Source organism: Thalassophryne amazonica, chromosome 7 (genome assembly GCF_902500255.1).
Source record: "Thalassophryne amazonica chromosome 7, fThaAma1.1, whole genome shotgun sequence".
Classification (NCBI taxonomy): domain Eukaryota; kingdom Metazoa; phylum Chordata; class Actinopteri; order Batrachoidiformes; family Batrachoididae; genus Thalassophryne; species Thalassophryne amazonica.
In genome coordinates, this window is record NC_047109.1 from 52,786,963 (window position 1) to 53,075,320 (window position 288,358).

General features: G+C 42.0%; 3 protein-coding genes and 2 long non-coding RNA genes across 10 annotated transcripts; 2 read left to right on the top strand and 3 right to left on the bottom strand.

Annotated features, from left to right (window-relative positions):
- Window positions 1–731: 731 nt before the first annotated feature.
- On the bottom strand, window positions 732–40,228 carry psmc4 (proteasome 26S subunit, ATPase 4). Its single transcript, XM_034174165.1, has 11 exons — window positions 40,136–40,228; window positions 37,964–38,062; window positions 34,010–34,196; window positions 29,580–29,726; window positions 29,104–29,213; window positions 23,959–24,052; window positions 14,997–15,164; window positions 14,620–14,696; window positions 7,456–7,624; window positions 5,495–5,550; window positions 732–1,188 (listed from the first exon to the last, which is right to left on the bottom strand). Exons 1-11 carry the CDS (start codon window positions 40,178–40,180, stop codon window positions 1,075–1,077), a joined length of 1,266 nt encoding a protein of 421 aa, XP_034030056.1. The 5' UTR covers window positions 40,181–40,228; the 3' UTR covers window positions 732–1,074.
- Window positions 40,229–77,081: 36,853 nt separating this feature from the next.
- Window positions 77,082–152,279, top strand: scn1ba (sodium channel, voltage-gated, type I, beta a). Of its 2 annotated transcripts, XM_034174172.1 has the most exons (6): window positions 77,082–77,212; window positions 131,083–131,249; window positions 143,798–144,041; window positions 148,207–148,348; window positions 148,650–148,721; window positions 151,811–151,825. In XM_034174172.1, the coding sequence occupies exons 1-5, from the start codon at window positions 77,170–77,172 to the stop codon at window positions 148,714–148,716; spliced, it is 663 nt and encodes a 220-aa protein (XP_034030063.1). In that variant the 5' UTR covers window positions 77,082–77,169; the 3' UTR covers window positions 148,717–148,721; window positions 151,811–151,825. The 2 variants fall into 2 exon arrangements, with proteins under 2 accessions (XP_034030063.1, XP_034030064.1); XM_034174173.1 differs by lacking the exon at window positions 148,650–148,721 and having other exon boundaries at window positions 151,811–152,279.
- LOC117513925 lies at window positions 98,490–118,298 on the bottom strand. The gene is made up of 3 exons (XR_004561751.1): window positions 118,165–118,298; window positions 106,239–106,241; window positions 98,490–98,501 (listed from the first exon to the last, which is right to left on the bottom strand). It is a non-coding gene; the product is annotated as an uncharacterized LOC117513925 (long non-coding RNA).
- Window positions 152,280–156,604: 4,325 nt separating the features above from the next.
- Window positions 156,605–176,896, top strand: LOC117513924. The gene is made up of 3 exons (XR_004561750.1): window positions 156,605–157,647; window positions 171,265–171,270; window positions 176,886–176,896. It is a non-coding gene; the product is annotated as an uncharacterized LOC117513924 (long non-coding RNA).
- Window positions 162,096–240,543, bottom strand: gramd1a (GRAM domain containing 1A). Of its 5 annotated transcripts, XM_034174166.1 has the most exons (22): window positions 240,299–240,542; window positions 239,853–239,944; window positions 231,883–232,954; window positions 206,371–206,590; window positions 202,871–202,891; window positions 200,015–200,099; window positions 199,786–199,889; window positions 199,041–199,136; window positions 198,603–198,683; window positions 192,225–192,343; window positions 190,052–190,349; window positions 186,649–186,808; window positions 185,321–185,467; window positions 183,040–183,161; window positions 177,484–177,626; window positions 175,176–175,279; window positions 169,025–169,255; window positions 168,534–168,615; window positions 167,546–167,557; window positions 164,460–164,567; window positions 164,000–164,120; window positions 162,096–162,473 (listed from the first exon to the last, which is right to left on the bottom strand). In XM_034174166.1, the coding sequence occupies exons 3-22, from the start codon at window positions 232,341–232,343 to the stop codon at window positions 162,378–162,380; spliced, it is 2,811 nt and encodes a 936-aa protein (XP_034030057.1). In that variant the 5' UTR covers window positions 232,344–232,954; window positions 239,853–239,944; window positions 240,299–240,542; the 3' UTR covers window positions 162,096–162,377. The 5 variants fall into 5 exon arrangements, with proteins under 5 accessions (XP_034030057.1, XP_034030060.1, XP_034030058.1 ...); XM_034174169.1 differs by lacking the exon at window positions 167,546–167,557 and having other exon boundaries at window positions 240,299–240,543; XM_034174167.1 differs by lacking the exons at window positions 239,853–239,944; window positions 240,299–240,542 and adding an exon at window positions 238,677–238,806.
- Window positions 240,544–288,358: the final 47,815 nt, after the last annotated feature.

Consider the following 288,358-nt stretch of genomic DNA (forward strand, 5'->3'; position numbering starts at 1 on the left):
CTCACTGGCCTCCTCAGCACTCCACCCCCACCACATCCCAAGACCAATATCCTGGGAACACCGTAAAACTGTAAAGCCACCCAAGTCCATGTTGACATGGTAAACTACCGCCCAGGGGCCAAGAAACATGCTGAAATACCCCAGGTGGATTTCTGGTCAACTACAGGCACCCCAACCTGTGGATGGGGATGAAAACCGAGCATCCCCACCTCACACCACATGTGGTGTTTGGTATAATTGTTTTTTGAATTTTTTGACCATGGCATCAATGGAATGCAGGTATGCAGAGCAGAAACAAGGGGAGGCATGGGCCACAGGTAACAGACCTGCTTCAGCTACTGTTTGTGTGTCTTTCTATCTCCAGTTTTGTCCTTAGTCGTGAACACTGTGCACTATTAGACTGATATCAGGTGAATGACTTGGCCACCCAAGACAATTTCTAGGTCTTCCTGGATTGCTTTGGCAGTTTGGTTTCTGTCACTATACATCTACACTGTGAAGCTTCATTACTGCCTTAAAGGGAAAATGCGCCCAGCAAGGAGAGTGTTCAAAAGAAGGAAGAAAGCAAAACAGTTCCAAGAAGTGTAAACTAACTACAGCAATTGCATCATTCACTAGTTCAGTTCACACAAAAGCCTCCACCCCAAAAAAAAGAGAAAATTCAGTTGCTTACAGGAATGGCTGTAAGACTCATGATTAGAATAACGGAGACTTAAAAATAATTTTTAATGTAAAACATCTTTAATAGATTTCAATTGTCTTAATATGCAAGTACTACAGATACAAATGGTTTATCCTAAGTACAGTAATGGCCAAATATTCTCAAGACCCACCAACGTGCCTGTACAAAATTAAAAACACTCCCATTTCATGGCAGCATTTCTTCACCAGGCTGTGGATGAGTTTAGTCTGACAGAGTCTTGTGCTGCAGTGAATAAATTTAGTGAAAAGAAAAAAAAAAAAAAATCAATGCAAGTCAGAATAGAAGATTTACAAGACACGCTTTAGATATAGACAAAAATCAATAATCATGTCTGAACACCCATTTCGTCCCCCAGATTTTTTTTCCCCTCTCTACTTGTAGAACTCATGCTCTTGCTCATCTTTTTTAATGACAGTCTTGTAAGCTTTTTCAAAGTCTTTGGCCAGGACGATATACCGGTTTTCACGCACTGCCAGCATTCCAGCCTGAGAATAGAGAAGAAACAAACGTAAGTGTGTGTGTGTGTGTGTATATATATATATATATATATATATACGTTGTCACAATGCTAGAATTTCAAACTCAATCCCCCTACAGCTCAGAGCACATGTATCACAAAACTGCAATAAAAACTCACTGCCAGTATCACAGACTGAACCCCCCCCCCCCCCCCCCCCCCCCAAAAAAAAACAATTGGTCCGCTCTGCCTTCACTGCACATTAGGTATGTGGAGATTAATCGATATGAATCAGTATTTAGATACAAACGTGCACGATGCAACTGTATCGATTTATTCAGTGTGCATTGCTTCAATTGATGGGTGAAATTGTGATGAATCGCTTGCTGCGTTCTTGCATCGATTTTTTTTCCAGTACTCTGTCAACAAGTGACTCACTTTAAGTCACTCATTGAGAGTGATATCTTACTGTTTAAGTTCTGACTTTGTGATGAAGCAGGTTCCACATATGAGGAAACCGATTCCTGTTCCTTAATGTTGAATCTGGTAACTTTTCTGCCTATAAGGAGTAAAACAAATCCTCTGCCTCTAGTAGAATCAGAAGAATACCATAGATCTATACTGAATTGCAACTTCTTATTTTCTATTTAAATTTTTTAGATAATTTCTTGGCATCATGTTGAATCGCATTGTGAGGAATTAACTTGCCATCAAATGCATATCAAACCGCATCGAATCAGGAGCAGGGTTGAATCATATCACATCGTACTGTCAGTATAATCAGGTGTCCCAAAAAAATATGCAACATTTTATCAGCAAAGAAAATGGTCAAAGTATATGTCTAGGAAATAAATTTATGGTTGGATAGAAAGCTGAAAGGTTGAAGTTTTTCATACCAATGTCAACATTGGCCCTGCATTTTGTCAGTCTAGCATAAAGTCGCTGCACCTGTTTGACACACTTGGTCTGGTGCCAAAACTCAATTTTTGTTCGCTGTAGTATGGTTAATCTTGGCATTTTCCTGAGTCTTGCTTGGCATCAACATAAACTTCAAGGTCTCTGCAAGTAAAAAAGAAACATAAGTGATTAAGTTTGTAGCATTTAAGGGTCAAACCGAGTGTTTTAAATGATATATATATATATATATATATATATATATATATATATATATATATATATATATATATATATATATATATATATATATATAGTATCGCTGGCAGTGTATCGGGATGCATATCGAATCGTTGTCAGTGATGACATTCATATGCCTACTACGCATGCGTCATTTGGGACCACAGCAGCTCGTCTGAGTCTCTACACCCAATGCGATCAAAGGGAATAATGTGCTTATTAACCATCAGATGACAAGGTAAAACCTCTTTAATCATTCTAAAGTCGGCTTTAAGCAGAACTAAGCCGTTTGAAGCAGAAATGAGGCAATAATTGGTGAGTCGCTACTGACGCTTTGAAATGACGGAGGCGCAGTGAACACAGCAGCTTGTCTGGCTGCTGCGCTCTGACCACGCCCCATCTTATTATGAAATAATGCTGAATTTATGTGGAAATGATTGTTGTACAAAAGCTTCAGATATATGTCACTCAGATAGATGATGAATGGAGTGCAGTTTTAAGCAGGCGGAGGTGATGGTCGAGTGGTTAAGGCGTTGGGCTTGGGTTCAAATCCCAGCCTGATTGGAAAATCACTAAGGGCCCTTGGACAAAGTCTTTAATCCTCTATTGCTCCCGGTGTGTAGTAAGCGCCTTGTTTGGCAGCACCCTGACATCAGGGTGAATGTGAGGCATTATTGTAAAGTGCTTTGAGCGTCTGATGCAGATGGAAAAGTGCTATATAAATGCAGTCCATTTACCATTTAAGCAGAAACGAGGTGATAATCGGTGAACCATGGCTGACGCACCTGCCTGCCTTCACTGCATGCATGCGCAGTGAAGGCAGGGAGGACCGATTTTTAGGGGGGACACTGGTCCTCCCCTGCTGTCCATGTGCATTTGTTTTCAACGGAGCTGGTGAATGCAATCTGTGGAGCCATGTCTACTGAGGTGGGTAACAATACACAGCATCATATAATAAGGTTTAAGACAGTGTATATTTCTATTGTATAAGAGGCTGTTGAGAAGTATTGAGCCTGATCCAGAAAAAAAAAAAAAACAGAATGTGGTTCTCCATCTTGTGCATTCTGAGAAACCACCATTTCTCAAATGTGTGAAAGTTAGACTCATTGAGTACAATGCTCAGCTCAGAGTCGAGCCGCTGCTCCTCCACAGCGAAAGGAGCCAGCTGAGGTGGCTTGGGCATCCTTTCCGGATGCCCCCTGGACACCTTGCTGGAGAGGTGTTCCGGGCACGTCCCATTGGGAGGAGGGCCCGGGGAAGACCCAGGACACGCTGGAGATACTATGTTTCTCGGGTGGCTTGGGAACGCCTCTGGGTTCCCCTGGAGGAGGTGTGTGTAGATTGGGAGGTCTAGGCGGCTTTGCTTGAGCTGCTGCCCCCGCGACCTGACTCCGGATAAAGCGGAAGAAGATGATGGATGGCTGGATGGGTACAATGCTGAGAAATGCTTGTTTTTCAGAATGCAAAATATGGAGAACCATATCCAATTGTTTCTGTGTAGACACAAAACTTCTCAACTGTCCTCATAAGAAATAAAACCTTTGTTGGCTTGTTTTTATAGCTGCTAGCTAGCCAATGCCTTGCCTTGAGGGAGGTGTTGTAGTGCCATAACGCAGTTTGTGTTTCTCACCCAAAGGAGACCAGGGCTGTGTCCCTGAAGTTACAAGGCTGGTTTTTCACTATGAGACGCTTTTTTTTTGGGGGGGGGGGGGGGGGGGGGGGGGGGGGGGCTGCATTTCCCCGAAACAAGTCATTTAGCATTCATCATTACTCAGAAACTGTTAAATGAAGGTACAAGTGTTACATAGTTCCCCTGTAAAAATAAAGATTATAAATTATAACATTTTAATTATCCAAAATTGGTTTGTTTGTATTTATTTTGGAACACATTAAACTCTGACCACGACTATGTATTAGTTGTGAACAACTGTAGATGTGTAAAAAAAAAAAAAGTGTGTGTGTGTGTGGGGGGGGGGGGGGGAACGACATTTTTTCAAGGTTGTCTCAGGTAGCTAGTGAAAATAAATACTGTAAATACATTAAAGAAGTCTCCCAAATGAACTTATTTATGTCGTCCTTGTAAGACAACAAAGCCTGAATATGCTACTGTGTGCTTCCATATTGTTTTCTGACATTAAATGAACACAGTTTGAATGTTTACAACTCAGAATCTCCAAGTCATGAACACAGCATTCGTGTGACGCTCTCAGCAGAGCTGAAGTCATGGCTTCCACACCACACACCTCTAAAGCTGGGTTAACACTGTGCAAGTTTTGGCCCTTTTTGAGACGATTTTTCACTCGTGCAAGAATTCTTTGCATTGCGCTGAGTTTCAGCTTAATCGTGCATCCTGCATCGTGTAGTATACATGGAGTAACGCGCTGCTCACGACCACCTCCCCATCGGCAATCGTATGGTTGGATGAATATCAAACCTGTTTGATATTCTGGTCGGCCCTCGTGAGGGTATCGTGCTGTTGAAGCAGCGCTACAAGCGTCTACGAGCCGATTTACCCCAACCTCTGTCACTGTGCATGTGCAAACACCGATGCGGAATTGGAGAAAGCATAAAGAGTGATCATCTCTTTGAGAGAGCAGCTTCTGTTTTTTCCCCCTTATTCTTCAACTCGTGTAAAGTTTTGTGTGTGGCTTCTGAACGTACAATGTGAGTAGTCAGATCGCATCAGAGCATCGGGCCGTATTGTCTGAGAACATAAATTGTGCGCTCTGAACTTTTACACCCTACGGTTTTGCCGTACAGTTTGAGCTGGAGCCAAGTACAATGATTGAAAATATCGTCCAGTGTCTGCCCAGCTTTAAACACTGCTCCACGACTTTTTTCCCTTCGCAAACATTTAATTTTTACTGCCAAAGGCTTTCTCCGATTAACTCAGTGGGACGCACTGGTCCTCTGCTTCAAACCAAGAAGTAGTTGGAGCATTGGCGTGTGTGGGAGGGGAGGAGGAGTTGTGTGCCCGCAAGTAGCAGCAGTGGTGCTGAGAAGCTGTGTTAACTAGAGGAAGGGGGGAAAGGCACTGTTGGCGTTGATTCCATTGTAATGGTTTGTTTTGTTTTTTTAAACAGCCCCGGTGTATTTACATGAAAATAGTTTATCCTGTAAACAAAATGTTTTTCATTGTCTTATTCATGAACAAAAACAAAATCCTAAAGAAAGAATGACCACATAAAGCTCCAACGCACCTCTTGGCAGATGGAATTGATATCGGCTCCTGAGATCTTGTCTGGCCTTGCAACATCTGCACATCATTTAAGGACTACTAAAGAACAAATAAAACATTCACTGAAAAATTTTGCATTTTTATTATCGAATGACTGGATAGCATTTGTTTTACACTGTAGATGAACAGGCTAGTAATTGTGATTCATATTCCCTACTGGTCACCTCATGCAAGGGCTGCTGCATGACCACAGTCAGGATACAACCAGGAGGGAGCAGTAAAAATCCACACCAAAATTTGTGCCAACCGTGTAACCTTTGTGTGACCAGGATGTTACACTAAATAAAGTACAATAGTATAAATGTACTAATCAGTAACTATTGGTAATTTAGATATTTTTTTCTAGGCTAGATTTCAGAACCTAGATTTGACTCTAGGAGCAGAGTGAGGCAGAACACAAGTCGTTAAATTTAATTATACCATGGATTAAAAAATATGACAGACAAGACATACAATTCATTGGAGTTGAATTCGAATGGCCATTCATATAAATTATTTGCATTCTTGTAAATGCAACTTCAAAGTTTCACGAGAAACCACAAGAGCCCATGTGACTTTTTGTCAGTGTGCAGCACAACAGTTGATGGCCCAAATGGGAAAAAAGCGTCCAGAGGTATATCCGAGTGCAAGTGGGGGAATCTGTAACAGTCTATGAAGTGGGGGTGACCAAGAGCAGTGAGTTGCGAAGGGACTTAAGGAAAGGATGGCTGCAAAGCCTCCAACCCGCCCAGAGCACAGCGGTTGGGGTTCAGCAGGTGATCTTTGGGATGAGTTCAGGCTTCAGGCTTTGTTTAAAGGCTTGTTGCCTTTAAACAGACAGATCCTAGCTCGCCATCAACACTTGGCCAATTCTGTCTTTCTAAATGATTCTAAACTCCTTTCCGGCAACGACGGTTCTGGCAGACGACTCCTGCAGCAAACGTTCCCCAAGTGTGTGTCTCGCGTTTCTATCGGCAGTAACTCACTTCCAGGTTATAAGCCCAACCAAGTGGCTGCGCACCGTCACGTGACCGTGTGACGTACTGACGTCAACACAAAGTTAATTATTATCAGTCATTAAGAATAATACTAACAATATTGAGATTATTAATATTAAGAATATTAACAATAATACTGAGAGAAAGGTAAAATTAAATAAACAAGGTTTTTCCACCTGGGTTACATTTGCACACAGCAGCAGGAGTAGGGGCTGCCAAATATGAAGGAAATTCAAATACTTGCAAAGGTCCTGGTCAAAAAGCTGAGAATCCTGCATTTGTAAACTCAGCATCTATCCAAATTTGGGTTTGACAGGCATTAGGGGGTCTGTTAACATCATACCATTTGTTAAAGAAACCATTAATTTTTCATAAAGATGGGGAATTGCCCTCTTACATGTTTCATGTGGGTGGTGGGGGAATTAAAATATTTTGAGGTCGTAGGTAATCTCAAAACCACGGACATGCGCTTCTTCCTATAGTTAGTCTGCATGATGCCGATGAAGGAAAAGACATTATTCACTATGGAATTTCCCCCCAGATCATTATGTCCTCTTCATTATAATGAGCTGTAATTTTGCAACGTTACAAAAATAAACCTACGTTATAGTGCTTGGATTTTGGGAGAAACTAAAATTTCTCAGCTTTGAAATCTGGAAGGCCCTATAGCTTTCAAGTTAATATTTTGTAATACATTCTGTCTCGGTCAGTTTCATCAGCACTGTGCTAAGAAAGCTGTAGCCATCGCTCTGCCAGTGCTGGCTGGTAGCTGAACAGCAGCACAGCTACACAGGTTTCTAGTGCGCATTTACGCTTTGTTTCATATACACACCAAATTTAATTCTGACAGATGGTGCAAGGGTACACTTCTTACTGGGAAATCAAGTACCACTTTCTGTATGAATACAAAAGTTCACAAAAAATTGTTATTGCTCTAGAAGGATACAGTCCTCCAGGTCGACCTCCTCAGACAGGTTCATTTTACTAGTGATGGTGGAGAAAATAAGACGTTTCTGCCTGCGGTCAGGCAACGGGAACTCAATCTTTCTATCCAGACGACCAGGACGTAGTAGTGCAGGATCCAGTGTGTCTGCTCTGTTGGTCGCCATGATCACCTGAGAGGTTCAAATGTTAATGAATATCACATGAGCATGGTAGAGCCTTATAGGCTCCTCATAATAGATTAATCTAGTTCCCTTTAAAAGTGCTTGCTCATGGCTCAATCAACTGAGCTAATGTCAAAACAAATGCATTCTTGGAGACTCACAAGTTAAATCAAACAGAGGATCCAGCTAGTACATAGTATAGTGTATGAAAATGTTATTTTTGTCAAAGGACTTGTGTGTGGCTACAAAGTAAAAACAAATGCTGCTTGCATCATGAACACTCATTCAAGAGCCAGAAAAAATAAAATAAAAATCAGAGAAAACATACAGCTAAGCTTTGATCAAGTTTGATGAAATGCCCACACACAGAAAGGAGAATATTTGAAAAGTATACAAGTATATGAGGCATTTATGTTAAAAAAGGACAGTTTCATTGCAATCGGGCTGGGTGATACGATCAAAATCTCATATTACTATAACAAGATATATGTGTATATATCACCCACTCACTCATCTTCAACCGCTTATCCGGAACTGGTGTCGCAGTCTGAACGGTCCCCCCTAAAAATCGGTCACCTTTTGCATACTGTGCATGCACACAACAATGGTGACGCACATACTTCCAGTAAAATCAGGCCCCCCCGGGTTTCTCACTATGCTGCTGAAGGAATAAGACGCTTGCAAGCTCGCTTGAGATATATACACTCAACAAAAATATAAACGCAACACTTTTGGTTTTGCTCCCATTTTGTATGAGATGAACTCAAAGATCTAAAACTTTTTCCACATACACAATATCACCATTTCCCTCAAATATTGTTCACAAACCAGTCTAAATCTGTGATAGTGAGCACTTCTCCTTTGCTGAGATAATCCATCCCACCTCACAGGTGTGCCATATCAAGATGCTGATTAGACACCATGATTAGTGCACAGGTGTGCCTTAGACTGCCCAGAATAAAAGGCCACTCTGAAAGGTGCAGTTTTATCACACAGCACAATGCCACAGATGTCGCAAGATTTGAGGGAGCATGCAATTGGCATGCTGACAGCAGGAATGTCAACCAGAGCTGTTGCTCGTGTATTGAATGTTCATTTCTCTACCATAAGCCCTCTCCAAAGGCGTTTCAGAGAATTTGGCAGTACATCCAACCAGCCTCACAACCGCAGACCATGTGTAACCACACCAGCCCAGGACCTCCACATCCAGCATGTTCACCTCCAAGATCGTCTGAGACCAGCCACTCGGACAGCTGCTGAAACAATCGGTTTGCATAACCAAAGAATTTCTGCACAAACTGTCAGAAACCGTCTCAAGAAAGCTCATCTGCATGCTTGTCATCCTCATCAGGGTCTCGACCTGACTCCAGTTCGTCGTCATAACCGACTTGAGTGGGCAAATGCTCACATTCGCTGGCGTTTGGCACGTTGGAGAGGTGTTCCCTTCACGGATGAATCCCGGTTCACACTGTTCAGGGCAGATGGCAGACAGCGTGTGTGGCGTCGTGTGGGTGAGCGGTTTTCTGATGTCAGTGTTGTGGATCAAGTGGCCCATGGTGGCGGTGGGGTTATGGTATGGGCAGGCGTCTGTTATGGACGAAGAACACAGGTGCATTTTATTGATGGCATTTTGAATGCACAGAGATACCGTGACGAGATCCTGAGGCCCATTGTTGTGCCATACATCCAAGAACATCAACTCATGTTGCAGCAGCATAATGCACGGCCCCATGTTGCAAGGATCTGTACACAATTCTTGGAAGCTGAAAATGTCCCAGTTCTTGCATGGCAGACATACTCACCGGACATGTCACCCATTGAGCATGTTTGGAATGCTCTGGACCGGCGTATACAACAGCGTGTACCAGTTCCTGCCCATATCCAGCAACTTCGCACAGCCATTGAAGAGGAGTGGACCAACATTCCTCAGGCCACAATTGACAACCTGATCAACTCTATGCGAAGGAGATGTGTTGCACTGCATGAGGCAAATGGTGGTCACACCAGATACTGACTGGTATCCCCCCCAATAAAACAAAACTGCACCTTTCAGAGTGGCCTTTTATTGTGCACAGTCTAAGGCACGCCTGTGCACTAATCATGGTATCTAATCAGCATCTTGTTATGGCACACATGTGAGGTGGGATGGATTATCTCAGCAAAGGAGAAGTGCTCACTATCACAGATTTAGACTGGTTTGTGAACAATATTTGAGGGAAATGGTGATATTGTGTATGTGGAAAAAGTTTTAGATCTTTGAGTTCATCTCATACAAAATGGGAGCAAAACCAAAAGTGTTGCGTTTATATTTTTGTTTAGTATAATATATATATATATATATATATATATATATATATATATATATATATATTATACACAACCCCTGGCAAAAATTATGGAATCACCGGCCTCGGAGGATGTTCATTCAGTTGTTTAATTTTGTAGAAAAAAAGCAGATCACAGACATGACACAAAATTAAAGTCATTTCAAATGGCAACTTTCTGGCTTTAAGAAACACTATAAGATATCAAGAAAAAAAATTGTGGCAGTCAGTAACGGTTACTTTTTTAGACCAAGCAGAGGTAAAAAAAAAAAAAAAAAAAAAAAAAAATATGGACTCACTTAATTCTGAGGATTAAATTATGGAATCACCCAAATTTACAGGGTGAGGATTATCAAACTCTTAAAAAAGGGTAAATCATTACGCAATGTTGCAAAGATGTTGGTTGTTCACAGTCAGCTGTGTCTAAACTCTGGGAAAAAAAAAAAAAAAAAAAAAAATATGGACTCACTCAATTCTGAGGATTAAATTATGGAATCACCCAAATTTACAGGGTGAGGATTATCAAACTCTTAAAAAAGGGTAAATCATTACGCAATGTTGCAAAAGATGTTGGTTGTTCACAGTCAGCTGTGTCTAAACTCTGGACCAAATACAAACAACATTGGAAGGTTGTTAAAGGCAAACATACTGGTAGACCAAGGAAGACATCAAAGCGTCAAGACAGAAAACTTAAAAACAATATGTCTCAAAAATCGAAAATGCACAACAAAACAAATGAGGAACGAATGGGAGGAAACTGGAGTCAACGTCTGTGACCGAACTGTAAGAATGGGATTTACATACAGAAAAGCTAAATGAAAGCCATCGTTAACACCTAAACAGAAAAAAAAAAACAAGGTTACAATGGGCTAAGGAAAAGCAATCGTGGACTGTGGCTGACTGGTTGAAAGTCATATTCACTGATGAATCTCGAATCTGCACTGGGTAAGGTGATAATGCTGTAACTTTTGTTTGGTGCTGTTCCAATGAGATTTATAAAGATGACTGCCTGAAGAGAACATGTAAATTTCCACAGTCATTGAAGATATGGGGCTGCATGTCAGGTAAAGGCACTGGGGAGATGGCTGTCATTACATTATCAATAAATGCACAAGTTTACGTTGATATTTTGGACACTTTTCTTATCCCATCAATTGAAAGGATGTTTGGGGATGATGAAATCATTTTTCAAGATGATAATGCATCTTGCCATAGAGCAAAAACTGTGAAAACATTCCTTGCAAAAACACACATAGGGTCAATGTCATGGCCTGCAAATAGTCCGGATCTTAATCCAATTGAAAATCTTTGGTGGAAGTTGAAGAAAATGGTCCATGACAGGGCTCCAACCTGCAAAGCTGATCTGGCAACAGCAATCAGAGAAAGTTGGCGCCAGATTGATGAAGAGTACTGTCTGCCACTCATCAAGTCCATGCCTCAGACTGCAAGCTGTTATAAAAGCCAGAGGTGGTGCAACAAAATACTAGTGATGTGTTGGAGCGTTCTTTTGTTTTTCATGATTCCATAAGTTTTTCCTCAGAACTGAGTGATTCCATATTTTTTTTTCCCTCTGCTTGGTCTAAAAAAGTAACCGTTACTGACTGCCACAATTTTTTTTTCCTGATTTCTTAGTGTTTCTTAAAGCCAGAAAGTTGCCATTTGAAATGACTTTAGTTTTGTGTCACATCTGTGATCTGCTTTTTTTCTACAAAATTAAACAACTGAATGAACATCCTCCGAGGCCGGTGATTCCATAATTTTTGCCAGGGGTTGTATATTGTGATAATGGATGCCACTGAAGAGAGTTTTGGATGACAGAAAGACTGTTCGTGATTACAATGAACTGATGGAGGCGATTAAGGACCACTTGAAGGGCTGCACTTACCCCACTAGTTTAACCAAAAACCAGAAGAGGGTGGTGAGGAAGGTTCTGGACAAAGGGCAAAAAAATGACGAGCGTAATAGGTCCTTTTAATTTATGAATATTATGGCATGATCAAATTGCCACATTAATTAAAAATGACAAGCGTAACAGATCCTTTTAATGTATTAATATTATGGCATGATCAGACTGCTCCATGAATATTAAAAAATGATGCACGTAATAACTTAGGCATGTGGAGATTAATCGATACGAATCGGTATCTAAATACAAACATGCGCGATGCGAGTGCATAGATTCATTTGAGGGGTTGAATCCTGTTGCATTGCTCACTGCCTGCTTCCATCGATTTTTTTCCGAGGCACACTGAATGCACCATGGAGAGAAGCCAGAAATAACATTTCTACCACAACAAACATGATGACATCAAGAGCCTTTTTGCTTAATGATTGCCTTATCGGTCAGTCAGTTCTGGACACCAGAGCGGCCGTTGTTTTTGAGGGTGCTTATCCTGAAAATAATAATTTCTATTTCTACAACCCTTAAATGCAGTTTTTACTTGAAAATGATTTTACAGCTGTATGTAGCCACGAGAAAAGTGAGTGTGAGGTAGTTGAAGCACGTGGAGCAGGAAGCAAAACAAGAAGAGGGAGTGGGAGGACAAAATGGCAGCTGCGCTACTTAAAACCTTCATTTAAAGAAAGTGAAGTCCACAATCAAATCTCTTAGCCTTCTTCAAAAAAACATGTATAAAAAATAAAATCCACCGGAGCTGATTCAGGCTGCATAAATCATGCCTGGGTAACAACGTGCATGGAGCTGGAGGGCAGACAGACAGTCTGTCAGGAAGACAGACTGACTGACAGCTGTAAAAATTACATATGAGTAATTTGGATTTTATCTTCAAAGGCGGGCCGGCAAAGTAGAGCCCGTGTGTGTGTATATACATATACATGCACAAGGTGGGTAAAATAAGTATTGAACACATCACCATTTTTCTCAGTAAATATATTTCTAAAAGGTTCTATAGAGGGTATGCACGTGATGTAGTCAAACCCGGTGTCACCAACCAAACGGTACCCCTTAAAAACCAGTCAGCCCTGCCTTCATTGCACATGCGTCATTTCGGAGCGTCAGCAGCGTCAATTCTGAGCGTCACCAGGGGTTCACCAATAACCACCTGGTTTCTGATTCAAACTGCACTCCAGTCATTATCTATCTCAGTGACAGATATCTGAAGCTTTTGTACAACAATCATTTCAGCATTATTTCATAATAAGACGGTGAAAGCGACCACAGTGCAGCAGCCAGACGAGCTGCTGCTTTCACTGCACTTACGTCATTTCAGAGATTAGTAGCACCTCACCGATTATCGCCTTGTTTCGACTTAAAACGGCCTCGTTTCTGCTTAATAATGACTTCAGAATGATTTAAGAGGCTTAACTTTTGTCATCTGATGGTTAATAATCACTTTAATCCTTTTGATCGCTTTGGGCGAAGAGTCAGTCTCAGATGTGCTGCTGTGGTCCGAAATGCATGCACAGTGAAGGTAAGTGGACCAATACATTGGCATGCTGGATGGTAAACAAGGCAACAGCAGCTGTGTGCGCTCATCCACAAACACAGCTCACACTGTGTGTAATGGGACAGTCCACATTGTAAGAACAGGAAATCAAACAGTTTTAGACTCAAACAGAAAAAGTATTATGAATCAAGCAGCTTTAATACAGTTTTAAGGCTGTTGGAGCTCTTTGAGGTTGTTTAATTAACGATCGTTAAAGCCAAACCAGCATACCAGCGTTTACTGCTGTTGTGTGAATAAATGCTGGTAAATGCACAAACAATAACATTCATTAAAGTAAATTAATTTGGTATGAGAGGTATTTAACATGTATTTTACCTCCATGTTTCGCTAAGCAGGAAAAACAACATAAACAGGGCTGTGAAAAATCCACAGAATTCCACTGTAGATTTCTCCCCAGACAATGGAATAACAGTTTCTCTCCCCTCTCACTCTGTTCTCTTGAGCCGGCTGCTCTTCCAGCCTGGTTCCATTAAAAGCCACAATGTCTTTTTCCAATGAAAGAAAGTCTACATTAATAAAAAGTCACTTATATTCTTGTGTGAATTTCTGTTTGAATGGCACAATGTCTATTTTCTAGTGAGATAAAAATTCTTACCATGCTTACATCCTGATGGCACAAGATGCAGGACGCTTTTCCCGGTTATCTTTGGGATGTGTTCTTGAAAATATTCATTGCTGACATTCAATTCAAGCCAATGCCAATTCCACGGATTCTTGATTCCGTTATGTTTATTCAACTTTCTGACATTGTCTTTCTCGCCGTCATCCTTCTATAGGATGTCTGGTCACTGGTCACGTTTTCAGAGATGTATTTTCCTCCGTGGACACTGATCTGTAATTCCGTGGATGCTGAATTACAGATCAGTGTCCGCGGATTCATAAAACGTGCACGATATCATTTAAAAAAAAAAAAGAACACTTTGCGACAGCCATTTTCCTAACTCGGTGACTATCACGATTATAAAACTACCCTCCCCCCATGATGAAATCCGCGGATCTTTCACAGCCCTGCGTATGACATAGCTTTTGACAAAATGATTACTCGATGATTTACACGTAACATATTTCTCATGATTACTTGATGATTTAAACTTCACAACATATTTCTTTGACTTATCCTTTCATTCATCCTGGAAGTGCATGGATGGACAAGATGCTGCGGCCACATGAGAATTATTAAGCACTTCCTCGGACTCAAATACATTTTTCTCACCTTCACATTGACATTCTGATCAAAGCCATCCATTTGATTAAGCAGCTCAAGCAGGATTCTCTGAACCTCCCTGTCAGCTGCAGGACAAACACAGTGAACATGACCATGAAGTGGTTATATTTGTAGACATGAAGCCAGCAAATCACTAAATGTCTTGAAATAGGACACTTTGTCCAAGCAAGGGAAAAAAAAAAGAAAAAAAAAAAAAGAGTGGAATGCTCTTATTTTATCATTATGTTTACACTGTTTAAAATTTTAAATGCAAAGTGGAACATAATAACCCCCCGACTCTTCCAGATTTTAAAAATTAATTTATCATCTGGCATTGATCAAAACATAACTCCAGCTATGTATGCGTGACCTGTGTTTGTTTGTACCTCCGGTCTGTGCATCAAATCGCTTTGTGGCGATGGCATCAATCTCATCGATAAAAATGATGGCAGGAGCATTTTCCTTTGCCAGTCGGAAGACGTCACGTACCATACGAGGACCTTCACCCAAGTACTTCTGAACAAACTCTGAGCCAACCACACGGATGAACGCCGCTACAGGAAGACAGATTAGACAAGGAAGAATTTATTTTCTGAAGATATACAGTAAATAAATATGAAATTGGTCACTGGATCCTAGATCTCTGGACATAAATGGAAAGAAACAAAATCTGTAGTTTTTGTCAAAAGCATTTCCTTTCAGATATAAATGAGAAATTTAACTCCATAGCCTCTGAGCTGAGCTCTTGCAGCCGACTGCACTGCACGCAGAGATCAAAGTAATTCATAAAGAACGGAGAACGTCTAATTTTGGTGGGTAAAAAAAAACAGTTTTGGTCTGTTGTAGTTTGTGGTTTGTATTACAACATTTGGAAAGAGGTGTCATTTGATTTAAAAAGACGATTCACTTCGGAGCCGCGCAGTTACTCCCACAAAACAGATTCCTGATACACACCCTCAAAAACAACGCCCGCTTTGGCGTAATATGAACTGAAGAACTGATAAGAGAATCGTTGAGCAAAAACGCTATTTATGTCTGTGGATCGAATCATTTCTTATCGATTTTTAACAGGAACTGGTTGTCGATATCTATCCCTATTTACAGATGATGGAGGCCACTGTGCTCATTGGGACCTTCAAAGTAGCAGAAATGTTTCTGTATCCTTCCCCAGATTTGTGGCTTGAGACAATTCTGTCTCAGAGGTCTATAGACAATTCCTTTGGCTTCATGCTTGGTGTGTGCTCTGACATGCACTGTCAACTGTGGGACCTTATATGTAGACAGGTGTGTGTCTTTCCAAATCATGTCCAAACAACTGAATTTACCCCACGTGGACTCCAATTAAGCTGTAGAAACATCTCAATGATGAACAGTGGAAACAGGATGCACCTGAGCTCAATTTTGAGTTTCATGGCAAAGGGTGTGCAAATATGTTCTCATTAAAATGAGCTGTAATTTTTAAACACGTTTCAAACATAAACCAACATTAAAATGCTTGGATTGTAGTAGAAACAAAATTTTGTCACTTTAGTGAAACTGAAATGGTTGTATAGCTCTAAATTGATCCTTTATACCTTTCTCACAGCCCAGGTTATCTCCTCATTGAAGAATTATAATGTTCCCCATTATATTTTAGATGGATTCCAGGTTGAAATCTTTAATTTCTTCAGGTTAGCATCAGTTTATCTTTGAAGTGCTCATGGAAGACTGCATGGTACAAAACTAGCCAATCAGATTCCTCGACACATAAGCAACATCTAAAACGTTCCACCGTTCGTCAGAAGAGTCAACTAAGATGGCCATGCCCTTAGTGAAAGTTGGAAATGCAAATTTTACCCAAATAAATGTTAAAAAAAAGAAAAAAGAGAGAAAAAAAAAGTTTTTCCCGAATGGTATGTCTACTTGGGAAGGCTCAACTGCAATTAGCTAGCAGCTCTGATCAGAGCTGCACTGAACTGATGATTGATTTTCAAATTATGGACATTTTATATTATTTTTCCTTTGGCATCCCAAAAAGTATTACTAGTTACTACTATTATTATCATCTATATTATAACTGGGCAGCGCAGTCTCGTTTGAGGGCGGGCACGAAAGGGGTAAAATATGACGCATATGATGTAATTTCTCTACTTCCGGGGACAGAAAAACGGCACTGAGTTTTGAGGCAAATTACACGCAAACAAAGTGAAAATGCAAAGGAAATTTGACGATCCTACTGGAAAATGGACGTGTTATGGTTCGTTTATGACCCGGAGCACAAACATGTTGAGGAGGTCCTGCACGAGAGAGAACGCACCTACTCTATGTAGCTGTGTAGGCTAACACAGCTAACTCAGCTCGTCTTCCTTTCTCCACTGAGAACCAAAAAGAACTGCACCTTTCACGACTGCTTCGGTGATTGCAGCCGAAAACAAAACAGTCCACCATTTTCACATTAGAATTGACGCTGTTTGTGGGAAGAGACTAATACCCAGACGGCGTGGGAGAGTGTTAGCACAAACCATACGGAGGATGGAGGTTTCAACGAAAGCCATTTTAAAACAGCGCTGGCAGGTTCGCCAGGTGACACCGAGTATTAGGGATGTGAATCGTTCAACAACTCATGATTCAATTCGATTCCGATTCTTGGGGTGACTATTCGATTCAGAATTGATTTTCGATTCAAAGAGCTCTGAAAAATAGTTATATTACTTAAAAAATGTTTATGTTTAAGAAAATGCAGCTTTACAAGGTTAATCAAGTGATTCTAGATGTAAATTTACTTATCTGCTTTGCTCGTTTGGAGTTGGCTGACAGTTTAGCGAAGCGCTGGTCAGTAGTCGGCAGAGACCGCTGCTCCCCTCTTTAGCTCCGGGTGATGACGTAGCATGTGGGCTTGCGGATTTGAAAAATTTCCGAAGTACTTGACTTTCATTTTGCAGATTGTGCACACTGCACAAGTCATGTCAAGCTCCTTCTTACGCAGCAAATATTAAAATCCAAAATGCGCCAAAACATTTGCCTTCAGTAAAGACGTGCTGGCTGAATTAGCTCTTCGTCCACTATGCTAAGCTACAGCCACTGAACTCTGCAGCTCACGAGTGTTTGAAGCACGCCGGACCCCTCCTCCCCCCCACAGGGATGCTGTAGTACGGAAGCCGTTGCCTGACAAACAGTACACGCAGCGAGTAAGCAAGAAAATATTAAAAAAAAATGCTTTTTAAAAATCGATTCTTGGACATTTTGGATCGATTCAGAATCGTAATAAATAAGCATCGCGATTCGGACGTGAATCAATTTTTTCCGACACCCCTATGTACGAGGTCTGTCCAAAAAGTATCAGACCTTTTTATTTTTTTCAAAAACCTTATGGATTTGAATCATGTGTGCTTGCATGAGCCAACCTTGAACCTTCGTGTGCATGCGTGAGTTTTTTCACGCCTGTCGGTTGCGTCATTCCCCTGTGAGTAGGCTTTGTGTGAGCACTGGTCCTCCCCTCTCGTTGGATTTTCATTACGAGGTGGAACGATTTGGAGCTTTGCTGCATCAAATTTTCCAGAAACTGTGAGAGACTGCCAGGTGGAAACCATTCGGAAGATTCAAACGGCTTTTGGTGGCTTTTCAGTCGAGTGAGTATCCGAGGAATTGTGTAAGAGCTGGACATGTCACAACATGTCCTGTGAGACTTCCAACTTCCGCACGTCTTTCATTACAAAATCTCCTGTAACAGTGGAATGCGCCGAAAAAGTGCTGATGTACACCTCTTCTGCAATTTCTCTGGTAGTCAGATGACGTCCCGGATCAACACAGCGTTCACTTTGGAAATGATCTGGTCATTTCAGCCTGTCGATGGCCGCTCGGAGCGTGGCGCATCCTCCGCCATTGTGCGCCGTCTTTAAACCAGTTGTAACACTCCTTAATCTGTGTGATGCCCACAGGATCGTCACCAAAAGCCGTCTGAATCTTCCGAATGGTTTCCACCTGGCTGTCTCTCAGTTTCTGGAAAATTTGATGCAGCAAAGCTCCAAATCGTTCCACCTCGTAATGAAAATCCAACGAGAGGGGAGGACCAGTGCTCACACAAAGCCTGCTCACAGGCGAATGATGCAACCGACGGGCGTGAAAAAAATCACGCATGCGCATGAAGGTTCAAGGTTGGCTCATGCAAGCACACATGATTCAAATCCATATGGTTTTTGAAAAAAATTAAAAGGTCTGATACTTTTTGGACAGACCTCGTATGCGTTTAAGTTTACCGAGCCAGGCTGAATGGTTTGTGCTGAAACTCCCACACTCCGCTTGGGGATTCTCTGACATCCTGACACCGGCTGTCCCCAGACATGGTCAAATCCCATGATATCATGTAGGGGTTCAAACGAGACTGCGCTGTACTATAGCAAGGTAGCCTCTGTGTGCGTGTGTATGGCTTTGATTATAGAGAAACTGGAGAGAGCTGACATTTGCTGTAGGGATGAATCGAGCCACATTTTTTCCATTTCCGATCCGATCTCGATACCCGAATTTGGATATCTGCCGATACCTTTCCGATACCAGAGCTCTGCTTGCTTTAATATTATTGTTGATTTTCTGAGGATATTTTGTGTTCCCAGTTATACAGCTTCATGATTAAGTGTTTAGGAGGATTTTCTTAAAAAGGAGACCTGAAGGTTCAGCTACACTTTGCTCGAAGATACATCTAAGATGCAAGCCTAGATTTGATGTTTTGGTGAAAGAATTAAGTACTTTTATTTATAGAATTATTTTTATGGACTTAGGGACTTTAGAGAAAAGACGGCACTCTGTCTCTCTCTCTCTCTCCTTCTCAATTTCAGTGGAGCTTTATTGACATGGGAAACATATGTTTACATTGTCAAAGCAAGTGTTACAGTAAAAATTAAAAATTAATCCTCTCTCCCCTCTCTCTGTCTCTCTCAATTCAATTTCAATTGAAACATACATTTACATCGTCAAAGCAAGTGTTGGAGAATAAATAAATAAATAAATAAAGAGTCTCTCCCTTTCTCTCGCTCATGCTACCGCTTCCTCTTGCTCGTTTTCTCCCTCTCTCTCTGTTTCTCGCTCTGTATCTCGCGCATGCTCCCTCTACCTTGTGCTCGCTTTCTCCCTCTCTGTGTCTTGCGCACGCTCCCTCTCCCCCTCTCTCGCCATTTTCCTGCTAAGAGGAAACTCGAAACTTTTTGGAAACACGAAGCCTTTCAACTGTAAAGTAAACAGTAAATTTCTAAAGGTATTGTCAGCCAGGCTCATGAGAGGAACTCTGGATTAATACTGAAGGATTTTGATGTACAACCCCTGGCAAAAATTATGGAATCACCGGCCTCGGAGGATGTTCATTCTGTAGAAAAAGAGATCACAGACAGGACACAAAACTAAAGTCATTTCAAATGGCAACTTTCTGGCTTTAAGAAACACTATAAGAAATCAGGAAAAAAAATTGTGGCAGTCAGTAACGGTTACTTTTTTAGACCAAGCAGAGGGAAAAAAATATGGACTCACTCAATTCTGAGGAATAAATGATGGAATCACCCTGTAAATTTTCATCCCCAAAACTAACACCTGCATCAAATCAGATCTGCTCGTTAGTCTGCATCTAAAAAGGAGTGATCACACCTTGGAGAGCTGTTGCACCAAGTGGACTGACATGAATCATGGCTCCAACACGAGAGATGTCAATTGAAACAAAGGAGAGGATTATCAAACTCTTAAAAGAGGGTAAATCATCACGCAATGTTGCAAAAGATGTTGGTTGTTCACAGTCAGCTGTGTCTAAACTCTGGGCCAAATACAAACAACATGGGAAGGTTGTTAAAGGCAAACATACTGGTAGACCAATAGGGCTGAAAGAATTAGTCGAGTAATTCGAATAATTCGATTACAAAAAAATGTTCGAGGCAAATTCTGTGCCTCAAAGCTTCGTTTAACATTGTAGTACATATGTCAGGCCTGTGTGTGGCGCTGTAATGTCCCCAGAAAAACAAACAGAAGAAGAAGTAGAGCAAGCGCTAATCAAATTAGCACAAAAGCTACAGCTTTCCAACGCGACAAACAGAGGGAACTAAAGCTTTTTAGGAAAAAGACGGTCCACGCTGATAATCTAAAATAGCTTACTGTGCATTTAAAGCAAAGCAGTGTGTGTGTGTTTTTTTTTAACACAGACTGTTGCCTCTCTGCCTGGTGTGAGCGGCTCAGCACTGCCCTCACACAGCTCCGTCGGCCACAGAGTCTCTGGAAGAAGTCCACTCTTCTGTGTGACTCGCAATGAGTGTTTCGCTTTTTAATTTTCGCTTTTTTGGGCAACACACAATGCTTCACAAACACGGGAACTCAAATAAAATAATAAAAAACAAGTGACTGCGAGGCTGCATGTTCAACCTCCAGCTGAAAATGAAATGCGCTGGCTGAATCGCAGAGAGAGTGTGCATGCAGGAAATTCATGCAGGGACCCAGTCCACCACCATAATAAATAAATAAATAATTGAATAAAAATGGTTAAATTTTACAAGTTGGAGAAAACAAAAAACAGCCACAACCCATCCCCATTTCAGCAAAATGTCAAGACTTTGGCCCGACACCAGGAAAGATCCAAAACTTGTAAAGATGTGGAAAAAATAAATAATTACCCAGGAAAACAGAAAGGGATACACTAAATTTGATCATCTCCGTGATGACGCAGTGACATTGTGCCATTACTTAGGGAGAACCCTGAACTGTTAATGTTTTAAAACGCAAAAGTACTTTTTAACGATTACTCGATTAATCGCGAGAATAATCGATAGAATACTCGATTACTAAAATAATCGATAGCTGCAGCCCTATAGACCAAGGAAGACATCAAAGCGTCAAGACAGAAAACTTAAAGCAATGTGTCTCAAAAATCGAAAATGCACAACAAAACAAATGAGGAATGAATGGGAGGAAACTGGAGCCAACGTCTGTGACCGAACTGTAAGAAACCGCCTAAAGGAAATGGGATTTACATACAGAAAAGCTAAACAAAAGCCATCATTAACACCTAAACAGAAAAAAAACAAGGTTACAATGGGCTAAGGAAAAGCAATCGTGGACTGTGGATGACTGGATGAAAGTCATATTCAGTGATGAATCTCGAATCTGCATTGGGCAAGGTGATGATGCTGGAACTTTTGTTTGGTGCCGTTCCAATGAGATTTATAAAGATGACTGCCTGAAGAGAACATGTAAATTTCCACAGTCATTGATGATATGGGCTGCATGTCAGGTAAAGGCACTGGGGAGATGGCTGTCATTACATCATCAATAAATGCACAAGTTTACGTTGATATTTTGGACACTTTTCTTATCCCATCAATTGAAAGGATGTTTGGGGATGATGAAATCATTTTTCAAGATGATAATGCATCTTGCCATAGAGCAAAAACTGTGAAAACATTCCTTGCAAAAAGACACATAGGGTCAATGTCATGGCCTGCAAATAGTCCGGATCTTAATCCAATTGAAAATCTTTGATGGAAGTTGAAGAAAATAGTCCATGACAAGGCTCCAAAGCTGATCTGGCAACAGCAATCATAGAAAGTTGGAGCCAGATTGATGAAGAGTACTGTTTGCCACTCATTAAGTCCATGCCTCAGAGACTGCAAGCTGTTATAAAAGCCAGAGGTGGTGCAACAAAATACTAGTGATGTGTTGGAGTGTTCTTTAGTTTTTCATGATTCCATAATTTTTTCCTCAGAATTGAGTGATTCCATATTTTTTTCCCTCTGCTTGGTCTAAAAAAAGTAACCGTCACTGATTGCCACAATTTTTTTTCCTGATTTCTTAAAGTGTTTCTTAAAACCAGAAAGTTGCCATTTGAAATGACTTTAGTTTTGTGTCATGTCTGTGATCTGCTTTTTTTCTACAAAATTAAACAACTGAATGAACATCCTCCAAGGCCGGTGATTCCATAATTTTTGGCAGGGGTTGTAGTTGAGCAGACAGAAAAAAAAACTGCTCAGCTGCACTTTTGAGCTCTGAGCAGCTGCTTCACAGTCTCTGGGCGCCAAAGCAGCTGATTTTTTTCAGCAGACATTTCTACCTGTGGCTTAAAACCCTCGGCTGCAGTACGGAACAAACAGCTTTGCTTTAGCTCAGGAACCCCACCCCACCCCTCACCTCCTCACACTGAACAGTAAACAGCAGCGAGCATGCAGCAGTTGAGAGGTTTCACAGATTTGGCTTCTCTCTGATATCGGAAAGTGCCACAGATTGTATCAGTATTTTCCGATACTTGAATGACCTTGGTATCGGAAGCCGATCCCGATATTGGATAGGTCACAATTTTAATTTGCTGTTTGGTATGCTTATGTATTTTTTGTCAAGGATGAATGCAGCAAAAATGCAAAAGTTGATGGGACTAATATTTTTGGAGAACCCAGTAAATTTAGCCAACATCAATAAACAATGGACCATGGTTTTGGGGTTTTAAATGTTATTGTGGTTCATGCTAGTTTAACAGAGTTGTTAGTGTTATTGATTTATTGTGTTTTATAGTTCAATTGGTTTAGTCAGTTTAGTTAAGTGTCATATTACTGTTACCATGAGTGAGTTGTGTCACATTGCTGTTACCATGAGTGAAAAGTGTAGTGCTTTTGATGTCTTCTGTCACCGCCTCTGTTTGTGAGTGTGAAAATTAAAAGCACCTGCTTGCAGCAGAATGCAGAAAATACAAAAAGCTCTGCATGCGTGAGTATAACAAACTGGGGAGAGCTGACATTTGCTGTTTGGTATGCTTTATTTTGGGTCAAGGATGAACGCCACCAAAACGGGAAGCTGATAGGACTAATACTTTTGGAGAAATTACAGCCATTAGCTAACAACAACAATGTGATAATTACATTCTGGACTCACACACCACACCAGCAGGGGGTGGAAAATCATCTATATATTAAAAGCATGCATGTGTGATTTTATTAAGTTCAATGCAAGTACCTCATATAATTGTAAATATTTTAAAAATACATGGATGACACAAGAAAGTGAAAACATTTCCACTGGGGTCCATTTAAAAATGAAATGACAAAATAGAATAATAAAATAAAAATAATAATATTGCTAATAATAACAGTGTGTACATGATAAGAACCTAAACAATTTATAAATATATTAAGAACAGTAAATTACATAATTAACAGGAAACAAAAAGGTTTATTTCTAGTTCTGTGACAGACTGGTGTCCTGTCCCAGTTGTACCCCGCCTCGCACTCTATGACTGCTGGGATAGGCTCCAGGCCCCCACGACCCTTAACTGGACTAAGCAGTCGAAGATGAGTGTGTGAGAGATTTCTAGTTTTGGTTTAGTACTAAACACACATCTGTTGCGTGGTGAGTTACCTGTAGTGTGATGTGCCACAGCCTTAGCCAACATGGTCTTTCCACAGCCTGGAGGTCCATACATAAGGACACCCCTGGGTGGATCAATACCAATCTAACAGGGGAAAAGAAAAAAGAAAGAAAAAGACAGTGTGAGTGTGAGTATGAAGACTGACAGTTCAAACAATTTGTAGTTTCTGCCTGTGTCAATGGGTATGAAAATTATTTGTGTCAGGAAAGTTATTATGGTAGTCATGTATAGGTGCATCTAAAAAAATTAGATCATGAAAAAGTTAAATTTTTTTTTCCATTATCGATTCAGATTATCGATCCAATTCCTTATCTGTTCCCTTATCAATACCTCTTGTGAATTTTCTGTGTACTAAAAGTAGGCTTTACAGATTTTCTATGTCAACAACATTTTATTGAGTCTTAAAGTAAATAAATATGAAATTGGTCACTGGATCATTGATCTCTGGACTTAAAGAAACTCTACATGGTGGATCCTTGATCTCTGGACATAAACAGAAATAAAATGTCATTTTTGTTGAAAGCATTTCCTTTCAGACATTAATGGCATGAATGTCACTCCATACCTCTGAGCTGAGCTCAGCTGGCTGCGCTGCATGTCAGCTACAATGTAATGGCCCAGTCACACGGCACTTAACGAAGTGCAACGAAGCCCAAATGAAACAAGAAATCTGGACTTCCGTTTGCATCGTTTAACTTTCACGCAGCTTCGTTCCTGCAGCTGACACTTTGTCAGGATTTTTAAACTGTTGAAAATTTGAACGAATGCCACTGAAAACCTCAATTCGTCTGTATTTCGTTTTGCTGTCGTTCTTGATGGTTTCTTATCATTTGCTTAGTTGTTGTAACGTTAGCATTTAGTTTGACGTCATTCAACCAGCTGAATGTTTTCACAGTACAGAAGCCGTTTGAGCGCTGCTGCTGCATTCATGTGCCGTCGGAAGTTACAGGACAAACTTAGCCTGTTTGCTTGCATTTTTTTTTTTTTATCTGGGTGGGTGGTAAGCTTCACTGGGCTCAGACACCATATATAGGCCAGAATTAATCATTTGTTTGGATACAATTAATTTTTTTGCCACAAGCAACTACTGAATTTGAAACAACAAAAAGTTGTGTAATTTCCGACAGTACTTGAACGCAGTGGCAGCAGCAGCTCCTGCGTGCGCTTATTTTCTATTAAATATAACAATATGAGTTGCGTGCGCTTATTTTCTATTAAATATAACAATATGAGTTTAGGAATGACAATCCAGCCCTTATGTACATGTGGCAACAGGTAGATGATTCAAATGATTATACAACCCCTGGCAATAATTATGGAATCACCAGCCTCCGAGGATGTTCATTCAGTTGTTTAATTTTGTAGAAAAAAAAGATCACAGGCATGACACAAAACTAAAGTCATTTCAAATGGCATCTTTCTGGCTTTAAGAAACACTATAAGAAATCAGGAAAAATAATTGTGGCAGTCAGTAACGGTTACTTTTTAGACCAAGCAGAGGGAAAAAAATATGGACTCACTCAATTCTGAGGAATAAATTATGGAATCACCCAGTAAATTTTCATCCCCAAAACTAACACCTGCATCAAATCAGATCTGCTCTTTAGTCTGCATCTAAAAAGGAGTGATCACACCTTGGAGAGCTGTTGCACCAAGTGGACTGACATGAATCATGGCTCCAACACGAGAGATGTCAATTGAAACAAAGGAGAGGATTATCAAACTCTTAAAAGAGGGTAAATCATCACGCAATGTTGCAAAAGATGTTGGTTGTTCACAGTTAGCTGTGTCTAAACTCTGGACCAAATACAAACAACATGGGAAGGTTGTTAAAGGCAAACATACTGGTAGACCAAGGAAGACATCAAAGCGTCAAGACAGAAAACTTAAAGCAATATGTCTCAAAAATCGAAAATGCACAACAAAATGAGGAACGAATGGGAGGAAACTGGAGTCAACGTCTGTGACCGAACTGTAAGAAACCGCCTAAAGGAAATGGGATTTACATACAGAAAAGCTAAACGAAAGCCATCATTAACACCTAAACAGAAAAAAAAACAAGGTTACAATGGGCTAAGGAAACGCAATCGTGGACTGTGGATGACTGGATGAAAGTCATATTCAGTGATGAATCTTGAATCTGCATTGGGCAAGGTGATGATGCTCGAACTTTTGTTTGGTGTCGTTCCAATGAGATTTATAAAGATGACTGCCTGAAGAGAACATGTAAATTTCCACAGTCATTGATGATATGGGGCTGCATGTCAGGTAAAGGCACTGGGGAGATGGCTGTCATTACATCATCAATAAATGCACAAGTTTACATTGATATTTTGGACACTTTTCTTATCCCATCAATTGAAAGGATGTTTGGGGATGATGAAATCATTTTTCAAGATGATAATGCATCTTGCCATAGAGCAAAAACTGTGAAAACATTCCTTGCAAAAAGACACATAGGGTCAATGTCATGGCCTGCAAATAGTCCGGATCTTAATCCAATTGAAAATCTTTGGTGAAAGTTGAAGAAAATGGCCCATGACAAAGCTCCAACCTGCAAAGCTGATCTGGCAACAACAATCAGAGAAAGTTGGAGCCAGATTGATGAAGAGTACTGTTTGTCACTCATTAAGTCCATGCCACCGAGACTGCAAGCTGTTATAAAAGCCAGAGGTGGTGCAACAAAATACTAGTGATGTGTTGGAGCGTTCTTTTGTTTTTCATGATTCCATAATTTTTTCCTCAGAATTGAGTGATTCCATATTTTTTTCCCTCTGCTTGGTCTAAAAAGTAACTGTTACTGCCACAATTTTTTTTCTTGATTTCTTATAGTGTTTCTTAAAGCCAGAAAGTTGCCATTTGAAATGACTTTAGTTTTGTGTCATGTCTGTGATCTGCTTTTTTTCTACAAAATTAAACAACTGAATGAACATCCTCCGAGGCCGGTGATTCCATAATTTTTGCCACGAGTTGTATAAGGAGCTGTTCTGGAAGGCAGAATTCACACTGAGGATCAGTGGCAGCTTGTGGAATAACCGCACATGGGGAGTCAATGCGAGTTCACACGGACTGATCAATTTACTGCTCTGATATATTCAATCATCTTTCCACTTATATTTTCCCCCTTTTGGCAGTTTTCTGTTATAAAACAATATATATGACTTTGTAAGGTAATACAGTGATACAGCAGCCACAACTCAGAGTTTTTTTTTCTTTCTTTTTTTAAATTGGAGCAAGACATAGCGCCCAGTGTGTTGTCAGACAGTGAGGATTCTGATGATGATGAAAGAGATGATCCCTCTTTTGTTCTGGACAAGGAACCAGAGCAGGTGGATCCACTGACATGCGCACAGATCTCCAAAACTTCTGTTTGCAGTTTCTCCAGGACTCAGGCACTATGGGATCCGTCCCTGCGCCGAGTCCTGGAACTCAGAGTTGCAGACACACACACTGCTCCAGCAGTGGCTCCAGGTGCATTTCATTTAAAGTGTCGAGGTCAACTTTAGCTTTGGTTTCATTTTGTTCCTCTTTTATCCCTTTTGCGCTCTTGGTTTGCAGGTTATTTGGTGATAAAGCTAGTTCGTCCACCATTTCTCAACGATTTGTGACTTTTTAACTTTGTTCCCTTCATTCAGGAATCATCGTGTGCCATGTGACTGGGCCATAATTCATAAAGAACGCAGGACGTCTCATTTTGGGAGGAAAAAAAAAACATTGTGGTAGATTGTACTTTGTTGTCTGTAACAGAATTTGGAAAGAGGTGTGATTTGATTTAAAACAGTGATACGCTTTGAAGTTATTAATTCCGGCAGGACTCTAACTTGACTCGGCAGAGAGCGGCATAGTGTTTGGGCTGTGCGAATGGAACAGAGGACAATTCTCATTTCTTGCCGGCAACAAGACAAGAGTCACACTTTAATCTCCACAAAAGTGACTCATGATTGACATTTTTAAATGGCTTTGAGAGAGGTTAAGAAGCAGACTTGTCGCTTCTGAAAAGCAATGAAGCAGAGAACCAATAACAGCGGGTCAGAGCACTGCTTCATTGGATCAAGCTTCAAGCAGAGCTGCGCTGCAGAAGCGGTGGATTACAGACCCGCTACAGGGTCTGCAATCAACGTAGAGAAATGACAAACACCGGCAACTCTGAAGGACCGATAAGGGAAACGTTAAGCAAAAAAAAAAAAAAAAAAAACTATTGATGTCGGTGGATTGAATAATTTCTTAATTCTCGAAAAGAACTGGTTCTCAATACCCATCCCTAGACAAAATTTTTTGAGATGCACCTGCAGAATATTTGTTCTTCATTCAGCTGCTCCCATTTGGAGTCACAGCAGCAAATCAACCATTTCCAACTCACTATGTCTTCAGCATCTTCCTATGTCATACAAAACACCTGCATGTCCTCCCTCAGCGTATCCATAAACCTCCTCTTTATCCTCCTTCAACTCCTCCTGTTTGGTGGCTCATCCTCATCTTCATTCTCGCAATGTACCCTGGTTCCCTCCTCTGCACATGCCCAAATCATCTCAATCTTGCCTCACAGTCTACAAACTGTCCCATCTGTGCTGTCCCTCCAATGTGTCCATTCCTAATCCTGTACATCGTCACTCCCAAATAAAACAGCATCTTCAGCTATGCCTGCACCATGTTTCTTTTCTTTTTTTTAGTGCCACTGCTTCCAAGCTGTACATCATTGGTCCCACTATAGCCTTGTAAACTTTCCTTTTCACTCATGTCGATTTTCTTCTGTCACAAATCCTTCCTGCCACCTTTCACCATCCACTCCATCTTCTCTGCACTCTCTTCTATGTCTCTCAACCACACTCTCCATTACTTTTATTAGTTGACCAACTATTTCAACTCATCTGCTTTGTCCACCTGTACTCCTTGCAGCATCAATATTCCACCAGACTCCCTCTCATTCACATACATGTACTCAGTCTTGCTCCAGACTTTTGTACTCTTTCTCTCCGGAGCATAACTGCACCTCTGCAGGATTGTCTGAACCTGCTTCAGACTCCCACTACAGATTACCCTGGACTACGTAATCCCAACCACTGTCACATGAACAACAAAATACATCAACACTGGTCAGTGTTCATGCTATCCAACTTTCACCATGAATATCCAACCTGTTTATAGAGTTCAAAATGTGTTAGGGGCAGCTCCACTGCTTCCCGAACTTCTTGTTTCTGAATGTCCATGCCGCCAATGTCAGCATACATCACATCCGGCTTTTGATCTAAGAACAGAAACACAGAGAACAATAGCAATAGCACCTCCTGCTATTCAAACACAATAAAAGCGACAACTTCACAAGTGTTCTTTGATTATTAAAAATAAAATTATAAAAAAAATAAAAGATTATTAAAAATGGAACATTATACACTTTTCATGGCTAAAAACTTATCTTAATGTAAAACTACCAGATTTTTTTTTTCAAGAAACAGTTACATTGTTAAAAACCTCCTGTGACACTGGCAGATAAAATAAGAACTGCAAGATGTGGCCCTAGTGACTTTCCAGAGTCTGGTGTGAGAACCTTTGGACTTCTCAGTTAAATGTGTGCAGACTTTGCAGCATCAAACCCTCTGGGACAGAGTGGTACCTGAGGTCAGCATCATGATGCTACTGTCAGCTTCAGGAGGGAGAACATCAACCAGGGCATTGCTGTGCTTGTGCAAAGCCACTGAAGCATTGGGCTTAAGTAGCTCTCTGTCGATGGTGCTCAGGATGCGCACATAGTAGTTGGATCCTGAGATTTGAATCATAAAAATAAAAAAAGAAAGAATATAGAAACACAACACATTATAAATTTAAGACATGAAGCTCATATTAAATATTTAAAATATATAATTTAATATAATCCAGCTCTTTCAGGTTCCCTGAAAAATACAAAAAGGCTTGAAACATTCATTCATTTTCAACCGCTTATCCGAGTCGCAGTGGCAGCTAAGCAAGCAGCTCATCCAACACTTCCCTATCCTCGGCCAAGTCCTGCAACTCTTCCTGGTGGGTCCCAAGGCGTTCCCAAGCCAGCGAGGAAATACAATCTCTCCAGCGTGTCCTAGGTCTTCCCTAGGGCCTCCTTCCATTTGGATGTGCCTGAAAGGCCTCCCTAGTGAGACAACCAGGGGGCATCCTCATCACGTGCCTGAACCACCTCAAATGGCAAATTTCAATACGAAGAAACAGCAGCTCTACTCTGAGTCTCTCTTGGATAGTTGAGCTTCTCAACCTGTCCAGGAATGCAAGCCCAGATACACGACAAAGGAATCTCATTTCTGCTGCTTGTATCTGCAATCTTATTCTTTCAGACATTACCCAAATCTCATGACCATAGGTGAGGATAGGAGCGCAAATCGACTGGTAAATTGAGAGCCTTGTCTTCTGGCTTAGCTCCTTCTTCACCACAATGTTCCAGTACCGCGTCCGCAAGATTTCAGGCCCAGCCCAATCCATCTATCAATCACACGCTCCAATTTACCCCAATTTGTGAACAAGACCTTGAGGTACTTAAACTCCTCCACTTGGGGCAGTAACTCTCCCCTGACCCAGAGGGGACAATCCACCATTTTCCAACAGAGGACTTTGGTCTCAGATTTGAAAGTGCTGATTCTCATCCCAGTAACTTCACACTCTGCTTCCCACAGCACCCCCCACCAGATACCCAGAGGGACCCAGTCATATGCCTTTTCCAAGTCCACAAAACACAAGAGGACTGGTTGGTCATATTCCCAAGACGCTTCTGATATCTTACGAGGGTAGGCTGAAAAGTTCTAAGGCTCACTATAATGCAGTTAATGCATTACTCCTTCATGGGGAGACTTAGAACTTTTCAGCCTACCCTCGTATAAAGAGCTGGTCCACTGTTCCACAAACAAGACAGAATCCGCATTGCTCCTCCTTTGATTTGATGTCCAACTAATGGTCTAACCCCAATCTCAATTCTCTTTTGTACCCCTTCCCCTTGGCCCTACCCCTACCCCTTTAAAACAAGGGGAAAGGCGAAGGGGTATGCCTCTAGCCCTATGAACTGAGGCACCCCTCCGCCTTAGGAGAAACTGCCCGTGTCAAACTGCTATCTTCACTGTTTGTTAACATGGCAACCGAAACACAACTTGTTGCAGTGGCCTGTTTGCTCATTTTATTTTCTCACCTTTTTGCATAAATGCAAAGAAATAAAAGTCACAGATTTCTTCAACACATCGCAATCATGTCATGTTACTTAATTTAATTTGTAATTTATAAGAATAATTAATAGTATTAATAATTAATTAATTAGCAATTAATTCATGTTAATAATACTAATAATAATTAATCAATAATAGTAATTAATATTGTTTGATTAATCATTAATTGATTGATTAGTAATTAATTAATTAGTATACATTATACACATTATACAAGTTTCACTTTTTGAATGGAATTACTGAAATAAACTTTTTCATGATATTTTAATTACATGACCAGCACCTGTATGTATGTTATGGGCTGCATCTAGTTTCTTTTTCAAATTCTCCCATTTTTTTTTGCATCCAGCCCTATTTCCTTTAGAAATTTTCTTGACAAATAATAGCAGTCTAGGTTATGTGTTACACATATACATATGTGTGTATATATTTTCCAACTTATTCCCACTGGTGAAACTTCTCATTTTCTGCTTGAAAGCTTTTTTTTCCTCCCCTGTCTGCATATATAGTAATGGTAAGAGCCACACTGGCAGAACCATTTATGAACATTAATACCCATATATGCAATTTATTCTTGCAAGACAGAACGTATGGGCATTTTCACAATATTGTAGAGCATTCAGTCCCAAAGAGGTCAAAAATTGATGTCTTCAATTTGCTGTTTTTAGTAATTAGTTCATATCTCTAACCTTTATGGTTGCAGAAACTTTTAAATTTTGGCTCTAACTTTATTTTCTCTCAAGTTCTGGTCTTTCAAAGTATACATGTCCAAAAGGTTAAAAATACAAGAAAATTACCACTGTCAGTAATAGCCATCTTTCCAAGTTAAAATAAGTTCAAGTTTCTTAGTAAAACTTACCTAGATTATTTATGTCATTTACTGGATGACTAATGTTGATGTAGAAGCTGAAATTTTCACTAAAAATTTGAGTCTTTGCAACACTGTATAAGTGTGTCAGCCATGAAAACCCAACAACAAACAAAGACTTCAGCAACTCAGGACAAATCTCGTCTGCCCCCATTGACTTTCCACCGAGGAAAGTTTTTGGTAAGGGGCGAAGGCCTGAAGCCCCTGTTGGGATGTCTGAGGGTTCTCCCTCAGAAAAACTTGAAATCTCACATGCATTCTGGTGCATTTTCAGGTTTATTTACCCACCAAAAAACCCTCCAAAAAATACATTTTTTTGTTGGGTCAGGTCACTTTTTCCACCACAGAGAGGAGTCTTTTCACACAACTTGTATTGTCACAATACAAGTTGTGTGAAAAGACTATTTTCCCATAGTGGCAAGATGACAAAATTATAATACACAGTCTGTCACATGGATTAGAATACAGTGTTACTACTATTTGATGAGACGACACTACATGGTTACGATGGCACGTGTGTTCTGATTGGCTGATTTCCGGTCTGATATTTTCCCATATCAGACCATTACCAAGACAATTGATCCGGATTTCGTATCACATTTGCGACTTCATTTACAATTTTCACAGCCCGAAATAAAACAAAACAAAGAGCAAACAAAGAATTCATCAATTTTGGAATAAGGCTGTAACATAAAATGTGGAAAAAATGAAGTGCTGTGAATACTTTCAGGATGCACTGTGTATGACGTATGCTTGTTCATTCATTTTTAAATTCTTGGCTTACCAAATTGAATTTCCAGTCACTAGTCTTGTAAATTATCTCTGGCAGAGATCAAATTGCAAAATGACTTTTTACTGAGTTACGATAAGTAATGCTCAAAATAAGAAAAATAATGCCCGCTTCCTACAACAGGACAAAACAGATGACTGAACAACTATTTCTATCTCCTGAATATTAATATCTCCTGTTCCTTCCCTGTTCATGGAGCTTTAATTAGATGCGACCAAACTGATGGAAGCTTGTATAAACCACAGTATCACTATACACAAAGGACCAAGGTCTTTTCTGGGTTGTCCACTGAAATAATTAAGATGTTTTGTGCACAGACTTCTAGTTTGCACAGCAAGAAACCTCTATACCAGGGGTGTTCAACTTGTTCCAGAAAAGATCGAGAGTGTGCAGGTTGTCTTTGTAACCACACGCTCCACCAGGTGATTTCACTGATTAAAATCACTTTGAGCAGATGGTATCAGTTCAGAAAAGAAAACCTGCACCCTCTCTGCCCTTTTTGGAATGAGTTGAATACCCCTGATCTATACAAATAAGCAAGAAAACAATTTCATTCCTCTGTGCTGATATGTCACAGGCACATCCTAAGAGCTACAATGAGGTCCTTCACTCCGAACTATTAACCCATTCAAGTGAAATTCAAATAGCTATGCACTCCATTCATTCCTAGGTTGAGGAGAGAAATACTTCCTAATCCATGTATATCTTTTATATGAAATATGAAAAGAAATTCATATTTATTTTCAAATACATGCTTAATCAATTTGTTCATTTAAGAAGAGGGTTTAGAGCTCAATATAAGCCCTAATTGATACCCACCTATTTCCTTGGCAGTGATTTTTTTTTTTTTGAAAATGCAATTTCTCTCACGACAACAACAATATAACTGTCAAAAGGTGATCAGATCACTGAAAGGCTTAAAAATGAACATTTTAATATGACTGAGGTAACAAAAGTAGACTTGTCCTATAACCCCATCAGTGCTGTCAGAAATCATTGAGATCAAAAATACGTTTTAGCTATAATGCATTTGTAATTAATATTTGAGCATGCTGTAACATTTATAAAACAGAAGAAAAATACACAATATATTTTTATAATATTGGTATTAGACAGTATATTAATGCTTAATACTCATGAAGGGACTATAAAAGGTGTGACAGGAATATCACAAGTTTTATCTGTACCTGTAGTTGAACCAACAATGGCGGTGTTTTGATCAACAGCTTCAAGAAACTGGCCAATGACAAGTGGAATGCTCTGGATCCTCTTCACCTCTTCTTGGGCATGCAAGAACTCTTTCTTCAGGTTCTTCTGCTCATCTTTGATGTACTCCTCCTGCACTTCCAGAAACTCCAGCTCTTGCTGCAGCTTCTACAACACAAAGAAAAACAAAAGTACAGTAAGACATCTAGAGAAGTAAGCACCCTAAATATCATTACTCTAGCCCAATTTGCTATGGTGGTGGGATCAAATAAAAATGCAGCGATAATACAACATTTAACAAGGAACTTTTGGGAGAAAAATAAGCTCTTATATCTATTATCAGTTACAAAATTGCAAGGTGACCCCCTTTTGGTTTTACACAATGTTTTGGTTACACAATCTCACAGTTACACAACTTCCTGATGAAGTGGTATAGAGGAGGGTTTTTATTAAAAAGAAGACCTGAAGGTTCAGCTACAATTTTCCAGAAGGTACATCTGATATGCAGGCCTAGATTTAATGTTTTGGTGAAAGAAAATCCTCCTCTGTACCACTTCATCATGAAGCTGTATATGCACTGTGCACAATTTATCCAATCACAGCCACAGAAGCCTGTAACATCATCTGGGTTGTCTGGGTGTCTTGGCGGCTTTCCTCACTCTTCTCCTTCTTGCACAGTTACTCAGTTTTTGAGAATTGTCTACTCTACAAAGATTTACCATAAAGTGCCCTACTGCTTGTATTTCTTCACAGCTGATGTAAATAAAGTTCCAAGACATATTCAGTGACTTGGAAATGTTCACGTATCCATCCCCTGACTTGACTGAAGAAAACTTGCAATAAACTGATTACTTACAGGTATTATACCAAAGGGGCTGATTACTTATGCAACACATCATCTTGGCTTTTATATTTTTAATTAATTTATATCAAGTTGTAGAGATTTACTTTCAGTTTGAGTCTAAGGAAGATAATTCAGAAACTTTATATTGAGAAGCCTGATTTACTTTTTGTATTTGAAATGCTATAAACAAATTAAAATGTGTGAAATGCCATGGGGCTGAATACTTTTGCAAGCCACTGTATGTGAAAACTGTGACCTCCGTACTGATGGCATTACAAAACTCGTATTGCCAGATTTTCAGAATATGGTTTTGATCTGGTACATAAAGCATCAGTTTTCATGACATCTTTAATTTTGCAGACTTATGTTTGGTTATTTAAAACCTATTTCCATATAGGTACACTTGTTGAATTTTGCAATGACCCAGAAGCAACAAAGTCTGGCACATCCACTGTGTCTTACTCAACACTTTTCTGATACAACCCCTGGCAAAAATTATGGAATCACCGGCCTCGGAGGATGTTCATTCAGTTGTTTAATTTTGTAGGGAAAAAAAAAGCAGATCACAGACATGACACAAAACTAAAGTCATTTCAAATGGCAACTTTCTGGCTTTAAGAAACACTATAAGAAATCAGGAAAAAAAAAATTTGTGGCAGTCAGTAACGGTTACTTTTTCAGACCAAGCAGAGGGAAAAAAATATGGAATCACTCAATTCTGAGGAAAAAATTATGGAATCATGAAAAACAAAAGAACGCTCCAACACATCACTAGTATTTTGTTGCACTACCTCTGGCTTTTATAACAGCTTGCAGTCTCTGAGGCACAGACTTAATGAGTGACAAACAGTACTCTTCATCAATCTGGCTCCAACTTTCTCTGATTGCTGTTGCCAGATTAGCTGTGCAGGTTGGAGCTTTGTCATGGACCATTTTCTTCAACTTCCACCAAAGATTTTCAATTGGATTAAGATCCGGACTATTTACAGGCCATGACATTGACCCTATGTGTCTTTTTGCAAGGAATGTTTTCACAGTTTTTGCTCTATGGCAAGATGCATTATCATCTTGAAAAACGATTTCATCATCCCCAAACATCCTTTCAATTGATGGGATAAGAAAAGTGTCCAAAATATCAACTTGTGCATTTATTGATGATGTAATGACAGCCATCTCCCCAGTGCCTTTACCTGACATACAGCCCTATATCATCAATGACTGTGGAAATTTACATGTTCTCTTCAGGCAGTGATCTTTATAAATCTCAGTGGAACGGCACCAAACAAAAGTTCCAGCATCATCACCTTGCCCAATGCAGATTCTAGATTCATCACTGAATATGACTTTCATCCAGTCATCCACAGTCCACGATTGCTTTTCCTTAGCCCATTGTAACCTTGTTTTTTTCTGTTTAGGTGTTAATGATGGCTTTCGTTTAGCTTTTCTGTATGTAAATCCCATTTCCTTTAGGCGGTTTCTTACAGTTCGGTCACAGACGTTGACTCGTTTCCTCCCATTCGTTCCTCATTTGTTTTGTTGTGCATTTTCTGTCTTGACGCTTTGATGTCTTCCTTGGTCTACCAGTATGTTTGCCTTTAACAACCTTCCCATGTTTGTATTTGGTCCAGAGTTTAGACACAGTTGACTGTGAACAACCAACATCTTTTGCAACATTGCGTGATGATTTACCCTCGTTTAAGAGTTTGATAATCCTCTCCTTTGTTTCAACTGACATCTCTCGTGTTGGAGCCATGATTCATGTCAGTCCACTTGGTGCAACAGCTCTCCAAGGTGTGATCTCTCCTTTTTAGATGCAGACTAACGAGCAGATCTGATTTGATGCAGGTGTTAGTTTTGGGGATGAAAATTTACAGGGTGATTCCATAATTTATTCCTCAGAATTGAGTGAGTCCATATTTTTTTCCCTCTGCTTGGTCTAAAAAAGCAACTGTTACTGACTGCCACAATTTTTTTTCTTGATTTCTTATAGTGTTTCTTAAACCCAGAAAGTTGCCATTTGAAATGACTTTAGTTTTGTGTCATGTCTGTGATCTGCTTTTTTTCTACAAAATTAAACAACTGAATGAACATCCTCCGAGGCCGGTGATTCCATAATTTCTGCCAGGGGTTGTAGAAGTGGAGAAGTGTTCAATCCTGGTCGCATTTTTAACCAATCTGAATGCAGCTCCATTGAGCCTGCAGAGAAAAATTTCACAGACCAAGTGGGACAAAAGGGAAGGAAAAAAACCCAATGAACTTGCAAATGGAAATAACACACACACATCACAAGATAGATTTTGCGGAGAGTAATTATTTGTCTCTTGCAGATGGTCACCCCACTGAGTCAGGTCTACAGGTTTCTTTCTGTAATCAAAAAATGCAAAAGAAAATTTTCCTTAGCACCATGCTTTATTCTGTGTTTTTATCCATCCCATCAGATCTCAGAAGCTAAGCAGTGTGGGGCTTGGTTACTACTTGGGAGATCTATTCAGAACACCAGGACCTGTGTGTGTTTTTCTCCAGGTACGGCTGGAGTTACATCAGGAAGGGCATCCAGCGCAAAACATGTAGTACTAAATACCAATGCGGATCTGGCTGAATCCGCTGTGGCAACCCCGAAGAAAACGGGAGCAGCTGAAAGGACAACAACATCCATTTGTGCAGCGCATCAATATTTCATTCTGTGACATTTGTGACGTTTTTTTTTTTTGTTTTTTGTTTTTTTACTGAATAACAATAAAAACAAGTCTAAGTTTATGAAAATTAAAAAAAAAAACTGAAACTGGAAGCACACCATGAGTTTTATACCCACAGACTGACTGTTGCACAAACAACCACCTCTGTCAGCCAACAAAAGATGGCAGTCAGAATTCTGAATCGAAATTTTAATCACCACGTTTCAATGCTTCCTTGACACAGGGACCATCAATCCATAAAATTCCTTTTTAAGTCATAAAAACTTCCTGAATTTTAGTGTCTAGAACAAACAAACAGGGGGACCACATAATATCGATCCTCGACTGTCAGATGGCAGGGTTTAATTTAGGCTTGGACTATCACTGTGACACCAAAGCTCAAAAATGTCTCAGACCTTGTATCTGCTGTACAGATCCTCAAGATCTTCTGGCTCTGGTGCTAGGAAGGACAAACCTGTCTGAGGTCTGGAGCTCAGCACTGCTGGCATTTCTTCCTGTAAACAAGATGACAAAAACACAGCAACCTCAAGTCAAAGCAGCGAAATCACCAACAGATTTTCAATTAGTTCATACAGTCAAGCCCATCAGGATTTGGCCAATGACAATTTTGCATTTCTGCTTTTGTGCACCACCACAATAAAGTTGCCTGTTGCATCACCAGTAGTATGGCTTCATGGTGCAGTGAAACTGAGATTTTCGTAAAACAAAGATGTGAAATTACAGCTACACTTTGCTAGAAAGCACACAGGACACTGGAGCCTAGATTTGACCCTTTTTCTTGAATGAAAATCACTCTTCTCCACTCCACCAATTAAGATGTGAATGGCGATACAAACATACAAAAGTTTCACAATACAGTTTCTCCAATCACAGCCATAAAACCTGTAACTGTTCGTGGTGTCTTCTCTCTTCTTGTATAGCTCCTCAGTTTTTTTTTGTTTTTTTTTTGAGAACTGCTTGCTCCAGACAGATTCATCAGTGTACTGTTCATATTTATTAATAAGACACTTAATCTGTATGTTACAGCAAACTCAGTCTTCTTCACAAATCTTGACTGAGTTTCCAATTTGAATGGCTGTTGCATTGCACTTTTCCGAGTCTGAGCTTCACCACGTTCCACATACAATCAGAGATAATTAATCACTAACACCAATGAGCCTCAGGCCCTTATAGGACTGTTTGTATTTATCAATGATTGATGTCAATGAAATGGTTTTTAGGAGGTGATGGTCTAGTGCAGGGGTGGGCAACCTGTTCCAGAAAGAGCCATGAGGGTGCAGGTTTTCTTTGCAGCCACTGACTCCACCAGGTGATTTTACTGATTAATATCACTTTGAGCAGATGGAATCAGTTAATCAGTGAAATCACCTGGTGGAGTCAGTGGCTGCAAAGAAAACCTGCACCCTCATGGCTCTTTCTGGAACAGGTTGCCCACCCCTGGTCTAGTGGTTAAGCGTTGGTCTTGAGACCAGAGGATCCTTGGTTCAAATCCCAGCCTGATTGGAAAATCACTAAGGGCCCTTGAGCAAGGTCCTTAATCCCCTAGTTGCTCCAGGTGTGTAGTGAGCACCTTCTATGGCAGCACCCTGACATCGGGTTGAATGTGAGGCATTATTTTAAAGCGCGTTGAGCGTCTGATGCAGATGGAAACGTGCGATATAAATGCAGTCCATTTACAATTTATGTACCCATTCCATAGCTTGTCTAAAGAAAACTGGCTGTTAAAGTCATGAGTTGTATTAATAATCCTTATAGCCCTGTGTGAATGCATTCCTGCAACACTCTGCCAGCGTGTCCAGTGTACTCTTCCTCTCGCCCAATGACCACTGGGATAGGCTCCAGCCCTCCAACACTTAAATGGAATAAGTGTGTTCAGCTAGTGAATGAATAATCCTCATATTTACTTTATCTACTGACCAATTACTTTGTATGAAATGACTGTAGTTCCTAAATTATAAATGCAATAATTTTGTTAAACCCTCCTGCGTTAAAGCTGAAAGTCTACACTACACTCACAATCTTGAGTATTTCACTTCAACTCCATTGTGGTGGTATACAGAGGCAAAATTACAAAAACGTGACTGTCCACATACTTATGGACCTGACTGTATACGTTTGACGGCAGGCTTCAGCTCAAAATCTGAGGCGACCAACAACAAAGAAATTGGCATTTTACACAAATAGCAGATTAGCTAACCGTACCAGTGCTAGCTCGAAAAAGCAAAAAGAACATTTACGAGTACAACGCATGTGAAGCACGAAACATTGCATCCAAACAATCACAATCAACAAGAATTTTCAAGACTCCTTTCAATTAAACTTTCATTTAAAAGTTTATCGAGCTTTTCCAGCATGATGCTAATGCCACCAGCTAAGTTTGCATGACCTAGCAGGCAGAATGAATTGGCAGGTTTACGTTCACCCGCCTTAACAAGGTAACATATACTGAAAGACTGTGATGCACAACTGTAAAAGATAACGCTCAAATATCCACATTTACAAAAGTTTACGATGAACTCTGTATCTACTTAAAATGTAAAACTGAACACAATGTCACAAATTCATACCGGACTCTTTTCTACCGCTGCGAAGTCCTCCATATTGAAATTCATCAACCGACGTATGTAATGACGCAATACGTTGGAAGGAGGATTTATGGGTAATTGAGTTCTGTGGTAGTCGGACTACATTGGAGTTTAATAGCATTTTTTTTTAAAATTGCACATCTTTGTCGTTACTGGTGGAAATTTTTTTTAACAGCAACAATACCCACATATGCATTTTACTTATTCATTCCACAGTTCAGTGATGACTCTATATATAGAGTGAACACTTGGTGTTTCACGCATTTTAATTTGCTTATGCCATTTCAAATACAAATGTCTAAAGTTACGTTCCTGAAATTAAAACTGAAAGCAAATATCTGGCTTCTCTGGCTGAGGTTGGAGAATTTGTGCATAGCTACAATTTGCCAGAAGGTACAACTGAGACGCAAGCCTAGATTTGATGTTTTGATGAAAGAAAAGCATTAAAGAGTGAATGACCAAGATCAAAGGCCATCCATTGGGATTAAAAAGTGAATGTCAGGATCAAAGGTCAGCAATTAGGAATAAACAGAGGATCAAAGGTCAGCAATTAGAATTCAAAGTGAGTGACCAGGATCAAATGTCAGCAATTAGGAATAAAAAAAGAGTGACAAGGATCAAAGATAAGTAATTAGGATTAAAAAGTGAGTGTTCAGGATCACAGGATTGGCATAGACGTAGTGTGGTCCAGATCCACTAAATGATTCTTGTTGTCAAAAACAAAACAAGTATTTTTGGGGACAGGGTTAGTCCACTAAAGTGGACTGAGGTTTTAATTTGTTTTGGATCTTAATTTACACGGGACTGTGCTTACTATGGAGTATTCTCTCTACCAAATGACCTTTTAGCCGCTACTCTTTATTGATGTATTAATTATTATTATATTAATTTGTAAAAACTTTAAATTACTCCTAATGTCCAATGAACAGCAAGTACTTATTGTATAACTAATTAAGACATCAGTAATTGTACGTGTCAAATCAAAGTGGAGATATTTTATTTGTATTTATTTATTTATTTTACAGAGGTGTTTTTGTTTTAACGAACAACAGAGATCGAGGAGTGGATAAAAAAGTTTAGTTTCTTTCTATTTTTTTTATTTCTTTTCTTTTTGTTTGATGGTTTATTTATTTATTTATTTATTTATTTTTTGCTGCTGCTGCTGCTGCTGCTGTTGCTGCTTCTTCCTTTTGTGAGTAAAATTCCAGTGTCTTTTTGTAGGATAATTACACATGAATCCCACATGGCAGTGAATTGTGATTTATCTGTTTAGAATTACAGCTTAGATGTAATGGGTTTGTGTTTCTCAGAGTCAGACGAAATGGTGCCCTCAGAGCCGTGGATCCTGTGGCACTTCTCCTGATGCAGATTACCTTCCTGCTGACAATCCTGCTGACTACACACACACACACACACACACACACACACACACACACACACACACACACACACACACACACACACACACACACACACACACACACAAACTCTGTCAACATCTGGACAAATGATTAGCAATGGAATGTAGGATGTCCACAGTGGTCCGCAGACAACCACTATGATGATGCAAGGTAAAGGCAAAGTAAATTCACTGTTTGTTAACCAGTAGGACATTAATGACTATTTTAATGCAATCAAATGACAGTTGAACTTGTTTCTGATCAACGCCATTCTGATTCCAGCTTCTCATAAGTAAAGATTTATTGCTTTAACCTGTTTTCTAACCTTTATAAAATAAATATTTTTAGATACAAATAATTGTAACATGACCTTACATGCTCTGAGAAAATGCAATAAGCTTCTCCCAGTGTGGTGTTCATATACAGTGCATCCGTAAAGCGTTCACAGTGCTTCACTTTTCCACATTTTATGTTACAGCCTCATTCCAAAATACAGTAAATTTATTTTTTCCCTAAAAATTCTACTCACAACACCCCGTAATAAAAACGTGAAAAAAATTTTTTTCTTTTGCAAATTTATAGAAAATAAAAAACTAAGAAATCACATGTACATAAGTATTCACACCCTTTGCTCAATACTGTGTTGATGCACACTGGCAGCAATTACAGGCTCAAGTCTTCTTGAATATGATGCCACAAGCTTGATGCACCTATCATTGGGTAATGTTGTTCATTCCTCTTTGCTGCAGCTCTCAAGCTCCATCAGGTTGGATGGGGAGCATTGGTGCACAGCCATTTTCAGATCTCTCCAGAGGTGTTCAATCAGATTCAGGTCTTGGTTCTGGCTGGGCCACTCAACGACATTCAGAGTTGTCCTGAAGCCACTCCTTTGATATCTTGGCTGTGTGCTTAGGGTCATTGTCTTGCTGAAAGATGAACCGTCACCCCAGTCTGAGGTCAAGAGCGCTCTGGAGCAGATTTTCATCCAGGATGTATCTGTACATTGCTGCATTCATCTTTCCCTCAATCCTGACTAGTCTCCCAGTTCCTGCTACTGAAAAACTTTCCCACAGCATAATGCTGCCACCAACATGCTTCACTGTAGGGATGGTGTCTGGTTTCCTTCTTCAGGTGCCTTTTGGCAAACTCCAGGTGGGCTGCTATGTGCCTTTTACTAAAAAGTGGCTTCCGTCTGCAGCAATCCACCATACAGGCCTGATTGGTGGATTGCTGCAGAGATGGTTGTCCTTCTGTAAGGTTCTCGTCTCTCCACAGAGGAATGCTGTAGCTCTGCTAGAGTGACCATCGGGTTCTTGGTCACCTGCCTGATTAAGGCCCTTCTCTGCCAATCACTCAGTTTAGGCGGGCGACCAGCTCTAGGAAGAGTCGTAGTGGATCCAAACTTCTTCCATTTACAGGTCATTGTGCTCATTGGAACCTTCAAAGCAGCAGAAATGTTTCTGTATCCTTCCTCAGATTTATGCCTTGAGAAAATCCTGTCTTGGATGTTGACAGACAATCCCTTTGACTTCATGCTTGGTTTGTGCTCTGACATGCACTGTCAACTGTGGAACTTTATATGTAGACAGGTGTGTGTCTTTCCAAATCATGTCCAATCAACTGAATGTACCCCAGGTGGACTCCAGTTAAGCTGTAGAAACAGCTCAAGGATGATCAGTGGAAACAAGATGCACCTGAGCTCAGTATTGAGCTTCATGGCAAAGGCTGTGAATACTTATGTGGGTGATTCTTTAACTACGGGCACTATTGGCCTTGTAAATGTAATTTCCACCACACCATTGCCTTACAATATAAAGCGCCTTGAGGCAACTGTTTGTTGTGATTTGGCGCTATATACATGTGCTCTGATGTCACTGTTTATCTCCATAGAAACTACCCAAACAATCTTTCATACAAACTGTTTAAAGGGACATTACAGTGTTGTGGTGGAAATTACGGCAATAGTGTGGGACAACAATTTTGTTTAAAAAAATCACAACAGTTGTATGACATTGAATACCCCAATTATGTTTTGATTATTTTACTGATATTTTATCCAGAGATATTTTAAAACATTAGAAAAAACGTTTCTTTACCATTCATTTTTATCATTGAAGATCAAAAGTCTGGGTGTGGGACAAGCACAAAACGGCAATATTTGCATATAATGATGCTGAAAAAAGGTGAAAAAGTCATCACAGACTACTAGAACAAATTTCTTAACACACTTTCATTGTAAAGATAACTATAAAAGTGTGAAATTTCCCCTTTTTTTCTGTTTTTCATACAATATGATCAAAGGACATAATAAGTGCCCGTAGTCTAAGAATCACCCATGTACGTGTTATTTCTTAGTTTGTTTGTTTTTTAATAAATAAATTAGCAAAAATCTACAAAAGAAAAAAAAAAGAGTGTTGTGAATAGAAATTTGAGGAAAAAAACTAAAATTCATCCATTTTGGAATAAGGCTGTAACAATCAATCAATTTTTTTATATAGCGCCAAATCACAACAAACAGTTGCCCCAAGGCGCTTTATATTGTAAGGCAAGGCCATACAATAATTATGTAAAACCCCAACGGTCAAAACGACCCCCTGTGAGCAAGCACTTGGCTACAGTGGGAAGGGAAAACTCCCTTTTAACAGGAAGAAACCTCCAGCAGAACCAGGCTCAGGGAGGGGCAGTCTTCTGCTGGGACTGGTTGGGGCTGAGGGAGAGAACCAGGAAAAAGACATGCTGTGGAGGGGAGCAGAGATCGATCACTAATGATTAAATGCAGAGTGGTGCATACAGAGCAAACAACAATATGTGGAAAAAGTGAAGCATAGTGAAAACTTTGTGGATGCACGGTGTGCTGCCTCAGTCAGATTACCAGTAAAACTCTATGTAAGAATGTTAGAAAAATAAGTGACCACACAGTGTTATTAAAAATAAATAAATAATATTACATATTATGATTTACCAATAAAAAAAATTATGTCAACAATGTATGAAGACCTTTGAAATTATTGCTAATAGAGCTTCTGTCTTTGTGTAGGTAAGAAACAATATTTTCACATCTTTGAGAGGGTTATCATCTTAAAAAAGAAGCCTGAAAAAATCAATGGATAGCATTATTTGCCTCTCTCTCACAGAGGCCTACTTTGACAAATAAAAGATACACATATACTAAATACTGTACAAATGGATTAAGAGCATTTTTGTGTCATTCATCATACTTTCAAAGATTTTGTATATAGTTAATTGTTGAATAAATTTACTCACATATGTTGAGATTCCTCTGAAATTATTTGTATTTTTTATTTCCCATTAATTTGCAGGATGTATTTTACATTTTCATCCTATATTTTATATACATGTTAAATACTATATCACTATATGGTTTTGTTTTTCTGTTTATCATTTTATTTATATTTTTAACTATTTTTTATTTATACTATCAGATACAGATTAATTTTCATGCATATGAAACCATGTGTGCCTTTCAGAGATTTGAAACAAACCTCATGACATTTCTTCTGAGGTGACACTTCTCCTACTTCTGCTTTGTAGTTCTGCTTTCTGCACATTTGAGCAGTTTTTCTTCATTACAAGTGAAACACCAAATGTTATTATTGGTAAAATAGCTCCCTATAGTGGCAAATGACAGTTATGCAAAAGTGGCGGCCAAGATGGCTTTTTTTTCTTTTTTTTTTTTTTGAGAAGACATAAAAACAAAATCTGAAACCAGAGGGGGAAAATAGATAGGGCTCCAAATATTTAGACACAGACATTTTTTGTCTCTCACAATATATCAGAAGTGACAGTAAATTACTTGAAGTGTTGACTTCAAGTTTTAATATAAAGCAGATACTGAGTCAATGAGCTGGTCTGCCAATATGCAGACAGGTTTGAATCCCGCTCATGCTACCTATCTATGTTCTTGGACAAGACACTTAATCTCTATTGTCTCAGTCCATTCAACTGTAAATGGGTACTGGCCTCTCCTGGGGAAGTAACCTGTGTCAGACTGGTGTCCCATGGACGCTAATCCGCTTGATGCTACAGATTCTGTAGATGGCTCACAATATGTTAAACTGTTATGAAAGTGTAACACAAAGGTCAATTTTTGAAGTTACATGTTTTTATTGCAAACTAGTTTGAAATTGTAGTACACATATATTTCTTTCATAAACCACAAAGCTCAAGATAACTCATTAACTATTAACTTTAAAAATTTCACTTTTCCATCATGGAAAAGTGAAATTAATAAGAGTATGGACCCTTGCGGATGTTATTTTTGATGGACAGTTCTCAGGTTGTTTTCAACTTGTTATAATTTCTTAATATGCATATCTTTTATACAAATTGACGATGTATATCGGAGAATACATATTTCAAAGTAGAATGCCCATCTAAGTGTAAATGTTAGCTATAGTTTATGCGAATTTTAACCATCTATATCTCCCACTTGGTTTTGACAGACGGTGTAACATCCGCAAGGATCATTTTTAATTACATTTTTTTGTACTTAAAATTGACTCAAGGGCCTTTTATTTACTTAGAATTTTTCATTTCATGGGTTTTCTATTGACTAACGCACAATGCAATTGCCTTGAGGTTGGTTTGAAAAAATATGACCTGGTTGAAAAAGTGAGGTCCAATTGTGTTATATTATGTGATGAAAAAAAGTGGATTTTCCAAACTTCTTTTCAATTTTTCTTTATTTTATGAGCAACGAAATACACTCAAATTATGCATAATATATACATTAGTTACATTAGTGTTAACAATAACAAACATTTCTATTCAACAATCCATATTTAATAAACACATTCATGAAGTACCTCAGGTGTAATATAACGGTTTAGGATATTGTGAGCCAGCTAAGCACTGGTGCTCACGCGTCAGATCAGCACAGTTCTGATCCTGGACTCCAGCAGCAACAGCCTCAAAGGGCCAAAAGAAATTTACGAAACTACGCCACTGTAAATTGGACCATTGAGGAGAAGAAAACGATCTTCTACTGCTTCTCTTACTCAAGGCATGAGAAGTGGGGCAGGAGTGAAAAAGGCACTATTTGAGGACTCACTTCTACTTACACCCAAATCAGGTGAATTATTCAGGAGCTATAACAGTTTTGTGCATAGTCAATAAGAATCTAATCATTGGTTTCCAATCAGGTAGATAATGTACCTGATTCAAAACCTCTTTTTCTTCCTTGGAGATGCTCTGCCACCACAGCTCCTTCACAGATTCTGCTTTGACTTCATTTTTGTAAATGTAAACTCAGTAACAATCAGGGCAGGTACCTGGCTTTGCTGTTGTAGGTCATTGCACTTATTTGCCTTTCGAAAATTCTCTTATTGATTTTTTTGCACGCTTCAGCTCATTGTCCATTTGCACTTTTGTATCACTGATGTCTGAATGTGAGCAGATAATGTAGACTTTAGACTTCTGCTGCTTCTGTCATTAAGAAGTGCTAATTAATCATTTATTTAGATATACGATGCATTTCAAATCACTGCTCCCCAACCTGTATACAAGGCATGTTGTGTTCTATGAATTGAATTGAAAATATTGTTGATCTGGTCAGATATTGTGAAGAAATTTTTCTTCATCCACCACAATTATGTTCTAGGTCCTCCGGTGTTCCTTATAACACTGGCGTTTTCTTTTCTAGATTTGTGCACATCTATTTTTTCATACATTCTTTTTCTAAACCCACTTATTCCATTTACGGTTGACTTGGACAGGCCACTAGTCTATCACAGGGCCAGCACGAATTTCAACAAACTCATTCACACCTGCAGTCACTAGAGGTGGGTGATACCGGGAATTTTGGTATTGATCCAATACCAAGTAAATACAGGCCCAGTATCGCTGATACCGATACTTTTTCATATTTAAGCTTCATACATCCAAAGGATCCAAAAGACCTAAGATAGAACTTTGCCAAACATTGTACGTGACAACAAAATACTTTATCACAATCAACATTTTTGTTTAAAAAAAATAGCACTCAACACAACTTAAAACAATATCTCTTGAGGTAGAAGGCTGACATACCACAATACAAGGGTGTGCTGCTCCGTGTTGTGTGACACAGCGCAGCGCTGCTCTTACAGACAGAGAGTAGACTTTGATGAATCTGCGTGCGCAGCAGTCAGTGAGTGCGGGAGAGAAAAAAAAGCTTGAGTATCGATCTTTTTACATGAGGATCATTCAATATCAATACCAGCATTGGTATCGATATTATTGATATTAGGATCGATCCAAACACCTCTAGCAGTCACTTTAAAATTTGCAGTTCATCTAACCTGTATGTCATGTCTTTGGAGGTGAGTTAGGTGGAGTAATCAAAGGGAACCCATGCAAACACAGGGAGAACATACAAATTCCACACAGAAAGAAAAAAAATCTGTTTTTTACCCCCAAAATAGGCATGGATATAGGATAATAACAATGCATCATCTAGTAATCATCCAGACAAAAGATGCTGCCCCACATGGAATCTCTATCAATCAATCAATTCAATCAATTTTTTTTTATATAGCGCCAAATCACAACAAACAGTTGCCCCAAGGCGCTTTATATTGTAAGGCAAGGCCATACAATAATGATGTAAAACCCCAACGGTCAAAACGACCCCCTGTGAGCAAGCACTTGGCTACAGTGGGAAGGAAAAACTCCCTTTTAACAGGAAGAAACCTCCAGCAGAACCAGGCTCAGGGAGGGGCAGTCTTCTGCTGGGACTGGTTGGGGCTGAGGGAGAGAACCAGGAAAAAGACATGCTGTGGAGGGGAGCAGAGATCGATCACTAATGATTAAATGCAGAGTGGTGCATACAGAGCAAAAAGAGAAAGAAACAGTGCATCATGGGAACCCCCCAGCAGTCTACGTCTATAGCAGCATAACTAAGGGATGGTTCAGGGTCACCTGATCCAGCCCTAACTATAAGCTTTAGCAAAAAGGAAAGTTTTAAGCCTAATCTTAAAAGTAGAGAGGGTGTCTGTCTCCCTGATCTGAATTGGGAGCTGGTTCCACAGGAGAGGAGCCTGAAAGCTGAAGGCTCTGCCTCCCATTCTACTCTTACAAACCCTAGGAACTACAAGTAAGCCTGCAGTCTGAGAGCGAAGCGCTCTATTGGGGTGATATGGTACTACGAGGTCCCTAAGATAAGATGGGACCTGATTATTCAAAACCTTATAAGTAAGAAGAAGAATTTTAAATTCTATTCTAGAATTAACAGGAAGCCAATGAAGAGAGGCCAATATGGGTGAGATATGCTCTCTCCTTCTAGTCCCCGTCAGCACTCTAGCTGCAGCATTTTGAATTAACTGAAGGCTTTTTAGGGAACTTTTAGGACAACCTGATAATAATGAATTACAATAGTCCAGCCTAGAGGAAATAAATGCATGAATTAGTTTTTCAGCATCACTCTGAGACAAGACCTTTCTGATTTTAGAGATATTGCGTAAATGCAAAAAAGCAGTCCTACATATTTGTTTAATATGCGCTTTGAATGACATATCCTGATCAAAAATGACTCCAAGATTTCTCACAGTATTACTAGAGGTCAGGGTAATGCCATCCAGAGTAAGGATCTGGTTAGACACCATGTTTCTAAGATTTGTGGGGCCAAGTACAATAACTTCAGTTTTATCTGAGTTTAAAAGCAGGAAATTAGAGGTCATCCATGTCTTTATGTCTGTAAGACAATCCTGCAGTTTAGCTAATTGGTGTGTGTCGTCTGGCTTCATGGATAGATAAAGCTGGGTATCATCTGCGTAACAATGAAAATTTAAGCAATACCGTCTAATAATACTGCCTAAGGGAAGCATATATAAAGTGAATAAAATTGGTCCTAGCACAGAACCTTGTGGAACTCCATAATTAACTTTAGTCTGTGAAGAAGATTCCCCATTTACATGAACAAATTGTAATCTATTAGACAAATATGATTCAAACCACCGCAGCGCAGTGCCTTTAATACCTATGGCATGCTCTAATCTCTGTAATAAAATTTTATGGTCAACAGTATCAAAAGCAGCACTGAGGTCTAACAGAACAAGCACAGAGATGAGTCCACTGTCCGAGGCCATAAGAAGATCATTTGTAACCTTCACTAATGCTGTTTCTGTACTATGATGAATTCTAAAACCTGACTGAAACTCTTCAAATAGACCATTCCTCTGCAGATGATCAGTTAGCTGTTTTACAACTACCCTTTCAAGAATTTTTGAGAGAAAAGGAAGGTTGGAGATTGGCCTATAATTAGCTAAGATAGCTGGGTCAAGTGATGGCTTTTTAAGTAATGGTTTAATTACTGCCACCTTAAAAGCCTGTGGTACATAGCCAACTAACAAAGATAGATTGATCATATTTAAGATCGAAGCATTAAATAATGGTAGGGCTTCCTTGAGCAGCCTGGTAGGAATGGGGTCTAATAAACATGTTGATGGTTTGGATGAAGTAACTAATGAAAATAACTCAGAACAATCGGAGAGAAAGAGTCTAACCAAATACCGGCATCACTGAAAGCAGCCAAAGATAACGATACGTCTTTGGGATGGTTATGAGTAATTTTTTCTCTAATAGTTAAAATTTTGTTAGCAAAGAAAGTCATGAACTCATTACTAGTTAAAGTTAATGGAATACTCAGCTCAATAGAGCTCTGACTCTTTGTCAGCCTGGCTACAGTGCTGAAAAGAAACCTGGGGTTGTTCTTATTTTCTTCAATTAGTGATGAGTAGAAAGATGTCCTAGCTTTACGGAGGGCTTTTTTATAGAGCAACAGACTCTTTTTCCAGGCTAAGTGAAGATCTTCTAAATTAGTGAGACGCCATTTCCTCTCCAACTTACGGGTTATCTGCTTTAAGCTACGAGTTTGAGAGTTATACCATGGAGTCAGACACTTCTGATTTAAAGCTCTCTTTTTCAGAGGAGCTACAGCATCCAAAGCTGTCTTCAATGAGGATGTAAAACTATTGACGAGATACTCTATCTCCCTTACAGAGTTTAGGTAGCTACTCTGCACTGTGTTGTTATATGGCATTAGAGAACATAAAGAAGGAATCATATCCTTAAACCTAGTTACAGCGCTTTCTGAAAGACTTCTAGTGTAATGAAACTTATTCCCTACTGCTGGGTAGTCCATCAGAGTAAATGTAAATGTTATTAAAAAATGATCAGACAGAAGGGAGTTTTCAGGGAATACTGTTAAGTCTTCTATTTCCATACCATAAGTCAGAACAAGATCTAAGATATGATTAAAGTGGTGGGTGGACTCATTTACTTTTGAGCAAAGCCAATAGAGTCTAATAATAGATTAAATGCAGTGTTGAGGCTGTCATTCTCAGCATCTGTGTGGATGTTAAAATCGCCCACTATAATTATCTTATCTGAGCTAAGCACTAAGTCAGACAAAAGGTCTGAAAATTCACAGAGAAACTCACAGTAACGACCAGGTGGACGATAGATAATAACAAATAAAACTGGTTTTTGGGACTTCCAATTTGGATGGACAAGACTAAGAGACAAGCTTTCAAATGAATTAAAGCTCTGTCTGGGTTTTTGATTAATTAATAAGATGGAATGGAAGATTGCTGCTAATCCACCGCCCCGGCCCGTGCTACGAGCATTCTGACAGTTAGTGTGACTCGGGGGTGTTGACTCATTTAAACTAACATATTCATCCTGCTGTAACCAGGTTTCTGTTAGGCAGAATAAATCAATATGTTGATCAATTATTATATCATTTACCAACAGGGACTTAGAAGAGAGAGACCTAATGTTTAATAGACCACATTTAACTGTTTTAGTCTGTGGTGCAGTTGAAGGTGCTATATTATTTTTTCTTTTTGAATTTTTATGCTTAAATAGATTTTTGCTGGTTATTGGTAGTCTGGGAGCAGGCACCGTCTCTACGGGGATGGGGTAATGAGGGGATGGCAGGGGGAGAGAAGCTGCAGAGAGGTGTGTAAGACTACAACTCTGCTTCCTGGTCCCAACCCTGGATAGTCACGGTTTGGAGGATTTAAGAAAATTAGCCAGATTTCTAGAAATGAGAGCTGCTCCATCCAAAGTGGGATGGATGCCGTCTCTCCTAACAAGACCAGGTTTTCCCCAGAAGCTTTGCCAATTATCTATGAAGCCCACCTCATTTTTTGGACACCACTCAGACAGCCAGCAATTCAAGGAGAACATGCGGCTAAACATGTCACTCCCGGTCTGATTGGGGAGGGGCCCAGAGAAAACTACAGAGTCCGACATTGTTTTGCAAAGTTACACACCGATTTAATGTTAATTTTAGTGACCTCCGATTGGCGTAACCGGGTGTCATTACTGCCGACGTGAATTACAATCTTACCAAATTTACGCTTAGCCTTAACCAGCAGTTTCAAATTTCCTTCAATGTCGCCTGCTCTGGCCCCCGGAAGACAATTGACTATGGTTGCTGGTGTCGCTAACTTCACATTTCTCAAAACAGAGTCGCCAATAACCAGAGTTTGATCCTCGGCGGGTGTGTCGTCGAGTGGGGAAAAACGGTTAGAAATGTGAACGGGTTGGCGGTGTACACGGGGCTTCTGTTTAGGGCTACGCTTCCTCCTCACAGTCACCCAGTCAGCCTGCTTTCCCGGCTGCTCGGGATCTGCCAGGGGGGAACTAACGGCGGCTAAGCTACCTTGGTCCGCACCGACTACAGGGGCCTGGCTAGCTGTAGAATTTTCCACGGTGCGGAGCCGAGTCTCCAATTCGCCCAGCCTGGCCTCCAAAGCTACGAATAAGCTACACTTATTACAAGTACCATTACTGCTAAAGGAGGCCGAGGAATAACTAAACATTTCACACCCAGAGCAGAAAAGTGCGGGAGAGACAGGAGAAGCCGCCATGCTAAATCGGCTAAGAGCTAGTAGCTACGCTAAGCTAGCGGATTCCTAAAAACACGCAAAGTGAATAATGTGTAAATAATTTAGAGGTGATTCAGCAGAAGGAGTGCTTTAGTTAAGGCACGTAAAGATTACACTGGGAAACAAATCGTAATCTAGATAACTAGATCAATCTAACTGCGCAGATTAAACAGCTAACAGATACAGAAAAACACCGCTGTGCTCCGGAACAGGAAGTGATACAATACCGCAGTGAGAGCCAACCACCAGTAGAGGCAAGCAAGCATGCCCACACTATGTCCACACTAACTGTCAGAATGCTCGTAGCACGGGCCGGGGTGGAGGATTAGCAGCAATCTTCCATTCCAGCTTATTAATTAATCAAAAACCCAGACAGAGCTTTAATTCATTTGAAAGCTTGTCTCTTAGTCTTGTCCATCCAAATTGGAAGTCCCAAAAACCAGTTTTATTTGTTATTATCTATCGTCCACCTGGTCCTTACTGTGAGTTTCTCTGTGAATTTTCAGACCTTTTGTCTGACTTAGTGCTTAGCTCAGATAAGATAATTATAGTGGGCGATTTTAACATCCACACAGATGCTGAGAATGACAGCCTCAACACTGCATTTAATCTATTATTAGACTCTATTGGCTTTGCTCAAAAAGTAAATGAGTCCACCCACCACTTTAATCATATCTTAGATCTTGTTCTGACTTATGGTATGGAAATAGAAGACTTAACAGTATTCCCTGAAAACTCCCTTCTGTCTGATCATTTCTTAATAACATTTACATTTACTCTGATGGACTACCCAGCAGTGGGGAATAAGTTTCATTACACTAGAAGTCTTTCAGAAAGCGCTGTAACTAGGTTTAAGGATATGATTCCTTCTTTATGTTCTCTAATGCCATATACCAACACAGTGCAGAGTAGCTACCTAAACTCTGTAAGGGCGATAGAGTATCTCGTCAATAGTTTTACATCCTCATTGAAGACAACTTTGGATGCTGTAGCTCCTCTGAAAAAGAGAGCTTTAAATCAGAAGTGTCTGACTCCGTGGTATAACTCACAAACTCGTAGCTTAATGCAGATAACCCGTAAGTTGGAGAGGAAATGGCGTCTCACTAATTTAGAAGATCTTCACTTAGCCTGGAAAAAGAGTCTGTTGCTCTATAAAAAAGCCCTCCGTAAAGCTAGGACATCGTTCTACTCATCACTAATTGAAGAAAATAAGAACAACCCCAGGTTTCTTTTCAGCACTGTAGCCAGGCTGACAAAGAGTCAGAGCTCTATTGAGCTGAGTATTCCATTAACTTTAACTAGTAATGACTTCATGACTTTCTTTGCTAACAAAATTTTAACTATTAGAGAAAAAATTACTCATAACCATCCCAAAGACGTATCGTTATCTTTGGCTGCTTTCAGTGATGCCGGTATTTGGTTAGACTCTTTCTCTCCGATTGTTCTGTCTGAGTTATTTTCATTAGTTACTTCATCCAAACCATCAACATGTTTATTAGACCCCATTCCTACCAGGCTGCTCAAGGAAGCCCTACCATTATTTAATGCTTCGATCTTAAATATGATCAATCTATCTTTGTTAGTTGGCTATGTACCACAGGCTTTTAAGGTGGCAGTATTTAAACCATTACTTAAAAAGCCATCACTTGACCCAGCTATCTTAGCTAATTATAGGCCAATCTCCAACCTTCCTTTTCTCTCACAAATTCTTGAAAGGGTAGTTGTAAAACAGCTAACTGATCATCTGCAGAGGAATGGTCTATTTGAAGAGTTTCAGTCAGGTTTTAGAATTCATCATAGTACAGAAACAGCATTAGTGAAGGTTACAAATGATCTTCTTATGGCCTCAGACAGTGGACTCATCTCTGTGCTTGTTCTGTTAGACCTCAGTGCTGCTTTTGATACTGTTGACCATAAAATTTTATTACAGAGATTAGAGCATGCCATAGGTATTAAAGGCACTGCGCTGCGGTGGTTTGAATCATATTTGTCTAATAGATTACAATTTGTTCATGTAAATGGGGAATCTTCTTCACAGACTAAAGTTAATTATGGAGTTCCACAAGGTTCTGTGCTAGGACCAATTTTATTCACTTTATACATGCTTCCCTTAGGCAGTATTATTAGACGGTATTGCTTAAATTTTCATTGTTACGCAGATGATACCCAGCTTTATCTATCCATGAAGCCAGAGGACACACACCAATTAGCTAAACTGCAGGATTGTCTTACAGACATAAAGACATGGATGACCTCTAATTTCCTGCTTTTAAACTCAGATAAAACTGAAGTTATTGTACTTGGCCCCACAAATCTTAGAAACATGGTGTCTAACCAGATCCTTACTCTGGATGGCATTACCCTGACCTCTAGTAATACTGTGAGAAATCTTGGAGTCATTTTTGATCAGGATATGTCATTCAAAGCGCATATTAAACAAATATGTAGGACTGCTTTTTTGCATTTACGCAATATCTCTAAAATCAGAAAGGTCTTGTCTCAGAGTGATGCTGAAAAACTAATTCATGCATTTATTTCCTCTAGGCTGGACTATTGTAATTCATTATTACCAGGTTGTCCTAAAAGTTCCCTAAAAAGCCTTCAGTTAATTCAAAATGCTGCAGCTAGAGTACTGACGGGGACTAGAAGGAGAGAGCATATCTCACCCATATTGGCCTCTCTTCATTGGCTTCCTGTTAATTCTAGAATAGAATTTAAAATTCTTCTTCTTACTTATAAGGTTTTGAATAATCAGGTCCCATCTTATCTTAGGGACCTCGTAGTACCATATCACCCCAATAGAGCGCTTCGCTCTCAGACTGCAGGCTTACTTATAGTTCCTAGGGTTTGTAAGAGTAGAATGGGAGGCAGAGCCTTCAGCTTTCAGGCTCCCCTCCTGTGGAACCAGCTCCCAATTCAGATCAGGGAGACAGACACCCTCTCTACTTTTAAGATTAGGCTTAAAACTTTCCTTTTTGCTAAAGCTTATAGTTAGGGCTGGATCAGGTGACCCTGAACCATCCCTTAGTTATGCTGCTATAGACGTAGACTGCTGGGGGGTTCCCATGATGCACTGTTTCTTTCTCTTTTTGCTCTGTATGCACCACTCTGCATTTAATCATTAGTGATCGATCTCTGCTCCCCTCCACAGCATGTCTTTTTCCTGGTTCTCTCCCTCAGCCCCAACCAGTCCCAGCAGAAGACTGCCCCTCCCTGAGCCTGGTTCTGCTGGAGGTTTCTTCCTGTTAAAAGGGAGTTTTTCCTTCCCACTGTAGCCAAGTGCTTGCTCACAGGGGGTCGTTTTGACCGTTGGGGTTTTACATAATTATTGTATGGCCTTGCCTTACAATATAAAGTGCCTTGGGGCAACTGTTTGTTGTGATTTGGCGCTATATAAAAAAATTGATTGATTGATTGACTTAGTGAAACTACAGTGTCTGGAAAAAAAAAAAACTTTGACGTTCACACGAATAACAAGGACTACAACGACAATGACAGACAGACACACATTTCATTGCAGATGGATCAAAAATTATTCATGTGTTGGCACCTCCCTACCTAGCTGACCTAATTGCACCCTATGTACATACTCTGTGCTCTCAGGGAACAGGACTACTTTGCGTCCCTAAGGTTGAAAAAAGTCAGCATGCTACAGAGGCTTCTTTTATTGTGCGCCTGCCTTGTGGAGTAATTGTCATTTGTTTTACATGGGCTTTTTTATTGAACAGTATTTTTTTATTCTCACCATTAGAGGGCGGCAATGCACCCACAACATATATATGCATGTAAAATTAATCATTACAACACTCCCACTTAATGTTACCATGACACTGACATTTTTTCAGCAACTGGTAATCATTTTTCTCCTTTTGAAAACAAATGTATAACTGTAACTTACGAATTTTATGTACCACCTCTTTTGTTTTGAACACACACCAAATATCTGTAATGCCGCGTTCACACCGGCTGACACGCGAGCGACGGTGGCAACAGGTTGCCATATAATCCCTATGGAAGGACGCGTTGTGGCACCACAAAGTTCAAGCCACGCAATGTGACGCGATGGACGCGAATGAAGTGACACGAATTAAGCGATTTTCAGCGATTGGCGCGTTTGTGGCGCGATATTGCGTCACGTTGCCCTCCTTCGAAAGTTGAAAAATCTGAACTTTTTCATCTTGTCGCATCGTGATGACCAATCAGACACTGGATATGTAGTGATGTGGAGATGTCTGGAGTTTATACTTGAAGTGGACATGTCCTGTCTCTGACAGCCAGCCTGTGAGCAGGACTTATGTCCCTTTTGTCCTTTATTTCACAATTATGACAGAGTTTCAAGAGAGAGCGAACAGCAGCAGCGGTAGCAGCCAGTTTTTTTTTCACGTGTGCGTGCGAAGGAATTGTCCATGAAGATTAGTTTATTTATTAACTACACAGATGTATAATAAAACAAATGGTGGCTGGTTTATAACACAATTATGACAGAGTTTGAGGGGAGAGTGAGCAGCAGCACCGCAGCAGCAGACAGGTTTTTTTTTAATTGTTCACATGTGCACGCACGAATGGGACAGGAGGTCCCCAAACTGGGTCCTGGAGAGGTGGAAGTACCGCTGAAAGCGGCCGCCATCCAGACGCAGCTCCTGCAGCAAATTATGAAACTTGCCGAATTGGGAAAGTCTCATGAGGATGTTGTGAACCCAGGGACGGCACCGCTGGTGACATTTGTCAGCTTTCCACAACAAACAGAGCACAGCAACTCGCTCCGTGTGATCAAGGTCCGGCATGTCGACTTGACGCAGAGCGGAATGGAAGGTCCTCCTATTTGATGACGCATTGAGGTGAATTTTCACAGCGAAAGGAGAGCGACACACTGGGCAATGGTGGCGCGTCCATCACCAGGCGAGAGACGCAAATTTGTGGCATCGCATGTCGTGCGGTGTGAACGTGGCATAACACAGTTATTAACCTGCTTAACAATGAATACTGTTTTGACATGTTCAGCACATGTTCATATTTTTTTAAACTTCACACAGTCCAATCTCTTCTCTGAGATACTCAAAGTTTTGTTTAGTCAAGGGCTTGGATAGGATATCGGCCAACATTTTGTCTGTTGAGCAATACCTCAGTTGAATTTGTCCATTTTGCACACATTCATGAATGTAATGGTAGCGAATGTCTATGTGCTTTGTTCTTGTGTGGTCAACTGGATTCTTTGCAATTGCAATTGCTCTTTGATTGTCCCCATGATGATTGCTGGCTTGTTTTCCATTCCAAGTTCCGTTAGCAGTCATCTCAACCACGTTCCTTCCTGTGCAGCTTGGCTTAAAGTGACATACTCAGCCTCTGCAGTCGAAAGTGCAACTGTGGCTTGTTTCTTGCTCAGCCAACCGCTCCTCCAGCCAGAAGGAAGATGTTTTCAGTCGTGGAGCGTCGATCATCCTGATCACTTGCCCAATCAGCATCTGAAAATCCATTCAATGTCTCTGTTTCTGACCGCTGGTATTTGAGTTCTAGATTCAACACGCCTTTCAAATATCTTAGGATTCTTTTCACAGCTGTGAGATGTGCAGTGTTTGGGTTTGCGTTGAACTTTGAGACAACACTCACTGCTTGGGCTATGTCTGGTCGTGTGGCCATAGCAGCATACAACAAACTTCCAACTACTGACTGATAAGCACTGTGATCCACAGGCTTACTAACATCACCATTCTTTCTTAGCTTCACATTTGTGTCAGTTGGAGTTGCAACTGGATTGGCACTGTCCATTCCATACTTTTGTAGGATGTTCTCGATGTACTGTCTTTGATGAAGTATAATCTGGTTCTTTGCTTTGTCTTGGACCACTGAGATGAGAGGATGTAGGACAACTCACCCATGTCTTTCATTTTGTAGTGTTTCTTCAGTGTGTCCTTCAACTTGTTCGTGCTCTCTGTTGATTCTGTAATCAAAATTAAATCATCAACATACACAGCCAATATTTCCAACTCCTGACCTGATCTAAAACACACACTGGTCTGAACTACTCTGTGTAAAACCAATGCTTTTTATGAACTCTGTAAAAGCTTTGCTCCAGCAGCATGGAGACTGCTTCAGTCCATATATCGACTTGTTCAGCTTGCACACCAGATGTTCTTGTCCTGGTTGGATGGAGCCTTCAGGCTGCTCCATGTTGATTTTCTCTTCCAAGTGTCCATTTAGGAATGCAGTTACAACATCCATTTGATGCACACTGAGATTATTCTGCACAGCAAATGACAACAGTGTGCGAATAGAGCTGAATCATACCACTGGTGAAAAGGTTTCCTCATAGTCAGCACCATAAATCTATGAGTAGCCTTTAGCAACAAGTCTGCACTTGCATCTTTCCACTTCACCATCGCTGTGATGCTTGACTCTGAACACCCATTTTGATCTGATTGCTTTGCGATCCTTGGGTAATTCCACCAAGTCCCACGTGTCATTTTCCAGCAGTGACTCATGTTCTAGATCAGCTGCTTCTTGCCATTCCTTTGTATTTGGACTTGACATTGCCTCTTTCAATGTGTTTGGCTCTGTAGCACAACACGTTTGTATAATGCCAAGTTCTACAGATTGTGGCTCTGAAAACTCCTGGTGTTGTTGAAGTCCTTCTTTGTTCCATGTCATGTGTTTTGATGCTCCAGAATCAATCAACCAGTCTCCTTGTTGTAACTCACTTTGACTTGACTCTTTTACAACAAAAGCACTTGCACCTGAGTCATCTGGATCCTCACACATCATGCTTTTAGCCTTGTGGGTTTTGTATTTCTTTTTTGTGCTTGGGCAGTCACGTTTGATATGTCCCTCCTTCCCACATTTATAACATCTCCATGAGCTGGGACTGTCTGCTCCCACTGCCTTTGACTTGTCCGGCGTATTTCCATGCACTTGAGATGACATAGCAACTCGTGCATTCACATTAGCATCTGCCGCTAACTGCTCTGTCTCTTGTACCATACCCCACAGTCCTTTGGCTTTCAGAAGATGCTCCAACTGAAATTTCCATGTCGCCCAGTTGTCAAGTCCGCTCAGCTTGTCAATAAACAGTTTATCTTCCATTTTGAATCCCACAATGCTGTTGATGACCCACAAAATCCGTGTTTAATAGCTATCTTCAGCAACTTCTGGGCCCATAACCAATCGTTCCTTTCACATTCGCCCTATTGCGATATCCCATAATCCCTTGCGCACCAGAGTCACTGCAGTCAAAACAACAGAGAGAATCCATATGATGACAATTGTAAATGAATATTATACCACAAAAAATGTAATTACCGCAGGCAAGGAGCTTATGTTTTCGGTCGAGTTTGTTTGCTTGTTTGTTTGTTTGTCTGTCTGTTTGTCAGCAGGATAACTCAAAACGTTTTGAACGGATTTTGATGAAATTTTGTGGATTGGTTGGAAATGACAAGAGGAACAAGTGATTAAATTTTAGTGGTGATCTGGATCACAATCCAGATCCAGGAATTTTTTAAAGGATTCTTCACCATTGCGCGATAGGGGGAATTTTGACATTCTAGTTTCTAACTCCACAAAAACAAGGCAGAAAGGCTTGAAAAAAAATTAGGGTGTAACATAGTCAAATGTGCTATCAAACAACAAAGTTTGGTGATGATTGGATCCGGATTCTGGATCTGGTGATCCAGAATATGCAAAAATATAGGGAAAAAAGAAAATGTGTCAGTGTGAGGTGACAAATGAAGCTAGAGATGCACAACTAACACCAAATTGTAGCTGAATCTGTACTGATCAGATTTGATGTAGCTTCAAATGTTATGGAGCTAGATCCAGAAGAAAACCGCCATTACCGAAAAATCATTTTTATACAATAACTTTTGAACTAATAAAAACATAAATGTGATTCCAAGTTCTAGTGGTATGTTTTCATGATCAAGGATGTCAAATATAAAGGAAAGAAAAGTGTATGTATCATAGTTTTGGTTGTAACACGGAATTGTTGAATAGATCACTGTGCCAAGGAGGGAATCTCTTTAGGCTCAGTGACCCTATGGCCTTATGTAGCACATGCAACACTTAAAAAATAGTTCTATTTCAGAATTTACTGTTATTTATTTAGAGAAGTGTTTCATAAATGTTAAAAAAAATTCATATATTTGCAGTTTAGTTGAATAATAAATTGAATTTTGTCTCTTATTTGTTTTTGTCTATAAGCACATGCAATATCAATATCAGTGCTCAGATGACAGTAGCTTCTGGGAAAGGTGCAAGTTGCAATAAACTGTGATGCCAAGCGCGACGGATACATGCTATCCAGTCACAGCAGATGAAACTTTTTTTTACTACGAGCAAACATCATTGTTAGACTTTTTTAGGTTCAGTGATTCCACGGCGTGTAGATGTTATGGCGTCAGTGACCCCATGGCCTTGGCGGAGGTTTGCACTCTCTGAGTGCTTCTAGTTTTTTATGCTTTTCATCACGTTAATAAGAGACTGCTGCATGATACCCTGAAAACTTGCTAAAACAATTATAACGAATAATCAGTGTCTGCTACGTTTAATCTGCGTGGAATTTAATAAACGCAAACCGAATTTCAGACATATTATATATATATATATATATAATAGTGTTGTAAAGAAAGTGTTGTAAAGTGTTGTAAAGAACAATAATCAAGACGTTAAAGAGCAAACTTCACTTTCCCCCAGAAAGACATGATCAGGAAGCGACTGTAGCTCACAGCAGCTCCCATTGGAAATAACGGAGAGACAGCCTGTGATTCTCGCATGTTTACATAAAATAAATGCAATAACAATGTCTATAAACCCAGAGAATATATTCATGAGAGTTTTAGGCACAATATAAAAATAGTTTTATGCTGCGATGTTGATGCTGTTGTCCGTGTGCAGCGGTTAAAGTGCAGCCCGATCAGAGCGTCTCAGTGCAGTTCTCAATGTTAGTGAGGTCTCGCAGAGCGGTGAACTCTTCAGAGTTTTGCAGGATTTGAAACCTGAAAAGGGTGAATGTTTTTTTTTTTTTTTATTGAACAGTATTTTTTTATTCCCACCACTAGAGGGCAGCAATGCACCCACAACATATATATGCATGTAAATGTTGGGAAGGTGTCGTAGCACGGACCCACAACAGGGGGCGCAAATGAACGGACAATGAATAAGCCAAAAAGGTAACAATTTAATGTTGCGATAATACACAACGAAACGTACTGTAATCTGCACAGTCAATTTAACACCAGGTGACGTGTGGGCAGGCTCGAAGATAGAAGACCCCCGACGAGAGAGAAGCTGCGTCCCACACGGCTTCCACCACCAACGGTCTGAAGAACACCGGAGCCGCCAAGTCCCGAGTCCCCAGGTGGCCTCTGTCTTCGGCTGTCGACCCTGGTACTGCTGGCAGAAAGCAGAAATATGATGAGTGAGTGTGAGTCCGCACACTCAGTAAATCCACAGTTAACGAGGGAGGAAGCGCCTCCACCTCCAAGCACACACTCGTGCAGCTCCTGTTTGAGCACTTATCTGGGTGGGAGGTGTTGCGAAGCCGTCGCTGAACACCTCAAACGCCACCTCCACAGACGAGTCTCACCGACAGGAAAACGGCTGCAAAGAAGAGTTTAGACAGATACACAGTCTTAAGTTCACAGAGAAATTACCTTGGTAATGGTAGTCGATTTCTCGGCGGGGAGGTGGAGTTGCAGTCCGGCTTTTATGGTGGTGATGATGAACGAGTGACAGCTGGTGCAGAGGATGAGTGACAGCTGTCACTTCTTCTGGGTCTGGCGCCCTCTCGTGCTTGGAGCCCGCACTCCAAGCAGGGCGCCCTCTGGTGGTGGTGGGCCAGCAGTACCTCCTCTTCAGCGGCCCACACAACAGTAAAATTATCATTACAACAATAATCTCTCTGCAGAGATAAAACAGATTCCGTAGAGACATTCATGTCCAGACTAAAGACATATCTATTCTCCCTCTCTTATGGCTAGCATACCCATATAATATGAAACTACGCTTTAACTCCTTTTAATTCTTATTATTAGCAATGGAACAGGTCTCTGCCTCACTTCATCTAAATTCTGGGTCTGTTGGTGAAGCACAGGGCTAACTGCCAGTAACCACCTAATCTCTTTGTTTCCATACTGATTTACTGCTGATGAACTAATGCCTCAGGTGCATTTTTTTCTGACTGAGACTGATTCTGCTCTTTTTCTCTCTGTCTGAGGCACTGACAACACCAATGACAGATCCTGGCCCTGCAACCCAGGGCGCTGGACTGACCTCAGAATGGCACCCCTGTTACACCCCTGCCACTCCTAAGTGTTAGAATGGCCTAAGCAGTGGGTCACCCCTCTGGGTCTGGTCTGCTTCAGGTTTCTTCCTCATTATAATCAGACAGAGTTTTCTAACCACTGTTGCCCGTGTGCTTGCTCAGGGGGTTTGGTAAGGTTAGAACTTACACATGTGACGCACCTTGAGGTAGCTTTGTTATGATTTGGCGCTATACAGATAAAATAAATTGAACTGAAATTACAGTCCTCAGATTACTGAGCATTCTCCAAATACAGATGAATGTGCTTGGAGCACATATTAATTGCTTTGAACCAACCAGCTTTGTTGCTCATGGATGATGAATTGTGTTTATGCAGATCAGTGATTTTTGTGTGGCAGCTGTGATTTCAGTTAATCTGTTTTATTGTTGTTGTTATTATTATTATTACAATTTTATTATTACTACAAACTACTATTGCAAAAGAAGCTTTCATCCCTTGTATTTTTTAAATAAAAGGAATTCTGGTGAATTTATTGAGGGGAAGGTGACACTCACAGGGACACAGTGTTCCTTGTGTGGATGTCAGTAATCCTCAGTGCTGGCACAAAGACAACACATACACACATGCACAAAGAGAGAATTACTGACGTGATGCTCCTCCCACCTGTGCACATGATGCACATGTGTCTGTTTATACAACATACTTCATGATTAATTGTAGGGTTTCACATGCCACACATTATGGAACAAGCCTGGCAGAGGTAGGAAGCGAAAGATTTCAAAGACTCTGGAAAGAAGACTAGCAAGAGATGTGTCTCCTAGAACAACTGCCAAGACCCCAGTGAATGACTTAGCTAAGTTGGGAATTGTAGTCTCAAAGAAGACCATGGCCAGAGCCTTGTACAGGAATGGACTGCATGATTGCAGACCAAGAAAAACTCCACTTCTGCAGAAGAGATACCTTCAAGCCCTGAAGTATGTTAAGGACAACCTGGATAAAGATTATGCATACTGGAAGCTTGTCCTTTGGTCAGATGAGGTGAAGCGCTCTTTGCCACCCCCCGCCTCTATTTCTATTTCTATTTCTGTTTCTCTCTCTCTCTCTCTCTCTCTCTCTCTCTCTCTCTCTCTCTCTCTCTCTCTCTCTCTCTCTATATATATATATATACATATATATATATATATTCTCTCTGTTTCAGTGAGGAGGTGTTGCCATGCTTTTAGACAATGGCAAACTCTGCTCAAATCCAGTATATATGTCTATAAACCAAGAAGATCCTTCTGCTCAGTGCAGGTCTCCATGAAAATGTAGAACTCCAACTCCACGGGACACGATGCACTAGAGACTTTGAAGTACTTACACAGAAAGGTATTTTTGTGTCCCTTATGCGCCCTGGCACATTTTTTGAATGCATAATGGACATTGTCCTGTGGAGTGTCTGTTGTTCAGCCCTTTAAACCAGAGCATACCAGGTGCACAGTGATGATATTAAGAAAGTGAAGGAAATTGAAAGTATTTTTGAGCGCTAACAGATTAGCACTCACCTGTCAGAGCACACACCAGACAGAAAACATCAAAACACCTTGAAGCAATACAAAAAGAAGGTCACGTTTAATATTTTTACATGGGTATTTACTTTAGTTTTTATTAATGGTTGTTTTTTAATTCATTTTCATCATGTATTTTATATTGTAGGGGATTTTCTTGCCTGGCAGATCCCTTCCCGGTAATTTTATGTGCTAAGTGAACTTGAAGACTCAGACTGACAGGACACAGACTTCAAAAAGCAGATGTTGCATTGAAAAGATGCCTTCATGGAATGAATAGAGTGTCATTACGACACCGCCTGGCTCTTGCAGCAAACGTCTTGCATACAAGCACCCTGACATAGCGCCCCGCCTGTGTTTTTAAGCCTGTGCTTGACCGACCCCCAGGTGGGCGGGTCTTGCCCTATTGCGTGGATCAGTACAGCCATGTGATTGGATGGAGGGTGTTGCATTTTACATTTATATGCGGGTGATATCCTCGCATTGTTTATCTGAACGGTATGTGTTATATCAAAACCTAGTGCTTCCTGTCTCTCGTGTCAGCATGATAAGCAAAGAGCAGGATATTTCATGACACCTGCCTGCCCCATATATGTAGATAGGTGTGTCATTAAGGGGTATTATGTGCAGAATTTTTAGGAAAAAAAATGGATGAAATTCATTTTTTCAAGGCTGTAACATAAAATTTGCAAACACTGAAGCGCTGTGAATACTTTGTGGATGGACCGCATCATGATTTAGAGGTTGTGTGGATGTAAAAATAATATGTCAAGTGGAAACAAGCAATGGTGCCTATGCTTAACTCTGTGTATGCTTGCACTAGGTTGAAAACAAGGCCCATTGTCACAGACCAAGGAAATATTTTGGCCCAATGATTGGTTGTATGTAGATCAGGTAACTCAGTGTGATATGAAACTGGGCTGCCAATATGTAGAAATGGGTCTAATTCTCTGTCACGCAAGCTGCCTGGGTCCTTTGACGAAGGATTTTGTCTGCATTGTCTCAGTCCACCCAGCTGTAAACGGGTACCAGCCTTAATGTGCCCTGACACTTGCACAACTTTGATCCGTGTACTTGCACGCACTTTGTTGTGACAATCCCACCCGCTGTGTTCCCAGCTGGACGCTGCGCTTTGCTCCATTGGATGCCCCACATTGTGTGCTGGATGCTGCGTATATAAAATAGTTATTTTTTTAGTGGATTAATCCTTTTGTCTCGAAGTTGGTTGTTGAAAACGCCTCTAATCGCTTCCAGAATCACAGAGGACTGTTCCAGCTGCTGCTTTTCTCTCTCTATCTCTCGCACACGCACTTAATGAGGTGGAGAAAGCATTTGAAATGGTCTAAAAAGGTCATTATTTGTCATGTTTATATTGTAATAGCTTAGTAAAACAGTTGCATGTTCATTCCTTCATGTGTATAGCTGTAAAAGTATGTTTATGATAGATTTGACATCTTGTTATAATCATTCAGACAAGCTGCACTTTGATGCGGTGCGCTGACGCAATCACTCGCACTCACGCAGTGCTTTTGAATTGTATGCGCAATGTTCACGTGAAGTTCACGTAATTAATGTGTGATGGGGAATTTGAACATTTCAAATTGTTCTTTGCACAATGAGTTTCAATCAATCAATCAATCAATCAGCATTTATTTATAAAGCTCTTTATAGCACCAGATGGTGTCCAAAGTGCTTAACAGTAAAAACACAGATTCTCAAAAAACAAACAAACAAAAAAACACATATACAATAAATTTTAAAACAGCACATAAAAACAGAACATGTCACCTCCCCACTAGGTGTTAAAAACCAGCTTAAATAAATAAGTCTTTAACTTAGATTTAACAAGTGCTAGGTCAGGAATAGTGCATAAGTCGAGAGGTAGCTTGTTCCACAGTCTGGGGCACCTACCGCAACAGCAGGATCACCCCAGAATTTTTATCTTGACCTTGGAACATCTAAGTAAAGCTGGCCAGACACCCACAATGTCCTACTATAAGTGTGCAAAGTTAAAATTTCATACAGGTAAGAAGGTGCAAGACCATTAATATCTTTAAAAACAAACATTAAAATCTTAAAATCTATTCTAAAACAAACTAGAAGCCAGTGGAGTGAGTACAGGTAAGGTATAATATGCTCACATCTAAAAGTGTTTGTTAGAAGATGAGCAGCAGCATTCTGTACCAACTGGAGGTGTGCAAGAGAAGACTGGGTAATGCCAGTATAAAGTGCATTACAGTAATCAAGTCTAGAGCTGATGAAAGCATGAATGGCCGTCTCAAGATCACGTCGACTAAGGAAGTGCTTTACTTTAGCCAGATGACAAAGCTGGAAAAAAAAAACTTGCTTTGACAACAGAGTTTATCTGTTGATCAAACCTCAAACAGCTGACAAATATCACTCCCAAATTCTTGACAGCTCATTTTACATAATTAGCCAAAGCACCAAATGTTTGGCGTTACCGCATTCAGGATGCCAGAACGCTCAAACACAATGATCTCAGGTTTTCCATCATTCAGGTAAAGGACGTTTTGGGACAGCCACTGCTTTACATCATGAATACAATTAAATAATGATGACAAAGCATTGCTCCCATTAGTCCTCATAGGCAGATAGATTTGCAGATCATCTACATCAATGAAAGTACAGGTTGTGCTGACCAATAATTGACCCCAATGGCAGAATGTACAAAGAAAATAGAATAGGTCCAAGAATTGAACCCTGTGGCACTCCACAACATAGAGGAGCAGTTGATGAGGAGAGGTCACAATGTTGTTGTCCATTCGGCTGCTCCTGGTTTTGTTCGGGGTCACCACAGCGGATACAACCAGATCCGCATTGGTAATTGGCGCAGGTTTTATGCCGGATGCCCTTCCTGATGCAACTCCAGTTTTACCTGGAGAAACACACACAGCCGCTGGTGTTCCAAAGAGGTCTCAGTCCAAGTACTAACCAGATCCTGCTCTGCTTAGCTTCTGAGATCTGATGGAATCAGGCTTACACAGAGCAGACCGGCTGCGCTAGGAGAGGTCACCAATCACAACAGAAAAACTCCTTTCAGCCAAATATGATCTAAATCACTTAAGTGCAGCACCCTGAATGCCAATAAAATGTTCTAACCGGGAAACAAGTACTGTGTGATCCACAGTATTAAAAGCTGCTGTGAGGTCAAATAGAACCAGCACAACAGGATTCCCTGCATCCACTGACAAAGTGATGTCGTTATGAACTTTTAAAAGTATGACTCAGTGTTGTGTTGCGATTTAAATCTGGATTGGAATTTTTCAAAGATGTGATTGTCTTCTAAAAATGACTGTAACTGTATAAAAACAACCTTTTCTAAAACCTTAGACAGAAATGGCAGATGTGACAAAGGTCTAAAACTGGATAAAACTGACGAGTCCAGGTGAAGTTTTTTAAGAAGGGTTGAACCACTGCATGTTTAAAACCAGCTGAAACAGACCTTAATCTAAGACAAGTGTTAATAAAAGTTTGGAGATCTGCCCCGACAGTATTAAAAGCCTCCTTCAGCACCTCAGCTGGAACAACATCTAAAGGACAACTTGTAGGTTTTGTGTGTTTCACAACTTCACCAAGGGATGAAAAAGAAACGGGCTCAAACTGCTCAAGCACAGCAGAGTGTGCACGGGTAACAGACAGCTCAACATTACAGTTCTGATCAGCGTTCTGTCTGACTGATGAAACTTTGTGAATAAAAAACTGAAGAAACTCCTCACAGGTTGTGGTTGTAGCATCCATCAAAACAGAGGTACGTGGATTTACAACTGAATTTATAGTCTGAAATAACACACTGGGACGATGACAATTGCTAAAAATAATATGAGATAGATATTGTGCTTTTGCCTCCTTCACAGCCTTCTGATAGTCAGTTAAACTGTCCCTCAGAATACCCAGAGACACCTGTAGTTTGTCCTTTTTCCACCTTCTCTCCGCCTGTCTGCAACGTTGCCTGAGGCACGGGTCATGGCATTTAACCAGGGGTCGGATTTTGATTTACTGGATTTGCAGCACATTGGTGCAACAGAGTCCAAAATACTATGCATGTGGAGTGGAAAGAAGAGAGGATGTTTTCTGGGAGTAAAGGAGAAACTAGTCCATTCATGGCATAAAACTGAGAGTCCATGAAGGCAGCAGCAAATTCCCCCGCCGTCGAGGAGGTGACCAAACGGTGGCGAGAGGCGGGAACAAGTGGCTTGCCAGCGGGAGGAGCAATAAATAAAAAAATAACAGAAAAGTGATCTGAAATAGCAATGTCTGATATGTCCTTAAGGGAAACTGAGAGCCAGTGAGAAACGACCAGGTCCACAGTGTTTCCAAGATTATGTGTTGGTCCATCCACAACTTGTGTTAGACCAAAAGGCTTTTGAAATCATCAGCTAGCTGATTAGAGGGACAACAAATATGAATATTAAAATCACCACAAGTTTGAGACAAATTTACTCTCCTGCACAGCAGAGTGCGTGCAATTGCACGGATCAAAGTCTTGTAAGTGTCAGGGCACCGGCCACTTGCAAGACTTTGATCTTAATGCGTTCTCTACTTCATTAAGCACGTGCAAAAGATAGAGAGATAAAAGCAGTAGCTGAAAGAGTCTTCTGTGATACTGGAAGTGATTAGAGGTATTTGCAACAGCCAACTTGGAGAGAAAATGATTAATGTGCTATAAAATAATTATTTTACATACACAGCGTCCAGCGCACAACACGGGACATCCAGTGGACCAAGGCACAGCATCCAGCTTGGAACACAGCGGGTGGGATCGTCACGACGAAGTGCATGTGTGCAAGTGTGAGGATCAAAGTCGTGCAAATGTCAGGGCACCTTTAGTTGGTAACCTGTCATGGACTGGGTTCTCATTTGCGGGAAGTTGTAGACTCTCATTCACCTCAGAATTGATGAATAACCACCAGCACCAATAGGCTTTCAAGACTCAAGGGGGTATTTCAGCAACTGGATAAATTCTTATTAAATACTAACATGAAGTCATACATTACCTTTTTATTGGTTGCATGGCCTCTGACCTTCACGACCTTTAATTGTCAAATTCATCATCATAACTGTTTGACTCAAAGAGTCAAAGCCAACAAAGCCAATATGGAATAAACATGGTGGAATGGCTGTATGTACCACATATAATGGTACGGCTGAATTACTAAGAATTCATCTATGTCAAACATTGTAAGGTGTTCATTCTCGCTACTTTTTGTTCTAAAATATTAATCTATTGTCTTTGAGGTCAGTTTTGAGAAAAATGCCCATTCATTAAGATATATCAAAAACCATAAAGATGTTTTTGCCATAACTTGCCTTTAAATGAGTTATACACTGTCCAAACAAAAAACTGTATTATTTACAAATATAGTATGTCTGTTGTGTGGGCCGCTGAAGAGGAGGTACTGCTGGCCCACCACCACCAGAGGGCGCCCTGCCTGGAGTGCGGGCTCCAGGCACCAGAGGGCGCTGCTGCATCATGGGAGTAGCCTGGGTGACAGCTGTCACCCATCACCAGACACAGCTGTTCCACTCAGCACAGAGGTATATCAGGAGGACGGCGTCTCCACCTCAGTGCCGAGATATCGCCTAAGACTAAGGTAGTATTCTCTGCATTTATATATTGCATAACCAGCTAAACCTGTTAAACCTTTTCAGGACTGGTGACTACAGATAGCTTCATTGTTTGGATAAGTACTCACCTTCCTGCTGTTCTTTGACAAGAGGTGGAGGCGGCTTCTCCCCTCTCCGTTACTGGGTGCGGTCATCCACGCCTGTGTGTTGTTGCTCTCTCCTGCCAGCAGTACCGGATCCGACGAGCGGAGGCAGTGGCCACCTGGGAATTCGGGACTTGGCGGTTCCAGTATTTCCAGGGTTCGGTGGCAGAGGAGATCTGGGTGGTTCCGGTTCGACTGAGACGGACGTCTCCTACCTTCGAGCCTGCCCACACGACACCAGCGGATTCGACCCCAAATTGTGTTTGTTATATTAATTGTGCTTGTTTCACAGTAGTAAATCTTGTTATTTACCTTCTCCATTGTCCGTTCATTGCGCCCCCTGTTGTGGGTCCGTGTTCCTACACTTTCACAACAGGATATCTCGGCCAGCGTCATGGATCCCGAGGGGCGTCAACCGGCTGTTGAACGGCCAATGGAAGACCAAGGCGCGGCGGAGGCTTCGGGAGGGGTAATCGGTGAGTTGCAGCGGATCCTCACCGCTTTCACCTCTCGGATCGATTTAATGACCGAGCAGCACGTTCTCCTAAACCGCAGGGTGGAGGCTCTCGCCGCACAAGTGGAGGCACGCCCTTCAGGCGCCGCTGCGGCTCTCCCTCCCGAGGACCCTGCGCGCGAAAGTGACGTTCCACTGGTCGTTCAACGGTCCCTCCCTCCGTCCCCTGAAGCATACATAAGCCCTCCAGAACCGTACGGAGGCTGTGTGGAGACGTGCGCGGACTTTCTTATGCAGTGTTCGCTCGTCTTCGCTCAGCGTCCCGTGATGTACGCGACTGATGCTAGCAAAGTAGCTTATGTGATAAATCTGCTTCGCGGGGAGGCACACGCTTGGGCTACAGCGCTCTGGGAGCAGAACTCACGGCTCCTTCATACATACGATGGGTTTGTACGGGAGCTCTGAACGGTGTTCGATCATCCCAACAGAGGAGAGTCCACTTCAACCGCACTACTGTCCATACGACAGGGGCGTCGGAGCGCAGCTGCCTATGCAGTCGCCTTCCGCATCGCGGCGGCGAGATCCGGCTGGAATAGCACTGCCCTCCGCGCTGCCTTTGTAAACGGACTGTCTCTGGTCCTAAAAGAGCACCTGGTGGCTAAGGACGAACCGCGGGATTTAGATGGGCTCATCGATCTAGTCATACGACTCGACAACCGGTTAGAAGAACGCCGTCGGGAACGAGGCGAAGGGCGTGGCCAGGCACGCGTCGTCCCTCTCCCTTCCGGGTCCGATCGAGCTCCGCCCTCCCCACGCTCCTCTGTCTCTGCGCTCCGTGCGCCTATGGCTCCCCCTGCTGACGAAGCTATGGACACGAGCAGGGCAACATTTAGGGCACCTGGAGCACAAAGGAGGCGGGCCCACGGAGCTTGTTATGTTTGTGGCTCGAGTGAGCATCTCGCAAACGACTGCCCCGAGCGGTTAAACTCCAACGCCCGCCCCTAGAGACTGGGCCAGGGGTGGGCCAAAACATTCACGTGGGACACACCCACATTGCTACACGACTCCCAGTCACGATCCTGTTTGAGGATTCAACCCTGAAGGCCCCAGCACTGGTGGACACGGGCTCTGAGGGGAATCTGCTCGACAGTAGATGGGCCAGGGAGATAGGGCTCCCTCTGGTGGCTCTTACCTCGCCTGTGCAGGTTCGGGCGCTAGATGGCTCCCTACTCCCACCAATCACACATAAGACACCTCCAGTAACTCTGGTGGTGTCAGGTAACCACCGGGAGGTGATCGAGTTCTTCGTGACTCAGGCCACCTCCCGTGTGGTTTTGGGGTTTCCATGGATGCTAAAGCACAATCCCCGGATCGATTGGCCGTCCGGGGTAGTGGTTCAGTGGAGCGAAACCTGCCATCGGGAGTGTCTAGGTTCCTCGGTTCCTCCCGGCTCCCAAGCTAAGGAGGAGGTCCGAGTCCCGCCCAATCTGAAGGCGGTGCCAGCGGAGTACCATGACCTCGCTGACGTGTTCAGCAAGGATCTGGCTCTCACGCTTCCTCCCCACCGCCCGTACGATTGTGCCATTGATTTGGTTCCAGGCAGTGAGTTTCCGTCCAGTAGGCTGTACAACCTCTCACGGCCGGAGCGTGAATCAATGGAGACCTACATCCGGGACTCATTAGCTGCCGGGTTGATCCGGAATTCCACCTCTCCGATGGGTGCTGGTTTCTTTTTTGTGGGTAAAAAGGATGGCGGGCTTCGTCCATGCATTGACTATAGGGGGTTGAACGAAATCACGGTTCGCAATCGATACCCGTTGCCCCTGTTGGATTCGGTGTTCACCCCCTTGCATGGAGCCAATATCTTCACCAAACTTGATCTTAGGAATGCGTATCATTTGGTTCGGATCCGGAAGGGAGACGAATGGAAGACGGCATTTAACACCCCGTTGGGCCATTTTGAGTACCTGGTCATGCCGTTCGGTCTCACTAACGCTCCCGCGACCTTCCAAGCGTTGGTAAACGATGTCCTGCGGGACTTCCTGCACCGGTTCGTCTTCGTGTATCTGGACGATATACTCATCTTTTCCCCGGATCCTGAGACTCATGTCCGGCATGTCCGTCAGGTTCTGCAGCGGTTGTTGGAGAACCGCCTGTTTGTGAAGGGCGAGAAGTGTGAGTTCCACCGCACTTCTTTGTCCTTCCTGGGGTTTATAATCGCCTCTAACTCCGTCGCCCCGGATCCGGCCAAGGTTGCGGCGGTGAGAGATTGGCCCCAACCTACAAGCCGTAGGAAGCTGCAACAGTTCCTCGGTTTTGCTAATTTCTACAGGAGGTTCATCAAGGGCTATAGTCAGGTAGTTAGCCCCCTGACAGCCCTGACCTCTCCAAAAGTTCCCTTCACCTGGTCGGATCGGTGCGAGGCCGCGTTCAAGGAGTTGAAACGGCGCTTCTCATCTGCACCAGTTCTGGTGCAGCCCGATCCTAGCCGCCAGTTAGTGGTTGAAGTGGATGCCTCGGACTCAGGGATAGGAGCGGTGCTCTCCCAGAGCGGGAAGACCGATAAGGTCCTTCACCCGTGTGCCTATTTTTCTCGCAGGTTGACCCCCGCTGAACGGAACTATGACGTCGGCAATCGGGAACTCCTTGCTGTGAAAGAGGCCCTCGAAGAGTGGAGACATCTGTTGGAGGGAACAGCCGTGCCATTCACGGTTTTCACTGACCATCGGAACCTGGAGTATATCAGGACCGCCAAGCGGCTGAACCCCAGGCAAGCCCGCTGGTCACTGTTCTTTGGCCGTTTTGACTTCCGGATTACCTACCGTCCCGGGACCAAGAATCAGAGATCGGATGCATTGTCCCGGGTGCACGAAGATGAGGTCAAAATGGAACCGTCGGATCCCCCGGATCCCATCATCCCGGAGTCCGCTATCGTGGCCGCCCTCACCTGGGACGTGGAGAAGACCGTCCGGGAGGCCCTGACCCGTGTCCCGGACCCCGGAAACGGACCAAAAAACAGACTATACGTCCCACCAGAGGCTAGGGCTGCAGTCCTGGACTTCTGTCACGGTTCTAAGCTCTCCTGTCACCCAGGGATGCGAAGGACCATGGCAGTCGTCCGGCAACGCTTCTGGTGGGCATCCCTGGAGGCCGACGTCCGGGACTACGTCCAGGCCTGTACCACCTGCGCCAGGGGCAAGGCCGACCACAGGAGGACCTCAGGGCAGCTACAGCCACTGCCCGTGCCTCATCGCCCCTGGTCCCACATCGGCCTGGACTTCGTCACGGGTCTCCCGCCGTCCCAGGGAAACACCGTCATCTTCACGATAGTGGACCGTTTCTCCAAGGCGGCCCACTTCGTGGCCCTCCCGAAGCTCCCTACGGCCCAGGAGACAGCGGACCTCCTGGTCCACCACGTCGTCCGTCTGCATGGCATACCATCAGACATCGTCTCCGATCGCGGTCCCCAGTTCACCTCACACGTCTGGAGGAGCTTCTGCCGGGAACTGGGGGCCACGGTCAGCCTCTCGTCTGGGTACCACCCCCAGACCAACGGGCAGGCAGAGCGGGCGAATCAAGAACTGGAGCAGACACTTCGCTGTGTGACAGCCGCGCACCCGACGGCCTGGAGTACCCACCTGGCCTGGATCGAGTACGCCCACAACAGCCAAGTGTCATCAGCCACCGGCCTCTCCCCGTTTGAGGTGTGCTTGGGGTATCAGGCCCCCCTTGTTTCCGGTGGTTGAGGGAGAGGTCGGTGTGCCCTCGGTCCAGGCCCACCTACGGAAGTGCCGTCGGGTGTGGCGTGCCGCCCGCTCTGCCTTGTTGCAGGCCCGGACGAGGGCGAAGAAACATGCAGACCGGCGGCGAGCCCCGGCCCCCAAGTATCGTCCTGGGCAGGAGGTCTGGTTGTCCACCAAGGACATTCCTCTACAGGTCGACTCACCAAAACTCCAGGAACGGTACATCGGACCGTATAAGATCCTCAAGGTCGTCAACCCCGCCGCAGTGAGGCTCCAGCTTCCGGCCTCACTGCGGATACATCCAGTTTTTCATGTTTCCCGGATTAAGCCCCTTCACACCTCACCCCTCTGCACCCCGGGTCCGGCGCCGCCTCCTGCCCGGATCATTGATGGAGCGCCGGCTTGGACTGTCCGCCGGCTCCTTGATGTCCGTCGGATGGGCCGGGGTTTTCAGTATCTGGTGGACTGGGAGGGGTACGGACCCGAGGAGCGCTCCTGGGTGAAGAAGGGTTTCATCCTGGACCCGGCCCTCCTGGCCGACTTCTACCGTCGCCATCCGGACAAGCCCGGTCGTGCGCCAGGAGGCGCCCGTTGAGGGGGGGGTCCTGTTGTGTGGGCCGCTGAAGAGGAGGTACTGCTGGCCCACCACCACCAGAGGGCGCCCTGCCTGGAGTGCGGGCTCCAGGCACCAGAGGGCGCTGCCGCATCATGGGAGTAGCCTGGGTGACAGCTGTCACCCATCACCAGACACAGCTGTTCCACTCAGCACAGAGGTATATCAGGAGGACGGCGTCTCCACCTCAGTGCCGAGATATCGCCTAAGACTAAGGTAGTATTCTCTGCATTTATATATTGCATAACCAGCTAAACCTGTTAAACCTTTTCAGGACTGGTGACTACAGATAGCTTCATTGTTTGGATAAGTACTCACCTTCCTGCTGTTCTTTGACAAGAGGTGGAGGCGGCTTCTCCCCTCTCCGTTACTGGGTGCGGTCATCCACGCCTGTGTGTTGTTGCTCTCTCCTGCCAGCAGTACCGGATCCGACGAGCGGAGGCAGTGGCCACCTGGGAATTCGGGACTTGGCGGTTCCAGTATTTCCAGGGTTCGGTGGCAGAGGAGATCTGGGTGGTTCCGGTTCGACTGAGACGGACGTCTCCTACCTTCGAGCCTGCCCACACGACACCAGCGGATTCGACCCCAAATTGTGTTTGTTATATTAATTGTGCTTGTTTCACAGTAGTAAATCTTGTTATTTACCTTCTCCATTGTCCGTTCATTGCGCCCCCTGTTGTGGGTCCGTGTTCCTACACTTTCACAACAATGTCCTTGATTTAGATTTTATTTATTTTTTACACAAAATTTCAAAGCTAAAATATGTATAGGCTCCTAACAAATCAGAGGTTTAAATCCATAGCACAGAAATCCCCATTTGACCTTGACTGTGAGTTTCACTTTGACCTTTAAGAAATGGCAAAAATTGCAGCATGACATAACTTTAATCTACCTTTTAACCCTGAAAATGAATTATTCACGCTAACCTTATAGTGAAGCAGGAGTAGGTACACTATATCATTTCTGTCATGTTGTCATCCTGTATTTTTGATGCACTTTGTCTCCTTTATGACCTCACTGGTCATGTTGGCACGACGTGTGGGGGATCTGCAAGGGACCAAAACATCATATTTTAAAAACACGTTGCTATAACAACGGCTCCATATCTTTTCCCTCCTCCTCGTCTTTCCCCCAACCCTGTGCTGCAATGCATCACCTCCTCCTCCTCCTCCTCGCACCTCCCTCCTCCTCACGCCGTCACCCATCCCAAAGTCGGATCTTCCGATGACACACTATGTAAAATCAGGGAATAGCGGGCGCCTATTAATTTTCGATTTTCTCGCCTTTCTTCTTTCTTCATCTCTGCAGCTCTTCCAGGAGGAGCGCGCGCGTTGATTAAAGACACTGCGGCTCCGCGCGTCATCGTCGGGACGCACGTCGAGGTGCAGCAGAGGCGACTGGAAGCTGATCGAGGACAGTGCTGCAGAGAAGTGACAGGTAAAGGGACGCACGGACTTTGGACCTTCGTGGCTGCAGGATGGAATGCCTCCAGAGGCGCACGGCGGGGTCGAAGGCTTCAGCTTGGATTCACGCGCTCGCCACCTGAGCGCAGCGACCTGCGCTGCAGTGCGCCGCACGTCCACACATATGGCTTCACTGGCGTAAACAAACAGATTCTGGACACAAGAGAAATGTAGTGGACGTTCTGCCGTTCGGGCCGACAGAAAGCAATAACAGTGCTGTCACCTGATCACAAAACCCTGCTTCCATCTGCCTCCCCACACCGTGTATCCATCTTCAGGTCACATCTGCAGCCGCTCTGTATGACACCAAGTGCAGCTTTGTGAACCCAAACTGGACACTTATTCTGGCACCTCGTCTTCCATCTGCAGCTCTGTGGGACATTTTAGCATCATCTCAGCCTACAATCAGTCTTCCAGTTGATTCATTTGGTGCACACGGTCCCATTGTGGAGCTGAATAGGGGTGGGTGTGCTGATCAGAGTATAAATATTTGAACAAAAGCCTCTTTAGAGATCAGAGGTCGAAACCTGAAGCCTGGAACTGAATCCACGCTGGTGTAACTGGATATGTGTGCAAGCTGAGGTTTGGTGATTCAGTCTGCAGCTCACCCAGCTGCTGACAGGTCACTCAGGCCTGGAGAGGGATCAACAGGAGCTTGAGCCAAGAGTTGGAAAAAAAGAAGAGGAGACCCCTGGTGGACCACACCCCACAGCACCCTGAGATGCAGGACTGGAATTACTCAAAATTCTCAGACTTTTACAGTTTGAGCACCTGAGGTTTTCATCAGCTGAGCAGTCACCTGGAGCAGAGACCTTGCAGATCTGTTTGTGTGTTTGTGTGGCTCCCACTCTGACGTGTGTGTGTGGACGTGGAGTGCGTTTTGGCACTGCTGAGAGCCATCAGTCTTCTTTCTCCTGGCAGGATGTCTGCAGTACTGCTACCTTTGACCATCCTGGTTCTTCAAGGTGAGTGGGCAGTGATGATGGCAATCTCCTTGGCCACCATCCAGTCCCTATTAGTGTTTGTGCGTCATTCTTTGATGTTGTCCTTCAAACTCAGCACAGATTTGGGTTTTCTTTTCTACGACCTGTGTCATGTTGATGTGCAGGTGTGCTTGTGGTTGCATGTTGGATTACTTACTTCATGCTAAATGTTGAGGAGGCTATGTGGCACATGGAATAGAGTGTTTGCATCACATTACATTTACTTTTCATATCAATGCCGTGTGCTTCTCGGTTCTTCGGTGGCGTGACTTCACTAGGAGTGATGATGGTTGCGCTGAAATTCAAATATTCTTGATGGAGATTTTCATTAAGGTGTGTGCTGTGTGGAAATTCAGCTGTTCTGTTGTGCTTATTGACAGTGATTGCAAATGTAAAATCTGATATGTTAGTTCTACCTCTGGAAACCAATAGCCTTAAAGTTTTTAAGTAGGTGAGGTCAGGTCTAGGAGCTTACATTGGTGCCTCACTACATCGAGCACACGATGGAACTGCCTTGGTTGCTGAATGGAAACTGCCCAGGCAGATATCTGGTCCATCCCACATAGCCAGGTGAAACGTGGGTATCCTCTTGCCCTTTTTGAGTTGCAGGGTTCTCAACACTGTGGCATCAGTGCACTGGATCATGTTTAAACGTATAACTAAAAAAAAAAAAAAAAAAAAAAAATCAAATATACGTACATGATTATTGTAGTGAAATAAAATTAACTGGGTTGACTTGTTATTTTTTCCATTTGATGTATGCAACTTAATAGTTTTAAATATATTGCAATTGCATGACCTTATTTAGGGCATTAAAAGTGATCATTCCAATCACAGTCACTAATAACATTCTTGCAAGTCATCTGAAATATTTTGTGCTCAAAGGTTTACATACCCTGGCAGAATTGTTGCTTTTTTGGCCATTTTTCAGAGAATATGAATGACAACACAAAAACTTTTTTCACTCATGGTTAGTGGTTGGTTGAAGCCATTTATTGTCAAACAACTGTGTTGCCTCTTTTTAAATCAAAATGACAAGAGAACTACCCAAATGACCCTGATCCAAAGTTTTTATACCCCTGTTCTTAATACTGTGTGTTGCCCCTTTAATATCAATTACAGCTTGGAGTCTTTTGTGGTAGTTTTGGACGAGGCTCTCTGATGGTAAAACTGCCACTGAATATGTTTCGGACTTTATTTACATCAATTACAAAGAAATACAAACAATATGGCACTCTATGGTAAATCTGTATGGAGTGGACAGTTCTCAAAAACTGAGCGACTGTGCAAGAAGGAGAAGAGTGAGGAAAGCCACCAAGACACCCAGACAACCCAGAAGAAGTTACAGGGTTACGTGGCTGTGATTGGAGAAATTATGCACAGTGCAAGCTTTGCATTTTGTATCACCAGTTATCCATCTTCATGATGAAGTGGTGTAGAGGAGGATTTTCTTAAAAAGACGACCTGAAAGTTTAGCGACAAATTGCCAGAAGGTACATCTGAGATGCAAGCCTGGATTTGATCTGTTTTGGTGAAACAAAATCCTTCTCTGCTCTACTCTACTATGAAGCTAAGAGTAGTGATACAAAATGCAAAGCTTGCACTGTGCACAATTTCTCCAATCACAGCCACATAAGCCCATAACTTCTCCTGGGTTGTCTGGGTGTCTTGGTGGCTTTCCTCACTCTTCTCCTTCTTGCACAGTCACTCAGTTTTTGAGAACTGTCTACTCCATGCAGATTTACCATAGAATGCCATATTGTTTGTATTTCTTTGTAATTAATGTAAATTAAGTCCAAGACATATTCAGTGGCAGCTTTACCATCATGGATCCTCGTCCAAAACTACCACAAAAGACTCCAAGCTGTCATTGATGTTAAAAGGGCAACACACAGTATTAAGAACAGGGGTATGTAAACTTTGATCAGGGTCATTTGGGTAGTTCTCTTGTCATTTTGATTTAAAAAGAGGAAACACAGTTGTTTGACAATAAATGGCTTCACCCAACCACTAACCATTTTTTTCGTGTTGTCATTCATATTCTCTTAGAAATGACCAAAAAAGCAAAAAATCCTGCAGGGTATGTAAACTTTTGAGCACAACTGTAGCATTGTTCCAAGTATAAGACCTTGTTTTTTTTTCTTCTTAGAATAGCACCTGAAACTAATGCATCATTTTATATTCAAAGTCTAGACTTTTATATATCAATACATGCACAACAATAGGTGGTGCAAAATATTGGTGAAATGAATGTACCCCCCAAGGTTGAAACAGTCCAGCCCTATAACTAGCGTTGCATGATGGAGAGATGCAGTGATCCTCCTGAAAAAGAATGTGATTAAATTGTTGGTTAAGTTAACCAGCAACTGAAAAGAAGTTGTGATGCAAACTTTAAGCTCATTGTGATGAATGCATTAGAGTCATCAAACAACTCCCAGGCAGCCACTAAATGCAGGACGACCTCCCCAAAAGACCATTTTACAAAAGCTAATAATCAGAAAAGTTTGTCATGGTCAGAAAAGCTGTAGTTTGTCGAAAAGAGGGGGTGCCTATAAAGCCTGCTTTCATTCGTATTATTTTCAAGTAACAGCAATTTTATTAAAATAAAATTGGGGTTTAGCTCCCCCTCTAGCTGCCACCTTATCATGGTGGGGGAGTTTGCGTACCTGGATGATCGTAGGAGTTATGTTGTCGGGGGCTTTGTGCCCCCTGTCGGGTCTCCCAAGGCAAACAGGTACTAGGTGATGGGTCAGACTAAGGGCAGTTTAGAAGCTCCCATGACCAGTAGAAAATCAAGGACCGAGACGTCGCCCGGTATGGCGGAGCCGGAGCCCCACCCTGGAGCCAGGCCTGGGGTTGGGGCTCGCACGCGAGTGCCTGGTGGTTGGACCTTAGCCCATGGGGCCCGGCCAGGCTCAGCCTAAAAGAGCGACGTGGGCCCACCCTCCTGTGGGTTCACCACCTGCAGAGGGGTCCATGGGAGTTGGGTGCAGAGAGGACTGGGTGGCGGTCAAGGGTGGGTGGCCCAGCGGCCCGGTCCGCGCTCACAGCCCCTGGCTGTTGGGACGTGGAATGTCACCTCACTGGGGGGGAAGGAGCCTGAGCTTGTGCGGGAGGTTGAGAGATACCGACTAGAGATAGTCGGGCTCACCTCCACGCACAGCTTGGGCTCTGGTACCCAACTCATGGAGAGGGGCTGGACGCTCCACTTTTCTGGCATTGCCCACGGGGAGAGGCAGAGAGCTGGGGTCACATTGCTTATTGCTCCCCAGCTCAGTCACCATGTGTTGGAGTTCACGCCGGTGAACGAGAGGGTCGCGTCCCTACGCCTTCAGGTCGGGGACAGGTCTCTCACTGTTGTCTCAGCCTATGGGCCGAGCGGCAGTGCAGAGTACCCGACCTTCTTGGAGTCCCTGGGAGGGGTACTAGATAGTGCTCCAACTGGGGACTCCATTGTTCTCCTGGGGGATTTCAACGCCCACGTGGGCGGCGACAGTGAGACCTGGAGGGGGGTGATCGGGAAGAACAGCCTTCCCGATCTGAACCCGAGTGGTGTTCAGTTGTTGGACTTCTGTGCTAGTCACAGTTTGTCCATCACGAACACCATGTTCGAGCACAAGGGTGTCTATAAGTGCACGTGGCACCAGGACACCCTGAGCCGGAGGTCGATGATCAAAGTCAAAGTCAAAGTCAAAGTGTCTATTTGTCTCCCTAAGGAGAAATTTGCCTTGGACAGAGTCTGCTACACAACAACACATCCATTACATAGCACCCATACATTAAAAACAACACAGTAAGTCAAAGGATAAAATATAAATACACAACATTATTAACATCCTTGTGCAAATTCCGCAATTCATACCCTTAAGCTATCTTCCCTGAACTATCTGCAGATTTCTGAGCTTCACTGATAATGGAATAAATGAATATTTATATCGATTATATTTACAAAGAGGAACCCTGTACCTCCTTCCTGAGTTAAGTAAAGTATATTCAGAGTGCAGAACATGAGACTCATCTGTTAAAATATTGTCAGCACATCTGAGAACTGCCTGTTCAAACAACTCTTGGGGAGTTACAGGTACCACCATACCCATGATTTTGCCAGCTATCTTAATCAGATTTAATATTTGAGTTTTTGATTTAACCGTTAAATTACAAAACCAGCTAGTAATACCATACCGTAACACGGACTCAATCGTTGCTCTGTAGAAAATCAGCATAATATTCCTACATACACCAAACAGTCGGAGTCGACGGAGAAAGTGCAAATGCTGGTGGATTCGGGCACAAACACTTGACACTTGCATGTGCCAGCTTAAGTTATTATCGATATAAACCCCCAGATATTTATATGAATCCACCTGTTCAATGTTACGTCCATGTATGGTGACCACACTACGGTCTCCAACAGCCCGAGGGTCCACCAACATCTCCACTGTTTTATTAACATTAATCTGCAATTGATGGACATCACACCAGTTCACAAACCTGTCCACTCCAGATTTGTGACAACTTGAATTAGTACTAGTGTTCAGCAGACTGAGTATTACAGTATCATCTGAAAATTTAACAACATACTGGTTTGGCTGATAGCTGATACAGTCATTGGTATACAGTGTAAATAAAAAAGGTGAACTAACACAGCCCTGAGGGGCACCAGTGCTACTTAATGCAATATCAGAGCAGACAGAATTGACCTTCACCTGCTGTGACCTGTTTGTCAAAAAAGAATGATACCACTTAATTAAAAAAGGGTTCACATCATTTTTTGAAGAAGGATATGTGACCGGATACAGTTAAAAGCAGAACTAAAATCAATAAAAACTAATTTGGCATATGCAGAGGAACTCTCAAGATGCTTTAAAACCAAGTTCATTATAGTTAAAATGGCATCACTCGTACTCCGCTTCCTTTTATACGCAAACTGATACTGATCCAAGTGTGGCTCCACCTCTACAGTAAGCTCCTGAATTAACAGTTTCTCCAATGCTTTCATTACATTAGAGGTTAGGGCCACTGGCCGAAAATCATTATTCACTTGGGGGCATGATTTCTTGGAAACTGGAATAATAACTGATCTCTTCCAAAGCTCAGGTACTGAATAAGTATCAATAGAGAGCTGGAAGAGTTGATGCCAAGCTGCAGTGAGCTCCTCTGCAAATGGTTTTAAAAGAAAAGCAGACATATTGTCTGGCCCTGTAGCTTTATTAGTGTACATTGATTTAAAAACTTGAGTAACTGATTGTGAGTCAATTAAAATTCTGTCGACTTTGTAGTCGTATCATCTGATCTTCAGCCATGTGTCTGGGACACTCGAGTGAAGAGAGGGGCTGAGCTGTCAACCGATCACCACCTGGTGGTGAGTTGGATCCGCTGGGAGGGGAGGAAGCCGGTCAGACCTGGCAGGCCCAAACGTATCGTGAGGGTCTGCTGGGAATGACTGGCGGAACCCTCTGTCAGCGAGGTCTTCAACTCCCACCTCCGGGAGAACTTCTCCCAGATCCCGGGGGAGGTTGGAGACATGGAGTCCGAGTGGACCATGTTCTCCACCTCCATTGTCGATGTGGCCGCTCGTAGCTGTGGTCACAAGGTCTCTGGTGCCTATCGCAGCGGCAATCCCCGAACCCGGTGGTGGACGCCGGACGTAAGGGATGCTGTCAAGCTGAAGAAGGAGTCCTACTTGTCTTTGTTGGTAGGTGGGACCCCGGAGGCAGCTGACAGGTACCAGCAGGCCAAGCATGCCACACCCTGTGCGGTTGCAGAGGCAAAAACCCGGATCTGGGAGGAGTTCGGGGAGGCCATGGAGGAGGACTATCGGTTGGCCTCGAAGAAATTCTGGCAAACCGTCCGACGCCTCAGGAGGCAGAAGCAGCTCTCCACCAGCATTGTCTACGGTGTGGGTGGGGAGCTGTTGACCCTGACTGGGGATGTTGTCGGGCGGTGGAAGGATTACTTCGAGGATCTCCTCAATCACATCGTCACATCTTCCGAAGAGGAAGCAGAGACTGGGGACTCAGAGGCAGACTCATCCATTACCCAGGCCGAAGTCACCGAGGTGGTTAGAAAGCTCCTCGGTGGCAAGGCTCCCGAAATGGATGAAATCCATCTTGAGTACCTTAAATCCTTTGCTAAGGGCTATCCGGTCCCTGTACGACCACAGCAGGAGCTTGGTTCGCATTGTCGGTAGTAAGTCAAACCTGTTTCCAGTGCACGTTGGCCTCCACCAGGGCTGCCCTTTGTCACCGGTTCTGTTCATTATCTTTATGGACAGAATTTCTAGGCGCAGCCAGGGTGTAGAGGAGGCCTAGTCTGGGAACCATAGAATCTCGTCTCTGCTGTTTTCGGACGATGTGGTTCCGTTGGCTTCATCAAATCAGGACGTTCAGCGTGCACTGGGGCCGTTTGCAGCCGAGTGTGAAGCGTCCGGGATGAAAATCAGCACTTCTACATCTGAGGCCATGGTTCTCGACTGGAAAAAGGTGCTTTGCCCTCTTCAGGTCGGTGGAGTGTCCTTGCCTCAAGTGGAGGAGTTTAAGTATCTTGGGGTCTTGTTCATGAGTGAGGGATGGATGGAGCATGAGATCGACAGATGGATCTGTGCAGCATCTGCAGTGATGCAGTCGCTGTATCGGACCGTCGTGGTGAAGAGAGAGCTGAGTAGGGGGGCAAAGCTCTCGATTTACCGATCGATCTACGTTCCGATCCTCACCTATGGTCATGAGATTTGGCTCATGACCGAAAGAACGAGATCGCGAGTACAAGCGGCCGAGATGAGTTAACTCCGCAGGGTGGCTGGGCGCTCCCTTAGAGATAGGGTGAGGAGCTCGGTCACTCGGGAGGAGCTCGGAGTCGAGCCGCTGCTTCTCCACGTCGAAAGGAGCCAGTTGAGGTGGCTCAGGCATCTTTTCCAGATGCCCCCTGGACGCCTCGCTGGAGAGGTGTTCCGGGCATGTCCCATCGGGAGGAGGCCCCGGGGAAGACCCAGGACACGCTGGAGGGACTATGTCTCTCAGCTGGCTTGGGAACGCCTTGGGGTTCCCCGGAGGAGCTGGGGGAGGTGTGTGTGGATCGGGAGGTCTGGGCGGCTGTGCTTGAGCTGCTGCCCCTACGACCCGACTTCGGATAAAGCAGAAGAAAATGGATGGATGGATGGATAGATGGAAAAGATTTGGTCCCTAGAAACTTTTTTTTTTTTTCAAAAATGTGTTTCAAAAAGGGGGGAGTCATTTTATATTTGTGACAATTTAATAAGAATAATGATAATAAACAATAACAATAATAATAATAATAATATATCATTTCAACACAGGGTCTTGCTTTTTTATTTGGACGTAGCTTCAGAAGTGTATCTTTCTGGAAGGATAGTGTTAAACTTGTAGAGAGAATTGCACATCTTGTCAGTGGCATTCATGTCTCTGGGTCCTCTGTCTTTGATACTGAGAGATGCCTGGGAAAAGCTTATGGAGTCATGAGGTTGCTGGACAGAGGTGTTTGACCACACCCATATATGTACAGGCGAATGAAGGTCGAAGTCTTTTCAATCGATGATGACTAGATGGCTCAGATAACAGGTTTGTTCAGAGGATCCTTGGGTACAGCCAGAATGACTTTGTGTCAAATGAACATTGACTTAAAGAGACTAAGATGAGGTGTGTCATTATTTGCATGGTGACGGAGCATTAGCGCTGACATTTTGGATCTGTGGTGTATCTTTGTGCACGATCCAACACACAGGTGCCTCTCTGTTGAGAGCCCCAGCTGGAGGACTTAACAGACAGACTGGGCTGATAACATCTTTCATTGATCAAGTAGTAGTTTACCCTGATCATTTGTTTGTAAAAATCCATTGAAGTTATTGAAGCTTATAGCAAAACATTTCACAGATATCAGTTTATATTTGCTGAGGTTAAAATTGGAGGGATAAAGGAAGTGATGTAGTTTTGGTAAAGTGCTTATCTGTCTGTCTGTTACTCTGTCAGTGACACAAAAACTACCAACACCACACGCACACAAGCATTCTCCATACACAGCATCAACTCAGTTTTGAAATTACAATAAGAACTAGAGTGACCCATTTTTCATCCCTTCATTTTTTTTTACAGTGATGCACATACATTTTTTCTTTTCATGAGAAACTGAAATTTGTTGATAAAAGTGAATAAAGATCTTTTCCTGGATCCACCCTTGGATCAGGATCCATGCCCAAATTCAATGGCTTACCCTCCCCATCACCAAGCTTCATAAAAATCAAACGCTAAATTTTTCTCAAAAAGTGTATCACTGTCCAAATACTTATGGACATGGCTCCACATCTTGCATGACAAACCAACCAGCATAAATTCTTGTCTAGAATATTCTTCAAACAAAAGTGCAAAGGGAACAGTGCTGCCTAATAGTTTCTAAAAACCTTAAGTGCAATCATGAGAGTCGCTGTAATTAGTTTATTTTCTACTGCGGCCTTTTAAGACAGTGAGCTTGTGTGTAATGCAGTTTCCATTGAACGCTGTGGCCTGAGATAAGTGATGGAATGGATGGGAGTCCAAATTGCTGTGGGATGAGGAGATGTCCTTCTCGTATCCCATTATGTTTGCCTATAAGTTAATGCCTGAGCCCTTTGCAGTCTGAACACCTACTTTGGCTGCAGGACGAAAGCATCTGTGCTACTTTAATCAAGGCAAAATCTTCTCTCATTTGTCAGAAAAATAGCTACGTCATTCACACAGTGACATCTGAAGACCCAAAAAAAATCCAGATATGGGTTGAGTATTGCTTTTCTGTACACTTTATTGACAATATCTCTTAATTTAAGAGAGAAAAATGTTCTTTTAAGGCTTATATGGCTTGGTCGTGCTATTTTAAAAAATTTCCCATTTTATCACACATGCATGCACGCGCACACACATCTGTGGTCAATGGGAGGATTGGAGTTGAAATGAAACAGTCGAGGTGTAGTTGTAGTGGAGGCTTTCAACTTTATTTCAAAGGGTTTAGCAACAATACAACCCCAAATCAAAAGAAGATGAGACCATATGGAAAATGCAATAAATAAATAAAAATAAAAAATACCACAGTGGTTCTTATATCGACTTCTATTTCACTGCAGACAGTACATGGCTGTGTATTCATTCCTACATTTAAAGTTTGCAGCACATTCCAAAAAAAGTTGTGATGCTGAAGCACTTACCATTTGGTAACATTTCCTTCTCACAACACCTAAAGACATTTTGGCACTGACGATACCAAACGATGAAGCGTTTAATGTATTATTTGTCCCATTCTCTCTGCAGCACTGAAGAGAATTCACACAGGAATATATTAGGGACATTAATAAGATGGTATTTCACAAAAACACACTATCACCAGAGACATACATAAAGCAGTAACACAGTCAAAACTGGATTGCTGATGAAACTGTAGACATGTGGCGCTTTGAAACCAGGCTCCTGGCGACCGGCAGCGTGCCGCTGAGCAAGACTTCTACATATCTCAGTGCCATCGCATACGAGCATAAGAGAAAAAATGAGTCAACACACTGAGTGAGCTTAGAAGATAATAGAATGCTTTTATTTTCTAAATGTACAGCAATTACAGTGAGGAAAATAAGTATTTGAACACCCTGCAATTTTGCAAGTTCTCCCACTTAGAAATCATGGAGGGGTCTGAAATTTTCATTTTAGGTGTATGTCCACTGTGAGAGACATAATCTAGAAAAAAATCTGTAAATCATAATGTATGATTTTTTAAATAATTTATTTGTATGTTACTGCTGCAAATAAGTATTTCAACACCTGTGAAAATCAATGTTAATATTTGGTACAGTAGCCTTTGTTTGCAGTTACAGAGGTCAAACATTTCCTGTAGTTTTTCACGATGTTTGCACACACTGCAGCAGGGATTTTGGCCCATTCCTCCACACATATCTTCTCTAGATCAGCCAGGTTACTGGGCTGTCGCTGAGAAACACGGGTTATCCTTGGTTATCCTGGCTGTGTGCTTCGGGTCATTGTCATGTTGGAAGACCCATCCATGACCCATCTTCAAGGCTCTAACTAAGGGAAGGAGGTTGTTCTCAAAAATCTCGCAATACATGGCCCCGGTCATCCTCTCCTTAATACAGTGCAGTCGTCCAGTCCCATGTGCAGAAAAACACCCCCAAAGCATGATGCTTCCACCCCCATGCTTCATAGTAGGGGCGGTGTTTTTGGGATGGTACTCAGCATTCTTCTTCCTCCAAACATGGCGAGTGGAATTAAGACCAAAAAGTTCTATTTTGGTCCCATCTGACCACATACGAGGTCTGTGAGAAAAGTATTGGACCTTTTTATTTTTTTCAAAAACCATATGGATTTGAATTGTGTGATTGCATCAGCCAAGCTTGAACCTTCGTGCGCATGCGTGAGTTTTTTCACGCCTGTCGGTTGTGTCATTCGCCTGTGAGCAGGCTTTGTGTGAGCAGTGGTCCACCCCTCTCGTCGGATTTTTATTGCGAATAAATGTCTGAACGATTTGGAGCTTTGCTGCATCATTTTTTTTTCCAGAAACTGTGAGAGACCTCCAGGTGGACACCGTTCGGAAAATTAATATGGCTTTCAGGGACAATTTTATGGGGATTATACAGATTAAGGAGTGTTACTGCCGCTTTAAGGACGGCCCACACCTGCTGAGAGTGCAGCGCGCTCCCAGCGCCGATCGACATGCTCAGACCCCGCTGAAACAACCAGATCATTTCCAACGTGAAGGCTTTGTTGATCCGGGACCTCGTCTGACTTTCACAAAAAGGCAGGAGACGTGGACATCAGCACTTTTTTGGCACATTCCACTGTTACAGGAGTTTTTTTTTTTATGGAAAGAAAAGCGGAGGGACGCGCCACGGAGCCGTTCATTACGCGGGACAAAACCACCTCGGTGTTGGTCTCACAGGACGGCTTTCAGGTGGATTTCAGATGGATTCCGGTTGCTTTTCAGTCATGTGATTATCCGATTGTGATTGTGCATGAGCTGAACATACCCCAACATGTCCTGGAAGGCTTCATCACGGCGTTTCTTTGCGCCATGCGGCTCCACCACGAGGGGAGACTGAATTAAGACTCATCCGCAATTCCACCCTTGACCACGCGGTGGCACCCCTGGCCTGACATTCGGCTATGAAATGTCCAGCTTGTCCACAATAGAAACAGAGGCCGTCCACTCGGCGGCGCTGTCGCTCGGCTGGAGTCAGGTGCATGCGCCCGAGCTGCATCGGTTCCTCTGTGTGGTGCTGAGACGGCTATGTCCGGGCATGAGTGAAGTAGGCGGTGCGGCCAGGAGGCGTGTGGGATTGGAAGTCTGGCTGGCGGCTTCCACAGCGAGGACGGTCTTGTAGTCGTCGGTCTGTACAGATGGCGAGCGTGATCAGGTCGTACAATTCTTCTGGCAGGTCTACGGCCACGAGCTGATCCTGAATTTCTGCCGACAGACCCTGGAAAAACACGTCACGGAGTGCAGCCGGGTTCCATTCACTCTTGGCTGCCAATATGCGGAAATCGACTGCATAGTCCGCGACCCGGCAACTGCCCTGCTTCAGCTTTATCAGGGACCGAGCTGCTTCACGTCCTGGAGCCGTGTGTTAGAACACTTGTTCGAGGGCTCTTGTGAAGGCTGGGAGAGAAGCGCAGGCGGGAGATTGACGTCCCCACTCAGCCGTTGCCCAGGCAGCTGCTCGACCGGACAGGTGAGTGATGATGTAAGCTATTTTTGATATGTCTGTCGGGAAGATGGAAGCCATAAGTTGAAATTGCAATTCGCACTGGGTGAAGAACGGTCTGACATCTCCGGAATCACCTGAAAAGCGCTCAGGATGGGATAACTGGTTGCAGATAACTGGCGCTGACTGATGCCATGAAAGTCTCTTGGTGGGTGACGAGTGCGCTAAAGCCAGAGGTTAACGTATCAAGCTTTTCTTCCTGCTGTGCGAGCTGTTGGCTGTGGTGTTGTACCGCCAGGTGAAATGGGTCTGAGCCTGCTGTCTCCATAGTTGGCCAGTTTGTTCTGACAGGAAGATTAGGTTGGAGACAAATGCAAGGCTTACTGTCACAGCTCTGTTTGCAAAACAGTTTTAATGAACAGACAAGCAATGGTCGGTACACAGAAAGGCAGTCCAAAACACACAGCAGCAGTACTAGGATCATCAGGCAAGTCGTGGTCGGGAAAAACGGACAGGAGGTCGAGAGCATACTGAAGCAGGCAGATCTAGGAAACACGAGAACAAGAGCTGGAATGATGGCACAAGGCGCAACAAACTGGCAAACAAACAACACCACCTGTGAGCTAATAAAGCCCCAGGTGGCAATCAGCAGATTACAGACAGGTGTGCTTGGTGAGATCCAGAAGTGGGGCGTGGCCGGAGGGAGAGAGAGAGAGAGAGAGAGAGAGAGAGAGAGAGAGAGAGAGAGAGAGAGAGAGAGAGAGAAAACCACAGACAAACCCCAACACCAAAATCTCACAAGCACAGAAAAAATAACAAAAGCAAGATGAGAATAAAAACAAACCAGAAAACCCAGCAACTGACCAGATAAACTGTCAGGCCCTGACAGTACCCCCACCACCACGGCCAACCCCTGACGGCCCAGGAGAGGCAGGGTGAGCGGCATGAAAGTCCCGGACGAGCCCAGGGTCCAAAACAACCCAGGAGGGAACCCACGACCGCTCCTCGGGGCCATAACCCTCTCAATCGACCAGATACTGGATGCCGCGCCCACAATGGCGGGAAGCCAAGAGCCGGCGCACAGGGAAAACAGGGCCACCATCCACGTACCAGGCTGGAGGCGGGGGAACGGCAGGAGGGCACAGAAGACTAGACTGGACTGGCTTGACTTGACTAATATGAAACGTGGGGTGGACTCACATGGACCGGGGAAGGTGGAGCCGGACGGAAACGGGATTGACAATCTTGGAAACTCGAAAGGGAAGTCCCCCAAAGGGATAAGTTACACATGGAGAGCCAAACCTTCTGCCCGAGGGCGTACGGCGGCACGGCTGACCTCCTGCGATCTGCAGCAGTCTTATAAACAGCAGACGAGCATAACGGTGCACGTCTAGCCCGCTCCCAGGTTTGTTGGCAACGGAGGATAAGACTGAGGGCCGAGGGTACAGAAGAGTTATTGCTTACCGCGGGAAAAATTGAAGGCTGGTGACCAAAGACAACATGAAAAGGGAAGTAACCGGAGGACGCCGAAAGCAAATTATTGTGGGCGAATTCAATCCAGGGGAGTTGTCAGGACCATGAAGCTGGATGTTGGGAAGCGAGGATACGGAGACCCTTTTCTAATTCCTGGTTGAAACGTTCTGTCTGCCCATTGGCCTGTGGACGGTAGCCCGAGGTTAGACTCGATGTGACCCCGAGGAGACGGCAGAACTCCCTCCAAAAATGGGACACAAACTGCGGACCACGGTCAGATACAACATCCTGTGGCAATCCATGTAACTTAAAGATGTGAGACAGCATGACCTCCGCCGTCTCCTTAACAGACGGGAGGCGTGGCAAAGGGATAAAATGAACCATTTTAGACAAACGATTGAAAACAGTTAGAATCATGGTGTTACCCTTAGAAGATGGAAGACCAGTAACAAAATCTATGGTGATATGCGACCATGGAGGATTTGGAACAGGAAGTGGTAACAAGGCCCCTGCAGGTGGACGGTTAGTTGACTTTTGTGTTGCACATACATGACAGGCATTGACGTATTCTGCCATGTCCGTGGTTAGCCCTGACCACCAAAATCGCTGTTGTATCATCAATATAGTCTTTTTGATTCCCGGATGGCAGAATAAGCAGCTATTGTGACAGCATCTTATAACCTCCCCCCTGAGCTCCTTGGGGACATAAAGGAGGTCTGGTGGACAACCAGAGGGGATAGGTCCCTTGCCTATCGCTGACTTAACTTTTGACTCAATGTCCCATGTAAGCGTGGACACGAAACAAGTTGCAGGGAGGATGGTGCCCGGATCGGTGGGCGCATCACCCAGATCCCCCTGCCGAGATAAGGCGTCAAGTTTTCTGTTCTTTGAGCCTAGTCGGAGGGACAATAAAAAATTGAAGCGACTGAAGAAGATAGCCCACCTAGCCTGGCGGGAATTAAGCCGTTTGGCCGAACGCAAGTACTCCAAATTTTTATGGTCGGTATAAACTAAAAACGGAATTTGTGCCCTCTCTAACCAGTGCCGCCACTCCTCTAAGGCCACTTTTACCGCCAACAGTTCGCGGTCGCCGATGCCATAATTCCGCTCTGCAGGAGACAGTTTTTTGGATAAGTAGGCACATGGGTGCAACCTGCCATTGGATGGATTTCTCTGCGAGAGAACGGCTCCTACCCCAACATTGGAGGCATCGACTTCCACCACGAACTGCCCAGCTGGGTCAGGGAGGAGTAGCACGGGGGCCGTCGTAAAACGATGTTTTAAGGCTCTGAACGCTTCCTCACATTCCGGGGTCCAGACAAACGGACGGAGAGACGAAGTAACTGCATGCAGTGGCGCCGCAATGGTACTGAAATTTCGGATAAATTTACGATAGAAGTTAGTGAACCCCAAAAACTGTTGGACTTCTTTGCGTGATACGGGTGTGGGCCAATCCCGTACTGCCGCCACTTTCTCGGGATCCATTCTTATTTCCCCCTTGGATATAACAAAGCCAAAAAAGGAAACTTTAGATTTATGGAATTCACACTTTTCAGCTTTCACAAAAAGCTCATTTTGCAGGAGAGTTTGTAAAACGGTTTGTACATGACACTTGTGTGTGGCCAAATCTGGGGAAAAAATGAGAATGTCATTCAGATAAACGAAGATGAATTTATTTAGGAATTCACATAGCACATCATTCACCAAATTTTGAAAAACGGCTGGAGCATTTGTGAGGCCAAAAGGCATGACCAAGTATTCATAATGGCCAGATGGGGTATTAAAAGAGAAAAAGGTTTCCCGGGGGGCGGACTCGCTCTGGGGAGAAGCTCAATGGCACAATCAAAGTCACGATGAGGAGGTAGTGATTTGGCTCTCGCTTTGCTAAATACGGCAGCTAGGTCGTGATAACAGTCGGGTACCCCAGCGAGATCCGGATTTGCACCCTGCAGCATATGTGTGGGTCTTGATAGACATGAATAATTACAGGCGGGGCTCCAGGACGTGATTTTGCCCCCTAACCCAATCAAAATTAGGACCGTGTCGTTGAAGCCAGGGGTGCCCCAAGATTAACGAGTGAGTCCATATTGTCTAAAACATGGAAACTGATTAATTCTGAATGTATATGAGAAATCAATCAGGTGACAGACTGTGTGCGATGAGTTAATTGACCCAGGACGTGACCGTCCACAGCACGTACCACCAGAGGCCGCAAGACCTTAAATAGTTTCAGGTGGAGGTACTTGGCGAGAGAAGACAGAAATCAAGTTGGCATCAGAACCAGAATCAATAAAAGCTGAAACGGTAATGGTAGTGTGATCAGAGATTAATTTGGCTGGGATTATTTTCTGTATTGAAACAGGGGAGATTGAGTTAAGACTCACCCGCAATTCCGCCCTTGACTGCGCGGTGGCACCCCTGGCCTGACATTCAGCTTTCAAATGTCCAGCTTGTCCACAATCACCCCACAAACCCCAACACCAAAATCTCACAAGCACAGAAAAATAACAAAAGTAAGATGAGAATAAAAACAAAACAGAAAACCCTGCAACTGACCAGATAAACCGTCAGGCCCTGACAATAACGTTCTCCCATGACTCCTCTGGATCATCCAAATGGTCATGGGCAAACTTAATACGGGCCTGGACGTGTGCTGATTTAAGCAGGGGAGCCTTCCGTGCCATGCATGATTTTAACCCATGACATCTTAGTGTATTACCCACAGTAACATTGGAAACAGTGGTGCCAGCTCTCTTCAGGTCATGGACCAGCTCCTCCCGTGCAGTTCTGGGCCGATTCCTCACCTTTCTTAGGATTATTGACATGCCACGAGGTGGGATCTTGCATGGAGCCCCAGTTCGAGGGAGATTGACAGTCATGTTTAGCTTCTTCCATTTTCTAATAATTGCTCCAACAGTTGATCTTTTTTCACCAAGCTGCTTGGCAATTGCCCCGTAGCCCTTTCCAGCCTTGTGGAGGTCTACAATTTTGTCTCTGGTGTCTTTGGACAGCTTTTTGGTCTTAGCCATGTTAGTAGTTGGAGTCTTACTGATTGTGTGGGGTGGACAGGTGTCTTTATGTGTGGGTTGGACAGGTGTCTTTATGCAGCTAACGACCTCAAATAGGTGCTTCTAATTTGGAATAATAAGTGGAGTGGAGGTGGACTTTTTCGAGGCGGACTAACAGGTCTTTGAGGGCCAGAATTTCTGCTGATTGCCAGGTGTTGAAATACGTATTTGCAGCAGTAACATGCAAATAAATTATTAAAAAAATCATACATTGTGATTTCCGGATTTTTTTTATTTTTTTGGGGGGATTAAGTCTCTCACAGTGGACGTGCACCTAAGATGAAAATTTCAGACCCCTCCATGATTTCTAAGTGGGAGAACTTGCAAAATCGCAGGGTGTTCAAATACTTATTTTCCTCACTGTATACAAGTTGATAAACAATGAAGCAGGAAACGCTTTAGGAAGAACAGTGAGACTTGGGCGACAGGCTTTGATCTGCATGGAATACAGGTTGATCATTTGTATATGACTGAGAAGCTGTTACCTGATTGTCTAGTTATGCAACATATTAATACAAGTTTTATATTGCCATTTGACAGCAAATTAATGAAGTATTGGTAGTTTATAATGATGGCTGTAAGATTGATGGCACGGACCAATCCCCCTTCCAAAATGATAGACAAGTATTTATTTTACAAACATGCTGTAGAGCAGAATTACGATCCAAGGCAAAGATCCAAGGCAGTCAAAAGAGGGCACCAGAGGTACCCGGTTCATTGATGCATACATTTCTGCATGCTTCCATGTTTTGGCCCGATGCCTTGTTTCTTTTGGCTATATCCCTCTGGAGTCCAGGGTATAATTGACCATTTCTGACTACTTTTGGTTTTACCTTTATAATTTACCTTTAAAAAGTGTTTACCTGGCCTTGTTTGGTGTCATTTTTTTCAGCACAACCTCACCTGGGTGACTTTCCAGTTTTTCATTGATTCTGACCTACTGTATTAACACAGTGAACCTAAAATCACACAAAAAACATAAAATCCTAGTATAAAAAAGTTTTTTTTTTTTTTTTTACTGTAAAAAGCACAAACTTGTTTAACAAACCATTTTCATAACTTCAAATGTAAATTTCAAAAACATATGGACAAATGTACCAAATAAATAAATAAATAAATAAATAAAGTTAAATACAACTATATTCATAAATGCAGGAAATGCTTCAGGCATCAGATTTCACAGTCAGATTTCACAATAAGATTTAGAAATTCAAAAACATATGAACAAATATAGTGCAGGAAATGCTAATGCTAAACTATTTAGAAAACAATCAGATGTCAAAATAAATTTGAGAATGTAAATATAAATGGTAAATTTCAAAAACATACGAGGTCTATTAGAAAAGTATCCGACCTTATTATTTTTTTCAAAAACCATATGGATTTGAATCACGTGTGATTACATCAGACATACTTGAACCCTCGTGGGCATGCGAGAGTTTTTTCACACCTGTCGGTTACGTCATTCGCCTGTGGGCAGTCTTTGAGTGAGGAGTCGCCCACCCTCTCATCGTTTTTTTCATTGTTTAGGAATGGCTCAGAGACTGCTGCTTTGTTTGATCAAAATTTTTTCAAAACTGTAAGGCACAACTGAGTGGACACCATTCGATAAATTCAGCTGGTTTTCGGTAAAAATTTTAATGGCTGATGAGAGATTTTGGTCTGGTAGTGTCGCCGTAAGGACGGTCCACGGTGCCTGACGGCGATCTGCGCTTCGAGGCGGCAGCGTCTCACCGTTTCAAGTTGAAAACTTCCACATTTCAGGCTCTGTTGATCCAGGAAGTCGTCAGAGAACAGAGAACTTTCAGAAGAAGTCGGCATGAGGAGTTTATTCGGACATTCCATTGTTAACGGACATTTTGTAATGAAAGAACGTGCAGGCAGAGTCGCATGTCGGGCCGGACCCGACCGTGGGGGGTCGCGACAGGAAAAACACCTCCGTTGGAAACCTTAACGGGCAAGTTGGAACATGCCCAAGCTGTTAAACAATTTCTCAGTTACTCACTTGTTGAAAGCCATCAAAAGCCGCCTGAATTTTACAAATGGTTTTCAACACGGAGGTGTTTTTCCTGTCGCGGCGCACACAGATTTGCTGAGTCGTCACGGAAATGACTCGGCGAATTTGCGCGCACGTCTTTCATTAAAAAATGTCCTTAAACAGTGGAATGTCCGCATAAAGTCCTCATGCCGGCCTCTTCTGAATCTTCTCTGTTCTCTCACGACGTCCTGGGTGAATTAAGCCTTAAATTAGGATGTTTTCAGGTCGAAACAGGCCAACGACGGCGCCTGGAAGCGCTGCACGACATCCTGCTCTGTGGGAAGTCCTTACACCAACAGAAACACCCCATAATCTCTCATCAGCCGTTAAACTTTTCACCGAAAACCAGCTTAATTTCTTGAATAGTGTCCACTCGGATATTCCTCACAGGTCCAGAAAAAATGTTGATAAAGCAACGTGCGCCGTCTCGAGCAGCGTGCGAAACAAAGGAATTCAGCCGAGAGGGCGGGACCACATCTCACTCAAGGCCTGCCCACAGGGAAATGACATCACCGACACGCGTGAAAAAACTCACGCATGCGCACGAGGGTTCAAGCATGATTGGTGTAATCGCATGTCATTCAAATCCATATAGTTAAAAAAAATAAATAAAAGGGTCGGTTTATTATCTAATAGACCTCGTATCTACAATGTAGTGCAGGACACGCTAAACTATTTGTGCAACTCAAAAAACAATTCCTGTCCAACACAACACGGGGGCACATTGCAGGCCTGACACTTCCATGCCTTTTGGCGAGGATCTGTGCCTGTCACAATTGGCACAGGAACGTGGTTCTGGCTCCTGTTCTGTGGGACACCTGTTTTGTCTGTGCCACACAGTTGACACACCAGCTCCACCATAAAGTCCTTGTGTGTCATGGGCTCCAATTGCTTGACACTGCTGACCTCACGATGCAAGATGAATGCATTTGTGGTTGCAATGTCAAAGAAGTGCAGCAACACTGTCCTGTACCAGCGTGCAGTTTTCCAATGGGTGGAGTAGTACTGGATGAGCTGGTCAGATAGGTTGATTCCACCCATTTTTTATTATAAGCCAACACTGGGGTAGGACAGGGGATGTCTTTCACTGTTCAGCGTCCATCCTTCGCATCCTTCACCCTTCTCCACACTGTCTCACACAAAAATGCATGATGGATGGTGGAGCACACAGACACCTCCAGTGTGTCCATCCACTTTACAAACCCCAGAGGCCCCTCTCTTATCCATCTTATAGATCCACTTTCAGATTTTTTTGTGAGAACATTTGCCTTCCCTCTGGGGCATCCTCATCTGTTCTCCCTGTATGTGCCACATGCCCCAAACATCATGTTAGCCAGGTCCATGAACAGTTTGGGACTTGTGTAAAAATTGTACATGTAATGTGGTACCCAGTACCAAGCAAGGATGACTGAATCAGGTTCATGACCACATCATACAACAACCAGTACCAATGGAAAAGGTGAACTTGAATGTGTAGCCATTACTTGAAACGCCAACACAAAACATTTCATGCCCCATTTTGTTGGCTTTTCCTTCAAATATTGAGTCATTCCAGTTTTTGCCTTCGTCGCCACCATCCTTTCATCCACTGCCAGCTCCCTCCTCAGGTGGTAATAAGCCTGGCAGGCACTGAGGATGTCATTGTAAAGAAACCTGACTCAAAACTGTTGTGTGGGCCGCTGAAGAGGAGGTACTGCTGGCCCACTACCACCAGATGGCGCCCTGCTTGGAGTGCGGGCTTCAAGCACGAGAGGGCGTCAGAGCCGCTGGGAGTGACAGCTGTCGCTTATCAGCACCAGCTGTCACTCGTTCAACTCATCACCATATAAGCCGGACTGCAACTCCACCTCCTTGCCGAGAAATCAGCTACCGTTCCAGGTAACCTTCTCTGCTGTGATTTTTCTGAGACTGAATATTGTTCTGTGTGCAGCCGTTTTCCTGTGGTGACAGTCTGAAGCTGGACTGGCGGATAGTGTGAGCGCGACGTCTTCACCTCTCACTCCTTCCAGGGAAGTGACTGACAGGAGCTGCACGGGTGATTCTGTATCTGGAGGTGGAGGTTTTCCCTCCTGGAGGAACTAAGCTTTACACGATCGCTGGGTGTGTATTCACACACCCACCATTAACTGTTTCTGTTTTCTGCCAGCAGTACCGGGTCTGACTGCTGAAGACAGTGGCCACCTGGGGCACAGGGCTTGGCGGCTCCGGTGTTCTTCAGATCCGTTGGTGGTGGAAGCTGTGTGGGATCCGGCTCTTCTCTCGCCAGACGTCTTCTATCTTCGAGCCTGCCCACACGTCACCTTGTGTATAATTGACAATCCACATTATTGTTATTGTCTGTATTTCGTTGTGCGATTCACAACATTAAATTGTTACTTTTGGCTTATCCATTGTCCGTTCATTAACGCCCCCTGTTGTGGGTCCGTGTCACGACACCTTCCCAACAGAAACAGTTTGTCATGACCTAGTGTTCACTTTTTTCTGTCATTTTCTACATCCTCATCTGGATCACTTAGGTGGATGTTCCAGAATATCAATCTAAATCTGTCTCTGGACATTACTTTCGCTGGAATTGGCACAGACAAAATATGACTTTGTTTCCAGTAATCCTGGAGACTTGGCAGTGACACCAATGACATGTATATCGGAGGTCCAAAAATTTGTACAGATCTTCCATTTCAATGTTTGTTCAGTTGTATTTTTTCCTTGATGCCTTGTTTTTTTGCAGCAATTTTATTGGTGTTGTGCAAATTGTGTCAGTTGCAAAAACAAAAGAAAAAGGTCTTTTGGACTTTGGGTGGAAAGTGTATCAACCTGGACTCCTTGTGTTCTCCGAGGCTGAAATCTGCTTACTGCTGGACCAGTGTCTGCATCCTCCTCTGTGTTCCAGCAGTCAGCACTGGGGTGTGTCTCTGCTGCACGTCTGAGCAGAGATCTGGATCTGGAAAAAGAAGCGCAAGCTCCAACCCTCTCTTCAGATCTCTGTGCGCATGTTGGTGGATCCACCTGCTTTGGTTGCTCCTCCAGAACAGAAGAGGGATCATCTCTTTCATGACCAGAATCCTCACTGTCTGTTTAAGACTCTGATGACGCGCTGCATGCTCTGTCTTCCTCCAGTTCAAAAAATAACTGAAGCGCTTACTTGGTTAAAAAAGAAAAATACCATTTGATTAAAATGGATTCACATTCAACTGCTTCAGTTTCTCAAGAAGCAGATGAGGCTGGAGTGTGGTAAAAGCTGAACTAAAATCAGCAAATAAAATGCTTGCATGCGCTTGGGAGTCCTCTAAGTGTTTGATGATGAAGTGGGTAATACTGGCGATGGCATCATCAGTAGCCCTCCTGTGTCTATAACCAAACTGATATGGGTCAAGTGCCGAATTGACCCCTAGCTTCAGCACAGCCGCCATATACTTTTACAGACATTTCATGACTATTGAAGTCAAAGCCACAGGTCTAAAATCATAATGTATTTCCATTAAAAACCCCAAGCAGTCTGGATGTGCAAAGTAACAGACGTACAAATTAAAGTTCAGTGCTGACACTCATTGAGGAAAGTGGGACTGGAGTCATTTCCTTGATTAAAAGCCTGACTGTTTTGTTTTTTTACCTGTTAAATCAGACACAAAAGGCTGTGATTTGCCATGTTTCTGCTTTTACTGTTTTGTCTAACATCATATTTTAATAGTTTTTGCAGTGTGCACGCTGATTACAAATGGATCAGAAAAGTCTGCCACTTTACAGCATGAAATCTGAAAAAGATGAAATTGTACATCTTACCTTTGAACTGAGGAGGTGATTGTAGAAAGAAAAGCTTATTAAGGGTCAAATTAATCCAAAATAAAGCATAATCCAGCAACGGAGAACTTAAAAACTGTCACGCACTTCATTAGAGCTGCAGAAGCATAAATCAGGCTTTAAATTAATTAAATAAATCATCATAAATGGTAAATTTATGTAAATTTGATAGCTTAACTACTTGTATTTTGATAGCACCTGTACCTGGATGTGTTGCTGTATGTGCTTAAATTATTTTTTAAAATGTTGAAAACAAAAGCTTCATTCAATAGTTCAGCGCAGCTGGAACCAAAATGGTGCCATGTTCTGAGTTGACGTTACTGTGCTCAATCAAGGGACTCTACTGGAGCCTATCCCAGCAGTCATAGGGTGTGAGGCGCAGCACATCCTGGACAGGACGCCAGTCTGTTGCAGGGCCACATATAGACAAACACATTCACACCCACACACATACTTACAGACAATTTTAAAGTTTGTATTTCCTTTATTCACAAACTTTTAAAAACAAAGTTGTACAGAAAAATAGAATAAAACATAGAAAAGAAATAAATAACGTAAAAAAAAAAAAGAGAGAAGCACCAGGCCTTTACCCTGTACACAGGTGTGTAATTATGGCACATACATTCTTGCTCGCTGAACAAATTTACCTCTATTTACAATTATCTCTTATTGCGCACATTTCCACAATTTGTTTTGCAAATCTGAATACCTCTTCATCAAATTATGTTGCCAAGAGGCACAAACCTTACTAATATTACACTGAAATTTATACAAAAAGTATCGCCTGTTAGCACAAATTACGGAATGAGAGCCTAAAAGCTCCATATTGCTAATTGTATTTACAACATTATTGTCACTATTACACATCTTATCAACAAATTTTATACAACCCTTAGCAAAATGAAGCTCAATACTCATATAATTTGCAAGATATGGCAAAATATGACAATGTGTGGTATATGGCATACGCCAGACTTTACTTTTATAAACTGTTTTTATTTCATTTGAGAACAAAGGAAGAATTTGCAACCATAAAATGAAGTAGTGTCAGGGGGTGTGTTTGATCTGCTTTTATTTCTTTGTTTTGATCTGTTTTTGTCTGTTGGTTGCCTTCTCGTTTGTTTATTTTCTTGTTGGACTTCTTCCTGCCTTTCTTGGTGGTGGGCGTTTCTCTCTCTCCCTCCCTGGTCACGCACCCCCTTCTGGTACTTTCCACGCTCACCTGCTTTCAATTTACAGCTCATCACTTGGGTGTATATATACTGCTCATTCTGCTTTGTTTCTTCACCAGATTGATGCGCCCTGTGCCTTCTTTCCAGCTCTCAGTTTTGTGTTCCATAGTCCTGCCTGCCTCATTGTGTATTTGACCTCCTGCCCGTTTGTTCCGACCTCGTTTAAGCCTGATGATTATACAACCCCTGGCAATAATTATGGAATCACCGGCCTCGGAGGATGTTCATTCAGTTGTTTAATTTTGTAGGAAAAAAAGCAGATCACAGACATGACACAAAACTAAAGTCATTTCAAATGGCAACTTCCTGGCTTTAAGAAATCAATCAATTCAATCAATCAATTTTATTTATATAGCGCCAAATCACAACAAACAGTTGCCCCAAGGCGCTTTATATTGTAAGGCAAGGCCATACAATAATTACGTAAAAACCCCAATGGTCAAAACGACCCCCTGTGAGCAAGCACTTGGCGACAGTGGGAAGGAAAAACTCCCTTTTAACAGGAGGAAACCTCCAGCAGAACCAGGCTCAGGGAGGGGCAGTCTTCTGCTGGGACTGGTTGGGGTTGAGGGAGAGAACCAGGAAAAAGACATGCTGTGGAGGGGAGCAGAGATCAATCACTAATGATTAAATGCAGAGTGGTGCATACAGAGCAAAAAGAGAAAGAAACAGTGCATCATGGGAACCCCCCAGCAGTCTAAGTCTATAGCAGCATAACTAAGGGATGGTTCAGGGTCACCTGATCCAGCCCTAACTATAAGCTTTAGCAAAAAGCAAAGTTTTAAGCCTAATCTTAAAAGTAGAGAGGGTGTCTGGCTCCCTGATCCGAATTGGGAGCTGGTTCCACAGGAGAGGAGCCTGAAAGCTGAAGGCTCTGCCTCCCATTCTACTCTTACAAACCCTAGGAACTACAAGTAAGCCTGCAGTCTGAGAGCGAAGCGCTCTATTTGTTGGGAAAGTGTAGGAACACGGACCCACAACAGGGGGCGCAAATGAACGGACAATGGAATAGGTCAAATAACAACACTTTACTGTTGCGAACGTGCACAACAAAAACAACAAATTACAACAATGGACAAAGTTCAATTCACAAAGGTGTCGTGTGGGCAGGCTCGAAGATAGGAGACGCCTCTCCAAAGTAGAACCGGAACCACACGGTTTCCTCCGCCACAGGACCCCGGGAATACTGGAGCCGCCAAGTTCCGAACTCCCAGGTGGCCACTGCCTCCGCGTGTTGGACCTGGTACTGCTGGCGAGGAACAAGAACACAATTAAACGTGGGCGCGTTTGCACCCAGCAACCTGCACGGCAGGGAAGCTACCTCCACCTCTCGGAGAAAAAAAGTCTGCAAGCACTCACAAAAATCACAAAGGTTACTGTCAAGCAGTCAGCTGAGATTATTACCTTCCAGGTAGAACGATATCTCGGCGATGAGGTGGAGATGCCGTCCTGCTGATATACCCCAGTGATAATTGCCGTCAGCTGTCTCAGGTGATGGGTGACAGCTGTTACCGAGGCAGCTCCTGTGGGGCGGCGGCGCCCTCTGGTGCCTGGAGCCCGCACTCCAGGCAGGGCGCCCTCTGGTGGTGGTGGGCCAGCAGTACCTCCTCTTCAGCGGCCCACACAACAGGACCCCCCCCCTCAACGGGCGCCTCCTGGCGCCCGACCGGGCTTGTCCGGGTGGCGACGGTAGAAGTCGGCCAGGAGGGCCGGGTCCAGGATGAAGCTCTTCTTCACCCAGGAGCGTTCTTCGGGACCATACCCCTCCCAGTCCACCAGATATTGAAAGCCCCGGCCCATCCGACGGACGTCCAACAACCAGCGCACTGTCCAAGCCGGCTCGCCATCGATGATCCGGGCAGGAGGTGGTGCCGGACCGGGTGTACAGAGGGGCGAGGTGTGATGGGGCTTGAGCTTCGACACATGAAACACAGGATGGATCCGCAGTGAGGCTGGAAGCTGAAGCCTCACTGCGGCGGGATTGATGACCTTGAGGATTTTAAACGGTCCTATGTACCTGTCCTGTAGTTTAGGGGAGGCCACTTGTAGTGGGATGTCCTTTGTGGACAACCACACTTCCTGCCCGGGGCGATACGTAGGGGCCGGGGTCCGCCGCCGGTCTGCATGGGTCTTCGCCCTCATCCGGGCCTTCAACAAAGCAGAACGGGCGGCGCGCCACACCCGACGGCACTTCCGCAGGTGGGCCTGGACCGAGGGCACACCGACCTCCCCCTCAACCACCGGGAACAACGGGGGCTGATACCCCAAACACACCTCAAAGGGGGAGAGGCCGGTGGCTGATGACACTTGGCTGTTGTGGGCGTACTCGATCCAGGCCAGATGAGTACTCCAGGCCGCCGGGTGCGCGGCTGTCACACAACGCAGTGTTTGCTCCATTTCTTGATTGGCCCGCTCTGCTTGCCCGTTGGTCTGGGGGTGATACCCGGACGAGAGACTGACCGTGGCCCCCAGTTCCCGGCAAAAGCTCCTCCAGACATGCGAGGAGAACTGGGGACCGCGATCGGAGACGATGTCTGATGGTATCCCATGCAGGCGGACGACGTGGTGGACCAGGAGGTCCGCTGTCCCCTGGGCCGTAGGGAGCTTCGGGAGGGCCACGAAGTGGGCCGCCTTGGAGAATCGGTCCACTATCGTGAGGATCACGGTGTTTCCCTGGGACGGCGGGAGGCCCGTGACAAAATCCAGGCCGATGTGGGACCAGGAGCGATGAGGCACGGGCAGCGGCTGTAGCAGTCCCGGAGCCTTGCGATGGTCGGCCTTGCCCCTGGCACAGGTGGTACAGGCCTGGATATAGTCCCGGACGTCGGCCTCCAGGGACGCCCACCAGAAGCGCTGCCGGACAACTGCCACGGTTCTTCGCACCCCTGGGTGACAGGAGAGCTTAGAGCCGTGACAGAAGTCCAGGACTGCAGCCCTTGCCTCTGGTGGGACGTAAAGTCTGTTCTGTGGTCCAGTCCCGGGGTCCGGGCTTCGTGCCAGGGCCTCCCGGACGGTTCTCTCTACGTCCCAGGTGAGGGTGGCCACGATAGTGGACTCCGGGATGATGGGTTCCGGTGGATCCGACAACTCCGCTTTGACCTCGTCTTCGTGTACCCGGGACAAGGCATCCGACTTCTGGTTCTTGGTCCCGGGCCGGTAGGTGATGCGGAAGTCAAAACGGCCGAAGAACAGTGACCAGCGGGCTTGCCTGGGATTCAGCCGCTTGGCGGTCCTGATATATTCCAGGTTCCGGTGGTCAGTGAAAACCGTGAATGGCACGGACGTTCCCTCCAACAGGTGTCTCCACTCTTCAAGAGCCTCTTTCACCGCAAGGAGTTCTCGGTTGCCGACGTCATAGTTCCGTTCAGCCGGGGTCAACCTGCGGGAAAAATAGGCACACGGATGAAGGACCTTATCGGTCTTCCCACTCTGGGACAGCACAGCTCCTATCCCTGAGTCCGAGGCATCCACTTCAACCACTAACTGGCGACTAGGATCGGGCTGCACCAGAACGGGTGCAGACGAGAAGCGCCGTTTCAACTCCTTGAACGCGGCATCGCAACGATCCGACCAGGTGAAGGGGACTTTTGGTGAGGTCAGGGCTGTCAGGGGGCTAGCAACCTGGCTGTAGCCCTTAATGAACCTCCTGTAGAAATTCGCAAAGCCGAGGAACTGTTGCAGCTTCCTACAGCTTGTGGGTTGGGGCCAGTCTCTCACCGCTGCAACCTTGGCCGGATCAGGAGCGACGGAGTTGGGGGAGATGATGAACCCCAGGAAGGACAAAGAGGTGCGGTGAAACTCCCACTTCTCGCCCTTAACAAACAGCCGGTTCTCCAATAACTGCTGCAGGACCTGACGTACATGTAGGACATGGGTCTCAGGATCCGGAAAAAAGATGAGTATGTCGTCTAAATATACGAAGACGAATCGGTGCAGGAAGTCCCGCAAGACATCATTAACCAATGCTTGGAACGTCGCGGGAGCATTTGTAAGACCGAACGGCATGACCAGGTACTCAAAATGACCTAACGGGGTGTTAAATGCCGTCTTCCACTCGTCTCCCTTCCGGATCCGAACCAGGTGATACGCATTCCTAAGATCAAGCTTGGTGAATTTCTTGGCTCCATGCAGGGGCGTGAACACCGAATCCAACAAGGGTAAGGGGTATCGGTTACGAACCGTGATTTCGTTCAGCCCCCTGTAATCAATGCATGGACGTAATCTGCCATCCTTTTTCCCCACAAAAAAGAAACCCGCACCCATCGGGGAGGTGGAATTCCGGATCAACCCGGCAGCCAAAGAGTCCCGGATGTAGGTCTCCATTGATTCGCGTTCAGGTCGTGAGAGGTTGTACAGCCTGCTGGACGGGAACTCAACGCCTGGAACCAAATCAATGGCACAATCATACGGGCGGTGCGGGGGAAGGGTGAGTGCTAGATCCTTGCTGAACACCTCCGCAAGGTCATGGTACTGCACCGGCACCGTCCCTAGATTGGGCGGGGCTCTGACCTCCTCCCTGGCCTGGGAACCGGGAGGAACCGAGGAACCTAAACATACCCGATGGCAGGTCTCGCTCCACTGGACCACTACCCCGGACGGCCAATCGATCCGGGGATTGTGTTTCAACATCCAGGGAAAACCTAAAATCACACGGGAGGTGGCCGGAGTTACAAAAAACTCGATCTCCTCCCGGTGATTCCCCGACACCACCAGAGTTACTGGTGGTGTCTTGTGGGTGATTGGAGGGAGTAGGGAGCCATCTAGTGCCCGTACCTGCACAGGCGAGGTAAGCGCCACCAGAGGGAACCCTATCTCCCTGGCCCATTTGCTATCAAGCAAATTCCCTTCTGAGCCCGTGTCCACCAGTGCTGGGGCCTTCAGGGTTAAATCCTCATAAAGGATTGTAACTGGGAGTCGTGTGGCGATGTGGGTGTGTCCCACGTGAACGTCTCGGCCCCCCCCTAGCCCAGTGTCTAGGGGCGGGCGTTGGTGTTTAACCGCTCGGGGCAGTCTCTTACCTGATGCTCAATCGAGCCACAAACAAAACACGCTCCGCGGGCCAGCCTCCTTTGTGTGACCGGTGCCCTAAATGTTGCCCTACTCGTGTCCATAGCTTCGTCAGCAGGGGGAGCTGTGATCGCATGGAGCGCAGGGGCCGTGGAGCGTGGGGAGGGCGGAACGCGGTTGGAACCGGAAGGGAGAGGGACGACGCGTGCCTGGTCACGCCCTTCGTCTCGTTCCCGACGGCGCTCATTTAACCGATTGTCTAATCGTATGACAAGATCGATAAGCCCATCCAAATCCCGCGGTTCGTCCTTAGCCACCAGGTGCTCCTTGAGGACCAATGACAGTCCGTTTACGAAGGCGGCGCGGAGGGCAGTGCTATTCCAGCCGGACCTCGCAGCCGCGATGCGGAAGTCGACTGCATAGGCAGCTGCGATCCGGCGCCCCTGTCTCATTGACAGCAGCACGGCTGAAGCGGTCTCTCCTCTATTAGGGTGATCGAACACTGTTCTGAGCTCCCTCACAAACCCATCATATGTCAGAAGGAGCCGTGAACTTTGCTCCCAGAGCGCTGTAGCCCAAGCGCGTGCCTCACCACGAAGCAGATTTATCACATAAGCTACTTTGCTAGCGTCGGTCGCGTACATGACGGGACGCTGTGCGAAGACGAGCGAACACTGCATAAGGAAATCCGCGCACGTCTCCACACAGCCTCCGTACGGCTCTGGGGGGCTTATGTATGCTTCAGGGGACGGTGGGGGGGGTCGTTGGACAACCAGTGGAACGTCGCTGTCACGCACAGGGTCTACGAGAGGGAGAGCCGCAGCGGCGCCCGGAGGGCGCGCTTCCACCTGCGCGGCGAGAGCCTCCACCCTGCGGTTCAGGAGGGCGTTCTGCTCGGCCATCAAGTCTAACCGAGTCGTGAAAGCGGTGAGGATCCGCTGCAACTCACCGATTACCCCTCCTGCGGACGCCTGTGCGCCTTGTTCTTCCATTGGCCGTTCAACAGCCGGTTGACGCCCCTCGGGATCCATGACGCTGGCCGAGATATCCTGTTGGGAAAGTGTAGGAACACGGACCCACAACAGGGGGCGCAAATGAACGGACAATGGAATAGGTCAAATAACAACACTTTACTGTTGCGAACGTGCACAACAAAAACAACAAATTACAACAATGGACAAAGTTCAATTCACAAAGGTGTCGTGTGGGCAGGCTCGAAGATAGGAGACGCCTCTCCAAAGTAGAACCGGAACCACACGGTTTCCTCCGCCACAGGACCCCGGGAATACTGGAGCCGCCAAGTTCCGAACTCCCAGGTGGCCACTGCCTCCACGTGTCGGACCTGGTACTGCTGGCGAGGAACAAGAACACAATTAAACGTGGGCGCGTTTGCACCCAGCAACCTGCACGGCAGGGAAGCTACCTCCACCTCTCGTTGGAGAAAAAAAGTCTGCAAGCACTCACAAAAATCACAAAGGTTACTGTCAAGCATTCAGCTGAGATTATTACCTTCCAGGTAGAACGATATCTCGGCGATGAGGTGGAGATGCCGTCCTGCTGATATACCCCAGTGATAATTGCCGTCAGCTGTCTCAGGTGATGGGTGACAGCTGTTACCGAGGCAGCTCCTGTGGGGCGGCGGCGCCCTCTGGTGCCTGGAGCCCGCACTCCAGGCAGGGCGCCCTCTGGTGGTGGTGGGCCAGCAGTACCTCCTCTTCAGCGGCCCACACAACACTATTGGGGTGATATGGTACTATGAGGTCCCTAAGATAAGAAGGGACCTGATTATTCAAAACCTTATAAGTAAGAAGAAGAATTTTAAATTCTATTCTAGAATTAACAGGAAGCCAATGAAGAGAGGCCAATATGGGTGAGATATGCTCTCTCCTTCTAGTCCCCGTCAGTACTCTAGCTGCAGCATTTTGAATTAACTGAAGGCTTTTCAGGGAACTTTTAGGACAACCTGATAATAATGAATTACAATAGTCCAGCCTAGAGGAAATAAATGCATGAATTAGTTTTTCAGCATCACTCTGAGACAAGACCTTTCTAATTTTAGAGATATCGCGTAAATGCAAAAAAGCAGTCTTACATATTTGTTTAATATGCGCTTTGAATGACATATCCTGATCAAAAATGACTCCAAGATTTCTCCCAGTATTACTAGAGGTCAGGGTAATGCCATCCAGAGTAAGGATCTGGTTAGACACCATGTTTCTAAGATTTGTGGGGCCAAGTACAATAACTTCAGTTTTATCTGAGTTTAAAAGCAGGAAATTAGAGGTCATCCATATCCTTATGTCTGTAAGACAATCCTGCAGTTTAGCTAATTGGTGTGTGTCCTCTGGCTTCATGGATAGATAAAGCTGGGTATCATCTGCGTAACAATGAAAATTTAAGCAATGCCGTCTAATAATACTGCCTAAGGGAAGCATGTATAAAGTGAATAAAATTGGTCCTAGCACAGAACCTTGTGGAACTCCATAATTAACCTTAGTCTGTGAAGAAGATTCTCCATTTACATGAACAAATTGTAATCTATTAGATAAATATGATTCAAACCACCGCAGCGCAGTGCCTTTAATACCTATGGCATGCTCTAATCTCTGTAATAAAATTTTATGGTCAACAGTATCAAAAGCAGCACTGAGGTCTAACAGAACAAGCACAGAGATGAGTCCACTGTCTGAGGCCATAAGAAGATCATTTGTAACCTTCACTAATGCTGTTTCTGTACTATGATGAATTCTAAAACCTGACTGAAACTCTTCAAATAGACCATTCCTCTGCAGATGATCAGTTAGCTGTTTTACAACTACCCTTTCAAGAATTTTTGAGAGAAAAGGAAGGTTGGAGATTGGCCTATAATTAGCTAAGATAGCTGGGTCAAGTGATGGCTTGAAACACTATAAGAAATCAGGAAAAATAATTGTGGCAGTCAGTAACGGTTACTTTTTAGACCAAGCAGAGGGAAAAATATGGACTCACTCAATTCTGAGGAATAAATTATGGAATCACCCTGTAAGCTTTCATCCCCAAAACTAACACCTGCATCAAATCAGATCTGCTCGTTAGTCCGCATCTATAAAGGAGTGATCACACCTTGGAGAGCTGTTGCACCAAGTGGACTGACATGAATCATGGCTCCAACACGAGAGATGTCAATTGAAACAAAGGAGAGGATTATCAAACTCTTAAAAGAGGGTAAATCATCACGCAATGTTGCAAAATATGTTGGTTGTTCACAGTGAGCTGTGTCTAAACTCTGGACCAAATACAAACAACATGGGAAGGTTGTTAAAGGCAAACATACTGGTAGACCAAGGAAGACATCAAAGCGTCAAGACAGAAAACTTAAAGCAATATGTCTCAAAAATCGAAAATGCACAACAAAACAAATGAGGAACAAATGGGAGGAAACTGGAGTCAACGTCTGTGACCGAACTGTAAGAAACCGCCTAAAGGAAATGGGATTTATATACAGAAAAGTTAAATGAAAGCCATCATTAACACCTAAACAGAAAAAAAACAAGGTTACAATGGGCTAAGGAAAAGCAATCGTGGACTGTGGATGACTGGATGAAAGTCATATTCAGTGATGAATCTCGAATCTGCATTGGGCAAGGTGATGATGCTGGAACTTTTGTTTGGTGCCGTTCCAATGAGATTTATAAAGATGACTGCCTGAAGAGAACATGTAAATTTCCACAGTCATTGATGATATGGGGCTGCATGTCAGGTAAAGGCACTGGGGAGATGGCTGTCATTACATCATCAATAAATGCACAAGTTTACGTTGATATTTTGGACACTTTTCTTATCCTATCAATTGAAAGGATGTTTGGGGCTGATTAAATCATTTTTCAAGATGATAATGAATCTTGCCATAGAGCAAAAACTGTGAAAACATTCCTTGCAAAAAGACACATAGGGTCAATGTCATGGCCTGCAAATAGTCCGGATCTTAATCCAATTGAAAATCTTTGGTGGAAGTTGAAGGCTCCAACCTGCAAAGCTGATCAACAGCAATCAGAGAAAGTTGGAGCCAGATTGATGAAGAGTACTGTTTGTCACTCATTAAGTCCATGCCTCAGAGACTGCAAGCTGTTATAAAAGCCAGAGGTGGTGCAACAAAATACTAGTGATGTGTTGGAGCGTTCTTTTGTTTTTCATGATTCCATAATTTTTTCCTCAGAATTGAGTGATTCCATATTTTTTTCCCTCTGCTTGGTCTAAAAAAGTGACCCTTACTGACTGCCACAATTTGTTTTCTTGATTTCTTATAGTGTTTCTTAAAGCCAGAAAGTTGCCATTTGAAATGACTTTAGTTTTGTGTCATGTCTGTGATCTGCTTGTCACACCACTAAAGTTTTCCAACCAGAGCTGTGTTTGTGAGCCTTGCATTTGTGTCCTAACCGAACCATCTGTCAAGTATGAATACTTACGAAACAAATCATTCCTTATGATGGAGTTAGCATTTTTAAAATCAGCAAAAAACATATTACACTGACGATTACAAACTGCTACACATTTGCCAGCAGTTAAATTAAAAATATCTTCATAAAGTTCATGACCCAAGTAAGTAACTTTATCAGTTCTAGGTATTCTAACATTATTTACAAAAATAACAGGATCAGGTGGTCCTAGCCTGAGTACATCTGTAAATAATAAGCCCCCTCTTTTTGGCATTAAACAAAATGTGAAATCTTTTAGCATACACTTTACAAAGTTGTCATACATTCGAATGCACCGACACTAGGTGGCAGTAATTTGATATCATGCGCATAAATAAATGTGCCAGCATAGACACCACCCATTTGACAGCCAACACACCGACTTTGCAACTTGTCCAGCAAACCATCAATTTACACACAAAGCAACATAGGCGACATGACCTCGCTTTGTTTGACACCATTAGAAATTGAAATATAAGGGGAATATATATTCTCCCTCATCTTTTGACTGAGGTACATATTAAAAAGAAACCTACAATATATGGGACATAGACTTCTATCTATCAACAATCTAAAGAACAGTAATTAATCCTTTCAAATGCTTGACAAACCATCCTTTACGCAAATTGCAAATTACTAGTGCTTTCCTTAAAAAGAATAATAACATCAAGTAATTTACAAATAACACTGCCTAAAGTGATGGCACAAAAGTTATCTGACACAGTTAAGTTTAACCACTGGGATGGGTACCATAGTGCCATCTCATGTTAATAAAAACAACAGTTGAAATGTGTTGGATTTAGTAAGAGCACGCCAAATGATCAGTTACATCGCCCAAAAAATATTTAGTAAATCCTAGTCAGTTTCACAAGGAAAGCATCTGGCATAGGATTTACACCAGATGCCCTTCCTGACGCAACTCCACATTACATACAGAAATGTGGCAGGGTTTGAACAAGGAAACTTCCACACTGAAACCAAATGCACTAACCACTTGGCCACCACCCCTGCCCAACTCATATCCTAGCACATTGTTGCTAATTTTTTTTTTGTTTGTTTGTTTAATTTTCGTTAATGTATTTAATACCTTTTAATCAAAATTGTAGAACTTAAAATCTATTCAATTATATTATGTGTTACTTTGTTGCCACAATTTTTTAAAAGTAACCATTGGTCAAATTTTTTACAGTGTAGAACGGAAGGTCATGGAAAAAACAAGAGCTAAACAAGGGCTGAAACACAAGGCAACAAATGCAACAAACGAGCAGAGAAAGAGTGAGCAGTGTGAGGGTTAAATACTGAGAGATAATGAACAGCAGATGAGGAACAGGTGTGAAGGAAAGATCCAGGGGCAGAAGAAAGGGACAAATATGAAGTAGACAGGTGCAAAAGAGTGCACTACAATAAACATTTAGCAGACAGAAATAGAGGTGTGGAATAAAGAGACAAAGATGAGGCAAGCAAGTGCAAGAGAATGCACTAAAATAAACACTAAGCAGACAGAATTAAACTGGGAGGGTTAGAATAAACACTAAGCAGACAGAATTAAACTGGGAGGGTTAGAATAAACACTAAGCAGACAGAAAAAGAGGCGTGGAAGAAAGAGACAACGATGAGGCGAGCAAGTGCAAGAGAGTGCAGTAAACACTAAGCAGACAGAATTAAACTGGGAGGTGAGTCTCAAACGTAATGCAAAAAAAAAAAAAAAAAATCCACACATGAAAGGAACAAAGAAACAAAACCAGGAAGACAAAGGTGAGAACTGAAAAGAGATCAACAAGAAAATTAAAGGCTGGGGCTGAAACTAGAACAGAACTGACATGTGACAAAAGTATAACAAACAGATAACACAACCAATGACTACAACAGAATATAAAACCAGTGACTAAAATAATCATAAACTGAAAATCAACGATAGAGGATCAAAAATCAGGGACCTGGACACAGACAAGTGACAACACCAAGATAAGGGCTCAGACAAAGGGCTGATCATGACACACAATGTGCTAGTATTAAAAAAAAAGAAGAAAAAGAAAAGAAATTAAAAAGAAAGAAAGACTGACTACAAGTTACATCTCAATGACAGTAATGATCATCACTGTAGGCAAAGTTACTCTATGTAATTCTGTGTGTATTTCTCAGATTGTATATTCAATAATGTCTTTGCCATAATGTCTTTGCCATCTTGAACATGATTGATTGGAACAATTAAGTTTGAAGTCCACACAGACCATTCTGCAGCCTCTGTGCCACTCATCTCTGAATCAAGTTTAATGTTCCTTCTATTTAAGGCCTTTATACACAAAAATATAAACGTAACACTTCTGGTTTTGCTCCCATTTTGTATGAGATGAACTCAATAAAAGGCCACTCTGAAAGGTGCAGTTTTGTTTTATTGGGGGGGAGATACCAGTCAGTATCTGGTGTGACCACCATTTGCCTCATGCAGTGCAACACATCTCCTTCGCATAGAGTTGATCAGGTTATCAATTGTGGCCTGTGGAATGTTGGTCCACTCCTCCTCAATGGCTGTGCGAAGTTGCTGGATATTGGCAGGAACTGGTACACGCTGTCGTATACGCCGGTCCAGAGCATCCCAAACATGCTCAATGGGTGACATGTCCGGTGAGTATGCCGGCCATGCAAGAACTGGGACATTTTCAGCTTCCAAGAATTGTGTACAGATCCTTGCAACATGGGGCTGTGCATTATCCTGCTGCAACATGAGGTGATGTTCTTGGATGTATGGCACAACAATGGGCCTCAGGATCTCGTCACGGTATCTCTGTGCATTCAAAATGCCATCAATAAAATGCACCTGTGTTCTTCATCCATAACAGACGCCTGCCCATACCATAACCCCACCGCCACCATGGGCCACTCGATCCACAACATTGACATCAGAAAACCGCTCACCCACACGACGTCACACACGCTGTCTGTCTGAGAGATCACCTCTCCAACGTGCCAAACACCAGCGAATGTGAGCATTTGCCCACTCAAGTCGGTTACGACGACGAACTGGAGTCAGGTCGAGACCCCGATGAGGATGACGAGCATGCAGATGAGCTTCCCTGAGACGGTTTCTGACAGTTTGTGCAGAAATTCTTTGGTTATGCAAACCGATTGTTTCATCAGTTGTCCGAGTGGCTGGTCTCAGACGATCTTGGAGGTGAACATGCTGGATGTGGAGGTCCTGGGCTGGTGTGGTTACACGTGGTCTGCGGTTGTGAGGCTGGTTGGATGTACTGCCAAATTCTCTGAAACGCCTTTGGAGACGGCTTATGATAGAGAAATGAACATTCAATACACGAGCAACAGCTCTGGTTGACATTCCTGCTGTCAGCATGCCAATTGCACGCTCCCTCAAATCTTGCGACATCTGTGGCATTGTGCTGTGTGATAAAACTGCACCTTTCAGAGTGGCCTTTTATTGTGGGCAGTCTAAGGCACACCTGTGCACTAATCATGGTGTCTAATCAGCATCTTGATATGGCACACCTGTGAGGTGGGATGGATTATCTCAGCAAAGGAGAAGTGCTCACTATCACAGATTTCGACTGGTTTGTGAACAATATTTGAGGGAAATGGTGATATTGTGTATGTGGAAAAAGTTTTAGATCTTTGAGTTCATCTCATACAAAATGGGAGCAAAACCAAAAGTGTTGAGTTTATATTTTTGTTGAGTGTACAATGACATTTCAAACAAGATCTGGGGCACAAATCTAGAGCACAGTACAAGACTGTGACCTAATTGCATGCTGTCGTTCACATGTAAAACACACACACACACACACACACAAAGTGAGAGAGAGAGGGAGAGTGCTGTACCATCAGAGAGCAGTAATCTGATATAAAACAAGCAGATCATCATACACGTAATTTAAAAGGCCTCAAAATAGGGTTAAAACGAATAGAATTCTAACCATAATCGTTGTAATTATGCTCACATGCAGACCAGCACTGAGGTGCACCCAATGATACATTTTAAATAAGTAAATAAACAAACAAATAAATAGCTGATCTATATTTTCCTGGAGAATTGACCAAGATGCTGAAGACTACATTTTATCTATCATAGCAATGTTGAAAACATTATGTCATACGTTTAGACTTTGCCTTTCATGTTTCATGATAACCAGTACAGTAAGTCTGGTAATAACTCAGTGGGCACAATTTAAATTATGACCATGGTGAAAGGAAAAAGTGTGTAATAATTAAAATAATAACTTTATTGTTAAAATGTTTAACCAGAAGAAATCAAAATTGTATACAATATCACAGACCACAAAAAAAAACAAAAAAACAAAAGAATTCACACATAAAATAATCAAAATGGTAAATAATCCAGAGCAAGTTTTTAAGATGAAGTTGTTACACCAACCTCCATTACTGAGGTCATATAAAGCATCCCCACCACCACCACCAATGCTTAAGCCGCCCCTGCATCTGTGACACTTTTAGTTACACTTGTAGATTTCATGCTATGACCTGTCTGTGCGGGAAAACCTCAAGACTGAATATTGTGCAACCCAAAAGAGTCTGTGTGGGGCAGACTGCTGTGAACAAGTAGAACTGCTCTAGTTAAAGAATTTCTTTGTTAAAGGAAACAATGCAGCGTATGTTCCATTCTTCCACACAGATTCTGATCCATCTTGTGAAGCAAAATGTTATCAAACATATGAAGGCTCTTTGTACATGAAGTGCAGAGAACATAGTGCACAACAGAACAGAGAGCGAGTTTAGAATGAAAAAAGATCAGACGAGTTATTAGACCCACACACAGGGGCATTATTAGGGGCAGTGCCATGTGTGGCCAAAATAACTGATAAAGGTTTGCTCCATTTGGACCAAACTTGTTGGAATGACTGAGCGTCAGCCAAATATAAAGTAATTTGATTTTGAGAATAATATCTCAAGGGATGTTTGGGGTCCCCTCCTGGAGCTGTTGCACCCGTGACCCAGTTCCAGATAAGTGGTTGAAGATGTTTTTTTTTTTTTGTCTTCATCTCAAAGCAATTTCTGTCTGCTATTACACAAAGGTTCATCACAAACTTGTACTTCTACTCTATTTTGGACTGTTCTGTGCTGCTCCTAAAGCAGCTTTCACGTGAGATTGTCATCAGAGGCTCTCCGTCTGCTTCCACTGATCGCTGTGCGTAATGGCGCAGGGCGCACTGATTATATACTAATAGTATGTACACATTGGAGCACCCAGGGGGCTATTCAAATGGGCCAACTAGTATATCACTCCTAGGGATGAGTATATTGAGAACCGGTTCCTTTCGGTATCGTTAAGAAATGATTCGATCCACCGACATCAATAAGCTTTGTGCTTAACGATTCTGTTATCGGTCCTTTCAGAGTGGCCGTTGTTTTGGGGGTGTTTGTCAGGAAAATGATAATTTCTCTACATTGATTACAGACCCTGCAGCGGGTCCGTGATCAACTTTTCTGCAGCGCGGCTTTGCTCTGAACCTTGAACCAATCGAAGCAGTGGTTTGCAGATTGAAGCAATGCTTCCATCTGTTGCTTCATTTATACTTTCTTTCGCTTAATTTTCCCCTGCTAAAACCCTAAAGAGCATACGTCTGTGAGTATTATTTACCTTTTCTATGTTAAACCGACCTGTTATGGTCTTCTGAAACAGTTGATAGATGTATTTTATAACTTAAAAACGGGAGCGATGCTAACGCGTTAGCATGTCTATGGCATTTTCAATGTTAAAAGTTAGCATTTAGCAATTGCAGCTGTCATCACGTTCGGGTGCATTTGTTTTCAAATTGTAATATTCCTTAAATTTATTTTTGCTTATCTATTAATAATCTAATAATTATTATATACAATTTTAGAGAAAGAGACAAAAAGAACCTGAATAGAAACACAACAGAAAATATATAATAGCAACTAACAATGAACATAAATAAATACATACATACAGAAACAAATGTTTCCTGTGAACACCTAGTGACTCTCACACCTCCATTTCATCCCTGTCTTATTTAAGTTTAATGACAGTTTGTTTCGGTCAAACCATATTTTCAGTTCGTTAATTTCTTCAGTGATTTCCTCCAGAACTATCTGCCAAACTAGAAAACTGCTGCATCCTAGTAAGAGCAGAATACTACTGGAATTAATTTGAATAAGGAAAGTTGTATTTTTTTTCCTCACCTAAATGGATACTCCAGTGTATTGTCTGGAATAGTCCCAGATTGCATTTCAGAGCTTTTAAAATTGAAACATTTTCGTGCAGGTGGTGTTGGGGGGTAATTTTTGGTTTCAGCTTTTTTTGTTTTTCACCACTTTCATCCCTGAATATGAGTTGTGATTCACTTTTGTGCGGATTAAAGTTACTAACTGGGACTCCTGTCTTGTTGTGAGAAAGAAACGAGAATCGTCCTCTGTTCTGTTCACACAGCACCAAACGTTGCGCGGCTCTCTGACAAGTCAAGATAGAACGATAGAATCCAGTCTGAATAACTTCAAAGACAAACACCGTTTTGTTTATTTTTATTTATGTCCAGAGATCAAGGATACTTACTTTAAGATTCAAGGAAATGCATAGAAAACCTGTAAAGCCTACTTTTAGTACAAAATTCACGAGGTATCGATAAAGGAATCGCTAACGAATCGGATCGATAAGCAGAATCGATAATGGCATCGATATCGATAAAATCTTATCAATACCCATCCCTAATCACTCCTGAAAATGATCTTTGGCTTTTTTCACGTGAGGTAAATCTGCCCTACGATTGGATTTTGTAAAACCATGTGGCGGTGAACCAATTCCGATTGGACACTCACATTGCGCACATCATCACACAGCTACTATGAGGAGTACAAAGATAGCCGAAGTCTGCGGAGTTAACTTTTCAGCAAAAAAAAAAGTAAGTTTATATCTCATATCATTAAAAAGTTATTTATAATTTAGTAAAGCTTGGTCTTAGCCATCGTACAGCGGCGTCAGCCCCAGAGGGTTAACCAGCGACCTGAGGTGATGCCTGGATGTCTTTGGTATGAAGTGTCTTTGAAGGATCCTTGGATACCACTGGAATAACTTTGTATCAAACAAACAGATACTGCGAGAGACTAAGATGAGGAATATCCCTTGCATGATTTTATACTGTAAACTTTACGGAATTTCCTGTAAAAGTATTTACATATATTACTTGAAACTACATATATATACATTAGTAAAATACCTCATTAATTGTTTAGGAATTGGGCACTGCATATGATGCATATGACACAATTTTTCTACATCGAGGGACAGCCCTTGTGTGTCCCCAGCAGAAACATGGCACTTTTGAGTTTTTGGGCAAATTACACGCAAACAAAGTGAAAATGCAAAGAAAAACTGATGATGCTATCAGGCTCTGGGACCAAAGAAGGACAGACACAAATGTGTGACTCTGATTCAGGCGTTCAGCGTTCTAAAAGGTTTAATCTGGTCACAGGCAGGATTTGGTACACAAAAAGGCAGTCAAAGATCAGCAACAGTAATAGATACATAAGACAAGATGTGGTCAAAAAACAGGCAGGTGGTCAAAAGCAGGCAATCATAACAAGAACTATGGCAAAAACTTGGAAGGAAGATGTAAAGCACAGGACAGAAACATCAAGACTTAAATAGAGGGTGTGATCACAGTAAATCAGACACAGGTGTGGGAAACAAGCAGGAAAAAGGGTGTGGCAAACAAAGGGAACAGACACACCCCAAACCAAAGCCCACACTTTTTTAACTGACAGGACACAGAGAGTGAACAGAACTGTTTTGGATCAGGTTACATCCTCCACTGGTTCCCCACAAGGATGTGTGCTCTCCCCACTTTTGTTCATCCTCTATACAAACGTGCCGTAGCAGCAGAGAGGATACAACTATTTTAAAGTATGCAGATGACACAGTTATTATCAGCCTGCTGAAAGACAATGAGAGGAGTCACGGCCCAGTTCTCACAGATTTTCTTGACTGGTGCAGTAAGTATTTTCTTGAGATGAACATTTCTAAAACAAAAGATATGATTATTGACTTTTGTAAAAACAGTGCTCCCAGTCAAGAGGCAACAGTTTTAAAAGGTCAGATAGTGGAGTGTGTAAGCACATATAAATATCTTGGAATTGTCATTGATGACAAACTGGACTTTGAGGCAAACGGTGACGCTGTGTACAAAAACGGACGCCAGCGCCTTTATTGTCTGAGAAAACTGTCCACTTTTAACATTGACAGAACCATGCTGACCTTGTTTTATCCTGCTTTTATAGAATCAGTTTTATCCTTCTGTCTTGTTTCATGGTTTGGAAGCGTGTCCCTCAAAAACAAAAATTGTTTAAACCAAATTGTGAAATGGTCAAGCAAGCTGATTGGAGACTTTCAGCTTCAGCCAGAAGCTGTAAACTAAACAGATACAGAGGATAGCTGGTTCGATTCTGAGAGATGACTCCCACCGTCTTCATGGTGAGTTTCAGCTGCTCCCTTCAGGTCGGAGGTTTAGGGTACCACCTTGTAAAACCAAACGTTACAAAAACAGTTTTGTACCAGCAGCCATCAGTGCTGTTAACAAGTAACAAAGTTAAATATAACTTATGTATTTATTTTTTGTATAGCTTCTCCTACTTTGTTTTTATGAACAGCACATTTTTATTTATTTATTAGTTTTTTATCCCTTTGGCTCGGTATGACATGTTTTTAGACTTTTTATCTATTGATGTTTTAATTAATCTTTCTTTTATTTTATTTTGGGGCCGTCCTTGTTGTTCTTTTACCTTTTTTGCCCTGTCGTTGCTTTGTCTAGTTCTGTGTTTTGCTGTGTGTTTACCAAACGAGATGACTCGCTCACTGTAAATTAATTTTACCCAAGGGTATAAGAATACATTGAATCTGAATCTGAACACCAAAAGTCAAGAGTGTGCAGACAAAGAAACACAAACCAGAAAACCCCAGAAAGAATCACACAAGAACTGAGTACTAAATAAAACAGAACACAGCATCAAACAAAACCCCCACCACGACAGATGCGGTGGAAAGTGGACATGTGTTGCGGTTTGTTTATGACCCAGAGCTCAAATGTGTTGAGGTGGTTGTGCAGGCGAGAGAACGCAGCAACTCTAGTTAGCTGTGTAGGCTAACACTCACTGACACGACCTCTCCCATTTGCCTCGTCTTCCCTTGTCCACTCAGAACCAAAAAAACCCCTGCACATTTTGCAACTGTTTCGGTGATTGCAGCTGAAAACAAACTAGTATACCATTTTTCCTTTAGGAGTGATGCTGTTTGTGGAGAGAGACTAATCCCTGGGCGGAGGGTGGGCAAATCAGCACAAGTCATCCGTAGGATGGGGGTTTGAGTGGAAACCGTTTTAAACCGGCGTGTCTGCAAGATGATGGCGAGCATGCTTTTAAGTTTACTGAGCCGGGCTGAATGGTTTGTGCTGAAACTCCCACACTCCGCCCAGGGATTAGTCTCTGCCGTGTTCATGCCAGCTGTCCCCGGATGTGGTCAAATCTTGCGATATCACACGGGTTCAAATGAGACTGTGCAGCCCTACTGCAGCCATTTTTGCATTGCCCATTTTCAGAGGTCATAAGTAATTGGACAGACTCAATAATGGAAACATTTATAATACAAATCATTACTTTTCCTGACCGGTTTCTTCAGACAAGTCAGGAGATGGCACAGTTTTAATCTGTTTTCTTGTATGAGAAACAAAATTTTCTGATGAAACAAAGATTGAACTCTTTGACATAAATGCCCGGTGTCATATTTGGAGGAATCCAGGCACCATCCCTACCTTGAAGCATGGTGGTGGCAGCATCATGCTGTTGGGATGTTTTTCAGCGACAGGAACTGGGAGACTAGTCAGGATTGAGGGTAGGATGAATATAGCAATGTACAGAGACAATCTGGATGAAAACCTGCTCCAGAGTGCTCTGGAACTCAGACTGGGGTAATGGTCCATCTTTCAGCAGGACAATGACCCGAAGCACACAGCCAAGATATCAAAGGAGTGGCTTCAGGACAACTCTGTGAATGTCCTTGAGTGGCCCAGCCAGAGCCCAGACCTCAAACCAATTAAAGATCTCTTGTGAGAACTGAAAATGGCTGTGCACCAACGCTTCCCATCCAACCTGATGGAGCTTAAGAGATGCAGCAAATAGAAATTGGCAAAACTGCCCAAAGATAGGTGCACCAAGCTTGTGGCATCATATTAAAGAAGACATGAGACTGTAATTGCTGCCAAAGGTGCATCAACAAAGTATTGAGCAAAGGGTATGAATACTTATGTACACGTGATTTTTTTTAGTTTATTTTTAATAAATTTGCAACTTTATGTTGTCATTATGGGGTGTTGTGAGAAGAATTTGAGAGAAAAATGAATTTACTCCATTTTGGAACAAGGCTGTAACATAACAAAATGTGGAAAAACTTTCTGGATGCTGTATGTAACTGCATGATATGATAAGAGGAATTAATTAGACAGCAGCTCATGAAGAGGGAAAACACCTCTTAATCTGTGATTTGTAGAATATCCCTTACATAATCCTGAACCTCAGTCCCCAGATTGCGTAATGCACTTGGATGTCGGAGGCACTGTTTGCCTTGGTGCTGGTAGTGAGAATGGCTGCTGTGACACTTCCACATTCCTTGAGTCTGTTTGGATGTGCAGCTCCTTTCCTGTCTGCTGGTGTGTTTGTCTCTCTGTCAGCGTGGTCCTAACCTGCTGTCAGCGTGGTCCTAACCTGCTGTGTCAGCTGTGGACAGTCAGTGTCTGCTCACCTTGCACAAGTCTGTTGCTGCTTCACGTCCTCCTTCAGGATTTCTGTCTGTGCTGTTAGATGTTGATCTGTTATTCTTTATCCCTTCTGTTCTTCACCCACACAGCTTTGTTTCTGGACATCCTTATCATTTGTGCAGCTTGTTGTGTTGTTGCTGTAATGTGTCTCCTCTGTCTGTCTTGCAGGTCCCATCCCTTTTTCTTTTCAAACACGTGTGTCTTTTCCTGCATGAAACATCTTTTACATGTCTGTCTCTCTTTGTCTTTCCTTTTCTTCCACTCTGTCCTTTTAGGTGAAGTTGTAAAATTGTCTTGCAAACTTTGGTGAAAAGATCTTTTGCGTATTAATGTTTACACTCTCGTATCTAAATAGCAAGAATGATTTTCCTGTGAGTTTTTCAGCGACCTTTGGCCAACCTCTGCTCGCAGCTCAGGATTAGCAACAACATCAACGGCTGCAGTTTGCAACACACACAGTCAAATTTATGGAACAGAGACAAATATGCAGGTCCATACATATTTAGACAGTGATGTCATTTTGCTTCTGTACAACAATGCAATGGAGTCGAAATGAAACAATTAGGATGTACTTGTATGTCAGACTTTCAAGTTTAATTCAGTAATCTTTCAGAAATTACAGCCATTTCTATGGCCAGTAAGGACTAGACTAGAATGGAGCAGAATAGAATACAAATAATGAATGTTTATGAGTTCAATGGTACAAATATTACATGAGGTGAAAGCTGGAATGTACCATTCAACGAGCCACAGCTGAGTTGAATGGAACATTCCATCTTTCACTGAATTAAATATTTGTTCCATTGAATGAATGAAAAAACATTCATTATTTGTTTTATATAACGCCTAACAATCCTGACGATGTAGTCTGTACCTGATGCCATGTATTGACTTCTTTGTGTACATACTGCCGTCTGCTTTCCTCAGTCAAGGATAGAATATTCAAGCTCTTAATCCAACAGCACTTCTTCTTCAGGTAGCGATGTCCCAGTGAATACTGCAAATGCCTCCAGATGGTTTACAGCGTACTGGATTTGTTTGTGTGTGTGTGTTACAAGAATAAGCACAGTCGATAAAACAAACCCTGCCATGTCTGTTTTTAACCCAAGCGCCATTGCCGCTCGTGTGAACGTGCACTGTTGTCATGGCGTGCAATAGCACAAAACATATAGCCCCAAAATTGAACGCTAAATGGAACATAGTGGCAAATGATATGAATAATCCATATCACGTGACATACAAACCACTAATCAAATGACAAGGATCTATTTAGGCATTATATAGAATAGAGTAGAATAGAATAGAATAGACACAGTGCAACAAAATAAGGTTTTCAGCTCTCTTTAGATCGAGAGTTACGAATGTAACTACGGTTCTATGAATTCCTGATGGCCGCCAGAGGGCGGTGCTTTACCACCTGGATAACTACATGTGAGCAAGCACAGAGAGGTTGAGAATATATACCAACAAAGTCACGCCATTGGATGTGATCTGGGTGACATCACTGGTCGTCTTTATATGCCAGACGCACCCAGCGCTCGCTTCTTTTCGGAACCCCCTTTTGGTCCTCACACCACTGCGCAAACAGCTTCTATCTGTTGTCATACAAAGCCCTGGTAGAAGCAGCACGTGAATTAAGGGTAGTCTGAACAACAGCCTGGTCACAAGAACTTAACAAGGAGTCCGGCCCCTCAATGGCCATACATACAGATGAAGGCGTTCTGGGTGAGGGTGCCAAATCCTCCCCTGTAGCTGTGACAACAAATCCTTCCTCTCCAGGAGAGCCCAAGGTTTCCCCTCAAGGAGTTTGTAAATCATGGGAAACCAAATCCTCCCCGGCCAGAACGGAGCAAACCAGCAGCACCCTGTGGCTGCTCTGGTCTATCCTATGCAGTGTCAACATTAACAGTGGGAGAGGAGGGAAGGCATAAAGGAGGCAATCCGGCCACGGGTGAGCCAATGCATCCTGCCCCATCAGGCTGTCTGGTTCCGAGAGGGAGTACCACCGTGGGCAATGTGTCGAGGTGCTTGAAGCGAAGAGGTCCACTTCCGCTACACCATACTTCTGCCAGATCATCTGGACCACAATCGGGTTCAGTCTCCACTTTCCCGGTGGTGGTTTCTGTCTGGAGAGTAAATTCGCAGCACTGTTCTGTACGCCGGGCAGATGGACTGCTCTGACACGTTGAAGGCGAGGCAACGCCCTTAAGAGAAGCCTCCGAGTTTCTGCCAATGACTGATTGGATCTGGTGCCCCCCTGATGGTTTATGTGATAGGCTGTGGACGTGTTGTCCAACCAGACAAGAACATGTCTTCCTCTCAGGGCCGGGAGGAAATGCTTGAGAGCCAGTCGCACAGCGCAAAGCTCCAGCACGTTTATGTGTTGAAGTCTCTCCTGACAACTCCAGACACCTCTCACCATACTGTGATTCTACACGGCCCCCCAACCTTTGAGTGATGCATCTGTAACAACCACCTCTCGATGAGAAGGGACGGAGCCTAGAGGGACACCCTTGCAGATGAAGTCCACGTTCCCCAGGGTCTGAGATGCAGAAGGCACTGGTTGGAGAGTCGTACAAGCCTGTGCTGATGCAACTTTGAGTTGAGGCCTAGGTTGTTGATCCAAATCTGTAAGGGATGCAAGAACAGAAGTCCCAAAGGTACCACTAGTGACATTGCAGTCAATTTGCCCATCAACCGGAGCAGCAAACCAAAAGGCAGCGTCACAGCCCATTGAATGTGTGAGACGAGATGAAGTACATCGTCCACTCTCTGTGGGGATGGCGATGCAGTCATAGTCAGGGAGTTGATGGCAATGCAGATGAAGGTCGTTTGTTGACTGGGAACAAGAGAACTCTTTGTAAAGTTCACTGTGAGTCCTAACTGAGAGACATGGTTCAGTAGAAGAGCTGTGTCATTGTGCGCCTGCTCCTGAGCCTTTTGTGAGCAATGGACTCGGATATCACTACGGTCCTGGTGCTGCATTTGACACTGTGGATTACCATATTCTACTCAATAGGCTGGAGAATCACTTTGGGATTACTGGAACTGCTCTTGCATGGTTGACGTCGTACCAGGGTGAATTAAAAAGTCTGCCGGTCAGAGAGCTTTTTCCTATCGTGCCCCAGCTCTGTGGAACGATCTGCCGGCACACATTCGGCAGTCGGACACTGTGGAGACCTTTAAATCACGTTTAAAGACTCATTTATTTTCCCTGTTTTATCATTAGTGTTATGATGTGTTTTTAATCTTGTATTCTTTTACTGCTGTCTTTTTTTATGGTTGTTTTTATTGTGTTTTAAATTTTTAATTGTTTTTTATGTTGTGAAGCGCCTTGAGACGATTTTGTCGTGAATTGGCGCTATATAAATTAATAAATTTGAATTTAAATTTGAGTCGGAGCGCAGACAAGCCAATTGTCTAAGTAGGATAGGATTCTTAATCCAAGAGCTTGCAGTGGGGCTAGTGCTGCAGCCATATATCTGGTAAATGTACGAGGGGCGAGAGGGAGGCCGAAAGGAAGCACCCTGAACTGGTATGCCTGACTCTCGAAAACAAAGAGGAGAAACTGCCTGTGACGAGGCGCCACTGGCACATGGAAATAGGTGTCCTTTAAGTTGACACTTGTGAACCAGTCTCCTGGTGTGATAGCTTGAAGGATGTCTACTGTGCGGCGCATGTGAAACTACAGCACCTTGAGATAATGATTCAGACATCAGAGATCGAGGATAGGACGAAAGCTGCCATCCTTCTTTGGAACAAGGAAGTAAATTGAATAGAACCCCCTGAGCTGGTCTGAACTGTGAACTGGCTCTATGGCCCCCTTCTCCAGGAGTTCCAAAATCTCCCGTTGTACGATGGAAGACTGCACAGAGTCGGAAACAACAGTCATCCTCACCCCATTGAACTTTGGAGGAGGACATCTGAACTGAATTCTGTAACGCTCGAACAAGGTTGAAATGACCCATGGGTCTTAAACTTGAGCCTCCAAGTGGCTGAGATGATTTCGTGAAAAACGGCTGGGGGCCAAACGTTGGCAGTCAGACCCGACCACCTCTGCCTGGCATCCCTGAGGACCTCTGGGTGCGATCACTGGAAGCTCTGTGAAACCGTTCAGTTCTCGGGGGTCTGCCAGTAGGCTCCCGAAAGGCAGGCCACTGAGAGAGCTGGCCCTCAACTGCAAAAGCACGTGCAGCTCTGGGAGTAGGTGGGAGCCTGGATGTAGAGTAAAAAGCTGTAGCACGTCTGACTGGCTGAGGTCTGGAAGACCGGTGTAGGTCAACAAACTGTCACCAAGATTTACTAGCCTCAACAGCATGCTCCAAAGTTTGTTGGGTCGCAGGTCCAAATACTTGGCCTGGAAGAACCGGCAGTGAACGGAGTGTGCCTCTGCAGGATTTGGACAGGGCAGACTGCGCAAGCCACACCTGACGTCTAGTGATGGTAAGGGTTTACATCAGTCTGCCAAGCTCTCTGGACATATAAGCAAAGGTTTGGAGTGAGGCATCACTAAGACTTTGCATAGCATCATCAACCTCTGCCTCCCTCAAAGACTTTGAGAGGGCAAGGGCTAAATGGGACAGTGAGTTGCCTAGGTGACCAATGCAAGCAGCTATGTCATAGGTTTTGGTGAGGAGGTCATCAGTGACCCTACACTGAGGTCGTGGGCAGCGGGCATCCGGCCGAGCAGCATCAGCCGGAGCCACAACCAGGTTCTCAATAATGCCGTCAACGGCGGGCATACGGTTCAGACCGTACTGCGCGGAATCACACATAGAACTAAGGGCTCTGCAGTCCTGCGATAGATAGGTCAATGATTTGGGGTCTGCCCAACATCGGTGGAGCTCCTTGATATATGGTTGCGAAACTGGAACGTTGAACTCAGGCTTCTGAGTGACTTTGAAAAAGGCACTTGAAGCGGTGGTTTCTGCAGGGGGATTGTCGACCCCAAGCCTGGATAAAGCCAAATGAACAGCTTGCTTGACAAAGGATAGTCCAGGTCTGGTTTGCGGCAGGGACTCTGCCTCAGAGGTGCGAGAGCCCACTAGTGAATGGCTTGGAGAGAGACCCCTCTCATCCTGATCCTCCACACAGTTTATATCACTTGTTATATACAAGGAATCAGTCGCAGCAATAGACATGACATCTTCCTCCTGCTGAGTAACTACATCGGTCTGATCAGCCTCATTAGGGACAACAGGAACTGTCACAGCATCCCTAGGCTGTAGATTCAGAAGCAAGAACTTAATCTGAGCAAACTCAGAAGTCAATGTTTCGACCTTTTCAGCCAAAGCATGGTCATGAGTAACCTTCTTAGCAGAAGGGGCTCCTGCATGTGGGCATTTACGGTGCTTTGGTTCCTTCCTGGGGCTGGAGGCCAAAGTCGCACTAGACATTCCACTTTCCAATGCCGCAAGTCTAGCAGACCTCTCTGCCAGTAGCATGCTGGCACAATTAAGGCAGGCATCGCCAATCAGGGCTTCCCTCAGGTGTCCGATCCGAAGACACGAGGGGCAAAACATATGACCATCATCTGGGCTCAAGGGAGCCAAACAGGTACTACAGCCATGCAACAAAGGCCCTGTCAACATTGTAAACTGCATGCAGATGGCTAACGCAAGCCCTGACAGTTACAGATAGAAAGACAAAGCGTGAATCACACACAGTGTAAATAGTAACACAAGGCACGGAGCATGAATCACTCTCAGCATAATGCTAACACAAGGCACAGAGCGTGAAGTGCTCACAGCTGTAGGCTTGACACGAGGCACGGAGCGTGAAGCACTCACAGCCGTAGACTTGACATGAGGCACTGAGCGTGAAGCACTCACAGCCGTAGACTTGGAACGAGGCACGGAGCGTGAAGCACTCACAGCGTAAAAGTTAATACAATGCACGGAGCGTGAAACACTCACACCGTAAAAGCTAATACAAGGCACGGAGCGTAAAGCACTCACAGTGTAAAAGTTAATACAACGCACGGAGCGTGAAACACAGCGTAAAAGCTAATACAACGCATGGAGTGTGAAGCACTCACAGCGTAAAAGCTAATACAAGGCACGGAGCGTAAAGCACTCACAGTGTAAAAGTTAATACAAGGCACGGAGTGTGAAACACTCACAGCCACAGCAATAACACAATGCACACAGCTGAAATACTCACAGACCAAGTTCTAAGTTACTTACAGCAACGATGACAACACTAGCTGCTAGCGGAGCTGTTAAACAGCAAAATGGCGGCAGCGCAGACGAAGTACTTCAAGGAGTGGAAAACACTCACGGCAAGCCCAAGACAGTACACTATACTGGTTCTGATACACACACTACCACATAGTTAACGGGATTAGTGACACAACTAAACAAGTAGCCAGCTTTCGTCATAACAACACAGCTAATGTGCACAGAGGAAAATACACAGCAGGGCAGCGGTGAAGGCACGCACCCGGCGTTTAGGAAGGTGTACTCACGACAGGCATCAGTTAAAGAATACAATAAACGGTGAAGCTGTGTCTCGCAGCCTCTGGAGGACGTGTGGAGTGCACGTAGCTCCAACCAAAGGTGGGTTGCGAGGCTACAAGCGAGAGCGGCAGTCGCAGCTAAATGCATTCTCAACCTCTAATGCTGCATTCACACCGGGTGTGACATGAGCGACAGCAGCGACAGGTTGACATGTAATCCCTATGGAATGACACGTTTTGGTGCCAAGTCACGCAGCGCAACGCGATGGACGCGAATGAAGCGACGCGAGTGAAGCGATTTTGAGCGATCGGAGCGTTTGTGGCGCGATATTGCGTTGCATCACGTCGCGTTGCCCTCCTCCCCAAGTTGAAAAATCTGAACTTCTTCATCTCGTTGCGCCGCAATGACCAATCAGGGACTGAATATGTAGTGACGTGGAGATGTCTGGAGTTTGACTGAAGATGTGAACATGTCCTGTCTCTGGTAGCAGCCTGTGAGCAAGACTTATGTCTCTTTTGTCCTTTATTTCACAATTATGACAGAGTTTTTGGAGCGAGCAGCATCCCCACAGCAGCGGGGAGCGGAGTTTCTTTTTCTTTTTATTTTACGTGCGCGCGCGAGCGAATCCTCTGTGGAGAATATTTTATTAATTAACTACACAGATGTATAATAAAACAAATGGTGACTGGTTTCTAAACACAGTTATGACAGTTTTTTGGGAAAGAACGAGGAACAGCCCCACAGCAAGCAGCAGAGTTTCTTTTTTAAAAATTGTTTACATGTGCGCGCGTGAACGGGATAGGAGGTCCTCAAACTGGGTCCCGCAGAGGTGGAAGGACCGCTGAAAGCTGCCATCATCCAGACGCAGCTCCTGCAGCAAATAATGATACTCCCTGTATTTGGAGCTTTCCACAACAACTCGCTCCGTGTGATCAAGGTCCGTCATGTTAACTTGACTGAAAACCGGAGCCGGCGAGCGAATGGAAGCTCCTCCTATTTGATGACGCACCGGGGCGAATTTAAGCAGCAAAAGCAGAGCGACACACCGGGCGAAGGAGGCGCGTCCGTCGCCACAAGACCCCCGCAAATTTGTGGCATCTGATCGCGCCCGGTGTGAATGCAGCACAAGAATGCAAGAATGTAGAAAAGAAGCGAGCACTGGGTGCGTCTGGCATATAAAGACAACCAGTGATGTCACCTAGGTCACATACAATGGCATGACTTTGTTAGTATATATTCTCGACCTCTCTGTGCTTGCACACATGTAGTTATCCAGGTGCTAAAGCACCGCCCTCTGGCGGTTAGGAGGAATGAAATAGAACCCCAAGGAATTCAGAAAAAACAACAACATTTGCAAACCAGCATAATAATAATAGTAAACAGTAAACCAGTTTTGTGGTGTGTGGTATCAAGTCAAGTATGGGAGTATGACCTGGTGTTGGTGTATGAACATGATAATTGGACAGACTGAATGTAAGGATCATTATGAAATACAAACTGCATAGTATTCTATAATAAATCTGGAAAGACACCCAAGGTACCTCAGAAGGAGTTTTAGGCTTCTGTGGCTATTGTAAAAATGGCCGTTTTTCAGAACCACCAACCAGCTTTGTGATGAGTGAAACAGAAAAGGACTTTCATGCAGGAAGACAGAGGCTTTGAGTCTCTCGGCTTCTGCCATACACTAACTGAAATTCTGCATCTTCTTTTGAAGAAAATCCTTCTCAGCACCACTCCTCATTGACTCATCTTTAACTGCTTACTACAGTTAAGGGTCATGGGGGGCTGGAGTCTATCCCAGCAGTCATAGGGCGTGAGGTGGGGTTCACCCTGGACAGGATGCCAGTTTGTCGCTGGGCCACATATAGACAAACAAACACATTCACATGCAACCCTATGGACAATTTAAAGTTTCTAATCCACTCAACCTGCATGTCTTTTGGATGTGGGAGGAAGCCGGAGCACCTGGAGAGAACCCACAGAAAACAATGGGAGAACATGCAGACTCCACACAGAAAGGCCACAGGTGGGAATCGATCCCATGACTTTTTTGCTGTGAGGCAACAGTGCTAACCACCATTCCACCATGCTGCCAGGTAAAAAGGCTATTTTATGCAATTCTGAGGAACACAACACGATGACTGCCAATCTGAGGGAAGGCAGCATGATGCAGGGTGCTCCTTCAAACCAAATAATCCAAGATGGTGGAAAACACTCCAAAACAGCTGTATTTCTATATAAATCTGTATTTTGTAAAAGTCAGCAAGAAAATTCACTGTGAAAGACATTGGACTGCAACAAATCAAATGAACTTTGGTTCTGTTAAATAGCCGAGCATGGAGGAAAAACTCAGCCCTGTCATTTATAATCTATTAAACATTGTGCTCATGAACGGCAAGTAACCATGAGCTGGCCACGCCCCAGGAACACCCATCATGCTCCAAACGCCAACTGCTTTTGTAGCTAATGCTCCTGCTCTGTGCAGTGCTTACATGGACTGGATGTTGGGTATGTTCACTGAGTTCAGTGATTCAGTTGCCTTTTTCAGTGAGTAAACACCCGCTGATGTTCACTTTGTGGACAAAGCTGTGATCTTTGTGAAATCAGTGGACATGCTGATTGCAGAAGCTGAGTTTGGCTTTTCTGAATCAAGACTAAAATCCATGCTTTCTATGATGCGCAGACATGCAAAGATGTACTGCCGATATTCATGCTTGCATACTCGACCAAAGAACAGAACTTGGGTCAGTTTGGTTCACAATCAGTTCAGAGTTGGTCACTGGTGGGAGCAGCAGAGGTGATGTCTGTTTGGTTTTGAAAGTCTGATGTAATGACTCCTTTTGAGTCATCTAATTGTTTTTTGCTTCTTCCTTACTTTCTCTTTTTCTCTGCCTCTTTTTCCAGTGCACCAGTGAACCTCCTCCCTCCTGCATCCTCCTCATCTCCTTATGTTTTTGTGTAAATAAGTAAATAATGTCTGTGTTGTTGTGGAAGCCTGTGCTAACTCTGCCTTTCCTTCTCCTCCATATCCACCTTAGCTGCAGTGTGGCAGTATTTTTACTTATAATATACTTTCACGTTCACAGTGATGCTGCAGTATTCAGATCTCAGAAAGTTCTATGCAAATATTGAGTGTAACTCTCACCGAACAATTGCTCCGAGTTCCTCTGAACAGTGTGTTTCCTGTCCTTCTCCTCACTGCCCATTCAAAACAAACTCTCCCCCAGAGGTCAAAGTTGAGAATAGAGCACGATCATTGGTTGAGGGCGAAGCTGAGGCCTCAGTGGAAGCTGCAAGGTGCAGTGTGAGAAAGAAACAGTTGGAGTTACAGGTGTGTAACTCCGGGCCGATGACGAGTATGTGTCATGATGATGATGATGATGATGATGACATATATAGACTCACGCTTCTATATATGATTTTAGCTCAAATACCAATTGGCAGTATGCAAATAGTATCGCTTACTGCAAACCCTTTATTTCCCCTCAGCTTCTCAAATTGATCATATGCAAACACAAAGTAAAACATCAAATGAATCAAACTTCAAAAAGTTGTAAAATGGACATGAGTGGAAATAAAATAAAATGCAAGAAAACAAAAGGCTATGATCGATACAAGAAACATAAATAACAGCATGCAATGAGCATTGGAGACAAGCACGCAAATACAAAAAGTTCCATGAGCTAAAATTGTTTTGCAAAGTATTTGCCTGCGAGTAGTAAGATAGTAGTAGTACCAGAACTCTGCTTGTGTACCAATCTCAACCTGGCTGGAACATCTGAACCCTGTGACCTGCATGTAGACCTGCACAGGACGTTTCTGTTTTCTCTGTCCTCTTGGTGCTGCAGCATCTCTGTGCCACGGAGTGTGTGTGGAGGTGGACTCAGACACAGAGGCCGTGGCCTACGAAGGCTTCAAACTGGGCTGCATCTCCTGTAAGATGAGGAGCGAGGTGTCCGCCATCGCCATAGTAGACTGGTTCTTCAAGGCTGCAGACGAAGAAGAGTTCTCTCACGTGAGTACAGAAACAAATGATGACAGAAAAGTTCAGAGACCTCAGATGTTCACAAGTCATCAGCAAGTCTTGGGAACTTAGCTTTTATTTGTTTGTGTGTGTGTGTGTATCTCCGTGACGTGCTGACGCGCAGTGCAACCATCTGTACGGGGTCTAACAGCCATGATAATACATATACATCCTCTGACACATGAGGTGGACTGACAATGAATGTGTGATATCATGGTCATTCTGGATGTTACTGTCATGATCTGGCCCATTTGGGCCAGCTGTTCTGATTCTGGACTTTGTTTTTTCCTCTTTCATGTTCTGAGCCTTTTGTCTTTTAGTCATGTATAGTCCCGCTTAGGTTATGTCTGGTCTTGTTTCATGTTCATGTCAGGTTGTCATGCTTATGTTATCATTAGTTTTGTTTCTGTTTTCCTGGTATTTGTCAATCATATTCACTTAGTCACTTCAGTCCTAGTTTGTTTCTGTTCATTTATGCTTTGGTCTACAGTTCGGTTTATCACATTTCTGGTATTTTGCTTTTGTCACAGATATTGGTCATTATTTATCTCTGATTATGTTCCATTTATTATTTATCTGTTAAGTCCATTTATTTATATCTTATAGTCACTGGCTGTTGTCATTCTGTTCATTATTTAGTCTTAGTTTATACTGTTATCTCACCATTGTTTATTGCATTCACTTTTATATTTTGATCCATCTCACTCCGGTTATCAATCAATCAATCAATTTTATTTATATAGCGCCAAATCACAACAAACAGTTGCCCCAAGGTGCTTTATATTGTAAGGCAAGGCCATACAATAATTACGTAAAAACCCCAATGGTCAAAACGACCCCCTGTGAGCAAGCACTTGGCGACAGTGGGAAGGAAAAACTCCCTTTTAACAGGAAGAAACCTCCAGCAGAACCAGGCTCAGGGAGGGGCAGTCTTCTGCTGGGACTGGTTGGGGCTGAGGGAGAGAACCAGGAAAAAGACATGCTGTGGAGGGGAGCAGAGATCAATCACTAATGATTAAATGCAGAGTGGTGCATACAGAGCAAAAAGAGAAAGAACACTCAGTGCATCATGGGAACCCCCCAGCAGTCTAAGTCTATAGCAGCATAACTAAGGGATGGTTCAGGGTCACCTGATCCAGCCCTAACTATAAGCTTTAGCAAAAAGGAAAGTTTTAAGCCTAATCTTAAAAGTAGAGAGGGTGTCTGTCTCCCTGATCTGAATTGGGAGCTGGTTCCACAGGAGAGGAGCCTGAAAGCTGAAGGCTCTGCCTCCCATTCTATTCTTACAAACCCTAGGAACTACAAGTAAGCCTGCAGTCTGAGAGTGAAGCGCTCTAATGGGGTGATATGGTACTATGAGGTCCCTAAGATAAGATGGGACCTGATTATTCAAAACCTTATAAGTAAGAAGAAGAATTTTAAATTCTATTCTAGAACTAACAGGAAGCCAATGAAGAGAGGCCAATATGGGTGAGATATGCTCTCTCCTTCTAGTCCCCGTTAGTACTCTAGCTGCAGCATTTTGAATTAACTGAAGGCTTTTCAGGGAACTTTTAGGACAACCTGATAATAATGAATTACAATAGTCAATTACAATAGTTATAGTTTAGGTATAGGTTATAGTTTTAAGATAATTGATTTCTTTGTTTACTGCCATCTTCTTAGTTCTGTCTGGTCTGATTTATATATGATTCTATTTTAGCTCTGTTCATTGTTCTATGTTTCTTTCACGCCCGCACAAATATGTTCCCACTCCATATCACTGCACCAGCCATTGTGTTTTTGTCTCACACTTTGTTTCTGTCTGCTTTGTATTTTCGCTCACTCCCGCTCTTGCACTTGCTCACGTGTCTTTGTTACTTTCATCACTCCACTGTGTTTTCCTGCCTTCACTCTCTTGCACTTACCTTTTGTCTTCCCTGGTCACGCCCCCTTCCAGAACCTTCCCTGACACCTGTGTCTTGTTCCACTAATTACATCACCACATGACCATTATTTAAGCCCTCACAGTCTCACAGTCCCTTGCTCGATTACAGTACACACAACCGCATAGCGGTATCACATAACTAGGTTTTTGTCCAACACCAGGGATCTCCATGGGCTCTTTTATGGTGGAAGTCCTCCACAGTTAAATCCTCTTGCTCCACAGTAAAATTGCTTGCTGTCAATAAAATCAATGTCTATAAGTACATTGTAGGTATTTTGTACAAACTCAATATATTTCCCATAAATATAGTGTCACACAGCTGTTCTGTTTTTACAGAAACAAGAACTCACAGAGTAACAGATCACTGCTCCTAACAATCTTTGGCCCCACCATCTGAGACTGCTCTGCCCTACGATTGGATATTAGAAAACCATGTGACGGTGAACCAATTCCGATTGGACACTCACATTGCGCACGTCGTCACACAGCTTCTATGAGGAGTACAAAGATGGTGGACGGCTGGCCGAAAGTCCGCAGAGTTAAGAAAAACAACAGTAAAAAAAAAAATTACAACAGAAAACCCTGAATATCTGTAAGACTTTATTTGTACAACGTATGACTCTGAAACTCGGAAAAATCTGTATAATTTACGGACAATCCGTATAGGTTGACATGTATGCCTAGGAACGAATCCAGATGGACCAGGTCGGTGCACGACAGCCAGCATGCAGCCGGGCTGGACAGAAAGGCACATTATGGGCACAGGTGGCCAAACACTCAATCATCTTTATACTTTTATTTATTCCCCTTTTTGACAGATATGTGCCAGTAATCATTACATATGGATCAATAACGTAATACAGTGATGTAGATGGCACCATGGCCGCATCCATATGAAATTAGAGGTGTCCAGCCCATGTACAGGCCTCTGGCGAGGTCATGGCCTCCTGTGCCTCTCCTGTACCTTTCAGCCCAGCCAGGATAACAGCTGATCGAAGTGCTGCATATGCGTGTGGCTGGTTCTTTCAAACACCATGCTCTGTGTGTGTGTGTGTGTGTGTGGGGTGGGGGGGGGGGCGTGAACTGCCACACAAGCGCTTAGTTGTGTGTGCGTGCTCATACACAGCTGCTCGCTTTCCTGCTTGTGTGCCCACAACAAACAGCTGACTCTCTGGTGGGTAGGAGAGACAGTGCGAGTGAGTGCGTCCGCATTCGACCTGTACTCTGGGTAATCGACCTGGATTCGGGAGCTGCTGCACTAAATGTGCAATGCTGAATGTGCGCGAATCATTCGAGCCGCCTTCGACCCACATTCTGGGTATTCATACGGCATTCGTACATGGCTGTGCAAATGCCTGTCTTACACAGTAAAATCACTAGTGTAAAACAAACACTGACAGTGTTAACTAACACTGACTGGTGATTTTACTGTGTATATGACTGTGGCTCGAATTCTGGCTGTTTTTGGCATTCAGCCTGATTCAGCCTCATTTGTGCCAAGTGTGCTAAGTTGCTCCAGTGTTGGTAAAAAAAAAAAAAAAAAAAAAAAAAAGCTAAATAAATACGAGGTCTGTTAGAAGAGGATCCGACCTTTTTATTTTTCAACAACCATATGGATTTGAATCACATGTGATTGCATCAGCCCAGGCCCGGCGCCAGAAAAAAAATATTAAGTGGGCAATGAGTTTATCACAGGGGGCGGGGTCACTCCCCCCCCCGCCCCCAAAAAAAGTGCGTACCGCAGGAGACGTGCCTCTGAGCGTGCGTAATGAATTGGGTGCGCTCCTGGAAAGCTCGTGTATTTAGGCTGCACCGTTGTAAGAGACTGACTAAGAGTAAAGAGTGATGACAGTATTTTCTTAATTATTATTTGAACGTATAGACCCTCGGTCAAGTGATCTCCTGCATACCACAAGAGCCGGTGTTCTGTTGAGATGAGGTGCACCAACTTTCGACAATGAGCTGTGACGTACCTTCGTGTTGTCCAATAGGAACAACGCGTCGGGCCAAAACACGGAAGACTCGTGGCAGAAACCACTGATCTGTACAAAATGGATTGGAACAATCCGACTGGTGCAGAAACCACTGATCTGAACAAAACATTAACGTGTGACAGGACTGCTCATTTAGAGAGCAGTTATCTGAAGAAAAATCATTGGAAATGTTTTTTTGTTGTTGTTTGTTACCTCAAAATTTCTAATTACTGTTAAAAAAAGTTTAGAACACTTGTAATTAAAATAGCTAAACAAATCAATAAATGGTTCTTTAGAAACCTTTCATCTGTAAATTAAAACCACCTGTTATTTCAGATTAGATAATTTCTTGTGAACCTCAGACATTTATTTTTAGACAAATAAAATAACATGGAAACTTGTATATTTTTTAAGTGTGGTAGATTATTTATATCTCATTTCAACCAGAAAAACAAACACTAAATAAATACAAATGTTTATTATAAATGCAAAAGGAAATAATTTAACAATGACTTAGTGTGATTGTAAAGTAGGATTTCTGTGACATAAACCTCATGATGAATTTTTTTATAGTCATTTAAACTTGTAATTTCGTCAAAATATGTAATTGCCTTTAATGTTATCAGGACAGAGTCATTTCTAAAATATGAATTTGAGCACAATAAGTGGAGAGCTTCTACTTGTGCAAATGTCTTTTGACTTTGACTCGTGGACATTTTTAATGATCCGTTCATTTATTGTTAAAATATAAAATGAAACAGCTTTTTTTAAAATAATAAAATAGTTGCTGTTGAAAGAGCCTTTTATTTACAACCCCTGGCAAAAATTATGGAATCACCGGCCTCGGAGGATGTTCATTCAGTTGTTTAATTTTGTAGAAAAAAAGCAGATCACAGACATGACACAAAACTAAAGTAATTTCAAATGGCAACTTTCTGGCTTTAAGAAACACTATAAGAAATCAAGAAAAAAAATTGTGGCAGTCAGTAACGGTTACTTTTTTAGACCAAGCAGAGGGAAAAAAATATGGAATCATTCTTTGAATTTTTTTTGAATTTTTCATGATGGACTGCATTTTATTTTTTTTACCCACTTTGTCTTGGCTGGAAGACAGCACTTAAAAAGTCCTCACCAGGCAGCCAAAGAGTCCATTATACTATATACCTTTAGAGATCCCATTAGCTTTCATTTGCCACTTACAATGTGGATAATCCACCAGGAAGAGCAGGGGTCGGGCTGTCTGAGTCTTTATACATATGAGTTCAAATATGATTAATTACTAATCACAGCAAGGCTGCCAAATCATTTGTTATGACGCCTGCCACTGTCCGAGAAGAAAACACAGCTTTCTCTTGTCATTCACACATGCAAATAAACATGACCTGATCCAAAAACAGGCCAAATTTATTATTCAGTATGTGACACGTGAATACAGGTGAGCAGAAGATAGAACACAGCAGTTTGGATTCTAATCTTAATTCTAGTGTCAATGTGGAAGAGGTCAAAGGTCCCAAAGGAAAAACAGAATAAAAATGGAAAAACCTCACTACTGACCCTCTGAGACTCCAGTTTCGTTTCATCTCACAGTCGACAGAACTGTTGGAGTTTTCCCAGAAGAAGGATCAAACCATTTGTTCTGTTGTATGGCTGGGGGGGCCTGGCTGCCTTTTTGTTTCTGTCTTTTGGTTTTCCTCAGGACCTCACCCTGATCACCTGCGGCTCGTCAGGACTCACAGCTGTGGTGCATCTATATGGATTGGAACATGGTGGCATTTAAGACTGGAGTATACAGTGTGTATTTGCGAGAGACTCGACCTTGTGACCAGACGGGTGAGATCGTCGTCTCGGGAGCCATCTCATCATCAGTGGATGCAGAGAACGTCCAGGGTTTGATGCACGGTCTGTGAAAGAGGAGGGGGTGAGGTCTCACGCTCGTCAGCACACTTCCTGAGGTACGTTAGATTTTGTGACTAACATTTATACAGTCAGTAAATGTGGTGTCCCTCACACCTTATTATATTGAGCTGTACGTTAGTCATGTATCGGCTTCCACTGCAGTGGAGTTTTGTGAACTGGATGTTCCATGCCTGCAGGTTGGGAAGCTGATTAGTAATTAAGCCAGGAAGTGTTTGCTGTTTATGTACACCTTTGAGTGGTCTCTCTGTGTGTACAGTGTGGACTCACATAATGGTTCCTTCTTTCACAGACTCGGTTTGTTGCGGCCACCTGGGGGGTGTCGGCGGGGTCCTTGGGTCCGAACAGCTTCTGGCTCCGGACCGTTAGCGCTGCTGGGAGCGCACCGTATCACCACCATGCCAGACCGCACACTCTTTTGTTGTTTTGTATCACTGTTATGTATTAAATTCAGTTAGCCTTTGTACCGTGCTCTGCTTATTTCATACTGGGTCCTTCAAACGCTGGTCGGTTCTCCGAGCTGCGTCCGACACATAACAGTAGTCTCTGGCCAAACATCACGGACCCAGCGGTAGCAGAGACGGTAACGCGCCGGGAAGGCGGCAGCAGACATTCAGAAGTTATCCGGATCAGTTGCGGGTGCTCTCCGCCCGGATGGTGCGTGTTTGAGAACCCATTGCTGAATACTGATTTGTGCTGTCTTGCAGCCATGTTCCTGTGTTGTGCCTTATCCGTGGGTCATGGTGGAGTGTGACTGGCGACGGCTTCGCGTCACGCTCCGACCGGATAAGAGGTTTAAACGGGAGCTGCAAGAGTGTGTCTGTAATGGGTGCACGCGCACGGCGGAGCTCTGTGGCACGGGTCGCTGAGCTTCCTGTGTTACAGTTGTAGCCCCGTTTCCCCGGATAAAGATAACTACTGCGTCTGTTGTATCAGCTCCGCCGTTATTTAGTTGAGCACATTTTGGTTGTGTGTTGCACACAGCTGCGCACGGAGATGCAGCTCGTTTGTTTTCTGTCACCAAAGGGTTTTTTTTCATTTTTAGCTCTTTGGCTCCCTCTTTTGGTGACTTAGTCACATTACCGTTAAGCTCTTAAGTTAGAACAGGTGTGTTCGATTTGTTTGAGCTTAACGGTATATGTCACTGATTTGTTATGTTAGTTCATTTCGTGTGGGTGTTTTTTGAGTTGGTTTTTGTGTGGGATTTATTTTTTTTTTCCACTGTTTGTGTCTGGGGTTGTGACCCTGCAGCCTGTCTAAGAAGAAAAAAAAAAAAAAAAAGGACCCAAACAACTGTATGTTGGTCTGTTAGTCATTCTTTTTATTTCTTTTTGTTTCACCTCCCCAGGGTTTGATGGGACGGTCCCCTGGGGGGTGATGGGGTGGTACTTGGGTTTTTTTTTCTTTTTTCTTTTTTTTGTTTTTGTTGTGCCCTCTCTTCTCCTCTGACTCCAGCCGGGTGAGCCGTAGTGTCGGCGTTGCTGGAGGGGTGCAGTTTGGTTGTGCTGGGCATTTCCCAGGTAGCCTCTGCACCCGGGAGGGGGGGGGGGGGTTTGGGGTATTTTCTTTTTCTTCCCTCTCTTCTCCTCTGGCTCCAGCCGGGTGAGCCGTAGTGTCGGCGTTGCTGGAGTGGTGCAGTTTGGTTATACTGGGCGTTTCCCGGGTAACCTCTGCACCGGGGGGGGGGGGGGGGGTGTTTTTTGATTCCCTGTTCCACCTCCGGCTTCAGCACGCCTTTGGCCATCTGCCATCGGCGTGGCTGAGGTTTGGGGCAGTGGGATATACCCGCAGCTAGTGGCTGGTGTAGAAGTCGGAGGAGTGGCGCCGTTTTGTGCCGTTTGCCATAACCACTGTTCCACTCCTCCCGGTTGGCTTCTGGGGTATAGTCACGGTTGGTGACACTGGACGTGCTTCCAGTTTCCACTGCGCCAAGGGGGTGGGGTTGGGGTTGTTTTGTTTGTATGTTTTTTTTTTTCTCTCTCTTCTTGTTTTTCCCCCCAGTTTCCGCCCTCAGGGTTTGACTGTGGTGTCCTCTGGGGGGGAAAGGGCTGTGGGTCCATCTAGCCATAGACGGCCGGGGCTGGGTCCGTTGGTCATGAGGGGAGGCGTCTCCTGGGGTTGACGAGTGGTCCTCTGGGAGGCGCTGGGAGTCCCTGTGGGTGACGTTGGATCCCAGAGGGACCTCGGCTGTGGTTATTACTCCTGGAGCTGGCGGGAAGTCCTCTGGGGGTGTTGGTCCCTACATGTCATTTGGGGGGGGGGGGGGGGGGGCGTGTTTTAGCACTTTTATTTGTAAGCTTAAGTTTGGGGTTTTTCTTTTCTCCTCTTCCCGGGGTTTGATGGGACGGTCCCCTGGGGAGGGGGGGTGTTTTGGTTGTTTGTGTTTGTCTTTTTTGTTTTATGACTAAAGACCGCACATGGTTGGATAAAGGCTGACCGCACAGGTTTAAGAACTCCTGGCCACACCTGTGCTAAGTGACTGACTGAAACAAAGGCAAGGATGCAGCCAGAGGAGAGGACATCAACCATTCTGTTGGAAGACGAATGCAGATGCGGTTTCCAGCCATGGTCCCTGGAGGGGGGTGTTTCTCCTGGGCCAGGTTTGTGTGGTCGCCGGGAGGCTTCCCGTGAGGGTGGGGTACTGTTGTATGGCTGGGGGGGCCTGGCTGCCTTTTTGTTTCTGTCTTTTGGTTTTCCTTCCAGGTGGCTTGCATTTGGGACTGAGTGGCTGTGTTGCTGAGGTTATCAGGACCTCACCCTGATCACCTGCGGCTCGTCAGGACTCACAGCTGTGGTGCATCTATATGGATTGGAACATGGTGGCATTTAAGACTGGAGTATACAGTGTGTATTTGCGAGAGACTCGACCTTGTGACCAGACGGGTGAGATCGTCGTCTCGGGAGCCATCTCATCATCAGTGGATGCAGAGAACGTCCAGGGTTTGATGCACGGTCTGTGAAAGAGGAGGGGGTGAGGTCTCACGCTCGTCAGCACACTTCCTGAGGTACGTTAGATTTTGTGACTAACATTTATACAGTCAGTAAATGTGGTGTCCCTCACACCTTATTATATTGAGCTGTACGTTAGTCATGTATCGGCTTCCACTGCAGTGGAGTTTTGTGAACTGGATGTTCCATGCCTGCAGGTTGGGAAGCTGATTAGTAATTAAGCCAGGAAGTGTTTGCTGTTTATGTACACCTTTGAGTGGTCTCTCTGTGTGTAGAGTGTGGACTCACATAATGGTTCCTTCTTTCACAGACTCGGTTTGTTGCAGCCACCTGGGGGGTGTCGGCGGGGTCCTTGGGTCCGAACAGCTTCTGGCTCCGGACCGTTAGCGCTGCTGGGAGCGCACCGTATCACCACCATGCCAGACCGCACACCCTTTTGTTGTTTTGTATCACTGTTATGTATTAAATTCAGTTAGCCTTTGTACCGTGCTCTGCTTATTTCATACTGGGTCCTTCAAACGCTGGTCGGTTCTCCAAGCTGCGTCCGACACATAACATGTTCTGTGTAAATACTTTCCAAAGGCTTCTTTAGACAAATCCAAGTTTTCATCTACAACCCCAATTCCAATGAAGTTGGGATGTTGTGTAAAATGTAAATAAAAACAGAATACAATCATTTGCAAATCCTTTTCAACTTATATTCAGTTGAATACACCACAAAGACAAGATATTTAATGTTCAAACTGATAAACGTTATTGTTTTTGTGCAAATATTTGCTCATTTTGAAATGGATGCCTGCAACACATTTTAAAAAAAGCTGGGACAGTGGTATGTTTACCACTGTGTTACATCACCTTTCCTTCTAACAACACTCAATAAGCATTTGGGAACTGAGAACACTAATTTTTGAAGCTTTGTAGGTGGAATTCTTTCCCATTCTTGCTTGATGTACGACTTCAGTTGTTCAACAGTCCGGGGTCTCCGTTGTCGTATTTTGCACTTCGTAATGCGCCACACATTTTCAGTGGGTGACAGGTCTGGACTGCAGGCAGGCCAGTCTAGTACCTGCACTCTTTTACTATAAATTCGCACCGTTGTAACATGTGCAGAATGTGGCTTGGCATTGTCTTGCTGAAATCAGCAGGGACATCCCTGAAAAAGACGTTGCTTGAATGGCAGCACGTGTTGCTCCCAAACTTGGATGTACCTTTCAGCACTGATGGTGCCATCACAGATATGTAAGTTGCCCATGCCATGGGCACTAACACCCCCCCATAGCATCACAGATGCTGGCTTTTGAACTTTGCACTGGTAACAATCTGGATGTTCCTTGTTCCTCTTTTGTCCGGAGGACACGACGTCCATGATTTCCAAAAACAATTTGAAATGTGGACTCATCAGACCACAGAACACTTTTCCACTTTGAGTCTGTCCATTTCAAATGAGGTCAGGCCCCGTTTCTGGATGTTGTTGATGTATGGCTTTTGCTTTGCATGGTAGAGTTTTAACTTGCACGTGTAGATGTAACGACGAACTGTGTTAACTGACATTGGTTTTCTGAAGTGTTCCTGAGCCCACGCGGTAAGATCCTTTACACCACGGGTAGGCAACCTGTTCCAGAAAGAGCCATGAGGGTGCAGGTTTTCTTTGCAGCCACTGACTCCACCAGGTGATTTTACTGATTAATATCACTTTGAGCAGATGGAATCAGTTAATCAGTGAAATCACCTGGTGGAGTCAGTGGCTGCAAAGAAAACCTGCACCCTCATGGCTCTTTCTGGAACAGGTTGCCTACCCCTGCTTTACACAATGATGTTGGTTTTTCATGCAGTGCCGCCTGAGGGATCAAAGGTCACGGGCACTCAATGTTGGTTTTCGGCCTTGCCGCTTACGTGTAGAAAGTTCTCCAGATTCTCTGAATCTTCTGATTATATTATGGACAGTAGATGATGGAATCCCTAAATTCCTTGCAACTGAACGTTAAGAAACATTGGACTTAAACTGTTGGACTATTTTTTCATGCAGATGTTCATAAAGTGGTGATCCTCACCCCATCTTTGCTTGTGAATGACTAAGCCTTTTGAGGATGCTCCTTTTATACCCCATCATGACACTCACAATTAGTGTCCTCAGTTCCCAAACACTTATTGAGTGTTGTTAGAAGGAAAGGTGATGTAACACAGTGGTAAACATACCACTGTCCCAGCTTTTTTGAAATGTGTTGCAAGCATCCATTTCAAAATGAGCAAATATTTGCACAAAAACAATAAAGTTTATCAATTTGAACATTAAATATCTTGTCTTTGTGGTGTATTCAATTGAATATAGGTTGAAGAGGATTTGCAAATCATTGTATTGTTTTTATTTACATTTCGCACAATGTCCCTACTTCATTGGAAATGGGGTTGTACATTGCTACACAACAATAGCAATATTTATTTAATTTAAAGGAATAACTTAGAACCATCTGAACAAAACCACAGAAAACATGTTGCACATTTATCTATCAGACTACGTAGGGCTCCATTTTCCACTTTGTACAAAGTGGCTTACACAGCGTACCACAAGTGTTGTTGCTAGTTTCCAACTGATGTGGTTGTAATTTTCACACCCAATGTCAAGTCGATGTTATTTAACTCACAAGTGTAACTGCACTCATCTATGCACCCATGGAAGTGTTTTAAAATGAGGTGGGGACCTGGGCCCGGTTTCATAAAGCAGTCTAATCTTTCAGTCCACTAAACTTACTTAGTCGACTACAGTTAGTCACCCAACATTATCCGTCTAATCACTGTTTCACATTGACAGTTAAACTTGTGGATTAGCCGTCTTACCTTAGTCGACAGTTTTTGCTAAGAGATGGCTCCAATGCGCGACAGTTTTGTTTACTTCTGGGTTGGTCATTGTCATGAACTATCCAGCCTTTGGTTCATTAACTGGCTTTATTAACATTTATGGACCCATACAAACAGCTGACATGCTTAGCTCTTAGCCTAGCAAGTTCGCTCCACTAAACTGTGTAGAGTTCAGTGGTTCGCTCTTCAGTTTCTTCTTCTACACTTCCGTCATTTGTGCACACAATGTTGCTCAGTGTAACAGTGACGCCTGGTGGCTCGTGAGAGAACTGTCACAAACACATGACAGTCGTCATCTGCTACAACCACGGCCAAAAGCAGAGGTAGCTCTCCTTTTGAAGGAATAGGAGCGGCGTAGGGGTGCTCTTGAGTGTTCCATAAAGTGGTGGTACATGATAGCTGCCATTTTTTGAGGTTAGACACTGAAGTTTTGTCAACTAAAATATAGGCTCTGCTGTACTGGGCTAAAAATTTTCGTACGGGTAACGTGAAACTTTAGCTGACTAAAGGCTTTGTGCAACAACTAAAGTCAAAAAATGTGTCAGCTAAGTGAGTTTATTAGACTAAACAAGATTAGACTGCGTTATGAAGCCGGGCCCTGGTGCAGTATTAGTGTATTGCACATCATGACGCAGCAGAAAGTGACTGTGTCAAACCAACAGAAACCTGGTCTAAAGTAGAGGTTGTCTGGTGGAACTACTACATGTTACAGGAGACAGGGTATTGAATGGCACTGACCAATCCATGTACCCAATGACAGGACAATATTTAGATATGCCTTAAATAGGCAGGTTCACAACACACAGTCAATGATAAGACGCTTTGGGTGGGCTTGAGACAGCCCAAATTTTTTTCCTTCGATTGTTAAATCTTCATTTTCCTTTGCATCATGTTCAACATATCCTATTATTCTCTTCTAGATATATACCTATGGAGACCCAGAACTAGTCGGTGAAGTCATGGATGATCGTTTCACAGACCGTCTGCACTGGAACGGCAGCAAAGGAACGCAGGACCTACAGGACGGCTCCATCTACATCCTGAACGTAACCTACAACGACACGGGAACATACGAGTGCAAATTCAGCCGCACCCTCATCTACCCAGGTCATGAGTATCCAACCAACGCCAGCAAGATTGTCATCATTAACGTAGTGCCAAAACGTAAGAAGAAAGGGTCACGAGGGGTGGGGGTGGTTCTGCACAGCTCATTATAAATTATGTCAGTTAAATATGTTTTAACAAGTAGTTTAGGCAAGCCAGTACTTTATCTCTCACTGTGTGTGTGTGTGTGTGTGCGCGCGCTTTGAAAGTTCAGTCCACAGCCACTGCTCACAGTCTGTATGACCAGAGCAGTCTGGAGTCGATTGACGGAACACACTACGTGTCACTCAAACCTATTTGGCCTGAATTATTCATTCATTCATTTTCTCTGTCCACTTATTCCAGTGACAGGTCACTGGGGGGGGGGCTTCAGCTTACCCCAGAGGTAACTGGTACACACAGTACAGGCTGCCAGTGTATTACAGGGTCACATGTAGACAGACAAGCACATTCACACCTACAGTCAATTTAAAAAGTCTGGTTCACCCAACCTGCATGTCTTTGGAAGTGGGAGGAAGGTGGACCACCTGGAGGAGGAAACCCACACAGTCAGGGAGAACTTGAAAACTCTACACAGAAAGGACCAGGACGGACATGCTCCTGTAACCTTTTTGCTGTGAGGTAAGTTGCTATGGCGAAAGTTGGACATTTTAACATGGGCTTCTATGGTTATGTACTCCTTTTTTGAGTGAACCTCAAATGGCTACTGAACAAACTGCAACTGCTTCCCTTTCCAGGTGGTTTCATTTTTGGCTGGTGGAGGTGTGGCTCTTGGTGTATATCACAAATTTATTTAGATAAGGTTGTAGAGATATATGAAACATGCTTTATCCTAAACTTGCTGCAGTAATGACAGCTCCGTCCACAAGGGAGAGGAGAATGGCAGAAGAGCTGATTCTTGCTGAATGAAGGATCTACAGGTGGTCCTCACTTGGGCGAGTGTTTCCTATGTGTGAACATTGATGTTTCTGCTCTTCAGTATAGTTTTTGTCCTTATACCAGTTACTGAATTGAGAACTGAGTGTAAAAACAGTGTTTTGGGAGTCAACTGTTGACTATTGTCCATTCTGAGAAAGTGTCTGCCCATCAAATACGAATCTTGCTGATGATTACTTCAGTGCTGGTGAACCTGATTTGCAAAATTGAATGTGTGGAGCCTTGACTGAAGTTACTCTTCAGACAGGAAGCTAAGGTAGTTGTCATCAGCATACTGAAGGACAATAAGTCATCAGCATATTGAAGGACAATACCAGAAGTGAGTGATGTTTGTTCTTGAGGCAACTGGACCTGAACAGCTGGTGTGCATACAATTAAAAGGTAATATATTTTATACAAAATTAACATTCTAAGTTTTAAATAAAATGTCAAAATACAGGCACATTCCTACCCTGTGACTGCTGGAATAGGGTTTGTGTATCGATAATGAATGAATATCTGTTTAATCTTCTTAACAGTAATTTGTAAATTTGCAAAGAATTTGTCAGTGTCACTGATGGGCGAAAACACAGGGAGTGTGGACCAAATCTGGCCCCATGGTTGACAGAGAGAAGGAAGAACTGTTTTGGCTATAAAATCCTTCCTGCAGGGTTGGTTGGAGTTGTTGACTTGTATTTGATGCTGATTATTCATGTTTTATCCTAATTGCTATGCTTTAGTCCTACTCTTTGATCCAGATCATGCCTAATTGATCTTGGACATTGATCTTACTTTGTAAGCTTTGCTCCTTACTTATGTGCTTTGATTCTGATGTCTGACTGTTTTGGCCCTATGCTCTGTGCCAATGGAATCAGGATCAAAGATCCTAGCTCAAAGATCATTGATCAAAGACAGAATCCACTACTTAATCAGGATCAAAGACAGGATCAGGATCAAGACAATCAGGATCAAAGATTAAAGGCATGGGCCAGTCTTTGATCTCGAGCTACACAAAATTGAATCAGCTCTTCTTTGAACCAAGACTCGCTTCTCCATTGTATTTATTAAAATCTGTCATTTTGAGTCACCCTATTGACACCAGTCAAATAGCAATGAAAACACAACTTCCTTGATGGACATAATAGCCAGATTGCCAACACAAATGAAGATATAACACTTATCACAAAAAAAAAACACCTGTTTAAGTACTGTTGAAGTGTTGTACTGCATGCCAGTAATCTCACTGGATGTACACAGTGCAGTGTCTGTATTGTTCAAGCTTCAACAAAAACAAAACGTGAAACAAATTCCATCTGACCTAATATACATGGATGGTGTACCTCAAGGATCAAATCTGGGCCCCCTGAGTTTTACATGTGATTGGTATACCATTCTGAACACACAATGATTTGCAAAAACAATAAAATCTTTTAGATATTGGAGGGGTTTGTGCTTCTGCACCAGGATTGAAGCTGTGATGAATTATGATGCACTGTAACGTGGTGTCATGAATTATGACACCATGTGATGATATCAATATGTGCAACTAAATAATGTAAAATCAAATCAGTTGAAGGTAACTTGTGGAGTCCCTCAAGGGTCGGTGTTTGGTCTGAAATTATTCATATTATATATCAATGATATGTGTAATGTTTCCAAACTATTAAAGTGTGTCTTATTTGCTGATGACACCACTCTTTACTGTTCTGGTAAAAACCTAGAACAGCTTCTGACTACAGCGGAAAAGGAATTAAATATATTAAAACACTGGTTTGACATTGGGCAGCACGGTGGCTTAGTGGTTAGCACTGTTGCCTCACAGCGAGAAGGTCGTGGGTTCAATTCTCATGGCCTTTCTGTATGGAGTTTGCATGTTCTCCCCGTGTGTGCGTGGGTTTCCTCCGGGTGCTCCGGTTTCCTCCCACGTCCAAAGACATGCAGGTTGGGTGGATTCGAGTCTTTAAATTGTCCGTAGGTGTGTGTGTGTCTGTGCTTGTTTGTCTGTTTGTGGCCCTGCGACAGACTAGCGTCCTGTCCTGGATGTACCCCGCCTCGCACTCTATGACTGCTGGGATAGGCTCCAGCCCCCTGCGACCCTTAATTGGACTAAGCGGTAGATGATGAATGAATGAATGATGAATGAATGAATGGTTTGACATTAATAAGTTGTATAACTCTCTGAATTTGAACAAAACAAAGTTTATTGTTTTTGCCACTTGACAAATCAAAAACCGGTTGCAATCAGGGTTAATAATATTGAAATTGAACGAGTGTATGAAAATAAGTTTCTTGGAGTTACAATCGATCATAAGCTTTGTTGGAAACCTCATATAAACAATGTAAAATCTAAAATGTCAAAAACTATTGCTATACGAAGTAAAGGATGTCCGTAACAAAAAGTCACTATACATACTTTATTGTTCATTACTACTTCCATATATTACTTATTGTCTAGAGATATGGGGTAACACATATAAAACTAACGCCCTTCCTATTGTTAGGATGAAAAAAAAAAAAAGCTCTAAGAATTATTAATGGATCAAATTATAGGGAATCAACTAACGCTTTGTTTATTGACAGTAATGCCCTCACATTTTATGATTTAGTGGAATTTAAAATGGCACAGATAATGTATAAAGTACACAATAATTTACTTTGCTGCAATATTCAGAAGCTGTTTGAAATCAGAGAGAGTCAATATGATTTGAAGGGAACAAGTATTTACAAAAAATCTAAGATACGAACAAATAAAGCAAAGATGTGTTTCTGTAAGAGGTGTTAATTTATGGAATAGCTGTGACAATGAATTAAAAAGGTGTACTTCATTTTCATTATTAAAAAACATGTTTAAAACTAAAATATTACAGAACTATATAAATCAAGTATGAAGAATGATAATGTAATTAATGTAACTTTTGGTTGTATTATTATTATGAAATTGTATTTATTTATATATTATTTTTTCTAAAGTGCTTCAGGTTTTTTCTTTTTTGCTCTTATATTTCATATTACCTTGTTGAATTTGTTTTTGTAAAAAGGTTAGGCATAATAAGCTTGAGCTTCAGCCTATACCTTTTTGATTAGCGTCATCCCTTGTTGAAATGTTTTTTGTTGAATATGTGTATGTATGTATATATGTAATTGTATTTTATTTGGGGGGTTGAATGCTAATCAAATAAAAAGTTTTCATCATCATCATCATGACTTAAGCATTTTAAAAATGTATTACCTGGGCAACTCTCAAATTAAACCCAGCTGCTTTTCCTTGAGGACACTTATTTACCTTGTCTTAAAATCCCTGTCTCCATAGTGACTAGGGGGATGGCGTCCATCCTGTCTGAGGTGATGATGTATGTCTCCATCATCGGACTACAGTTCTGGCTGGTGGTGGAGATGATTTACTGTTACAGGAAGATCTCAGCAGCGGGAGAAGAAGCACTGAGAGAGAGCGCGTAAGTAACACTTAATGCACCCGCGCACACACACATCTCCAGTGCCCAGCGTTCATTTCCAGGTCCCGCTGGGTTGTCCAAATGTCCTGATTAGAATTTACCCTCTGTTTCACCCTCATTTCTCCTTCCTGGCAGATTGTGAGAAGTGGCAATTCTGTTTCAATCTGCTCAGGAATAATATGCTTCTCCTCTTCAAAAGGAGAAACATATTATTCCTGACTAATCTGATCGCTTGTTCTGACTTTCTGACCCTGATTGCATTCTTCACCTTTTCTGCTTCCTGCCTCTCTGTCTTCCTCAGGGCGGAGTATTTAGCTATAGCATCTGAAAGTAAAGATAACTGTGCAGGTGTACAAGTGGCTGAATAGCGCCGGTAAGTCTCTGTATCAATGTCAGAACCAGACATTATATCAACTGTTTTTAATGATCGTTGTTTCTCTTTTCCTTAAGAAACTTTTTAAAATATGTAGCATATTTCTTTGACTCCCCCTCCTCGCCTTTTTTTACATTGATATTATATTTTAATAACTAATGTCGTGTTTGAGATCTTTTTTCTTTGCTGGGGCAACCGAAAATCATTCCTATTTCAATAAAAATTAAAGGCGACCCCCCCCCCCCCCCCCCACACACACACACCAAAAAAAAAAATTAGCAAAACTGAAACATTGTTACAAACCCAATTTTTAAATCAAAACAGCAACAAAAGTGATATATTTTTAGATGTAGTGTCCTGTAGATGACAACACAAAGACAGGTGCCAGTGAGCAATGAAGAACAAAATAATTGTAAAAACCTGATTAATACAAACTGATATTCATATAAATTACATATTTTATTTTTTACCCACGATGTAAATAAGTCTTTTGACTTGTGTTATCCTCGGCATTTATTTCATGTGTCATTATTTCATTTTATCACTGATATTTACTCTGTATGTTTTGATTACAACCGCCCCCCCGCCCCCCACAAAAACACAAACAAACAAGGGACCAACTAAAAGAACTTGTGTTATGTCGCATTTAAAAAAAAGAAAGAAAGAAAAGAGAAGATGTTTTAAGGGGAGAAGAATTGCTATACACATTTAATATATTATGGGTACCACCTGTTTATTTGTTTTTAGGAATTATTTTTTAAAACAATCCCATTTTTAGGAATGGGAAATACTGGTGTCCAAGTCTCACCTCACAACCAGTACTCCAAAGATTTGGCCATTCCTTCTTCTGCAAAGGTATTGGCAAATTTATTCATAAATGAAAGAAAAGATAAGAGTTAAACCAACACAAATGGCAGGATTAGTATGAAGATGACGCACTGTTTAGTAACCATGACTTTGGTGGTACAGCAAGAGATACAGTAGATACAGTATAGGTCAGTGGACTGAGGCCTGACTCCTGTTTCACGTAATCTGGATGGAGAATTTTCAAGCATAGGCACAACCTGAGATTAATTTGGGAGTTCCTTCCCGGACAAGACCCTGAAAGCTGTGAGAGCATTATATTAATGTCACCATTCTTCACAGAAGGAGGTGTTTCATCTCCAGAGGAGTCTTAGTGCAGTTTGATTCCAAGTCTTGCCTGCAGGAGGAAACCGGCTGCTACGGCACTGTGGGAAGACAAGCAGGCATTTATTCGAGGAAACTGTGAGCAGGTGACTCACAGCTGTGATCCAGTGGCCCTCAACCAGCTTACAGAGGAGTAGTGGTGCTGTGCTCCTCCAAAAATAGACCTCGTCCCACTGCAGTCATGGCAACTGATGGCTCGGTCCTGACAGATCACTCTGCTATAGAATCAGCTTCTTTTAGCAGTTGTACAAAGCCGATCCTGCTGCACAATAAGAAGGTCATGGGATTGATTCCCATCTGTGGCCTTTATGTGTGGAGTTTGCATGTTCACCCTGTGTTTGCGAGGGTTCCCTCCGGGTGCGCCGGCTTCCTCCCACATCCAAAGACATGCAGATTTGGTGAATTGAAGACTTTATCTTGACCGTAGGTGTGTGTGCGGGTGTGAATGTTTGTTTTTCTATATGAGGTCCTGCGACAGACTGGCGTCCTGTCCAGGGTGTACCCGCCTTACACCCTATGACTGCTGGGATAGGCTCCAGCCCCCTCCCTCATGACCCTTAAATGGAGTAAGAAGGTATGGAGGATGGATGGTCCTGATGCCAAGATGATGTACATCTCCACTGCATTCTGGTGGCTGATCCTCCAGTCAGCTGCAAAGTGCCAAATTTCAAAGAAATTGCAAACGTATTGACACAGCTGAAGATAGAGAAAACGTTTGAGATCTGTGGTATTTGGGCTGAATTCTTCATCTGAGATGAGATGCTGGGCTTCACTTCTGGCATTGCAAACAATTTTTTTGCCTTCATTTGGGAGACAGGTTTCATCCCAAGAAACTGCAAGTAAAGCACTTATCATTGCTCTTTGAAAATGACAGGGTGGTGGAAATGTTTGGCAATGCTGATGTCTCTGCAGGAGAATGAAGGTCCCAGTCTCTAGGGTCTTGGTGCTCCCTTTTGTCATAGGAAGTAAATGCGACCTCATTATTGGTCCCTGTCCTTTCCACATTGACACTGAATTTAATGTTTATTAAGGCCATGAAGCGGGATTAAACATGTTGATTGTATTGAACAGATTTTATAGTGAAACACTTTTACAGCCCTGAATCAAAAAAATAAGTTTGGATGATATAATAGCAATGATAAATAAAAAAGATAAATACACGGTGATTCTTACATTTGCCTTCTCACTTCAGACGGTGTGAATTACGATTAAATTGAATGTACGATTAAATCATCACTTTTGCAGCCAGTTTTCTAGAGACAAATCAGAGGATGGATACATAAACATTTCCAAGTCACTGAATATGTCTGACTTCATTTATCATCAATCGTTAATACAAACTATGGTACTGTATGGGAGACATACAGTGGGTTGCAAAAGTATTCAGCCCCTTGGCATTTCATATATTTTAATTTGTTTATGGCATTTCAAATACAAAAAGTAAATCAGGCTTCTCAATATAAAAATTTCTAAAATTATCTTCCTTAGACTCAAACTGAAAGTAAATCTCTACAACCTGGCATAAATTAATTAAAAATATAAACGCTAAGATGATGGGTTGCATAAGTAATCAGCCCCATTGGTATAATACCTGTAAATAATCAGTTTGTCAGTTTTCTTCAGACAAGTCAGGAGATGGATACATGAACATTTCCAAGTCACTGAATATGTCTTGAACTTTATTTCCATCAGTTATGAAGAAATACAAACAGTATGACACTCTATGATAAACCTGTGTAGACAGTTCTCAAAAACTGAGTGACTGAGCAAGAAGAAGAGTGAGGAAAGACATGGGTTAGGTGAACAGGTGAATCTAAATTGGCCTGAGATGTGAGTGTCCTGGCTTTTGTCATCCATTTTCCAGACAGCTGAATTGCTTTTTCTTTTTTATTTTTTTTTAGCTCGAGAAAGAATTCAAGAATGCTTCCTTGAGGACTGTCATGTGCTCTCCTCTCTTCACATCACTCACCTCCTCACCTGCACCATCCTCTCCACCACAGAGGACAAAGTTCTCTGAAGGCTCTCTACAGAAGGACTGAGCTGTCCCTCTCTGGACAACAGCACAACTGCTTTGGTTTGTGGCTCAGTGGCCAATGGAAGAGTAGGACTGTATATATGGACCACCTGAAGCTGATGTCATTAGATCAAGTGATCACCACTTTGGAGGGAAAGCAAAACATAATCTGGTGGCAAATCATTATTCACAATCAAGATTCTCCCATTTTGAACCTTCTGGCTCAAGAAACAAATGAACAAATAATGGTTTCACCATCACCGTATGGCTGCACCAGCTGATATGGACAAAAGGAGGACATCTGATTCAGAGCCAAATCACTAGCAGCGATGCTGAAGGACATAAGAACCACTTAAAATTTACACTAATGGTCGGCCTATTTTTGCTTGACTACTATCAGATCATTTAAATAAGAGGGAGCTTTTTTGTTTGCAATTCAAACAAGTCTCCAAGGTTTCACTTTGTGGATGTGTGCAATACTCACATCACAAATTAATTTATTCTTATGCAACAATCGGTCTTTGTTGTGTGTATATTTATGTCCCAAGAGTTTTAGAGTACAATTCAGTTTTATAGCACTGTTGTGAATACAAATTGTGCCTCACTCCCAACTACTGCACAGTGTGCACAACTCAGAACTGTAGCATACTAAAACAGTGCAACCTGAACTAGAGCTAGTATAACAATAACACCAGGCTACAGCAGGAGAGTCCAGTGCTGCTCCTTGAGGGCACCTGCCCATTTTCTTACTCTCCCTGCTCCACCTGGGTGAGCTTGTAAGATAGACACAAAAACATGCACGCAGGTCTCCAGGAGCAGTTTTGGACACACCTGAAAAAATAGGAATGAAATGGGGTCAGATCAAGGAACATGCACTGGTCCACCACACTATGGAACCACTTTGTGTTCTGGATGGTAACCACCCAGGTAGAAAATTGGTCCATCCCCACCTCTTGAATGTAATGATCTGTCTGCTGCAGCCAGGTGAAATATGGCCATCCTCTTGACCTTCTCCAGTTGCTGGGTTCTCAACACTGAGGTACTTGTGTGCTGGATCATGCCCAAGGAAATAGGTGATGGCGAACTTGCCATAAACGACATTCTCCAATGAGTGCAAGTGGTACTCCTCATGTGAGTCCTCAAGTAATCTTTCATTTAACACAAAGTCATTATAGCAGTACCCAAATATCCTCCAAAGACACAGAGTACCAAACACAACCCATTGTTGCCTGAAGTCAGTAGTTAGTTTCCAAGTTCCTCAACTATACAGTAAGACAGGAACCACCAAGACCTGAAAATTTGTACCTTGTGACTCCATAAGCTTCTTCCAGATGTCTATCAGTCTCAAGGGCCAAAGACTCTGAGACACCCCCTCACTCAGCTTTTCATGTACTGCGATCACAGCTGGGGGATACTAAAACACAAAAAGCAGTTTGTCAGTTAAATTAACCTCGTAAATACTGGATTGTCCCGACACAAACTGATGCAACCATAGCTGGTAAGCTAGCCAGCATAGCTACTAACAAAACAATTATCATTACATTGTCCAGTGGTGTTATTTGACAAGTTAACTTCTACTCATAATGTCTAGCTAGCAAACACCATGAGCAGAAAGCTGAACAAGATCAGGCAAGTGCAATAACATACATCTTAGCAAGCCAGCTAATACTTCTTACTAGTCCAACAGCGTGGAGGCCATCGTGTCCTCTGGCAACCTTTTATTTCACAAACCTCTTGCTACAGCGTAAAAGCTCATCAGAGATTTACCCTCATCTCTTGTCCTGCTTGGTCACTCTTTTTTTCTAATAATTGCTTCCTCCATCAATGTCCTCTTTAGTCTTTTAACATGTGCCATGATACTGTACTAGGCTTCTTACTGCGAGCTGAAAACTACAGTGGGTAGTGTGTGACGTCCTGATAACCATTCTGCACTTCTTGTGGGAAATTGTACAAAGGTATATATATATATATATATATATATATATATATATATATATATATATATATATATATAGTGTAAGAATAAGTATTTGGGGTGTGGAGTAGGACTGAAATGAGGTGTCATAATTCCAATTGCAAATCATAGTACTATGAGACTTATTTTGAAGCACTTATTTTAAGGTAGAATATCTGTCGTGTTTTGTCATCATCTGCCTCATATGTGATAGTCAGTGGTGTCAAAAGTACACACATTTGTTACTTAAGTAGAAGTATAGATACTGCAGTTTAAAAACACTCTGGTAAAAGTTGAAGTATCAACTTGACCTCTTTACTCAAGTAAAAGTGAAAAAGTATGTGCTCCAAAACCTACTTAAAGTATAAAAGTATAAAGTAACCTTTAAAAAAAAAAAAAAAAAAAAAAAGTAGATGCCACTATATGAATTGAAAGCTTAATTTAAAATCTGATTCGTTCTACATGTGGCCCAAGACCCAAAACCCCAAATTACCCCCCAACACCACCTGCACGAAAATGTTTCAATTCTAGAAGCTCTGAAATGCAAACTGGGACTATTCCAGACAATAAACTGCAGTGAGTGCAGCATCCATTTAGTGAAGGAAAAAAAAAAAAAACCCACAACTTTAGCACAAATTAAGCGAAAGAAAGAAAGAATAAACGAAGCAATAGGTCGAAGCATTCAATCTGCGAACCACTGCTTCGATTGGTTCACGGTTCAAAGCAAAGCCGTGCTGCAGAAAAGTTGATTACAGGCGCACATGACGTGAAATATATATATATATATATATATATATAAACAAACTGAAGCCAAGAGTAACGAGGCTGTTTGTTTTAAAAATGTAAGGAATAGAAAGTACAGATACTTGTGTGAAAATGTAATGAGTAGAAGTCAGAAGTAGGCAGAAAAATAAGTAAAGGAGTAAAGTACAGATACCTAAAAAGTGTACTTAAGTACAGTAACGAAGTATTTGTACTTCGTTACTTGACACCTCTGGTGATAGTTTGTTCTTTCTCCACAATATTTGCTGAGGCTGATGAGTTCATTCAAAGTCACAATTAATCTATAATATCAGACCACTGAATATTAATGATTTTGTCAACGATTGTTGAATCATTTAGTCTTTCCAGGTCTGATGGAAATCTGTACAACAAAATGCTCTTTTTTTTTTCTTCATGCAGACTGGTGCAGCCATGTGCTTAGCATGAAACCACCATCCACAGTCCAACACATAAAATCAAAGATGTGAGAATATTGAAGAATAGGAACAATATTCTGCTTGTCAGACCAACCAGAGAAAACCTCTCTTGCCCTCCAAGATGGTGTACATGTGATGCAATAATGCCACCTGCATAGTGTCTATAAGTGTGTCAGTATACACAGTCTGCTATAAAATACTTGTAGGATATGTCACATAAATACATGGAGAATATATCTCAGGTTTATCCTCTATAGTCACTATTTGCATGCTGAGACATTTAAACGACTAACAACATGCTTATGATGTTTCATCACGTTCCGTCACACGCTGTGCTGGCATCAACACGTTTCAAAAGGCTTCCATTATTTCTTCTGTGGTATTATGGAGCCATCGTGCACACAAAGATTCTAAAACTAACACAAATACTATCACTAATAAAAATCTTTGCAATAGTTCTGAGATAGGTCTTTCAAACCTTCTGCATGTTGGCTAGTTCTGGTTCATTCAAAGCAATGTGAAAATCATGTGATTGCAGAAAAACCAGCACTGACATAAACAGAATTAACTGTGAGGGGAGGAGACCCCGCTGTCCACTAGATGTCACCGTTCACCATAGTGCTTCAAACATTTCTGAAATAATTTCACTTAGTGCTTCGAACAAGCCAAAACAGTGAATAGTTTTCTGAAGCAACTCTTTCATTTAGTGTATGAGTATTCCAAAAAATAATGAGTTTTTGCGACAAGTGGTTAATTTGTTTTCACAACTGTTTTAAAACAGTGGACTGTTTTTGTGATGTATTGTTTCTCTTTCATTTGAAACTTTCAAAAAGTGAAGCATTTGGTTCATTTAGCTTCAATCACTTCAAAACACTAAATCATTATCTGAAGCAATTGTTTCAGTTAGTTTGAAGCAATATTTCTCAAGCATTCTCATCATTGCACCTTTAAATTTCAACTTTTCCTGAATTGCTGACTGTTTTTTAATTATTAATTTTGTGAAGCAAATGGTTGAGTGACAAATATTTTAAAGCAAGGAAACTGAAATTATTTTCAAAATATGAATCATCATTCTGTAGCAATTTTTCTCATTTACTGTTTTGAGCATTTTGAAAATGAACATTTTGTTGAGCAATTGGTTCATTTAGCTTCAATCATTTCAAAGCAGCAAAACATTAACCAAAGCAATCGCTTTCCTTTTTTGTTTTTAGTGTTTGGAGACAATGAATGATTTCCTGAAACAACTGTTTCATTTTATTGATTTGAGTATTTCAAAACATTTCCTAAGGCTGTTTTATTTAGTGCTTGGTGTGTCTAGAAGCTCAGTTCTTTCACGAAGTAATAATTTTACTTACCATGTTTGACATGGAAGTCATTTTGTGAGGCAAATGGTTCATGTAGTTTGAACTGTTTCAAAATATCTTGTCTGAAGCAAATATTTCTTTTAGCACACCAAGCGTTTTGACACAATGAAACATTCTCCAAAGCAAGTGTTTCATTTAGTTTTTCAAAAGGGTGACTCATTTGAAGAAACATGAAGTAATTAAGTAGTTTACAAACAAACCAAAAAAAAAAACAAAACATTGTTACTGCAGTCAGTGATAAGAATGTTTCAGGGGAAGTTGAACACGAAGTTCACCCCGATATGCTACGCACTGGTCCAAACAGCAGCACGGGGGTGAACTTTGACCAGTTTTAACAGACAGTGAGCATCTAACAATTTCACACTCCAGCTGAGTCCTATGTGCACCTTTAAAGAGGAATCTTGTTTAATTTAGGGGGCGTTCATACCTCTACTCCCTCACGCAATACCTTATAATCAATGTGTTTCTCCTAAAGTGCATGTTGAACTTGAGAATTCTTTAAGTTACCAGCTCACACAAAAGGCCAAGTGTGTTCACAAACTGGTTTTCCTGTTTTATCTTTTACCCCTTCACAAAAAGTGATGTCTAATGTGTATTTTCTTTCATTCTGTCTGCTCCTGCTGCCTAAACCGGTTGTATAAATCTCTGTGAGCCATGACGGGCCTTTAAGCTGGTTTCACAATGAGGCAGAGCCACTGCCGATTCTGATCTTTGAGCTTGTTTATGTGCGAGCAGTGTGAAAATGTTGCGTTACAAAGGTGGTGATGACCAACAATCTGTTTCAAAATATGACTTCCTGTGAGAATCATCACACCCACATTATTGCACCAGATGGGGACCAATGAAAACTGTTCATCTGGAAATTGTGATGAAACGGTCACCTGAAACAGAGGAAACTTTCCTATGTGTAAATTCACAGAAATATCAAAGTGTCTTTGTAGAGATGAAGGGCTTTTGGAACAATGCTAAATCAAACTGCCACAAAACCAGCCCAGTGTGCCTCAGAGCGAAAAGCCAGTGGAAACCAAAAAGGCAAAGATTCGAAGCATGAGCTTTGGTGTCTCAATGTAGCTGTTTCCTGTTTACATGAAGCCAATCAGTATTGAGGAACACTAGGTGGCAGCAAAACACTGCCGATCTGCATGTGCACTGATCATTTTGTATCAACCATGAAGACTTTTTGAGAAAAGGTCTTTCCAGATAGACAGTGAAAGTATAATTGCATGAGTACATCAACCCCAGTACATACCCTTAGAAATTTTACCCCCCCACACTACGGTGCATCCAAAAAGTATTCACAGCCCTTCACTTTTTCCACGTTACAGCCTTATTCCAAAATGAAAGGAATTCATTTTTTCCCACTCAAAATTCTACTCAACACCCCATAATGACATGAAAAAAGGATTTCTGAAATGTTTGAAAATTCATTAATAATTAAAGACTAAGAAATCACATGCACATAAGAAGTATTCACACTTTGCTCAATACTTTGTTGATGCACCTTTGGCAGTAATTACAGACTCACGTCTTCTTGAATATGATGCCACAAGTTTATTTTTGGGCAAAACTGCTCAAAAATAGACACACCTTTGCAACACCTCTCAAGCTCCATCAAGGTTGGATGGGGAGCATCGGTGCACAGCCATTTTCAGATCTCTCCAGAGACGTTCAATCAGATTCAGGTCTGGACTCTGGCTGGGCCACTCAAGGACATTCAGAGTTGTCCTGAAGCCACTCCTTTAATATCTTGGCTGTGTGCTTAGGGTCATTGTCCTGCTGAAAGATGAACCGTCCCCCAGTCTGAGGTCAACAGTGCTCTGGAGCAGGTTTTCATCCAGGATGTCTCTGTACTTTGCTGCATTCATCTTTCCCACATCCCTGACTAGTCTCCCAGTTCCTGCTGCTGAGAAACATCCAAACAGCATGATGCTGCCACCACCATGCTTCACTGTACGGATGGTGCCTAGTTTCCTCCAAACATGACACGTGGCATTCACACCAAAGAGTACAATCTTTGTCTCATCAGACCAGATAATGTTTTCTTATGGTCAGAGTCTTTCAGGTGCCTTTTTGGCAAACTCCAGGCAATTCCTTTGACTTCATGCTTGGTTTGTACTCTGACATGCACTGTCAACTGTGGAACCTTATATGATGACAGGTGTCTACATATCTCAAGGACGATCAGTGGAAACAGGATGCACCTGAACTCAATTTTGAGCTTCATGGCAAAGGCTGTGTATAGTTATGTACGTGTTTTTTTTTTTTTTTTTTAATTTGAAGGCATTTTCAAAAACCTCAGAAAAGCCTTTTGCACATTGCCATAATGGGGTGTTGTGTGTAGAATTTTGAAGGGAAAAATGAATTTCATCCATTTTGGAATAAGGCTGCAACATAAAATGCAGAAAAAGTGAAGCGCTGTGATCACTTTCTGGATGCACTGTATATGAATTGTATTTTCTCACCTAAAAGCCAGTAAGTGAAATAAAACCCACATTGCACCATCAGTCTGCTCATGGTCACGCACTTTTTGAAATGAGTCTGTGCAGTTTTCACTTCTTGTCTAAGGTGTTGCTATAAAAAATGGATTTAAAAGAAATTACACAAGAAAATAAAGTTATGAGAAAACCAGCTTGTGTCCCACTTTAATTACTGCTCTTCGCAAATATGAATCACAACATTGAAATGTATTTTCAAACCATTTACTTGCATGGACTGGGTGTTGGGTCATGGAGTCTGGTGACTTGTGTTGCCATTGTCATCAAGGAAAAGTTGAGCACTAAGAGTTGCTAAATGATGATGTGATCTTTGTTGAATCAACAACTGCAGCACTTGAAGGTTGAGGGGGGAGGCAGGGTCAGATTATCTCTCTTTCAAACCCGCCGATGACGTTCATACAAGCTGGTCTGTGTGTTTTTATTTGCAGAGGAGTTAGTTTTCACCCTCATCATGGGATTTATATGGAACGAGTGACACACTAAAAAAAAAAAAAAAAAACCTGTAAAACAATTGGAAAGTATTTGTTGGCATAGAAAGAGAAGCAGATTGTATATAAAGCCTAACTAATAAAATAAATGTGCAAATTAAGTAAGAGTGCCATTGCTTTTGCTGTTCTGAGACGAGCCCAACTGTCATTCAAATGATTTTGGGCATCCAGACAATGAAAATAAAAGTTTAAATTTAAAGGAACATCAGCGCAACATATCTTGGGAGTTTTACTTCATATTACATGTATTTGCCATTCAGGGCATTTTTTTCTTTTAACATTCTCTAGCATTTTAAAAACGTATGTTTTTAATGGATTTTCTTTTTGTTTGTCTGAACATTTCCTAACTGCCTCCCAGAGCGCCAGAACAAAAAGCAAATGGGAACAAAAAAGTTGGACAAAGCTAAACTAAGATTGTGATGATTCAGCTCCATCAAGCCCATAGTGCTTCATTCCTTGTGACGACGACTCACACGAAACCCCAGAATCATTAACTGAGGTTTACACCTTTATAAGTTGATTCCACTCCTCCATCCATTGCAAAGGAGTCCGTATGGGTTATTTGGTCACGTGACTTTTAGTCAGGATTCTGACATTTTGCCGATTGGCTGAGACACGCTGCTCTCTAATTGGCTGCAGCCATTGTTTACAACGTTTCAAACCTCCAAATGTTTTCGGTTGCCGTGCAAATTCCAGACACACAAAGCATTCCATTTTGGTTTTACAGGGGTGAGATAAACTCCCACCCACAATATTTGCGACATTTTGCAACTAGTTTGTCTCACTTTTCAAGTCTTTCAGTTTGTTTTTCACATTTTCAGCGGTTATGCCACTGCCAATTACAGAGCATGGCGTGATAGCCAATAGCAGCTGACGTATCAGAAGGACCAATCACAGCCATGTTTTTAAAAACACGCTACCAGTCTCTTTGTATAAGAGACTGTGGTACCAGTGCTAACACCTTTAAATCTCTGCTCGGGCTTGAAAAATGTCATTCAAAGGAAGTAAACCACATCCTCTGCTCATAAATACATAAATAAAAAATGAAATACCATCACGACTTACTGAAAAACAGCTCATGAAACCAGTTCCTGAATCAGCACCTTTTTTTAAATTCACAACTGGATTCATCTCAGAATTTCTGTGATTAGCCTTAAAGAAGCTGGTCGCTGACTGACACTTCTGATTTTAATCAAAGACTTTTTACTCTTATCTCATTGATACTGTTTATTTTATAAGTAACAGTGTGTTTACCGCCCAGAGAATGTTTAAAACTTGATTCTGTGGAAAATACAGAGACATGAGAGTTGCACATTTTAGAACTTTTCATTTCTCTCCATGGTGGTGTGTACAATCACCTTTACAGTACAATTTCACTCCTGCTCCTCACGTCTCTCTCTCGCTCTCTCCATCACTCAACCCAGACCCCCCCCCCAAACCCCAAATAAATATACCCTTTTGCTATCAGTGAATGGCCGTGCACAGCAAGGCCCACGTGTTTCCATAGACGCCATATTCAGTGCAAAACAGAAAGAGAGAGAGAGCGCACACAAGAGCGAGCAAATGTATGGAAGAAAAAAGAAGACTGTGTCAGTGAGGGGAGGAAAAAGTCTGGAGAAAGAACTGTTTTCACGTTTAAGAAACTAGAAAATAAAGACTGATATCACAAACATTAAACTAAAATGAAAATAAGACAAGTCAAATTAATCTCACACACACACACACAAAAAAATACTGAAAAACAGATTCCCTTTATCCGCATTTGGGCCTACAAAGTTCTGGTTGGTCCTTTTTGTTTAAAACCCTGTAGTACAGTTGATTCTGGTCTTCGGTTTCTACAGTAATCAAACTCTTCAGCTCCATCATATAGACACCAAAACAAAGTCAACGATAACGTGGCGAAAAAGTAACATGAATCTTCTCAGCTTGTTTTTCATTGCCTCACATTATTATAATAATAATTATTATTATTATAGATACTACTTTGAAACATTCAAAAGTACTAGAATCACTATGTTCATTATTGCTATGACCAGTACTCCTCCTGGTGTATCTCTTCTTGGTCCGTACTTCAACAGCAAATTACAGCACAGAATATCCACTCACACAACTTCTTCAGAGCAAGACGGGACTTCAGGTCCAAGTCAGCGCTAATAAATACTGTAACAAACACAAATATGGCCGACACGGCCCGGGTGCCGGGACGAGCGTCAAAAACGATAACACCCTCACAAGACTGTGAGGAGACAGAGTGCGACTTCATTTTCAGATGTTTGCCCCTCTAAAAACAAAACTGAGGAAAGTGTTGAAATGTGTCATCTCCTTAGACAGAGAAGGACGGGGAGGATGATGAGGGATTACTGAGAGTGACCTGCTCCTGTCAGCACTCTCATGGAGGTCGGTACGTCCCGTCCAAACAGCCGGTGGCTTTCGGCACACCGCCTGGTTCAGCAGGCATCCGCGACAGGCAACAACATCCAACTGTTCTCAGGACAGAGAGTAAGACCTCGTGGCTGTCCGCCATCGCTGACTCTGACCAAAAGTCTGTGATAGTCATGAAATGGGGGAGTGTGACAATAAATAACTCAAGTCGCTCTGAAACGTTGACTGGCCATTCTGAAATGCTTCTCGGCTCCTCCCTGACGGGGAGGAGAGTTACTTTTAAGCAGCAGTGGAGGGGAGTGGAAGGTGCAAATGGGCTTACCTGAGGCCCGGTACAGAAGGACACACAGCTGTAGTCACATTATTGCTGTGGACCTGGCACCTTCATAACAGAACATCACTAAATGTTTCCAGAGGTTGTTGCTGGTTGAGGCTGAGGGCTGATATTTGAAATGAGTAAGGCCAGGAGACTTGAGTAAAGTGGTTTCTGTTCTGCTTTTTCATTTGAAAATGGTGGACGTTGCAGACTGTGTGACTGAGAAAACACCCCCAGCTTCTTAACATGGAGGGGCTCAGGCCTCAGACAGGGACTCTGTGAGAGTGTCAGTGTCCTGCGGAACTTCTGGGACCGCAATGCCCTGGTGGAGCTTTTCTAAAGACTGCTTCATCTGGGGAAATGGAGCAAGAAAGAGAGTGTGAGAGAAGGACAAAAAATAAATATACATTCTTTCAGCACAGTCCGAGTATTTTCCAGAGTACAAATACATGTTTTTTTTTTTTCTGTATGCAGAAAAAAGCAGTTTTTAACACAGCATTCCCTGGGGGCAAGTTTAACAACAAACAGAAACTCAATGTAGCACATGTGCAGACCACAGCATGTGCTGTTAATTAACATAAAGGCATGTATTCCAAAAATATACAAAATGGACAAATAAACGCATGAAGGACCACATAGTGAATGCTATTTGATGCGGTCAGGACAACAGAAAACATGAGATTGACACGGATTTTTGTAGGACATCCACAGCTTGTTAATGTTAACAACAGTTAACACATCAATCATGAGACCAGAACTATGCCAAACGTGGGTTGTGCACTGATTACTTAGAAAGCCCTATATTAAAGGTTATTAACAATAATAACAACAACAGCAACAATACAACAACAACAAGCAAATTGCCCACAATGGCAAGGGACACAACTACAAGTTGATGTTTGGCTGCCAGCCCATCTTATTTTTGCCAAACGTTAACTTCAAATTCATAAACAGCTGAGACCTTACTGCATATTTGAGCAGCTTTAGTCACTATCTAGCACGTGATGTGAGCATTTCAGGACTTCTGTCACATTTCATACTCAAAAATCAAAATTCAATTAAAAAAAGTCAGGCAGAGCTTTGACCTCACAGTATAAACGTATGGACATTTGGATTTTGAGAGGTTTACGGTCTGTACAGAAAGTTTTGCCATATGGACAAACGTTAGGACAGCAATTTCTTTTGACAAGCACAACTTACAGTTGTGAATAATAACAAATACATGATTTTTCCGTCACATATTGCAGGACCTCTCAAATTTGTAAAAAAAACAAAACAAAAAAAAACAAACAATAACAACAAAAACAAATCACCTGATACTTGTACTCCAGAAAACATGATATCAGCAATTATTGTGAAGCCCCAGTTGACCGGCTGGATGTTTCCCTGAAGTGAGATTGTGAAGCAGCACTGCTGCACTTTACATTTTAGTAATACACTTTGTGAGGTGCTGCTGCATTCAGATGTCATCACCTTGGTTAACAAGCATTTCTCCTACAACTTTACAGTTTGCTGGTTTCTGTCGCTGCATCCAGTAAGTAACACTGGTGGAGTTTCACAGTTAGAGTCACAGTATCATTATGTAATAGCCCTATTCTTCTCACTGAAGTCCACTCATACAAGAAGAAAAATGCGAGTGCACACTCGTGCACCGAGGATTTGTCTTCAGAACCTGTGTGACTGAAATCTGCAGCGACTGTTGTTCATTTAGATTTGACATCATACATTTTCCATGTTCATGCATGTACCAGAAATGTGTGCAATTCTAATTCTTCAGGTCATCTTTCTGTGCCCACATCTCGTTCACACCTTCTTGCCCACATTTTGTCATTTTTCTGGGTGAGTCTAGTTGAAATGATTTACTGAAGACTCTCATACCTGATCCAGCAGCGTGACTGAGGACTGCAGAATCTGCTGCCACTTATTGAGCTGAGCCTGGTGGAATTGTCTCTGGAGCTGTAAGACCTGAGCCCACTCTCCAGCAGTTTGTGGCAGAGGACTAATGAGCGGCAGACACCAGAGGAGGGAAGAGTGGAGAAACATGAGCAAACTTCACTGTGACCAGAGAGATTTGAAGAATGCCATCTGCATTAATTTCATCCAATCAAAGGTTTAAACTAAAGGGCACCACTAAAGGCCGGATAACATTTGTTGCCTTTGCAATTACGTCAAACCCTGAGGAATATTTCAGAACTCTGATCCCAAGAGACTAAACTCTACAAGACAATAACAGATATAAGAAAGACAACAGCCAATTAACCCAGCCGTCCTGCTGGGAGAGGAACGAGATAATTATAGAAAGTCCATATTTGTATGGAGAGGACCGTGGCGTGTTTACCTGTCGGCCACAGAGTAAGAGTGCCACGACTCCAGGGTGTGCGCAGCTCTTTCCAGAGCGTACAGCTTGTAGAACAGCAGCATGTTGAGAGCCACCAGCACCACCAGACTGACACAAACCACAGAGAGAATTAAAAAAAAAAAAAGTAGCAACCGCCATATAAATAACCAGTAATGACAACGCCTCAAAGGACAAAGTCAATCACCACAGTGCAGTGAAACTTCAGTTTAACAGTGTGCATTTTTGTCACCAGATAACCATTTCTGTGATTCAGTTTGTGAATGATCGAATATTATTTTGTTCCTGAAAATAACTGATAATAAAACGTGTGTCATGATCCACATTTGCTCTCTTAATAGAATCAAAAACAACCATAAATCTGTTTTTTTTTCTCTCTCTCTCTGCCAGCTTGGTCATGTCTTTTAAAAAGCTGAAACACTCAGCCAGCTTTTTACAAAGGTCACATTTACGAGTCATTTATTCAACCAAAGACTTCGACCTGTGTTCTTCTGCAAAGATGTCAGCATCACCAGTGACTTAAGGTGACACCTGGGTGTCTTTGGCACTTGGCCTCTCTGGATGATGCTTGAGTGCCGTTGGTGTGACTGTGCCAAAGGAGCGGTTACTTGGGGAAATTCAGATAATAAGTATCACTTGCATTGTGAGAGAACAACAGAAAGTGAGTGAAGAAAAGAGCTGAGCCAAAAGGGGAGGACTTTAATTTGTGCCCCTGTCCTCACCTATAGTCATGAGCTTTGGGTAATGATGAAAGAACAAGATCACATACGTAAGCAGAGGAAATGAGGTTCCTCCATAGGGTATAAAGGCTTACACTCATGGACAGGCAAAAAGTTAGACTATCTAGGAGGGATTCAGAGCAAAGCCGCTGCTCTTTCACATTGAAGGTAGCCAGCTGAGGTGGTTCGGGCATGTGGTGAGGATGCCCCATGGTCTTCTCCCTAAGGAGGTCTTCCAGGCAGGTCCAACTGGTAGGAGACCCTGGGAAAGACCAAGGACATGCTGCAGGGATTACATCTCCCACCTGGCTTGGGAATGCACAGGGATTCCCCCGGAGGACTAAAGCCCTGGTCCCACCGAATAATGAAGGATTAATAATGAGCCATGCAACATTTTTTTTTTGGTGTGAGAATCTTGGGAGAATAGTGGTTCTGAGGCTCTTAGAGGCAGAATAAAAAAAGAGGCTCATCTCTCAGTGTGGCGCTAATTTCAAAAAGTTTAAAATTTAGCAACAACAGCGTGGGGCAGTTTGTGTACAAGGTAGTACGAGGACAAACAAGAATTTTTAGAGGCATGTTTATGGTGAGGACGAGGCTGTTAAAAGTCCATTATCCGAGCACCTGGCGGCTACAAGGACAAGACGGGCTATTTTGGACAGGCTATTTTGGCTCCGCCCTCTCGCGCACATCGTGACAATCCCATCTGATTTGTGCACCTAATGCTGTATATAAAATAATTATTGTGTAATGGATTTATCATTTTCTGCCACAGTTTGGTAGTTGAAAACACCTCTAATCTCTTTTGGAATCACAGAGGACTGTTTCATCTGGACACCCCCCCCCCCCCCCCCCTCATGCGCTGAGGTGGAGAACATATATGGAACAGCCTAAAAAGGTACTTATTGTAATAGCTTGGTAAAACAGTTGCATGTTCATTCCTTCTTTATAAGCAGCTGTAAAAGTATGTTTATGACCGATTTAACATTTGTTATATTGGATCAGATGAGCTCCTCCCTCCTGTGTGCACAATGACTTGCACTCAAGATGAGCTTTTACGCAGAATGAGAGCACTCAAAAGAGTGATTTTGCAGATGGACGAAAACAAAGTTAAAAGTTGGATCACGGTGTCAAAATGACTGCAATGCCGCGGAAGAAATAAAGCCAGCGAGAAGAAGCGCAAAGGCAACTGTCCAGGAACCTGTGGTTCCATTCTAGCTGGTGTGGTGCATTTAATGACTCTGAAGCACAGGTGAACAGCAGCCTGGCGCACACCGGTCAGACTGTGTGACAACATCTTGAATAGACACTGTGAACTGAAAACCCACACTTTAAAAGGGAACACATGCCTAAACATGCACCAACGTCACGTTATATGGTGCTACATGGATCATATGTGGCTTGACGTGGATCATAGGCAGCGACAGGAGCCATTCAAGGGTGGATGGGGCTCAAATGACAGGTCGGTTGTGGCTGATTAGAGACTGATACCTGGTACATGTGAGGTACAGAGAGGCACATAGTAGCGGATACGTGATAGCTTAAAACGTGGATCATTCTTCAAATAATTGCTGACACACCCGTGCGTGGCTCATTATTCATGGCTTATTATTTGGTGGGACCGAGGCTTTAGAGTCCCTGGCTGAGAATAGGGAATTGAGGGATGACTTGCTTAGTCTGTTACCACTGTGTCCTGGACCCTGACAAGTTGCACAATAATGAATAAATATCAGGAAGCGTCAGCTATGACACTTTGGCCATGTGGCTGATTTCTCTGGGCATAATTCAGTGTGCAGGTGCCTCAGTACTGAGGACCCCAGCAGCTGAAAAAGGCCAAGGAGAGACCTATGCTTCACATGGCTGGTCACTTTTGAGAGGTGGGGAATGGACCAGCTGTCTGTCGTGGTGGTTGTCATCCAGGACCCAAGGTGATGCGTGACACCAGCGCATGGCCCCAGAGTTCATTTGCTCAACAAAAACTGTAAGAGCAGTTCAGACTGCATAATCCAGTGTAGTTCAGGTATCTGAATGTGCTGCAATGTGCATAACTATTTCATAAAACAGCAGCAATAACAGCACAAAAAGCAAGTTATGCAAATAAACACACAAACCTAATGTTTCTGGTCAGTTAAGAATATGCCAATCACTTTTTCAGAGATCATTAGGAGTTTGAGTTGTTTATAAAAAATAAATAAATAAATAAATCAGGCAAGCCATCACTCAGTGATGTTATAAAATGCTGGACTGCAACAAATGTTGAGTCTACTACAGGGAGGATATTTCCTAAAAGAAAATCCCCATTTACAATTATTATTACAGGAAATAGTGATATTAAAGCCTCTCATACAGTACCTGATACAGATCCTATGTGTAACAAGCATTGCAGTAAGAAAGGGAGAGAAACAGTAAGAAAGGCATTGGGAAGCTGTTAGTGTGCAGTTCCATACCAAACACAGAAAAGAGGAACATTCAGATGGAAGTTAAACTGAAAAAACAGAAAACAAATAACAAAAAAGGTGGACAGATTATGTCAAATGCCATATGACTGCTACACAATGTAGGAAAAGAATCCAGTAAAGATGACCACATGCACACAAGGACATATGATGCATTCAGTGGACCGATTTCCAATCAATAGTAAGAAGTAGACCTATAGAGGCCCTGAGGAGCACCCGTTCTATTCTTGAGCACCAGACTGCATAGTGTGAAACGGATAAGCATTTACAACTCCTCTGGATAAGATGACATCATTTACAGGTTACTTCCTACGTCAAGGCCTGTACCCTGTACAACTAGGTGGACTGAGACTATGCAAATGAAGTGTCTTGTCCAAGGACGCAAACAGAGAGTGTGACCGGGGCCCAGTCAACTATCAGTCAACTGAGTTTATTTGACTAAACTTGACTGCTTCATGAAACCAGGCCCAGGTATCAATCAATAATCAGTAGTTATACACATAAAAAAAGAATATTCTGTCCTTTTCTGAGTATTTGTGATTTAAGATGAAAGATGAATGAGCTTTAAAAATCAAGGAATGGGCTATAAAGCATAAAAGATAAAGTACACCAGGGGTCACCAAGCCTGCACCCGGAGAGCACCTGTTCTGCGTGTTTTCCCAACTGTCACGTTCCATACACTAAGTAACTAGGTCAGGTGTGCTCAGCCAATCAAGATCTAGGATACACCTCCAAACACATGGAAAACACACAGGACAGGTGATCTCCAGGTGTAGGGATGGTGTCCCCTGGTGTACAGTACCTTCAGTGACAACAGCCAAAAGCAAAGTGTGGAAACAGAGAGGATTCACAGCTAGCAAACACACATGCACACTCTGACTTACATGAAGCTGACAATAAGGAGGATGGTGGATACACTGCTGCGTCCGGCATGTGAGCGCTCTCCCCGCTTCATATACTGAGCAGCTAAAAGCAAACACAAGACATAAGTGTCATTTCCTCACAGTCATCTAAACTACAAGCTGAGTCTGTGGAGTCCTGGCCCCGCTGGCGCCACGTTTTGTTGTAGCTTTATCACCATGGATGAGGTCACAAAATTTCCAAAAAGTAAGATTTCCTGGCATAAATATATTCAAAAACAAGCAAAAACTTCTCAGTCTATAATTTTACACGTCAAGAAACTCCTCCTAAACAGAGTTCAGGATAAATTCCTGGCAGATGTTCTGTGATGTAGCACCAAATAAAACCACTTGAGCTGAGTCTAGGACTGCACAGAAGAAGCACTGCAGAATTCAGCTGAAAGATCTTCACTTTCGTTTCCTGAAATTATACCGTGACAAAGTGGAACTGAACTCAGTGGCATTGGCTAACTTACTGGCTTCTCTTCTGTCTCTCTCTTCTCCGACTCCCCTCTCCCCTCTTTCTCCTGCACCCATGCCCCCTGCTTCCCTCTCTCTCTCCCTCTCACCCTGCCGTCGAGAGCAGGTGCGTTTGCGTCGGCGCAGGGATGGTGGTGTCTTAGCAGCATCCAGGCCCCCCGCTTCTCCTGTGGTTACCACAGAAACCTCAGACTGAAGCAACGTTTCCAGTTTGGACACTTCACTCTCTGTATTTGGGGGTGGACAGAGGGAGGAATGAGAATGTAAACAGAAAAGCCAGGAAGGTAAAGCAGAGGACAAACAAAACTGTCCCGTGCAAAGAAAAGCTGAATATCAAACCTCTACTATATTCCTGATTACTATCTACAGTGTATAAATAACAGAGAGGATCTCAAATCGTGAATGTTGGTACAAAACACTGTCACAATATTAACGCTGTGTACTAGACATTTAATCAGCTATTGCAAAATTAAAGGTTGGAGACACCTGGCAGAAAATAATCCTCACTCACAGTCATAGTGAAACAGAACCTATAGCATCTTAAGTCCTGTGACTTTGATGTATGGAAAAATGAAACTACACAGAGTGGCCGCTTCATAAGGTGGACCACTCTACATTAGCACTGGATTTGACGCCTTGTGCCTTAAGAACGACTTTAATTCTTCATGGCATATATTCATCATCATCAATTCATCAATTTTATTTATATAGCGCCAAATCACAACAAACAGCTGCCCCAAGGCGCTTTATATTGTAAGGCAAGGCCATACAATAATTACGTAAAAACCCCAACGGTCAAAACGACCCCCTGTGAGCAAGCACTTGGCGACAGTGGGAAGGAAAAACTCCCTTTTAACAGGAAGAAACCTCCAGCAGAACCAGGCTCAGGGAGGGGCAGTCTTCTGCTGGGACTGGTTGGGGCTGAGGGAGAGAACCAAGAAAAAGACATGCTGTGGAGGGGAGCAGAGATCAATCACTAATGATTAAATGCAGAGTGGTGCATACAGAGCAAAAAGAGAAAGAAACAGTGCATCATGGGAACCCCCCAGCAGTCTAAGTCTATAGCAGCATAACTAAGGGATGGTTCAGGGTCACCTGATCCAGCCCTAACTATAAGCTTTAGCAAAAAGGAAAGTTTTAAGCCTAATCTTAAAAGTAGAGCGGGTGTCTGTCTCCCTGATCCGAATTGGGAGCTGGTTCCACAGGAGAGGAGCCTGAAAGCTGAAGGCTCTGCCTCCCATTCTACTCTTACAAACCCTAGGAACTACAAGTAAGCCTGCAGTCTGAGAGCGAAGCGCTCTATTGGGGTGATATGGTACTATGAGGTCCCTAAGATAAGATGGGACCTGATTATTCAAAACCTTATAAGTAAGAAGAAGAATTTTAAATTCTATTCTAGAATTAACAGGAAGCCAATGAAGAGAGGCCAATATGGGTGAGATATGCTCTCTCCTTCTAGTCCCTGTTAGTACTCTAGCTGCAGCATTTTGAATTAACTGAAGGCTTTTCAGGGAACTTTTAGGACAACCTGATAATAATGAATTACAATAGTCCAGCCTAGAGGAAATAAATGCATGAATTAGTTTTTCAGCATCACTCTGAGACAAGACCTTTCTAATTTTAGAGATATTGCGTAAATGCAAAAAAGCAGTCCTACATATTTGTTTAATATGCGTATTGAATGACATATCCTGATCAAAAATGACTCCAAGATTTCTCACAGTATTACTAGAGGTCAGGGTAATGCCATCCAGAGTAAGGATCTGGTTAGACACCATGTTTCTAAGATTTGTAGGGCCAAGTATAATAACTTCAGTTTTATCTGAGTTTAAAAGCAGGAAATTAGAGGTCATCCATGTCTTTATGTCTGTAAGACAATCCTGCAGTTTAGCTAATTGGTGTGTGTCCTCTGGCTTCATGGATAGATAAAGCTGGGTATCATCTGCGTAACAATGAAAATTTAAGAAATGCCGTCTAATAATACTGCCTAAGGGAAGCATGTATAAAGTGAATAAAATTGGTCCTAGCACAGAACCTTGTGGAACTCCATAATTAACCTTAGTCTGTGAAGAAGATTCCCCATTTACATGAACAAATTGTAATCTATTAGATAAATATGATTCAAACCACCGCAGCACAGTGCCTTTAATACCTATGGCATGCTCTAATCTCTGTAATAAAATTTTATGGTCAACAGTATCAAAAGCAGCACTGAGGTCTAACAGAACAAGCACAGAGATGAGTCCACTGTCTGAGGCCATAAGAAGATCATTTGTAACCTTCACTAATGCTGTTTCTGTACTATGATGAATTCTAAAACCTGACTGAAACTCTTCAAATAGACCATTCCTCTGCAGATGATCAGTTAGCTGTTTTACAACTACCCTTTCAAGACTTTTTGAGAGAAAAGGAAGGTTGGAGATTGGCCTATAATTAGCTAAGATAGCTGGGTCAAGTGATGGCTTTTTAAGTAATGGTTTAATTACTGCCACCTTAAAAGCCTGTGGTACATAGCCAACTAATAAAGATAGATTGATTATATTTAAGATCAAAGCATTAAATAACGGTAGGGCTTCCTTGAGCAGCCTGGTAGGAATGGGGTCTAATAGGCATGTTGATGGTTTGGATGAAGTAACTAATGAAAATAACTCAGAACAATCTGAGAGAAAGAGTCTAACCAAATACTGGCATCACTGAAAGCAGCCAAAGATAACGATACATCTTTGGGATGGTTATGAGTAATTTTTTCTCTAATAGTTAAATTTTATTAGCAAAGAAAGTCATGAAGTCATTACTAGTTAAAGTTAAAGGAATACTCAGCTCAATAGAGCTCTGACTCTTTGTCAGCCTGGCTACAGTGCTGAAAAGAAACCTGGGGTTGTTCTTATTTTCTTCAATTAGTGATGAGTAGTAAGATGTCCTAGCTTTACGGAGGGCTTTTTTATAGAGCAACAGACTCTTTTTCCAGGCTAAGTGAAGATCTTCTAAATTAGTGAGACGCCATTTCCTTTCTAACTTACGGGTTATCTGCTTTAAGCTGCGAGTTTGTGAGTTATACCACGGAGTCAGGCACTTCTGATTTAAAGCTCTCTTTTTCAGAGGAGCTACAGCATCCAAAGTTGTCTTCAATGAGGATGTAAAACTATTGACGAGATACTCTATCTCACTTACAGAGTTTAGTAGCTACTCTGCACTGTGTTGGTATATGTCATTAGAGAACATAAAGAAGGAATCATATCCTTAAACCTAGTTACAGCGCTTTCTGAAAGACTTCTAGTGTAATCAATCAATCAATCAATTTTTTTTTTATATAGCGCCAAATCACAACAAACAGTTGCCCCAAGGCGCTTTAAATGAAACTTATTCCCCACTGCTGGGTAGTCCATCAGAGTAAATGTAAATGTTATTAAGAAATGATCAGACAGAAGGGAGTTTTCAGGGAATACTGTTAAGTCTTCAATTTCCATACCATAAGTCAGAACAAGATCTAAGATATGATTAAAGTGGTGGGTGGACTCATTTACATTTTGAGCAAAGCCAATTGAGTCTAATAATAGATTAAATGCAGTGTTGAGGCTGTCATTCTCAGCATCTGTGTGGATGTTAAAATCGCCCACTATAATTATCTTATCTGAGCTAAGCAGCTAAGTCAGACAAAAGGTCTGAAAATTCACAGAGAAACTCACAGTAACGACCAGGAGGATGATAGATAACAACAAATAAAACTGGTTTTTGGGACTTCCAATTTGGATGGACAAGACTAAGAGTCAAGCTTTCAAATGAGCTCTGTCCCAGCTCTGTCTGGGTTTTTGATTAATTAATAAGCTGGAATGGAAGATTGCTGCTAACCCTCCGCCTTGGCCCGTGCTACGAGCATTCTGGCAGTTAGTGTGACTCGGGGGTGTTGACTCATTTAAACTAACATATTCATCCTGCTGTAACCAGCTTTCTGTAAGGCAGAATAAATCAATATGTTGATCAATTATTATATCATTTACTAACAGGGACTTAGAAGAGAGAGACCTAATGTTTAATAGACCACATTTAACTGTTTTAGTCTGTGGTGCAGTTGAAGGTGCTATATTATTTTTTTCTTTGAGTTTTTATGCTTAAATAGATTTTTGCTGGTTATTGGTGGTCTGGGAGCAGGCACCGTCTCTACGGGGATGGGGTAATGAGGGGATGGCAGGGGGAGAGAAGCTGCAGAGAGGTGTGTAAGACTACAACTCTGCTTCCTGGTCCCAACCCTGGATAGTCACGGTTTGGAGGATTTAAGAAAATTGGCCAGATTTCTAGAATGAGAGCTGCTCCATCCAAAGTGGGATGGATGCCGTCTCTCCTAACAAGACCAGGTTTTCCCCAGAAGCTTTGCCAATTATCTATGAAGCCCACCTCATTTTTTGGACACCACTCAGACAGCCAGCAATTCAAGGAGAACATGCGGCTAAACATGTCACTCCCGCTCCGATTGGGGAGGGGCCCAGAGAAAACTACAGAGTCCGACATTGTTTTTGCAAAGTTACACACCGATTCAATGTTAATTTTAGTGACCTCCGATTGGCGTAACCGGGTGTCATTACTGCCGACGTGAATTACAATCTTACCAAATTTACGCTTAGCCTTAGCCAGCAGTTTCAAATTTCATTCAATGTCGCCTGCTCTGGCCCCCGGAAGACAACTGACTATGGTTGCTGGTGTCGCTAACTTCACATTTCTCAAAACAGAGTCACCAATAACCAGAGTTTGATCCTCGGCGGGTGTGTCGCCGAGTGGGGAAAAACGGTTAGAAATGTGAACGGGTTGGCGGTGTACACGGGGCTTCTGTTTAGAGCTACGCTTCCTCCTCACAGTCACCCAGTCGGCCTGCTTTCCCGGCTGCTCGGGATCTGCCAGAGGGAAACTAACGGCGGCTAAGCCGAGTCTCCAATTCGCCCAGCCTGGCCTCCAAAGCTACGAATAAGCTACACTTATTACAAGTACCATTACTGCTAAAGGAGGCCGAGGAATAACTAAACATTTCACACCCAGAGCAGAAAAGTGCGGGTGTCAGGAGAAGTCGCCATGCTAAACCGGCTAAGAGCTAGTAGCTGTGCTAAGCTAGCGGATTCCTAAAAACACACAAAGTGAATAATGTGTAAATAATTTAGAGGTGATTCAGCAGAGGGAGTGCTTTAGTTAAGGCATGTGAAGATTACACTGTGAAACAAATCGTTATCTAGTTAACTAGATCAATCTAACTGCGCAGATTAAACAGCTAACAGATAAAGCAAAACACCGCTGTGCTCCGGAACAGAAAGTGATACAATACCGCAATATATTCAACATGCTGAAAACATTCCTCGCATACAACAGTGTCCGTATTGACATGACACCATCATGCAGCTGTCACACCATTACACCGCCATCACCGGACTAAACCGTTCATACAGGAGAAGCTATCATGTTTTCATGTTGGTTATGCCAAATTATAAGCCCACTTTCTTAATGTTGCAACATAAAAAAACACTCCTCGGACCAGGTAACAATTTTTTTCCAGACTTTAATGATAAAATGATGGCGAGTCCATGCTTACTGTTCTGAGCCGATAAGATTAACACCTGGTGTGGCGTTCTGCTGCTGTGGTTCATCTACTTCGAGGCTCAATGGGTTGTGCATTCAGAGAGGTCTCTTCTGCAGACAGTTATACCGTATAGAGTGTTTATTTGAGGTATTGGTGTATGTCTATCAACTTGAATTAGTCACCGAGCCATTCTCCTCTGACCCCTTCCATCAACAATCTATTTTTGCACAGAACTGCTCCTGACTTAATGCTTTTTCTTCTTCTTTGGACCATTCTTTGCAGATCTTAAGAGATAATTGTGCATCACAGTTTCAGCAGCTCAACAGTTTCTGGTTTGAACAACACCAGGTCCTCTTGACCACACCCACATGCCTAAATGTCTGATTGATTGATCAAATATTTGCAACAATGAGAAGCTGAAGAGGGGAACCTAATGAAGTGGCCACTGGGTGTATGACTTTGCATGCTGCATTTGCCGAAGTCTCACTTTTGCTCATTTCTTTAGAAAAAGAAATAAGTCTGAATAAGTTTTTAATCAGTGCACCCATGACCCATGTTTAGATGCACTGAATGTTCATGTAACTCACCCATGTGTCTATAATATTCCTCAATGCCGCTCCAGGTGTTCTTTTCAATGAGGGCTTTGACCAGACTCCATGGCTGCTTCCTGTAGCAGATGTCTGAGGAAACTCTGCAGGAAACACAAACAAACCTGGGTTGTTATTACACAGAAAAAGAAACACTGTTATTTCATTTTTTTAACGCAAGAAAACAGCCATTTGGGGAGGGCAGGGGGTGTATTTTCAAACTAGGTTGTTCAAATGTTTCCTCAACTTGTTAAATAATTTTCAGTTAATGACTATATCCCTATCCTATCAGTTTCAACAGCATTTCACAAGAAGTGTCGCTGTGATAATATAGACCCATTTAAGAGAATAAATACATTAACTACCGCGATGTTTGGTTTCTATCAATTACAGAAGTTATAACATTTTTAAAGTAATCAATCTTTGTAATATTTTGCAGCACTACTCATTTACTGCTGTATTTTTACATTTAAATCATAATTTATTAGATCTAATGAATTTTAGGGCTCAATGCAAAAGTTGGTCTCTGAAACTAAGTAGTATCCATAATTCAAAGATAATTTTCCATAAAAGAATTGTAAAAAGGGGTCGTGAGTAACGGTACAAGTGAAACAGATAGAGAACATAGCATGTTGGACCATGGGCCATTCTTGACTGAAGCTGACAAACATCCACAAAAAACTTATGAAAAGGAGAGTTTATCCCAACTGGACTCTTACTGGTCTCCATAGTCTAAGTTAACAACTAGTTAAACAGGGAGAACATACTGAGGTCAGCCCTCCCTAAACACACAACATGCTCTGAGGCCACATGGCACTAAAATTTGCTGAGATGATGGCCATCATGGAAAAAGTCTTTTAATGACTCAAACCTCTTCTTGTCAAATGCTGATCAGCAGTGATAAAGAAGCTCCTTGTTTCTGATACAGAGAAGCGGACATAGACAGTGCCCATAAAAAGTATTCACCTTTAAACTCTTCACATTTTTCAAAATTTGAATGATGTCTGTGATTCAAACTCTTTTTACTTCTTACAGAAGTGTTTTTCTTTACCTATTGTTTATGCACCAATAACACCAGATCAAATTCTTTGTACGTTTAAACTTGGCAATAAATTCAATTCTATTTCTGAAACATGTTGCCAGCCATGGCCCACAAACAAAAGGAATAAGGTGTGATTGTTTTAGGACAGATTTAAGCAAGGGAGTCTGGGAAAAGCAACATAAAAAGGCACAGCTGGGATTAAGTGAAATACCAGTGAGAGGTTTTAGTCTCATGGTAGATGACTAAATTACGGTTTGCATCATCTGTTTGGCTGCAGAATGTCTGAATAAGGATCACATGCAATGAATGTGATGTGACGGCTCCTCCACCACGCATTGCAATTCATAGATCACATATTCCTTTATCCTGATGTCAAACAAATGAAATAAAAAATAAAAACAACTAAGCTGAAGTCATGAGCAGCTCCTACTTAGTCTGTTTTTTTCCACTGGTTGTGAGAAGTGATATGATGCTATGAAAAAAAACAATTGATTAATTCATTACAGACGGAAAAAAGAACCCACGTTAGCTCTGTTGGTAGAACAGATAATCTTTGATTAAATCCAGTGAACGTGGTTAAATTCCATCCCCAAAACTTGACCTCAGATGAAGATGATAATGTTGAATAATTGGTACGAGCTCACCACAGCATGTGAAAGCATCAACAGTAAACATTTACAGATCACGCTACACTTTTTTTACTGCAACAAAAATCCCAAAATTGTGTGACCTAGATATAAACACTTCATTGTGACAAATTAATTACCCCAACAGAGATTCATTTATCAACAACAGCACACAGACACGATATGTATCTTATACATTTATTGTTCTCCTTTGTAGTTTTTGGACAATATTTGCCAGTAAAGTGTATGCAAATTGCCTATATTGGGCACAAACGTGAAAAGGCTGGAATGATGCTAAAACTGAGGCATACCAGCACTGCAGATTTTTTTTTTTTTTTTAAGATGTTCATGTGGTTTCTTTTGCAACTTCTTGTATGAGTCGTTGATGTGTTGATGTGTTCTTGGTGGAATTTTGATATCAAAATCAAAATTCCACCAAGAACACATTGACGACTCACTACTGCGAGAGTGACTGAAGTAACGGATTCACTACTGTTGTAATTTTGCTTCATTTGAAACTATAGCCTCAGCGCAGCCGGGCTCCACTTACAACTTATATTAGTGCATTGTTACTCTCAGTTCATGAAATCAACAGGAATTAAACACACGTGCGAGTCATACCATGAGACAGCACACCCACCTGAGGCGGCTCTTGTGCTTGTTGATGGATGTGAGGCAGTATCTGTGGATAGTATAGAAGTAGTCCTGGTAGGGGATACCTGAAGTGATGACATCTGAGTCCACCACGTAGCACTCACTCTTCGAGCTGCTCTTGTGCAAAGTCTGCAAGCAGAAACAAATACGGTGTTAGGAAAATCTAGAGAACGTTCAAATGCACATCATTATCTGTGAATGCAAACTGACATACACATTCAGGTTCCAAAATGTTCAGACACGGACAAAGTTGTTGATTTTGCAGTCAACCACACCATATTAAAGCAAATGATGATCATTTGTTCAAAGGAAAGACTTTCAACTTTCAGAACATTTACATCCTAAATGTAACTGGACAAACTAATGTACCCATAAATGGCCACTTTTTTCTGAACACTTGATTCCATATCATTTGTAGTCAATGACTAGCCAAAGCCTGGAACCCACAGACATATGCAGGCACTGTGTGGAGTGAAACACAGAAGGATTTTCATATCAGAACACAGATCTAAGATAGGCTCGACTGTACCATGTGCCTGCTGGCAAACTAGCTCAAATTTCATGTGCTGTTTTTAAGAAAAGCCTTCTCTCTCCCACTCCACCATAAAGCCATATAACTGGTGATTCAACACAATCCACAGTTTTTTCAGTCACTTCCACAGAAGCCTGTAACACACTGCAGTGTCCTCTCTCACTAGTCCCCTTCTTAAAAGAGTACACAGTTGTTGAGCATTACAGACTCAAGACAGATTTACCATACTGTTTCTATTTCTTCATGTTGGGTGCAAATGAAGACTAAGTGACTTGGAAGTGGTTATGTATCTATCAAATATTACTTAATATTAAAGAAAACTGGCTTTAAATGTATTCAAAATAATCCTTATTTAGTTTGTCCAATTACTTATGGGCTCTGAAAAAGGAGGGATTGCATAAATAAAAATGGTGCCCTGAACTCTGAAATGTTAATGCCAAATTTTAGTAAACTGCTTAGGTTAAAGCTGAAAGTCTACATTACCAGCACATATGGCTTTATTTCAATTCCACTGTGGTGTACAGACCAGGCAAAATTACAAAAACTGGGTCACAGTCAAACTACTTGAGGACACAGTGATATTTTTGGGCATATGGCTTTCTGTTTTGAGTTCACAGACTTAGTTTGTTTTAGCTTCCTGCTCACCTGCACTGTGATACAAATGAAAAACCGCTACATATTCAAGGTCTCAGGATACGCTGCCCACCTGGTACCCCTGCACACACACATTAGGATTTTCTGCTGACATACTGATAAATAATGGGGGATTTCTCATGAATGTACAAACATGCCTCGATTTGACAGTAACTTCACCACATGAAAGATGAGGCAGAACGACTCAGATTATGAAGAATTCCTTCTTTTCTTCATCACTAATTTTAGTTAATCTTTGTCCCAGCTGTCCAATTTATTTTGTCTTATAACTACACAGGAATTTTATGATGTTTCTGAACAATTCTGATCTGTCCTTATTGATTTTGAGGCTTTATCAATAGCTTACACCTTTAGCTAAAACTCCTGCATTTGTGCCAGTAAAGTTTTTTGTTTTTTTTACAATTGTTCATTTTGATCCAGAAACACCAACCGATCTGGCCAGATATTATGAAGCTATTTTACATTCGCTCTGGAAATAATTCTTCTCTTCGACTATCCCCCATCTACAGGTAAGTACTGACTTTTCATTCAGAGAATTGCAGGCTTGTTCCTGAGCTCACCAGCATGTTCTGGAACACCCAGTGTTTATGCTACCTTACTGAAGGGTTTGTTTTGGTTTTTTTATCTTAATGATGGTTTGGATTTGTGTCACTTGCAGTTCTCCCATGCCTTGTATAAAATGTTGACAATAAATAGCAACATATTTGAGGTGCAACAAGGAGCAAACTGTAGACCTTTCAGCTGCTTACTTGTAACTAAAATAATTACAGGACACCAAAAAACTGTTGAGCCAATCTTTCAATATTATATTGTTTTAATGAGCGGTGGAAGAAAGGAAAAAAAAAAAAGGTAGTTTTCCCAACTTTTTCCCCAGTCTCTTCAAGAAAAAAAAGTTGATGGGTAGAACTCTCACCCAAAAACTGCTACATTTCACCATGAAAGTGTCTTTCAAAACACCATCTGATTTAGATTAAATACCTTAAAACTAAGGCTGAGTCTCAACTTTGAACTCATTTTCAACTCATGTTGTACAATATCAATATTACAAATATATCGAACCATTGAATATATTTTGCTACTTTATTTCCCCACTCGGTTTGACAGCGACTCTTTGCTTAGCATTTACAGAGCAACACAGAACCATCACAGCAAGGAGATTAAGATAAATACTTGATAGATTATGTGACCTAAAAGCAAAGACCATCCAAAATACTGTACTCCACTTTTAGGGACAAGTGATATAAAGCTTGGTAAAGCAAATAAGTGACTCCAACATTGACCTATAAACTGCCTGTAAGATTTTCTAAGATGTCTTAACTTGAAAGGACCAAAGATTTAACCTGAGTAGCTGTAACATCTACAACCCCAATTCCCATGAAGTTGGGACGCTGTGTGAAATGTGAATAAAAACAGAATACAATGATTTGCAAAACCTCTTCAACCTATATTCAACTGAATACACCACAAAGACAAGATATTTAATGTTCAAACTGATAAACTTTATTGTTTTTGTGCAATTATTTGCTCATTTTGAAATGGATGCCTGCAACACGTTTCAAAAAAGCTGGGACAGTGGTATGTTTACCACTGTGTTACATCACCTTTCCTTCTAACAACACTCAATAAGTGTTTGGGAACTGAGGACACTCATGATTGGGTATAAAAGGAGCATCCCCAAAAGTCTCAGCCATTCACAAGCAAAGATGGGGTGAGGATCACCACTTTGTGAACAACTGCATAAAAAAAATAGTCCAACAGTTTAAGAACAAAGTTTCTCAAAGTTCAATTGCAAGGAATTTAGGGATTCCATGATCTACAGTCCATAATATAATCAGAAGATTCAGAGAATCTGGAGAACGTTCTACATGTAAGCGGCAAGGCCAAAAACCAACATTGAATGCCTGTGACCTTCGATCCCTCAGGCGGCACTGCATTAAAAACCGACATCATTGTGTAAAGGATTTTACCAGGTGGGCTCAGGAACACTTCAGAAAACCACTGTCAGTTAACACAGTTCGTTGCTACATCTACAAGTGCAAGTTAAAACTCTACCATGCAAAACGAAAGCCATACATCAACAACATCTAGAAACGTCGCCGCCTTCTCTGGGCCCAAGCTCATTTGAAATGGACAGATAGCAAAGTGGAAAAGTGTGCAGTGGTATGATGAATCCACATTTCAAATTGTTTTTGTAAATCATGGGCGTTGTGTCCTCCGGACAAAAGAGGAAAAAGACCATCCAGATTGCAGTGCAAAGTTCAAAAGCCAGCATCTGTGATAGTATGGGGGTGTGTTAGCGCCCATGACAAGGGCAACTTACACATCTGTGATGGCACCATCAATGCTGAAAGGTACATCCAGGTTTTGCAGCAACAAATGCTGCCATCCAAGCAGCATTTTTTTCAGGGACGTCCCTGCTATTTCAGTAAGACAATGCCAAGCCACATTCTGCACGTGTTACAACAGTGTGGCTTCATAGTAAAAGAGTGTGGTTACTAGACTGGCCTGCCTACAGTCCAGACCTGTCGCCCATTGAAAATGTGGCGCATTATGAAGCGCAAAATACGACAACGGAGACCCTGGACTGTTGAAGAACTGAAGTCTTACATCAAGCAAGAATGGGAAAGAATTCCACCTACAAAGCTTCAACGATTAGTGTCTTCAGTTCCCAAATGTTTATTGAGTGTTGTTAGGAGGAAAGCTGATGTAACACAGTGGTAAACATACCACTGTCCCAGCTTTTTTGAAACGTGTTGCAGGCATCCATTTCAAAATGAGCAAATATTTGCACAAAAACAATAAAGTTTATCAGTTTGGAGATTAAATATCTTGTCTTTGTGGTGTATTCAATTGAATATAGGTTGAAGAGGATTTGCAAATCATTGTATTCTGTTTTTATTTACATTTTACACAACGTCCCAACTTCATTGAAATTGGAGTTGTAAAACCTGCACGTCATTTTTGGATAAATAATATTCATTCCTCATTACATGAATAGGTGAAGGTCTAGTGGTTAAGTGTAGGGCTCAAGAACAGAGGATCCTCAGTTCAAACCCCAGCCTGACCGGAAAATCACTAAGGGCCCTTGGGCAAGGTCCTTAATCCCCTAGTTGCTCCCGTTGTGTAGTGAGCGCCCTGTATGGCAGCACCCTCACATCGGGGTGAATGTGAGGCATTATTGTAAATCACTTTGAGGGTCTGATACAGATGGAAAAGCGCTATATAAATGCAGTCCATTTACCATTTACATGGTCATAAATGAGGCATTATGACTTTCAACACTTGAATCAAACCTGGACTGGAAACAGAATTTTTGCAAGCCAATAATAACACACCATTGTTAACTACAACCAACAGAACGTTATCTTGAGCCACCAGAAACCTCTGGTTCAGGGTCCTGTCAGTTTTTTGCTCCCAATCATTGCTGTGCAGTGAGCTTTAAACAAAAACTCAGCACTTTTCTATGAAGAAAGCAGCCTTGTACTCATTTGAATAAGCCATTTAAATTTTAAATTGATAATATTAAGGAAACAACGGGTATTTAATGTTTTACAGCATACCTGACACGAGCATACCTTTGATTCACAACACAGCACGACCTGTGTCGTACTGGAGAGTAAACTAGTCTTTAACAGGTGCAGACAGGATGCGAGAGGGGTGCCGGTACGTGCTAATGCGCACAGAGAATTTTGAAAAGTTCAAAAAAATCTTTCACGCACAAATGTCGTGCTATGTGGTACGAGCTAATCTCCAACACTACATGCAGCTCGTCAAGTGGAGTAAAGAAGAAGTGAACAGAGCGAGTGGTGACATCAGCTGATTGCATCAGAGCGCAGCTCATCTGAAGGATTATAACAAGACGTTAAATCGGTTATAAACATACTTTAACAGCTGCACACAAGAAGGAAAGAACACGCAACTGTTTTACCAAGCCATGATAATGTAAACAAGACAATTACCTTTTTAGAAGGCTCAAAATGCTTTCTGCAGGTAGTTAGGCGTGCGAACGGCTCTGGCTGCAGCCTCCTCTGTGATTCAGGAAGTGATCAGAGCCGTTTTTCAGCCAATTTGCAGAAAAAAAATGATTAATCCGCCACGAAATAATTATTTTATATACGCAGCGTCCAGCGCAGAGCATGTGGCAGCCGGCCAGTAGAACAAAGAAGGGCATCCAGCTGCGAACACAGCGGGTAGGATCATCACAACGACGTGCATGCTATTGCGTGAGTCTCAGGCATGCTCGTGTCAGTGCATCTTTCTACTTTTATTCCTGACGTTACACTTTTCATTTTGTTCTTTGGCAGTGGAGCGTCCTCCTTTTTTGCTGCAAAACACAAAATCTTTTCAGGAACTGACCTGCGTCTCCACCACTGGGGCTGTCTTGGGGCCGAGGGGGTTGTTGAGGGTGATGGTGTAGCTAAGCACACGGCTGGTATTCCCACTGCTGCTGTCTTGCTGCCACTCACCCACAGACAGGTCTGACAGATACAGAATGAAAAGGAAACTTGAGTTAAACAAGAACAAGAGACACCAAAGTCAAGTACTTCAAGACTGTAATTTATAAATGAAAAGGAAAGTGATCATATGAGCGAAAGAAAGAACTCAGAGCACCTGAAGGGACAGAGGCAGAAAAAGAGGGTCAATCTACATTCCCCAAATTAAGCACCAATTAACGCTACACAATGCTCCAAAGCAGGCAGGGGCTCCTACTGGGGTAGGCAACAGCCAAATAAAGGTATCTGCCAGGCTGAGTGAAGGCAAGGCACAGACAGAGGCTGGACACAAATGCAGGCTCTCAAACTGGACGTATGAGTAAAAATACTGGTCTTTATTACAGGCAGGGGTTCGGTAACAGGAAGGCAGTCTGCGGAGCAAAAGTACCAGGCAGGGGTGAGACAGAGGACGTGCTCAAAAACAAGCTGGGTCACTACACAAGCAAACTGGGTTTTCAGAGCTGAGGCAAAAACAGGATCCGGTACACAGAGAAGAATCAAAACACGGCAAGAGCAAAAACAGGACGAGACGAAGCGCTGGCAAGTGATGAACATCATCAACAAACGAGCAGTGAGGGAGTGAACAGATGCAGTTTAAATAAGGAAGGTGTGACAGAAAAACAAGGTGCACGTGAGGACGAAGGATCTGGAAAGGGGGGTGTGGCTGACAGATGAGGAACAGGTGCAAGAGAGTGAGGGAGGAAAACGCAATGCAGACAAACCAAAAGAACTAAGTGACTGGAAAATTAAGAAGAAAATAAGACGTGCTTAAGGCAGACAATAATAAAAGTGAGCAAAACAAAAGGGGGAAAAAACTAGGAAACAATGTGACTAATCAAAGTGGAAAACCAGAAGATCAATAGTAATAAACAAAGCTGGAACAGAACTGACACTGAATAAAGTATAGAAATAAATACAATGACAATACAAAATAACTAAAACCAAGAATACAATAAATCACAAACAGAACCTAATCAGATATGAAACACTGAAGATAAACAATAAGCAAAACCTGAGACTAAAGCATAATGTAAAGAATGTAAAAAGCTAAACCAATACATACATAACTAATAAAAGATAACCAATAATGAACCTAGTGACAGAAAGAAAAGCAATAAATGTCTAAACCAAAAATGCAATACATGAGAGAACCAAGACCAGGAACACAGAATAATAAACATGAATAATCAGAAACAGACAAAAATGAAAACAATCAAGCGGCAAAAAATAAAAACAAAGTCAAGACCGGACTAAACTGAAGGAAAAGGAAAAGGGGACAAATAAGACTGGAGCCCAAACAGGACAGAAACATGACAGTATCTTGTTCAGCATTTAGCACTATTTAAATAAAACACACAATGCATTCATAAAAATGCACTTTAACCCTCTCAGGCTCAAATTATTTTTATTAACAGGAAAAATCAGATATTTAGCTGTTGCAAACCTGCAGCGCCTGCCTTGAGAGGGTAAAAAAAAACAAAAAAACCCTATCACCTGAAAAAAATGTAGTAGCACAATGACACAGCAGTATGCAAGTTGCAAAATGGGGGGGTGATAAATAAATAAATAACAATAATAAAAAATAAATAAAAATCAGCACCTTCATGCTACAATAATTAGGAAACTACAGCAACTATCAGTTTCTATATTCAGGCACTCTGTATTTTTAAAAGGTGAGTCATTTTCGATTGAATGTTATTCAGCTACAAATCACACTGCAGTGTTAGTTTCTCAGCAAGGACATCTTGCCCACTTTCTCTTGCCATTGTGCAATAAGTTAATGGAAGTTTTCTGAAGGATGGTTTGCATTCTAAGCAGTTTAGAGACTTGCACGCGAAATTGGGCAGGTGGATGGGTGACCTTCAACTGATCTAGTTCCAGAGAAAAATGGCAATTGCATTTGGAATACTGATACTGATACATACTAAAAGACAGGAGGCAGCGCCACATATACAGACGATGCTCTTAAAAACAAAAACAAAACTAGCAACTGGCTTCCCACATGAATGTTTGGTACAAAGGAAAGTAGAAAACCAACCAAACATGAGCAAAGAATATACAGGACACTGAGATACTACTGTGTTTGTAAAGTGATAGTATTGTAATAACTGTGACATTACTACAGTTTGTGTGTATTAAATTACCAGTGAAGTGTCGCTGAGAGAAGAGGTGCCGGATGAAGTGTGTGTCAGCAGAGAAGAGAAGGTCATACAGCTTGTCCACGCTCATACGGACCACAGTGTTGATCTGTACCCGCCCGCTAAGGTTGGAGCAAAACGAATGCACTTCACCTGGACATCAAGAAAAAAAAAAAAAAAGGTAAATTCATCAATTAAAGGGGTTTATTAATTCTTAGTACTAATACTGTTTGGCCTGTAATGTGATTCTACATTTTCAGATGTGGTTCTTCATCCTTCCTTTTCACTCTGTCAACACAAGTAAACACATCAGAGTGTAATCACACTGAATCGAGCATGGATAGAAACCGTACTGCTATGGTAGTAAATACAGTACATTCAGGAGAAGCAGTCTTTCCAAATTTAGAACATGGTGGAGGCCTAAAGAGCAGGTTCTGGTTGACACATTAAAATCTAAATATGTTCTCTGTGCTTGATTCTAAACCTCAAGGCAGCTGTGCGATTATCTTGTCAACTCAGAGAAAATTTCAGATTTACTGTACCAAATACCGCTGGTATAACCAGGATTTAATAACAAGTCTGCTTATAGCCATGACCCACCTACACAGCAGAGAAATCCTCCATGGAAATTCTTGGATAAACCTTCCCTGTAATTATCATTCATGTAGAAGAGATGGCGGTCATCAGCCAAAAGATGCATTAAAAAGCCTTTGCTGCATCACGTCCAACAATGACAGAAAAATAACAACCATCACAGAAATCCTAAATAAACTGAGTAAAACAAAGAAGTACCACAAGCATACAGAATTTATTGTTCAGTTTTATAAAGATAGACGCAAAAATCACAGAAACTGAAAGAAAATGATTTGCATGGGAATAAGACTCATGACCACAGAAAGCAATGAATGCTCTCGCCAAGCACCACCTTCACCAGCTAGAAACTGTTAAGAGGAAATACAGCTCGTGAAATAGGGCAAGCTTCTAGGCTTACTACCCATAAAATGTTGTAAGTGATGAGTATTGTTTATTTTAAATAGCAAGACAGATTTGACAGAATGTTTTGGGGGAACACTGGTCTTAGAATGTAAAAATCATATCAAGTCTATCAAAAGTTGTAAGATATGATTGATAAAATGATCTCCACCTTGCGATGCTTCAAGTCATGCTGTTTTGGCCCAATTTTTCAGTTTACTAAATCTGTAGCATCTCTCTAAAATAAAACTTTTGAAAATGATAAATAAAATTAATGTTTGTCCAATTACTAATTAATCCAAAACAATCATTTTTAGCCTACAAGGTTTCTTTTTGTGGTTTTCACGCCAGACAGTACCTACCGGTACTCTCTTCTGGTGTGTCAGAGGAATTGCTGAGTTCTGTGGGCAGGTCCTCATCATTAGTGATGTCCAATGAGGAGAGGTTTCCCAGGCTGCTTGTTGGCAGGACCAGCAGGTGATTAGATGACTCAGCCAGGTTATCCTCACCCTCTTCCAAATTCTAAAACAGTTCGGAAAGAGGCACATTACAGGGTGATTACAAGGTGGTTTATGGGAAAATCCCCCTACTTATCATATGACTTGAGAGAAAAGAGACTTCACAGGGTCAGAGCCTATTGTTGATATGATCATGCTGTTATATAGCGGGGGGCTGCTTGTCAAACCCGGCCGTCCTGTGCTTGTATGAGACTACAATCATAATGTCAGTAAGAGAGTTGTTAGCGCACTAGCCAGGAATGGTAATGTCTACCATTAACAGCTTACCAAATTTGGTGTGTTTAAAAGAAAATGACACATATTTTGTTTTGTTCTGACTTAAGCATTTGGGGCTGATGTCTGTCCATCTTTGGTTTTGGACAAATTAACCCTTATTGAGAAGATAATCTGATTTAATAGTGTTTATTTTACCTGACTCTCCTTTGATACGCTCCATGAAATAGACACACAAACGCATACATTGAAACAGAGCAGAGACGACAAAGTACCTCAAACTGAAAAGACAGCAAAGCGCAGAAGAGACTGTTACTGTGTGTTGAATTTAAACAAGAGCACACACACACTTTTGATGATTTTTTTCCCCACATTTCCCACTTTTGGTTTCTTTCTGAGGGATAATGTGGTAAAATTACTCATAACCATCTTCACTTAGCCTGGAAAAAGAGTCTGTTGCTCTATAAAAAATCCCTCCGTAAAGCTAGGACATCTTACTACTCATCACTAATTGAAGAAATAAGAACAACCCCAGGTTTCTTTTCAGCACTGTAGCCAGGCTGACAAAGAGTCAGAGCTCTATTGAGCCGAGTATTCCTTTAAGTTTAACTAGTAATGACTTCATGACTTTCTTTGCTAATAAAATTTTAACTATTAGAGAAAAAATTACTCATAACCATCCCAAAGATGTATCGTTATCTTTGGCTGCTTTCAGTGATGCTGGTATTTGGTTAGACTCTTTCTCTGATTGTTCTGAGTTATTTTCATTAGTTACTTCATCCAAACCATCAACATGTCTATTAGACCCCATTCCTACCAGGCTGCTCAAGGAAGCCCTACCATTATTTAATGCTCCGATCTTAAATATGATCAATCTATCTTTATTAGTTGGCTATGTACCACAGGCTTTTAAGGTGGCAGTAATTAAACCATTACTTAAAAAGCCATCACTTGACCCAGCTATCTTAGCTAATTATAGGCCAATCTCCAACCTTCCTTTTCTCTCAAAAATTCTTGAAAGGGTAGTTGTAAAACAGCTAACTGATCATCTGCAAAGGAATGGTCTATTTGAAGAGTTTGTCAGGTTTTAGAATTCATCATAGTACAGAAACAGCATTAGTGAAGGTTACAAATGATCTTCTTATGGCCTCAGACAGTGGACTCATCTCTGTGCTTGTTCTGTTAGACCTCAGTGCTGCTTTTGATACTGTTGACCATAAAATTTTATTACAGAGATTAGAGCATGCCATAGGTATTAAAGGCACTGTGCTGCAGTGGTTTGAATCATATTTATCTAATAGATTACAATTTGTTCATGTAAATGGGGAATCTTCTTCACAGACTAAGGTTAATTATGGAGTTCCACAAGGTTCTGTGCTAGGACCAATTTTATTCACTTTATACATGCTTCCCTTAGGCAGTATTATTAGACGGCATTGCTTAAATTTTCATTGTTACGCAGATGATACCCAGCTTTATCTATCCATGAAGCCAGAGGACACACACACCAATTAGCTAAACTGCAGGATTGTCTTACAGACATAAAGACATGGATGACCTCTAATTTCCTGCTTTTAAACTCAGATAAAACTGAAGTTATTGTACTTGGCCCCACAAATCTTAGAAACATGGTGTCTAACCAGATCCTTACTCTGGATGGCATTACCCTGACCTCTAGTAATACTGTGAGAAATCTTGGAGTCATTTTTGATCAGGATATGTCATTCAATGCGCATATTAAACAAATATGTAGGACTGCTTTTTTGCATTTACGCAATATCTCTAAAATTAGAAAGGTCTTGTCTCAGAGTGATGCTGAAAAATTAATTCATGCATTTATTTCCTCTAGGCTGGACTATTGTAATTCATTATTATCAGGTTGTCCTAAAAGTTCCCTGAAAAGCCTTCAGTTAATTCAAAATGCTGCAGCTAGAGTACTGACAGGGACTGGAAGGAGAGAGCATTTCTCACCCAAATTGGCCTCTCTTCATTGGCTTCCTGTTAATTCTAGAATAGAATTTAAAATTCTTCTTCTTACTTATAAGGTTTTGAATAATCAGGTCCCATCTTATCTTAGGGACCTCATAGTACCATATCACCCCAATAGAGCGCTTCACTCTCAGACTGCAGGCTTACTTGTAGTTCCTAGGGTTTGTAAGAGTAGAATGGGAGGCAGAGCCTTCAGCTTTCAGGCTCCTCTCCTGTGGAACCAGCTCCCAATTTGGATCAGGGAGACAGACACCCTCTCTACTTTTAAGATTAGGCTTAAAACTTTCCTTTTTGCCAAAGCTTATAGTTAGGGCTGGATCAGGTGACCCTGAACCATCCCTTAGTTATGCTGCTATAGACTTAGACTGCTGGGGGTTTCCCATGATGCACTGAGTGTTTCTTTCTCTTTTTGCTCTGTATGCACCACTCTGCATTTAATCATTAGTGATTGATCTCTGCTCCCCTCCACAGCATGTCTTTTTCCTGGTTCTCTCCCTCAGCCCCAACCAGTCCCAGCAGAAGACTGCCCCTCCCTGAGCCTGGTTCTGCTGGAGGTTTCTTCCTGTTAAAAGGGAGTTTTTCCTTCCCACTGTCGCCAAGTGCTTGCTCACAGGGGGTCGTTTTGACCATTGGGGTTTTTCCGTAATTATTGTATGGCCTTGCCTTACAATATAAAGCGCCTTGGGGAAACTGTTTCTTGTGATTTGGCGCTATATAAATAAAATTGATTTGATTTGATTTAAAAGCATAAATGCTTATGAAACCATATTTGACTGGCTAAATACATTTTACAGCAAACTCACATTAGACAAACAATAAATATAGTAGATTCATCAATTAGCAAAATTATCAAACAACATTAAAAATACAAAATTTACTGAATTGCACTGACAGGGCTGAATTGTAGATTTAAAACTCGATATCCCATTATGTAGCCATGTGGAGGTGTAATCTGATTCGACCCCAACACATCATATCAAGACAGATGACTGCAGTCCTGGACAGTATGCCAATGCACAAGTGCGTGTCAAAGTCCAACACTCACAAATGTGGCGGCTGCAGAGGCGGATGTGTTGGGCGTAGTCGTAGATGGAAGAGAGCTGTAGCAGCTAGGTGTGCTGGGTTCAAGAGGGTCAGAGCTGAGTCTCTGACCAGATGAGGAGAGCACCTCTATAGGCAGGCAGGAGGTGGAGGAAGGTGGAGAGGAGCCACAGAGACTGGTGACTGAGGGCGGGCTGGCTGACATGCAGGACACCAGAGGTGGAGGAGAGCTGCCTGTAGAGGGGATTGACCCTGAGCTGAGATCTAACAGATCTGTGACCAAAACAGATTCATCTCCTGGCCTAAAGAGTCAAGGGAGATGACAGGAAAGAGATTGTTGGAAAGATAATTTGTTTGGAAGATACAGATGGAAGTTTCACTGACATTCAAAAAAAAAAAAAAAAAAAAAAAAAAAAAAAAAAAGACACATAGAAGCCCAGTCTGCTAATTTGTGAGGATCTATTTGCCTGACTGAAAAAAAAAAAAAAAAAAAAACCACATGAATCCCCTCAAAAAATATCAGGTGGTCCCATGGCACCAAATACTTGTGTCACTGCTACAATGGACCTCATAAGAATGCCTATTTTATATATATATATATACATACATATATATATACACACATACACATATACATACATATATATATATACACATACACATACACATACATATATATATACACATACACATACATATACATATATATACACATACACATACATATACATATATATACACATATACATACATATACATATACATATACACATACATATACATATATATACACATACACATACATATACATATATATATACACATACATATACATATATATACACATACACATACATATACATATATACACATACACATACATATATATATACACATACATATACATATATATATACACATACATATACATATATATATACACATACATATACATATACATATACACATACACATACATATATACACATACACATACATATATACACATACACATACATATATACACATACACATACATACATATATATATATACACAACCCCTGGCAAAAATTATGGAATCACCGGCCTCGGAGGATGTTCATTCAGTTCTTTAATTTTGTAGAAAAAAAGCAGATCACAGACATGACACAAAACTAAAGTCATTTCAAATGGCAACTTTCTGGCTTTAAGAAACACTATAAGAAATCAAGAAAAAAATATTATGACAGTCAGTAACGGTTACTTTTTTAGACCAAGCAGAGGAAAAAAATATGGAATCACTCAATTCTGAGGAAAAAATTATGGAATCACCCTGTAAATTTTCATCCTCAAAACTAACACCTGCATCAAATCAGATCTGCTCGTTGACATTGACCCTGTGCCATGACATTGACCCTACGTGTCTTCTTACAAGGAATGTTTTCGCAGTTTTTGCTCTATGGCAAGATGCATTATCATCTTGAAAAATGATTTCATCATCCCCAAACATCCTTTCAATTGTCCAAAATATCATAGCATGTCCACACTAAAACCTTCAACATTAGTCCAATACTTTAAAACTAAAACATATAGCTGATATTTTGACTTTATAAAACTTCAGACGTAACGTTAATTTAAATAATATGTCCGAAATTAGTTTGGTTAAAATTTTAACCACAAGTTAAAACTGTATGCTTCTGGAAGACTTGGGTGATATTGCTGGCAAGTTAGTACGGTATCAAAAAAAAAAAAAGACCTTTGTTTTTTCCCTTGTTTTCTTTTGTGACCAGTTCTCTGACTGCAGAGGATAGAGTGGTTTCTCCTGAAACCAGCTCTCCTCTTTTTGCAAAGAATAGAACTGTATATCTGTTATAAAACATTTAAGCATTAAAATCTTTGATATTAGACTTCACACGTTTTTAACTGTTAAAGCTTTATTCACTACACCTGCAGAAATACGTTAGTGATCTAAAAATTATCGGACCAAAATTTATCGAAAGATAATTGGTCCGCTGATGGTTTCAAAGTTATCTGAAAAGCTAATCCGATAATGAAAACATTAGCTTCAATAATTAGCGGTTAGCAGAACTGTGCCCACCACAGCTACAAACACATCTGCCAATGATCACTCAATAATAAAATTAAAACAATGTGATTAAATTCAACCCAGTTTGTTGGCTTATGCATGAATACTCACAGTAGGCCATTCATGTGTTCAGCGGTGGGGGAGACATAGTCGTCGTCCTCACTAGTGAGACCCAGCTCAGTGCCGTAACACTGGTGGACAATGTGCCACAGCTCTTTTGGAGACAGAGACTGCAAAACACAAACATTTTCATAGCAAAGTGAGATTAAATTACCAGCACTGTACTTCCTTCTAAAATCCTTTACTGTGATAACGTGACCAAGGAGAATTTCCTCTTCCATGACAAACTTTAATATCGTGATCATATTGCTATACTTAACTCTAGTCTTGGTCAACTTTGCATTTATTCATGATTCCCTGCTTAAGTGCATTTTTACATGAGGCACAATCTGTTGATGAAGGTTTTCTTTTCTCCAGGAAGATGTTTACGTCAACTGTACTCTGTCTTAATCTGTCTAGCTGAAAAATATTTTGCCACTCATCCAAGTGACTTCTTCAGTTAAATACTGTTTTGAAACCTTTTTAAAATTGAAGTCACTGGGGTGGTGGCAAAACACTTTGAAGAACAAGAAATGCTGCAGGATTACAGCTGTGGTCAAAATTATTCGCACGCTTGACTTTCATGTACATAATTCAGAATGTTTACAAATAAATGCAAACAACCAAATTTTGTATAATAAAAATATTAAAAAAAATACATAAATAAATAACTCCAACATTATTGAACTGAGACAACAAAACAGTGAAACTGTTAGAGACTGGCACCTGGAAACCATTCAAAAAAATGTATCTGGCTTTTGGTGAAAATTTTACGGCGTTCAGACAGCTGTCGGTGGTTTTTCCATCGAGTGATTATCCCAGAAATTGTGGATGTGCCTGGACATGCCAGAACATGTCCCGTGAGGCTTCATCACGGGGTTGCTGTGCGCCATGCGGCACCGTCGCGACGCGCAAAGCCTCCGCTCCTCTTTCCATGACAAAAACTCCTGTAACAGTGGAATGTGCCGTTCATTTCCAAACTGGACGCTGTGTTTTATCCGGGACGTCGTCTGACTAGCACAGGAATTGTTAAAAGACGTGGACATCAGCACTTTTTCGGCACATTGAGACAGACGTGCGGAAGAATTCCGCGCATTGTGGCGGTGCCGCATGGCGCACAGCAACGCCGTGATGAAGCCTCACGGGACATGTTCTGGCATGTCCAGGCACATCCACAATTTCTCGGATAATCACTCGATGAAAACCCACCGACAGCTGTCTGAACGCCATCTCAAAGCCGTCCTGTGAGACCAAAACGGAGGTGTTCCTTTGTCTCGCTCCATCAGCAAATCAGTTGTGACACGCGAAGCCTCCGCTCGGCTTTCCATGACAAAATCTCTTGTTAAAAGTGAAATCTGCCTGAAAATGGTTGATGTCCAGCTCTTGTGATAACCAGAGAAAGTGCACATGACGGTCCGGCTCCACAGAGCCATCCGTTTAGAAATGATCCGGTGGTTTGTGGCTCTCGATGGCGGCACAGAGCGTGGCGCGCCGAGCGTCCTTAAAGCCGCCCTTAAAGCTGTAGTAACAGTCCTTATTCTCTGTGAAGCCCGTAAAATTTTCACCGAAAGCCAGATACATTTTTCTAATGGTTTCCAGGTGCCAGTCTCTAACAGTTTCTGAAAAAATTCTGATGGAAAAAAAAGCCCAAATCATTCCACCATTTCCTGACAATGAAAATCCCCCGAGGGGGTGGACCACTCCTCACTCAAAGCCTGCTCACAGGCGAATGACGCAACGGACAGGCGTGGAAAAACTCACGCATGCGCACGAGGGTTCAAGCTTGTCTGACGCAATCACACATGATTCAAATCCATATGGTTTTTGAAAAAAATAATAAGGTCGGATACTTTTCTAATAGACCTCGTATGCTGGATGCAATTAGTGACAGCCTTTCCTTTGATGAATCTCCAGTAAATCATCACTTTCACAAGGATTTTTTTAACACAAGTCAGATGATGGCAAATGAATATTTCCAAATAACTGTGCTTCTTGGGCTTCACTCACACTCAGAAATAGAAACAGTGTGGTACTCTATGGTAAATATGTCTGGAGAAATCAGTTCTCAATCCCAACCCAATCCCCTTAGAGTCAACATCCATTTTTGAAGACATTTTAAAGACATGGCCGGTGGAATCACCGGCCTCTGAGGATGTTCATTCAATTGTTTAATTTTGTAGAAAAAAAAGCAGATCACAGACATGACACAAAACTAAAGTCATTTCAAATGGCAACTTTCTGGCTTTAAGAAACACTATACGAAATCAGGAAAAAAAAATTGTGGTAGTCAGTAACGGTTACTTTTTCAGACCAAGCAGAGGGAAAAAAATATGGAATCACTCAATTCTGAGGAAAAAATTATGGAATCATGAAAAACAAAAGAACACATCACTAGTATTTTGTTGCACCACTTCTAGCTTTTATAACAGCTTGCAGTCTCTGAGGCATGGACTTAATCAATGAAACAATTTTATTTATATAGCGCCAAATCACAACAAACAGTTGCCCCAAGGCGCTTTATATTGTAAGGCAAGGCCATACAATAATTACGTAAAAACCCCAATGGTCAAAACGACCCCCTGTGAGCAAGCACTTGGCGACAGTGGGAAGGAAAAACTCCCTTTTAACAGGAAGAAACCTCCAACAGAACCAGGCTCAGGGAGGGGCAGTCTTCTGCTGGGACTGGTTGGGGCTGAGGGAGAGAACCAGGAAAAAGACATGCTGTGGAAGGGAGCAGAGATCAATCACTAATGATTAAATGCAGAGTGGTGCATACAGAGCAAAAAGAGAAAGAAACACTCAGCGCATCATAGGAACCCCCCAGCAGTCTAAGTCTATAGCAGCATAACTAAGGGATGGTTCAGGGTCACCTGATCCAGCCCTAACTATAAGCTTTAGCAAAAAGGAAAGTTTTAAGCCTAATCTTAAAAGTAGAGAGGGTGTCTGTCTCCCTGATCCGAATTGGGAGCTGGTTCCACAGGAGAGGAGCCTGAAAGCTGAAGGCTCTGCCTCCCATTCTATTCTTACAAACCCTAGGAACTACAAGTAAGCCTGCAGTCTGAGAGCGAAGCGCTCTATTGGGGTGATATGGTACTATGAGGTCCCTAAGATAAGATGGGACCTGATTATTCAAAACCTTATAAGTAAGAAGAATAATTTTAAATTCTATTCTAGAATTAACAGGAAGCCAATGAAGAGAGGCCAATATGGGTGAGATATGCTCTCTCCTTCTAATCCCCGTTAGTACTCTAGCTGCAGCATTTTGAATTAACTGAAGGCTTTTCAGGGAACTTTTAGGACAACCTGATAATAATGAATTACAATAGTCCAGCCTAGAGGAAATAAATGCATGAATTAGTTTTTCAGCATCACTCTGAGACAAGACCTTTCTAATTTTAGAGATATTGCGTAAATGCAAAAAAGCAGTCCTACATATTTGTTTAATATGCGCATTGAATGACATATCCTGATCAAAAATGACTCCAAGATTTCTCACAGTATTACTAGAGGTCAGGGTAATGCCATCCAGAGTAAGGATCTGGTTAGACACCATGTTTCTAAGATTTGTGGGGCCAAGTACAATAACTTCAGTTTTATCTGAGTTTAAAAGCAGGAAATTAGAGGTCATCCATGTCTTTATGTCTGTAAGACAATCCTGCAGTTTAGCTAATTGGTGTGTGTCCTCTGGCTTCATGGATAGATAAAGCTGGGTATCATCTGCGTAACAATGAAAATTTAAGCAATGCCGTCTAATAATACTGCCTAAGGGAAGCATGTATAAAGTGAAAAAATTGGTCCTAGCACAGAACCTTGTGGAACTCCATAATTAACCTTAGTCTGTGAAGAAGATTCCCCATTTACATGAACAAATTGTAATCTATTAGATAAATATGATTCAAACCACCGCAGCGCAGTGCCTTTAATACCTATGGCAATGAGTATTAATTAATGAGTGACAAACAGTACTCTTCATCAATCTGGCTCCAACTTTCTCTGATTGTTGTTGCCAGATCAACTTTGCAGGTTGGAGCCTTGTCATGGACCATTTTCTTCAACTTCCACCAAAGATTTTCAATTGGATCAAGATCCAGACTATTTGCAGGCCATGACATTGAACCTATGTGTCTTTTTGCAAGGAATGTTTTCACAGTTTTTGCTCTATGGCAAGATGCATTATCATCTTGAAAAATGATTTCATCATCCCCAAACATCCTTTCAATTGATGGGATAAGAAAAGTGTCCAAAATACCAACATAAACTTGTGCATTTATTGATGATGTAATGACAGCCATCTCCCCAGTGCATTTACCTGACATGCAGCCCCATATCATCAATGACTGTGGAAATTTACATGTTCTCTTCAGGCAGTCATCTTTATAAATTTCATTGGAACGGCACCAAATAAAAGTTCCAGCATCATCACCTTGCCCAATGCAGATTCGAGATTCATCACTGAATATGACTTTCATCCAGTCATCCATAGTCCACGATTGCTTTTCCTTAGCCCATTGTAACCTTGTTTTTATCTGTTTAGGTGTTAATGATGGCTTTCGTTTAGCTTTTCTGTATGTAAATCCCATTTCCTTTAGGCGGTTTCTTACAGTTCGGTCACAGACGTTGACTCCAGTTTCCTCCCATTCGTTCCTCATTTGTTTTGTTGTGCATTTTCGATTTTTGAGACATATTGCTTTAAGTTCTCTGTCTTGACGCTTTGATGTCTTCCTTGGTCTACCAGTATGTTTGCCTTTAACAACCTTCCCATGTTGTTTGTATTTGGTCCAGAGTTTAGACACAGCTGACTGTGAACAACCAACATCTTTTGCAACATTGCGTGATGATTTACCCTCTTAAGAGTTTGATAATCCTCTCCTTTGTTTCAATTGACATCTCTCGTGTTGGAGCCATGATTCATGTCATTCCACTTGGTGCAACAGCTCTCCAAGGTGTGGTCACTCCTTTTTAGACGCAGACTAATGAGCAGATCTGATGTGATGCAGGTGTTAGTTTTGGGGATGAAAATTTACAGGGTGATTCCATAATTTATTCCTCAGAATTGAGTGAGTCCATATTTTTTCCCTCTGCTTGGTCTAAAAAAGTAACCGTTACTGACTGCCACAATTTTTTTTCTTGATTTCTTATAGTGTTTCTTAAAGCCAGAAAGTTGCCATTTGAAATGACTTTAGTTTTGTGTCATGTCTGTGATCTGCTTTTTTTCTACAAAATTAAACAACTGAATGAACATCCTCCGAGGCCGGTGATTTCATAATTTTTGCCAGGGGTTGTGTGTGTATATATATATATATATATATATAGTTTACTTAAAACAATGAATAAAACAAAGGAGCAACTTGGATTGAAGATGAGGGGTTTCTTTTCTTAATGAATGGTGGCAGAGATGTTAACATGTGAAGCATACTCACTGGATTGATTTAAATGTGTCTGCAATGGGCTCTGTGCAAGTGCAGTATCTTGGAAAATACACAAAATGGTTTTTAAAAAATTAATTGTTTTTATATTTCCCTTCATCCCCACTCATTGAAAGTCCACTAAAGGTGTTAATTATTTAATATGTTGCTGGTATAATGTAAAAATGTCTAGAGAGCCTTTCTCTTCGTAGCTGCAGCCTGTGCAGTGCAGAGTCCACACAACACTCACAAATAAACCAGAGCTATGTATGTTTGGCTGCTGAGATATTTTGATGTGGCTATACTTAAATTAAGCTTAAATTAAAGATAGATTGTTTTTATGTTTGAAAACTGACCAGAGCTGTCAATAAATCAACACAGCTCTCTGCAGTGAATTAGTTTACTTGCCATGCTGAGCAAAGTGACCTCTGGGGCTAAACGTAGGGCTCTGCACATAGCAATCAACTGCACTTCATTAAGTGATGCTAAAGTAACCAATACTATCTGGCATTCAAAATGAGGATATTCTACCACTAACAATGAAAGCTCACTATTATCAACATAACATGATGACCACATCAAGAAAGGCCACTGCCAAAAATGTTAATGCAATAAATAAGTGACATTCAAACCTGTTTTGGACATTTTCACTTGTTGTCAGCCTTTGACAGGGATTTCACAGCATTAAACTCTTTTAGAATCACAAGATGAATGAAAAATGGAATGAGTGAGATGACATTTTAAACAAGCTCAATGGCAGCTTCTTAATTTTTGTATTCCAGTTATCAGAAGGACATACAGACTGTCAAGACCAGACAGTGATATTTAGTCAACACCCCGCAGAGTTTCCACTGTGCATTTGCTGTTGTACGCATTTGTTCTTTTGCACTAATTTCATGTGTTTCTATACCAATGGTAGACAGGAATTCGTTTCACCATTGCCAGAAAATCCAGTAACTGTTGTCGAAAGTCTGTGTGTAGTTACCTTGTCCATCAGTGCATTTTGCCACAGTTGGAAAATCATCATGAAACTACGATCCCTGGCTCCAAAAGATGTAAAGAAGTGCTGAGAGTGTGAATGTCAGTGGGACAGGCAAAAGAACAGCAGACAGGATACACAGAAAGAAAAAAAATGTGACAGTGGACTTAACAGATTGTTTCTTTTTGTAGGGATGTTTACTTTGTCAGTGAGAAGTGATAAAGTTAAAACAGCTGATTCAATACTGCTTCAATGGCAAAAAAGGATTAATTTTATCAGCAGTTTGCAGAGTTATACTGCAGTAACAACAATTAGGCCCAATACAAATAGTCTTCCTTTGCCTGAGCACTTCACCCTTTCCCTTCATTTTGCACATGTGCAAACATTAACACTATTTTTTTTAAACAAACCAGTCAAGCTGTTTAAAAAAAGTGTGTGCCTAACCTTTTCATTGTCAGTGCTGATCTGGATTGCATTTGGGATGAGCTTGGCAGTTTTTTCCTTGGTCAGAGATGTCACGTCTTTCAGCAAGATGGTGATCTTAAAAGAGAAAGCAGGTTTCAGTGCTTGTATGCGCCTGTCGAAAGCTGTACATATTACATATTAGCAGCAGGTTGATGTAACTCCAGAAGTCACATTTGCTTCAATGGAAAAGTAGTCACCTGCGGCAACAAGACAGCGGCCTCTAGTGGCAGGCAATTCAACGGACCTTTGTCCACCAATGAATAACCATGTGAGTCGCCTTCTTCTGTTAAATTAAATGGTGACCGATTTGTTTAAAACTGAACAGTTTGTACTTTGTGTGTACTCATAATTGTTCTGCATCAGACAAAAGTTTTCGAGATGTGTGTGTGAGAGAGAGAGAGAGAGAGAGAGAGACTTTAAATAAAGATGGGTCAAGTAATCATTTTCTATAGGATAAAGCATGCTATAATGTGCTGTCGCGTAGTCATGCAGCGTTACTCTGGAAGGATGTCAATTGCATCCGTGTTAGCATAACTGGCATGATGGAAATGTAACTTATGTTCTTATCTTACCAATGGCCTCAGCATATCTATATTGATCTGTAAGCATGTGCTTTGAAAAGTTTTCTTAGCTGATATGAGGGGTGATAACTTTGTTAAACCAGGCCCGTCTTTGAAGGACTATCAGTGAATGTGTACACAGCTCAAGTATGCATCTGACTTACAGTGGTTTCCCAACGGAATATATTACTGTAGAAACAGAGCCAGTTCTCTGACAGATAAAGCCGGCCCTGAAGCAGAATGTCCTTCTGCAGGGCACAGGAATAGTCTGATGAAAGAAGCACAAACAGTGGTAAATTTCAAAACAATGACAAAATACATTAGGGATCATTTTGAGAGTTTAAAAACATTATTTTTCAGCAACTGCTTTTGCTGATGGGATGCTGCACTCACCTACTATGAGTCGTTCTGTGTCTGGCAGTTTCTTGAAGAGTTTTCGAAAATCCTCGTTTCGTTGTTTGTATGTTGGACTGAGAACCTGAACAAGAAAACAGGATAGGAAGCACCAATTCATCATTTCACAAAGCACTGGGTGATGTGGTGCTGATCGAACACCAGTATTCAAACGAGAGATAAGCTGTATCACCTTAACCATTAAGATGACTGCAGTTGAACCTCCAAGAACATCTAAGAGCCTGTGTCCATATAGCCAAAAATAAAACAAAAATTATCACACCCAGCATCCCCCCCCCCAGAGTGGACAACTTTTTTGCCTGCCCACTCCTAACACATAAGCTGAAAATCCCTGAACTTTCAGAAAGATGCCGTGACATCACGACAGCGCCATTTCAGGAAACTGGGAGAAGAGGTTTAGAATTGCTGATTTGTCACTGAAAACCCATCACAATAGAAACATACACCTCATCTGTGATGATTAGACAGACGCAAGATCCTTTGCTGAGGGCGAGTAATTTTAAATCACAGCACATGAAATAGCTGTCAGCTGTTTGTTGTTGTGACAGAAACAAGTTTTCTCCCCCAATAAAAACACTGAAACTGCTGGGATGAAGTATTAGTGGGCGCTCTCTCAGCAACAAACAAAAAACACTGTATGGATAGAGGCCTGATGCGGCTCAACTGCCTCTGACCAATGTACAAAGGCAAAGTTGATATTGATGCTTATACAGAAACACAGGGTCGGACTGGGAACAAATTTCGGCCCTGGCATTTTTCCTCTGGACCAGCCCACTATTGGCCGGACGAATCCACCCCCAAATACGCACACCCACCCGTCCATACCGAACCCCCAATGAACAATACTATACACCTAAACACCATGAACACACACTTTCACTGTCATTTCACCTTGATCATAGTACAAAACGCGGACCCGGCGCCACGAGGGGGCGTTTGGGGGCGACGCCCCTCATGTCATCAACCTCGCCCCCTCGGATGTTAGAGTTATCAAAAAAAGAAAAAAGAAAAAGAAATACTGGAAAATATAGCAAAATATTAGTTATTCAATAATATCACGTATTTAACATCCAGCAGAACATCACCTGCTTCTAAATAAAAGGCTCTTTAAACAGCAACTATTTTATTATTTTTTAAAAAGCTGTTTCATTTTATATTTTAACAATAAATGAACGGATCATTAAAAATGTCCACGAATCAAAGTCAAAAGACATTTGCACAGGTAGAAGCTCTCCACTTATTGTGCTTAAATTCATATTTTAGAAATGACTCTGTCCTGATAACATTAAAGGCAATTACATATTTTGACGAAATTACAAGTTTAAATGACTAGATATATATATATATTGATTTATTTAGTTATTTTAAATACAAGTCTTCTAAACGTTTTTTAACAGTAATCAGAAATTTTGAGGTAACAACAACAAAAAAATGTTTCCAATGATTTTTCTTCAGAAAACTGCTCTCTAAATGAGCAGTCCTGTCACACGTTAATGTTTTGTACAGATCAGTGGTTTCTGCACCAATCGGATTGGTCCAATCCATTTTGTAGAGATCAGTGGTTTCTGCCACAGGTCTTCCGTGTTTTGGCCCGAAGCGTCGTTCCTATTGGACAATGCGAAGGTACGTCACAGCTCAGAGTGTCGAAAGTTGGTGCACCTCATCTCAACAGAACACCGGCTCTGTGTGGAATGCAGGAGATCACTTGACCGAGGGTCTATACGTTCAAATAATAATAAAAAAAAATACTGTCAAAACTCTTTACTCTTAGTCTACACAGCGGTGTAGCGTAAATACACGAGCTTTCCAGGAGTGCACGTCTCCTCTGGTGTGCACTTTTTTTGACCCCGCCCCCTGTGATAAACTCATCGCCTCCTTAATATTTTTTTTTTCTGGCGCCTGGTCTGACAAAACGGAAGCAAAAGCACACAAGCGGGGAAAAAAGCTTTTGTGTCTCCAAAGTGAGAGAGGTAATGTGTAACCACTGCTAGGATTCACACAGCAGCAAATTAAGGAGCTGAAGTCCATAGCTGTTGCATTTAAAGATTAACAAAAGTAAACCACAGTTAATTAAGATAAAAGAAACGATTCCAACCTTGTAATCAGTAAAAGAGCGGAGAGAAGTCCAGGTGCCGAGGACTCAATACATTCACAGGGGCGGGAGCGGCAACCTGCTCGTCCTGCAATCTGATTGGCCACCCTGTATGCTTCTCCAATTGTCATTGGCTGTTGGTCATGTCAATCATTGTGCTCGATGTAAGTCACCGTTGTGTGATCAAACGGAAACAAAACTGAAACCTAGAATAAGACTGCGCCATGTATGAAACACTACAGAACTTTTATTTTGACACAAATTCAGGAAGTGGTTCTGCAGCTGTGCCGATTAAATGCTGTAGCTTCACCGATCACGGACTTTCCTCGTGTTGACAGCAGCGCACGGTTCGAGAACACTGTATTTCCATAATCTCTATAAATATGGGTGGGCCGGCCCACGCACATCTAAACGTGCAGCGGCCCACCAGGCAAATGCCCAAAATCACAGATTACCAGTCCGAGCCTGCAGAAACATGTTCTAAATTGTAGTCTTACCCATTCATTTCTGAGTAAAAACAACATTGCAATGCACCTCACATCTCTACAAGACATTACAACTCTTTTCAGCATCGGAAGCAAAAACTGGGGCCATCAGAAAAAAAATTGTTTTTTTTAGCACCAATGACTAGGAATTCCCTTTGTCAACACATTCCTTTGCTTTTGAAAAAAAGGACAACCATAAGCATATTGAAGTGGTGTGTAGTGAAAATGTGTAATAAAGGGCTGTTAATGTATACTTACATTGTACCAGCTCTGCATTTTCTGAAAGAAAAATCAGAATATTTAGTGAGGACTTCAGTTTTCTCTTCAGTAATAAAAGGCTACATTATCTATATATGGTAAATTATCTGGTAAAATAACATAACTGGATATTTGTGCCTATGTGATCTGGTCTACACATAGAAATTAAGCCTCAGTCGCACCAAATAATAAGCCATGAATAATGAGCCACACATGGGTGTGTCAGCGATTATTCAACAATGATCCACGTTTTAAGCTATCACGTATCTGCTACGAAGGTGCCTCTATGTACCTCATGTGCCAGGTATCAGCCTCTAGTGAGCCACGACCGACCTGTCATTTGAGCCCTGTCCAGCCACGAATGGCTCGTGTCGCCGCATATTATCCACGTCAAGCCACATATAATCCATGTAGCACCACGCAACATGACGCTGGTGCAAGTTTAGGCATAAATTTGGTCCAAACCTCCAGCCCTCCCACACTTGGTCTCTTTAAAGTGTGGGTTTTCAATTCACAGCATCCATTCAAGATGTTGTCAATTTTTTTTTTAAACGCAGTCCAAAAAAAGACACTCCTGTACAGTCCAGCCGGTGTGCACATCCACGCACCAGCGCCAGGCTGCTGCTCACCTGTGTTCCAGAGTCATTAAATGCACCACACCAGCTAGAATCGAACCACAGGTTCCTGGATAGTCACCTCTTCACTTCCTCGCACTGGCTGGTTTCTTACGCAGCTTTCCAGTCATTCTGACACCGTGATCCAACTTTTAACTTTGTGTTCATCTGTTCATGTCTGCAAAATTGCTCTTTTGCACGCTCTCGTTCTGCGAAAATGCGAGTCATTGCGTCAGTGTGCACACAGGAGCGAGGGGCCCATCTGATCCATTATAACAAGATGTTAAATCTTTCATAAACATACTTTTACAGTTGCTTATAAAGAAGGAATGAACATGCAACTGTTTTACCAAGCTATTACAATATAAACATTACAAATAATTACCTTTTAGGCTGTACCAAATATGTTCTCCACCTCAGTGCATGAGAAAGAGAGAGGGTACAGATGAAACAGTCCTCTGTGATTCCAGAAGCGATTAGAGGTGTTTTCTACTGCCAAACTGTGATAGAAAATGATTAATCTGCTACAAAATAATTATTTTATATACAGTGTCTGGTGCATAAAGCAGGTGGGATTGTCACAAATAACTGGACTTGTACAAAAATAAATAAATAAATGAATGTTATGTGGCTCATTATTCATTCTTCATTATTCGGTGGGACCAGGGCTTTAGAGGTATCATTTCTGTACCCAAAGGTACAGCAGCTAGAGCGACAAAATATTTGTAGCCTTTTAGGTCCAGTCGAGTACCTTAATGTCTTAGTGTGTTCTGAATAACAATCAAGAGTAACAGTTATAAGGAGGTGTGAAAGCTATCATTAAATCTGTTTTTAAAACGTGTGTTACTGACCAGTCATAATGAGCAATGAGCTGTTCAATCCTGATTAAGCTGTAGTGCTACAGCACGGCACCTGGAATCACGGTTGTAACAAGCCAATAGTCTAACAAAAATGGTTAAAATTTTACAATATGGCATGATGAAATAAAGGTTTGGCAGACATATGAAACAAACATTCATTCACCTCACATTGTGGGTAGAAGCACAGTGGTGGAAGTCCATCTACTACAGTGCTTCCCACACATTTTAAGTAATTCTGTCAAACAGCTATCTCCCAAAATCAAATAATTGTTATGCTTTCAGTAATCTCACGAACACTACAATTAAAAGGGCAAACTGATCATAATGTCAGAATACTCAATTTAGTGCCAGGACTCTTCCTAGAGCTGGCCGACTGTCTAAGTAGAGCAATCACGGGAGAAAGGCCTTAGTCAGAGAGGTGACCAAAAACCTGATGGTCACTCTGTCAGAGCTCCAGCATTCCTCTGTGGAGAGAGGAGAACCTTCCAGACGGAAGCCACTCCTCTGTAAAAGGCACATGGCAACCTACCTGCTGGAGTTTGCCAAAAGGCACCTGAAGGACTCTCAGACCATGAGAAACAAAATTCTTTAATTTGATGAGACAAAGACTGAACTCTTTGGTGTGAATGCCAGGCATCATGTTTGGAGGAAATCAGGCAACATCCCTACAGTGAAGCATGGTGGTGGCAGCACCAGGAACTGTGAAAGTATTCAGGATTGAGGGAAAGATGAATGCAGCAATGTAAAGAGACATGTTGGATGAAAACCTGGTCCAGCACGCTTTTGACCTCAGACTGGGCGACGGTTCATCTTTCAGTAGGACAATAACCCAAAGCACACAGCTAAGATATCAAAGGAATGGCTTCAGGACAATTCTGTGAATGTCCTTGAGTGACATAGCCAAAGCCCAGACCCAAATACAACTGAACATCTCTGGAGAGATCTGAAAATGGCTGTGCATCGATGCTCCCCATCCAACCTGATGGAGCTTGAGAGGTGCTGCAAAGAGGAATGGACAAAACTGCCCAAAGATAGGTGCACCAAGTTTGTGGCATCATATTCAAGAAGACTTGAGTCTGCAATTGCTGCCAAAGGTGCATCAACAAAGTACTGAGCAAAGGGTGTGAATACTTATGTGCACGTGATTTCTTACTTTTTATTTTTAATAAATTTTCAAAAAAAAAAAAAAAAATTTTTCATCCTGTCATTATGGGGTGTTGTGAGTAGAATTTTGAGGGAAAAATGAATTTGCTCCCATTTTGGATTAAGGCTGTAACATAACAAAATGTGTAAAAACTGAAGAGTTGTGAATACGCTCTAGATGCACTATAAACATGTTGCTTCCAAGAAGTATGAGACTCCAGTCTCAAATACAGATGGAAAAGTGTTTTGCATTGTAGAGCCCTACGAACATGATTTTTGGAGGCCAATACAGACATGAGGGAGTTAAAAATAAATAAATACACTGATAATACCTATATGTCTGTGGATATATACATTAAATAAAAATAGAAATAATTCTCAACTTTTTCATTATCACACTCTCATAACAAAGAAATGTAATTCAAGCTTGACATTTTCGACATGTTGAATAATTTTTTCGACAATTCCCGGTAAAGCCAGAACTAAGCCACGCCCCCTAGCGCCAGCGTTAACAACGGCGTGTGATCCTTAAGACAGCCAAAAACTCTTCCGGGACGCTTCCGGGAGCTCTTACCGTCTGTGTGGAAACGGGGCTTAAGTTTGTTGTTGCTGTAAAATGCCCACTCTGATTGAAAACGAATGGCAACTAATTGCTTTTCTGTGGTCTCATAGCCAATATGATGGAGGGTTGATGGGGTCCCAGCAATACTGAACTGCACTGTATGGGCCAATCGATATGTCAGTCGGGCTCCACTGTATAGAAATCATATGCTGAACTGTTAAGCTGTATGCTCTTTGCTACAGCCTCATCTACATCCACAGACATCTCAATTGATAGCACACTTTACACTTGTCTCTCATATCAATCAATATTCCACTTTACCTTAGCATTGCGGCTGAAGTGACGAGAAGCAATGGGGTAGGCAGATGTGATGGAGGAGGCAGAGGGTATGGAGGGTAGGACGCCATCTGAACCACCTCCACCACCACCACTGTTCTTTTCTCCGCCTCCCTCACTCTCACTGGCCCTGCTTCCCCCAAGAACCCTGCGCCGCAGGGAAGGAGAGCTGCCGGGGGTGCTGCGTGGAGAGATACTGGCTGTACTGGAGAGAGAAAAAGACAAAGGTCCAAGTAATGGAAGCACAGTGGAAACTCCATTTTTCATTGTTAAGTTTGGCTCTGTAATGCTTTTAACGTCACATAATGAAGACAAGCTGAAAGCATTTTCTATTGAATAGTACAGCCATCAAGGTTCCATAATGGTCACTTGTGATTTAAAGCTCGAGAGGTCACTGGTCAAGCCGCTTGCCTTATCAATTTACAACTTCTGCAACTATACACATGTTGTAAATGGGGCATATCCAATTTTCTTCTGGTGCTCTCAACTGAAGAGAGGTACAGGTCCAGGTACAATTTTTAATTATCGACTGACATACTGATTACATTCATAAAGCAGGGGTGGTGGCCAAGTGGTTAATGCGCTTGGTTTCAGTTCAGAAGGTTCTGGGTTCAAATCCCACCCCTGCCACATTTCTCCATGTAATGTGGAGTTGCGGCAGAAATGGCAGCCGGCGTAAAACTTGTGCCAATTCAACACACAGATCCACCTTGGATTTGCTGTGGCAACCCCGACTGCAAACAAGGGAGCAGCCAAAGGGACTTAGTTATATTGATTACATTCATAATGATTATGTCCAGAAATATCAGTACACTAGTTTCAGTTCTTTCATTACAAAATGTCCGTTAACAATGGAATGTACGAATAAACTCCTCATGCCGACTTCTTCTGAAAGCTCTCTGTTCTCTGACGACTTCCTGGGTCAACAGAGCCTGAAATGTGGAAGTTTTCAACTTGAAACGGTGAGACGCTGCCGCCTCGAAGCGCAGATCGCCGTCAGGCGCCGTGGGCCGTCCTTACGGCGACACTACCAGACTCATCAGCCGTTAAAATTTTTACCGAAAACCAGCTGAATTTATCGAATGGTGTCCACTCAGTTGTGCCTTACAGTTTTGAAAAAAATTTGATCAAACAAAGCAACAGTCTCTGAGCCATTCCTAAACAATGAAAAAACGACGAGAGGGTGGGCGACTCCTCACTCAAAGACTGCCCACAGGCGAATGACGTAACCGACAGGCGTGAAAAAACTCTCGCATGCCCACGAGGGTTCAAGCATGTCTGATGTAATCACACGTGATTCAAATCCATATGGTGTTTGAAAAAAATAATAAGGTCGGATACTTTTCTAATAGACCTCGTATATATGTGTGTGAATGAGAATTTATTTTGAGTTTATTTTGAGGACTGTGTGCACTTTTGTTTTATTATACATCAGCGCCCTATATTTTTTGTATGAGAAAATTTTGTATTGTGTCATATGGTCTTGTTAACTTACAATTATTCGCTATTTATTTATTTGATTTTTTTTAAGTGGACAAATAAACAAATGTAAGCACTGAAAAAAATGCATGTCAGGTTGGCTCTGAGACAACAGTCATCTAATGCTGAAATTATCAGCATATTAATAGAATATAAATGAATACTACAGATTTGGTTGGTTGGTTTTAATTTAGTAAAAGATTAATATATGTAAAATACACATAAATTAACAAGGATTAAAGCATATCCGCTGCAATTTAACAATTATTTACATACCATTTAACAACTAATTGACTGAGAAAATAACTGACATATTAATCAAATATGAAGACAATCCTGAGTTGCATGCCCAAACAAAAGCACTTGGAAAAAACAAACCTGACATCTGGTAAATATAAATGAATGAATGAATGAAAACTGTTTATTTCAAACATTTGATACAACAACAATTACAAGATAGATCAGTAAAGACAACAACAAAAAAGTTCCTACTGTGTACCCAACATGTCCGAAAAGGGGTAGGGTGAAGCATCAGCTTATTTATCCCTACCCCTTCTTCCCCACAACCAGTAATACCCTTTGCCACATATACACATAGATTCCTACACACCTAAACCGATATCAATATATATATATATATATATATATATATCTCAATATATATATATATCTCAATATATATATATATATATATCTCAATATATATATATATCTCAATATATATATATATCTCAATATATATATATATCTCAATATATATATATATCTCAATATATATATATATCTCAATATATATATATATATATATATATATATATATATATATATACATATATATATATATATATATATACACACATACATATATACATACACATATCAACATATATACACAAACAAATATACACCTACACATACCTACTTACATACAAAATACTATATATTTACAAGCCGCGGCAAAAAACAAAAACACCCTAACCCTCATTACCCTTCCTCCTCCCTATACCCAGAAAAAAACCATATCTTTGTACCGCTGTTTGAACTGGTTCATGCTTGGACATTGCTTGAGCCCCACTCCCAATCTGTTCCACATCCTCACCCCACAGACAGAAATACAGAAACCTTTTAATGTTGTTCGTGCCCACTGATGCTTTAAATTAAATTTCCCCCTCAGACTGTAATCCCCTGATCTGTTAAAAAAACATATTTTTAATATTTGCTGGAAGTAAATTGTTTATTGCTTTATACACAATTTGTACTGTTTGAAAATGAACCAAGTCTGTGAATTTTAAGAATTTGGATTGTAAAAATAGTGGATTTGTATGATCTCTATAGCCAGTATTATGAATAATTCTTATAGCTCTTTTCTGCATTACTGATAGTGATTGTGTTGTACCTTTATAAGTATTACCCCATACCTCTGCACAGTACTGTAAATATGGTAAAACCAGTGAGCAGTAAAGAATGCGGAGTGAGTTGTGGTCCAGAATATGTTTCGCTTTGTTTAGAACTGAAATGCTTCTTGACAGTTTACTTTGTATATGTTTTATATGAGTCTTCCAGTTTATCTTATCATCTATTATCACCCCCAGAAACTTATTTTCATGTACCCTTTCAATATCTACCCCCTCGACTTGTAACTGAACCTGTATGTCTGTATTACAATAGCCAAATAACATGTATTTTGTTTTACTTAAGTTTAATGATAATTTGTTTCTGTCAAACCATATTTTCAATTTTCCCATTTCTATACTGATCCTCCTCAGTAACTCCTGCAAATCCCCCCCTGAACAAAAAATGCTTGTGTCATCTGCAAATAATACTAATTTTAATATTTTGGAAACATTGACAATATCATTTATATAAATTAGAAACAGTTTTGGACCCAATACTGACCCCTGTGGGACGCCACAAGCATTGTCCAAGCATGATGATGTATATTCCCCCAACTTCACAAACTGTTTTCTGTTACTTAAGTAGCTTCTCACCCAGTGCAACACCAACCCCCTAATCCCATACTGTTCAAGTTTATTGATTAATATGTCATGATTAATTGTATCAAAAGCCTTTTTGAGGTCTATAAATATTCCAACTGAATATACATGCCATACACTAAACGTATGCATCAATTTTAAAGAAATTAGTAAATACTACAATAATGTGACACTGAGTATAACAGCACTAGAAACGTATTCAAACACTTCCAGCATTGTCCACTTTCCACTGGCTTCATTCTTCCGCCAAAACACACGTGACACTTCCACGCTTGCGGTTCACCGTTCTAACCTTCAGAGGTCTGATCCAGATCCCTCTGTGGACCCTCTGTCCTGAGCACAGCGTGCACTGAAGCAGACAGCAGAGAGATCGCTGTTGTCTGGATGAGACAGCCAGCCAAGAGTGAAGCTGATCCACCAGCAGCACCGATTAATTAAAAAACAAACAAAAAAAAATCCACAAAATACTCATTTAAGGTGAGCATCGACGACAGCGCTGCAAAATAAACTGCGATGATGAAAGTGTTTACAAACCGGAGTTAAAGCCACCAGCAGCCCAAATGGTAAAACCCATAGTACTCACACACGAACTCATCCACAGCTAGCTGCTACTCGGCTAACCAGACACACACACACACACACACACACACACACACACACCAAAAGCAAGTCAAATGTCATTCATTTTCCTATTACTTTTGAATGACAATGAATAATGCGGGGCTTGTGGCTGCACACCTGCGCTCTGACACAAAATACTGATCCGGTTCCATCCACGTTCTGAGCGGGAATTTAACAGAACACCGGTCACTGATCCGTCACTTACTCGAACATGTCATGGAGATGTGTACAAGCCTAAGGATGTCCAAACACGCTGCTGGTCACTCTCGCGTCAATATGGCACCGGTGCAGCTAAAGCCAGCCAGACGATGCCGGGATCTTCAGCCGTTAGCGCCGCGGTACGAACGCTCGGCTCTTATACCTCTTAATAACGTGCTGTCCTCTCCTCGTCCATCCCTAATCCTTCCTGCAAACAGGCAGGGAGGAGGAGGAGGATGAGGAGGAGGAGGCAGTGTTGAGCGGGGCGCAGATAAGGTAAAGGAGGTTCACACTGACTGAGGGGCCACGGCTGCACAAGCAGCAGCAGCAATAATGCCTTCTTTTTACATCTTAAATATGAGAAATACATGCTAGAAAAATAAATGCAAACTGTGCAGGTTCATTTATTTAATTTGTTAAATTAAGTCTTGCATTTCAGGCCTGCAACAGGTTCCAATAAAAGATGGGACAGGGGCAATATTAAAACCGATGGGAGGTTCTGTGGAGTTCAGTACTTCAAATCATTGACACACCCCACAAAAAGTATAAAGAGCCCATGGCTGCCTGAATCCTCTTGGCCAAAAACCAGAACACACCCAATCCCTGTCTATCCTTCTGAATTAGAGTCCACATCATAATCCAGAGTGAGCCCGGCCAGGCCCACATTGCCACCATTCTCTCTCCCTCTGTGTAATCTGCTTTACTCATGTTCACTCATGGTGCATAATGTCAGTTTAATGTTTCAAAACATCACTGAGAAAAGGGAAACTGTTTAGTTCCAAATGAATGCTGCTGCAATAAATAATTAATTTGGGCATGTAGGACAAGACCTATACTGGCTAATGAAGAAAATTTCTTGTTTCAGCAAAGACATACTTGTACAGAGATGTGAGCAAAAAGCAGAAGTCTGAGGATGGATTAAGCTCATTAGAAGTACTGACAATCACTCAAAGTCAAACTAATATTTTTGTAAGTGATTAGTCTCAACAAGGAAAATGCCAAATTCTTTCACACTGCAACTTTATATGAGGATTTGCAGCTTTTCCTCCACATCATTTCACTGTACACTTGAAGCCCAGTCCTTCCTTTAGCCGCACAAAAGTACGTAATGTGAAGACTGTCTTGGTGCTTGGAAAAGGTTATGTTCTCTACTTTTATAATCTCCACAAGTTGAAATTTAACCAAATGTAGTTTATATTGCCTACTCGGTGCCTCAACCAACCAATAAGAGTTGATGAATGTCATTATGTTCATACGACCAGTAGAGGGTAATAAATAATTGGCAGGCCCTGCCGCAGACTGGCGTCCTGTCCAAGGTGTATCCCACCTCTCGCCTTGTGTCTGCTGGGATAGGCTGCATCCAAGTTTTATTCTTTAAAGAGCAGGTTTATAATGAAATTAGTTCAGGTTCAGCTGTTGTTCAAATAAGATTAAAGTTTTGTTTGTTTTTTTAAGAAAAAAAAAAGCAATGCAATCCCACTCTAAAATGTTGAAAGAGAAAAAAAAAGTTGTCAAGATGGCAGAAAACTCTGCCCAACTGGACTGTGTGAAAATTTACATTTACACAGCAGCATTTATTCAGTGAGGAAGAGAGCTCCATCAATTTAACACACACAGTTTTGGAAAAAGGGAACAAATACTATGTCCATCAAATATTAATGTGTTTTTACTCAAGGTCATCAAATATGGTCATCGGATATTGCAAAGGCTTTTCGTCTGTCTGTCTGTTCTCAGCATAAGTTCAGTCCTATTCCTGCCAGGATGTTCAAATTCACTGGAAACATTCTTGGGACATAGACCTTGAACAACTTCAAAGATGGCTAACCTTAACCTATTTTAAGAGGTGAAAAAGTCACATTCTGTTGCAATTTGTTCAGTTTTGTTTTTGAGTGGTGGGCATGACAGCCAATCAGAGCAGAGCTGCTGCACCATAACGGTCTTCAGCGGCTGGTCTCGCCAAAATCACATCATTTTGTGTTTTATATGCATGTTTCTCATATATTATGTAAAAGCTAGCGAGAAGTGAACACTTCTAAAACTGAAAACGCTGATTTTGGAACCTAGTAATACCTCTGAACTTATTTACAAGACATTTTGTGAACGTTAGAGTGCTGACATCACAGGCTCGTAGCTAGCTGCATGTTTCGTTTGTGTGTAAATATATCACCTTTGCCATATATTATGTAAAAGCTAGAGAGAAATAAACACTTCTAAAACCGAAAATGCCGTTTTTGGAACCCAATAACACCTCTGAGCTTATTTTGCGGCTGTTAGCATGGTGACATCACAGGCTGGTAGCTAACTTCCCGTGGAGTTAAATTTGTCTCCTTAATACCAGCAAATGCACAAAGGGTAATCTACAAATATTCCTTGATTTGCACAATTTCCACTCTTAAAACATAAATATTGTTTTTGATTGATTGATTGATAGATAGAGGGCTTTATTGAACATGTACAAATTGTACATAAGACAGTAGGATCTTAATAATTAATTAAACAACTGCAAATTAAAAAGAACACAATATGGCCAAGGGTATTGTAGCACTGTGTTACATTTAACCTTTTAAGTTATTTATGACCTATGCATAACATAAAATAACATTTGCATCATTTAAGTTAAATTGCCTCAAGTTGTGGCTCTTACAGTAGACCACAAAGCATTATAAATCTTACTTTGTTATTTTGCATCACATAGACAAATTGATGTCTGAGCAATACCCATCATATGGAGTAAAAAATTACTTCAGGCACTGAGGGGCCATTACCACTCTTTTAAAAAATGAATCACTGCTTTCTTGTTTGTAGCAAAGTCCCTCCCACAGCACTACTTGATTTGTTAGGGAAGTTCCACCCTGTCAGCGCTGAAGCCTGCTGTCCCACAGACTTGCATAGAGGAAGACAGCAGTGTGCAGGCTGGAGCTGCGCTGGCTGTATTTATTTGTTCAACTTCACAATAATGTTATTTATAGCTCCTTGCACTTTTGTGGGAAGGTCATGTTGAAAGGTTCTGTAAATTAAACATTTGCTGCCAAACATTTAAAGAAAGATCTGTGTTAAGAATGTGTTCTGCTGAATTTTGACACCTTCTTGACACTTTTAACTGCAAGCAAATATTGGCCTCGGCCTTCAAACCTTGCCAATAATTGATATCGTTGTTTGATTAAATGCAACACGATTTAATCAAACCATGGAAACAAATTATATGTCACATGCATGGAATAAGATTTCAGCCACCAGTAGGCTTTAGGAGTTACAGTTGTGTTCAAAACACAACTGTCCTGTGCACCAACGGCATTTTTTGTATATTCATCCATGAATTGTTCTGTGAATTGTTCTGTAATTTATGTCTGTAGCATGGCCCAAGCAGAGGGTCACCCCTTTGAGTCTGGTCTGCTTGAGGTTTCTTCCTCAGAGGGAGTTTTTCCTTACCACTGTTGCTCTGGGGGTTAGTAAGGTTAGACCTTACCTGTGTGAAGCACCTTGAGGCAACTGTGTTCTGATTTGGTGCTATATAAATGAAAAAAAAAAAACAACAAAAAAAAAAAAAACAGGGCTTTGAACTGTAATTTTTTTGCAACCCTTTCTGTTAAACAGAAACAGTATTTCAACATCTCTGGTTTTGGGTTCCACCCAAAAATTGATGTTTCTGAACTAGTTAGAACAAACGTTGAAATACAGAAACAGTATTTCAACATCTCCGGTTTTGGGTTCCACCCAAAAATTGATGTTTCTGAACTGTGTTAGAACAAAAAAAAATTCTCAAAGAAGTTAATAACATTCCATGTCAGCTGTGGGAGACTGAAAACACTGTATATGCCAGACCTGTATGTGGCGCTGTAACGCTCCCATGAATAACAGAGAAGACATTGCAGCATTCTGTAGCAGGCAGCAGAAGCGGGACACTGAGCAAAATAAAGCCTTTTAAGAGGAAGAGGGCCGGCGCTGATCATCTGAAATAGACCTACTGCGTATTTAAATTGAAGCACTGAGTTTGTGTATTTTTGAAAGACACAGTGCTGTGTTGCTGTCCGCCTTAGACCAAAACAATGGAACGAGCACTAACCAGCAGCTAAAGCTAAAGCTCTAGTCCTCACATCATTCATACAGTTCCGACTTTCAAATACTATTAAACAAATTCACACACACTGAGTACATATAAAGTCTTAATCTGACCTGTCACATCATTTCAGTTGGATTCATCATGGCCTAATGACAAGATGCCCTTGTTTTGGAAGATGACATCTGGGAAACACTAATTCCTTACATATACAGTGTTTTTAAAGAAGTCCCTAGTCACAGCGCTCCATTCAGGCATCAGTCCTCTCGATAATAAATTCCATAAAATTCCAGGTGTGTTTCTCAACTTGAAACAGAGGATACAGTGCTTTGTCCCGCCAACAACAACCAAAATAAATTAATGACAAAGTGAACCTCACCGGCTCAATGTAAATAGAAACCTTTTCAAGAACGCATTTTAAAAAAATATAACACAATGCTAAGATACCCTCGGCCGTATGAGCCTTGTGTTCTTTATAATTTGCAGTTGCTTAATTAATTATTAAGATCCTGTTGTCTTACATACGATTTGTACATGCTCAAGTCCCTCTATTAATCAGTCAATCAAAAACAATATTTGCATTTTAACAGTGTTTGCAGGAGGCTTTGTGTGTGCATGTGCATGAGCTTTTGACAAAAGCAGAAGTTATGCAAATCAAGGAATATTTGTAAGTCACCCTCTGTGCATTTGCTGCTGGTATTATGGAGACAAATTTAACTCCATAGGAAGTTAGCTACCAACCTGTGATGCAAAATAAGTTCAGAGGTGTTATTAGGTTCCAAAAACGGCATTTTCAGTGTTTATTTCTCGCTAGCTTTGACATAATATATGACAAAGACGATATATTTATACACAAACGAAACAGAGTTTTGCAGCTAGTTCCCAGCCTGTGACATCACCGGGAATCACCCTAGTATTCTCTCTGCTTTGCTGTCGATCTCATCATACCTTAGGTACAGTTTTTCCAGCCAACTGATTCTGCCCTTTTTCTCTCTGTTTAAGGCACTGATGAGTTTGCACAAGGCTGACAGCTGCACACCATACGGTGCTGGACTGACCATGAGATGCCATGGCTGAATCTGAGGCAGCACACTGCAGTCTGCTTTTGGAATATATTCTACCAGGAGGACAGGCCCACTGATTATGTGATGGATGGACACTGGCCATGCACCCCAGGGTGCCGGATGGCCCCTGCCTGCAGTGCAATAACTTGTGTGGTCATCTCAATAATGGACTTTGTTTTTGAGGTTACTCTGGTTTTCTGTTTCTTCAGCTTTGTAAAAAACTTGTAATTGTTAGAATGTCCTAAGCAGTGGGTCACCCCTCTGAGTCTGGTCTGCTTGAGGTTTCTTCCTCATCATCATCAGAGGGAGTTTTTCCTTACCAGTGTCACTTGTGTGCTTGCTCTAAGGGTTGGTAAGGCTAGACCTTACTCATGTTAAGTGCCTGGAGGCAACTTTGTTGTGATTTGGTGCTATATAAATGAAATAAATTAAATTAAATGCATACAAAATTATTGACTGAATGAAAACTGCTGATATGACAGGTGAGAAACACAATTACAATTAATCAGTGACTGTCAGTATAGACTACATATACACTGAACAAAGCCTGCATGACCTCAGCCACAGATTTTCTATAGAGACCTGGAAGAGCTGATATGAAGCCTTATCAGGGCATTATCAAGTTGACAGCACTGACTATGGCTGTGTTACGACTCACGACATACCCACAAATGGATGAAGAGGTGGAGCATGGCTGACTCTATTGTCTGACAAAAGAAGCCTGAATATGGCCCTATCACTAAGTCTGAACCAGCTAAGCTAACATGCTAACCTCGGTTTGGGTGTTTATATCATCATAATTTGGAGATTGTGCAGTGGTTGTTATAACTATTTGCCTTGGTGTGGGCATTAAAAGTTATGAGCCACTTATTTTCTCAGTAACAGGTCTTAAGGGATGAAGTTACTAAGAGCTGGTAAAATTACTGATGCCATTACATACAACATTAAATACGACCGGGATTGGGTAGGAGAGGTGTTTCATAATTCTGTATCCAGCAAGAGATGCGGGGTTGCTATCCTTGTCAACAGAAGACTCAATTTTATCCTTTTAAAGCAATTTAAAGACCCTGATGGATGCATCTTTGGAGTGGAAGCTCTGATTAATGGAACCAAAGTTGTACTATGCAATATGTATGCCCCAAACAATGAAAACCCGGCTTTCTTCCATGAAGTCAATAAAATGCTGGGTGGCACGGATGGACAAATCATTTTACAACCCCTGGCAATAATTATGGAATCACCGGCCTTGGAGGATGTTCATTCAGTTATTTAATTTTGTAGAAAAAAAGCAGATCACAGACATGACACAAAACTAAAGTCATTTCAAAGGCAACTTTCTGACTTTAAGAAACACTATAAGAAATCAAGAAAAAAAAAATTGTGGCAGTCAGTAACGGTTACTTTTTTAGACCAAGCAGAGGGAAAAAAAATATGGACTCACTCAAGTCTGAGGAATAAATTATGGAATCACCCTGTAAATTTTCATCCCCAAAACTAACACCTGCATCAAATCAGATCTGCTCGTTAGTCTGCATCTAAAAAGGAGTGATCACACCTTGGAGAGCTGTTGCACCAAGTGGACTGACATGAATCATGGCTCCAACATGAGAGATGTCAATTGAAACAAAGGAGAGGATTATCAAACTCTTAAAAGAGGGTAAATCATCACGCAATGTTGCAAAAGATGTTGGTTGTTCACAGTCAGCTGTGTCTAAACTCTGGACCAAATACAAACAACATGGGAAGATTGTTAAAGGCAAACATACTGGTAGACCAAGGAAGACATCAAAGCGTCAAGACAGAAAACTTAAAGCAGTATGTCTCAAAAATCGAAAATGCACAACAAAACAAATGAGGAACGAATGGGAGGAAACTGGAGTCAACGTCTGTGACCAAACTGTAAGAAACCGCCTAAAGGAAATGGGATTTACATACAGAAAAGCTAAACAAAAGCCATCATTAACACCTAAACAGAAAAAAACAAGGTTACAATGGGCTAAGGAAAAGCAATCATGGACTGTGGATGCCTGGATGAAAGTCATATTCAGTGATGAATCTCGAATCTGCATTGGGCAAGGTGATGATGCTGGAACTTTTGTTTGGTGCAGTTCCAATGAGATTTATAAAGATGACTGCCTGAATCGAACATGTAAAATTCCACAGTCATTGATGATATGGGGCTACATGTCAGGTAAAGGCACTGGGGAGATGGCTGTCATTACATCATCAATAAATGCACAAGTTTATGTTGATATTTTGGACACTTTTCTTACCTCATCAATTGAAAGGATGTTTGGGGATGATGAAATAATTTTTCAAGATAATAATGCATCTTGCCATAGAGCAAAAACTGTGAAAACATTTCTTGCAAAAAGACACATAGGGTCAATGTCATGGCCTGCAAATAGTCCGGATCTTAATCCAATTGAAAATCTTTGGTGGAAGTTGAAGAAAATGGTCCATGACAAGGCTCCAACCTGCAAAGCTGATCTGGCAACAGCAATCAGAGAAAGTTGGAGCCAGACTGATGAAGAGTACTGTTGTCACTCATTAAGTCCATGCCTCAGAGACTGCAAGCTGTTATAAAAGCCAGAGGTGGTGCAACAAAATACTAGTGATGTGTTGGAGCGTTCTTTTGTTTTTCATGATTCCATAATTTTTTCCTCAGAATTGAGTGAGTCCATATTTTTTCCCCTCTGCTTGGTCTAAAAAAGTAACCGTTACTGACTGCCACAATTTTTTTTTCCTGATTTCTTATCGTGTTTCTTAAAGCCAGAAAGCTGCCATTTGAAATGACTTTAGTTTTGTGTCATGTCTGTGATCTGCTTTTTTTCTACAAAATTAAACAACTGAATGAACATCCTCCGAGGCCGGTGATTCCATAAATTTTGCCAGGGGTTGTAGGAGGAGACTTTAAACAAGTACTAGATAATCGCCTAGATCGTAGCAAAGACAGACCCAGCCTGACCTTTAGAGATAGAACTGCTTTACATAGTCTTCAGAAGGACCTGGGTCTAACTGATATTTGGAGACTTACTAACTCACAAGAAAGGGGATACACATTCTACTCCCATAGAACATACTCACAAATAGATGTCGTTCTTATTTCTTACTTACTTGTTGACAGGGTTACAGACTGTAATATAGGGGTCATAGCAATAACAGACCATGCACCGGTGGAACTACATCTAGACTTAAATGTGCATAGGTATACGGTTGGACAATGGAGAATGAATACAAGTTTGTTACAGGATGATCAATTTGCCACAAAACGTGGGGAAGACATAGGAATATTTTTGGACTTAAATAAAGGAAAAGAGAGATTATCCATGGTGTGGGATACTCTTAAAGCATTTATCAGAGGAAAGTTTATGGCCTACAGCTCATGGAAGAAAAAGGAGAGCAAAGAAAAAATGCAATCATTAGAAAAGGAAATAACTGACTTAGAAAAAAATTTGGCAGAACAATATGATGAGGAACATTTTCAGAAAATTTGTCAGCTAAAATCTGAATTGCATGAAATATATAATAGAAAGACAGAATATTCATTATTTAGGCTTAAATCAAATCTTTGGATTTTTGGATATTCCCATAGTGGATGCTGAAGTAAGAACTGCTATTATGTCTATGAAAAATGGGAAATCACCAGGTGTGGATGGCTTCCCAGCAGAATTTTGTAAGAAATATATAGATTTCCTTTGCCCTGTGCTTACAGAGGTTTTTCATGAAGTATTTCAATATGGTTCACATCTGGACAGTTTTAACAAGGCTATTATATCCCTAATACCAAAAAAAAAGATAAAGATTTAGCAGACCCAGCCAATTATAGACCCATAAGCTTAATTAATGCTGATTGTACTACTAACAAGATATTGGCTCTGAGGTTGGACAAAGTTTTGCCAACAATTATACACAGAGATCAAGTGGGATTTATAAAAAATAGATCATCGACTGATAACGTGAGACTATTACATCTGCTATGGATGAATAAGACTAACTCACAACCTGCGGTAGCCATATCTTTAGATGCCCAAAAAGCCTTTGATAGGGTGGAGTGGGCTTTCCTATTGCGACTCTGTAAAGATTTGGATTTGGTGCCAATTTCTGTAGATGGATAATCCAAGGGCTGCAGTTTTTACTAATGGGACAGTGTCTCAGTTTTTTAACATATCTCGATCAACACGTCAAGCATGCAGTCTTAGTACACCCTTGTTCACAATATTTCTTGAACCTTTAGCTGTAATGATAAGAGAGGAATCAAAAGTCAGAGGAGTTACTGGAGGAGGTAGGGCACATAAACTGTTTCTTTATGCTGATGACATTTTGGTACTGTGTCAAGACCCAACCAGCTCTACAGAAATGCTGTTGGAAATTATCAAAACATATTCTAAAGTCTCAGGGTATTGTATTAACTGGCATAAATCAGAAGCCATGCCAGTATCTCAGACCTGCTCCAATAATCTATTAAATAACTTTAACTTCAAATGGGTCCTGAAGGGTGTGCAATATTTAGGGATAGAACTAAATCCAGATATAGGAGAAATTATTGTTACGAATATGGAAAAACTATTAAATAAAATAAACTTTAATTTGGATAACTGGAGCAGGCTGAATTTAACACTTTGGGGGAAAATAAATACAATTAAAATGGTTGTTGCCCTGCAAATAAATTATCTAACTGGAATGATACCTTGGGGTGGAGCAAATTATGATTTGGATTGGATTTTAAATGAGCAAGAGCTTACCTGGCCTTTTAAACCCACTGAAACCCTTGCTCAAATGATAAAACAGAAGAACAATAATATGATGAATCCAATTTTAATACATTCCAGGAAAGTTTGGCAGGAAGTACATAAGAAATGCAACATTTCCCACAACACCCAAACGTATGCATCTACGTATATGGCACAATACTAAAATAAAAATAGGAAAACAGACAATTTTTTGGGGGCCCAATGGTTGAGAAAAGGTATCAGAATACTGGATGACCTATTTGAGAGGGGTAATTTTCTCTCTTTTGAGAGATTAAGAGAAAAATTTAATGTGGATGGAAGAGGTCATTTCTGGAAATACGAGGGCTGTCAATAAAGTATAGGTCCTTTTTATTTTTTTCAAAAACTATATGGATTTCATTCATATGTTTTTACGTCAGACATGCTTGAACCCTCAAGCGCATGCGTGAGTTTTTCCACGCCTGTCGGTGACGTCATTCGCCTGTGAGCACTCCTTGTGGGAGGAGTCGTCCAGCCCCTCGTCGGAATTCCTTTGTCTGAGAGACTGGCGCTTTGTTTGATCAAAATTTTTTCTAAACCTGTGAGACACATCGAAGTGGACACGGTTCGAAAAATTAAGCTGGTTTTCAGTGAAAATTTTAACGGCTGATGAGAGATTTTGAGGTGATACTGTCGCTTTAAGGACTTCCCATGGTGCGAAACATCGCGCAGCGGTCCCAGGCGCCATCATCAGCCTGTTTCAAGCTGAAAACCTCCACATTTCAGGCTCTATTGATCCAGGACGTCGTGAGAGAACAGAGAAGTTTCAGAAGAAGTCGTTTCAGCATTTTATCCGGATATTCCACTGTTAAAGGAGATTTTTTTAATGAAAGACGTGCGGATGGTCCGCGCGTCGGGACGCAGCCGGCGCGGTGCGGCGGCACAGGAAAAACACCTCCGTGTTGATAACCATTTGTAAAATCCAGGCGGCTTTTGATGGCTTTCAGTGGAGTGAGTATATGAGAAATTGTTTAACAGCTGGACATGTTCCAACTTGTCCTTAAGGCTTCCAACAGAGGTGTTTTTCCAGTGGCGGAGCGTCGCGGCGGCTGCGAGCCGACGCTGCAATCCGTCCGCACGTCTTTCATTAAAAAAAATCTCCTTTAACAGTGGAATATCCGGATAAAATGCTGAAACCGACTTCTTCTGAAACTTCTCTGTTCTCTCACGACGTCCTGAATCAATAGAGCCTGAAATGTGGAGGTTTTCAGCTTGAAACAGGCTGACGACGGCGCCTGAGAGCACTGCGCGACGTCTCGCACCGTGGGAAGTCCTTAAAGCGACAGTATCACCTCAAAATCTCTCATCAGCCGTTAAAATTTTCACAGAAAACCAGCTTAATTTTTCGAACCGTGTCCACTTCGATGTGTCTCACAGGTTTAGAAAAGATTTTGATCAAACAAAGCGCCAGTCTCTCAGCAACTTCTCAGACAAAGGAATTCCGACAAGGGACTGGACGACTCCTCCCACAAGGAGTGCTCACAGGCGAATGACGTCACCGACAGGCGTGGAAAAACTCACGCATGCGCACGAGGGTTCAAGCATGTCTGACGTAAAAACATATGAATGAAATCCATATAGTTTTTGAAAAAAATAAAAAGGACCTATACTTTATTGACAGACCTCGTACTTACAGATTACACATTGCATTAAAGAAAAGGTCTCTGTAAATAGAGATATACATATAATCAGGTGTTTGTTACAACTGCCACCAATATCCCAAAACGCATCTAAGTGGTATGAGATATGCCTGTGGAAGACTAACCAGGGCTGTGGTTATTTAAAGAAAAAATGGGAAAAAGACTTGAATTGTACACTGGATGAAAAAACATGGGAAGGGATTCTTTCCAACACTGAGGAGTACATCAGAGAAGCCAGCAGTAAAGTTATTCAATACAAAATAATACACAGATATTATTATACTCCAACAAGACTGTATAAAATGAAACTAATGGGGGGCGATTTATGCTGGAAATGTAAGGGAGAATGTGGCACATATGCATGCAATGTTTAAATGTCCAAAGGTTTTTCCTCTGTGGGAAATCATTTTGGACTATTTAGGAAACTGGTTGAATAGTAGAGAAGCTTGAATCTTCGACTGGACTGGGTTGCTTGACGCGATGACGTTTTGCTTCAAATCGCAGAATCTTCCTCAGCTAAAATTCTTGCTCTGGTAGTCCCATCATTAGCAGGGACAGCTACCCTGGCATTAGGAGGGTGCTAACTAGAGCACATTAGGTGCTAATTAAAGCAACTGTTTAGTCACTAGCCAGTAGCAGTCTGCCTCTCGGTAGGAGGGGTCTGGTTAGGTTTAAAATTTCAGCTTTTGTGGCTTCTGTTTGTTCTTCTCTACAAGGGTCAAGACAGAAGTCAGACTACCAGAGCAAGAATTTTAGCTGAGGAAGCTTCTGCAATTTGAAGCGAAACGTCCTCGCGTCAAGCAACCCAGTCCAGTCAAAGAGTCAAGCTTCTCTACTATGGAAACCACCTGGACAACTGAGAGCCTTCACAGAAACGAAACTGGGTGAACTATAAACTCCCAAGGTCACTGAGACTGTGCCTCCTAGGAGGCAGAATAGTAGTGCCACACTTAAATAAATGTAAATGCTGAATATTGAAAGCTGGCCTATTAACCTGTGCACATCTGATCCTAAAGCCTGGTTCACACGGCAGGATCTTAAAATTATCTTTAGGTTTCCAAAACCTGAGAGACAACACACGTGAAGATAAAAAAAATCATAGATCTAACAGGTTTGGTTGTACAGTGTGTGGTGTTCAGCCACACGGTAAGGACAGCAACACCACACACGAACAGATTTCACACACGGACATTCACAGCTCAGACAGGAAATCTCGCAAAATCTCTCGAGATTAAACGTGACTTCAGAGTAAAGAAACGGAGGTACTTTGTGGACTATTTAAAAGAGGGGAAAAAAATACAAAAAGAAAAAGCAAAGGTGTTACTTAAAGGAGTAGAGACAGCGCGAAACCAGACTTTCTGGTAAGTCAGAACAGCTGTTTTGATTTTATTTTCCGCTCCGTACGTCTGTCACCTCGCTTTCTGATTGGCTGCACGTCACATTCAGCAGGCTGTGTGCTCGTTTGTGGTCGGAGGACACAACACACGCTGCGATATCGGGCCAAAAAAATCCAACATGTTGAATATCCCCGATTTGCAATCGGAGCGCTCCTGACGCCCTTCCGAGCAGATCAGAGCGCTCTGAACACACCACACACAGCAGGAATATCTGATGAGATTATCTTTGACGTCATCACGATTGTCGGGGCGTCCTTAAGATTGTCGGAAGGGGAAGATCGGGTCCGATATCGGCCTAATTATCCTGCCGTGTGAACCCGGCTTAAGATGTTGGAAGGAACCACAAACTCCCACACTGGCTATTTGGAAAGTTCAAATGATGGAAACAGCTGCATATGAAAAAATGCTGACGAGATTGAATGGGGGCAATACGGAGGTTGATGAACAATGGGAAAGTTTTAAATAATATGTGTATAGAAGAAATAATGTAAGTATGTGAAAATTGGTGAAATGTCCTACACTCAGTGACCACATTCCCTACAGTATAACCTCTACTTTTTGATAGTTTGTGACCGACACTGCCTGTTCTGTAATTTGCCTTTTTTTCCTCCTTTCTTTGTTCAAGGATATTGTTTTAAATTTTGATAATTATGAAAATCTAATAAAATTTTAATGATAAAAAAAGATAGCTTATATAGGAGGGGAAAACTCGACACTGTCACTATGAGTTTTTCAACATAATTGACTACTTAATGGAATCAAAGTTTGCTTGATTTCTTTCAGCCCAACACCTTTCACAGTGATGTTCCTGCATTGGTAGTTAACATGCAAAAATTTCGGTAAGATGTTTTGTAAATCACTTCAGGGGTAATATCACGTTACAAAGACGGCATTTTTAGAGTTAGAAGTGTTTATTTATTGCAAACCTTTACAAAATACAGGAAAAATGGCAAATAGATTTATAGAAATACAGCTGTTTGGGAGAATATTCTGCCATCTTAGATTATTTTGTTCGAGTGAGCAACCACCGGATGTCATGTAGCTTTTTACTCTGATTGGCAGTCACCGTGTTGCTTTGCTCGGCATTTGCATAAAATAGACTTCTTGTCTATTTTACCTCACCTAGCTGGCAGCATATTGATTAGCAGCTGTTGTGTCTGACTGACTGGAGCTCGTTGCTTTGCCTCTGTCTCTTGCTGTCACTTGTAGCTAATGTGACTGTAGGCGGAGAGTCAGAAGCAAAAAGTTGATAGGACAAATATTTTTTGAGAAATTAGCAATTTTAGCTAACCAGTAAACAATGGACATTGTGCTGCAATGCACCATGGGCGTTCGGGGTTTTGAGGTCCTATATGTTGTTATTGTCATTCACGTTAGCTTAACAGGGTTGTTAGTGTTATTCTATTTTTGTAGCTTTACAGGTTTCCTATGTCAGCAACATTGTATTGAGTCTTAAAGTAAATAAATATGAAATTGATGACTGGATCCTTGATTTCCGGACATAAATAAAAATAAATAAAATCTGTACATGGTCAATGGATCCTAGATCTCTGGGACAGGTTCATCCAGGAGTTGGCAAGATCTTATTTAGGACAGCTGGGGCTACACTAGCAGCTTACCACCACCAATGTGTTTGAATGTGCGAGTGAATGAATAATGCAACTTTTGAAGCACTTTGGGTGTCTTGAAAAGCGGTCTATAAATCCAAGGCATTAGTATTATTATTACTGTTATAGTGATTAGGGATGTCCTCGTGTATTGTAATAAATATTCCAGAGAAAGGCAAGAGCTTCTCTCAAAATTTATAACATTAGGCCTCAAAGAAGTTTCTGCTGGAAGTATTTTAGACATAGGCTCAGCAGGTTAGGTGAATTGGAAACTTAATGTCCAAGTCTCCCTTGTAAGAGAGATCTTGATCTCAACTGGACTATCCGGGTTAAATAAAGATTAAATTAAAGTGGGAGGGGTAAGTGTTGGCTTTTTAAATACTTGAAAGACACTGGGCTCGAGAGGCTTTAGTGCTGCTATAAAGGACTGATGCAGAAGGTGGTAGCAATGCAACAATATGAATGCCGGCTGCCATTAAACACCACAGCACAAGACAAGTGTGTTTCATTTATATCACGTTTTGAGGTCAGAGCGCATTTCTGCATTCACAAAATGCCTCAAGAAACCACAAAAAAAAAAAAAAAAAAAAAAAAAATGCATAAAAGTATTTAATTATATTTGTTGTCAGTCTTGGTAAATCGTCAGACTCTGACCTATTGATTGTGTAACTAATCTCGTTTCCTCAGCGGAGCATGCTTGAGTGAGTGGTTGGAGCCATCTCCGACCACCAGCGAGCTCCGGTGTAATGTGAACTGAAGAACTGATAAGGGAATCGTTAAGCAAAAAGACTATTAATGTCGGTGGATCGAATAATTTCTTAACAGGAACCGGTTTTCGAAACCCATCCCCAGTATAGTGACTCAGTAAGTAAGGGCAAGTAACTCAAATGAGCAAGTTATCATCGACACAGAACAATGTATAACAGAAAACATGCAGTTTGGGAACCTGCTGGGGGGAACACATGAACAAAAAAATAATCTTCACTGGAATGGTTCTCTACACAAGTACAGAATTTATATCAACTATCATTATGGTGCTTCAAATAAACTGATGCTAATGTTGCTATTTAACAGGAAAAATACACTGTTTATCACGAACAGGCTTAATATTTCCTGGCATCAATGTTTATCTATTTACGGAAGGATTGGTCGCAGAGGTAAAGGCTGTATGTTAGGAATAACGCTTTAAAATAAATAAGTAAAATCAGAATTTTTGCAAGGGGGCGCAGGGCCCCGATTTCCCAGTTTAGAAAAACTTCTGAAACCCCTTGATTTAAAGCTGAAAAGTCAACAGTACACCCATATTTTCACTGCCTCATTTTGACTCTGTTGTGTTGGTATACAGAGGCAAAATGACAAAACTTGTCTCACTGTCCAAATACTTATGTAATGAGTAGGCATATATTTGTAAATCATTTTTCTGAGAACTGTTGTTTGTAACAGTCTTGCAAATCACCACTGTGGGAGACTGTGTAACTCAAGCCTGATGTTGAAAGTATTGCTGGTTGAACTGGTAATGAAGACGATACAGTGCTTTATATTGAGCAGTCACCCCTTACATCCCACACTGTCAGCACGCTGCAGCGTGGGCCGGACCCTCCTCTCAGGACTCACGTTACATCATCAGACGAAGAGCTCACTCCTATTGGCTGAAGGTGATGTCATCCTTCAGAGAAAGGATAAATGGTGCACACAAACCACACCCTTTCTCCTTGCGGCTGACCGAGCACCACCCCCCCGGAGCTACAGCAGAGTCTCACTTTCTTTGTTGATGGTTTACATAACCCCGCTGTCATTTATTTAAAGGAGACACCTGATCTAAAAGCCTATAGATTAAAAATTTGAACTCTCAGATGCATTCTGGTACATTTTCAGGTCTGTTTAGCCACCAAAAAAAAATCTCAAAAAATTCAATTCTTTGTTAGTTCAGGTCAATTTTTCCAACCCGGATAAGAGTCTTTTCACACTGCTTGTATCGTGACAATACAAGCTGTGTGAAAAAAATTGTGCTTTTGTGCTTTTGTAACAAGTGATAGTGTCTTAAAATGAATTAAATAATATACAAATGAATGTTTATGAGTTCAGTGGTACTCGGCTTCGCCTCATTGAATGGTACGTTTCATTACGGTATGGTAATACTACATTCGTTGAATGCTACGTTCCATCTTTCACCTCATGAAATATCCGTTCCATTGAGAGAATGACAATAACATTCATTATTTATTTTACATAACAGTGAAAATAGATCCTTGTCATTTGGTATTAATTTAGAAACAACAGAAAATGGACTTACATTTTGGTGTGTGTCACTGGTGCTTTGACATCAACAATCCAAAACGAACTATTTGTGCTTTGACATCAACAATCCAAAACGAACTTTAAATAGGAGTCCAAAATTGTTCTCAGTCAACTTGCAAAAAAAATTCTGGCGATGTAGTCCGTGACGCTGTGCACTGACTTTGTGTACAGACTGCCGTCTGCTTTCGTCACTCCAGTGAAAAATCGAGTCCAGCTTTTCATCCTCTTCATCCACATGCCTTCATTGACAACCGTCTCACTCATACATAGTGTGATCTTTATCACGCTACTCACATGCAGTACACTGACTGTATTCGACATGGAAATACGATTTATTTTACAAACAGCTGATATTTTCAGTTCCTCACTTGGTATGCAGGTGATGTATGTGTCGTTTTTCAGGTTTGAAATGAGGAGCCGAAATATGGAGCCGTTTCTAAGAAGAAGAAACCATTTTTATCTGATGTCAAGGATGATAAACTAATATTTTTTTTTTAATGAGGCCTTATGGATACAAGCTAGGATGGGCATTTCAAATTCTACTACCTTATTGTTGGCCTGCATTTTGTCTGACAACATGCAGTTGCATAAATCAGGATTTTATTAGTGTATGTCCTCTGTAGTATTAGCCATCAGCTAATTAACTCGACCATGTTCCAAAACAGCTGACAGTGTCTGGCATTTAACAGAGGCATCAGAGTGCAAATCTCTGTCAAATGTAAGACCTTTTCCAACCCCCACCTAAATACACAAATGACAGGCCACTTTACTCCAACCTCTCATTGCAGGAAAGTCTCTACTCCTGAATACAAATAGACTGTGGTATTATAGAGCCAGCAGCCAACAGTCCCCATGGGACAGTCAAACACAGTGCTGACAGAGTGGACGGCCTGTTTAAAGCTACTGAAACATATGTGGTGCTGCTGCTGAAAGATAAGTGAGAGCTCTCCTAAAAACAAAGCATTTTATATATATATATATATATATATATATATATATATATATATATATATATACATATATATATATATATATATATATATATATATACATACACATATATATATATATATATATACATACACATATATATACACACACACACACACACATATACATACGAGGTCTGTTAAAAAAGTATCCGACCTTTTTATTTTTTGCAAAAACCTGATGAATTTGAATCACGTGTGCTTGCATGAGCCAACCTTGAACCTTCATGCGCATGCGTGAATTTTTTCATGCCTGTCGATTGCGTCATTTGCTGGCAAGCAGCCTTTGTGTGAGGACATGTGTTGTGCTCTCATCGGATTTTCACTGCAAGGACAATGGAGGAACGACTGGCGCAGCGCTACTGTATCAAATTTTGCCAGAAACTGGGCGACAGCCAGGTGGAAACCATTCGGAAGATTCAGACGGCTTTCGGTGGCTTTTCAATCGTGTGACTATCCGAGAAATTGTGGAAGAGGTGGGCATGTCACAGCATGTCCTGTGAGACTTCCCCTGAAGTGTTACACATACGAGGTCTGTCCAAAAAGTATCGGACCTTTTTATTTTTTGCAAAAACCATATGGATTTGAATGACGTGATTGCATCAGCCAAGCTTGAACCTTCGTGCGCATGCGTGAGTTTTTTCAGGCCTGTCGGTTGAGTCATTCGCCTGTGAGCAGGCTTTGGGTGAGCAGTGGTCCACCCCTCTCGTCGGATTTTTATTGCGAATAAATGTCTGAATGATTTGGAGCTTTGCTGCATTAATTTTTTCCAGAAACTGTGAGAGACCTCCCGGTGGTAACCATTCGGAAAATTAATATGGCTTTCAGGGATGATTTTATGGGGATTACACAGATTAAGGAGTGCTCCAGCCGGTTTAAAGACCACCCACAGCTGCTGAGAGCACGGCGCACTCCGAGCGCCGATCGACAGGCTCAAACCCTGCTGAAACAACCAGATCATTTCCAATGTGAAGGCTTTGTTGATCCGGGACGTCGTCTGACTTTCACAAAAAGGCAGAAGGCGTGGACATCAGCACTTTTTCAGCACATTCTGCTGTTACAGGAGTTTTTTTTCATGGAAAAGGAAGCGGAGGAATGCCCCAACGTGCCGCTCATGGCGCGGGACAAAACCACCTCTGTGTTGGTCTCACAGGACGGCTTTCAGACGGCTTCCGGTTGCTTTTCAGTCGTGTGAATATCCGAGAAATTGAGCATGAGCTGGACATGCCCCAACATGTCCTGTGAGGCTTCATCACGGCGTTGCTTTGCGCCATGCGGCTCCGTCCTGACACACGGAATTCCTCCGCACGTCTGTCTCAATGTGCCGAAAAAGTGCTGATCTCCACGTCTTCCGCAATTCCTGTGCTAGTCAGATGACATACCGGATCAAGACAGCGTACAGTTTAGAAATGAACGGCACATTCCACTGTTACAGGAGTTTTTGTCATGGAAAGAGGAGGGGAGGAATTCCGCGCGTTGCAACCGGAAGCAACCGGAAGCCATCTGAAAGCCGTCCTGTGAGACCAACACGGAGGTTGTTTTGTCCCGCGCCATGAGCGGCACGGTGGCGCAATCCTCCGCTTCGTTTTCCATGAAAAAAACTCCTGTAACAGTAGAATGTGCCGAAAAAGTGCTGATGTCCATGCCTTCTGCCTTTTTGTGAAAGTCAGAGGACGTCCCGGATCAACAAAGCCTTCACGTTGGAAATGATCTGGTTGTTTCAGCAGGGTTTGAGCCTGTCGATCGGCGCTCGGAGCGCGGCGCACTCTCAGCAGCTGTGGGCGGTCTTTAAACCGGCTGGAGCACTCCTTAATCTGTGTAATCCCCATACAATCGTCCCTGAAAGCCATATTAATTTTCCGAATGGTGTCCACCTGGAGGTCTCTCACAGTTTCTGGAAAAAAAAATGATGCAGCAAAGCTCCAAATCGTTCAGACATTTATTCGCAATAAAAATCCGACAAGGGGGGGTGGACCAGTGCTCACACAAAGCCTGCTCACAGGCGAATGACGCAACCGACAGGCGTAAAAAAACTCATGCATGCGCACGAAGGTTCAAGCTTGGCAATCACACGTGATTCAAATCCATATAGTTTTTGAAAAAAATAAAAAGGTCTGTTACTTTTTGGACAGACCTCGTAAATATTGACGCGCACCTCATCCAGCATGCGTGTATGTATCCCTGCTCCACAAAAAATTCACGCATGCGTACAAAGGTTCAAGGTTGGTTCATACAAGCACACGTGATTCAAATCCATCAGGTTTTTGCTAAAAATAAAAACGTCGGATACTTTTCTAACAGACCTCGTGTGTCACACACACACACACACACACACACACACACTAAGGGTGTAACGATACATGTATTTGTATTGAACCGTTTCGGTACGGGACATTTGGTTTGGTACAGGACTGTGTACAGGTGAGTTCGCATTGCGTGTGTTGCCGTAATTTCTGGACTATAAAGCGCACCTGAAGATTAGCCACACCCACCAATTTTAAAAAGAAAAAAAGAACTTGTACATAAATAAGCCGTGGGTCCCCACCTTGTAACATGAGATATTTACACAGAAAGATGTTTTAACTTTTAATTAAATACGTGCCGTAAATGCTTTTTATCCCCTTAAGTATTACATATAAATATTGACGCGCACATCATCCAGCATGCGTGTACATATCCCTGCTCCACACGGAGAACTGAGTAATTTTATAACTTTATCGTGAGATTTCATCACGTGTGCAGTCAGGATCACATGGAGGCTGTGGTAAATGAGACGTTATTGAGGCGCTGTGACTTTTTCAACTTGTTGCGACAAGACAGAATAGTTGGGGAAAGGGGGGGCTCCACTCCACTAACTGATCTGACGGCGCAAAGTGCTGCAGAGCGACTTTTCTTCACTAAAACACACAGGTAAGACCTTATATTTACACTGTGTGAATTCACACTGCAAGAGGAGTGCAGCTTTCAGGAAATCAGTTGACAGCATCAACTGACATATTTGTTGTTTATTTGAGAACAATTTATTTAACATATTACCAGGCAGCACTTTGCAATTATTATATTTTCCTGTTTGTATAATGTTACAATAAATTGTTGGTTTAAAAAAACAAGCAAATTTAGGTTTTGCATTTTGTTCCCATACTGTACCAAAAATGAACTGAACCGTGACCTCAAAACCAAGGTACGTATCGAACCGTGATTTTTGTGCAACGTTGCACCCCTAAAATATATATATATCACTCACTCATCTTCGACGTCTTACTCCAATTAAGGGTGACGGGGGGGGGGGGGGGGGGTCTTCCCAGCAGTCATAGGGCATTAGGCGGGGTACACCCTTTTTTATTATTTGTTGATTCTTTTGAATGAATCCTGCCCACTAACCTGCAGCTGTCCCAATCAGAGTCTTTGCCGAGAAAGCTCCTGAGGAACCAACGGGAGCGCCGGCTGGGAGATGGGCTACGAGACCAGGCACGAGTTTGAGGCGGCAGTAGGAGGTCCTGTGGAGGAATGTCCTGGCCTGACTCTCCGCTCTCCTCCTGAGCAACCAGTGAGAGGGAGGGTGAGGAGCTCCACTGTTGAATACACGTCTCCACAGCCTCTGCTATTAAAATTTCTGGTGTCTCATCCCACTGCAGTTTAGGAGAACAACTTCTCTCTTCTTCATCATACCATTTGTTGAATCTGGTCTTCCTACGGTGGGACTGACTTTGGCGGGTGGACCGGGATAGTCTGGGGCTTGGCGACTGAGACCAGGACTCCGTGTCTGAGGATGGTGGCAGCACTGTCAGTGTTGGGATGGGTTGAGCCAGACTGTTACTTTCTATTCCCACAGGAGAGGACATTGTCTTCTTCGGAGGTCACAAACAATTTGTTCAGTTTCACTCACTTCAGCAGCCTCAAAAGAGACAGTTATCTCTGATCATGACTCACTGAGATGCTCAAGCTGTTCTTAATACAGTCTAGAAACTAAATGGCTAACTAGTTCCAAGCAAGTTAGTTCTGAACTTTAAGTAAGATGAACTATGATCATAGACCATAAACCATTTCCCGGATATGTGCTCATCTCAAGAAACATCACATCAAGCAGTTACATTTTTCCATTTGAGATAAAGCCACAGAACATTTTACAGTGGCAGCTGTGTGGGTGTCCCTTTGCAGTAAAGAAGATTGCGAAGTGAGCTGAGGTGATGCTGATCAGTGAAGACGTTCTGCGGGAAATTCTCTTCCAGTTTGTATGGGTGTTGGTCTAACACTGTGAAAGATGCTTGATCATCTCTTTTTGCCTGTTGCGTGCCTCAACACTTCCTCCACTGCATCACTTAGATTGTGTCAACTTTTCTTCAGAATAACTCCTTCTTCCATTTGGCAGACATTAGACTTGCGTTTGCACAATGAGGCTCATCTTTGCAAGAGTTGGGCTCAGGCACAAAGATCAATGTCTGGCTGTAGCTACCTGGGAAGTGAAAAAAGCAGAAACTTTGCATTCAAAATGCAGATCTACTTCTATCTGCCACCACCACCACCACAGTAACACATTGGGTCATTCCATGTCAATTCAAAGAGTATTTGAGGGGCCTCACTCACTTTGTCTCAGATTTTCTTTAAATTTTAATCAAATATTCCCAGACTATTCAGAACAACAAATCTGAAGTTTGAGACCTGTAGGCCAAGTAGTTTCTGAGATATGGCCAATTTAGTGTGCATGGAGTCTGACATTTTTTTTAGGCAAAAATTATGGCTGTCATTTCTGAAGCCATGTTCAAGGTAGAATATCTCAGCAAATAATGGACTTAGAAGCATGAAAATTTCTGTGGCAGTTGTCATGGACACCCAGACTTGGACTATAGTCAAACAACAGACATTGAAACTAAAATGTGAAGTTTATGTATGCTCAAACTATGGAAAATATTACACTGACTTTTGCGAGCATCCATGTTTGAGACACTGAACATACCATTACACTCCAAGAAGCCTCTCCATTTCTTGGCTCTTAGCTATACTGGCTATGAAATATGTAAATTTGGCATATCTGTGGTAAACAGTTATTGTGGGAGAAACCTCTGACATCTGAAAAAAAAAAAAACATTTTGTGGTTGAATTTTATTAAAAGAAAAGCTCATGTGAGCAGTAAATAAAACTCTTCAAACTGATTCCATTTTGAAGGCATTGATATCTACTTTAAGGTAAGTAAGTCCCTTCGGCTGCTCCCTTGTTTGCACTCGGGGTCGCCACAGCAAATCCAAGGTGGATCTGCATGTTGAATTGGCACAGGTTTTACACCAGATGCCCTTCCTGACGCAACTCCACATTACATGGAGAAATGTGGCAGGGATGGGATTTGAACCCAGAACCTTCTGCACTGAATCCAAGCGCATTAACCACTTGGCCACCACCCCTGGCATATTGATATCTACTTCTTTATGAAACTCCTTCCTGGTTAATTTAATCATCCAATTATGGCTAATTTGTGCACTCACGAATATATCTGTTTACCACAGATATGCCAAATTTACATATTTCATAGCCAGTATAGCTGGCATTAAGGAGCCAAGAAATAGAAAGGCTTCTTTGAGTGTAATAGTATGCTTCAGTGTCTCAAACATGGATGCTTGCAATAGTCAATGTAATATTTTCCATATGAGCATACATAAACTTCTGGAAATATTTGATTAAAATTTGGAGAAAATCTGAGACAAAGTGCGTGAGGCCCTCGTTGAATTGACATGGAATGACCCCATTATTATGTGAAATACTACTTGTTAAACTTGCTAAACCTTCCCACCATCATAAATTATTGCAAAGTGAGGACCATAAGGCCAGGGTTCTCCCTAAGCAATGGAATAATGCCGCTGAGCAATCGTGCTATGATTTCAGCACAGTTATGATGATTTTCAAATTTGGAGTGTTCTCCCTCTGTTTTCTTTGGTAATTTTACTTAAATTTATCAAAATTTGTATATTTGCAGTCATGCGGCGTCTTTGTCCTCAGTACCGTCATTTTCCTGTGAGATCTTGTGAAGCAGCGTCATCTCAAAATGTTTCAAAGTGTCACAGTCCCACGTCTCTAACCTCAGATCAGGCGGTAACAACAAGGAAAAAAAAAAGTTTATTTTTGTATTATGAAGTTTCTCACCGAGCATACCAGAGTCTCCCGCTCATAATGGACGATGGCAGAATGCTGAAGAGGTGAAAAATGCCTGTAACCACTGGCATTAACCCTCTGGAGTCCAGGGTATAATTGGGTGCTTTTGACTACTTTTGGTTTTACCTTCATAATTTACCTTAAAAAACTGTTTGTGACTTTATAGTTTTTCTTTCATTCTGACATACTGCATTAACACAGTGAACCTAAATTGACACAAAAACATAAAATCCGAATAGGAAAAAAAAAGTGTTTTTTTACTGTGAAAACCATAAATACGTTTAAGAAACTATTTTATAAGTCAGAATGCAAATATAAATTGTAAATTTCAAAAACATATGTACAAATTTGTATATAAACAAAGTTATATACAACTATTTATATTAAAATGCAAAAAAAAAAATGCTTCAGGTGTTTTTTGTACAACTATTTACATGCAAAAAGATGCCACACAAATTATATTTGTGCCACTCAGAAAAACAATTCCAGTCCATCGAGAGGTCCTTCTTGTGTTGAGCATTACAGGTAGGGCTGAAACGATTAGTCGAGTAATTCGAGTAATTCATTCATCTTCTACCGCTTAGTCCATTTAAGGGTCGCGGGGGGCTGGAGCCTATCCCAGCAGCCATGTTCGAGGCAAATTCTGTGCCTCGAAGCTTCGTTTAATGTTGTAGTACATATGCCAGGCCTGTGTGTGGCGCTGTAATGCCCCCAGAAAAACAAACAGAAGAAGAAGTAGAGCAAGCGCTAATCAAATTAGCACAAAAGCTATAGTTTTCCAACGTGACAAACAGAGTGAAATAAAGCCTTTTAGGAAAAAGACAGGCCACGCTGATCATCTGAAATAGCTTACTGTGCATTTAAAGCAAAGCAGTTTTTTTGTTGTTTTTTTTTTAAACAGTTTCGTCCGCTGGCTGGTCTACGCGCGGCGGACGGCTGCTGTCTCTCTCCGCCCGGTGTGAGCAGCTCAGCACTGCCCTCACACAGCTCCGCCCCGGCCACAGTCTCTGGAAGAAGTCCGCACTTTCTTATGTGTGACTCGCAATGAGTGTTTCGCTTTTTAATTTTCGCTTTTTTTGGGGCAACACACAATGCTCCACAAACACGGGAACTCAAATAAAATAATAATAATAATACATAAACAGTGACTGCGAGGCTGCATGTTCAACCTCCAGCAGAAAATGAAATGCATTGGCTGAATCGCAGAGGGAGTGTTAAAAAGAAATTCATGCAGGGACCCAGTCCACCACCTTAATAAATAAAATAAAAATGGTTAAATTTTACAAGTTGGGGAAAACAAAAAACCACATCCCATCACCATTTCAGCAAAATGTCTAGACTTTGACTGAGTTCCTGACACCAGGAAAGATCCAAAACTTGTAAAGACGTAAAAAAAAAAAAAAAAAAATTACCCAGAAAAACACAAAGGGATACACTAAATTTGACAGTCTCCGTGGTGACACAGTGACACTGTGCCATTACTTAGGGAGAGCCCTGGACTGTTAATGTTTTAAAACGCAAAAGTACTTTTTATCCAATTACTCAATTAATCGCCAGAATAATCGATAGAATACTCGATTACTACAATAATCGATAGCTGCAGCCCTAATTACAGGCCTGACACTTCCTCCTGTTGTTCATTCAGCGACAGCATTGGGCTCATGGAGGCTTTTTTTTCTCTTCTCAATCTAAGTGACATCTGCACCTATGTGGGGTTGGTGATTTTTCATTTGTGATGTCATGCATTTCCACCAGCAAAGGGGAAGACTTTTTTCCACCAGCCAAAGGTGTCAAAACAGGCAGACAGACATTCACATGTGCATCAAAGGCAGCACGCATCCACATCCAAATACGTGCATCTGTGAACACTGTATTTATCATCTGGTGGAAAAGCCCAACCATTTGGGTGGAAAAGGCACAACCAAAGCCAAAGGGAAAGTCATGTTTTTGTTTCCCATTGTAATTGCTCCGAACAGAGAGAAGACAGAAAACCTTCCATTCACGCACACGTGCTGGCTGAAGCGATTGCACAGAGCGGCGCTCCACACACTGGCTTTGCCTTTCCCACCAAATGGCTGGCCTTTTCCATCAAATGATAAAGGGAAAAGTCATGGGTTTTTTTTCTCATTGTAATTGCTCTGATCAGAGAGAAGAAAGAGAACTTTTTCTGCAAGCGTCTCTTCAATATTGTTTAAAGAAAGTGACTATCTGCACAGCCGCCGTGTCCATAACTCTCATTTCACTATTCGCACGACAAGACTCTGATGGTAAAACTTGGAACTACTTGTATAAACAAACATACTGCATTAAATGAGAGTTATGGACACGGCCGCCATTCGAATAGGGTCGGCCTTTTGCCACCAGTCTTGCCGTGCGAATACTGAAATGAGAGTTATGGACACGGGAGAATTAAAAAAAAAAAAAATCAAATTCTCAATTCAATTTCAATTTATTTTCTTTTATATAGCGCCAAATCACAACAGAGTTGCCTCAAGGCGCTTCACACAGGTAAGGTCTAACCTTACCAACCCCCAGAGCAACAGTGGTAAGGAAAAACTCCCTCTGAGGAAGAAACCTCAAGCAGACCAGACTCAAAGGGGTGACCCTCTGCTTGGGCCATGCTACAAACATAAATTACAGAAATAATTCCCAGAACAATTCACGGACAAATATACAAGAATTGCTGTTGGTGCACAGGACAGGAGGGTCGCCAACACAAACAACTCCCATCTCTGGATGGAGCTGCACCTTAAACAGAGAAAAAAACACATTCTAAAAATATTAAAGGAGTTAAGACATCTTGAATGCAGTATGTTTGTTTATATAAGTAGTTCCAAGTTTTGCCACCAGTGTCTTGCTGTGCAAATACTGAAATGAGAGTTATGGACACAGCCGAATAAAAAAATCATCAAAATCGAAAAATATTAAAGGAGTCATGACATCTTGAATGCAGTATGTTTGTTTATACAAGTACTTCCAAGTTTTGCCACCAGAGTCTTGCCGTGCGAATAGCCAAATGACAGTTATGGACACGGCCGCCGTTCGAATAGCCACAGCCTTGTTTAAAACTGACCAAGAACTTAAATAAACTTAAGGCTAAGAACACATGCTGTGAGGTTAGAGACAACAAAAGACATCATAACTTTTAATTTTGATATTCATGCAAGTGAAGTACTAGCTGATCATTTGGCACAATGGTGGCATTTCATCTAAATGCCCAAGTGTAAATAATTACAAAAACCTGCCTTGAAAAACCTGTATACATTATAACAGCCCGTGCAGCAGGCAATACAACACACCCTTTCAAAGTACACGGTTCACGAATCCAGCAAGGTCTAACATGACACCAAGGTCATAATTACATAAAACCCCACTGCAGATGTATCCTCGAACAGGAAAGCTTCACGTCGTGACATTGTTTGCGTTTAAAAGCAGTAACATCGAGCTCATAGACCAGGGATAGGCAACCTGTTCCAGAAAGAGCCATGAGGGTGCAGGTTTTCTTTGCAGCCACTGACTCCACCAGGTGATTTTACTGATTAATATCACTTTGAGCAGATGGAATCAGTTAATCAGTGAAATCACCTGGTGGAGTCAGTGGCTGCAAAGAAAACCTGCACCCTCATGGCTCTTTCTGGAACAGGTTGCCTACCCGTCATAGACACTATTTGCTTGTCATGTGTTTGAAGAAGAGCAATCTTGGCAGAGATGTGTTTGTCCAGAGTAATCAATGTCATCATAAGCCCCGTGCAGACTTCAAAACAAACATGATCTTTTTGCCATTAAAACAAACATGATCTTTTTGCCATTAAAACACACATTTCACCCAGAACAGAAATGTACCACTTTAAAACACTAACACGTCACCCCCAGCTGCTCAGAAGTACACCGACCACCACATCCGCAGTGACACAAACACCTGTTTAAAGAAGTTTCCAGGAACAGGTGATCCTGCCTGTGATACCACAGACATTGTTTAGGACTCATGTAGCTGTTGAACATTACAGAACCACTAAAGTTTCTGGGGCTCCTACCTCCCATTGGATGAGTTCACTCCGTTTCTGTTGTCCTGCTCGGCCTCAAAAACTATCCGAGCGACTGTGCGAGAAGTAATGTTAAAATCCACTTTTTCACAGGAACACATCAGCATCCTTGTATTCTCAGACAAACCGGCTACAGCTAACAGTTAGCTCCCCCCTGACCTCTGAAAACAGCTCACTGTAGAAGCTGGCTAACATGCTACCATTTCCATCAGAAAAAGTATCACTCCGACGCCTGCCATTTTCAGTTTAAAAACACCGAGACTATATAATAGTCTGCAAAATAAATGTACAAGTAACAACAGTTCTTAGCTTAGCAGCAGTCTGCTGTAAAGTAACAATGAGCTTTTTTTTTTTTTTGTCTAAAAGTGAAATGGAACATCAGTCGGTCGTACCTTTCCCATAGTATGTATGAGAGGGGTCAAAACACTCATCAACACAGCCACCGCCGTGAGTCGCTACAACGTTCTTTAAGCAAAACACAAATACTACTTCTTTTTGACTCTATGTTTTTAATAAACCATTTCTCAGTGTATTAGTTACATAGAGAAAAAAATTATAAACAAAACAACCAACCCCCCCCCCTGCGGTGAACTTTGTGGTACAGTCCAGGCAAAATAACTGTTCAGTGTTCACGCGCCACAGGGCCATTGGAAAGTAGTCTGGTATTTATGTTAAGTTAACGAAACTGTATCTTTATATTTACACGTTCCGTGTCTACTTATGTATTTTTTTTTTTTTTTTTTTTTTTTGCAAAGTAGCGTGAAGCTGGAGCTTCTGTTTTACAAGACTTTTATTTATTTATTTATCTATCTATTTATTTATTTATATATTTGGTGGCATAAATGTCGACATTGACGTGTTTTGGTTTGTTTGGGTTTTTTTCTGGCTGTTTTCACATATCTTTATCACAGATAAAGCACGACGTTAAAGCGTCCTTTTGTCTGACGCGACACCGGACACGTTGCGCCCCCGTGTGTTTAAAAGGGATGACTGCAGCGGGTTGTTTACCTGATAACTTTCGCCTCACAAAATAATTTCAGAAGTGTTTTTAAAGATTTACAGTCAATAATCGAACGCACTTCAGTTTTAAAACCAAAATATAATGATGATGGAGGTTTTTGGGGTTTTTTTTTTTCAGAAACACAAAGGCAGTATGGTCAGGCTCACCTTTTCTAGGAAGCATCATGTCATGTGGTCTTTCTGGACTTTGTGTGTGGGTGAGGCTGAGTTCATTCTCCTTAGGACACTTTTGTCTGTTGCTGCCAACACAGTAAGATGAAACTTCAATTTTAGATGATGCATGCGCACAAACAGAAAAGAAATTATACTTTGGATGGACATGGATTAAACAGTTCACACAGAGAATCTGAAGTTAGAGCATCTCCACAGAATTAATGCATGCACTTTACTTTTTAGAGTCCACGCTTTAACATCAGAACACAAGTCCATTTTTGAGGCTGTAAAACAGAAATCTACAACCTAACCTATACGCATAGTTTCAAAAAGCATGTAGCACATAAAACAGGGTTGTAGAAAGAAGATGTGTAAACCTGGATGCTATACAACAGCATAGATCATCCAGGTCTGTGCTTCTTTTTGTGTAATGAATTCACCTTCCTGTCAGTTGTGGGACTGAGCCAGCAGCTGCCTCTGTATCCTTTCAAATCGATGGCGGAGCATCGCAGTGACTTTGCAGTTTGTACTTCTTTCTTCTGTCCTCTGAATCCCCTTTACTACCTACCACCATCAGCACTTGACCAGCTCCACTTGTATGTTTGTGTTCCGTATGCAGCCGGGACAAGGTACCGCGCCGGGGACAAAGGGAGATGTGCTGCTAAGCGCTCCTGGCTGCTGAATCTGTGGAAACTCAATCTGTGCTAAAAATAAAAAACATTGCTGACATAGAGGAGGTGTGTCATTCACTTCGTGTTTGCGTGTACAGGGTCAGAAAGGTGCAGTGCAAACACATGGCACATGTGCACAAACACACACATGCACAGGGTTTATCAGATGACATTTCCTTGAAGTGGTCCCTCTTGTGTGTTAACAACACAAGATATAGATTCTATTTATATAACTGAATCACCATTTACTGTCCTGTTTGTGTGTGTGTGTGTGTGTGTGTGTGTGTGTGTGTGTGTGTGTGTGTGTGTGTGTGTGTGTGTGTGTGTGTGTGTGTGTGTGTGTGTGTGTGTGTGTGTGTGTGTGTGTGTGTGTGTGTGTGTGTGTGCGCGCACATACAGTTAGCTCTAGAAGTATTTGGACAGTGGCACACTTTTTGTAATTTTACCTCTGTACATCACAATAGAGCTGAAATGAAACCATCAAGATGTGCTTGGAGTGTAGACTTTTGTCTGTAATTCAGGAAGTTTCTTAAAAACCTCACGTAAGTTATATTTAGGAATTTTTATGAACAGTACCTCAAATGTGGCTTAAGTAATTGAACAAATAAATACAAGGATTATTTTTCATACCATCATCACGTTTACAGTTGGGAAGGATGTCCAGTTCTTCATTGTTTTATATCTACTTCATTGTGGTGGTGTACAGAGGTAAATTTATAAAAATTGTGCCGCTGTCCAATTAGTTATGGACCTGACATTAATCATGTATATTTTAATCTGAAAAAGTCTGTTACTTTCTTTACCATAATATAGTTTTAAAAAATAGACAAAATTGAAAGCTTCAAATTTGTTCCTGCACAGTGAGGTAAAACAAAAGAAACTTGGAAAAACACATTTACACAGAAGCACTAGGTTACTTCAGATTTTCAGAGTACTGACAGTACTAAACTTTATTTTCTTGTTTGGCCATCAGTGTTCAGTTGGAAATCTGTCATCGATCTGACAGCCACTGCTCGTCTGAAGAACAAGGCTGTTGAAGTCGAGGCCGAAACAACTACACTAACTCAAGGCCTCGAGTTGTATGGTAGTCACACCGTCAAAAACTTTGACGTGGTAGATGCAGCCTGTTGACGTGATAACACGAAAATATTGCTTGTTTGTTTTTTCTCTTATTTTTCTGGGAGGGGGTTTGACTGTCAGCGCACACGTCAGGTCAAATTAGATGTTACCCCATTTCAGGCCATATAAAGAAAATATCACAAATGCTGTTGGGAAAATAAGACATACAGTCTTCAAGGACAATGGATCACGTGACTGTGCCTGTCAGGCATGTGTTTGCTTGCATTGGCTGCACCAAAGGTCACGGAATGTTGTCCTGTGACATAACCAGATGACACAGGCAAGTGCTGATAGGTGTCCTTGAGTCGTCTAGCCTTGTGGTAGCACAGGAAAACTACATGCACATGTCATACATGACACTGAAAGACAGTTTATATACATTCAGGTCCATAAGTATTTGGACAGTGACCGTTGTCTCTCTGTACATCACTACAGAGTGGAAATAAAACAAGTGTAAGTAAGTGAAAGTAGTGTAGACTTTTAGCTTTAATTAAAGGGGTTTAAGGAAAAATCACAATCATTTAGAAATTGCAGCCATTTGTTCATACAGGCTGTCCATTGTCAGAGCCCATAAGTAATTGGACAAACTAAATATAAGGAATGTTCATACAAACCATCACTTTTACAGCTGGGTTTCTTAATTTCCTTCAATGATTAAAAATACAAACTGTATGGTACTCTATGGTCAATCTGTCTGGAGTGGGCAGTTCTCAAAAACAGAGTGAGGATATGAGTGAGGGAAGCCACCAAGACATCTATGAACTCTTAAAGAGTTATGAGCATCTGTGGCTATGATAAGGGAACTGTGCAACTTTGGTCTGCTGCATCACCATTTACAGCAGGTAAAATAAGTATTGAACATGTCACCATTTTTCACAGTAAATGTATTTCTGCAGGTGCCATTGACATGACATTTTCACCAGATTTCGATAACAACCCAAGTAAGCCATACATACAAAGAAATCAAACCATATATTTCCATAAATGATGCTTAATAATGTGAAATGACACAGGGAAAATGTATTGAACACTTGAAGAAAGGGAGGCACAAAAAGGCATGGAAAGCCAAGACACCAGCAGAAATCTATCACTAATTAGAAAGCAATCCTGCCCCTTGTCTGTGCAAATTAATATCAATTGGTTCAGTCCCAATTCAAGGCCTATAAAAAGGTGTCACACAAACATCTCATGATGGGTAAAAGCAACAAGCTCTGTCAAGATCGTTGCAACTTTATTGTTGCAAAACATACTGATGGTGTTTGTTACAGACAGTGATGCCAGTAACGCGTTACTTGCGTTACTCTAATCTAACCACTTTTTTCAGTAACGAGTAACCTAATGCGTTAATCTTTCCAAATCAGTAATCAGATTAAAGTTACTTCTCCAAGTCACTGTGCGTTACTATTATTTTTGCATTGTGGGTCGATAGCAGCATTAAACTCGGTCTGTGGGCAGGAGGTCGGGGTTCGACTGAACTGCCCACTTTAAGCGAGCTGTTCTTTTCATCCGCGGTTTTCTGCAGCAGCTACGACTTGTCCTCACCTCTTAAAGTGCGGTGACAACAGCACACCTGCACTGAGCTTTACAAAGACATTTTTATGCTTTTTTCTCCTTTATTTAGAATTCTGAGCTGAGCCGCTCCGTATCTGCTGCTAAAAACAGCTGATCCTCCGCGACGCGTCAACAACCAACACTATTTTCCACTCAAATGCACCTAAACTCTCTTTCTGAGGACCACATGATGTGAAAACACAATAAAACGTTCTTACCTGTAAATCTGGTCATGTTTTCTGCATAAATAAATGTTATCCATTCTTTGTGCTCAAACGCCAAAGCAGGGGCGAATCCAGATGGAATAGGGGCGTGGGGCAGGGATGTGCCCCCTCCCCCACAACACCCCTAGATTAAAGGTCCAGTTTTGAAGCCTTTTTTTTACTACAACTACTAATGCTACTTATAATAATAATAATAATAATAATAATAATAATAATAATAATAATAATTTCAGTAAAATGTAAAAAAGTAAAATGTTTAGAGAGAATTTAAATGTTAGAAAAAATGTTAGAAAGAATTTAACAGTTACATTTATAAACAATGTAGGTTAGAAATTGCAAGTTTTACCATTACAGTGCTGTCAACAGTTAAATATGAGGTCAAGAAAGAGGTATTTATTTTAGTTTTTATAAAACAAGTATTTATTTTCATTGAAGTAAAGAAAGGGTGACTATAAAGTGAGTTTTGGCAAAACAAGTATCGTCATGTTGAGGTGGCAGAGGGTTGTTGTCGACAGCTGGGGAAAGTAACTAAAAAGTAACTAGTAATCTAACTTAGTTACTTTTACAATTGAGTAATCAGTAAAGTAACTAAGTTACTTTTTCAAGGAGGAATCAGTAATCAGTAATCAGTAATTGGATTACTTTTTCAAAGTAACTGTGGCAACACTGGTTACAGAAGGATTTCTAAACTTCTGAATGTCCCAGTGAGCACTGTTGGGGTCATAACTGTTGTTACAGAAGGATTTCTAAACTTCTGAGTGTTCCAGTGAGCACTGTTGGGGCCATAAGCCAGAGGTGGAAAGAACATCATTTCAACATAAACCAGCCATGACCAGGGGCCTATACTACGAAGCGGAGTTAACTTACTCAGATGTAACCCAGGGTCAACCTCTTAAACCGGGGCTGACAAAACATGGTCTTCTCGGTACTACGACACTGAATAAGATGTTGATTTGTTGAACCTGTGTTAACCTAAGTGGAGTTTGTACGTGTTCACATAAAAGGGCGGGTTGCAGCACACGTCACCATTTTTCAATGATGGCGCGGTCACCTTACTTTACCAGAGAAGAATGCACGATTATTATGCGGAGCTACGAAGAATTTAAATTAATGTTAAGGGGGAAATCGAACACATCGTCTGCCAATAAAGCAAGACAGGCTTGTTGGCGTACAGTTCAATTGTTCTCCAAATCTGTTACAGATGATTAACCTGTGGAATGTCTAATATGTGTAAAAAAATGACCTTCTTTCATTAATTATGCCCAGATGCAACACGATTCAGAAGTGGGCATAGGCCTACTAATAAATGTTAGGTTAATTTAATGTTTCCTAAATAGGCTACCTTGACTGTATGATTGCTATTCCTAATCCTGTCAATATTTCAGATGCAATAGCAGTGCCAAACGCACCTGGCAGCAGGTGAAGATGAAATATAAAAACATCCTTCAGAACGGTAGGTTTATATTCATATAAGCCCCACTTCGTCTAATTAATGGACATGCATTAGACCTATTTTGATATTAGTAATTACCCGCGATTGCATAAAACCCTTCTTTGATTTGCATTGCAGATAAATGGCCAGGGACAACGACAATTGCATCCAACAGTTTAGATAGAGCAAGTACTATCTTGCGAATCATACGACATACAGTATTCTTGCTCAGATGTTCAGCATCACCGATGGAATACATAAATTGTCCACTGGCAGAATATCTAAGCGCAAGGCACATTATCTGCTTGATTGTCGGGGCATTGTTACACTGTAAAAAATGACTTGTTTTCACAGGAAAATGCTGGCAGCTGTGATTACAAGGGACTTCCTGTAAAACATACAGCAGCACAGTAGATAACATTACAGACATAATATGTATGTGGATTTACAGTGAATGAACCACGGCTGACTCACATTAAAAGAACTGTTAAATCTACATACAAGAGCTCTCTTTTTTTGTACATTTAACTGCTGTATTTTTTTACAGGAATTCCCTGGTAACCACAGCTGCCAGTGTTTTCCTGTAAAAACAACAGTCTTTTTTTACAGTGTACGATGGGTGATGTTACAGACTTCTGGCCCGATCAGCTGACAAAGATAACGACTTCCCTCGGCTGAGGATCTATATCTTTCATAGAGAATATCGTCCGGGTATGTCAGCGGATTCCGGCGGTCTTTAAAAACCCTCGCCCTGCGGAGAGAGCCTGTAGAAGAATTTTTAGGTCCTTATTTGAACTATGATGAACTATCAAGTGTCCTGATCCGAACTGTATGTCCTCTGGTTGAACTAGCAGGTGTTCAACCCAAAAAAAAGGGCTCTATTAGTCATTCAGTCTGTCAGGGGCTTTCCAAGGCCTTTTAGGTGCTTTCCCGCAGGCCACGTGCAGGGGCCTCGGGCCAGCTGCACCTGTGGCTGAGGCCACGTGCGGGGGGGCCTCAGGCCAGCTGCACCTGTGGCTGAAGGTCTTTTAAAAAAATCAGTTGTAAATCCTTCACGTTTTAATGGGAGCGTTTGTCACATTGAAATAATGGCCTAACACCTGCTTAGGGTTCATTAGAGGACGCTTCCAATAGAAAACCATGTCTTGGGAATGAAATAAATAAAAAAGTCGAAGGAGGAGCGATGCCCGCGGGTCTCCAATAAATAGATGAGCGCGGTTGTCACATATTCAGTCTCTCTAGAGGACTCAGTTTGTCTAAGTTCTGTGTCGAAGGCTTAAATAAACTTAAAAACTCTGTGCATTTTATCTTGCTTAAGGCTGAATTATTCTAAAGTGTTGTGTCCTTTTCTAGCATATCACTTGCAATTAGTTTGTGTTATCTAAAAGACGACATCCCGAGAAGACGAAAGACGAACCACGACAGAACTTGGCGAGCCAGCTTCAGGAGGGTCCAGGGGCATTCCGGCAGCCTGGGGCAGTCCAGCTCATCCCTCCAGACCGTAAATAACAGTGATCACGACTAAAAGGTAAGCAGAAATCTTTTATAACTTCTGCACAATCTGGAGGAGTGAGTCGGGATTTCCGCCCAAGTTGACAGGTGATATTTTTAATTGCCTCTTACCCAAAAGAACCTGGACTAAGAAAATTGATAAGAGACTAAAAAAGATAAGATTGAAAATTATCAGGCCTTGTAGATAAAATGCTCAGAAGGTGTGTATGTTCCCGGGAAAAAGAATGTCTGTGTGAGTGAAAGGTCAGGAATGTTCATGAACTCTGGTGCGGAAAAGAGTGCGTGGAGAACTAACCTGGATGCTTGGGGAATAATTGGTGTTGAAATTCGTTACTAACGTGCCGGCTGATAGCATGCGCTGTAGGGGTTAATTTAGGGGAGTATACTGACAAATAGATACAAGGTAATACAAGGTTATTTAAAGAGTTTAACAGAGACTGAAGTGAAATAAGTGAGAAAAAGAGTTTAACAGAGAATACGTGCAGAGGAAGCACAAGATAAGCGCCTGAGGGGGCGCAGTAGAAATACCGTACGTGATAAAGAGATTTAAAGAGAAAAGTGCAAAGTAGCACAGCTGACAGTAAGTAAAAGAGCTCAATAAAGGACGTCATTTTTTAAGAAAAAAGAAAAACTATAAAAAAAAAAATAAAAAAAATGAATGAAGAGTTAGTGCAGAATACATGAGAATTAATGAAGCAGAAAATAGTGCAGTAAGGCACCAAATACACGCTTGTGGGGCGTGGGAGAAGAATAAGTAATTAAGTACACAGTAATATGAGTTTTTTTATAAGAAAAGAAAAAGAGAGTATTTTCAGTGCAAAGGCACATTAAGCTCACGAGAAGCTCAGTAAGTGAAAAAAAAAAGTAGAAGAAAGTGCAGAAAGGCACAGGATACGCACGCGAGGCGCGGTAAGGCGTAGAAGTAAATGAAATATTGTATGCTCAGAGAGGAGCTGGTGAAAAATAATATATTAAGCACAGGATACGCACGCGAGGCGCGGTAAGGCGTAGAAGTAAATGAAATATTGTACGCTCAAAGAGTAGCTTGTTAAGAAAAAATAAATAAATAAATAATATATGAGTTGCTGGCAGCACCGGAGAAGCTGTCTAACGTGAAGAAGAGATACATATTTAAACAGAACACATTGGTGTTAAGTGATTAAAAAGGTTGTTTAAAGCTGCAGAGTGAAAAGTGGCAGAAGTCTAGATAGAGATATATAGAAAGTTGTTTTTAATAATTTTTGTGTATAAAGCTTTTGAAGATTGGTGTGTGGGAGAGCGGAGAGTAATCGGGGAGTTGCAGGCAAAGCTGTGAGGGCTTGCAGGCTGGCTGACATACAAGATTAATGTGAAGAGTAGGTACAAGGAGGAGGTGTTTAGACCCAACAGAAGGACTTGGGAGGTGCATGACAGGCAGAGAGGAAAGTGTGAAACAGAGACAGTGAAGAAAAAGACAGGAGAAGAGACTGCTATGTAAATACAGAGAAGGTAGATATTATTTCAAAGAAAGAAAACTAATAAACAAACATAGCAGAAAAAGACAAGAAGCAGAAAGTTAAAAAATTAGAAGGAAAATAGAAAGTCGGGAGCAAAGACATTAGGAAGTGTTAGGGTTGTAAGAGGATTAAATAAATAAAATTGGTTATAAATCAAAAGAGATAAAGCTTAGATTATAGTGAAAAAACTGACAGACTGATCAATGCTTGGGACAGTCATTGATGGGAGACTTAAGTGATGATGAAATAATACTCCCAGAACATTACTTGACTGACGGAGACATCGAAACCCAGGGAATCAGGACACATTTTTGGCTGGAAAGGACCTATTTTGACAGGGTAGGAGCAGAACATTGGCAGGACGAACAAGAGATCAATCAGAAATTATGGCAGATTACTAAGGTAATCAATCTGAAGCAAAAGAAAGAACAATTCCCTCTAATTAATTGGGAGCTGCTGATAAGACGTCTGTGGCATCAGGGTTTAACCCCGTGGCTGGAGCTGCTTTGTGCTGATCCTAATAAAGAACTTAGCATACCATTAAATAATTTAATAACACTGCCAACCGATCCAGGTGAAGAACTGTTTCCTAGGTTGACTCTGACTGTGGTCCCAAGGAAGGTTCGGTGGGAAACAGGTAAATTTTCGTATTTAGTTAAAGAAAAAGAAGACGGGCATAACAGTTGGAAATTTAATCCTTTTAAGGGTTTAAAATACAAAACAGGTGTTACAGCCGGCAAGTTATTGGTCTGGATCAGGACAGCCCCTGAGGGACTACCAGAGCACCATAGAAACATCTCATATAGCGTTTGTCAGGGTTACATGGGTAACTCTCAAGGTCAAGGTCGGGAAAGTACCCCGCTAGACTTAGTACTAAGAAAATATCCAGGAAAACGCACTAAGGCCAACCAATGTATGAGAAAGTGGCACAAAAGGTCACATGGGGGCAGGCAATGGCCTTTGGTGGGATCATTTGATCCGGTGATGTGTGAAGCAGTTGCGGTAGAAATACAGAAAAAAGAAATTAAAGATCAGCAGAAGAACGTAAATAACAACAAAAAACGCACTGAAGAAAAAGAAGTTTTGGCCTTGTTCAAGCAGGAAGCACAGAGGCTACAGCAGAAAAGAGAAAAAATGACAGAGGAAAGATCCAAAGACACTAAAGCCAGTGCACCGAGCTGGGAAGCAGAGCCACCCCCATATAAACGTCATGATATGGGAAAGACAGCTGGACAATTTGTATTAGGAACTCGTGAAGAGGACCAAGGCATGGATGTGGAGGGCAAATTCATACTGACACTAAAAGCTCGAGAGCCACAAGGAGACAGGTCCTTGGCCTGTCAAATGGATCATACAAGGTCTCCAAGTCCGGAAGTAAGTGGTTGCTCACCACGACTAGCAGGGGGGGCCACAAATAACAGTGACACGGAGGCAGACAAGGATAAAGAGAGAGACCTGAAGTCTCCGCCTGCACATCGAGGTCCACTGAAAACCGTCCCCTCCCACCATAAGTCAGCCGACTGGACCTTCACAGGCTATAGAGGCTCCAAAGAGTGGCACAAGAGCTTCTGTGACACACTGGTTCTGGCCAGAAGAGATAATGAAGAACTAGCTGAGCAGCTTTGGCTAGCGAAGGAAAGAATACAAAGGCATAGGGACGCCGAGGAAAGAAGAATATTACAACAATCGACGCCCATTCAAGGGAATCACATTATAGAGCCACCCACCCGAAAAATTTCTGGTGAGATCATCACTGAGAGTGCAAAAGAGGCCCGACTCAGGCAAAGACAACAATGTGTAGCCAAAGACATAGCGGCTTTAGAACAGAATATAACCAACTGGATGGACTGCCTGGAACCAGTCAGTCCCACTCGATCTGGAAGACAGTATGGAGCCCCCACAGAAGAAGAGGAGGACGAAGACCTCATATGCCCACTGGTGGTTAGAAATGGTCATCATGTGTATACCCCATGGAGCTGGACAGACATGGTGGGGCTGGCCAACAGGCTGCCAGACATCACCCAAGGAGCTGGGAGATGGATAACTGCCTTAGAAGAAGGCACTGCAGGGGTAACCTTGTCTTTAGGTGACATAAAAGCCTTGCTAATGCATGTCATGGGAAAACATGACACTGAAGAATTAGCAGGGAAGGTTGGACTAACACAGATGATGGGCACTAATCAACATGATGAAGTCCCCTTTAATCGCTATAGAAACTCCATGTGAGAAGGACTGAGAAGAAAGTACCCTGAGGTCTTGGATCCCTCTAAATTGGATGATGAGGAGTGGACACCTGAAGAGTGCCCAAAGAAGTTCCTGCACCGATTCCAGAAGAGATGGGCGGAGGAAACAGGAAATGCATGGAACCATTCTCCAGCAACTGAAATCCTGTTTAAAATAACTGTAAAAAAGGCTCTACCAGATGAGGTTCAGAAAGCCCTAGATGGAGTCGTGGGACTATCAAAAATGAATTGGGCTTTATACTCTGAGCATATTTGTCACCATCTTGAAATCTACAAGAAAGAAAAACAAAAAGAAGAAGATGCAGCAAAATCCCTGACGAAAAAATTGGTGCAGATGCAGTTGGGAGAGCTAACCAAAGTCAAGAAAGAAAAAACAAAGACCCAGGCACCAATGATGACCCCTGTTCCTTCTGAGCCGGCAAGCACAGGCCCTACGGCAAACACTGCTGCCACCATACAGGCACCTGTGGTAACAGCCACACAGAGCCCCAAGGAGCAGCAGGAAGCACTCCTACAGGAGAAGTCTCAGCACCAGTGGAGCATCACTATCACTACCATAGCACTGGCACACCCGGAAATGGACCCACCTACAGTCATGGGTGGAGAGGAGAGTCACGGAACTTTCAAGGTCAAAGAGGAGGGTGGCGAAGAGGATCTCGCCAACCTTCATTTGGAAGCAGATTCCAGAACTCAGCTCCCAGGAACAGTCAAGTGGGACCGCCTATGGGATCAACACCCCCAATAGGGGATCAACCCTCTAATGAGTGTTGGAGCTGTGGACAACCTGGACATCGAATGAGAAATTGTCCGGCCCGACGTTGGGTTGGACCCTCTGCCTATTGGCAATAGGGGGGCCTAGAGAAGACAGAGGGGGAAACGGTGGCATTGGCTATTTCTATGATACCTAAGGAAGAGCCAACCGTCACTGTTAATATACAAAACAGAGATTTCCCTTTCATGGTGGATACAGGGGCAACATACTCTTGCATAGGGAAAATGGGCGCTCATCTCCCCCTCTCTGGGTCTGTAATTAAGACCATCAGCTTCTCTGGGAAGACTCAAATAATACCGTTTACATGCCCACTTCCTGTAACGATTGCAGGAAAAACAATTGAAGCACCCCTGTTATACTCACAAATACACCTGTGAATTTGCTGGGAAGAGACATTTTATGTAAGCTACAAACCCAGATAGTGTGTACCCATCAAGGACTGCAAATACACTTTCCTGACGAAGCACTCACCAACATTATGGTGCTTATGGACATGGAAAACAAGGTCCGAACTGTGCAACCCATGGTATACTGGCTGAAGTTACAACCAGAAAATTCAAATCTCCAACTGGAATGGGAAAAATGGAAGCCCTGGGCAGAACAACACTATGAAGCAGTATATACACCTAGTTTACCTTTACATGTCACCCTGATGTTCGATGCCAAACAAGAACAGACTGACTATGCATGCTGCTGGGATGTATTGATGAATCAACGGCTGTTTCACATAACCACCACAGAAATTTATTTAGGCCCCCAAGGGGCTGCAGCTTCTGTCAAGCTAACTTCAGCTGAACAACAATGGTATCAAGTGCCGAATGCCACGCCTCATGTGACCCTTTTAGTCTCAGAAAAGTACGAATCCCATGACCTAGGTCCAATGGTAAAGACAGCCTCAGAAGTTGAAGAATGGCAAAACATGGAAAGTCCACAAGTACATCTGTCAAAAGACCAGCAGTTTGTACGAATTAACTTAAAAGTAAATGATGAGGCTATAGCTCAAAAGTGGAGCTCAATCCTAGACCAGAGGGACAGATGGTGTTACAAGAGAAATTGTTAGAGCAAATACCACCAGTGGTGTGGTCCAAAAGCAAAACAGATGTAGGACTAGTAAAAACAGCCTTACCAGTAAAAATAAAAGTAAAACCGGGAGCAAAACTGCCTCACCAAAGGCAGTATCCATTAAAACCTCAGGCTATTGAAGGCATAAAACCAGTAATTAAGGGACTAATGGCAGCTGGAGTTTTAATAAAAACTGCAAGCCCATACAATACTCCTATCTACCCTATCCCTAAAAACAATACCAAAGAGTATCGGCTGGTACATGATCTGCGTCCTATCAATGCAATAATAGAAATGGATGCACCTATAGTACCTGATCCGCATACTATACTATCAAGCATCCCTGCTGGAGCAAAATGGTACACAGTAATCGATCTGTGTTCAGCCTATTTCAGTGTGCCTGTGCACCCAGACTCACAACATTTGTTTGCATTCACATTTCTGGGACAACAGCTAACGTATACACGGCTACCTCAGGGACTGAACCTGTCCCCAGCCATCTTTAACAAAGTCCTGGCTGAAGATTTACAACACCTTGACATACCCAGTACATTGGTGCAATATATGGATGATCTCCTTATTGCATCAGAGGCTCAAGAACAGTGTGAAAAAGATTCATTAATTGTATTGCATGCATTGGCAGATGGAGGTCATAAAGTAAGTAAGGACAAATTGCAGTTCTGCAAACAACAAGTAGAATACTTGGGAAGACAGTTGTGTGGGACCACGCGATGTATAGCCCCAAGCCAAGTGGAGGCTATAATAAAGGCTCCCAAACCCCAAACAGTGGGACAGATGCTTTCATTCCTTGGGATGGCAGGGTACAGTCGGCCGTGGATTTGTGATTATGCTATAAAAACTGCACCTTTGCGTGCCATGATTAGAGCAGTGGGGCAAACAAGCAATGCAGCTCTCCTCGTCTGGACAGATGAGGCAACGGGAGCTTTTGAGGCCCTAAAAACAGACATGCAATCTGCTCCCGCGTTAGGTAACCCAGATTATGGGAAACCTTTCCATTTGTATGTTACTGAAAAAGCTGGATATGCATGTGCTGTACTAATGCAGGAAACAAATGAAGGAAAACAACCATTGGCCTATTATAGTACAAAGCTTGACAACATTGAAACAGGATTGCCACCATGCTATCAGGGTCTAGCAGCAGCTGCCTTTGCATTTCAAAAAGCATCATCCATAATCATGGGACATGCAGTAACGTTGTACACGTCGCATCAGTTACATGCCCTGCTAACCAGTCAACGTTTTGTCTTAACACAAGCTAGACGCACTGGATATGAAGTTGTGTTGTCCGCTCCAGAAATAACAATACAACGTTGTCACACGGTGAATCCCGCCACCAAATTGACCACACCGTTAGATGGTACTCCACATAACTGTGTGGCAGAGACAGAGAAATTTTTGAGAGCCAGAGAACATTTGTATAATCACGCCATAGATGCAGATCTAACCCTGTTCGTGGACGGCTCATGCTTTCGGGATGCCGCGGGATTGCATGCGGGTATGGGGATAGTTAAACTAAACACGGATGGCGAGACCTTTGAATTACTGGAGTCCGAAGGAATTGATCAGCCTTGTTCAGCCCAACTGGCAGAAATCAAAGCCTTAACTATGGCTTGCCAGATAGCTAAAGATCAACGTGTTAATATCTACACAGACTCAGCCTACGCTTATGGCGTATGTCATGTACATGCAAACATTTGGAAACAAAGGGGATTCCTGAGAGCAGATGGCACCCCTGTCACTCATGGAGAAGCGATTTCCCAACTGTTACAAGCTCTCCAATTACCATCTGAGGTAGCCATCATTAAATGTGCAGGTCATCAAAAGAATAACATCATAGCTCAAGGTAACAACTTAGCAGATGACGCAGCTCGCAAAGGAGCACAAGGAGAAAATATGTTTCCCCTGTTAACCATCCAAGATTGTGCCCCACTGGTTTCACTTGACGCACTGACAGTAGCTCAAAGTAGGGCCAGTGGAGAAGAAAAAACGAATGTGGGTTAAACGAGGCGCTATTGAGACACGTAGTCAGGGGCCAGCGGACAAGCTGTGGCGCAGTAGTCATGGACATTTTGTGTTACCCACCAATTTATTACAACATGCAATCATTTGGGCCCACGGACCCGATCATTGTTCGCGAGTCCAAATTATGAACAAACTAAAAGCTGTCTGGTGGTCACCATATATGGCAGCTACAGTGGACCGTTTGTTGAATGAGTGTGAGGTATGTGCACAGTACAATGTCCGGAAATCATTCACAGCCCCTTTAGCCCACATTCCGGTCCCTGATGGGCCATTCAGACATCTTATGATGGATTTCATAGACATGGGAGCTGAAAACCGAGTTAAACGAATGAGATATGTTTTGGTAGTGATATGCAGATTCAGCCGATGGATTGAGGCAGTAGCCTCTGCAAATCAAGACCATAAAACGGTAGCCAAATTCTTGTGCCGAGATGTCTTTCCAAGATTTGGCATTCCAGATACTATCTCATCTGACAACGGTAGGGCTTTTGTAGCCAAGGTTACACAAGAAACATTCAAACAATTGGGTATCAAACAGAAGTTTGGGTGTGTTTATCACCCTCAATCAAATGGGGTGGTGGAACGGGCTAATGGCATTTTAAAGAACAAACTAGCAAAAATCATAGCAGACAGCAATGGCAAACTAAGCTGGCTGGATGCGTTGCCGCTTGCTTTATTGTCAATGCGCTCACAAACTAACCGACTAACCCATTTGACACCATTTGAAGCTCTTACAGGTCGGCCGATGCCTATTCCATTTATGAGAGGACCCTACGAAGGACCATCACTGGAGCAGCTACAAGACGAATGGCATAATTATCTGAGACAGTTAACCCAAATACACAAAACTATCTTTTTGCAGGTCAAAGGTGCTACAGAAGACAGAGAAGCAGAGATTCCACTCGAAAATCAGAGCATCCAGCCTGGTGATCTGGTTTACGTCAAAGTGTTCAAAAAGAAGTGGGACAGGCCCCGCCGAGAAGGTCCTTTTAAAGTTATTCTTGCCTCACGTACAGCAGTCAAAGTAGACGGTAAGGACACTTGGTTTCATTTAAACCACTGCTGTAGGGTTGGTGGCCCAGCGCCCCTGCGGCCTCGGCAAGCTCGTCTTGGCAGAGCCGCCGGGCCAAGGGGGGAAGCAAGAGAAGCCAGAGACCCTACAGCAGCACCGAGGGACGGCCACGCCTCCCTGCAGCCAGAAGAAGCACCGAGGGAAGGCCACGCCTCCCTGCAGCCAGGCGAACACCGGCCAAGGCGCTCACAGGGACTGATTGAACAAAGACGACGCACAGCTTCAGAGAGTAGTGGATCCCTGCCAGATAGAGCAGCGACAGACTCAGATGCAGACTCAGAAACAACTGGAGACGCAGGCCAACAGACAGACAGAAATACAGACCGACAGATAGACAGGCCACAGGAGACATCAGACTCGGACAGCAACTTAGTAGATTTACCGACAGAAGAACCACAGGAAGTACAACCCAGACAAAGCACAGATACACCACACATCCCTAGTGACAGCTCATCTAGTGACGGCTCACTCAGTAGCACATCTAGTAGCACATCTCAACAGTCATCAGAGCAATGATTAAGGAATTATTCAAGGGATTGACAATACTACTGGTGGTCAGTATGGGAGAAAATAGACATCCAAAACATACAACGGACTGTGCCGTGGCCATGGCCACAATAGCAGCTAAACAAGGCATTCTAAACACAGGAAAAACATATAATTTGGTATACATTAAATCAAAAGCCTACAAGAACATAGGAATACAGGGAAAGCTGGGGGATTACATATTAGGCGAAGCCATTAGCATCAAATGTGCAGAGGAGGGAACACTCAACATAGAGGTAATTTGTGATAAAGGAGGATGCAGGGAAACCAAGCAAGACATAACTGTTACAGTACATGAAGCCACAAAATGGGTAAAATCAAACCAAGGAAAAAGAGGACAATTAGAAGCCTAGAAACAAGCAGTCACTTAGGGAGATGGGATCCCAGTACAGACCTAGCCCGCACACAAGGGTTGAAGACCAATTTATTTTACCAATGGTTGAAATTTTCAGCTAGGCAGATCAGTGAAAAGCCTTGCATAGCCTGTCACCGGAAAGGTGTGATACCTCAGGCTAAACCCCTACCTGATATCAACAACTGTTTATAGGAGCCCCCAACATAACTCAGACCAAGCAGAATGCTATACACAATGTGTTATGAAAATGGCAGTAGGTGATGAAAAATATGCTGCCGACAATAAACTTTGTCCAGTGCCCCTAAGTACAGAAGGAAACCGTTCCACCTATGATTAAAATAGAGAAAGGGATGATACACCCATTCTGTATAGCTAAAGGATTAGTAGCACAATACATAAGCGATTGGCAGGTAGGGACGACCCAGCCAAAACACCACATACAGTGTATGCAAAAGCAGCAAAAATACAAACCGGCCAAAACAGCATGGAACATTACCGTCTGTCACACCCTGCCAGCAGCAGGCATACAGTGTGAACAAATAGTACCGGCCACAGGGGGGTCTGTAATTGGACTGAATCTCACCCATGCTTCATGGGTATCTACTCCAAATTTAGCTAAGGGAACGGTACCCTTGGCTGACATCTTTGGATATGCGGACAAAAAAGGAAACTCCTGTCATCGCTGTCCCCTAATTGGAAAGGCCTTTGTGCTCCTGTGATGCTCACAGGAGCTATAACAGTAATTGAAATGCCAATTCAATACAACCCATGCCACAGAAACTTCGTAAGAAAAGAGGAATAATGACGTTTAAAACAGACTACAACATCACAGTAAGAAACGGGATACCAGAAGGGATACCCCGACAATTAGAAGCCATCGACAGTAGCAGAGTTAAAGCAGATGAAGACGCGGATAAATGGGGATGGGCATTGGCTCTGTTCGGGGTTACTCCAAAAGTCCGTTCTAGGTTCCAGGAGGTGCAGTGGATTAATTACTTGTGGTATAATCAGCAAAGATACCTGAACTGGACATTGGCAGCAGTAGGAGCCTTAACCGAACAACTGCACGCCACCTCGCTAATGACAATGCAAAATAGATTAGCTATCGAGATGATGATGGCTGTTGAACAAGGAGTTTGTATTATGATCAAAGCCACCAAATGTTGCACAGCTATTCCCATGCGTACAGGGGAAGACGGAAATTTGACAGAGCTCTTAATCACACTTGAAGAGATGCAACAGGAACTGTTAAGTAACTCCATAGGAGGGAGAAATGAAACTGACGATTCTGGATACATTGTAGGGAATGGAATGAATATTGGCCCACTGTTTTCACTGTTTGGGGCTCTAAGGAGAGGGTGGATATCATGGAAAGACTGGTTATATCAGATAGGTGTAATCTTGGCACTAACAGGGGTGGCGGTCTTGCTGGTAATATGTTGTGGTATTCCCTTGATAAAATTTCTGGTCAACAAATTGATTTCATCCACAGTAGGACAGCTCCCACTGTTAGCCATCCGAGCCCTAGAAGAAAGCACAAACGAAACAGACAGAGAACCAGAATATATGGAAATGGATGAAATACCAATTATCCTCCCCGACAGCCCCCAGCTCCCTAATATTGTGGCGTACACCCCAGATAGGGAGGACTGGGATGGACCGTGCTTGGTGATATTGTAGACGAGGAAGAAGACATGCACGCACATTTACATTCACACACATGCACCCACAAAAATGACGGATAGGATAGACAATATCTGAAAGAATGACATGGAGCTGTAATAATGAACGTATATGTATATTACTAGGACACAGGAGTATGGCTGAGAGACCAGACTCCCCTGATCAGGGACCTATGCCTGATCTGCCTCTATCAAGTCTGATTGGACTCTCAGAACTGTTTGGAGAAGAGGATATACAGGAGGGATGGTCGAGACATGATTGGTCGCCACAGCCGCCATCCATCCAGCAGCTAAACCAGTTGGCAACAGAAGGATCTTCATCGTTCCAGCACCTGGCGATGACGGCTTCACAGAATCTGCCTGCAGCAAGAGTCGGCCCAAGGACTCCACCATCACCTGAAGGACCCTTTGGACTCAGGAACACACCCCTTCCGCAGATGCCATGGAGACAGTCACATGTGCCAGTGGCAACGATACCCTCCAGGGGAGGCAGCCAAGGTCGGCCATATGCAGCAACTGCCCGAGTGCATCCTAGACCCAATTCACTGCTAGGACCTGTCCCCAGCTTTCCACCCCAAGGCAGGAGAGATATTCTGATCTGCCCAGTGCCTCTGGAGGAGGATCAGCAGGGGTGGACCTTAGCCGAACTCACCCACCAGGACAGAGGGGAGCTTTGTACAGGCTGCTAAATGCCCAGAGTGTCCCAACCACTTGCCTGTGCGACATCAACAATACTCCCCCCACACACGAAATGCCTTCCCCCTTGTACTTCCTGTCCCCTGGACTGCACAACCTTAATCTGGTCATGGTCACCCACTGGACATGGCAATCTTGGTTCGAGAGCTTCGTCTTCCACAAGAGTCTGTTCCAAAAACCTTGGAGCAGCTCCTGCCCCTCACAAATCACATTCCCCATGAGCTATTTGAGGAAATCATGCCACAACTGAGTCAGACAGCTGCATACCTGTTAAGGATACACCGTGACAATGCCAACATCTCTTGTGCTCAGGAGGGCCTCCATACTCAACTGTGTGGTCTTCAGTCTAGTATGGACATGCTAGCCAGCATGATGGAGCATATGGAGAGGGAACATCTAGGGCTGGCCACCACCACCCTGAATGTGGGCAAGAATTCTCTGGGGGCCCTGTACAACCTGGCCAAGCAGCACAAGGAGCTGGAAAGATCCATCAGAGAACTGTACGAATGTCTGAAAGCCAGAATTCCTGATCCTTCCCCCACTACCCCTGAAAGGCCAACCTCCCCATATTCCCCAACTTCTCCCAAAACTTCAGACGCTGAGTAAATGCTGAGGAGCGCGGACTGACATAATGGCACTGAACACGGACTATGATCTTGGTTCTTGAGTTTGAATTGCGGACTGGTTTCAGAAATCTGAGTGTAAATAAAAACAAAGAAGGATATATGTTAGTAACGAAGGTCGGGTAAATGTCTGTCCTTACCGTCATCTGCGTAACACAGATAAAGCTAAATGCGTACACATAGATATCACATTGCAAAGTTATAAAAAGGGGACCCTTACACGGCGTGTTTGTAGATTTAGTAGTAAAGATGCACCATAGGGACCCCTTTTTCTTAAATTATAGCATGCCTCAAGAGACATGCATCGCCTAAATTTGGCGTCTGGCCAAAAAGGGCATTAGAAAACAAGCTGAAAAAGAAGAAAAACAAAGTGGAGAATGTTGAGAAATGGCCTATAATGAAAACCATTATATGATTGACTAAGGCAAATGACTTAAGGACAGACATGAAGGGAACCATTTATGGTGTTTATCATTTAACTAGATATAGCTGCGCTAACCTTAGAATAGTTTCTTGATTGGTTGACTAAATAGTGGTAACGTAGGGGTTATTTGATGCATTTAAATAATAAATGTGTGACGCTTTAACAAAATAATATGTAGAACCAAGTATATGGGTTGGAGCCTCTGGTTGAGTGAGACAATAGATGCCAGAAGATGATTGGTTGCACTGATGTCAATGTAATGCCTTTACTTTGCCATGATTAAGAGGTTGCTGTAACTTGTTTTATGTGGCCATTTTAAGTACCTTGAATTACACCAAAACTCAATGTTTGAATGTCACCTTGCGTTGATATAATCCAGCTAATTGATCACCTTGTGCCTTAGTAGGTAGGTTCAGCTGCACTTACACTTAAATATATTTACCGTGTGAAGTACCACTTATATTTATATCCGCACCAGAGTTATCAGTAAGTCGAGTGATGTGTTTTTCTTTCTTTTTATTGCAATGCACAAATGAGGATGTCTTGTCAGTAAACAACCAGAGTATAGTTGATGTAATGGGACTCTTTCGAGTCCCAGAGGAGGGACTGTAGAAGAATTTTTAGGTCCTTATTTGAACTATGATGAACTATCAGTGTCCTGATCCGAACTGTATGTCCTCTGGTTGAACTAGCAGGTGTTCAACCCAAAAAAAAGGGCTCTATTAGTCATTCAGTCTGTCAGGGGCTTTCCAAGGCCTTTTAGGTGCTTTCCCGCAGGCCACGTGCAGGGGGCTCGGGCCAGCTGCACTGTGGCTGAGGCACGTGCGGGGGGGCCTCAGGCCAGCTGCACCTGTGGCTGAAGGTCTTTTAAAAAAATCAGTTGTAAATCCTTCACGTTTTAATGGGAGCGTTTGTCACATTGAAATAATGGCCTAACACCTGCTTAGGGTTCACTAGAGGACGCTTCCAATAGAAAACCATGTCTTGGGAATGAAATAAATAAAAAGTCGAAGGAGGAGCGATGCCCGCGGGTCTCCAATAAATAGATGAGCGCGGGTTGTCACATATTCAGTCTCTCTAGAGGACTCAGTTTGTCTAAGCTCTGTGTCGAAGGCTTAAATAAACTTAAAAACTCTGTGCATTTATCTTGCTTAAGGCTGAATTATTCTAAAGTGTTGTGTCCTTTTCTAGCATATCACTTGCAATTAGTTTGTGTATCTAAAAGACGACATCCCGAGAAGACGAAAGACGAACCCACGACAAGCCCCTCATAATTTGTGCCCAATATCAAATGGACAGGCCGGCCCAAGCCTTTATGGGGCCTTAAGTAGAATTTCATTTGGGGGCCCCCCTTACCATCACCTCAGCACCAGATGCCTCATTATTCCATAGGCTACACTGTTATGTGTGTAACATTCCCACAATCATTAGCATTATTTGTAATTATCTTACATCATACAGATGTCATTCTTGTTTTTACCTTAAAGGGGTAGCAAACTCATAAATATGTTTTATTAACTTCTACATACAGAGTGATGTATAAGTATGGCTCATTAATTTAACTATTTGAAAGTAACATCAGCAGGCAGGAGACCGCATTTATAGTAAACACGTTCAATAGTTTAATTCTTTCAGATGTGCAATGGTGTGCAAAATGTTGAATATCCAAATACAAAATAGAATCAAATGACATTCACATTATCTTACAGAAAATAAAGTTGTAATCAAAATTAAATACAATACTTAAATAATCTCCAAAATGAACATAGAAATCCACAACATACAGCATGTTGGTGCATAGCAATGCACCATTTCACTGGGGGCTATTGCTTTAACTTTGCCTGCAAACCATTGAGAGCTGAGCTGCTTTTCCCCACCTTTTGCACCAAAGTTTTTCTCGTAAGGAAGTCTATCAAATGGGCTTCGCCAAAATCCAGTTCACAACATTCAAATTGTCTGCCATTATGTGCAGCTTGCTACCTAGCTAGCTCGCTAGCTGGGACTGGCGCGAGGCTAGTGTGAAGTGTGTCCGCCTGTGAGTGCTTTGTGACGGTGGAGGAGCTCAGCAGAGCACCCGCTGCTCGGTAGGGACAGAAACTGCGATAAAAGTCAGATAGAAGTCAGTCTCCAAACACAAGCAGCTACAAAAAACCACACCAGAAATAGAAGCTCGATTTGTCGCTAGTCGTTTTTAACAAAGAAAATGCCGCTAAGAGGATTAGAAAAGTCTCCGCTTCAACTCAGACATAGAATGAAAATGCTCCCACGGATGTTTACACCAAAAGATCGCTGATTCGCTCATTTCGCTGTCAATCAAAAGTGATTCAGCCTCAGACAGATCATCCAATCATCATGCAGAAGCTGAGCGTCTGGGCCAGCCGAGGCCCGCCCACTGCCCCATAGACCCCCAGACACGCTGAGCGTCCGATGGGCGGGACAAAAGCCCAGCATTTATCCAATGACTCGTCTCGTTTCGCTGCATGCTTTGTGTCGCCTATTGAAGTCTGTGGACTGTTTAAAGCACTGTGAAGCTGACGGGTTTGAGTGAGAGGAAAGCCGTGATAAGAAGCTGATTCTGAACAAAAGTTGAGCGCGTTGTAGCGCATATTTAGTCAATGACATGTACACACAACAGTATACTCGTATATTTGATCACTTATTATTTGACATTTTAGGGAAGCTGAGCTTCCCTTGGCAGTCTTAAGCTGCGTTCACACCGGGCGCGATCAGACCTACAAATTCGCATGGTTCGCCGGCGACGGACGCGCCTCCTTCGCCCGGTGTGTCGCTCTGCTGGTGGACTTTGCTAGCGAAAATTTGCCCCGGTGCATCATCAAATAGGAAGAGCTTCCATTCCGCTCACCGGCTCCGTTTTCACGGACCATGATCACACGGAGCGAGTTGCTGTGGAAAGCTCACAATACAGAGAGTATCATTATTTGCTGCAGGAGCTGTGTCTGGGTGACGCCAGCTTTCAGCGGTCCTTCCACCTCTGCGGACCCAGTTTGAGGATCAACTGTCCCGTTCACACACTACCGCGCGCACATGTAATATATTAAAAAAAAAAAGAAAAGAAAGAAACTCCGCTGCTTGCTGCAGCGGCTCTTCCCCAAAAAACACTCTGTCGTAATTGTGTTTAGAAACCAGTCACATTTGTTTTTATTATACATCGTGTAGTTAATTAAATAAATATTCTCTACAGACGAGTTCGCTCGCGCGGCCGCACGTACAAAGAAAAGAAAAGGAAAAAGCTCCGCTCCCACTGCTGCAAGTAGGCGGCTGCTCGCTCCAAAAACTCTGTCTAATTGTGTTTAGAAACCAGTCACCATTTGCTTTATTACAGCTGTGGTAGTTAATAAGTAAAATAATCTCCAGACGATTCGCGCGCGCGCACAGTAAATAAGAAACTCCGCTCCCCGCGCTGTGGTGCGCTGCTCGCTCCAAAAACTCTGTCATGATGTGAAATAAAGGACAAACGAGACATAAGTCTGCTCACAGGCTGCTACCAGATACGGACTGTTCACATCTTCAGTCAAACTCCAGACATCTCCACGTCACTACATATTCAGTCCCTGATTGGTCATCGCGGGCGCGATGAGATGAAAAAGTTCAGATTTTTGAACTTGGGGAGGAGGGCAACGTGACGCAATATCGTGCCACAAAACGTGCAAAACGCTCAAAATCACTTCACTCGCTCCATTGCGTGCCGCTGCGTGGTTTGGCACCAAAACGCATCCTTACATAGGGATTACATGGCAACCTGTGGCTGCAGTCGCTCGCGTCGCACCCGGTGTGAACGCGGCTCAGAGCAATCGCCTCTGACTTTAAGACACCGAAAGCACTTTACACCTTAAACGAAACGGAGCATTTCGCAAATAATGACAACAAAAAATTGGAAGATTGGACATGCAAACCTACCTTTGTCTTGTGTGTTGTTCTCGTCTTCCAACTTCTTCTTTTTTCTTTCTCCGCTCCAGAGGATAATTCTTTCTGAGACATGACTTGCACTCACTTCATTCCTCACGATTAGTCAACACCACCTGACCCAGCGGTGCATCTAATTTGCCCAATGGTGGCAGCAGCCAACAGGAGGCATCAATTAACCTAGTATTGGTATTTAATCAAAATGAATTTATTTTTTTTGGGTGTAATACAATTTCGTTTAAATTATTCAATATTATTTAATTTCATGTATATATTTACTTTTTTTCACAACGTCTCGGTGCTCTCGGGGCCCCCTGTGGCATGGAGGCCTAAGTGACCACGTAGTTGGGGTATGCCTTGGGCCAGCTCTGGAGACATGGTACCCCCTTAACGTTTCCAGTTACTGGGTGTTGACCCCAGTGGCTGGAGAAAGCAAGAGACGCCCACGTTCCACCTGGCTGCAGCAGATGATCATTATGGTCTGTAGTGTGGTGGATTTGGTAACATGCAGCATGAGCTCATGCTCCCTGACCTGACCTGACCTCTGAGGATGTTCATATTTAAGGTGGAAAACTATGAAATTCAAAGTAAGCAATGGACTGGACACTGAATTTGTACAAGGACAAAAACAACAGGTTTTACTATAAAGTGTCCTTCAGAATTGTCAGAAGATTTTAGTGACATCTTGAAGGAAATGTCTTGAGCCTTCTTGTTCATTATTTTTGTTCACAAAATGCTGGAAGTCGTCCACTGACAGATTCTGATCTTTGCAGATGACACCAAGATTTCACTGAGTTAAAGACTGACAGGTTACAGCAAGACTTGGATGTCCTGCAGAACTGGTATCAAAAATGACCATCAGAAGAAGTTACTTGAAGATGGTGTCATCAAGTAAACTAAGTTAGTTGGTTTTTGCTGTTCACACTCTGTTGAGCTGTGAACTCCAAGGTTCCATCTTCTGACCTCCACACTTCTGACCTTCCTCCTCTGCTGCCTATTCAGACTCCATTATTCACCAAAAGCAACAGGGTTTGCACCAACACCCTGGTGGTGGTTGTTGTTCATTTGGATCTCAACTGATCCAGGATGGAAACTATTTTTTATCTGGATGCTCTGGTTGATAAACATGCAGAATAATCTTCCTCATTCAAACCTTCTCATGTACGAGGTCTGTTAGAAAAGTATCCAACCTTTTCATTTTTTTCAAAAACCATATAGATTTGAATCACGTGTGATTGCATCAGCCAAGCTTGAACCTTTGTGCGCATGTGTGAGTTTTTTCACGCCTGTCGGTTGCGTCATTTGCCTGTGAGTAGGCTTTGTGTGAGCAGTGGTCCACCCCTCTCGTCGAATTTTTATTGCTGAATAAATGTCTGAACGATTTGGAGCTTTGCTGCATCAATTTTTTTCAGAAACTGTGAGAGACCTCCAGGTGGACACATTCGGACAATTCAATGGCTTTCAGGGACGATTTTATGGGGATTACACAGATTAAGGAGTGCTCCAGCCGGTTTAAAGCCGCCCACAACTGCTGAGAGTGCGCCACGCTCTGAGCACCGATCGACAGGCTCAAACCCTGCTGAAACAACCAGATCATTTCCAACGTGAAGGCTTTGTGATCCGGGACGTCGTCTGACTTACACAAAAAACATAAGTACATAAGGACATAAGTACTTTTTCGGCACATTCCACTGTTACAGGAGTTTTTTTCATGGAAAGAAAACCGGACGGATGTGCCACCGTGCCGTTCATGGCGCGGCACAAAACCACCTCCGTGTTGGTCTCACAGGACGGCTTTGAGATGGCTTTCAGATGGCTGTCGGGGGTTTTCAGTCGTGTGACTAACCGAAAAATTGTGGATGAGCTGGACATGCCAGAACATGTCCTGTGAGGCTTCATCATGGCGTTGCTTTCCGCCATGCAGCTCCACCGCGACGCGGAGAATTCCTCCGCACGTCTGTCTCAATGTGCCGAAAAAGTGCTGATGTCCACGTCTTCCGCAATTCCTGTGCTAGTCAGAGGACGTCCCGGATAAAACACAGCATCCAGTTTGGAAATGAACGGCACATTCCACTGTTACAGGAGTTTTTGTCATGGAAAGAGGAGTGGAGGAATTCCGCGCGTTGCGGCGGTGCCGCATGGCGCAAAGCAACACCGTGATGAAGCCTCACAGGACATGTTCTGGCATAACTATAAGCTTTAGCAAAAAAGGCTTTAGGCTTAAAACTTTCCTTTTTGAATGAATGAATGAATGAATGAAAACTGTTTATTTCGAACATTTGATACAACAACAATTACAAGATAGATCAGTAAAGACAACAACAAAAAGTTCCTACTGTATACCCAACATGTCCGAAAAGGGGTAGGGTGAAGCATCAGCTTACTTATCCCTACCCCTTCTTCCCCACAACCAGTAATACCCTTGCCACATATACACATAGATTCCTACACACCTAAACCGATATCAATATATATATATACATATATATACACATACACATATACATACACACATCAACATACATACACATATACATACACATATATACACATATACATATATATATACACAAACATAAATATACACCTACACATACCTACTTACATACAAAATACTATATATTTACAAGCCGAAGCAATAAACAAAAACACCCTAACCCTCATTACCCTTCCTCCTCCCTATACCCAGAAAAAAACATATTTTTGTACCGCTGTTTGAACTGGTTCATGCTTGGACATTGCTTGAGCCCCACTCCCAATCTGTTCCACATCCTCACCCCACAGACAGAAATACAGAAACCTTTTAATGTTGTTCGTGCCCACTGATGCTTTAAATTAAATTTCCCCCTCAGACTGTAATCCCCTGATCTGTTAAAAAACATATTTTTAATATTTGCTGGAAGTAAATTGTTTATTGCTTTATACACAATTTGTACTGTTTGAAAATGAACCAAGTCTGTGAATTTTAAGAATTTGGATTGTAAAAATAGTGGATTTGTATGATCTCTATAGCCAGTATTATGAATAATTCTTATAGCTCTTTTTCTGCATTACTGATAGTGATTGTGTTGTACCTTTATAAGTATTATTAAGTTTTTTATTACCATTTTTGATAATGCTATTTAATATATCCCATATTTCTTTAATATTGTTTTGTTATTATATAATATGTTACTATAATATTCCTTCCTACATACCCGTATAATATTAGTTAATCTATTTTTGTATTTCTTATATCTATTTTCTGCCTCTTTAGTCTTTAGTTTTATGAATTCTCTATACAGTGTATTTTTCTTATTACATGCATTTCGTAACCCTTTCGTCATCCATGGTCGAGCTTGGATTTTTTGTTTTCTGTAGTCTTGTTTAATTGGACAATTTTTATCATATAATGATGTAAATATTTGTAAAAAAGTTTCATATGCACTATCAACATCACTTTCACTGTATACCTTTTCCCAGTTTTGCTCCTGTAAATCCTTCTTTGGTGTGTTCATGTTTTCCTCTGTCCGCACTCGCCTGTATTTTATTTTCTCCTCTGGATGATTCCGCCGATGGTTTCTATTATAAACGATGAAAACTGGTAGATGATCACTAATGTCATTGATTAATAATCCACTCACAGTGTTATTCTCAATATCATTGCTGAATATATTATCAATTAAGGTAGCACTATGGGATGTAATTCTGCTTGGCCTGGTGATTTTTGGATATAAACTCATACTGTACATTATACTGATAAATTCATCTGTTATTTTATGCTTATTTGGATTGAGCAGATCAATATTTAAGTCACCACAAATGAACACAGTTTTTTGATTAGTTTTTGAGAACATTTTTCCCATACAGTCAGTGAATGTTTCAATACTAGATCCTGGTGCTCTATATATACAGCTGACTAATACATTTTTGCTTTTTTCTTCACATATTTCAATAGTTATACATTCTAATAAGTTATCAATCACAGTTGTCATATTGTCTACTATTTTATAATCCATGTTCTTATCCACATACACAGCCACTCCTCCACCACTCTTATTTTTTCTGTTTACACAATTAAATTCATATCCATCCAGTTCAAAATCCATTCCTTTATCTTCATTGATCCATGTTTCTGATATAGCAATTATGTTAAATATTTTTTTAAACTGACTTAAATATTCTTTAATGTTGTTAAAGTTTGCATATAGACTTCTGCTGTTGAAATGGATTATTGATAATTTGTTATCCGTTTTAATGATCCGATTAAACTGTTCATCTGTATAATAGCAACAACTGTCATTGATATTTGAGAAGAAATTATTGTCCGGGTCTATATCGTGCTCCAAGTCCAGTACATTGTGGTCTGTGTATTTAAATGTTCTCAGTTCTACTTTTCCATGATCAGCAATCCTTTGAGTTATATCCTTCTTGTCTCCAGATGTAGATGAATAGGTTCCTCTGGTCTGTGTCATGGTGTTGTGATGTGTTTGTGTCCTCATACCTTATTGGTCATATTTGTCCAGATCCTCGCTTTAAGAAACACTATTGTTCATATTTGTCCAGCTCCTCGATGTTCCTTATTGCCATGACTTTTGCTTGTTCTGGTGATCCGTTCAGTTTGATGAATATTTTACAGTTTGAAGTCCATGTGTGCTGGATTTTTCCCTGTTTCTTCAAGAAGCGTGCTTTCCTGGCGATGTCGGCATTCCGTTTGGTGAGATGTTCATTGATGAATACGTTTGTCCCTTTCAGTTTTCTTCCTTGTTTTAACAGTGCTGTTTTGTGTTTTCTGTTGATGAATCTCATGATGACGGTTCGTTTATCACCGTCATTTCTCCGGGGCAGAGGGTGGCACGCTTCAATGTTATTTAAATCCATTTCTATACCTTTAGATAGGAGGAAATCAGCAACCTGTTTTTCCACAGAGCTGACCTCCTGTTCACTGGGCTCCCCTCCGCTCTCATCTGTTACCGCCCGTGCGTAGGACCGTGGTTTGATATGAAGACCTGTGATGATGACGTCGTTAATTCTGGTGTACTGCTCCAATTCAGCCACTCTATTTTCCAGCTGCACCAGATGCCGGTCTTTCTCGGCATTCTGGAGCCGTAATGCCTTCACCTCCTCCACCAGATCCATAATTGATTTTTGTTGCTGCTTCACAACAGAAATCTCCTCTGATAGAAAGTCCAGAGATTTTTTAATATCGTCACCTTCCTCCGCTGTCAGAACCTTCTTAGGCCCCATGGTCGGCTTATGAGCAGCTTGTCGATCGCCGATGTTAACAGCCTGCGTTGTTTGTCACTGGGATGGATCTGCACTGCGCTGGTGCCGCGCGGCCTCGGTGTTTCCGCGCTGATGGATCCGCGGTGGCTGCACGAGGCCTCGGGGAAGCGGCACTCGTGACGCGCGGCTCTAATGACGCAGCGCGCGGCCTCAGTGAATTCACCACGTTGGGCCTCGGACGTTGTTGCTGTCCAGTCGCGGGGCTAAGTTGCCGGTTGAGGTGGTATTCCCACTGTCCGGGTTGGCAAACACCGGCGTGGCAGATGGCAACTACAAACACCACCTCTGAAAACTCAGGTACAAACTTTTTGCAGCTCGCTCTGACGACACGCAGCTCTGACTGACTGTGACTGACGCAGCTCTGAAGCTGCCAAATCATAACAATGCTGCCTCAAGTCATTTCACACAGGCAAGGTCTAACCTTTTTGCTAAAGCTTATAGTTAGGGCTGGATCAGGTGACCCTGAACCATCCCTTAGTTATGCTGCTATAGACTTAGACTGCTGGGGGGTTCCCATGATGCACTGAGTGTTTCTTTCTCTTTTTGCTCTGTATGCACCACTCTGCATTTAATCATTAGTGATTGATCTCTGCTCCCCTCCACAGCATGTCTTTTTCTTGGTTCTCTCCCTCAGCCCCAACCAGTCCCAGCAGAAGACTGCCCCTCCCTGAAGACTGCCCCTCCCTGAGCCTGGTTCTGCTGGAGGTTTCTTCCTGTTAAAAGGGAGTTTTTCCTTCCCACTGTCGCCAAGTGCTTGCTCACAGGGGGTCGTTTTGACCGTTGGGGTTTTTACGTAATTATTGTATGGCCTTGCCTTACAATATAAAGCGCCTTGGGGCAACTGCTTGTTGTGATTTGGCGCTATATAAATAAAATTGATGAAATTGATGATGATGATGTCCAGGCTCATCCACAATTTCTCGGTTAGTCACACGACTGAAAACCCACCGACAGCCGTCTGAAAGCCATCTGAAAGCCGTCCTGTGAGACCAACACGGAGGTGGTTTTGTGCCGCGCCATGAACGGCACGGTGGCGCATCCGTCCGCTTTTCTTTCCATGAAAAAAACTCCTGTAACAGTGGAATGTGCCAAAAAAGTACTGATGTCCACGTCTCCTGCCATTTTTGTGTAAGTCAGATGACGTCCCGGATCAACAAAGCCTTCACGTTGGAAATGATCTGGTTGATTCAGCCTGTCGATCGACGCTCGGAGCGTGGCGCACTCTCAGCAGCTGTGGGCGGTCTTTAAACCGGCTGGAGCACTCCTTAATCTGTGTAATCCCCATAAAATCGTCCCTGAAAGCCAACAGAATTTTCCAAATGCTGTCCACCTGGAGGTCTCTCACAGTTTCTGGAAACAAATTGATGCAGCAAAGCTCCAAATCGTTCAGACATTTATTGGCAATAAAAATCCGACGAGAGGGGTGGACCAGTGCTCACACAAAGTCTGCTCACAGGCGAATGACGCAACCGACAGGCGTGAAAAAACTCACGCATGCGCACAAAGGTTCAAGCTTGGCTGACGTAAAAACATATGAATCAAATCCATATATTTTTTGCATAAAATAAAAAAGTCCGTTACTTTTCTAACAGACCTCGTGTGTGGGTTTGTGACTGACATTCAGAAATTAACTGGTTTGCGCCCCCTGGTGGACAAGTCAAATACAGTCCAAGTCACTGAATATGTGTTGGACTTCATTTACATCAATCATGAAGACACACAACACGATATAGTGTGATAAATCTGTCTGGAGAACTGCACATGAGTTTAATAATATAACTGCCAGAATTATGCAACAATGACCTTGGCATCACAAATGAAAAAAAAAAAAACACAAAAAAAAACACAAAAAACAAATAATTAAAAAAAAAAGTTCTTGAGGAAAACTTTCTCAGATTTGCATTGCTGAGTACGGCAAGAGCATTTGGACAAACAACTTTAGAAATGAGTTTGTCACCAATGGATTTACGCTCCTCTTGAAATAATCTGGAATAATCCTTTTAATCCTATTTTCCACGTTATTTATTACACCTCAATGTTTAAAATGTAAAGGCAAAAAATTAAAATGCTAAAGTCTGTATGGTGGTGGTGGGGGGTTGCTAGGCAACATTGAACCGTTTCATCTCTTTATGACGCTGTATGACGTCATTCAATATTCAAAAGCTTTGTTGTCTTTGCTGCCACCACTTTGTGTAAGTGGTCACTTTTGTGGTTGTTGGCTGAGTAGAGACATAGTTCTTTGGTCCTAAACACAAACAGTGTTGATTTCTTCATCGCTGCATCAACAACAAAATCAGTTTGTGTCCAGTTTCAGATTCAACAAACGTAACAGGTACAGTCAGTTTAAAGCTTTGGTTCTGCCTCACTGTGTGTTTTATTAGTTGTTGCTGCTGACGAGAATCTGAATTCATTTTATAATTAATCATTTAATGTATGAGAAATTAATAAATGATCTTAAAATGTCTTTAAATGCAGAATCTTCACATTTTAGCTAACAGGTTAAAATCGAAAAAATTAGCAAAGTTCAAAACATGGAAACAGTCAAATTCTCCTTTAAAATTAATACATTAAATGATTATTCAGATATCTGATGATTTTTCTAGCTGATTGACTGTTTTTATTTAACACGTTCATTTTCAGTGAACATGCATTGAGTTGCACTTTTCACGTAATTTTTAATTTTCAGGATTTAAAATCTTGTGAACTAAGTACTTTCAATCATAATTCCCAAATGTACTAAAATTAGACTGTAGGTGGAAATTATCTAAAAAAAAAAAAAAAGATCCAGTGATGTAACATATTAAGTAATGTGTTTTTCTTCAGGATTTCATGTTGAGCTGAAATTGTTCAGTGTTTTAAAGTTTCATGTGCCAAAACAAACAATAATAATTAATAATTATTATATTTAAAATGCAAGTGTGTAAAAAAAAAAAAAAATGTGTGTGTGTGGGGGGGGGGAGGTTGTTGCTAGGATACACTGATCAAAAGCTTTGTTGTCTTTATGACACTTATGCTCTTGTTCCACCACTTTATGATGAGTCAGTGGTCAGTTGTGATTCTTTGGTGATCAGAGACACAGTTGTTTGTTTGTAAACAGAAAGAGTCTTAATTTCTACATCAGCTGCATCGACAATTAAATATTTTCTTGCCACTTGTAGATTCAACAGTGTGACAGGTACAGTTATTTATAAATATATTTTTGTTTTTAATCAGTCAAATACTCTGTCACATTTGAATTAAGCGATCACTAAGATAGCTGATGATCTTTTCTTTTTTTTTTTTTTTGCTAATTGATTATTTAAACACTGGTGGAAAACATTTTAATAACTTATGTTGTTTTGAACTCCAGTAATATTGAGTTGATTTGCAGTGAACATTTATTCTCTCAGGTGATTAAAAACATGAAACACATTAAAATTAAATGTAGTTACACTTTTCATGCAGCTTTGAAATTTATTTTATTAAAATGGTTTTGTTTGTTTTAACTGAATAAATTCTCATTAAAATGACTGGATGTTGTGACATATGAGGTATTTTGCAGTAGAATGAGAGTTTTTGTTCAGGGCTTCATGTTGGGCTGATCCTTGAATGTGACCTTCAAGCTCAGTCAGATTTGATTCTTTATGGTGGCCAAACAGTGCCAAAATATCCTGTGGTTACTGTTAGACATGTAAAGGTGATCATGTTCAGTGTGTTTGTTTGGGAGTTTTTAAAATGTTTTCAACCGATTGAACTAAAACTTAAATCTTGGAAGAAAAATGACTTTTTGTAAGTTTTTTTTTTTTCTTGGCATTTCATTCAGTTTGTCAATAACCAGGAACTGACCTTGAACCTGTCAGTCGTCTGATCACAGACAAATTAAATTTCACACAGATTCTGTTCCAGTGAAATCTACTCACAGTCATTAAGAACAAGAAATGTTGTTCTGACTGCAAAATTCAGACATTATTCAAATTCAGTGGTCTTGTGCATCTCTGACTTTTTACATGTTGTGAATGAAATAATAAAACCTATTTGATATTTTTCTTTATTTTCTGCAGCTTCCTTCTTGGATTTTGCTCCAGCTATGGAAAGGCTCAGCATGAAGATGTATCACAATGTAAGTGATTGGAATATTTCAGCAGCTTTGCTTCTTTTTATTTATTTGTACTTTAATGCTGTTAACATTAGCTGATTAAATCTCTGACTTTGTCAACACAAGTTTATGCAGTTAAACTCCACTAGAAGCAAACAGGTTTTGTGATTTTAAGGGGAATCATGAGGATAAAATGTTGAACTGCTTTTATTCTTTGACCCAAATTATTGTTACCGATTCAGATTTTGGCTCAAACTTTTCAACATTAATGTTGTTGGTTTTTGTGTGTTTGTGCTCATTAAAATGTTTCTGTTTTATCTGCAGGAACTCGCAGATCTGAAGCGGGAAAATTTTTCTCTCAAGCTCCGAATTCATGAGCTGGAGAAACACCAGCAGCAGACGTCTGCAGACTCCACTGAGGACGTTTTCCAAACAGGGGTGTGTGGACGTTAGAACGGAAAATGTTCATGATCTCAAATCTCTGACTGATTATTCATTTGACACCTCTGTGATTTACTAGTTAACATCTCAGTTTCTGCCTGTCACTAGTTAACTAGTGAGACTTTGAGTGTTACAAGTTTGGCAACTGGTGCCTCAAAAACTAGTTGGTACTTTGGTGCTACGAGTGCAGCACCTGGTATCACTAGTAAGGATTCTGTTTAAACTACTTTGATAAATGTGCTGCTAGTTACTGAAAAACGAGTGACGAGGAAGAACTGTTAGCGAGTACACACACACACACACACACACACACACACACACACACACACACACACATATATGTGTGTGTGTGTGTGTGCAAAATTCAGTTTTTAACAAACTGTATCTCTGTCAGGTTGATGAGGACCTCCATAATCTTTTGAGGGAAAAGGACACGGAGCTGGTCCAGATTCGGGACAAACATCTGTCCAAGGTCCTGGAGGTCCAAAGGCTCCAGCTTGACGTTAAAAAAAAGGAGCAGCAGCTGACTGACCTGATGGAGAAAAATGAGCAGCTGGAGGAGGAACTGAAGGACCTTCGACAGCAGAAAAGGAAAGACTGTGAAGCTGTAAATGTAAGAGTCACCTGTCACTCATTAATTTTAACCCTAACTAACACAAAATGCCCCTTCCTCCCCCATGTCAACCCCAATTTTCTGATCCCATTGTGAACATCTATTATATTTCCTGATGGTGTCACAAATTAATCAATTAAATCACTTTTCGTGATGCCGTCATGGACTTGGCATGAGATCTTGTTGCCTTTTTCCCAGTAAGTCTCCTTGTTTGAATGATTGATGTAAATGAACTCCAAGACATATTCAGTGACATAGAAATGTTTTTGTTTCCACATATCTTTGATTCAAGCTTTTTCATGTCGCTGTATTGAACCATTTGTGAAAGTTAATTTTTGACTTTTCCTCCTCCAGGACTTCACAGTTCAAATGAGGACGCTGCAGGACAGGACAAAGGATATGGAGGTAAACTGACAATGAGCATCACATTCACACAGCTTCTGCTCTGATTAGTGTGTTTTTGACATTCTGACACATTATCAACATGCACACGTACAAATACTTTATCTTTAGATTTTACTTTGTCAGTGAAGTTTGTCTTCTATTGTCCTCTCTGTTTGTAGAAGATGACTGCAGTTCTGCTCAGACAGCTGCAGACAAGTCGACGTGGTGACACGAACATGGACCAGAATCAAAATGACATGGAGGAACAACTCATCACGGTAAACTGAATGTGCATGTACATGTGCACACTACAAAAACTGTATCACTGTCCAACTATTTATACACTGATTGAAAATGATGGACAAATGTCTCATGACTGTTAAGCTGACAGACATCAGTGGACAGTGTGTATCTGTCATTCAGAGTGTTTTTGGACTTTTTGTGTGGGTGTGTCTACAGTCTGAACATCTCACATGGAAGAAGAACAGCTGTGACATTTGCATTTGTTTGTTTGGAAGTTTATTTCTTTTTTTATTTTTTACTTTAATACATGTTCTCTTCTGTGTTTTTTCTGTTGATCTACTTAAAAACAGACTGAGGTTCATGAGTCCAAAGCTCAGAATGAACCGCTATTTGAAGAACTGTTCATGAACCTGATGAAAGCTCTGGAAGACACACAGAATCAGAACAAGGTACATGGACACACCAGTTTGTTCTTTCACACTAAATTCAGATGGAGAGTTTTCTCACAGTGACATCACTGCTTCTTTATGTGCTCAGACTCTGTGTGGAAAGTTGGAGGAAATAAAAAATGAACTCAGCGCTGAGAAGAAAAATGGGATCAAGTTTGCAAAGACCATCCAGGAGCTGCTGCAGGTCATCAGCAAAAAAGACAAAGAGGTAAACTTTGAAAATATATATATATTTTTTAAACTATTAGATATTATTGTAAATGATGTCAGCAGACTGTTTGTTTGTGTCAACAGTTTGTCTTTGTGTCTTGCAGATTGCAGAGCTGCATCATGGGATTGAAGGCAGGGCGGCTGCTTTCAAGAAAGAAAGAGACAAAGCCCAGTTCACAGCCAGGATTTTGACACAGGTGTTGAGAGTAAATCAAGAGTTTATTGCAGACAGTGACAGGGATTTCAAAGTGACCCAGGCTGCTCTTAAGCATTAAATATTTATCATCACAATAAACTGAATTTAAATCATGGACCTTTGTTTTCCTCCAGACTTAGACACTTTGCATCATGTTGTCTGTACAGTTGATGTTTCTTGTATACGTGCACGTGATTAACATCATGTAAGAAATGCTGCAGCAGAATGGACAAATGCTCAGAATCCAGAGGACACTGAATATATTTTGTGAAGGATTCAGCTCCACCAACTGTTGAATGACGAGAGTCGACCTACGTAAGAACACCTGAGTTTATTTGGACCTGAGAGTTTATACTGTACATCATCGTCAGATCTCAGAAGTAAAGCAGAGCAGGTACCTGATTAGTACTATAGTGAATTAACACTGGTAATGTCGAAGTGTCCAAGAAGGACACATCCAGGCTGGACAAACTGATCAGGTGGGCTGGCTCTGTGGTTGGGATGAAGTTGGAATCTCTGACTGTGGCAGAGAAGAGAATATGGGACAAACTGCTGGACATATGGACAATGCCAGTCACCTTCTGCACACCGTCATCAGCATCCAGAGGAGACTCTTCAGCCACAGACTGCTCCTTCCCAAGTGCAGGACCACCAGACTGAAAAACTCCTTTGTCCCTCAGACCATCAGACTGTACAACTCCTCACTCAGGGGGAGCAGGAGTAACAGGAAGACAGAGGACGGGATGGAGAGGAACAGTAGTAGCGAAAATATAAATTATTTAAGGTATTCTTCATCTAAAACAGACATAAATAATAATATATATTTTTTTTTAAAAAAGCATTGTCCATACATGCAAATCAACAGTGTCAATAAATATTTTCAGAATGTGTAGCAGGACTGAGGTTCAATTTGGCAAATATTCAGATTCTTGCTGCACAACAGAGTACGTCACAGCTCTGTAGCACCATCATGTGGTGAAACTGTGTATTACTGAAGGCTCATCTCTGTGGCTGCTGGTGGACGTACAAACCAGCATCCTAATGAGTGTGCACGAGCCCAAACTTCCACAGCTGGTAACAGAACAGCATAACAGTTAGTTTGTGTGGCCTTCAGTTCACCCTGAACAACCTGACGACAAACACTGAGGGGGAAGAAAAAAGAAAACGTCAGGGCACAAAACAATCAGAATAATATATAAAGGTTTGCACGAAGTTTAAACATGAATAATGAATAGCAGCTGTTTCCCTGATGTCAAAACAACAAAATGGAGAGTTTAAGGTGTCGTCTGGTTCCACACAACTCACAGGAAAGCAAAAAATCTGCCATAAATCCAAATCTGGATCCTGATCAACATGAAGCATGATTATTTCTATGTTCTCTGCATAAGATACTGCGGAGACAAAAGGTCAGCTCAGGTCAGGTACTGCCGCACCCACCACACCACAGAACCACCTGGGTTCCTGGATGGCAACCACCTAGACAGATAAGGGCTCCATCCCCACCTATGGAAAGTACAACCCCAGTTCCAATGAAGTTGGGACAATGCATGCACTGGTCCACAACATAAAATACAAAATTTCATCCAAAAGTTCAACGGTATGTGGTAATTGATTTCATGAAACTCATGAAACTGGCAGTGACTCCAGCAAAATGTGTCAATCTTGTACAATATTACAATATGCGTATTATCAACCTGTAACAAGGATTTGTACAACCCCAATTCCAATGAAGTTGGGACGTTATTTGAAATGTTAATAAAAACAGAATACAATGATTTGCAAGTCTACTTCAACCTATATTCAATCGAATACACCACAAAGACAAGATATCTAAAGTTCAAACTGATAAACTTTATTGTTTTTGTGCAAATATTTGCCACCATGAAAAAATAGTCCAACAGTTTAAGAACAATTTTTCTCAACGTTCAATTGCAAGGAATTTCAGGTTACCATCATCAACAGTCCATAATATAATCAGAAGATTCAGAGAATCTGGAGAACTTTCTACACGTAAGCGGCAAGGCCGAAAACCAACATTGAATGACCCTGACCTTCGATCCCTCAGGCGACATTGCATGAAAAACCGACATCATTGTGTAAAGGATCTTACCGCACGGGCTCAGGAACACTTGAGAAAATCACTGTCAGTTAACACAGTTTGTCACTACATCTACAAGTGCAAGTTAAAACTCTACCATTCAAAGCAACAGCCATACATCAACAACATCCACAAATGCCGCCACCTTCTCTGAGCACAAGCTCATTTGAAATGGACAGACGCAAAGTGGAAAAGTGTGCTGTGGTCTGATGAGTCCACATTTCAAATTGTTTTTGGAAATTATGGATGTCGTGTCCTCCAGACAAGAGGGAAAAGACCATCCAGATAGTTACTACAGCTTTTTTGAAACGTGTTGCAGGCATCCATTTCAAAATGAGCAAATATTTGCACAAAACAATAAAGTTTATTAGTTTAAAAATTATATATCGTCTTTGTGGTGTATTCAATTGAATATAGGTTGAAGAGGATTTACAAATCATTGTATTCTGTTTTATTTACATTTTACACAACGTCCCAACTTCATTGGAATTGGGGTTGTAACATCTGTCTACTGCAGCTGGGGAACCAAGGGTGTCCCCTTGGTATTTTCCAGCTGCTGGGGTCCTCAACAGTCAGGTACCTGTGTGCTGGATTGGGACCAGAGAAATGTGCCACCTGGTCAAAATGTGGAAGCTGACGCTCCCTCACAATGTGAGAGATATTCCTCATCTCAGTCTCCCAAACTAACCGCCCGTTTGATGCAATCATTCCAAGAGTCCTCAGGAGATCTAGTACCACTAAAGAACATGAAAAGTCACAAATACACACACTTTTTAGAAAAGAAAATCATGATTTAATGTCACGCTGTGCTACACTTTGAGATATACTGTGGATAGTCCAGGTCAGAATGATGGACACCCCTATATTGCAGGTACAGAATTCAAAATATCATCAGAAATGAATGCAAATAACTGAAATTTATTTAACCAGAATATTTAATAAAATCTCCAAAGTTGTTGAAGAAAATAAAATGCTTTCATGAAGTGAGATAAAAAGTAGAAAAGCCACCAAGACACACTGCCATTTGCAGTGGAGCACAACAGACGCACATCACACACAGATATCTAAAGTTCAAACTGATAAACTTTGTTTTTGTGCAAATATTTGCTCATTTTTAAATGGATGCCTGCAACACGTTTCAAAAAAGCTGGTACAGTGGTATGTTTACCACTGTTACATCACTTTTTTTTCAAAAAACACTCAATAAGTATTTGGGTATTTATTTAACCAGAATATTTAATAAAATCTCCAAAGTTATTGAAGAAAATTAAATGCTTTCATGAAGTGAGATAAGTAGAAAAGCCACCAAGACACACTGCCATTTGCAGTGGAGCACAACTCTGCACAGGGTTTAAAAGTTCAGAGCGCATGATTCATGTTCTCACACTGTACGGCCCGATGCTCTGATGTGATCTGACTGCTCACATTGTACCTTCAAAAACCACACGTCGGGGTCGCGTTGTTTTTTTTTTTAATTTATTTCATTCCTATCAGTGCGCACAGTGAGTGAAATCAGGTGGGTGGAGACTGAGCGCATATGCGCGCACGCGCACACACAGCAGACAGCAACATGATTCATGAGGACAAAAAAGTGTTGCTACTTACACTGTTGTATAAATAAACTATATTTCATACGGAGTCATACAGCTGCGCAAGGTGTAGCAACTTATTCCCTCATCTGTCGTGAATCCTGTTGTTGTCTGCTGTGTGTGTGTGTGTGTGTGTGTGTGTGCGCGCGCGTGCATATACGTTAAGTCTCCCCCCACCTGATTCCACTCACTGTGCGCGCTGATAGGCATGAACTTTAATATGATATTAGGTTATTGCGAGGGAACGCAATAAAAAAACAACAAGACTTTACATGAGATCACTGTTTGCTGTCTCCGGTGTTTGCACGCGCACAGTGCGCGACGTAATCAGCACGTAGACGCTTGTAGCGCTGCTTCAACAGCGCGGAACCCTCTCGAGTCACGACGGCCGACCAAAATATCAAACAGGGTTGATATTCATCCGACCATATGATTCCCCATCGGGAGGTGGTCGTGAGATGTTAAATGCAGCTCGTTACTCCATGTCGACTGCACGATGCAGGACGTACGATTAAACTGAAACTCGGCGCGATCCAAAAAATTCTCGCAGGAGTGAAAAATTGGCTGAAAAACGGCCAAAAATGGTGAGTTAACAATACCGTTCTTGTTTTAACTAACTAGCTTTTACTTTCTATTATAAGCCACCCAGTTTTCAGTCAGTCAGCACATAAATGCTGGATTGAAATGCCACAGCAGAACTCTTATCGCTGTGCGCTGGCGGTTTTTGGGCCGGTTGGAGATTAAACTTGTCGTGGTCCTTCTCTCTGTTAGTCTCAGAATGCCTTCTTGGATAACTCAAAAATGACTGCAGGTGGTTTGCAGAGAAGGAACACAACACTTAGAAAAAACTCAGCCTTGGACAGCATAAAATGCACAGAGTTTAAGTTTATTCAAGCGTTCAAAACAGAACACCCGTATAAACTGAGTCCTCTACAAAGACTGAATATGTTCCACCCGCGCTCATCTTTTTATAGAAAACCCACGGGCATCGCTCCTCCTTCGATATTTTATTTATTTCATTCCCCAAACATGGTTTTCTAATGGAAGTGACCTCTAGTTCACCCTAAGCAGGTGTAAAGCTTAATTATTCCTATATGACAGTTCCCCCATTATGTTCTGATAGATTTACAACTGTTTTTAAAAAAAACATCACTTTCTGCCAGCTGCACCTGGCATGAGGGCTCATTACTGCTTGGGCGCCAGCCAACTCTGCTACCAGGTTGGAAAGTACCTGACAGTCTGAGAGACTAATGGGGCACGTATTAGGAGGACACCTGTTAGTTCAACTAGAGGACACACAGTTCAGATGGAGGACACCTGACAGTTCAACTAGAGGGCACACAGTTCAGATGGGGACACTTGACAGTTAAACCCCTCTACAGTCCCTCCTCTAGGACTCAGAGTCCCATCTCACCAAATATACCCTTGTGCTGTTTAATGACAGGACATCATCATCTGCGCATTTAAAACAAAAATAACATCACTCAAATTACTGATAAGGCTGGTGCGGATATCTAAAGGGTACAAGTGATACTAACACAGTAAATACATTTAAGTGCTGGTGAACATACATGCTGGTATTCCTACATACTAAGGCACAAAGTGGTCAGTTATCAACTGGATTACATATCAAAGCAAAACACTCGAACATCATTAAGTTGGGTAAACCAAGGCACTTAAAATGGTTACATAAGACAACTTACAACAAGCTTTTAGTCATAGCAAAACACAGGCATTACATTGGCATTTTGTGTAACAAATCATCTTCTGGCATCTATTGTCTCACTCAACCAGAGGCTCCAACCCATTATACTTGGTTCTACATATTATTTTCTTATCAAAGCTCACACGTCTATTATTCAGGCATATCAAGCAAGGACTACCTTATCACTATTTATTCAGCCAACCAAGGAACTATTCTAGGTCAGCACAACTAAGTCTAGCCTATTGATAAACATAATGTTGGGAAAGTGTAGTGACAGTGGGAAGGAAAAACTCCCTTTTAACAGGAAGAAACCTCCAGCAGAACCAGGCTCAGGGAGGGACAGTCTTCTGCTGGGACTGGTTGGGGCTGAAGACAGCAGAGATCAATCACTAATGATTAAATGCAGAGTGGTGCATACAGAGCAAAAAGAGAAAGAAACACTCAGTGCATCAAGGGGAACCCCCCAGCAGTCTAAGTCTATAGCAGCCTAATCTTAAAAGCAGAGAGAGTGTCTGTCTCCCTGATCCGAATTGGGAGCTGGTTCCACAGGAAAGGAGCCTGAAAGCTGAAGGCTCTGCCTCCCATTCTACTCTTAAAAACCCTAGGAACTACAAGTAAGCCTGCAGTCTGAGAGCGAAGCGCTCTATTGGGGTGATATGGTACTAACTTGTTCTATAAAAAAGCCCTCCGTAAAGCTAGGACATGTTACTTCTCATCACTAATTGAAGAAAATAAGAACAACCCCAGGTTTCTTTTCAGCACTGTAGCCAGGCTGACAAAGAGTCAGAGCTCTATTGAGCCGAGTATTCCTTTAACTTTAACTAGTAATGACTTCATGACTTTCTTTGCTAATAAAATTTTAACTATTAGAGAAAAAATTACTCATAACCATCCCAAAGATGTATCGTTATCTTTGGCTGCTTTCAGTGATGCCGGTATTTGGTTAGACTCTTTATCTCAGATTGTTCTGTCTGAGTTATTTTCATTAGTTACTTCATCCAAACCATCAACATGTCTATTAGACCTCATTCCTACCAGGCTGCTCAAGGAAGCCCTACCATTATTTAATGCTTCGATCTTAAATATGATCAATCTATCTTTATTAGTTGGCTATGTACCACAGGCTTTTAAGGTGGCAGTAATTAAACCATTACTTAAAAAGCCATCACTTGACCCAGCTATCTTAGCTAATTATAGGCCAATCTCCAGCCTTCCTTTTCTCTCAAAAATTCTTGAAAGGGTAGTTGTAAAACAGCTAACTGATCATCTGCAGAGGAATGGTCTATCTGAAGAGTTTCAGTCAGGTTTTAGAATTCATCATAGTACAGAAACAGCATTAGTGAAGGTTACAAATGATCTTCTTATGGCCTCAGACAGTGGACTCATCTCTGTGCTTGTTCTGTTAGACCTCAGTGCTGCTTTTGATACTGTTGACCATAAAATTTTATTACAGAGATTAGAGCATGCCATAGGTATTAAAGGCACTGCGCTGCGGTGGTTTGAATCATATTTATCTAATAGATTACAATTTGTTCATGTAAATGGGGAATCTTCTTCACAGACTAAGGTTAATTATGGAGTTCCACAAGGTTCTGTGCTAGGACCAATTTTATTCACTTTATACATGCTTCCCTTAGGCAGTATTATTAGACAGCATTGCTTAAATTTTCATTGTTACGCAGATGATATCCAGCTTTATCCATGAAGCCAGAGGACACACACCAATTAGCTAAACTGCAGGATTGTCTTACAGACATAAAGACATGGATGACCTCTAATTTCCTGCTTTTAAACTCAGATAAAACTGAAGTTATTGTACTTGGCCCCACAAATCTTAGAAACATGGTGTCTAACCAGATCCTTACTCTGGATGGCATTACCCTGACCTCTAGTAATACTGTGAGAAATCTTGGAGTCATTTTTGATCAGGATATGTCATTCAAAGCGCATATTAAACAAATATGTAGGACTGCTTTTTTGCATTTACACAATATCTCTAAAATTAGAAAGGTCTTGTCTCAGAGTGATGCTGAAAAACTAATTCATGCATTTATTACCTCTAGGCTGGACTATTGTAATTCATTATTATCAGGTTGTCCTAAAAGTTCCCTGAAAAGCCTTCAGTTAATTCAAAATGCTGCAGCTAGAGTACTAACGGGGACTAGAAGGAGAGAGCATATCTCACTCATATTGGCCTCTCTTCATTGGCTTCCTTTAATTCTAGAATAGAATTTAAAATTCTTCTTCTTACTTATAAGGTTTTGAATAATCAGGTCCCATCTTATCTTAGGGACCTCATAGTACCATATCACCCCAATAGAGCGCTTCGCTCTCAAACTGCAGGCTTACTTGTAGTTCCTAGGGTTTGTAAGAGTAGAATGGGAGGCAGAGCCTTCAGTTTTCAGGCTCCTCTCCTGTGGAACCAGCTCCCAATTCAGATCAGGGCGACAGACACCCTCTCTACTTTTAAGATTAGGCTTAAAACTTTCCTTTTTGCTAAAGCTTATAGTTAGGGCTGGATCAGGTGACCCTGAACCAGCCCTTAGTTATGCTGCTATAGACTTAGACTGCTGGGGGGTTCCCATGATGCACTGAGTGTTTCTTTCTGTTTTTGCTCTGTATGCACCACTCTGCATTTAATCATTAGTGATTGATCTCTGCTCCCCTCCACAGCATGTCTTTTTCCTGGTTCTCTCCCTCAGCCCCAACCAGTCCCAGCAGAAGACTGCCCCTCCCTGAGCCTGGTTCTGCTGGAGGTTTCTTCCTGTTAAAAGGGAGTTTTTCCTTCCCACTGTCGCCAAGTGCTTGCTCACAGGGGGTCGTTTTGACCGTTGGGGTTTTTACGTAATTATTGTATGGCCTTGCCTTACAATATAAAGCGCCTTGGGGCAACTGTTTGTTGTGATTTGGCGCTATATAAATAAAATTGATTGATTGATTGGTAAGAGGTCCCTAAGATAAGATGGGACCTGATTATTGCCTCCCATTCTACTCCCATTTTATCTGAATTTAAAAGGAGGAAATTAGAGGTCATCCGTGCCTTTATGTCTGTAAGACATTCCTGCAGTTTAACTAATTGGTGTGTGTCCTCTGGCTTCATGGATAGATAAAGCTGGGTATAATCTGCGTAACAATGAAAATTTAAGCAATGCTGTCTAATAATACTGTCTAAGGGAAACAATGTATAAAGTGAATAAAATTGGTCCAAGCACAGAACCTTGTGGAACTCCATATTTAACCTTAGTCTGTGAAGAAGTCTCCCCATTTACATGAACAAATTGTAATCTATTAGATAAATATGATTCAAACCACTGCAGCGCAGTGCCTTTAATACCTATGGCATGCTCTAATCTCTGTAATAAAATTTTATGGTCAACAGTATCAAAAGCAGCACTGAGGTCTAACAGGACAAGCACAGAGATGAGTCCACTGTCTGAGGCCATAAGAAGATCATTTGTAACCTTCACTAATGCTGTTTCTGTACTATGATGAATTCTGAAACCTGACTGAAACTCTTCAAATAGACCATTCCTCTGCAGATGATCAGTTAGCTGTTTTACAACTACCCTTTCAAGAATTTTTGAGAGAAAAGGAAGGCTGGAGATTGGCCTATAATTAGCTAAGATAGCTGGGTCAAGTGATGGCTTTTTAAGTAATGGTTTAGTTACTGCCACCTTAAAAGCCTGTAGTACATAGCCAACTAATAAAGATAGATTGATCATATTTAAGATCGAAGCATTAATTAATGGTAGGACTTCCTTGAGCAGCCTGGTAGGAATGGGGTCTAATAGACATGTTGATGGTTTGGAGGAAGTGACTAATGAAAATAACTCAGACAGAACAATCGGAGAGAAAGAGTCTAACCAAATACCAGCATTACGGAAAGCAGCCAAAGATAACGATATGTCTTTGGCATGGTTATGAGTAATTTTTTCTCTAACAGTTAAAATTTTATTAGCAAAGAAAGTCATGAAGTCATTACTAGTTAAAGTTAAAGGAATACTCGGCTCAATACAGCTCTGACTCTTTGTCAGCCTGGCTACAGTGCTGAAAAGAAACCTGGGGTTGTTCTTATTTACTTCAATTGGTGATGAGTAGTAAGATGTCCTAGCTTTACGGAGGGCTTTTTTTTTTTTTTGATAGACCAACAGACTCTTTTTCCAGGCTAAGTGAAGATCTTCTAAATTAGTGAGATGCCATTTCCTCTCCAACTTACGGGTTATCTGCTTTAAGCTGCGAGTTTGTGAGTTATACCACGGAGTCAGGCACTTCTGATTTAAGGCTCTCTTTTTCAGAGGAACTACAGCATCCAAAGTTGTTCTCAATGAGGATGTAAAACTATTGATGAGATAATCTATCTCACTCACAGAGTTTAGGTAGCTACTCTGCACTGTGTTGGTATATGGCATTGGAGAACATAACAAAGAAGGAATCATATCCTTCAACCTAGTTACAGCGCTTTCCGAGAGACTTCTACTGTAATGAAACTTATTCCCCACTGCTGGGTAGTCCATTAAAGTAAATGTAAATGTTATTAAGAAATGATCAGACAGAAGGGGGTTTTCAGGGAATACTGTTAAGTCTTCAATTTCCATACCACAAGTCAAAACAAGATCTAAAGTATGATTAAAGTGGTGGGTGGACTCATTTACATTTTGAGCAAAGCCAATTGAGTCTAACAATAGATTAAATGCAGTGTTGAGGCTGTCATTCTCAGCATCTTTGTGGATGTTAAAATTGCCCACTATAATTATCTTATCTGAGCTAAGCACTAAGTCAGACAAAAGGTCTGAAAATTCACAGAGAAACTCATAGTAACGACCAGGTGGACAATAGATAACAACAAATAAAACTGTTTTTTGGGACTTCCAATTTGGATGGACAAGACTAAGAGTCAACCTTTCAAATGAATTAAAGCTCTGTTTGGGTTTTTGATTAATTAATAAGCTGGAGTGGAAGATTGCTGCTAATCCCCCCCTCGGCCCGTGCTACGAGCATTCTGACAGTTAGTGTGACTCGGGGATGTTGACTCATTTAAACTAACATATTCATCCTGCTGTGACCAGGTTTCTGTAAGGCAGAATAAATCAATATGTTGAACAATTATTATATCATTTACTAACAGGGACTTAGAAGAGAGAGACCTAATATATAATAAACCACATTTAACTGTTTTAGTCTGTGGTGCAGTTGAAGGTGCTATATTATTTTTTCTTTTTGAATTTTTATGCTTAAATAGATTGCTGCATGCTGCATGCTTTGTGTCGCTATTGAAGTCTGTGGACTGTTTAAAGCACTGTGAAGCTGCGGGTTTGAGTGAGAGGAAAGCCGTGATAAGAAGCTGATTCTGAACAAAAGTTGAGCGCGTTGTAGCGCATATTTAGTCAATGACATGTACACACAACAGTATACTTGTTGTGAAAGTGTAGTGACACGGACCCACAACAGGGGGCGCAAATGAACGGTCAATAGATGAGCCAAAAATTAACAATTTAATGTTGTGAAGGAGCACAACGAACATACAGACAATCTCAGAATAAGATTACAGTCAATCCACAAAGATGACATGTGGGCAGGCTCGAGGATAGAAGACGTCTGTCCTGAGAAGAGCCGGAACCACACGATTTCCGCCGCCACCGAACCTGGTGAATACTGGAGCCGCCAAGTCCCGAATTCCCAGGTGATCACTGTCCCCGACTGTCGCATCTGGTACTGCTGGCGAGAACAAAGACAGTCAAGTGTAGGTGTGTGCACACCCAGTAACAACAACGGTGGGAATGCCACCTCCACCTCTCACTCAATATGCTGATGAATTTACAGTGATCCCTCAGAGGAAAAGAGTGCCGTCCTGCACTCACTCAGCCTCCACAGGAAGAGGGACCGGTACTCCTGCAAACACTCACAATATACAGCTTATAAGTAAACACAAATGGCTGAGGATATTACCTCCAATGAAGTACGATATCTCGGCGATGAGGTGGAGATGACGTCTGGGTTTTATGGAGTGCGATGATGAAGAATGAGTGACAGCTGTCAGGAATTAATGAGTGACAGCTGTCACTCCCGGCTGTGTCCGTGGCGGCAGCGCCCTCTCGTGCCTGAAGCCCGCAATTCAGGCAGGGCGCCCTTTGGTGGTGGGCCAGCAGTACCTCCTCTTCTGGTGGCCCACACAACAATACTCGTATATTTGATCACTTATTATTTGACATTTTAGGGGAAGCTGAGCTTCCCTTGCAGTCTTAAGCCGCGTTCACACCAGGCGCGATCAGACGCTACAAATTCACGCAGTTCGCCGGGCGACGGACGCGCCTCCTTCGCCCGGTGTGTCGCTCTGCTTGGGTGGACTTTCGCTGCGAAAATTCATCAAATAGGAGGAGCTTCCATTCCGCTCACCGGCTCCGGTTGTCACTGACCTTGATCACACGGAGCGAGTTGCTGTGGAAAGCTCCCAATACAGAGAGTATCATTATTTGCTGCAGGAGCTGTGTCTGGGTGACGGCCGCTTTCAGCGGTCCTTCCACCTCTGCGGGACCCAGTTTTAGGATCAACTGTCCCGTTCACGCGCGCACATGTAAATAATAAAAAAAAAAAAAAAAGAAAGAAACTCCGCTGCTTGCTGCAGCTGGCTCTTCCCCAAAAAAACTCTGTCATAATTGTGTTTAGAAACCAGTCACCATTTGTTTTATTATACATCTGTGTAGTTAATTAATAAAATATTCTCTACAGACGATTCACTCGCGCGCGCACGTAAAAGAAAAAGAAAAAGAAAAAGCTCCGCTCCCGCTGCTGCAAGTAGGGCTGCTGCTCGCTCCAAAAACTCTGTCATACTTGTGTTTAGAAACCAGTCACCATTTGCTTTATTATACAGCTGTGTAGTTAATAAGTAAAATAATCTCCAGGACGATTCGCGCGCGCGCATGTAAAATAAAAATAAAAAGAAACTCCGCTCCCCGCTGCTGTGGTGCTGCTGCTCGCTCCAAAAACTCTGTCATGATTGTGAAATAAAGGACAAAAGAGACATAAGTCCTGCTCACAGGCTGCTACCAGATACAGGACATGTTCACATCTTCAGTCAAACTCCAGACATCTCCACGTCACTACATATTCAGTCCCTGATTGGTCATCGCGGCGCGATGAGATGAAAAAGTTCAGATTTTTGAACTTGGGGAGGAGGGCAACGCGACATGACGCGACGCAATATCGTGCCACAAATGCGCAAAACGCTCAAAATGCGCAAAACGCTCAAAATCACTTCACTCGCATCCATTGCGTGCCGCTGCGTGGTTTGGCACCAAAACGCGTCCTTACATAGGGATTACATGGCAACCTGTGGCTGCAGTCGCTCGCGTCGCACCCGGTGTGAACGCGGCATCAGAGCAATCGCCTCTGACTTTAAGACACCTAAAGCACTTTACACTAAACGAACAGAGCATTTCGCAAATAATGACAACAAAAATTGTAATATTGGACATGCAAACCTACCTTTGTCTTGTTGTTTTTTCTCGTCTTCCAACTTCTTCTTTTTTCTTTTCTCCGCTCCAGAGGGATAATTTCTTTTCTGAGACATGACTTGCACTCACTTCATTCCTCACGATTAGTCATCAACCACCTGACCCAAGCGGTGCATCTAAATTTGCCCAACGGTGGCATCAGCCAACAGGAGGCATCAATTAACTTAGTATTGGTATTTTATCAAAATGAATTTATTTTTTTCGGGTGTAATACAATTTCATTTAAATTATTCAATATTATTTTAATTTCATGTATATATTTACTTTTTTATCA

Bases quoted from the DNA above. Each gene is read 5' to 3' on its own strand.
- psmc4 (XM_034174165.1), bottom strand. From the start codon at position 40,180: ATGAATTTCAATATGGAGGACTTCGCAGCGGTAGAAAAGAGTCCG. The intron at 38,063-40,135 runs GTATGAATTTGT...TCTTGTTTACAG, and splicing joins CAGCGGTAGAAAAGAGTCCG to GAAGAAATGCCAGCAGTGCT. The intron at 15,165-23,958 runs GTAACTCACCAC...GTCTTCCTGTAG, and splicing joins TGTGGCACATCACACTACAG to CGGCGTTCATCCGTGTGGTT.
- scn1ba (XM_034174172.1), top strand. From the start codon at position 77,170: ATGTCTGCAGTACTGCTACCTTTGACCATCCTGGTTCTTCAAG. The intron at 144,042-148,206 runs GTAAGAAGAAAG...CTGTCTCCATAG, and splicing joins CATTAACGTAGTGCCAAAAC to TGACTAGGGGGATGGCGTCC. The intron at 148,349-148,649 runs GTAAGTAACACT...TGTCTTCCTCAG, and splicing joins GAAGCACTGAGAGAGAGCGC to GGCGGAGTATTTAGCTATAG.
- gramd1a (XM_034174166.1), bottom strand. From the start codon at position 232,343: ATGTCCTCTCCTGTGGGAATAGAAAGTAACAGTCTGGCTCAACCCATC. The intron at 200,100-202,870 runs GTAAGTATACAT...TTTCTTGTTCAG, and splicing joins AAATGCAGAGCTGGTACAAT to GTTCTCAGTCCAACATACAA. The intron at 162,474-163,999 runs GTATGAGAGTCT...CCATTTCCCCAG, and splicing joins CAGTCACGCTGCTGGATCAG to ATGAAGCAGTCTTTAGAAAA.